This window comes from Canis lupus, chromosome 9 (assembly GCF_011100685.1).
Source record: "Canis lupus familiaris isolate Mischka breed German Shepherd chromosome 9, alternate assembly UU_Cfam_GSD_1.0, whole genome shotgun sequence".
Classification (NCBI taxonomy): domain Eukaryota; kingdom Metazoa; phylum Chordata; class Mammalia; order Carnivora; family Canidae; genus Canis; species Canis lupus.
In genome coordinates, this window is record NC_049230.1 from 329,616 (window position 1) to 576,785 (window position 247,170).

The following is a 247,170-nucleotide window of genomic DNA, read 5'->3' on the forward strand; positions in this document are numbered from 1 at the left end:
GCTGCTGCACCGGGACGGAGGCCCCCCCAACGCTCACAGCCTCCTAGGCCACATCCAGGGTGGACCTTGTCCTGCTGGGAAGGAGCTGGGGAGCGGAGAGGGGGGGAAACCAGGCACCGGGACCCCTCGGGCCTGCCTCCCTGGCCACTGCTCAAGGCACTTGACCCCCTGCTCCCACCATCGGGAGCAGGCCGACCCCGGGGTGCTGCACACAGCGAGGGGGGGTCAGTTCCAAACCCCGGGGTCTCAACGCTGCCCTGGGACCACCCCAAGTACAACCACACGCAGCAGCTGGAGACGCAGCAGCATGAATGACCTCATGGGCGAACGGGGTTCCCAGTCATGTGACGCCTAGAATTTTACCCCAGATTTTACCCTGACGGGCTGGCCGGGCCAGTTCTCACCGCTCAGGCCTGAACCGAACAGTGTAATCGATTAGTGAGGTGGATGCCTCGTGCCAACTGTGGTTCCTGAGGGCCCCAGCCCCCCCTGCCATGGGACACACCGGTCTTCTTCCCAGGGCTGTCACCAGGGCCAGACTCGCCCTCAGCCCCAGCTGGGCTCTGCCATGTGGTGCCAGGCCCTCCCTGCAGCCAGCTTTCCCTCCAGAACCCAAGTGCCTACAGCCGAGGCCAGAGGCTTTACACCACCGTCTCTGCTTGTGGACAAAGACGCCGTGCTCCTGAGGACACTGGACGTGACCTGGCAGGAGCGAGGTCACAGGGACCCTGGGTCGGCGAGCCAGGACTTGCTCCCCTTGCACACACAGGCACACCCACGTGCACATACAGGCCCCACCCTTCGGTGTCTGTCTGGGGTGGGCACGGGTGTTCACTCCCGAAGCACTGGCACAGCCCCTAGGGCCAAGGCCTGTTCTGCAGAGACCATGTCCAGGTGGAGGGTCAGCACCAGGGTCAGTGTGGGCGCCTGTGTACGTGTGTTCAAGCATGTGTGTGTGCAAGCACCAGTGCAGGGGTGAGAGCGCATGTGCAAGCACATGTACGGGGAGGGTGCATGTGGGGGGGGAGCACTGTGAATGTGTGTGCAAGCATGTGTGTGAGCGCGTGCATGTGTGGGGCGTGCATGTGTGTGAGCGTATGTGCATGCATGAGAGCATTGTGAGCATGTGCGCACATGTGTGAGCGTGCGGGTCCAAGGACACGTATTTGTGTGTGTGCATGAGCACATGCAGGTGTACGAGCGTGTGAACACATGTATGGGAACGTACATATGTGAGAGCGTGTGTGCAGGTGTGTGTATGTGGGGCCAACACATGTCCAAGCATAGCGCGTGTGTCTGTGTTCCACCGTCCGCCTCCACGGCCCCGTCTCCGTGTGAGGACCCGTGTGCCTTGAGCGCTGCCGGCCTGCCGGGGACCGAGGCCCTTCCCCACAGCGTGAGGGGACCGTCCCCGAGGATGCCCGCCCAGGGAGCCCGCCAGCACAGGGCGACCCCCGACCGGTGGGCAGACCCACAGCGCACTGGGTCCGCGAGGGACGGGACTCAGGAGAGGCCGCTGGACGGGGCCTGCAGAGGCTCTGGGGGGGGTACGTGAGCTCCGGGCTCACACCCCACACACGGCCCTTTATCCATGAAGGGGATGTCCAGGCCACGGGACGGTGGCCCCAACTAGGGGTCCAGGACACGTCCGCCTCGTCCTCAAGCACTGAGGGCCATGGGGGCAGGGGGTGGGCTACCCTCAGCCCACCGGGGCCCTGGGTCCTGAGCCCAGCAGCCAGGAGGGCCGGGGGGCCGCCTCTCCCTCCCAGGGGTGGGATGAAGGCCCTGCCCGGTAAGTCACGCCAGCCCTTGGTGCGGGTCGGGGAGCGGGATGGTCCTTCTGAGCTGAGCTTTTGGGGAGCCCCAGTGTCCTGGTCTCGCAGTGGGGGGAGCACCGCAGGGGCCGCGCCAGCTCGGACCACAGCAGGGGCCCCCGTTTGTGGGAGGGTCCCTCATGGGCAGCGAGGACCTGGGGAGCCCAGGCCTGGCTCCTCACCACCTCACATCGGGGGCTGCTCCGGCCAGGCCCCCTCCGCCGGACACCTTCTGCACATGTGGGAGCAGAGCCTGGCAGCCAGGCGTGGCCCAACGCTGACCACCCCTGGCGACGAGGACCTGGGGCGTGCCCTGCAGATCAGTGAGAGGAGCGGGGGTGCCCGGAGCCACGGCGGGGTGCCCAGGGGTCGGGGGGTGTCACCGAGGCTGGGGACCCGAAGTGCCCGAGCACGCCGCCTTGTATCTGGTGGAGGACGTGACCTCAGACAGGGGCACCCAGGGCCACAGGATGATGGACCGAGACCGACAGACCTAGAGGGAAAGACGGGGAGACGGGCGCGGGGGTGAGGAAGGTGCACAGTCCCGGAGGCCCGCCAGGGAAGAGGTCTCGAGACAGGTCCCGAGCGTATTTCGAGCACCGGGTAGGAAGGTCCCGGCCACCCTTTCCCACTTTTAAGGGTTAGGGTCACCCCTGGTGACCTCGGGGCCCACAGACGACCCAGAACAACCTCCATTGCTGTCTCATCAGCAATGTTACCTCCAGGACCGAGTCCTCGTCGCCCACAGGGAGCACAGGGCAGGGCACAGCACGAGGATGAGGACGTCTTTGGGGCCACAGTTCTGCCAACCACCTGGCGCAAAGGACGCCGTCAGATGGCAGACAAGACGCGCAAACTGCGACCCAGGACCCTGTTCCTCAGTGTCCCCAGCCAAGCAGCAGGAAGCAGGAAGCAAGAGGGACTTGCTGAAAACCTGGTAAGCGTCGTCTGGTGCCCCGGCCCTTCCGCTGGCCCCCTGGCCTCCTCCCCGGGCCTCTGCGCACCCCGGCCTTCCCGAGGCCCTGACGCCACCAGAGTGGAGCACGCACTTCAGCCCCCCCAGCTCCCCGCCAGGGGCCAGGGTCTTGGGCTGGAGCGGATAGGGTGGCTGGCCAGGATTTTCTATGGGGGGGCCCTTGCCCGCAGGTCCGGCTCCCCACCAGGGGTCGGGCCAGCAGACACACACAGGGCGGTGCTGAAGTTCCCCGGGCAGCGGAGGGCCGCAGCTGGTCCCCGACGGAGCACGAGGCCCCACAGCCAGTCTGTTGCATCCCAGCCCTCAGGACAGGCCCCAAAACTAGGCCCAGGGTGTGACCAGAGCCCCCCAGCTGGAGGCCACAGGGTCAGCCTGATGGGGGGGGGCCTGTGCATTGGGGTGCCAGGGCCTGAGCCCTGGGGAGCCCGAGCCAGCAGGGGCAGCGGCCTGAGGCCCCGTGTGTCCCATCTGGGACGGCAGGGCAGTCTGTGAACGGAAGAGCGCACCGACCACGGCCCAGAAAGCGACTGTTCTCCCGACCCGTGTCATCAGGCCCAGACCCAGATCCTGCTAGCGGCGCTTGAGAAACGTGCCAAGAAGGGCTGTCCAGGGCCGCCGAGGTCAAGAGATGAAGGTGTCCCTGGGGCCCGCTGGGGGACGAGGCACCTCCAGGGCCATGCGGGGTCCTGGCTGACCCCTGCGAGGGGTCCGGGTGTTGTCGTACTGGGACGGCCTCTCCGCTTCCTTAGAACCAGACCGTGCAACGGCCGGGAGACTCGGGGATTAGAGGAGGCAGGAGGAGGCCAGCCGGGTCACGCGTCCCCTTCAACCCCTAGACGGAGCCGGTAGCCGGCAGCAGGGCGCCCACGGCTCCGTCCACGCACTGAGCAGGACTGACGGCAGCTGAGACAGGGACACTAGGCCGGGCCGGCGGGCAGAGCCACCAGCCACAGGAGGACCGTCCAGAGACCCTCCAAGCGCCTGGCCTGGCCGCGCAGGGCTCCACGGTGCGGGGACTTTCCCAAGGACGGACCTGGGAGGTGCAACCCTGGTGACGCGGAGCAGGCTGGGGTCTGCAGTGGCCTCGGAGGCCGCGGGACGGCATGGCTCTCGGCAACGGGGCCCCGGGGTGTGCCGGCACCAGGCACCCACCTGCAGCAGTGCCAGCCTTGGAACAGAGGGGCCCTGGGGAGGGCGCTTCCGCACCTGCTGGCCCTGCTCCCCCTCCACCTGGCCCCTAGGCCAGCTCCCCCGCGCCCACGGCACTTTGTAAAAAGCTTGAGCCTCACTCGGAATGGAAGCTTCTGCCCACGACACAGCACAGGGGTCAGGTCCCCGGCTCCTCCCAGGTCCCTGTACTGACCTAGGGCAGAATGCCGGCCCTGAAACCGAAACCCAAACCCGACATTCTGGTTCTGCAGGACCTGCGTGCCCCGCAGCGCCTCCAGAGTCAGATCAACACCCAGCAAACCTAAGCACCAACCCAGCAGCCGAGTCGCTGTGCCCGTCCTCCTGGCACATCCCCCGGCCGCGGTAGGACCTGTTCCCATCACCAGCCTGCTGCTTCAGGACATCACCCTGCTTCTTGCCGTGCAGGTATGAAGCACCTGCTTCTTGCTGTGACCTGCAGGAGCCCACAGACCTGAGCCAGCACGCGCCTGAGCCAGGGCACACCTGAGCCAGCCCACACCCACCTGAAGCACTGTACACCTGATGCAAGGTAGACCTGAGCCAGGGCACACCTACCTGAGCCAGAGCACACCTACCTGAGCCAGGGCCACCTACCTGAGCCAAACACCTACCTGAGCCAGCCCACACCTGAGCCAGGGCACACGTGAGCCAGCACACACCTACCTGAGCCAGGGCACACCTACCTGAGCCAGCCCACACCCACCTGAAGCACTGTACACCTGATGCAAGGTAGACCTGAGCCAGCGCACACCTACCTGAGCCACGGCACAGCACCCACCTGCAGCCACACAGTGTACCAGAGTTTAGGGCTCACTGACCAGTGTCCTCTCCCAGAGCCCCCTTGTGCCTCAGCAGGTTCTTGGGGGAAACCACCTGACTCACAGGTATGGATGCAGGCTTAGGTCTGATGACTGGACACCCCACTGACCCCGTAGTGGGGTGAATAGCGTCCTCCCCAATTCCCATGTACCCAGAACCTACGACTGTGAACCTATTTGGAGACAGGGTATTTGCAGATGTAACGAACTTAGAGGAGGCTGCACTGGACTGGGGTGAGCACTAATCCCGTAACTGGTGTCCTTGTAAGAGGAGGGGTTGGAACCCAAACACGCGGAGGGGAGAAGGAGGCAGAGCCTAGAATGACGCCTCTGGGGGCCAAGGCACCCCGAGGACGCTCGGCAGCCCCCAGAGGCTGCAGGAGACGGACCGCGTCCTGCCCTACAGCCTCCAGGGGAGCCCGGCCTGCCCACACCTCGATTTTGCACGCAGGATCCGGAAAGGCGGGAAGGTGTGCTGCTCATGCCCTGCCTGTGCCCAGCTCGTCCTGGGTGCAGCAGTGGGCTCCGGGCACGCAGACCTGCTGTGGCCGAGGCACTTGGGGGACGGGACGCTGGAGTCAGGGCAGGGCCTGGGCCGACGGGAAGTGGACAGGGTGGAAGGAGGAGGCGCCACCTGGCGCGGCCCAGGGGCTCTCTGAAGCTCGAGCGCAACAGCCTTGCCGAGAGCTGGGCCCTGGTGGAAGGCCCAGAGCGCCGCGGCCGTGGGGCCCCTGCAGGGGTGCGGAGCGCGGGAGAGGCCGGGATGCGGCCCGCGAGGTGCCCCACGCCCCCCACGGGGCTGCGGACGGCCGCCCACTCTTCCTGCAGCTGCTGGTCTTTATTCTCTGGAACGGAAACAGTGTAGCCCCTGAGAGATCATGGGTCGCAAAGCCCATTCTTTGAAACACAAAACAGAAACTAAGTATTTGGCTCCGTGAATTTCTGTCGTAGGGAACAGCTCGGAATGGCCCTGGCTCCAGGCGTCCTGTGCAGCCACGGCCTGGGTGGCCCCCGACGCTGCGCCCAACGTGATGACCTCAGGGGCTTGTGGGAAATAGCACTAAACGGCTCACGAGGCATTTTAAGACACCAGAGTTTGTTTCCTATGGACGTTTCTTTTTAAAAAAACAAAAAATATAATAACTTAGTTTGCATTTTACAACATTTCCCACCAGCCGGGGAGTCCTTGGCCGGGCCCGGGCCCCACCCGCCGGGGCGGCCCCTCAGTCCTTGCCCATCTCGCAGGGGTTCAGGCCCCTCTCCTCGGCGTCCTGGTACATCCTCTGGAAGTCCTTGAAGCGTGGGGCGCAGCCAAGGCGGGCCTCCCCAAAGTGCATGTGGCCGGTGAAGAGGAACTCGCCGCGCCCGGGCCTCACGCCGCACTCCAGCAGCGTGGCCACCCGCCCCCGCCAGCCGCCGCCCTCCGGGGCCGGCCGGAACACCCTGCTCTTCTGCCGGTAGAGGCGGCTCACGCGCAGGTGGATGGCCGACTCCTGCTGCTCCGGCACGTGCGTGACGTTCTGGATGGAGCCTCGGACGACTGCGGGGCAAGGAGACGGGGTCAGTGGGTCGCCAGGGGCAAGTGCGCCAGGGCTGGCCCTGACCCCGCACTCCAGGACCCTGGTACGGGGAATAGCCCACGCGCGTGAGGCCGCCTGGGGACTGTCCCTGGCTCGGTCCGGGTTACAGCCCTGGGACGGGGGCAACGAGGGAAGGGACCATGCCCTGCGCCGGTTCCAGTCAGGACGGGACAAGTAACCGCGGCAAATGCACGACACCTGGGGCAGCTCCACGTCCAGTGGGGCCGGAGCAGAGGGGGCAGGAGCTGCTGAGCAGGCCCGGGACACACGCAGGCCCACAGCCAGGACCCGGCTGGTGCCCGGAACGGCCCTCGGGGCTGGGGGCGCTCAGCGCCGGTCCAGCCCCAGCGTCGTGAGCCCCTGCCCCCCCAGGCCAGGGCCCCCGCTGTACTGCCCACGGGGACCCGATGAGGACGGGCTCGGGTGCGGCGAGCGTCAGTGCCTGGAGGGCAGTGCTCCGCGGCTGCCCCAGCAGGATGCCCACCCTCTCCGAGCTTCCATTCGCGTCCCCCCCACCCCGGTAGACAAACGTCACTCGGCTGCGGTTTCCTGTAACTATGACAACGGGGAGCAGAGCGCCCCCAAGGGTCCTCGGCAGGCTCCTCCCCCAGCTCCCCGCCCCCCGGAAGGTCTCCCAGGCCACGTGAGGACTCACCGAAGTCGCTGGTGCAGACGGCCAGCAGCACCTCCGCGTCACTGCAAGGGCGGCAGGGGGCTGCCGGGAGAGAGGAGGGGGAGGGGGTGTGAGCAGAGACCCCATCCACGATCGCCGGTCCCGCGGGAGCCATGACCTGGGGAGTGGCACGGGCAGGGTGGCCCCGAGGAAGAGCGGCTCGCGGGCGCAGCGGGCGGGGGACCCTCGCGTAAACCACTCCTGCGCTGTCACCAGCGGGAAAGCAGCCCCGCGGGTCCCGACCCCAGCCCGGCAGATGCCGCCTTTGCTCCTTCTACACGCGACACCCCAAGTGCGGAGCCCGCCCAGGCCACAGCTGCCGTGTGGGGGAGCAGGGCCGCTGAAGCCGCGGGCGCCCAGGGAGGGCACACCTGCCCGCAGAGGCTGTGGGCTCCTGCAGACCTGCCTGCAAATAGCGTCCCGGGCAAGGCCGCCGCCCAGTGAGGCCGGCTTCCTCCTCTCCCGCCTGTGACCTGCTGCCCCGGCCTGGCCCTCACCCCACCCTTCACCCCCACTTCCTCCAGAGGCTGCGGGGAGGCGGAGCCCAGGCCCCGGCCACTCTGCCCCCAGACCAGGCGCCTCTGACCCAGCCAGCCTGCGCTTGGGACACCACTGTATGTGGCCTTCAAGGCCTCTGACTCCGGACGCGGCGGCCACAGGGCCTGGCACCGGGGCAGGTGAGCTGAAGCCTCGCGGGAGCGCGGCCGTTCGCTCTCGATGCCCGTGGCTTCGGCGCTCGCCGGGCCCAGCTGACCCTGTCCACACGCTGACCGGTTGCCCGCATGAGCCCTGACCGGGCGAGCCGTCCAGGGGCCCAGAGAGGCCTCCCGACGCCCGGGTCCCGGGGGGTGGACGGGACTTTCTGAGCGCTTGTTGTCCTGCCCCCGGCGGGGTGGATGTGGCTCGGGAGGGCCCGGCTCGCCGGCCGCCCACCACAGCTGCTCCCACCGGGTGGTCGGGAACTGGGGGACGCTGCAGCACGAGCATGACCCGTGGGACGCGTCCAGCCCGCCCACAGGCCCGGGCACCTGCCCGCCCAGCCCCAAATCCCGAGGACTGCTGCCCACCTGGGCACTATGGCTCTGTGCTCCCAGCCTCAGGCCTCTTCAAAAAGAGGGTGACCCACGGGGCATCCCCTAGGCCACACGGTGGGGAGTGAGGAGGCCGCGCACGCAGCCCCGCAGGGGGCAGAGGTGCCCAGCTCCGCTCAGAGGCAGCAGGGCCAGGGACACGCAGCAGACGTGAGACCTCCCAGCGTCACCGGTGCTCCTGGCGTCCCACGAGCCCTCGCCCGGGATGAGGAGCCATGGCAGGCCCTGGGGCCGGGCCACGCAGCGCCCCAAGGGGTGTCAGCACACCACTGCACCCTCTCCGTGGACACAGGCCCCGGGACCTCGGCCGACCGCCAAGGGCAAAGTAGCCGGTCGCGGGCGCCGCAGGGTGGCGGCCGGGGTTCTGTGGCCCCCAGAACCTCTGCCAGGAGCTCCACGAGCCACCACGGCCGAGCTAACAAGGTGCCGCCCTGGGGTCTCCCCTCGTCGTTGTGGGTTTTACAAAGCGCAGGTCGCCTCCTTGGAAAATCCAAGAGAAGCAATCTGGAAACGATTATCAATCAGAGCTGGGCTCGTAAAGGCTGTGGAATGTGCTGGTTTCGGGCGCTTCGAATCTCATTCCCTGGCGGGGGAAGACGCGGAGGGGGTGGCCAATGGGCCGGCTGGGACCCCGCTTCCTCCGGAGGAGGGGGCTGAGGTGTGGACGTCTCAGGAGGGTCCCCCTGGAATGCGCACGGAATGAGCTTAAGAAAATAGGTCATGGCGGTGACCAGGGGTTGCTGTGGGGACCAGGGAGGCCGGCAGTGCCAGGGAAGGGGGCGTGCAGCACCCCTCGCGTCCGGCCCTGGCAGGGGAGAGGCTGGGCTGGCGGCGGGGCTGCCCGGGTCCGGATGCCCGGTGGACACAGTTTCCAAGGGGAACGTGCATGGGGACGCCTGCCAGGGCAGCCGGTGACAGGTGGCGGGCGCAGCGCTGCTGGGGGACGCGGGGAACACCCCCAGACCGGGCCGGGGCGAGCTGAGGCACCCGCTGGTGTGGCCCCAGGATGGCCCCATGGCCCGGCCGCTGCCCCAGGGAGGACGCAGGGGGAGGCCACTCCCTTCCACCCCAAAACGCCCCTAGCTGCGCCAGATGACAAATAATCACCCAGTAATTACGGGGCCAGAGAACCCAGGGCAGGACACGAAGTGATCCGTAGAAAAAAAAAATTTCAGTTCTCCCTCCTTTTCTGTCTCCGGGACATAATGGGGCTTCTTTCACTGGTGAACGTGGCTGCTCACCCCCCGCCCTCCAGACCCACCCCCAAACCTAGCCGGGGGCCCCCACCTGCCCACCCCGTGGGCATCCCTGCCCCTGCTCATCCAACGCAGCTGTAAGGGAGGGGCCCGTCCTCCACCTCACGGGCTCCAGGAACCTGCGTAGACCCCAGACCCCAAACCGTGGATGTGGCTGCCCCAGGCGACCCAGGGAGCAGGAGGCCGGTCTGCGCCCCTACAACCAGGCAGGGCCCCCCGGCCATCCGCCCCTGGCCCCTGGACAGCGCAGGCTCCTGGTGGTGCGGGGACCCAGGGGGTCCTGGGGTGCGGGTCCCACCGCCCGCGGTGTGATGGCTACACCCCGAGCCCTGGCCCCCCGCCCCTGGCCTGCGCCCGGGGAGCGGCTGCCTCTCCCAGGCAAGTGCACGAAGGTGACAGCCCTCACGACAGTCCCGGCGGCAGCGCCCGGGCTCACACGCGTCCCCCCCGGGGAGCGTCTCCGTCCTCAGCACAAACTAGATGCTATGAGTCAGCGGGAGGCAGGCGGCCCCTCCACCCGGGGCCCGACGCCCGACGTCCCAGCCCCGGCCCATCCCGGGCGCTCCCCCCGCGGGCACCACAGCCGCCAGATGGCTGGTGCGGACATTCCACATTACGTGCCCATTCCTCGGGCATTAAGGGCTTAGGGGCCGCCCCCGATGAAAGCAGGCAGCCCGGGGCACCGGTGGCCGCAGGCCCTGCCCCCCTCGGAGGAACGTCCCTCCCGTCCCCCCTCGGCCGGCTGCCCCTACTCAGAGACACCGAATGTGGTGACTCAGTTTCTCAGGTTTTGTTGTTATTGTGACTTTATCTCTAGGAGCCCCCCCCCCGGCTCTCCCACCCACCCCGTAGCTGGGGACCAACAGAAAGACTCTCCAGGTGAGAATTTCATTCAGATCCTGACAAATACAGCAGCTTTCATGCCACCGTCCTGAGCAGGGGTCCTGGCCGGGCCCCTGGCCTGGGGGAGCGGGGGGGCAGCTGACACATGGGGGGGTCAGGGTCCCACCTGGACAGTCAGGCAGGTGGGGGATCAGGGTCCCACCTGGACAGTCAGGCACGTGGGGGGGGGTCAAGGTCCCACCTGGACAGTCAGGTGTGGGGGGGTCACGGTTCAGCCTAGACAACCCCGCAGCCAAGTTCTCTAACAGACCAGTTTACTCAGAGACTAAAAGTCGTGAAGACAGATCGGAGCCATGAGCAATAAAACGTGGACTCACTTTCAGGGGGAGAGTCTGCATTTCAAATCCTAGCAGATTGTTTTGCTCCAATCAGATCTCTAATTTACTGAAAGGTGGAGATGAGAGCGCACTTGGGGACCCCGGGGGTCTCTGCGGTGGCGCCCTCACCCGCGAGGCCGGCTCAGCTTCGTACTGGGGCCACCCCAGGCTCTGTGGGGTGTCGGCAAGGCCCCGCCTGCCCATCCCCCCTGGGTCACCTGGGCAGTGGCCTTCCTGGAGCCAAGCTCACCCCGCCCCCCTGCTTCCAGCCAGCTTCGGAGTTGACACGGATGGTGTCCCCGCACACCCGGGCCTGTGAGGTCGTTTGTGCCTGGGAGCGAGAGCAGGATGCCTGGCCTGGCGTCTGACGACAAGGACTTCTGCCTGCGCAGGTCTGCGGCACGGGGGGCAGGACCGATGCCACGTGAGGGCTGAGGCCACCCCTCCTCCTCCATCCCTGCCTCTGGTGCTGCTCAGTGAGCAACACCACGCTCCGCACAGGGCCCTGCAAAGCCTGCCTCCAAACAAAACCTGACGGACCATCTACAGCCGACCCACAGCCCCAGGCGCACACGGCCCCTCCAGCACGGGACCCCCGGGGGGCCCTGCAGAGGAGGAGGCTCCCCAAGGGCCACTCACGGGGCCCACAGCCCCGCTCCCGGCAGCTTGCTGGTGTCTCTGCTCCACGTGGGGTCGCCCTGATGACACGCACCCACAAAACGCCTCCGGAACCCAGGACCCGCGCTCCCAGCACAGGAGCACCAGGAGCCGGGACGGTAGCCAGTCCAGGGTGTGCTTGTCCCTGCCGACCACTGGGCGCATCCGAACCCCACGGTGCCCACAGCCGCCCCCACCCCGGGGTGCGCCACCCACCTGACAGGGTGTGCAGGTCCGACTCCGCGTGCCGGCTGGTCAGCTCGTACTGGAAGCCCGTGGTCCTCCTGCTGATGTCCTGCTGGGGCGCGGCCTCCACGAAGAGGCCGCCCTGCTCGAAGCCGAAGCAGCGCACCTGGCCCGGCCCGCGGTCCCCGTCCCGCACCAGCAGCTTCAGTTCTCCAGTTTTTTCCAAATAAATATTGGCCCCCGAGGAGTCCTTGAGGGGCTTGATGCACAGAGTCAGGTGCCGAGAAGGCGGGAAGGTGTTGGGCCGCACGTTGACGATGAGAGCCCCCGTCGGGTACATCCACTCCACGGAGCCCGCGGAGCAGCGCAGGTACACCTGCTCCACCTCCTTCCTGTGGGCCTCGTGCGTCAGCCCGCTGCAGAGGGGACACGCGTCAGCCAGGGCCACCGCCCCACCTGAGGTCAGCCCCCGCCCCCCCGGTGGCCTAGGTCCCCGCACCACCCCTCACCCGCCTGCAGGCTGCGGCCCCCTCTGCCAGCCCCCTGCCCGGTCCCCGCACCCGGACCCCGCACCTGGACCCTGCGCCCAGCCCCCTGCGCCCGGATGCCATGGCCAGACCCCACCGGCGGGCCCATCCCAGGAGGTCATGGGGAGATGGCTGTGAGCGCGTCGGCAAGTGGGCCTCAGCCCCTCTCAACACCTGCTGGCCTGCAGCTCGGGGGGCGCCCGGGTGCCTGAGCGCCCTGCATCACGGAGCCAAGGACCCCGGAAGGGGGATCTTCTAGAATGGGAACGAGGGCACCGATCCCGGTTCCAGGAGCGAGGGCAGATGCCCTTGGCCCAGAGAGTAGCTTTTAAACCAATTATGGGGCAGCCCGGGTGGCTCAGCGGTTTAGCACCGCCTTCGGCCCAGGGTGTGACCCTGGGGTCCCGGAATCGAGTCCAGCGTCGGGCTCCCTGCGTGGAGCCTGCTTCTCCCTCTGCCTGTCTCTGCCTCTCTCTGTGTGTCTCTCATGAATAAATAAATAAAATCTCAAAAAAATAAATAAACAAACCAATTATGAACGAAAGCAATTTGAGGGGCGGTGCATTGCTGGCGAGTGTTGCCCTCAGCACCTCACAGACTAGCGTGTTTGTGTTTTCCCTGAAATGATGACCGGATGGCTTTTTCATTCATTTGCAAACCTTGAGGCACCGGGGAGGCTCAGCCGGTGAAGCATCCGCCTCCTGCTCTCTCCCACTCTCTCGCTCTCAAGTAAATAAAGTCTTAGAGAAAAAATAAATTTAATTAATTAATTTATTTGAGAGAGACAGAGCACAGCAGGGGGAGGAGCAGAGAGAGAGGGAGAAGCAGACGCCCCGGGGAGCAGGGGGCCAGATGCGGGGCTCTGTCCCAGGCCCCTGCGATCATGACCTGAGCCGAAGGCAGACCCTCCACCGACTGAGCCCCCCAGGTGCTCTCAGATAAATAAAAAATTTTAAATCCCCGAAGACCCTGCCATTGCCCGTTATTTTAAAAAATAAACTTGAATATCATCAAAATACAAGAGCAGGGCCGAGGCCCCGCACGGGAGAGACACACAGAGGACGCAGGGAGAAGCCACAGGAGAGACAAGCAGTGGACAGACAGCCCCGCTTCCCAAGGCGAGGCTTCGGAGGCCCAAGTCCATCTCCCTCCCAATAAAGGCCAAATAGGAAAAAGTGAGGCGTGCTACGCTCTGGGTGAAACAGGTCTGCAGTCAAGTCATTACGTGGTGTTTTCAAGACGTTGAAACCATCAAAAGCGTGAAAGATTCCCCAGCCCCCAGTCTGAACGTGAGTGTCCACCCGGGCAAACGGTGGCGTCATGCCCACCGGGTCGCCTGGCACCGCACCGGTGACTTCCACCCAGAGTTCTATTACATGAAATTTGGTTCTGATCAGATCTCGGACAGGTTCACCCACATTCTTGGGATTTTTATGTGCAATAAACAATGCTATACTCAGCGCCCTGGCCTGAGCGAGTTACCAGAAACCCTTTCTACGGAGGAGAAAACACGTAACATATGGTTTGCATTTACTGTTGGTGACTCATGCTCTGGGCTCTTAAAAACCTCACTTTTCATACGAGGGCCAGCTGCAGGCTGGGGCTGCACAGTCATCCTGCAGACCACATCAGAGGGAGGTGTCAAGGAGGTGACTCCCCTCCTAACCCCACTCCCCGCCCCCGCCCCCACGAGGCCCTGGGTCACTAGCAGCCAGCCCAGCCTCAGACGCCCACCAGGGCCGCACACGCAGGACACTTACAAATTACAGTCAAATAAAACTCACATAAGCTCATCTGACACATATGTGTGGATGAGCATAATTACAGTGTTGTGTGAAAAAATTAGACTAAATGGTGAGTGGTTGGCACAGATGACTATAATCAGCTCTGCTCTTAGGCAGCCAAAACAAACTTTATCATAGTGTCCCTCCTCTCCTGTCTCCAGCCTCCAGGGGCAGCTGGACACTTGCCCCGTGCCCAGACACCAACCCTCAATGCTGTCTCCCATAAAAACCATCCTGTCCGAGGCTCCACTTCCCTCTCTGGGGGAGGTGGGGGGAGGCCCCGGGGGCTCCAGGGGAAGGAAAGCTCATTCAGGAGGCTTTGGGTCCCTCTCACCAAGTCACCCTAATCCAAGCAGTGCGGGGGGGGGCTGGGGAGGTCGTGGGCAAGGGCAGAGGGAATGCTGGCGGGGACAGGTGGCCAAGCCATGGCTGCCCAGGGGGAAGCAGACCTGCGTCTGCGGGCTGGGCTGCTGCCCCCACCCGCACGTACCGCCCCGCACATCTTGCGGGGTACGCCTGGCTCCATTTATTCATAAGTCCTCGACTAAAAGAGGACCAGGAACAACATGGAGGTGGACGTACAAGAAATAAGGTGCCCGTTACGTCGCCCTTTCCCCAGTGTCCTCGCTGGCCCCCGGAGGAAGGTGTACGCCCGTCCCAGGGGCCACGGCCAGCCTGCGCTCCGCTCAGTCTCCCCTTGTGTTCCCCCGAAGCACTGAGACCAAGAGACCAGCGAGGCACTCGACACAGAGTGTTGGCGTGAAGGCCAGCAGCGTGTGCTGTGCAAGAGTGGGGTCAGCCTGGGGTCCCACCCACGGGGTCTTTATCGAAGTCGAGGACTCAGTCTGTCTAGTTCTTACCAGAAAATCTGGTCAAATCTCTCGCTTCGGTGTTCCAGCGCCACAGCAAACCCGAAAAAACTTCTGTTTGTGCAAAACTGCTGGCGGTGCAAAAATGTGCACATCTGTGACATCACTGAGGGTGGCATTTATGATTTTCACACAGCATGCAAGCAAGGGACACGCTTATCGGACAAAAATAAAAGAACTGCTTTCTGATGTGATGAAGCTGAAGAGAACAGAAAAATCTGCGGTTCTAGGCAGCCTCAGGGAGCTGAGAACACGGATTGCTCTCAGGTTATTTAAACTGGGTTCTGCGTTATTCAAAAAAAAAAAAAAGAGTTTGCAAGTGTCACTGCCCAGGTGGCCACACTGGGGGGGCCTTCACGGAAAGGACAGCAAATTCCAAATTGACACAGGACTCTCTGCAGGCTCACCTGCAGCAGCAGGAGGAAAGGATGAGCGCTTGTGCTCTAAAGTCAGGATTCCTGGGGAGTCTCCTGGGGGATCAAGAGAGACCCCGGAGGCTGCGGTAACTGGGTCAGTGTTCATTTCCCCGCCGAGCAGGAGGGCTGGCCCGGGTGTGATGGAGCCATGAGCCCTGCCCACGGCGGTGGGAAAGTTCATGGTCCATCTTTACAACCGCAGCCTCGTAAAGATCAGGGCGCTGTCCTGCCCCGGCACACAGGACACGGATTGCAAAACCTCCTGCTTCACTGCTTGGAAACACCCAGAAACGCATTTCGGCCTGTCGAGTGTGAGTAGACGGTGTCATAAAGAGCGACTCCCTTCCTATCGGGGGAGCAGAACCCGCCCAGCGTATCAGGACGCGCACCACCCTGTGCTGTCTTTAGAACAGCTCATAAAGAGTCATAAATGTTCTGGGGGTCAGCCGGCAAATCTGTGCACCCAGGCTCCTGCAGCAAGGACCTGTCGGCGGAGCTGCGAGGCGCATTGACAGCTGCCACAGCGGCAGCGAGTACGACGAAAGGGGGGCCCTGTCTTCCCTACGGATCCCATAGATCCCACAGCGGCAGCCTCTGCGGCCACTGTCTGCCCGCCTCTGGCTGTGGGCTGAGTGGGGACAGCCGGAGCAAGTCCAGGATCAGGGGTGTGCTGGCAACGGTGGAGAGAGAAGGGAGGCAGTCAGGCAAGCAGCTCCGCTTCTCCAGGTAGAAAAATGGATGCAGACACCCGCTTGCTCCAGGAGCTGGTGCCCTGCTCGAGCCCCGGGAGACGCATCCCGTCCGGGTGTATAGGCCTCCGAGGGCCTGGAAGGATGTCAGCTCCTGCTCTGGAAACTCGGGCTCCCTGTGTGGGGCTGGGCTTGTTTCCGACCCACTGAAGCAGGATGCCCTAGACCTCAGTTTGGGGGTGCACTGATTCATCCAGCAGAAGCTGCAAAGCACGGAGTTTAATTACTAGCGCGGGCGGGGGCGGGGGCGGGGGGGGGGGGGGGGGGGGGCAGCCCTGAAAGAGTGTGTCAGAGTCAGAGGCTCCCAGCCAGCGCTGTGCTGGCGCCAGGCTTCTCCGGGCCAGCCCTCCCCCAGAGCTCCGGCTCATGGCCCCAAGCTCCCTCCACCGCCGGGCTCCGCTGCCTGCAGGGAGGAGGAAGGCCACCGCGGCCGCCCGGGGCGCAGCACCCACGAGGAGGGGTGGAGGGTGCGGAGCGGTGAGCAGGGGAGCCGCGGGGCGGCCCCCACCTTCTCGGAAAGGCTGTCCTGGCTCCAAAGCGCCCCGTGATGGCCCAGCACGAGGAGCTGGGGGCCGGGCGGGCAGATGGGCAGCTCCCGCTGCAAACTCCCGGGCGCGAGCTGCCCGCGCGGGGCAGGGGGGAGGGGAGGGGGCGGCTCCCACCCGAGCTGAGCCTGCGCGCCCCGCGCCGCCCCCTGGTGACCTGCACCCCCTTCAGCTCGTGGCGCCTGAGCGGGTGCCCGCTGCGCGCGGGAGGGGGCGTGGGGGGGTCGCGGGCGGCGCGCGCTGCCAAGGGCGCCCTGACCTTCAGGCGGCCCGCGCGCAGCGGCCCCGCGCAGGTGTCCCCGGCCCCGCGCAGGTGTCCCCGGCCGCACGGCGGGGTGGGCGCACCTCCCCCGGGGTTCCTCGACGGGGCGCCCGGACGCCGCGGGCCCTTTTGTTCTAGGCCCGGGGGCGGGGCGGGGGCGGCCGGAGCCCCGGGACCGGGCGGGGGGGGGCGCGGACTCACCTCCCCTTCCAGCTGCACAGGTCGCTCGAGTACTGCGCGCCCGCGCCGCCCAGCAGCACCGCCAGCAGCGCGGCCAGCAGCAGCGGGGCCGCCGGGGCCGCCGGGGGCGCCGGGGGCGGCGGGGGGCCGGGGCCCGGGGCGGGGGGCCGCGCCCGCAGCTGCCCCGCGAGCCCCCGGGCCGCCCGCGCCGCGCCCCGCATGTCCGGCTCCGGCCTGGCCGCCGACCCCGCGTCCGCGCGCCGAGCAGACCCTGCGGGCGGGGCTCCCAGCCCGAGTCACGTCGTGCGCCCCCCGCGCGCCCCGCGCGGCCGCCCGCCCATCCCGCCCATCCCGGCCGCGCCGCTGCAGCCGCCGGACCCGCGCCCGGAGCTCCGCACGCGCCGCCGCCGCCCGAGCGTCTGAACCGGGCGAGCCCCGGGGCCGGGTCCCGGCTCAGCTGGGGGGCGGGGCCGCCTCTGGCCCCGCCCCGCCCCCGCCCCCGCCGGAGCCCCGCCCCCAGCGCGCGCTCCGAGCCCCGCGCCCTGCGCCCCTAAGGGGGCGGGGCCGGGGCGGGGCCGGGGCGGGGCCGGGGCGGGGGCGGGAGGGGAAGAGGCCCGCGGCCGCAGCAAGGCCGTGACCCCAGCGCGCAGACGGACCGGGAACGGCCACGGGGCCGCTGAGGGACCAGCCGGATTCCATCAGGGGTGCCCTGGGCATCGGGCCTCGCAGCGTCTGAGTGCGCCCTGCAGAGGCTCCGACTCCTGCGCGTCTGCGGGCCGCGTGGGCGGGGAGGCCCAGCTGCAGGTGCGGGCGCGGCTGCCTCACTGGTGAGCGCACCGTGGGCTCTGAGCACCCGCCCCTCGCTCCTGAGCCTCCCGAGCTCGCTGCCCCAGGTCATGAGTGTCGCTGGGCCACAGGTCCTGAGCATCCCAAGGGTCGCTGGGCCCAGATCCCAAGCACCACTGGGACCCCAGGTCCTGAGCCTCCCGAGTGTCACTGGCCCCAGGTCATGAGCATCCCAAGGGTCGCTGCCCCAGGTCATGAGTGTCACTGGGCCCCAGGTCCTGAGCATCCCAAGGGTCGCTGCCCCAGGTCATGAGTGTCGCTGGGCCCCAGGTCATGAGTGTCGCTGGGCCACAGGTCCTGAGCATCCCAAGGGTCGCTGGGCCCAGATCCCAAGCATCACTGGGACCCCAGGTCCTGAGCCTCCCGAGTGTCACTGGCCCCAGGTCGTGAGCATCCCAAGGGTCGCTGCCCCAGGTCATGAGTGTCACTGGGCCACAGGTCCTGAGCATCCCAAGGGTCGCTGCCCCAGGTCATGAGTGTCGCTGGGTCCCAGGTCATGAGCATTCCAAGGGTCGCTGCCCCAGGTCATGAGTGTCGCTGGGCCACAGGTCCTGAGCATCCCAACGGTCGCTGGGCCCAGATCCCAAGCATCACTGGGACCCCAGGTCCTGAGCCTCCCGAGCGTCACTGGCCCCAGGTCGTGAGCATTGCTGCCCCAGGTCGTGAGCATCGCTGCCGACCTCTGCTTGCTCGTCCCTGCAGTTTGGTCTCCTACCTGCTTCACTAACTTCTTGCTTGATTCTTCCTGGGGACCCTCTCGCACACTGTAGGATTTTAGCAGCATCCTGGCCCCTAGACTCTAGATGTCACTACCCCAGCCCCACCACCTCACAGGTTTGGCAACCCATACCATCTCCAGATATTGCCAAATGCCCCCTGCGTGCAAAACCTCCCACGGAGACCCTTGTTCTAGAAGGACCTCGCATGGTAAGTTGGTGAGCATAGTGTGCTGAGCATGCCTTCCTTCACCAGCGAGTCACTGGGGCCACCATGGGCCTAACATCCAGCAGGGGAGACAGGAGGAGCACAGGCGGCCCCAGCCCCTGGGGGAAGGTGTCCTCCTGGGGCTTGGGGCCGACACCGGGGCCGGGGCTGGGCCTGGCTGGAGGGTGGATGGCAGTCTCTCAGGTGTGCCATCCCACCTGCTCCTCATCCTGGAAGGGCCAAGGGGCTCTACCGGCAGAATGAGGGGCCATAGCGCTCTGTGTAGCCACCTCTGTGCTCACAAAAGCAGGCTTTCCTGCTGCCTAAAGCTCTCTGGTGTGGAGCTGAGCTCCGGAGCCCCGAACAGCATCAGGTGGTGGAGAACACTGACCTATCGTCGCATTTCTTCTCCAGCCGGGACACGTTTCAGGAGGAATGTCAAGTGACTGTGGGGAGGGGAGTGACCTCTTCCGCCTGTTGCTTTGCACATTGCACTCTTTGGTCAGAGAGTTAGAAATGTCACTGGTTGTAGGGATGGAATTGTCACCTCTGGTGAGGTCTCATCTGCAGGCGCCCACACAGCTGGAACTGAGAGCGGCCTGGTGAACCCGCAGGGCGGGCGGGGGCCCCGACCCCTTGAACGTGCTGACAGCCGAGGGATCCATTTGGAGAAGCCCTGGACTGGGTAGGTTCCGCCCCCCCGGGGTCCAGCCCAGTCGTGGAAGGGATGTCGCCCTGTGGCCCAGGGGCAGCTTGGAGGCTGAGGACTCCTGTACCCCTCCCCACAGCCGCTTTGCAGTGCCTGCCCCTTCCCTGCAGGTCCCCGGGTGCAGAAGTGCTATGAGAAGTGGGTGAAGTGAAACCACCACCCAGGGCCCCGGGGAGAGGAACCTGCAACCACCTCCTACCCACAGCCGTGTCCACGCGGCTCTGCAGCAACTCACACCCGAGTGCTGCCTGTGGTAAAGAGGCTGCCCCTTAAGGTCGTCGGGATCTGGGGAAGAGCAGGGGCTGCTCTAGGACCCCGTCATGTCACAAATGCCAAGACTGAGTGCTACCGGCCGGAGCGATGATTCACAAGGTTTCAGAAGCCCCTGGTGACCACGGGGCCAACGGGCAGAGGCCATCTCTGGTTCCGTCCTAGGTTCAAGCCCCCGCGACCTGGAGGACTGCCAAGCACCTGTGCCCAGGTCCGCTTCCCTAAAACTGGGCCACTGCAGCGGTGCATGCAGGACGCGCAGCTGTCAAGAGCCACAGAACTCATACAGGACTGGACAGTCACAGCCTCCCGTTGGAAGACTGCTGCATGAGCTCACCGATTGAGCAGCCGCGCAGCCAACGCGGTCTACTTGGTTTTTCTCATGAGCCTAAAACAGTAAGTCCACTCATTAAAAACAAGGGCTGAGGGACCCATTCTCACCTGGTGGTGTTCTTGGACGAGTCCAGCAGGATCCTGGGCAGGGCCTGGCCTTGCTGCTGTCAGACCTAAGGCGCTGTGACAGGCCCTCCCTCCTGGGGACACAGGTACCTCTGGATTCCTGAAGGTCTCTGAAGCAGGAATTTCCAGATTTCCCTCCTCCTGATGAGCCACCAGCCAGCCATGGGGTGAGGCCACAGCAGCAGAACAGGTTCCTAGGCCTTTGCCCAGCTCCTGGGGAGGTCTGTGCTTCAGCGAAGCTCAAGGCCTGCTGGGCACCTGTGTGCCTGGCACAGTGGGGCTGCTGACCCTCCTGACCCGGCAGTGAAATGTCCCCATAAATGGGTCCTCGGTGCCTGTGGTGTCAGGCTCTGAGGGGGCTTGTTAGGTTTGGGCCTGGGGTGGGCATGGCTGTCTGAGGCTGCCCAGTGACCAGCTGCCACACGCCACCTGCTAGGGCCTGGTCAAGGGCAAAGCAACCCCCATGGGATCGATTTTGAACCAGAAGGGTCCTTGCCAGCAGGCATGTGGGGTCTTCCTGGCAGTAAGGGCATCTTGGAATGTGCCCATCCTCAGATGGCTGGGGTCACGTCCCAGTGAGCATTTCTCCAGTTAAAACCAGCAGGAGGCCACAGCGGTACTGCCCCCCACGCACAGCTGGAAGGAGCTGGGCATCCTGGCATCCGGAGCAACACTTGGGGACTTCCCACACGCACTGTCCTCCAACAGCAGAGGGGGTGCGGAAGGTGCAGGACCCGGACCTGCTGGAGTCACAAAGACGAGGAGGGACTTTGCGGAGGGACACTGCCTGCCCCCCGCCACCCCCAGGTGACAGCAGCCAAGGGGCCAGGTGCCTTCCACGGGCTCTGTCATGGGAGCAGCGGTGCCAGCAGCCCCAGCACAACTCAGCAGGGTGGACACTGTGGGGAGGGCAGGATGCTCGCCCAGGGGGCCACCCGCCCCACCCCATGGTCCACGCCGGAGAGTGTGGGGAGGGACAAGGCTGTGGCCCAAGGTCAGGCCAGCATCAAGCTTCACTGGTCACGTGTCTTCATCAAAAAACGTCTACCAGGTGCCACCTGGCCTCGTTTGTACGATGCGTTCCCGGGCTGCAGCCCCTGCGCAGGGCGGGCCTCGGGAGGCAGACCCACGGCACCGGGCAGCGGCCGTCAGGGCACCCGCATGTCCTGGGACGGGCGCAGGACACGGCCCCGCCCGCTCGGGGTCACACGGGCCGTGGGGCCAGGTCTGTTTCGGTTGAGTCTGGGTGACTAGGAAAGTGGCTGGTGCCTCGATTCTCAGGGCAACCTCAGCTTCGAGCCTCATCCCTGGTGGGTGACCGAAGCCTGGCCCCGCAGGCCCGACTCAGGCCGCGTGGGGCCTGTCTCCCCAGCGTGCTCCCCGAGGACGAGCCCGCGTAGGCGCTTTTATTCCCTGCCCAGGCCTAAGGTTATCGGGCATGCATTGGCGGTCGCTCCTGTCATCTGAACCTGCTCACCCAAGAGTCAGCCGCCCCCGGAACCAGACACTCCCGGAAAATGTCAGGACCCGGCCCATCCCCCTCCGCGCCTTGCCCCCTGTCACCCGGTAAGAAGTGCAGGCGCCCCTGCCCGGGGAGGCTCCCGCGTGGGCCCATGCCTTCCCGCTCGGCGCCCTGGCCTCGGAGTCACTGCTGTCACACTGCTTCCCCTCCGAGGTCATTTTTGCTGACCTTCTCATAGGGACGTAATTACCGTAATTGTGGTCAAATGCTTGTGATTTATGTTTAGCAACTGCGGCAGCCACATGTAATTAGACGTGAACCGAGCGAGCCAGCTCCACCCGGTAACCGGCACCTGAACGCCTCCCTACCCTAACTTCCCGTGGGGGGGGGGGGGCGTGGGCGGCCGTTAGGAACCGAGGGGCTCCCCACCCTGGCCCCCGGGGCCACGCTCGAGTCCAGGCTGACCCGGGCTGTGTGGCGGCGGGGGTGCGCGCCCTGGGCCGGCCCCATGTGATCATCCCCGCACCCCCACCGCTGGGGGTGACAGCAGCCACTCTGGGCCGTCAGACCTTGGCAGCACCTCAGTCTGCTGGCCCTGAGCAGACCATGGGCCCCTGCGGGCGTCCCACAGCCGTCGCGCGAGTAGGAAGGCCCCGCGGGCACATTCCCTCAGGGCGGCACCACACGGGGAAGGAGGGCCCCCTGACCGCCACAGGGTGGCCTCAGGAGGGACCATGTATGAGACACGATGTCACGAGGACCTGACATCCCCGGGGACGCTCCCACCTAAGTGGCTGGCGGATGTGTGCCTCGGCTAGACCCGGGAGTGACGGGGTAGAGCCAGGCCGGGCCGGGTGGCCCCCAGGCGGCCCTGGAGCCGGGGGCCAGGAGGAGGGGTGGGGGCCAGCCGTGCACAGGGGGCACGGAGGAGGGGGAGGTGTCCAGCCAGCAGGGACCTGGGCACAGTCACCGGCCTCTGCTCCCGGCTCTGCCCGACGGAGGGGGTGGAGGGGTGGGAGGGGGTGGGAGGGACCCCGTGCACCTGCTGTGTGCCAGCCCCGCCACGCCCTCCCAGCCCTGCGTGGGCAGCCCCACCCTCCTCGGAGCCAGATCCCGGGGAGGAGGAGGGGCAGCCCTGGGCTCCGGGCTGGGCTCCGACCGTGGGGCACGCCGGTCAGCACGCACACAGCTGTCTCAGCCGAGGCCTCGCACCCCCAGCGCGGGCAGGGCTGCGGTTGGCCGTCTGTGCACTTGCAGGCTCCACGGTGTCACCAGCCAGAGCGCAGGGCCCTGCCGCCCGGGGCGGGGGGGGGGCGCCTCACCCCAGACCCAGCTTAGAGGCAGCAAGGCCCCATTCAGCCTCCGCATCCTCACCCTGCACCTGCTTGTAGGACATGGTCCCGTGTGCTCCGAGTGGATACTCCCAGATGCTCCCTCTAGGTGCTCCCTGGGCCCCCAGGTGGTGCTCCCCGGGCCCCCAGGACGTGCTCTCCGTGCCCCCAGCAGGTGCTCCCCGTGCCCCAGTACATCCTCCCTGTGGCCCCAGCAGGTGCTCCCCGTGCCCCCAGGACGTGCTCCGCATCCCCTCAAGCACATCCTCCCTGTGCCCCCAGCAGATGCTCCTCGTGCCCCCAGCAGGTGCTCCCCATGCCCCAGTACATGCTTCCCGTGCCCCAATACATGCTCCCTGTGCCCCCAGCAGGTGCTCCTCGTGGGCTGCTCCCAGCTCAGGCACCTGCTTGGACCAACCACCGGGTTCAGGGCAGGGAGGTGTCCGACGCACACACTGTCCTGTGTCCCAGCGTGCGAGTGGAAAGTATTGACTGCGTGCCTCCCGCCGTCCACCCGGCTCTGCAGACCCCCCGACTCAGCAGCTGGTGGTGTGGTGCGCCTTCCCGCGTTCCGCGTGCCCATATCTGTACATTGTCTTTTGTTAAATAATTTTTCGAAAGATTGTTTTGGAGAGAGAGCACACACAAGTCAGGGAGGGTGGGCAGAGGGAGAGAATCAGACCCCACGCGGGGCTCAGTGCCGCGACCCTGAGACTGTGACCTGAGCGGAAATCAAGATTTGGCCACGTAACCAAGGGAGCCACCCAGCGCCCACATGCGGACCTCTCCTACCCGACCGTGGGAAGTTGCCAAGGTCGTGAGCCTTTGGCCCTACACACCCGAGGGGCCACCAGCTGCCAGGACCGCGCTCACCGTGAGACACCGTCGTGGGGCCTCACAGGGACATGGCGTCCCTCAGCTCGCTGGCCGGAGTCTGCTTTCCTCCGCTGCCCCCAAACCATGCAGAGTGGGGAACAGGGCCCACGGGGGCCGCCCTGGTGGTGCCCAGACCACCCCCCAGGCAGGTGGGCCTGGAGGGCACTGAGCTGGCCGCCCACTTGCATTTCCAGCAGCGTCCCCGCCACGCGGCCGTGGGAGGATGCTGTCCGGCCCGTCTGCGCCCACACACCGCGGCCTGCAAGCGCATGAGGTGTGAAAGCCTTTCCCTGCCCCGACAGGAGAGAAGGGTCCTGCTGTGGCCCTGGGGACTGTGCGGCCAGGCCCTCCCACGCTGTCCCCTCGCAGGCCCCTCGGCCCCGGAGAGCTGCGCATGCCAGGGACAGGGCAGGAGATGGGCGGACGGGGCACAGTGTGGGCGCTGCCCCGGAACTGCCCGGCTGGGAGCCCCAGGGACAGGTCCTCCTGGGTCAGTGCTGAGCCACGCCTCGGTGACTCAGCCCAGGTGTGCAGGCGGGGACACCTGCAGGAAACCCCGTTCGGGGCCAGGCAGGTGTGGCCTGCTTCACTCCAGTACAGTCGGCCTGCCTCCCACACACGGCTCTGGAGGCAGGCCACAGTGGGCCAGGCGGCTCCGGGCTGCCGCCTGCTGGTGGGCTGAGACAGGCCCAGGCCACTGTCCCTCGCGGTGGGGGCTCCATACGGATGGGCAGTGCCACCCAGAAGCAGGTAAAGCCGGCTCTGGACGGCAGGTGTCCTCCTGTCGCCTCATGGGGTCTGCAGGCCATCCGGACATGACGGCCGTCCTCACCTTCCCTGGGCCTGAGGTTCACGGGCTGGACAGGGAAGGACGCCCAGAGCCCCACACAGGATGGATGAAGAGTGGGGGCCCTGGGGGGCTGGGGAGGGTGCAGCGGGTGATCACGTGGGCTTGGGAAACCACAGAGACAGTGGTGAGGGTCCCCCAGGGCGGGGCAGGTGCTGGGACCTGTGCCGGCGAACGTGGGGGAGGGTCAGGGCATAGGGGTAGCTTCCAGACCTTCGCACCCAAGGTCGCAAACGCCATCGGCAAGGTCAACCAGGTGGCTTGGTTTCTTCAGACTCATTCTTCTGGGTTGAGATGTCATCGTGTGATTTGTGCACGATGACCTAGGAGGCCTTTATTCAAGAGCCCCTAGCGGTGGGCTCTGGGAGCAGGGCCAGCGTGATGAGGGTGACGCTGGGGAGGAGTCCTGACCCTCACACAGCTCCCACCCCGCAGAGCACCCCATCCCTGCACCGCCTGGGGGCCACATGGCACCTCAGCGGCAGCCAGCCTACAGGACGACGTTCAGGACCCTAACCCTACTGCCCCTCTGCTTCTAGACCTGTGACCAGAAGCCTCGGGCCTGAAGGTGGGTGCCGAGTGTGACCCATGAGGAAGTGGGCTCTGTTCCTCAAGAGCTACTCGAGTTTTCTACTTTATACGCAGAAATGTGTGGGGATGGATGTGGAGGCTGTGGGAGAAGAGCGGCAGGAAGCTAACGCTGGACCAGGCAGACCCAAGACAGCCGACGTGGGCTCATCAAGCAGCCATCCATGTTCAGGTCGCAACCTGGGGTGAGGGTCAGCGTCAGGGTCAGGGTCGGGGTCAGGGTTAGGGTCAGCGTCGGGGTCAGGGTCTGGGTTAGGGTCAGGGTCAGGATCAGGGTTGGGGTCAGCGTTGGGGTTGGGGTTGGGGTTGGGGTCAGGGTTAGGGTCAGCGTCGGGGTCAGGGTCTGAGAGGGTCAGGGTCTGCGTCGGCATCGGCATCAGCATTGGCGTTGGCGTCAGGGTCAGGGTCAGGATCGGGGTCAGGGTCGGGGTCAGGGTTAGGGTCAGGGTCAGGATCGGGTCGGGGTCGGAGTCAGGGTCGGGGTCGGATTCAGGGTCAGGGTCAGCGTCGGGGTCAGGGTCGGGGTCAGCGTCGGGGTCAGGGTTAAGGTCAGCATCGGGGTCAGGGTCGGGGTCAGCTCTGAGAGCCTGGGTGGCTGAAACATGGACTGGAAGGTGGCCCACAGTGAGCGGGTTAGAAATGTCCAATGTAGAAAAGGGATTCAAAGGGTTGGGGATATGGAGGTGACTCTGCCATTTAAGGCCGTTCACCTACATGGAGAGGATCCAACAGAGGCCCCTCCCACTGAGACAGTGGGGATCCCGGCACCCCTGAAGAGCCCTGAGGCCCCTCCCTAGAAGGGACCATGTAACTCAACTGGAAAACTGAAACTCAGTGGAGTGCTGAGGTCCCAGGGTGGCAGAGGCCCAGTGGGGGCACCCACCTGCAGAAAGGAGGGGGTGTGGTCGCACGGGTGGATGCGGGCGGAGCCACGTCAGAATCCTCTGACTCACAGGCCTGGGGGGCCCCGGGGTGGGTCGCTTGGCGGCGCCCTGCTGCTCGGGAACCCCAGGAAGCACGGGGACTCTCACTTGACCTGCACCCGCAGGGATGTTCGAGGTCAAGGGAGGAAAAGTCTGGCCCGAATCATAGAAACGGGCTCACGGCCCCTCCACCGGCTCCCAGACCTGAGCGCGTCATGGACCCAGAACACCTTGAAGCAGGGGGGTGGGGGGGTGGGCAGTGTCCCCCGGGGAGGCCGCGACAACTGCTGAGAACACACCGGTCCATCTCTGTCCCCGGCTTCCCCAGAGGCTCCTGTGGGCTTTCCCGGGGTAACCGTGCCCCCGGGAGAAGGTGTGATCGCAGCCTCCGGGGAGCACCCGTTACTGGTTTTGCACAGACGCTGAGTCCAAGGGACGCAAACCTTGGTGGTGGCCCGTCAGGGCAAGGACCCGTGGGGGCCCTTGCCTTCGTCTCCACAGGTCCCGCGTGGCCCGGACCCATCCTGTCTCCCTCCCGAGTTCCAGAACGCTTGGTGAGGGTGGACACAGGCTCAGCTGGCAGACCCCACGGCGCCAGGGCTGCGGGGGAGGGGGGCTCCCTGGGCAGCGAGGCCCAGCGCGGAGGCCCGAACCGCCCGCCTGGGAAAGCGGCAGGCGCGAGGCGGCGGGATCAGCTCCCCTGGATGGCGCCCGGTGGGGCTCCCGCCACCTCCCGTCGGGCTCGCCTGCTTGGCCGGGGCGGCTGGGCCGTGGAGAGTGGCTGCGGGCCACGTTGCAGTCACCAGGGGCTCCAGCGGCCCTGCGGCGACGTCCCTGCTGGAGCGGCCCCTGTTGCGCAGCCTCTGGCCCAGAGGAGGCCTGCTTCTGCGCCCGCCTGCTGGGCCCCACGGCCAGGCCATGCGGCCTCGGGGCGACGCCGACGCTCCCCCCGGCCTCAGACTTCGTCTCTCGGGGACCTTGACCTCCAGCCCTCCCACAGGATTGCACGCTTGTCCGTCACATGGACGACGGTGCTCGTGGCTCCTCGAGACCTACTGGCAAGACATCTGCGGTCAGAGGCAGGAGTCAATCCAACAGTAACTCAGAGGCTTCCGTCCTCGGCAACATTTCTGGGCCCCATGGCGTGGGGAGCGCGGAGCCAGGTCTTCGGGGGTGAGCGCTTAGCTGGACGTCCCGCAACCCAGGAAGAGGCCGCCACCTAATGGGTCTCTCCGGGTCTCTCCGACTGCTGGAGACGACCGTTCCTCCCCAGAGCGTAGTACTTCGGCCACTTTACCGAACGACCTAAAGGGCTGGGGGTTTGAGTGGGGTGAGTGGGGCCCAGGACAGGAGGAGGCGCTAGGACGGGTGCGGGCTGCGGTGTGAGCTGCGCTATCTCATGGGCCATGTGGTGCCTGGAGCGCCAGAGCCAGACGGAGATGCAGTGTCCTCCACAACCCCCAGCGTGTTCTCTGTGTGGTGTTTGAGGACGACCATCCCTACTTCGATCCTCCTGTTCCCACCTGTACATGGACTTGAGGAAGTCACGGTGAGGACCACGTGGGGCGCGGGAGGCCCTGGCCTGGCCTTGTCCCCCATAAGCGGCCGTGGCAGCCACAGGCGCTCAGAGTGGGGGAGATGCCTGTGGGCGTCACCCTCCTCCCGCCCCCTTGACCTGAGCAGCCACCTGCCTGCCAGCCTCGGAATGTCATTGAGAAAGTGACGTGGGAACGCCCAGAGAGCCTGTGAAAACATTGTCAGTCAAATTCCTTGAACAGGAGAGTGAGTACACTTGCTGGGAGAAAGTCAATTGTGCCAGAGGAACTGAGGGAAGAAAGAGTGGTTTCCCTTCACTCTACGGCTGCCGTGCAAGGATGCATCTCCCCATTCTCCCACTGGGTTGCAGGTGCATGTGTGTGTGAGCGTTTGAGTGTCTGAGTGTGTGCACGTGTGTATGTGCATGAGCATTGTGTGTGTGCACAAATGGACGTGTGTGTGCAAGTGCATATGCACGTGAGCATTGTGTTTACGTGTGAGTATGCATGTGTGCATGTGTGTATGTACATCAGCATTGTGTGTGTGCATGAATGCACGTGTGCATGCGTGTGTGCACATGCGTATGCACATGAGCATTGTGTTTATGTGTGTGCATGTCTATGCATGTGAGCATTGTGTGTGTGAATGTACACGATTGGACATGTGTGTGAGTGTGCAAAATGTGTGCATGTGCATGTATGTGTATGCATGTGTGTGTGCATGTGAGCATTGTGTGTGTGCGTGAGCGTGCATGACTGCACATGCGTGCAGGTGAGCACTGTGCGTGGTGCACGTTGAGCACGAGCGTGTGCATGGAGTTCTCCGTGGACCCAGGCCCCCAGTCAGGGCACGCACAACACAAGTCTGCAGGTGCCTGCAGGGCCCTCTAGGCCGACGCTGGTGCCTGTGAGGCAGGATCTGGATTTCAAACCCACTTTTTCAGACAACACAGGGTGGGGGTTGGGGTGGGGGTGGGGGTCGGGGTGGGGGCCGGGGGTCCACTTTGCTTCCGCGGCCCGCTTGTCGGCTAGGGTGCAGCGCCCCGAGGCGCCAGCACGGGGGGCGCGGAGGAGAAGGGGGCGAGGTCCTGCTGTCGCCAGGAAGCCCTTTTGTGGGCATCTTTGAATTCCGTCTGTTCTCACTCCTTTCAGGTCCAGCTGAGGGCGGCGAGCGGCTGCCATCTCCCTGGGTGACCAGCTCTGAATGTCCACAGTCTCCCGGCCTGGTAACCGCCCAGCCTGCCCACCCACGGTCCTTCCTGACCCTGGTGAGGGCTCAGGCCCCCAGAGTGCCGCCGCCGTGCGCAGGGCGCAGGCAGGGATGGGAGCGGCTCCGGGGCGGGCAGGACCTGCCAGGCACCCCCTCCTCCCCCTGCGGAGGCTCCCCTCCATCCCGCGCACCCCACGAGGAAGGCTGCACTGCCATCCCCAGCCGGTGGTCAGGGAGGCCCTGGCGGGCTGGGGCAGGGGCGCCAGGGAGCATGGGCCCCAGGCGTCTTGCTCGTCTTGGGCCCCGGGACGCCCTATGACACCTGCACGTGGTCGGCGTCCAGCAGGGCGTTAGCTGGGGCGGACAGCTCCGTGGGAGTCCCGGGGGGTGTGCCGTCCCCGTGGCCGCTGGGCGTGTGCCCCTCACAGCGCGTGCCGGCCACGTCCCGCAGGTCACCTGTCCGGGAGAGTCGCCTCCAGCCCCTGTGGGTTCCCAGACCGGAGGGGGAGCCACTGTCCTGGCCGCACATACCCGCAAGCCAGGGCTGGGAGGCGGGATGGGGGACGGGCCTTCGGGGCCCCGCTCGTGTCCCAGGGCCCGGGTGTGAGTCAGCACCCACGGGAGTCGTTCAGGAGGGAGACGCGGCACAGCCACCACGGGCCATTTCCAGCACCTTCCGAGGAAAAGCCTTCTCGGGTCCTCACCGCGGGCAACGAGGCCCCGCCCCCCGTCACCCAGACACACCCATGGATGAGGTCTGCAGGCACTCGGCTTTCTTTACTTAAAACCATGTGTTTCCTGTGCTTCCCAAAATGTCCAAGCAGGAAGCACAAAACCTCAAAAGGCAAAATTAACTGTCCCCCAGATGGCCCTGGGGGACCATGGGTCACCGCCTGTGTCGCCCACACTCCCAGGTCTTGGGTCTGGTCCTTGTCGTTTTAAATCTGAGCGAAGCCGACCTACCCTCACCCCGCCCGACCCCAGAAGGACCGAAGAGACGCTCTTCCAGGCGGGCTCGAGACCCGCGTCCAGGCCGCCTTCCGTGAGGAGCCAGCCGGGGCGTGAACACCTGCAGGGCCACGGGACACACACGAGCCGACGTGCGTGGAACGGGCGCCCAGGCGCCCAACGCTTACTCCTGGCTCAGGCGGATCCGATCCCAGGGAGCTGAGTTCAGGCAGCGGCGCCCTGGAGTTCCCACGCCCTGGGGCCCCCTCGCTGTCGCTCGCCCGCTCTGAGAACGGAGTCCTCCACGACCATGCGGCACCAGGGCCTGGGCGGGGGCGGGCCTGGGCTCTGAGGAGCCTGTTCCAGGAGCGGCCAGTGTGGCCGGCGCACTCACCACGTCCGCGGGGGAACACGGCCGAGGGTGCCCCTGCCAGGGCCCGTGTCGGGACCTCCAGACGCCCGCAATCCCAGCCCGGCAGATGATGCGCCTGCCACGCTCTGCTCAGCCTTTCTCCAGTGCGTCGCCCAGGGAGGGACGGCGGATGACCGCCCCGCAGCCGGGCCTCGGCCACCCCGGGGTCTGTGCCCTCACCGGTGCCTCCGGCCACGGCCCTGGTGCTTCCGTCCCTGCGTCTCCCGAGGCAGCAGGAGGGCGGCCCGGTGACAGCTGCCCTGCTCGGTCAGTGACGCCCTCACTCGAGGACAGCGCTTCTAGGTCCAGATTCACAGATAACACGGGAGGAAATCCCCCAGCCACAGGAAGGAGCAGCGTGGTGACAGCTTCTGCGTGTCCTCCCCAGGCTGTGGGGCTGCCGTGACCCTGGGGGCCCCAGTCGTGCCTGGACCAGGACGTGCCCCGAGCAGCGCAGCCGGGCCCTTCGGGACGGAGACGGCCTTCGTCCCTGCCACTGTGCTCAGGGGCCACAGGCGCCCCAGGCAGGACGTGGAGCCTCATGACCCCCATGGTCACCGCAGGTGCCCGAGCCAGCAAACAGCCAGGGGAGCCGACCAGAGGGGCCAGGGTGCCCCTGCACCCCGGGTGTCAGGTGTTCTCCTCCCCGCCTGCAGGGGGCCCGGGCCCCTCCCTCCCCGCGGGGCCATGAGACAGTCACACGTCCGCCTCCCCCAAGCCCTGGCCACCGGTCCTTGCAGGGGCTCAGTGACCAGTGGTTGCAGGTTTCAGGTCTCCGGGCCGCCAGGGCTGAGACCGGGAACATTCTGGGTGCAGCTCGGGGAATGGGGTGAGCAGGTTCCCCTGGGCTGGACAGAGGAGGCCTGGGCCTTGGCCCTGCCACTGGCCCCACGGTCAGGCCTGCAGGGTGGAGACGGGGCCTTGTTCCCCTACAACACCCACAAGGCCACAGGCACCTCAACCACCTGCGCCCCAACAAATACATAAATCTTAGAAACATAAAATACTCATTATTTTGAGTGTTCGCTGTTAAGAAAAATTAAACTCGTTCCCACTTGCTCAGGGCTGCGTCCACTTTAATAGAAATACATTCACAAGTGTGGCCAAGCTCCTCACGGGAAGACGGCGGGGGAGCTCTGCCCACAGCGGGCGTCGCAGCACAGGCAAGTGCTGGTGACAATGGTGGTGGCCACGTGTGGGCGCAGGCTCGGGGGGCCCCCTCTGGGGAGCTGGCCAAGCTGCAGCTTCAGTCCGACGGCACTCGTTGTGGAGGGGACGGCGGGGCTGGGCGGGCCGCCCGCGGGGTCCCCAGAGGGCGCGGTGTGAGCTCGGTCACTGCTGGGCCCTTAATGGGATCCCCGTGGGACGCATGTAATGATCAACTGACTGAGGGTGGTGGGCTGGGGGCCCCAGGCCGCCCTGAACCCCCAGGCTGGGCTCAGCACTGGCTCACGCGCGCACGGACTCTGCCGGCCGCAGGGAGTTGGCAGCGGACAGAGGACCGTGTCCCTGCCCCACGGACACGGCAACGTTGGGGGAGGCAGTGCTGGGGGCAGAGCAGCGGGGCTGGGTGGGGCGAACGCGGCAGGAGCCTGAGTCTCCTCAAGCTCCCGGTCCGGAGGGAGGCGTCAGTGGAGCCAGGCCAGTGGCGCTGAGCGCAGGCCCGACCCGTGGGGCGTGCGGGACGCTGTGCGGGACGCTGTGCGGGACACTGTGCGGGACTCTGGGCGGGACTCTGGGTGGGTGGGACTCTGGGTGGGACACTGCGGGACACCCAGGGGCGCGGCCGTCCAGGGGCTCCTGGGTGGAGACAAGGGAGTCGGTTTGTCGCAGCAGCAGCCGTGGGCAGCGGGTCAGCGTGGATGCAGGGCTCCCGGGCGTCCCGGGGCCGTGTGGGGAGGCGGGGGACACGTGGGTGGCAGGGGTCCGGGCCAGCTGCCACCTGCCCCACAGCAGCCACAGGCGCTCGGCTCTCCCTCCCCGCGGCGACATCCCCTCAGTCTCACCCGGGGAGCAGCGCCCAGGGCTGTCTCCGCGCAGCCCTGGGGGCCAGGTGACAGCCGTGACCCTCGGTGGCGCGGCCCGAGGGCTGGACGCGGGGGGTGCGGACAGAGAGGCTCCCTACTGGGCCGAGAGGGAAGAGCATTGTGCGGGGCCGCTGAGGTCGTGCATGTCTGTGCGGAGCCCTTGTGGGGACAGCTGGCTCCACGGGGTCAGCGTGCGACCTCACGGGGCGGGGGGCGACCTAACAACTCCCTGCGCCAAGAAAGAACGGGACCCTGTCCACAGAGCCACGCGTGGGCCCCACGCAGGGGCAGCTCACGGCAAACCCAGCCCGGGCTGCGGGCGCCTCCCCACCCCCATTCCTCATTGTCTCTGCCCCGTGGCCTGTCACCCAGAGGTCAGGTCTCACTGGTTCCCCATGAACCGACGCGGTAAAATCTGTGACGCGGGTTCATTTCTGTTTGGACGAGTCATGGTTTTACTCCCTTGAAATGTGTCTTTTCATACTTTTCTGCGGCAGAGCAGCCCTCAAGGTTAAAAGTTGAGGAGACCCTGTGTGAAGGCCCGTCCTTGCCCTTGGGCGTCCTGGGGAACGTGGGTCCTCCAGTATTTAGGGGCGTCTGCCGGCCGTGGGCACAGGATGCACCACGTCCCCTTTGCCAGGAGCCGGAGGAGGGCTCTGGACGTATTCTGTTCGGGGGCCTCAGGGCACCTGGGGGGTGACACCCAGCTCATGCAGTGCAGGAGGGGGCCCGTGGGGAGGGGCAGGAAGAGGAGCCCCCCGGAGGCTGTGCCCCACAGCCCAGAGAGCTGGACTGGAGGAGGGTGAGGGCGGGCAGCAGCGGGTGCGCGGTAGGCACACTGCCTGGTAGGAGGGGTGCTGCGGGGGGCAGGTGGAGGCCCGCAGGTGGAGGCTGGGAGGCAGGGGCCCACAGGTGGAGGCTGGCAGGCTGAGGCCGGCAGGTGGGCGCCTGCAGGTGGAGGCTGGCAGGTGGAGGCTGGGAGGTGGGGGCCCACAGGCAGAGGCCCACAGGTGGAGGCTGGCTGGTGGGGGCCCGCAGGTGGAGGCCCACAGGTAAGAGCCCTCAGGTAGAGACCCGCAGGTGGAGGCTGGCAGGTGGAGGCCCACAGGAAGAGACCCACAGGTGGGGGCCCGCAGGTAGAGGCTCGCAGGTGGGGGCCCATAGGTGGGGGCCCACAGGCGGAGGCCCACAGGGAGAGGCCCACAGGTGGAGGCTCGCAGGTGGAGCTGGGAGGCCCTGGGGGTCCCCGCAGCAGGTGCGGGGAGCCACTGGCGGTTAGCCACTCGGAGCCTGAGACCCCAGCCTGACTGGAAGAAGGCACGAGAGGCGAACGCTTGCACGGGCACAGGGGCTGAGATGCACCAGGGCCACTGGGCCAGGAGGCAGCAAAGCCAGAACCAGTCCCGGCGGGGCCTCACCCCACGTGCCCGGCTACCCTGTGACCACGTCTTCTCCCTCTGCCCACGTGGCCACAGAGAAAAGGACGTGGGGAGGACCTGATGGACCACACAGCCCCCCCGACCCCGTGAACGATGGGAGACCCCGGAGCTGAGGCAGGCGGAGGGCAAGGCCCTGCCCTGTCAGCGGGTCGGCAGCTTTCCACAGGCCTCGCGCGAAGGGCTACAGTCACCCCGAAACCTCTGGCTTCCCCGCCTCCCGGAGTTCTGCGAAAGTTCGGGAACCCTGTCTCCACAGATGGCACCTTCCTATGGAGACGCAGGAGGAAGACGCCTAACTGGCCTCTCCCGGCCGGTTGCCGGGCACCTCGGTGCTCAAGTACCCGCTGTGTACGCACCCCGGGAGCACCGGCCACCTGCTCGAGGTATCCAGAGCCTGGACGGCACACGGCTGGGATCACTCAGCCTCGGCTGTGGCAGGCGGAGGCCCTATTCGAAGCCTCCCCAACCTGGGCTGGCTTCCTCTCCCTCCTGCCCAGCCCTTACCACCCCGGTCCTGACCCTGGTTCCTGCCAGGCCCACCGCACACAGTTGTGGGCAGGCCTCCCCTGGCCCACGGTGTGCTGCGCACCTCAGGGACACCTGTGGGACCCTGCACCACTGCCCAGAGAGGCAGGTCAGTCAATGGCCCAGGGGCCAACCCCACAGGACAGGGCCAAGGGCGCGCCCCCACTGACGCTTCTCCAGAGCCCCCAGCTGCCCACAGAGCACGCCGGTCCTGGCTCCCTTTCCTCCCCTGCCTCGCCGTCCCACTCCCAGGAACGAAATCCCTCACTGCAAAGGCCCGACTCAGGCTCGGGTCTCTGGGCCGCGAGGCCAAGACAAACACTGTGTGATCCTCGGATGCTTGCGTCAAATCCACTCCAAATGTTTGCTCAGCTGCTAATTGAATGCACCCTCTAATGGGAACCTCATTACTTCCTCCAGCCCGTCCAGGGAGCAGTCCAGACTCGGGCTTCGGGTTAACCGTGTTCGCCAGGCTTTCATGACACCCTAGTCCTAAAGCGCCCGGGGCTTGGGAAACACTCAGCGAGGGGGCCTCTCCTCCCTGTGCAGGGTTAGCCCGGGCCGGAGAGCACGACGTGTGGGCTAGCACCATGGCTTCTGCCCATCAGGCGCTCGTCAGGAGACACTCGTCATGTCCTGGGTGGGCAGGGGGCTGCGTGGGTGTTGGCTCTCGGCGTGGGCCACAGAGGGCTGCCCAGCCCCTCCTCCACAGGACGTGACTTCAGGTGTCTGGCCCACGGAGTCCAGCCCAGTTCCACCGGCCATCCTCCTCTGACAGCACTTGGCAAACCCTGGACCCAGCAGGGGCGGGGTCGGCCCAGAGAGGAGCTGAGCCGGGTCCGTGTCCCCCGATGGCTGAGAGCCCCTGGGGGAGAAGACAAAGGTGGTGCTCCCAGGCCGCCCCATGGACACTGCTCCGGATTTCACACTCACCCACCGGCCCACCCCTGCCCGGGCTGTGGGGCTCAGCGACGGGCCTGGGGCTCCCTGCCCCCGTGCGCAGTGGCCGACCCGGTGGAGGGGATGAGAGAACGACTCAGAGTCGCTGCTGTGGCCACGGAAGCTCAGCGGGTCTGACTTCCAGGGACTGAGGCTGCTGCCGTGGAGTTGATGTGATCATGTCCCACCAGGTCTAGGTCCTGTAGGACCTTAAAATGTCACCTGGCCGCCCCCCCGGATGAGCTGTCAGGCCGGCCCAGTGAGGCCCCGGGTGCGAACAACGTGGAAGAGCCTGTACAGCCCTCGCCACGCTTGGGTCGGCGGCTGGCTGCTCCCGCGAACACGTCCCACGGCTGGGCCCTGGGCCGCCTGGCTGCCGCGTCCCGCAGGCTGAGCGCAGGCCTTCCATCCGGCTGGACACCTGGGGCTCCCGGCCACCCCCGCCGCCCTCGGGGCAGGCTCCCTGCGAGCTGCGGCCCAGCGCCCGGGCCTCTCCGCGTCTGTCCCCACGGCAGCGCCTCGCGGGGCTGCCGGGCTGTGTCCACATGTGAACCGGCACCAGGCCTAGGAACGCAGCCAGCACCGGCTCGTCGGCACACGCGGCGGCTGCGTGGAGGGGTCACCCGGAGAGCCAGCTTCCCTCGGCCCAGCTCCAGTGCCCCCAGTGCCCCCCGGTCCCCGGACTTGGGGCTCACGCAGCCTCTGCTCGGCCTTCCTCCAGTGCCACTTGGCGCTCGGCATGTTTGCAAAAGGCAGGCGACAGCCAACTGTTATCAGGGAAAAGGCGGTGAAAAGCAAATTTCTGGCAGCAAGACGCGAACAGGAAGCGAGGCAGGGCAGCCAAGGCCCGTTCTGACCCCGCGGGCGTGGGGGCGCAGGCACCGCGTGGGCCCCTCGCCTCTTGCTCCTGCCGCTTGCGAGGAGGTGCGGGGCCCCAAGGCTGCGGGGGCGCTGGCGGCTCAGGGTGCTCAGCTGGCGGAGAGCAAACTGCGTCCAACGGGCCGAGCTGGGGAGCACCGGGGCCGGCAGTGACCCCCCAGGCTGCCCCGATCCCACGGCCGGAGCGCGGCACCGCTCATGGGGCCCAGGAGCTTCGCCCGGCGACAGGCTTGGCAAGTGCTGACACAGGGTCCGCAGAGGTCACACTTGAAGTGATGCTTCAAAAACCCAAGGGGCGCGCGGGGGGGGGGGGGGGGGGGGTGTGTGTGTGTGCAGGGCGTGACCCGGGGTCCCGGGGTCCGGGGATCGAGTCCCGCGTCGGGCTCCCTGCGTGGGGCCTGCTTCTCCCTCGGCCTGGCTCTCTCCCTCTCTCTCTGGGTCTCTCAGGAATAAATAAATACAATCTTTAAAAAGAAAGAAAAGAAAAATCTAAAGCAGATACAATGTATCGAACGGTTTGCATTTGATCTTCGATTCGGGCAGGACTGCTGTAAAGCGGGTCACGGGCTCGCGTGTTGGGAGGACCGCGGGGGTCACGGCCGCAGGTCACGCCCCGGAGGCCCGCGGGGCAGAGCAGCGGGCGGCCGTGGGGGGCGGGGGCGGGGCGGGGGCGGGGCTCCGGGGCGCCCCCTCCCCCCTCCCCCCTCCCCGGGCTTCCGGCCGCCCAGGCCGCGCCCCTCCACCCAGCGACCGACGGCTCCGCGAGCCAATGGGACGCGCCGGCTTCGGGCCGCCCCGCGAGCCGCACGCGCAGTAGCCCGGGGGGGAGGGGCGGCCGGAGGAGCGAGCGGTCATGCGGCCCCGGGGGGACCCCGCCGCCGCGCCCCACGTGGTAGGTGCCGGGCCGAGGGCGCGGGGCCGCCCCCTCCCTCCCCCCTCCCTCCCCCCTCCCCCCCTCCATCCTCCAGCCCTCCTCCCCCCGGCTCTCTTTCTCTCCCCCCTCCTCTCCTCCCTCCAGCCCTCTTGCCCTCTTCCTCCCCCTTCAGCCCCGCCCTCTGCCCTCTAGACTTCCTCCCTCCATCCTCTTCCCTCCTCCCTCCTCCCTCTGCCCTCCTCCCTCTAGTCCAATTCCCTTCACCCTCTCGCTCCTCCCTCCAGCCCTCCTTCCTCCAACCCTCCATCCTCCTCCCTCCACCCTCCAGCCCTCCTCCCTCTAGCCCTCTTCCCTCCAGCCCTCCTCCCTGTTCTTCCTCCCTCCTTCCTCCAGCCCTCCTCCCTCCACCCTCCAGCCCTCCTTCCTTCAGCCCCCCTTCTTCCATCCTTCCTCTGCCCTCCTCCCTCCAGCCCTCCTCCCTCTCCCCTCAGGGCTGCATTCCCCAGGGTGCACTCCCCGGGGGCTCACCTGGGAGGGTCTTCGCCCCCAAGCAACCTGCAGCCCAGGAATTTAATCAGGGTCCACCCTGGACGGGAATTCACATTAGGTTTTGTGTTGTAGATCTTGAGAACAGTAAAAATGTTCTTTCCTGTTTTCTTTAAAGAATCATGTTTCCTCTAAAAATAGGTCTGTAAGTAAATTAGGTGACCACTTTTTTGGAAAGATGAATTCCAGAAGGGTTATCACTGTTCAGTCAGATCCTCAGAGTAAAGAACTTGACTGGACTGTGCTCGGTCCACGGGTTTTTCTAAGCCATCTTCGGAGCTGGTGTTTTTATCGAGCTGTTTGCTGTGTGGATGTCGAACACCCATGTGCACACGTCCGTAGGTGTGTGCCCGTGAGCTGTGCGAGCCTGGACGGCCCGAGTCTCCGTGTCCCGTTCAGGAATGGCTCCCCTTCTCAGTGGGGTATACACTCCAGGCTGGGGGACACGAGTCTCTAACTCTGGGCACCCTGTACTCGCTTCACGTGCTAACATGCAAAGTTAAGGCGGTTCCTGTCTTCTGTTCTTTGGTGGCAGTCGGTTCCTCTGGTTTTACTCCATACACTTTGGGCGTTTTTGTTTCATCTGCTGTAGGAGAGGACGTGCCAAACTGTCCTAAGCTAAGTAGAGCAGAAGGACAGAGGCCCCCATGTCCCCAGCACCCACCCATTTCTGTTAAAGCGGGTGTCCAGGGACCTCAAGACTTCTTTGTTGCAGCTTCTCTAGCATCATGGCTTCGGAAAATGCTTACTCCACTGAGAAAAGGCCAACAGGTTCTTTTCATGAGTGGGCTGGAGAAGAGATGCTTGTTTCAACCAAAATGATGTTTCCGACCAGTGATTAGAAAACACATGAATTTGCCATTGAATTGGGAAAGACTTGGGTGCCTTTCAGATTTTTGTTTCCTTTTCAAAAACATCCAAAAGACCAGCTCAGGGCAATCTAAGACAGCATAAATCTTACGGAGTAAAAGAACGCTAAGAGCCTGGCGGGAAGGAACGGGCACCTTCTGTCTGGGGAGCAGTGTTTCCCTGGAAGCCTTACTCTGGGCCGCCTGTGACCCTGGCCTCCGAGCTCGGTGCTGGTGCTCGGTGCTGGCGTGGTCCCGGTGAACGGTGCGGATGCTGGTGCGGGTGCCCATTGCACAGGGCGGGTGCTGGTGCACGGTGTTGGTGCACAGTGTTGGTGCGAGGTGCTGGTGTGCAGTGTCAGTGCTGGTGCATGGTCTGGTGCTGGTGTGCTATGCTCGGTGCTGGTGCTGGTGAGTGGTATTTGTGGGCTTGCTGGTGCGCAGTGCTCGGTGCTGGTGCGCGTGTTGGTGCGTGGTGTCGGTGCTGCTGTGCATGCTGGTACTCGTGAGAGGTACTCGTACGCTTGCTGGTGCAAGGTGCTGGTGTGCGTGCTGGTGCGCTGTGCTCGGTGCTGGTGTGCATGCTGGTACTGGTGCACAGGGTGGGTGCTGGTGCGGGGTGCTGGGTGCTCGGTGCTGATGCACGGTGCTGGTGCGTGCCGGTGACGAGTTAGAAAGTCTGGGCACCGGCACAGGCACCGTCACGAGCTCCGGCCCGTGCTGCGCCGACCGGCTCGCTCGGGGTTGCAGTCCATCATCCTCCCGGTGCACAACGCCGAGCGCTGGCTGCACGAGTGCCTGAGGTCGGTTCTGCAGCAGGACTTCGCAGGCCCCATGGAGCTGTCGGTTTTCAACGATGCCAGTAAGGTAGGTGCGGACTCCGCCCGCGGGAGCCCCATCTGTGCGCAGGGAAGGCTCCCGAGCCGCCCATGTCCTCCTGCTTTCAGGACCAGTCTTTGAGGATCCTGGAGGAGTGGAAGGCGAAGCTGGAAGGTTCTGGCATCCCCGTGGTCATTGGCGGGCACGAGTCTCCTTATCCGCGCGGAGGTCAGTGACCCTGTTTGCTTTACTATCCGGCCCTGTGGGGTGGCTTCTTAGGACTCCTGTCCTTACACACACTGAGCCCCGCCAGCCGTTCCGCCACCTGGGGAGGGGGCTCGGGGGTCAGCGGAGGACCTCCCTCCCCCAGGGACGTGCAGGCTCCGCCCCAACCACAGGCAGGGCAGCAAGCAGAGGAGCCTCTTTTTTTTTTTTTTTTTTTTAATTTTTATTTATGATAGTCACACACACAGAGAGAGAGAGAGAGAGAGAGAGAGGGGCAGAGACACAGGCCGAGGGAGAAGCAGGCTCCATGCACCGGGAGCCCGACTTGGGATTCGATCCCGGGTCTCCAGGATCGTGCCCTGGGCCAAAGGCAGGCGCCAAACTGCTGCGCCACCCAGGGATCCCAGAGGAGCCTCTTCTTATAGGAGGGGGTGGGCGGGGCTCTTGTAAACAGAAAAACCATTGGAGTAAACCGGGAGCTGGATGTATAGTGTCTTCCCATTGGCTGGGCTGTGGCTGTCTCCTATTGGCTGGGCCGTGGCTGCCTCCCATTGGCTGAGCCATGGCTGTCTCCTATTGGCTGGGCTGTTGCCGGGGCAGCAGAAAACCTTCCGTCCTGGACCTGGTTGCTAAAGTAGTTACCACCTGTGAAGAGTCTTTCTCCCTATGGGGTCTGTAAGTGGTAACGGTGCTGGGCACCCAGCGCCCCTGTTGGGCCCCTGACTGTGCTTTTCATAAGCTTTTCTTTTATTAACTTTCCTAATTATTTCATATTCGAATCCTGGTGTAAAGTATTCCGAATAATAAATTTATCATGTATTAAGAACCCAGTGCACCTAAATTTCTTATTCTTTGGTGAAGGTTTGTATGAGACCACCACACATACTTCATACTTGCTCAGCTTAACAAAAAGCTGTGGGGTGTTTTTATTTTTAGTGTGATTGATCATATTATTGGTCACCTCTACTTAAAACTCTTTTCTTGTGACATTAGATTTGTTTGTGCCCAGTGTTTTGAAAACCTTAAAGAACTAGCTTTTAATTTTGCTACTTTTCTGTATTTTCTTTCATCTGTTTTGCCTGTTTTCTGTTTCCACTCTGATCAGTATTTGCTTTTTTCTGCTTGCTTTTGGCTTAAAGTGTTCTTTTCCTAATTTTAAAAAAATTATTTATTTATTTTAGAGGGAGGGACAGCAGACTTGAGTGAGTGCCCTGGAGTGGGGGTGGGGTAGGAGCAGGGGGGAGGGGCGGAGGATAGAGAGTCAGGGGGACTCCCCACCCCAGCAGAGCCCCAAGCACCTGAGCTCAGGACCTGAGCTAAAACCAAGTGAATCTGCCCAGCCTCAGGGGACTGAGCCAGCCAGGCACCCCCCTTTTTTTCCCTAATTTTTAAAGTGGAAGTTGAAGTCATTGATTTGACACCTTCTATAGGCATTTTATGATATAAATTCTCCTCTTAATGCTTTAGCAACATCAATACGTTCTTTTCATTTTTGTTCAGTTTCAAAACACCTAATTTTCTTTTGAGTTTTTTGATTTATGGGTTATTTAGAAGTATGTTGCTTGGTTTCCAAATATTTGAGAGGTTTTCCAGTAATTTTTTGTTACTGATTTCTCATGGAACTCCTCCGTAGTAAGAGAACATGGTTTGGCGTGACCGTGTGGCTGTCCTTGCAGATGTTCTGTGTGCACTTGAGAAGGTTGTGTAGCTGAAGGTGTTGTAAATTGAATCAAGTCAAGCTGAGGTCGGTCATTTAAATCTACTGGAGTCTTGCTGAGGTGTCCTGTCAGTTACTGAGAAGGGGCATTGAAGTCTCCAACTCTGTACACTTTGCTGTCCGTCTCTGGAGTTTTGTCAATTTGGGTTAACAGTATTTTGAAACTGTTAACTTTTAGGGTTGTTATGAAGAATTGACCCTTCATCATCATGAAATACGCCTCTTGATCTTGCTAATTTTCTTTGCTCTGAAATCTACATTTAGATATTAATTTAATTGCCTTGTTTTTGACTAGTATTAACATAATATAGGTTTTCCTTCTCTGAACATTTGTTGAAGTGCACCTCCCTGTAGATTCTCATAAACAGCAAATCCAATCTGACGATTTTCACCTTTTAACGTTTATTTACATTAGTTACACTTAGTGTGATTATTGATATCTTAGGTTTGAGTCTATTTTCTTGCTATTGGTTCTATACTACTTCCATTTCTTTGTTTCCCGTTTTCTTCCTTTTCTGCCTTCCTTTGAATTAATCAAATATTTTTTATAACGGGTTTATTCATATGCCACACACAGTTCACCTAAAGTACACAGTCAGATGGTTTTTAGTGCATTCACAGAACTGCGCACCCCCAGTCAGTCTGAGGATGTTTTCATCACTTCAGACAGGCACCTGCTGTCCTGTAGCCATCACTGATCCCCATACCCTGCTCCCGCCAGCCCTGCACCACCACTAATCTACGTTTCCTGTACAGATTTGCCTGTTGTGGAGATTTCTGCATATATATCTGTAAGAGATGTTGGTGTATGGTTTTCCTTTCCTGTGATGTCTTTGGCTGTGGTATCAGAGTGATACTGGCCTCATAGAACAAGTGTTCTTTTTTTGTTTGTTTGTTTGTTTTGTTTTTTAAGAGTGGAAGCGATTGGTGTTATTCTCTATATGTTTGGTAGAATTCATCAGTGACATCATCTGGTCCCGGCCTTTTCTTTATTGGAAGGTTTTTGTTTTGTTTTGTTTTGTTTTAAAAGTTTTATTTATTTGAGGGAAGGGAGGGAGAGCATGAGTAGGAGGAGCAGCAAGGGAGAGGGTGAGGCAGGCTCCCCCCTGAGCGGGGAGCCCAACGTGGGGCTCAACCCCAGGACCCCGAGATCATGACCCGAGCTGAAGGCAGATGCTTCACCAACTGAGCCACGCAGGTGCCCCTTTTGTTGGAAGCCTTTTATTACTGATTCAGTCTATTTATTTGTTATAGGTCTGTTCATATTTTTTATTTCTTCTTGAATCAGGTTTGGTAGTTTGTATATTTATACAAATTTGTCCCTTAGGACAAAAACCTTTGTAGGTTATCTAATTGATTGGCACACAGTTTGTAGTATTTTCTTAGAACCCTCTTAAATTTTTGCTAAAGTCAGTAGTAAGGCACCCACTTTCACTTTGGATTTCAGTAATTTTGAGTTTTCTCTTTTCCAGCTGAAAGTTGCCAATTTTATTGATCTTTTCAAAGGACCAACATTTGGTTTCATTGATTTCTCTCGTTTGTTTTTTTTCGCTTTCAATTTCATTTATTTCTGCTCTGATTTTTATTAATTTCTTCCTTTGCTAGCTGTGTATTTAGCTCTTCTTTTTTAGCTTCTTAACATATAAAGTTAGGTTAGTGATTTGAGATCCCTGTTACATAGGCATTTATAGCTGTAAATTTCTCTCTGAGCGCTGCTCTTATTGCACCCCATAAATTTTGGTGTATTGTGCTTTCATTTCCACTTATCTCTAGGGATATGTCTCCAAAAATATATAAGCATCTCCTAGGAATATGTCTAAGGATATTCCACTGTCATATAGAGCATCTGTTAGGCAGACAATCCAGTATTCTTGGGTTATTAGTTGAGTGGAATATATTTTTCCATCCTTTCACTTTTAACTCCTCTGTGCCTTTGGATGATGTGCCTAAGGTGAATCTCTTATAGACAGCATTTAAATGGACCGTGTGTTTTTGAAATCCATTCTCCCAATCTTTACCTTTTAATTGGAGCATTTAATCCATTTACGTTTAAAGTAATTAGTGACAAAGAAGGCCTTTTACCACCTTGTTGTGCATCTGTACACCTTACATCGTTTTGTTCAATAGCCCTCTGTTACTGCTTTCTTGTGTGTGATTACTTCTTTCTAGTGTGCCATTGTGATTCCCTTCTCATTTCCTATCGTGTGTACTTGTAAGGTATTTTCTTAGTGCTTATTGGGGAGATTACAATTAATGTATTAAATTTATAACAGCCTAGTTTGAATTAACACTAATTTAGCTTCAGTAGCATATAGAGCACCATTCCCACTTGATGTTGTCACAGTTTACATCAATATCATGCACCCACTGACATAGATTTATAATCATTGCCCAATGTATTTGTCTTTTAAGTCAGAGAGGAAAAAATTCAAAGTAAAAATAGAACAATACTGCCTTTTATGTTTATCCATGTTTTAAACTTTATTAATGTCTTTGACTCCTTTGCATGGTTTCAGGTTCTGTCTAATATGCTTCTGTGACACCCTGAAGGATGCCTGTCGGCGTTTCTGGTGAGGGCAGGCCTACGGGTGAAGAGCCCCCTCAGCACTTGTTTATCTAGCAATGTCTTAATTTCTCCATCATATTTGAAGTGTTTTTTTTGCCAGGTGAAGAATTTCTGCATGTTATAGACCTGAGATACATAACTTACATACTGTCTTACTGTCAGTAGGTGGGTGGATGCCCGGTTTGTTGGTTCACCATTGTACCCAACTCAGTTTCTTATGTTATCTCTGATTTTGTAATTAGGCAGTCTGACCCTGCAGAAACGTTATTGCTTTGCTTCTTTTTTTCTGATTTATACTTTACTTTTCATATTTTTTAATTGGGATAAGAAGTCTAGAAGAACAATGTGGAATCATATTACTGAATCCTTGTACTGTTGCTGACTTAGGGAAGGTTCCTGGGGTTTCATTGTTAAGTTTGTTTACTGTTGCTTTCTGATGATACTTTTCTTGAGTTAACTTGGGATTCCTAACTTAGCCTTCAGAAAATGAGAGGTCAGTATAAACTTTTATTAAATATCTCGGGATCCCTGGGTGGCGCAGCGGTTTAGCGCCTGCCTTTGGCCCAGGGCGCGATCCTGGAGACCCGGGATCGAATCCCACTCGGGCTCCCGGTGCATGGAGCCTGCTTCTCCCTCTGCCTGCGTCTCTGCCTCTCTCTCTCTCTCTCTCTCTCTCTCTCTCTCTCTGTGACTATCATAAATAAATAAATTAAAAAAATAAAAAATAAAATACTGCCTTCTATGCAGTCCATAAGTTTAAAAAAAAATAAAATATAAAAAATAAATATCTCTTAGGTATCTGTTAAGGTGATTGCATATTTTTTTCTCCTAACGCTTCATTTAGCAATTATGTTAGTATTTTTTGGTAACAATGAACAATGTTAGAATTATCAGCAATGACTTGATGGTATTTTTGTACAATTATTTAGTTTCCTTTAGGATTTTTGTGTCTATGGGCATATGGAAAATTGATCTGTAGCTTTTTGGTGCTTGTTTTGGTGTCTAGCTTAGAAATAAGAGCAGATGGCCTTGGGCTTGCTGATAGAGTGTTTTTGCAAGCAGTAATTGCGTGTAGCAGCTCCGCAACCTTTGTCTCAACCTCCTGCACAAACTAGCCCTACAGCCTGTGTACATTATGGGGAAAAAAAGCACTTACCTTGTTCTCAGAAATGTCTGCTTTGGCTAATCACAAATATTTGAATACCAGCATGTGATAAAAATAAATTCACGCATACAGAAGGGTCTACAGTGACACTCAGAAGCCCCACACCTTAGAAGCACCGGCGTGTTTTGCTTCTCACTTGACTTCATTCACACAGTGTCAGTCAGTACTCACTGTGAAAGAGGACGCGGTTAGCCACTGGAGTGCCCCATGCTGCTCTTCTCATTTCCCCCCTCAAGGGTTTGGTTTGTTATGATAGAATCATGTTGTCAGGGTGCATGATCTTCAACTCTGTTCTGTAACTTGTTTTATGTGCTTTACTAATAAATTGATTCTGGCAATTGAAATCTCGTAGAAACAGCACTCGCAGCATCACCAGTGAGTGACTGCTCGCCGCCAACCACAAGGTGGTGGGTGAGGCTTGTGCTGTGCTTGGGGGCTCCCAAGTGTCTGAATCTGTGGGGCCTGTAAACACCTATGCCTTATTCTCTTTTACTGTCTACGCACCTGCTACTTTTTGGGGTTTTCCCCTTTTCTTTTTCTTTTATTTAGTCTTTATGTGTTTTCTCGTTGTGTTGCTGGACTACTCCTTAAAGCACGTTTTCTGTATCTGGTCTGTTGATGGTAAAATATTTGGGGTTTTTAAGTGTCTGAAAATGTCTTCATTTTGTACTTAGGCTCAGTTGACAGTTTGGCTGGGTATAGAATTCTAGGTTCAAAGCAGTTTCCCTTAGAATTTTGAAGGGTTGCCTCATTATCTTCTGGTGTCCTCTAGAGTCTGGCTCTTCAAAGTTTTCTTTTCTGAACGTGTTTCAGATTTTTCTCTTTGTGTTTTAAAATTTTGTAATGCTGGGTCAAGGTGTAGGTGCTTTCATGCACCCTCTGTTTTTATCCTGAATGATTACCTTTGTATTCTTAGCTTTAATTGTGATATATTGGGCTTCCTTTAGCTTTACTTTTAAGTTTTTGTGTAAGACTTGAAATTAGCACTTGTGCATATACTGCTGAGTTGGAGGAGGAGGTAGGCTAGATGATGAGGCTGGAGCTGGTGGTCGAGTCTGTCCCCTAAATTGCAGACCTCAACTTCGGTTGCACATTAGCAGTGCCTGTGAAGCTTTGGGAGCCCTGGTGCCAGAGCGTGAGTCCCCTCTAAGATAGTCTCGAGTAACTGGTTTGCATGCAGTGTCTGCACTGGGATTGTGGATGCTTTCTATGCTGGGTTGCATTTGCAGCTGAGAATCTGCTTTAAAATGACCTCAGAAAAATAAAATAAAATAAAATGACCTCAGGAGTGGTGTGGTGTCAGCCTCACGCCCTTGTGGCTTTGGACTTCAGGGAATCCTGTAGGTCTCCTCATTTCAAGGGTGGGCAGGGGGTGGGTCAAGGTATGGGGTAGGGTTGGGAGAGGTATGAGTGGGAGAGACGTTCACTTCTCAGATGCTGCTTGCCCTCAAAGCCCCTTCCCATCCTGTTTTCTCTCTGCACTTGTCTGCCAGTTTTGGTGGTCGGGTGGCTCTCCTGGTGTCACTTCCAACCCCCCCCCCCCACCTCTCTGGGCCTGTTTCCTTTGCGGGCAGCAGGTGCTCATGGCCTTTGTTGAGAAGGCTTAGCTGCTGGAGCCACTCAGGAGCTGCCCTATTCCTGTCATCCTCATCTGCACCATTATCTCATGCATCTGGAAGACTTTTTTTCCCCAAGTTATTTTTTGTTTTCATTGTTTGAAATAGAAAACTTTAAAGAAATCGGTTATTGTAGAACATCTATTTCAACTTGTTTCTGAGATATGTGCCAACAAATCATGGTTTCTGAAACTAGCTTGAAGATTGTTTTAAAATATTGTTTAATTAAGATATTTTGCCTCTTCCATAGTTGATGAAGGAAGTTGAAGGCATTTTGGTGACTGGTGTGTCTTGGCTTATCTAATCTCCATTTTATTTTTTTATTTTATTGTTTGTCTTTTTTTAATATTTTGTTTATTCAAGAGAGACACAGAGAGAGAGGCAGAGACACAGGCAGAGGGAGAAGCAGGCTCCTTGCAGGGAGCCCGATGCAGGACTCATTCCCAGAATCCCAGGATCACGTCCTGGGGTGCAGGCAGGCGCTCAATCGCTGAGGCACCCAGGCACCCCCTATTTTATTGTTTATTAGAGAGCATGTGTGTGCACATGTGCCTGAGCGGGGGAGGCAGGGGCAGAGGGAGAAGCAGATGCCCCGCTGAGCAGGAAGCCTCCAGCTTGGGGCTTGACCCCAGGACCCCAGGATCATGACCTGAGCCCACTGAGCCACCCAGGAGCCCCATAAAATACTTGCCATAGATTAGATGTAACTCATGTCACGTTCATGTGTATTTTGTCAATGACGAGAAGATTGAGTTGTCATAGCGTGAAGCAATGAAGCCATCGTGTTGTCGTTTTGAAGGCAGCAAGGTGAATTCAGGGGGGCCCCGCATCATGATTATGGAATGGGGTTGATGTGAGACATCTGAACGAGCATATCTCCCTACACTGGTATTTTCTGAAGTAGAAGTTATGTCAACTATTGGATAACAGAAATCCCCGGTGCTTCCTTTTTCAGGAGTGCTGAATTATTTAAATTGGATTAAGACTCATTTACTGTTATATTATGATACGAAATAACATAACAGAGCAAAACGTTTCTTAAAGACGCGGTGAGTTGCTAAATGAAACACCGCAATTCCGCCCTCTTCTCTCCAAGAGTGAGGACGGCGGCGTGTTTCCCGCTGTGACCATGACAACTGGCTCCATCACGAAGGGACGGCCTCCCAGACATCAGGCCCTGGTGCAAACATTTGACTTTCTCCGAGGCAGTGATATTAAAGCAAATTCCTTGTCTTTGCCAAACATACCTCGTCGCGAGGACCTTCCAGCTTCTTAGTGAGGCGCGTTTTCCCTCATCATCCAAGTTCTGCTTCCATCTTTCCTGTTCTGAAACCTGACTCCACTAAGCAGCTTTTTAAACAGAACTCCTGCCAGTTGATTTTATTTTTTATAAAGATTTTATTTATTCATGAGAGAGAGAGAGAGAGAGAGAGAGAGGCAGAGACCCAGGCAGAGGGAGAGGCAGGCCCCTGTGGGGGCCCCGATGTGGGACTCGGTCCCGGGAACCTGGGGTCACGTCCTGGGCCAAAGGCAGATGCTCTACCGCTGAGCCCCCGGGGGACCCCTAACCTCTGCTAATTTAAATGTGACTGTGGACCGTCTCTTCCCGTTGTGTTGCCCGCATGCAGCTCTTCGGGCGACGTCCTGTGAGGTCCTGAGGCTTCACCACAGCTGTGTCTGGCGGCTGCTAATCACCCCCCGGCCCCCCGAACCTTCCCTGCGTGATACACCTGTGGGTCCTGGAGATCCGGGCCACTCCGCTGAGCCGCTACCTTGAGTGAAGACAGCCTGCCTGGCTGAGGCGCTGGGTCATGGCCTGGGCGACCTGGCACTGGCGTGTCCCTCCTGCTCTGGCCTGTGGGACTGGCTAGCACCCGAGTCTGCTCGGAGCTGCTGGCTGTGGCGCTGCCTTCCCTCCCTGCCCCAGGGCTGGAAAACTGGGGTGTGGCTATGGCTGTGGCCCCCGCGGGACGTCCTTCGGGGAGTGGAGCGCGAGCCCAGGGGGCCGCGTGTGCCTTGTGGCCATGGCCGCGGATGGGTGACGGGCCGGATGGGTGACGGGCCGGTGCTGGCCGCGTCCCGGGCGGGTGTGTGCCCCGCAGGCCCCGAGCCTGGAGGCCCCTTGGCGCGCCCGGGCCGCTCACCCCCGTCCCCGCGGGCCTCCTGGCTTGTTCCAGCCCCTTCCGTCGGGCGCGTAGCCGGAGGTCGTCATCTAACGTTTTCCGACTCACTTGTACCCTCTTGGAAGGCGGAGAGTGTTCTAGACATTTGTTGCAACATGAGGCCCACACGGCAAGTGCACTCACCCACCGTCCCGGGTGTTTTCTCAAGCTGAGCACAGCATGTCCCCAGCGCCCGCGAGGGCCGTCGCCCGCCCGAGGCCCCTGCCCGCGGCCTGGCCCCTCCCGAGGCGGCCGCCTGGCTCCGGGTGAAGGCGCTGCGTGGAGCCACGTGAACAGCACCCGCGTGTGCACAGGCCAGAGTGTTCACGCGCATCCGTCCCCCCTGCGGCAGCGCCGGGCCGGTCACACCTCGGTGGGTGTGGGGGGCCTGCTGCTCGCGGGGCCGCGAGGTCATGGGCCGTGTGCAGGCGTGGCGGCCCCGGGACACGTGTGCAGGTGCCACTGGCGGCCGCATCTCGGCTTGGAGCCACGCACACTTTGCAAAGAGCGTTCCCGCCAGCGTCTGCTCGGGCGCTTCCATTCGGGGATTTTGTTATTTTTCATTTTTTCAACCCCGCCCGCGGCGTAGCGTAGCATCACAGTGGCTGCTGGGTCCCCGCAGCGGGCACCCCTCCCTCCGCGCTGCCCTCCGCGCTGCTGTCCTTTTGCTTCCCTCTCACTCGGCCACAACTGAGCTGGCTTTGTCCCTCACAGGTCCCGTGTAGCACACATACCCCAAGGTCCAGGAAAGAGGAGGCCACGGAAAAGTGAATTATAAAAGAACTTCTCTCTCTCTCTCTTTTTTTGAACAGTTGGATATTCTAAAAATCAAGCAATAGCACAGAGCTCGGGGTCTTACCTTTGCTTTTTGGATTCGGTAAGTAACTCTTGTTTTATTTAAGATGCGTGTTTGTGCAGTGGCTGAATGATCACATGACCTGACGCTTTAGCGTGATTCTTGAAAATCATCATTCTCTTATGTAACGATGAGACCTAAGGTTCATGGGCTCTCGCCATAGCACTTAATGAGTTAATTTTTAATAAATGGAATTACCTAGAAATGCTGAATTGCACAGCAAAATCACATAAACCGGGAAGGCAGCCTCGGGTAGAACGGATCCACGCACGTGCTGAGAAACGTAGAGGAGGGTCAGTGGTGGTCCCACTGGGGAGGACGGGGAGGGGCGGACCCCGAACGGCAGGTGCACTGTGACCAAGGAAACTGAAGTGACACGAGAGACGAGTTTTTATTTATTTATTTATTTATTTATGTATGTATGTATGTATGTATGTATGTATGTATGTATGTATTGGAGTTCAATTTGCCAACATATAGCATAACACCCAGTGCTCATCTCGCCAAGTGCCCCCCTCAGTGCCCGTCACACATTCACCCCCACCGCCCACCCCCCTGCCTTCTGCTACCCTTGTTTGTTTCCCAGAGTTAGGAGTCTTCATGTTCTGTCTCCCTCCCTGATATTTTCACTCATTTTCTCTCCTTTCCCCTTTATTCCCTTTCACTAATGTTTATATTCCCCGTATGAGTGAGACCATATAATGTTTGTCCTCCGATTGACTTACTTCACTCAGCATCATGCCCTCCAGTTCCATCCACATCGAAGCACATGGTGGGTATTTGTCGTGTCTAACAGCTGAGGAATATCCCACTGTACACACAGACCACAGCTTCTCTATCCATCACCTGTCGATGGACACCGAGTCTCCTCCCACGGTGTGTCTATTGTGGACATTGCTGCTAGAAACATCAGGGTGCAGGTGTCCTGCCGTTTCCCTGCATCTGTATCTTTGGGGTAAATCCCCAGCAGTGCAATTGCTGGGTCGTAGGGCGGGTCTATTTTTAACTCTTTGAGGAACCTCCACACAGTTTTCCAGAGTGGCTGCACCAGTTCACATTCCCACCAACAGTGCAGGAGGGTTCCCCTTTCTCCGCAGCCTCTCCAACATGTGTTGTTTCCTGCCTTGTTAATGTTCACCATTGAGAGACGAGTTTTTAAAATCCACGTCAGCAGGGATCCCTGGGTGGCGCAGCGGTTTAGCGCCTGCCTTTGGCCCAGGGCGCGATCCTGGAGACCCGGGATCGAATCCCACGTCGGGCTCCCAGTGCATAGAGCCTGCTTCTCCCTCTGCCTGTGTCTCTGCCTCTCTCTCTCTCTCTCTGTGACTATCATAAATAAATAAATAATTAAAAAAAAAAATCCACGTCAGCAGCGTTTCCCCAAGTGCAGATGCTGCATCTTTGGAAGGTGTGAAGTGAGGGTGTTGCCAGCGTAATCGTGCATTTTGTACCAAGAACTGAGAAAATGCTCCCGCCCTCGACTCTTAGCCGTCACTTGTAGGGACCTCGGAAACTCTGACCACGACTTATGTGCAGTGTGTTTACGGGAACTGCTGTTTATAAAGCAGAGTCACATGATGAAGCATCGTGACAGGTGACAGAGAAGCATAACTACATGGAAAGCATGTGTGGACCTTCTCACTTACTTGAAAACGTGTTTTTTTTTTTAATTTTTATTTATTTATGATAGTCTCACAGAGAGAGAGAGAGAGGCAGAGACACAGGCAGAGGGAGAAGCAGGCCCCATGCACCGGGAGCCCGACGTGGGATTCGATCCCGCATCTCCAGGATCGCGCCCTGGGCCAAAGGCAGGCGCCAAACCTCTGCGCCACCCAGGGATCCCTTTTTTTTTTTTTTTTTAAGATTCTTATTTATTTATTCATGAGAGATGGAGAGAGAGGCAGGCTCCCTGCGGGGAGCCCGATGCAGGACTCGATCCCGGGACCCCGGGGTCACACCGTGAGCCCAAGGCAGACACTCAACCGCTGAGCCACCAGGTGCCCCTAAAATACGCTTTAAGACGGCCTGTCTGTGCTCGGGCTCCGCGCGGGCCCCTCTGGGTCTGGGGGACCAGACACCACATCTTCTGGACGCTCCTTGGCGGCTGCTCTTGGCCTTCGTGAGGTCGCCGTGGCTCGCAGTTGCTGCTTGTGTTGCATGGACGCACCTACCACCCTTCGTGTCGTCTCAGGCTCAGCCTTTTTCTCGATTACCAGGAGCTTCTGTGCAAGGGCCAGGTCCGCAGGGAGGTCTGAGGACCTCATCCTGCCCCTGAGGACAAGCCCTGGGGCCTCAGCTCTGTCCTGTGGCTTCGCTGCCTCCTGCCTCCTCTTCTGCGCTTTTCGGTCCTGTCCCTCATCTCCTTGCAGACCTGGCTCCAGGGCCTGTTTTCACTCTCAATAGGTCCCTCCAACATTTCCCTAAACAAAGACGTGTTTGCAGCAGACACAGCCAAGCCCGCATGGTAACCCGGGGGAGGGAGAAGGCGATTCTCTGTTCCTGCTTTAGGGCCGCTCTCTCTGGACCGCCCGTGTGCTCCTCGCAGGTGGACCCGGGCCGCCACAGGGGTGGGGGAGAGGGGAGGGCTGCAGGTACCCGCTCCTCGCTGGCTGCCGTCCTCCGCGCCTCTCTCCGTGTTCACCGGCGGGCAGGAGACAAGACGCAGCACCAGGAGCCGGGTTGGGGGGCGAGCACCGCAGCCCAGGGAGGCCCCAGTAAGGCCGCCGCTGGCGTCAGCACAGCCTCCAGCGGGCCGCAGGGGGCGGGGGGGCATTAGGCCCTGAGGTGTCCTAACGTGGTGGTGGTGGCAGGGGGAGGAGGAGCGGGGCGGACACCTGGCGCGCTCCGTCCTGGCAGGTGGGCAGGGAGGTGGATGGGCTCAGAGCCACAGGGTCAGTGCTGCCAGGTTGGCCCCCCCGCGCCTCCACTCTGGGCCTGGGCGTCAGACACAGATGGCGTTGCCGAAGTCTGGGCAGGAGGACTTGCCCTCGCTCGAGAAACGTGGATTACTCTTGGGGTTTCGTTGAAATAAATCAGCGAGGTGAGCATGGCCGTGGGGTTTGCACGACCGCCTGGCCGTACTAACCAGGGCGGGGCGGCACCACCATCTGCCTGCCTGCGAGGGGCTGGGCGCACCGACGGGCAGGTGCGTCTGGCTCACTGAGGACACAGCCGTTCCTGGCCGTGGGTGGAGTAGGAGAAGCGAACAAGAAGTCTGGCCTCTAAACAGGGGTCCTTACTCTGTGCGTCAGGTCAGGGGCCCGAGCTCCTGGCCCCGTGAGCTGAACAGCCGCGGCGTCTGTGGGAGCGCGGCACAGACGGGCCTGGTCCGTGGGCCCTGCTCTTCTGAGAGAGTCGCTTCCTTCCGAGGGGCACCCCCACCACCGTCACTTGCCGCCCCAGCACAGAACGTCTGTCTGCCTGTTGGGACCCTGGCAGCATGGCCTCCACGTGGGGAGCCACGTTAGCCACCACGGAACAGTCTGTCCTGATGGGCCACAGCAGCTGGCAGGGGCTGCAAGGCCCAAGGGAACGGCCCGGAGGGAGACAGGGCCCACGGCCATGCGGGGACGGCCAGGGGGGCGGCCAGGAGGACACGCCGCTTCCAGGAGGTGGGTTGGCGTCCCTAGGGACGGGCAGAGACGTCGGGTGTCCGACCGCTGCCCACGGCGCCTTTTCTCTATGCACCTTCCTTTAGTTTGTTTAGTTTCTGATCTTTGTGGGTTCGGTTCACTTCTGATGCTCACTCGCCACCTTTCAGCCTTTGCTTTTGATTTATTTTATTTTATTTTATTTTATTTTTATTTATTTATTTATGATAGTCACACAGAGAGAGAGAGAGAGGCAGAGACACAGGCAGAGGAAGAAGCAGGCTCCATGCACCGGGAGCCCGACGTGGGATTCGATCCTGGGTCTCCAGGATCGCGCCCCGGGCCAAAGGCAGGCACTAAACCACTGCGCCACCCAGGGATCCCTGCTTTTGATTTATTGTGTGAGGTTTAAGACGATTCCTTCTCTTCTAGGGACCGCATGGGTGTCCCGAAGTCCTGAATACAGTGACTCAGGTATTGTCACCTTTGCCAGCTTCCAACCCAATTTCTTCATCTTCTTTTTAAACGTAGACCCCAGGATCTCCGGATCTCCAGAGCAGAGAACCGAGTCATCACGAGCCTCGGCTCAGGACACTTGCTCATGTGTCGAGTGGGGTCTGTCTGGTTTGTTCTGTGGTCACAGTTCCCCGGGCCCTGGCGGCGGCACTGGTGTGAGTGCCCGTGAACCTGCCACCCAGGACTAGAGCCAGCCCGGCCCTCTGCCCACCTCCCCGCCTCCCCGCTTGGTCTGCCACCTGCCAGGTCGTAATCCTTGCGGAACTCTGGCATTTATACAGATCTGAAAAAGTTAATTGAAAATTTCAGGGTTTTTTTTTTTTTTATCTTTATCTAAAGAGCATCAAGCTATATAATTTTTAAAACGTGTGTTGTTAAGATCTATCCATATCGTTGCTATATATCTTTATAGATCATTTTGTTTTTATTTTATTTATTTTATTTATTTTTTATAAGATTTCCTTTTTTTTTTTTTTTATTCATAGAGATGCAGAGAGAGAGAGAGAGAGAGGCAGAGACACAGGCAGAGGGAGAAGCAGGCTCCATGCAGAGAGCCTGACGTGGGACTCGATCCCGGGTCTCCAGGATCGCGCCCTAGGCTGCAGGCAGCACTAAACCACTGTGCCACTGGGGCTGCCCTAGATCATTTTGTTTTTAAAAACAGAGGTAAAGCTTACATATGGTGAAATGCAAGATTTCAGTGTGAAAATTACACACAAAGTGAACAATCTGGTGAGTTTTGACAACTGTGTACACCCGTGCACTTAATCCCCCGGTCAAGATACAGAGCGTTTCCACACTCGGGACTCCGCTGAGCTTCTAGACAGCGTTCTCGGGTCTCGAGTCGACACAGGTGAAGTCATACAGGTGCCCTCTTCTGTGCAGCTTCTCACTCAGCGGTTCTCTGTGGTATTTTGCATGTCAGTGGCTTATTCTTTTTTATTATCAATCGTGCGAACAAATACGAGCGATCTGTTTTTACACTGTATTGTCTGTTGACACGTGGGCAGTTTCCTGTCTGGGTTACTTTAGTGAAAGTGCCACGAACATTCCCCTGTAAGACCTTTTGTGGGTGTGTATTTCCATTTCTCTTGGAAAAGAGCAAAGTGTGGAGTTGACTTGTCGTCGGTAAAGGCTTGCTCACGTGGGGGAGAACCTCAGACACAGGGGCGGCTCTGTGTCCGGGTGGGGCCCGCGGCTGCTCCGCCTTCCGCCAGCAGGTCCTGTTGGTCTTAACCGTTCAGCGGATGTGAAGTGTTGTTGCAGCTCCAATTTCCATTTCTCTGGCGCCTGTGGTGCTGGGCACCTTTTCACAGGTTAATGGCCGTTCATTTCTTCTGTGAGATGTCTGTTCGGATCGTCTGCCTGTTTTTTGGGGGTTGTTGTGTTGTTACTGAGTTACGAGAGTTCTGTGTCTCGGGTGCACGTCTGTTGTCAGATACTGTGAATACTTTCTCCCACCTGTGACTTGCCTTCATACTTAATGGTGTGTTTCAATGAACAGAAGTTCTGAATTTTGTTGAACTCCAGTGTATTTTTGTCTTTTTATAGTTGACTTTTTTTCCCTGAGAAATCTCCACTTGCCCCAAACGAGAAGCTGTTCTCAGATTTTCTTCTAGTGGTTTAGGGATTTTACTCTCATATTCAGACCGTCATCCATCTTGTATGGACTCTGGCTGAGGCAGGGCTCGTGTGGCCTAGGTCTGTGTGGCTCAGTCCCCGCACCCTGTGTTGAGGACGCCGTCTTGTCTCCGTTGAGGCGCCGCGACGCCCCTGGTGAGAGTCAGTTGGCAGGTCCGTGGGGGTCCGTCCGAGGCCCCGGTCCATCCTGTTTCTCTGTGGTCTGTGCTGGTTTTGCCAGCTGTGCGGCCCCGGGCCCACAGGCATCGTGCGTGACTGAGCATCTCGCCTGGGCCCCCGCTGGCTCCAGCTTCTGCTCTGGTGCATGATGCTGCTTCACTACACCGTGTGCTACGTGGCGTCACAGGAGTGAGAGCTCCTCTTGGGTGGGATCCTGGCCCAGGGGTGCGCGGCCATCGGAGGGAGGGACGCCATGCCCCCGGTGGCTGCAGTCCCGGAGCTGGCCGTGGCCTCCAGAGCTTCCTCACCCTTGGCGCCGACGGCCTTCTCCTTTGTGCCGATGCCTCTTGGTGTGTCGACCTGCGCTTGCCGATTGTGAATTGTGAACCAGCTCACCGTTTGGCCCGTTTTTCTTCTTCAAACTTAGAGAATTGTTGCAAGGACGCGACAGGCCCCACACGCCACCCAGGAGTGGACTCTGAGGGTCTGGAGAGCGAGGCCCCAAGCAGGGTGTGGGGTCGCTGAGGCTACAGATGGTGCAGATGCTGCACGGCCGTGGCCTGTGGCCAGAGCTGGTTAAACGCACCTGTAGCTGCAGGTAAGGAAGGTTTGGGTTTTTCTCTCTGTGTCACATGCCTGCTGGTTTTGACCTGTGACCTGTGGGTGGAGCGTGGGGTCGTCTGGAATCGCTGCGACTCTAGGACACAGCCGAGCAAAGGCCCGGGTTCAGGTCTGCAGCAGGCGGGTCCGCTGGGAGCACGGCTGTGGCGGCTTCCCCGCTTGAACATCAGCTAGAAACTGGGGGCACAGGCGGGGGGTAGGGGGGCAGCTCAGGGGGCAGTCCGGGTGGGGGGCAGCCCCGGGGAGCCCACCCAGCTTCCTGTGGGCCTGCACCCCGATGAGCCACAGCCGCTGGCAGCCAGAGGGCCTCGAGCCTGCACTGGGCCCGGCTCCCGCGTCCTCAGCAGCGTGTCCTGGTAAATAAACACCCGGTCTGTTAAAATAAACAACGGACAGAAAACCCCAAGTTTTGTTTAGAGATCCTTTTGCAGACGTTCTGAACTCTGTGTCGAGGCCCCTGCGGCACCGCGCGGGGGAGCCCGCAGGGACCCGGGTCACCGCCCGCGGTGCTGTCTGGGGGCGCCCGGGGGGCGGGGGTCCACGCTGGGGGGCTGCCTTTGGGGGGGTGAGGGGGCGGGGCTGTGCTGGGGGCGGGGCGGGGTTTGGGGCGCCCCCACCTCTGCTCTGCAGACACCCTGCCCGGGCCTCTGGGCTCCGCCTCTCCCGGAGAGTAAACCATGGGGCCGCGTCGGCCAGGAGGGAGGGAGGCCCCGGGACCTCAGCGGAGGCCGCTCCCTACGAGACCGAGCAGGTCTCCCAGGTCCGGGGAGGTGGAGGTGGGCCGCCCCAAATCAGGGGCGGGGGGGCCGGGCGGAGGGGCAGGGCCTGTGTCCCCGGAGGCGCTGGGCCGCCTCAGGCGCCGCTGTCCTTGGTTTCTGGAGGGTGAAGGCCCAGGGGGCGCCCAGCCTTCGGGGGGGTGACCTGTGCGTGCGGCGGCCTCGGGCCCGGCCGGGGTGAGGGCTGGTCCCCGAGCCCGCGGCCCCCGCCGCTGCTGCAGACGCGCCCCCGGGCCCCAGGCCGGCTGCGCCCCGCCCTCCCGTGACCCGCCGGGGACCCCGCGGGCACCTGCTCCCCGCCCGCCCCCTGCTGCCCCCCGTGACCCCGCCCCGGGGACCCCGCGCCCAGGGAGCTCTCTTCTCCGCGGTGGAGGGTTTCCCTACCCGAGGAGCCGGGAGCCGGCGTGGGCCCGTCCGCGGGGCGTGTTCCGTGGGGCCCACGGTGGGCCCCGAGGCGGCTGCGCTGGGCTGTAACTGCGGCCCCGGGAACTCGGCGGCCCGGGCCCTGCCGCCACCCCGACCCGGTGGTGTTCTTAGGCGGCATCACGGGCTGAAGTCAGGTTAGACTCTGGCCGGACTCTCGGCTTTCCTGGAGGCACATTAAGAATCCACCTGCGGGACCTCAGCGTCCCGGTAACAGGGCCTCGGGCGCTGGGCCGCAGGCCGGGCCAAGAAGCAGGCGCGGGTGCCACTGGCCGGCGGCCTTGCTCCTGGTCGCCGTGCAGGGGCGGGGCCGCAGGGACGGGGCCGCAGGGGCGGGGCCCGCAGGGGTGAGGCCGCAGGGAAGGGGCCGCAGGGAAGGGGCCGCAGGAGTTGGGCCGCAGGGACGGGGCCGCAGGGGCTGGGCCGCAGGGAAGGGGCCGCAGGGGCGGGGCTGCAGGGGCGGGGCCCGCAGGGACAGGGCCGCAGGGAAGGGGCTGCAGGAGCTGGGCCGCAGGGAAGGGGCCGCAGGGACGGGGCTGCAGGGACAGAGCTGAGTGGTGGCACCGACCCGCGCCTTCGCCCCCGCAGGGGCTTGGGAGCTGCTGTCCACAAGGACGAGCCACTTTGCGGGCCTGGCGACTGAGAGCCTGGTCGTTCTGGGGTCGGATGGAGAGCTGAGCCGGCGGCCTGCCTGGGTCCTGCCCCCTGTGGGCTGGGGTCGTGTTTCCCTGGGGACTAACAACCCCAAGTGTTTCCTTGAGCCCTCGCTGCTCATGTGCGGGTCTTCCCATGTGAAATGTCTTTCAAGTCTTCCAGTTTTTTCATTTTTAAAGATTTTATTTATTCACGAGAGACACAGAGAGAGGCAGAGACACAGGCAGCAGGAGAAGCAGGCTCCCTGCAGGGATCCCAATGCAGGACTCAATCCCAGGACCCTGGGTAGCGCCCTGAGCTGGGGGCAGCCGCTCAGGCAGCCACCCAGGTGCCCCAGTTTTGTCTTATTTTGACCTTGATGTAATTCCTCACACATCCTTATCTTGCCCAACATTACGTTTTGGAGGTTGGTGCTGATTTTCGTGTAACAGCGTCTCACTAACTTTCTCTCTGTGTGAGGGTCCAGTGAACAGAGACACCCAGCTCCACCCTGCAGTGCTTACACATCGGGTGTTTGAGCATCGCTGCCAGGAGGTGCTTGAACATTTCTCTCCACACACATGCAGCCGTGGGTCTGCTTGTCACGTACGTGAGGAGGGACCGGTGTCCCCGCAGTGCTGTGCTCACCGCAGCAGGTGCTTGTCCTGCACTGTGGAGGCGAGCTAGCCGCTGTCTCCTCCTGGCCCCTCCTGTGTCTGGTCTTCGCGTGACTCATCTGGTCATTTCCGAGATGTCTGATGAGATTGCAGGGGGACGGTGAGGTATTTTCTTTCCGTACCGCCTGCTCATGTCTCTTGCCCATTTTTAGTAATGTTGCCTCTTTTTCTTCAGTAGGGAGTTAATCTGATGTGTTAGATACAAGTCCTTCGTTGAATGTATGAATTACAAAGAGCTCCTCCCACTGTGGCTTTGGTTTTTATTCTTTTTTAAAAATTTGTTTATTATTTCTTATTTATTTATCTGATAATCTCTACACCTGATGTGGGGCTCAGGCTCAGGACCCTGAGATCAGGAGTCTCATGTTCTTTTTTATTCTTTTAATAGAATTTTGGATGAGCAGAAGTTTCTAATTTACTATAGTCTAATTTATCTATCTTTTTCTTACTGTTAGTGCCCTTTCTCTCTGGTGAAATTTGTTTACCTCACTCTTAGGAAAATGTCTTTCTGTGTCATTCTCGGGAAGCTTTGTTTTTACTTTTTACATGCAGATCTATGAGTCTAGGAGTCACTTCCATCGCCCATGGGGAAGCGGTCCCGAAGGAGTCCTCATAGGGATTTCCAGGGGGCATAGCATCGTTGATTGAAAGGAAGGCCCTTGCTCGCCACTTTAGTCCAGTGTTGACGTGGACAGGGCCTGTTTCTGACCTCTGCGTCCTGTCCATACAGGCTGTTGGTCTGTCCCTCATTCGCCACGTTGTAGCTTTACAAACACAGTGTAGTTTGATTCTGTAAGTCCCCTTCTTCATCTGTTACAATATTTTTGGCTATTTTTTTTAAATCCTTTTTATATTGAGGCACCTGGGTGGCTCAGTCAGTTAAAGTGTCCAAACTCAGGTCGTATTTATTTATTTATTAAAATTTTATTTATTTATTCATGAGAGACACAAAGAGAAAGTGAGAGGCAGAGACACAGGCAGAGGGAGAAGCAGGCTCCATACAGGGAGCCTGATGTGGGACTCGATCCCGGGTCTCCAGGATCACACCCTGGGCTGCAGGCGGCGCTAAACCGCTGCACCACCGGGGCTGCCCTTAAGTGGATTATTTGGCTTTTGGGTGTTGAGTTGAATAGATTGTGGATCCTAACCCTTTTTCAGATTTGTCATTTGCGAACACCTTCTCCCATTCTGTAGCTGCCTTTTAATTTTGTTGATTGTTTCCTTCGCTGTGCAGCTTTTCATCTGGGTGAGGTCCTAGTAGTTCATTTTTGCTGTTGTTCCCCTTGCCCCTGGCCCCGCGTCGAGTGAGCCACTGCTGTGGCTGACATCACGGAAGTGGCTGCCTGTGTTCTCTAGGATTTGACAGATTCCTGTCTCACATTTAGATCTTTCATCCATTTTGAGTTTATCTTTGTGTTTGGTGTAAGAGAATGGCCCAGTTTCATTCTCCCGCGTGGGGCTGCCCAGTTTCCCCAGCACCATTTGTTGAAGAGACTGTCTTTTTTCCAGGGGATAGTCTTTCCTGCTTTGTCAGAGACTAGCTGCCCACACAGTTGAGGGCCCATTTCTGGGTTCTGGGTTCTGTTCCGTTGATCTGTGTGTCTGTTTCTGTGCCGGGGTCACCGTCTTGATGATCACAGCTTTGTAGTTTGGCCTGAAGTCTAGAATCAGGATGTCTCCAGCTTTGCTTTTTTTTTTTTTTTTTCCAGGATTTGGGGTCTTTTGTGGTTTCATACAAATTTTAGGGGTTTTTGTTCTAGCTCTAGCTGGTGTTATTTTGATAGGGATTGCATTCAATGTGTAGATTGCTTTGGGTAATTTGGACATTTTGACAATGTTTTCTCTTCTAATCCATAAGCATGGAATATTTTTCCATTTCTTCATGTCCTCTTCGATTTCTTTCGTAAGTATGACATAGTTTTTAGAGTAAAGATCTTTTACCTCTTTGGTTAGGTTTGTTCTTAGGTATCTTATGGCTTTTGGTGCAATTTGCAAATGGGATCAAGTCTTTGTTTGTCTCTTGCTTTGTTATTGGTGTATAGAAATGCAACGGATTTCTGTTCGTTGATTTTTATATCCTGCATGTATTAATTCTGGCAAATTTTTAGTAGATTCTTTTGGGTTTTCTACATAGAGTATCACGTCATCTATAAATAGTGAAAGTTTGACTTCTTCCTTGCTGATTTGGTTGCCTTTTATTTCTTTTTGTTGTCGGAGTGCTGAGGCTAGGACTTCTAGTACTACGTTAAATAGTAACAGTGAGAGTGGGGACATCCCTGTCGTGTTCCTGACCATAGGAGAAAAGCCCTGTTTTTCCCCATTGAGGATGATAATTAGCTGTGGGTCTTTGCTATGTAGTTTTTATGATGCCGAGCTGGGTTGCCTCTGTCCCTAATTCTTGAGGGTTTTTATCAAGAATGGAGGCCGTATTTTGTCAAATGCTTTTTTCTGTATCTGTTGAGAGGATCATATGGTTCTTATCCTTTCTTTTTTAATGCAGTGTATCACATTGATTTGCAGATGTTGTACCACCCCAGTAGCCCAGGAATAAATCCCACTTGGTCATAGTGGATAATTCTTTTAATGTACTGTTGAATTTGATTTGCTAGGATTTTATTTTATTTTTATTTTTATTTTTTTAATTTTTTTTTTAAATTATAGTCACAGAGAGAGAGAGAGAGAGGCAGAGACACAGGCAGAGGGAGAAGCAGGCTCCATGCACTGGGAGCCTGACATGGGATTCGATCCCGGGTCTCCAGGATCGCGCCCTGGGCCAAAGGCAGGCACCAAACCGCTGTGCCACCCAGGGATCCCATTTGCTAGGATTTTATTGAGAATTTCTGCATCCATGTTCATCAAGGATATTGGTGCATAAGTCTTTTTAGTAGAATCTTTGTCTGGTTTTGGTACCGGGGCAATGCTGGCCTCATAGAAAGAGTTTGGGTATTTTCTTTCCATTTCTATTTGGGACAGTTTGAGAAGAACAGGTATTAAATGTCTAGCAGAATTCCACTGGGAAGCCATCTGGCCTGGATTTTTGTTTGTTGGGAGATTTATTTTTTATTATTGTTTCAGTTTCTTTGCTGGTTATGAGTCTCTAAATTCTCCATTTCTTACTATTTCGGTTTAGGTCGTTTATATGTTTCTAGGGATGCATCCGTTTCTTCCAGCTTGCTCATTTTGTTGGGATATGCTTGCTTATAATATTCTCTTATAATTTCATTTCTGCAACGTTGATTGTGATCTCTCCTCTTTCGTTCATGATTTCATTTATTCGAGGCCTTTCTCTTTTCTTTTTAATGAGTCTGGCCTGGGGTTTATCAATTTCGTTAATTCTTTCAAAGAACCAGCCCTTAGTTTCGATGATCTGTTCTCCAGTTCTATTTTATTTCAATATCGTTTGAGCTCTGATCATTATTATTTCCCTTCTTCTGCTGGCCTTAGGCTTTATTTGCTATTTATTTTCTAGCTCCTTTAGGTATAAAGTTAGGTTGTGTGTTTGAGATTGTCCTTGCTTCTTGAAAGGGGCTTGTTTTAGCGCCTGCCTTTGGCCCAGGGCGCAATCCTGGAGACCCGGGATAGAGTCCCACGTCAGGCTCCCTGCATGGAGCCTGCTTCTCCCTCTGCCTGTGTCTCTGCCTCTCTCTCTCTCTCTCTCTCTCTCTCTGTGTGACTATCATAAATAAATAAAAATTAAAAAAAAAAAAAAAAGAAAGGGGCTTGTATTGCTGTATGTTTCCTCTTAGGGATGCCTTGCTGCATCCCAGAGGTTTTGAACCTTCAAGCTTTCATTTTTCTTTGTTTCCATGTACTTTTTAATTTCTTCTTTTATTTCTTGGTTGACCCATTCATTCTTTTGTAGGATGTTCTTTAACCTCCACGTCTTTGTGGTCTTCCCAAATTTTTTCTTGTGGTTGACTTCAAGTTTCATAGTATTGTGGTCTGAAAAATATGCCTGGTACGATCTCAGTCTTTTTGTACTTATCGAGGGCTGATGTGTGACCCAGTATGTGATCTCCTCTGGAGAATGGTCCATGTGCACTCGAGAAGGATATGTATCCTGCTGCTTTAGGATAAAATGTTATAAAATATGTGTTAAGTCCCTCTGGTCCAGTGAGTCAATCAAAGTCATTGTTTCCTTGTTGATCTTCTGCTTAGATGATCGGTCCACTGATGTGAGTTGGGTGTTAAATCTCCTACTCTTACTGTGTAGGGGCATAAATATTTACAATTGTTAGATCTTCTTGATGGATAGGCCCCTTGATGTGAGATAATGTCTTCTTTCATCTCTTGTTATAATCTGTGGTTTAAAATCTAGTTTGTCTGATAAAAGGATGGCTACCCCAGCTTTCTTTTGATGTCCATTAGCAGGATAGAAGGTTCTCCATGCCCTCACTTTGAATATGAAGGTATCTTTAGGTCTAAAATGAGTCTCTTGTGGGCAACATATAGATTAGTCTTGGTGTTTTTCAGCTCAGGCCTTGAGCTCAGGGTCATGAGTTCAGGCCCTGCATTGGGCTGCGCACTGGGCATGGAGCCTACATTTAAAAAAGGATGTCAGAGACATTTGTTAGTTTTCACAGAATCTCCCATGAAGCTTTTGACTGGAATCATGTTGAATCCACATATCAGTTACAGGAAGACTGACTTTTTTTATGGTATTCAGTTTTCCTAACAGTGAACATAGAAAGAAACATTCGTTTCTTTATCTCGGTAGCCACGCATGGTTTTCATACTAGGGGGCTTGCAATCCTTCAGTAAATTAATACCTTGGCATTTGGTTTCCAAAAGGCATCTTTTTATCAGCCTTACTAAGATATAATTCACATAAAATCCACCCATTTAAAAAAAAAATCCACCTACTTAAGGTGTACAGCTCAGTGATTTTTATTTTATTTTATTTTTTTTCAGCTCAGTGATTTTTAGTACGTTCACACTGTTGTGCAGTTACCACCACTGTCTAATTCGGGGACGTTGCCATCGCCACAAGGTGATGAGCTCTCGTTCCTGATCCTGCAGCTCCCAGCCAGGCCCACGGGCCCCCTTTCTGTCTCTGGGGCTTGTTCGTTCTGGACCCTCCTGTGAGTGGTACCGACGTGGTTTGGTCTCTGTGACTGACCGGTGTCCTTTCCTTTCCCGTCACGTTGCAGCCTGTGTCAGAGCTTAGTTTCTTCCTGTTGTGGCGACACGGTCCACTGTGTGCATGGACCACATTTTGTGTATCCATTTACCGTTTGATGAGCTCTTGGGTGGTTTCTGCCTTTGGTTGTTATGCAGAAGGTGGCCACAAACATCCCTGTGCAAGTTCCTGTGTGGACAGACGTGTTCAGTGCTCGTGGGTGTTGACCCAGGAGTGGCATTGCCGGGCCACAGGGTTACGCTGTGTTTAGCATCTGCGGGAATTGCCAGACCATTTCCCAAAGTAGCTGAACCACTTTATATTCTCACCAATGATACAGGAGAATAATCTGATGTGTTTTGATATAATGGTGACGTCACATAAACTATTTTGTAGGTTTAAAGAAATTAATTTTATTATTTTTTAAATATTTTATTTATTCATGAGAGACACAGAGAGAGAGAGGCAGAGACACAGGCAGAGGGCCCGATCCTGGGTCTCCAGGATCACGCCCTGGGCCGAAGGCAGGTGCCAAACCACTGAGCCCCGCAGGGATTCCCTGTCATTGTAGTTTTGATTTGTATTTCCCTGACCCCAGTGATGTCACGCACTTTTTCATGTGTCTGTTGGCCATCGGGATGTCTCTTTAGAAGAATGTCTTATTCATGTCTTCTGGTCCGGCGCCCGGCCCGTGTGCGGCACGGTGTCGCCCCATAGCTTCCGCTCGGCGTCCTTGTCTAGTGTGGGTACCGGCGGATGCTGGCCGCCTCCCTCTCCAGAGACTGCGAAGGCAACAGCATACCATTTCTTCTTTTTCTTTAAGATTTTATTTTTAATGATCTCTATACCCAAGGTGGGGCTCGAGCTTACCAGCCTGAGATCAAGAGTCGCATGTGCTACCAACTGAGTCTGCCAGGCTCTTTTCTTCTTTAAACGTTGGCAGCACTCACTCCTCGTGCCATCTGAACTTGGGCTTTCTTGTGGAGAGAGAGTTTTGGTTACTAATTAAATATATGTAATTTTATACTTTCATGGGTCTATTGAGATTTTGTTTCTTCTTCAATTACAGAAACCCACGTCTTTTTAGGGATTGTCTGCGTCACCCCAAGTGTCTGGTTGGCAGCATGCAGTTGATATGGGCTCCCTGGGAGCCCCCCACCTTTCCCGGGAGCCCTCCACCTTCCCTGGGAGCCCCCCCACCTTTCCTGGGAGCCCTGCACCTTCCCCGGGAGCCCCCCACCTTCTCTGCTGTCTTCCTTTTCATTCCGGCCTTTACTTGCTTGTGTCTTCTCTTCTCTGTCAAGCTCAGGAGTCAACAGATGACAGCTCACGGGCCAAACCCACAGGCAGCTTTTTTTTTTTATGGTCTCTGAGCTAAAAATGGTCGTTTTTTTTTTTTTTTTTAAGTATTGTAAAAACAAAATAAAAGAATAAAACACAAGAATATTGGCAGAAAGCACATGTGGCCACAAAGACGGAAATATTTAGCATCTGGCCCTTTGTGCAAGTTCGCTGGTCTCCAGTGTAGCTAAAGGTTGAATTTCCTGTGGTTTTCGAAGTATCGATCATTGTCTCCCCTGATTTGCTCTGGAGTTTTCCTTCTTTCTCTTTCTGCTCAAATCTTTATTATTTTCTTCTGTTTACCTTTGGTTTAGTTTGTTCTTTTTCGTTGTTTCCTGAGAAACCCATGGTTGGCGGCACAGGTGCGGCTGCGTCTGTGCAGCTCCGAGTCTGCCCTGACCGCGCCTTCTCCTCGCCACCGTCCAGCCCCGTCGCTCGTGTCTGCCTGAGGCTGGTGGATGTGCACGTCCCCCCCGTCGCACGTCCCCGCCTGAGGCTGGTGGGTGGTGCACGCGAGTGGGAGCAGGAGTGCCCGGCTCTCACCGCTGCCCCTTCCGCCCGTGCTGGTCCCCCTCCTGTTGCTGCGTCCCGGGCACTCCCGTCCCGGAGTCTCCTGTCGCCCGGGCCTGCCAACCCCCAGCCTGTGTCCGAGGCACAGCCTGCTTGTGTTACTAACGTGCGGCCTGACTTCGGGCCGGAGAATCGAGTTTATTGCCACCTGTCGCTGTACTTGGCTGCACGCCGGGCTGGGGCCTGAGTGTTTGCTCTGTGGGCGCCTCCGGGGGCTCGGCTGCTGCGGGTGCGGGTGCGGGCGCAGGTGCGGGCGCAGGTGCAGGTGCAGGTGTGCAGGTGCGGGCCAGGCGTGGGTGCCAGCGCGGGCACAGGCACGGGCTCGTGCTGTGGGCCTCCGATGCCGCGGCTGTCCTGCCTCAGGAGGTGGTGGGCGCTCGCCCTGGAATGTTCTGGGAGCTCGGGGTTCTGGGCATCTTTGCTGTTGGCCTTGATGGTCTCTCGGTTAACCCGTGCTCAGGCCGACCCAGAGCTAACTGCTGTAGGATCGTGGGGAAGCACACCCCATTCCTTCGGCTGCACGACAGGGGTGGTGGCGTTGGCTCCGTGTGTCCAGGGGCAGAAGGTCCCGATGAGCATCCAAGGACGAGTGTGTGACGTCTGTGAATGGAGTCATCGAAAACGGCCTGGAGTGGACACGTCGTCGTCCCACGCGTCTTCCGGGGGCCAAGCGCACGGGCCTGAGCCGGCCCCGCTCCTGCACGACGCGCATGGTGCCCCTTCCCACGCCGTGGGGCCAGTGCTCAGTGGGGAGGTTGGGACGGGGTCTGGCGCCCGGGGTGTAGGCCACGCGGGGTCCGGGCCGGTGCAGCCACGGGGAGACCAGCTGTCCTTGCTGGAAACACCGTGTGGCCGGGTGCTGGCAGCTTCCGCTCCCCACGTGGAGCCCGGCGCAGACGGCTGGAGGAGGTCGGCACCCGCGTGGACGTCTCCGTGAGGCCCCGGACACGGGAGCCACACTTCCCTTCCAGGGAGATTGGCCCGTGTCCCCGCCCCGCTGCCTTGCCCTTCCCGTTCTGCAGGGGGACCGGGCTGACCTTGGGTGTGACCTCCGTGCCCCCCGCTCTGCCGCAGCCCCCAGCTCCCCTGCGTCCCCCCCAGGGCCCCAGGCTAGCCGACCAGGCCCTGAGATCGGGACCCCAGAAGCCCCGCGCTTTACGTCAGCTCCCGTTCCCACACCTTCGTCCCCTCCCGTGCGTTTCCTTCCTGCCGGTGGGGGGGTGGGCTCCCCGCAGTCCGCAGCCCCGTCCGGCTGACCTTGCTCCACCTCAGGAATGTGGTTTCTGGCTCCCCCGGCGTTGGCATCGCGCGTGCTGCTGAGACGGTCCGGGCACCGCAGCTGGGTCGCACTGGTGACCGGCGCCGACCGTGAGGCGCAGGCGGCGTCCTGGCGTCCCACTCGCTGGCTCCCCCGGGGGCGTTTCCGGCGTCTCCGGACGACCCGCGCCCGACCCTTTGCCCCAGTGGGTGAAGGTGCCGTGTCTTGGGAGGCGTGTCCTCGGCTGAGCGCGCTGCTGGAGCCGATGGCAGAGCACGAGCCCTGGTGGGGACGGCCAGCGTCTCCCCGCCCACAGATGGCTCCTGTCACGTCTCTGCCCACTTCACTGTTGGGTTTTCTGTCTTTTTCTTTCTAATTTGTGGGATTTGCTCTTTATGAGTTTAAATTGTGTCTTTTGCTGCAGGACGATGTGATGATGCCCCAGAGGGTGAGGCTGCAACTGGACGCTGCTACCCGGCACCCGACAAGCGTGAGTCCTGCGCCCGTCCCCACCCCGTCCCCACACGGTCCCCGCGTTCCCCAGGCCGCCCCCAGTGTGTCCCGGGCCGGGGCGGGCTCGGCAGGTGACCCCGGCCCTCAGGAGAGCTGCTCCGGGGAGGCCAACGTGCACCGGGCACGATTTGCAGGGAGCGCATGGGACCCAGCGGAGGGCGGGCTCGGCGCCGCTCCTGGAGCCGGGTTGGGCCCGGAGCACCGACTTCCCGCTGCGTCCTCGGCGGCCGCTGCCCGCACGCACCCCCGCACGCACCCCGGGTCTGCCCTCGGGCCCCGAAGGCCCAGGGTCCTGAACCGCAGCCACTTGGGCCGCTGAACGTTACATGTTTTCAGGGAAGCGTGTCCTTGAAATAAGAATAAGTCCGATCAGGTCGGGCCCTCAGCTGTGTCTTGAGAAGCGACTACTCTGCTCCTTGGTCTGGAAGCTTCCGGAAGGGGGCCGTGTGGGAGGCTCACAAGGGCCCCTCGGCCCAGGTCGTGTCCTGGGGACCTGGTGTCGGGGCCGAGGGCAGCGGCCACTAGAGCCCCCCCGACGGCGGGCAGCCCGGCCCCAGTGTCCCCGCAAGCGCCCCCATCGGCCCGGACTCGGGGGGCCGGCTCACACAGCAGCGCCCTTCCCGCCACACCACCCGAGACGCTCCGCGTGAGCCAGGCCGAGCGACACGGGAAGGCAGCCCGTGGCCAGGAGCTACGGCCCCACGGGTGGACCCAGAGGCAGAGGGTGCGGGTCGTCCCGTGAGGAGGGTGTGCAGCCCTGGGCCCGCCCCGCCCGCCGCCCACCTGCGGGGTGTCGTCCGTGCTGTGTCCTTGTTGGGGAGAGAAAAAATGAAAGTATGTCTGGGGGGACTTGGGTTTACATCTGAAAGGAGGACGGAGAGACTGGGCTTCCAGAAGCTTCCTTCCCTGGGCCCGGCAGCTGCAACGGCAGCATCGCAGACAGCACCCCGCTGGCCCCAGGGTGGCCCCGCCAGCTGTCCTTGCTCAGGACCCGGGACCCTGAGCAGCTGTGTGCCTGCGGTGGCCGGGCCCAAGGTGCTGCACTTTGCGGCGGGCGGTGAAGCGCATGACCCCGGGTTGTCAGCGCGGAGACACAGGGCTCAGGTGTGTGCTGGACGGTCCTCTGCGCGCAGGTGCGCCGGCCGCCAAGTTGAGGGGCATAAGGAAGTTGGGAAAACGCCAACTGTCGTCGTGTCTTAATTGTAATGAAAACAACATCGGCTCACACTTTTCTGTATGAAGTCGTAGGTTAGTTTGTCTTGTGGGCCCCGTGATTACATCCCCTGGGGCTCCGTCCCCGCGCTCGGGGGGCCCTGGCTCGCGCGGTGTCCCCACCCCGTCCCCGCACACACGGCCTGGCTCCTGCGTCCGTCTCACTGGCCCAGAGCAAAGGCAGCAGGTTGCCGCGTGGGCCGGGCTCGTGTCCCCGTGAGGCCTGACCTACAGACGTCTTAGCTTGCAGCTGGCGGCTGGCTGCGTCCGCTGCTGATTGTTTGGAAAGAAGGAGATGATGCTGGATGCACGCTTGTCCGCGGCCGTTTACAGGGAGGCCACATGATCTGGAGTGAAGGCCGCGGGTGACACGGTGACGCTTCCACAAGCCCCCCCCCGTTGCCGGCCGACCGCAGAAGTCCCGGGTGTCTCGTGCCGGGGCTCTGGGACGGGCGCGGGATGGGACCCTGGGGGGCTCCTGGTGGGTGCGCAGCTGGGCGTGGGAGGGCAGGGGCTGCCCCGCAGGACCAGCGGGAGCACCATACAGTCGCATGCCTCCCATCACGGCTCCTCCACCGTGGCCCTGGCAGCACTGTGGGGGGGGCGGGGTTTGGTGGTGACCTGGCCATGCCCTGTGAACACCCTTCCTGGGGGGCACCGAGTCCCCATGGGAAGGTGGGTGCTCCTGGCAGGTGCTGCCTCTTCCAGGAGAGGGGCCGAGGGGGCCTGGGGTCTCCGTCTGCACACACAGACTGTGCTCAGTGCACCCACGTCCCACCCGGGGGTAACCGCCACTGTGGGACCCTCTGCCCACAGTAGCCCAGGGCGAGGGCTCGCGGCAGGGCCAACCCACCGGGTTCTGGGTGCGTGTGTCCCAGGTGGCCGCTGTTGGGGAAGAGCACGCGTCCCTCGGCGCCCCCGCACGTGTGAGCGTCGCACCTGCCCAGTGAGCACGGCCTGCTCACGCGTGTCCGTGTCCAGCCTGGGGCCGGCGTGTGCTCAGTGTGTCTGACTCCCCGGTTTCCCAGCGCTGGGTGTGGGCGCGGTGGGAGCTGCTGTGCGACCCTGTGGTGAGCGAGCGCCCGGGGAAGCGGGCTCCCACACACAGTGGGCAGGCCTCCCGTGACCCGTGTCCTGGGCGGTTGCCCTCAGCCTTCAGGAAGGCCGTCACCCCGTGACCCCGGGGCGCCACCTGGGCTGTGGTTCTGCCCCCAGCCGCCTGCGGCGGGAGAACACGACGGCCTAAGATCCTAGTTTCCGTGGCTTCCTGCAACTCTCAGCCCCCGGGACAGTCAGCGAATGCAGGCCGCGTCCCCGTGCATCCTCCGTGCACCCCCATGCAGTCCCCGTGCGTCCCCCATGTGCCTCCGTGCATCCCTGTGCGGCCCCGTGCGGCTGGGGGGCAGCGGGAAGGGCCGCGTCTGTCCCCCTGACGGAGCAGGTCAGGTCACGTGCGCCCTCCGATGGCCACGGTGCAGGTTGCACGGACCCCGTGGCAGTGGCCCCCGTGGCAGTGGCCCGGCCGTGTCGCCCTTGGACCAGTCAGCCGTGGTGCCGGGTGTTGGCACGCAGCTTCACAGGGTGTACGCGGCCTGATTCTCCTCCAGTGGCCCTGGGAACTCCCGGGGACCGTCCTGCCTGGGCGACTCCGGGCCACGCAGGAGAACCCGCTGTTCCGTGACGTGTGATCTGCTGGAAAGACGATGCTGGTGGAAACTGAGGGCGGGCACATTGTTACCTGGAGGTGGACCGCGTCACCCCTTACGTGGGAAGAGACGGGACCAAGGACTCGCCGCAGGTGGGACCCGCAGCACCGCCCCCCAAGGTCACTGCCCGCAAGGGCCACGTTGGCCCCGAGGCTGAGCCCGCGCAGTGCCCTCCCCGCCTCACGTCGTCGGGGACGCCCGTTCCACCGGCGGCCTCGCAGGAAGTGGTCCGGGCGCCCGGGCGGCCCACGTGGGGCTCCGTGTGGGACTCTGTGCCCACACTCATGTCCACCGGCAACACCCGGATGAGTGACCTTGCGGGCGGTGACCTTCGGGGTGTCCTCCATGACAGCTCCAGGCCCAGGGCAGTTCCAGGGTGCTGCTCGGCCTGGCACCCTCGTGTCCCCTGCGCCCAGTGGGTGTCCCGGGCTGATCCGATGCGGCGCTGGCGGGTGCGCGTGCACAGGTGTGGGAGCCGCCGCTGACCTTCGGGCTTGTGGTTCCGCAGATCATCGGTTGTCAGGTGAGGAGGGAGCCCCCCGACTCCACGGAGCGGTACACGCGGTGGATTAACCAGCTGGCGCCGGAGCAGCTCCTCACCCAGGTACCCTGCTGGGGGGTCGGGGGCCCTGACGCCTGGGCCTGGGGGGAGGCGGTGTCGGCGGGGGCTGGGGGCCATCCCGGGGCCTGCAGGAGGGAGCCCCCCGGGAGGCACTGCCCCCACCCACGCGGAGGCCCCCACGCAGCAGGTGCGTCTGCATTGGGGTTAACTCGTCACAGTTGGGGACGATGAAGGGAGATCCCATGAACGGCCTTTTATAGGGTCCGGTGGCCGAGGAGCAGAGAAGCTGATTTGCCTTCCTGCTGCTGTAACACTGGTCGGAAGGGGCCGGCGTGTGGCCCGCGCGCCCCTCACGTGGACATCCGCAGGCTTGGGCCGTGGGGCGGGGGGCCATGCCGCTCCCTCCTGCCCCTGGCGGCTTCCCCTCAGTAGAGGACGTCCTTCCGTGTGGGGCAGGGGCGCCTCCTGAGCCCGGCCCCGCGCCGCCTCCTCCCCTGCAGCAGGTGAAGCTGCCCAAGGGCGCAGGCGGCCTCGAGGCGTCACACCTCGTGATCCGGGGCCGCGGACGGGCTGCTGCACACTCGCCTGTGGATGCGTGAGTGTGGCCACAGCCGCAGCAGCCCGCGAGGCCTACGGTCCCTGCTGCCACGCCCTGGTCCTTCCCTGTCGGGGCCCAGCCCGTGGGTTCCACGCGTCAGGGACGTGCTGCCCTTTCACGGACACTGTGTCAGGATACACACGTGTGCGCCTGTCAGGTTTCTCTTAAGATCCCAGCACACTCGGCGGAGAGTTGGAAAGTGCGCTCACGTTCCCAACTGGGGACTTAAAGTCCCTCTTCGGCATGGAAGTTCCCAGCCTCCCGTCGGCCTGCGGGTCCCCCGACCTGGGCCCCGAGGCTCCTGCGACGCGGCTAGGCGCCACCCAGTGCCGCGAGGCCTTGGAAACTGCTCAGCGCCAAGCATCAGAGCGTGGGCTGCGGGGCGGCCCGGCCTGCGTGTCTGGTGCGCGGGGGCCGCGTAAGCCGACGCCGAGGGCGCGGTGGAGATGCAGGGGGCACGTTTTCAGCCCGAGATTCGAGTCCTGATTGCTAACGAGACCTAACAAGTAAGCGTCATCGAAATAATTAAGGCAGGGCCCTCTTACATAGGTTGTCCTTTGTCACGTGCTTGGTCAGCCGAAGGAAGCCGTGTTGCTGGAGCCACTTGTCCGCCGCCGCCGGTGTGGACAGAGCACCGCCCGGGCTTGGGGCTGCCAAGGACTGCGGGGCCGGTGCCGCCGGGGTGACTGGAGACCGTGGAGCCCCCTCCCCGATTCTGACCCGCCCTCGACGCTCACAGACGTACGCGGCTGGAACACACTGGGCTGCACTATTTTTCCACGTTTTCTCATTGAAAGGGAGCGTCGTGCCGCACGTCCATGGGCCGCAGCCGCCCGTGGGGAAGTGGTTCTGAGCAGGTTCCTAAGACGCACCCGGGACAGGAAACCTCCTAACGGCTGCTTCTCCGTCAAACCCAGAAGCCGCGGAGTTTGGATTGAACATCAAAGCTGCTTCTTGTTGCCACGTGGGTGTTAAAATGTCAGGATCCTGGAACGTCTGTTATCTGCCTAGAGAGAGTCTTCCAGCAAATTAGAAATAAGGATAATAAACCACAGGAATCTGGAAGTGAGTCACACAGACTCCACTCTTCTGCATGGAGAAGCGTCCCCGGCGCTTCCTGGTGAGAGGCCGAGGCCTGCGAGCGTCGTTGGATCCTTCCTCCTTTAGCTCCGAGGCTTCTCCCCTGAATAAAACTGAGCTCGTTGTGCCAAGGCTCATCCTGGCTTCGTCGAGGGGCCGCAGCGTCTGCCGGGATCCACTGACGCCTGTGCACCTCCTGCGCCTTCCGGAGGGCGGGCTGGGTGCGCGACCCCGAGCCTCCCGGGAGCCACCTCCTCCCGATGAGGTCTAAGGAACTCGATTATCTGATTTGTAGGGGACACAGCAGAACCAGGAGGACACAAAGTCAAAAGGGAATCGGGGTGAGACCAGGAACTCCTGGGACTTGTCACCGCAGACACCTGCCAGGTGTGCCGCTCTCCCTCAGGTGCACCCAGCCCTGCCTCTGCCCCGGGCACACCTGCGTGCGCGGCCACGCAGGAATGTGGAACCGGGAGAGCTCGGAGGCCCCTGAACCCTGCCCGCCCGTCGCTGGGGAGCCACTGGCCGGTCCAGGCCTGAGTCACGGAGACGCGACCTTGTTTCGGCCGAAGCCTCCCTGGCGAGACCGGGATGGGCACACCGGCTCCCGGCCAGTCCCGTCAGCGGCGTCCTCTGCGGGTGAAGTTTCGTTGTCCGCCGCCACCGGAGTGTTCACGGTCGCCGCCGTTTTGCACATGGTGGCCGCACCGAGCAGCTGTGGCCCGAGAGACCTGAAACCTTAGTATGTGGCTCTTTGGAGAAAAGCCTGCGTCCCGGGCGCCCCTGCAGCGGCCACCGGCAGGTGGGGGGCTGAGCACCTGGAGCCCCTGAGGGCCGCGCGGGAGCAGGTGGGAGTTTTCCCTCGGGAGGCCCTGCCCCTGGACGGCTCGGGAGGGCGCTACCCGCTCCCCCGCCCGCCCTTTCAGGAAGAGCACGTTGATCCTCAGTTCCCAGCTCCACGTACCTTGCGTGGCGACGTGGCGGCCAGGACCTGCCCCAGCTGTGGGTGGTGCCAGGGCGGGGCACCCAGGTGGTCACAGAGCTCCCGGGGCAGCAAGAGGCTGGAGCAGGTGTCCCCGAGTCGCCCGCAGCCGGAGGGAGACGGGTCCACGAGGGCACGGCCTTCGCTCCACGAGGACGTGCACCTGCAGACACCCTGCCTGGCCCCCGCTGCGGTCCTCATCTGGGGATTCGGGGACCCGCGGGTGTCGCCATCCCCGGGCTCCAGGGCGAACGTGAACCATTTGCCGGGGACTCAGGTGTGGAGTCCGGAGAGGATGGCATGTGGGCCCTCGGGAGAATCAGGGAGATGTCCTCGTCACTCACGTGCAGTCACGCGGTCAGGGCGCTGGCACCTGGAGGGCAGCCGGCATCCTCCGTGCTCAGGTGTGTGACACCTTCAGAGTCTAGAAGCCAAGAAACGGTGCGTCTCAGGTGAGGGGATCCCGGGCCTTGGATGAGGAAGGAATAGACATCGGGGGCAAGACCAAGGGCCATGGGCCGTGTGGCCTGGATTTGGGGACAACTGGCTGCTTCTGACGGGACCGAAGGAGACGCGCCTTCCTCACTCGCTTCACTCCGTCGTCACGTCGGGGAACTGTGGCCCCTGGACCCGGGGCCCCTCCCAGGCCCCGGCCCCCTGCTCGCTGCGCCCGGGGTGTGGACCAGGCGGGGTCGTCGTGAGCGTCCCAGCCCTGCTGTGCAAAACCCCAAATATTTCTTTTTCCCAGAACTAGCTTAAGGAGGGTCATTGTTCGTATTTCCTTAAAAGAAAAGCACCTCCTGATTTAGGGAAAACGGAGGGGACCTCGTTAAAGCGGCGTCTTCCCCACGCACCCGTGTTAGCTGAAAGCCCTTCCTACGAGGCTTTTAGGGCGTTAGGAGGGGGCTAGGCGGTGCCAAGGCCAAGCCCGTCCCCCAAGGGCACAACCCAGCCACGCGGGGAGCACCCGAGACGTCCCCACACGCACTCCACACCCAACTCGGACTGAGCAGGTTCGGCAGGACACCAGCTCCCGGGGCGGGACGGAGGGGTGCGGCCCCAGACCCAGGAGCCCCCGGCCACCTGCGCCCCGCAGCTGTAGGGCACACAGGCTGGGGTGAAGGGCGTCTCGGGCCCTCGGACCAACGTAAGCATGGCCAGACACCCCCGAGGCCTCTGCCTGGTGCCCGCGGGGTCGGGTGGGGGGCCGAGAAGGCAGACCAGCCTGACGCTGTAAGGAGTCCCTGGAAGGGGCACCTGCCCTCGGCCCAGGTCATGACCCCGGGTCCTGGACGGAGCCTGCCTCTCGCTCGGCCGCTCACAAAGAAGCAGAATCTTAAAAAAGAAGAAATCAAGAGAAACCTGCTGGAGTTGTGCGGAGTCTCGTGTCCCAGGAGTCCGCGGACTCGGCTGTCACCTCCAGGCCTCCCTCTGGCCTCCTACCCGCAGGGTCGTGCCCTGGGCACCGTGAACCCGTTGTCCCTGTTCGCCCCGACCTGGAACAAGGTGCCCTTTGGCCCCAGCTCCGGGTCTGCCTAGCGCGGCGTCGGTTGGGGCGCAGAGGGCGCAGCGGGAAGGCGTTGCCTCCACCCGGTGGGGCCCTCGGGGCCTCGGTGGGCTCGTGCGCTCACGGAGAGCTGTGGGCTTTTGTCGGCCGTGTGGGGCCCGTCCTTGTCCTGTGAATGCGGCCTCCGGCGACCGGTGCCGTGTCCCTCACGACCCTGTGGTCCCTGGTCGCGGCGTGGGCCCCAGGATGACGGGCTCCGTTCACAGGGTTTCTGCACTACTTTCACAAGGGCCCTTGGTGTGTGGTTTTGTGACGGGACAGGCTGTGGGGTCGGGGTGTGTTGCCCGCGGGATGACTCTGAGGGTCTGACATCCCGGGGCTTTGCCGGCGTGCGCTCCACCCGGGCGCTCCTTCCTGGCGGGCCGTGGGTTTGAGTTTTTCTGTCTAAACCATCATTTTGGCCTCGGAGAGATCCGTCGCGTCGGTTTCTTCGGTCACTTCACAGCTCGCGTCCTTCGAGGGCCCCGTCCCTCGCATCTGCGCTTTTCACGTCGGGTCCGTTTCTCTGGTCTTGATGCGAAGCTGCGTGTGTGTCTGTTCCCACGTGGACGTGACCGGCACGTGGGCAGGGCCCCCGCGGGCAGTGGGCTGCAGGCCGACCTTGCCCGTCTCTCTTGCTCCTAGGTGTTCACTTCCCACGGCCCCACTGTCGTCATGCCCACCTGGTTCTGCTCTCGCGCTTGGTTCTCCCATGTGGGCCCATTTGACGAGGGCGGGCAGGTAAGCGTGGGCCCTCGTGGTCCTGTCCTCCGGGGTTGGGGCTCCGGGGGGGGGGAGGGCCGTCTGAGGAGCCTCCCGGCGCCTGTCCTGCTGGCGGGACGGGGCGCCCACCCGCGGCCTGCGACCCCGGCACAGCCCGGGATTTCCGCGTGGGACTGCCAGTGCCCGGGGCATCCCCGCCTGACTCACACGGGCCCTCTGTCCACACGGGGCCGGCTCGTCATCCGGGCCCCGTCCTGCCCGTGGCCCCACCTGGGGGGTCTGCCCCAACGTGGGGACCTGGCCTCACCCCTCTCCCTGCCCCTGCAGCCGGACTGTGAAAGCGCCTACAGTCAAGTAATAAAAGGGAATCTTCGGGTTGGCTTGTTTTCCCTTAAACTTCCCTCAAGTTTGGCTTTGGGGACGTGGGGTCTGGTCCCTGTGACGGGAGCCGGTGCCATCAGACTTCCCTGTTGACCGTGGATGCGCCCCCCGCTGCCAGCCCGAGGGCAGGGCGAGCGGACACGGCTGCCAGGGGGTCTGGGCCGCAGGCTCTTGGGGGCCCGGGGACCCCACTGCCGCCCTGGGGGCTCATCTGCGCGGGACCAGCCCCGGCCCAGCCCCCCACGCTGGCCCATGTCCCCCGCGGCCACCCACGCAGCCTCTGGGCCCAGGGCCATTCTCACATGGGCGCCCAAGGGCCCAGCCGGCGGCGTCTGCACCGGGACACAAATGGGGGCTGCTCCACAGGGTCCCCGCAGCCCTGCTGCCCGCCCTTGTGTCCCCAGGGTTGGCCCGGGCCGGGAGCATGTGTGGCACCGTGTGTGGCTGCAGCTCGTGGACGGGCGCTCGCCCCTGCTCGTGGGAGCCCGGGCACCCTGTCACGGAGGGGCGCTGCCGCCTGATTCTAGGGGTTGGGCAGCCGCTCTGCTCCTGTTCCTGCCCCTCATTCCTAAGTGGAGAGAACTTGACCTCGTGGGCCCGACCTCAGCTCCCTGGGGGCAGTAGCACAGAGGCAGGAGCGACGGGGGCGGGCCCAGGCGCCCCAGCACATCCCTCCACAGCTGCCGCACACGTGCTCTGTTGCTGCTGCTGCTGAGCCCAGCACCTTCCCCAGAACGAGCCCAGAAATGGTCGTGAGGTCCCGAGGTCCTGAGGTCCTGGGACAGAAAGGCCTGACCCGACCTAGGTCACAGCTGAGCCTCAGCGCCCGAACATCAGGCCTCGTAGCTCAGAGTGATTCTTCCTGGAGAGGCGGCACCTGCCGCAGGGAACCTCGTCCGTCCCCTCGTGGGTCAGGGACCCCCTGGGACCCCAGGACCACCCCAGGGATGGGAAGTGCTCCCTGGTCCTTGGTGCCATCCCCAGGAAATGGGGAGCTGACGACACTCGGGGGCTGTGCTCTGAGGGGACGCTGACACCCGACGGCTGGGCACGGGCTGGGGGCCTGGTCCCCGGGGATTGTCCGTGGGCCCCCGTGAGAAGGAAAGTGCCCCCAGGGTCGGGAGTGGAGGGTAGGTGACCCGAGGTGGGGGGGCAGAGGAGGTGGGGAGGTCTAGGAGGTGGGGGGGGCAGGGGAGGTCGGGGCGGGGTGCAGGGGAGCACCAGTGCCCCAGGAGCTGGGGGGTGCGGACCACACAGATGCTCCCACGGGCGGTTCCCTCTCCCACCGGGGAGGCCACCCCCCAGCAGCCAAGCTCCCCGTGTCTGTGGTCTGCCGTGGCCGAGAGTTTGCATGCTTTGTGCTGATGGGCTGGTGTCTCGAGGGCCCGGGTGCTTTGTCCCCATCCAGGGCTGGGTGAGTGGAGCTCAGGGTGTCGCCGCTCCGTCAGGGGCCGCGCAGGCGCCTCGTCCCCTCCCCTTGCCGGGTCCCCTCTCCTGAGGACGGGCAGGGCCTGCGGCCTCCGACCCGGTCCATCCGCGTTGCCCGCCGCACTGCGAGCCGCACCCACCCCCGGGATGGAAGGTTCTGGATTTCTCCCCTTAAACACCCTCCCCCCCCCGTGGCTCTTCGGACTCCTGCTCCCAGGGCCGCGTGCAGCGGCACCCTCCCTCGCTTCCCCCATGTGCCCTCCTGGTTTCCACTGCCGTGGGGAGGACACGCGCCCAGGTCCCTGGCCCTGGGCTCCTGGTCTCGGCCTGAGCATCCCGAACACCCTCCTACCTCGGGGCCGGGTGCGCGGTCCCTCGGCCGGCGGCTCCGGGGACTTGTCTCTGTTGGGAGAACCGAACCGGCCCACGGGGTCGCTCGCCGCTGGGCAGCTCAGGGCGTGGGGTCCACCTGCGTGACTCTGGGACACGGACGCGGTGGCTGGTGCGCCCCGACCTGGGCTCAGCGTTCTCTCCGGCTTTTACGGTTCTCAGTATAGGATTTCCGTTTTTTGCTCATTTTATTGCATTTTTTTTCCATGTCTTTTATCAAGTTTTTATTCAAACGCATGCTCCCTTGAGGACCTGGTAATAGGATCCTCGCTTCTCGCGTGATTTATCTCGTCCTCCTGGGTCTTCCCTTCTACGGACTGGACTGGCTCGGGAGCAGGTCCCGAGGTCCTGGGGCGGGGAGCCGGCCCGCCCGGCAGCCGGACGTGCAGGCAGCGGGGCCGCGAGCACCGCCCTGACACCTCCGCTCACTGGCGCTAGGAGCGTCGAGGCAGCAGACCCCGTGTCTGGCTGCCACCCCGACTGGTGGCGGGGGCGGGCCCCACCCAGGGACCCAGGGACCCAGGAGAAGGCGGGCACCCCGCGGGCAGGGAGCACCGTGTCTCGGGTTGGAGGGCGATGCTGGGGGCTGTCGCCCGCCACCCGCCTGTGCGTCACCCTGGGACACCCACACGTGCGCTGGAAGCTTGCGCGAGGCCGGCCATGGCGCCCACGTCCAGGCCTGGGTCAGCGCACGCGGGGAGCGGGACTCGGCAACTTGGGCCGTGAGCGAAGTCGCCGGCGCGGCTGACGCTGCTGCTGTCCCTGCCGCTGTCCCTGCAGGGTGTGCCCGAGGACCTGCTGCTCTTCTACAACCACCTGCGAAAGGGCGGCGGGGTCGTGCGTGTGGACCAGAGCCTCGTCCTCTACCGCTACCACCCGGACGCTGCCACGCACTCCGTCCTCGAGTACGTAGCCCCAGGGCTCCAGACACGTGCGGGGGCGGCGAGGCGCAGGGCCCGGGACCCGGGGTTGGTGGGGCAGGTCCCACCTCGGGGCAGGACGTCTGGGAGCGTCACGGGGCCGGTGGCCTTCGTGGGAGGAGGCGTCTCGGGGCCTGTGGACAGGGGTCTCCGGGGTGACCTCGCCTCCCGCGCCCCTCTGGGTTCGTGGCCTGCCCGCTGCCTCTGCTCCTCTCCACCTGCGCGCCCCGTGTCCCCGCAGCCCACCTGCCCCGGGCGCCGCTGGCTGACGTGGGAGCCGCAGGAAGGGCTGGTTGACGGTCACCGGTGCAGCCGCGCGTCCCGTGCTGCGCTGAGCGCGGAGGGCCCTGAAGCCACAGCCCCACGCAGGGGCTCCCGCGTCGGAGGCGGCGCTCGCTGGGCCTCCCTGGAGGGTGGGCTCCTGGGGGCGGCCCGTGCGCCGGGGGCAGGGATCTGTGCCGCGCGTGGGGCCCGACTGACAGGAGGCCCGTGGACGTCTGCGTGGGTCTTGTCGAGTGTTGAAGTTCAACTTCGTTCCCAGCTTCCAGCGCAGGAACTTGGTTTTGGGTTTTTCCGCTGAATCTGAACTTTTCCATGACAGCTTGAGTGCAGCATCGTGGTTTGGGGCTGGACTCGGGGTGGTTTGCGCCGTGGGGTCAGGGTCATGTCCAGGAGGCGGCCACGGCCGCGTGCGTGTATCTCACGGGTGTCTGGGCACGACCAGAACTGCACGGACGGGGACAGACGGACACCACATGGGAGGGTCCCAGGGGGAGGCCTGGAGCCGCCTGCCACCCGGGACCGCGCGTGTAGTCCACTCGCCTGTGGGATGCGTCCTGGTGCGAGACGAACCAACTCCAGGTACGTTTCCAAGGACTGGAATCCTCCACGGTGTGTTTTCTAACCACGTGGGATTAAAACAGAAATCATTAACACGTCGCAAAAATGCAAAATATTTGGAAAATAAGCAATCCGGGGAAAAAAATCACAAAGGAAATCAGGAAAAAAATGTATTTTAATGAAATTGTCAAAATTAGTGGAATTCACTGAAGCTCCCAGTCGACACACTTGAACAACTGGGAAACACAGAACCACGTATGATGGCATCAAAAATAAAACACGGGGGTGTGTGTGTCCTCTGCAAAGTACAAGAAATTCAAGGAAACCCGTCACGGGGATGGAGGGACGCCACCGTCCTGGGCCGAGGCCTCGGCGACCTGAGATCGCTCTCCCCAAAGCGCTGGGCGTTGGTCCCGGTACACGACCCACCGGCATTTTTGCGGAAACTACCGGATTCTAAGATTCACATGGAAAATTAGAGGAGCCAGGATGGACCCAAGAACCTTGACAGGAGCAAAAGGCCAGGTGTGGCCACGAGCCCGGCGACCGGGAGGCCAGGGACACGCGGGACGTGGTGCGGGAGGCAGATTTTTAACAAAGTTGGTGAAGGCCGCCGATGGAAGGAGGAGCCTGGGGGCGGCTGGGGGCGACGCTCCTACGGGGACCCCGTGACCTCACAGCCCCACTCGAGCGCGGGACACCCCTGACCGTTGGTGAACGGAGGCGGCGGCTTCACCAGGACCCGAAGCCTCGACTCAGAAACGCCGGGAGGCCCGGGAGGCACACGCGGACAAGGGGGGTGCTGGCGGCCGCGTGAACGGGAACCGTGGGCCGCACACGCCGGGCAGGCGCCCAGGACCCAGGATGGCGTCCCCACGGCAGGGAAGGGCGTCAACAGCAACCTCACACGACGACGTGGGCCCGAAGTACTGCAGCCGCCCGTAAGTAAGCTGGCCCGTGACCCCCTCGGTGACCCGGCAGCTCACGAGTGGCGGCGGTGACGGAGCGCCTGGGCCCCAAGGGGGTCCCTGCTGCCCACGGGCTGCGGCCTGCGGGGCTCCTGTGCCCCCGGCCGGCACTGGGTGAGGGGCTGTGACCCGCAGGGACCAGCCCGCGGGCTCCCGTCACACGGCTTCCGCAGCAGGGGTGACTGCGCCACAAGGATGGGCCTACCCGTGCGCCCAGACTCCTGCTCCGACCCCACGGCCCTCAGCACGGTGGCGCCCGCAATGGGCCACCCCAGCCACGCGGACGGAGGCCCCCTCCTTGCCCTGACCTGGTTCTTGGTGCCTCCACCGCGGGCGGCACCTGCCTGAGGCCTGGCATCCCGACACCTCCTCCCTGGACGCCGCGCCTCTGCTGCGCCTCTCGGTGGCCCTGCCTGTGCGACCTCAGGTGGTGCGTCTCTGGAGCGTCGCCACAGCCACCCCCGTCCTGGCCCGGGAGCCCCCATGGAGGCCGCTGCTGCCCCAGCGCATGAGATGTGGGGGGACGCCTCCCGCTGGAGGAGCGCAGGGGGCGCGGCAGGACGCAGGCAGGACGCAGGCAGGACGGCGGGAGCACCCTGGGGCCGCTTCTAAACTGCAGGGGTGTCCAGAGCAGAGGCCATGTCAGCGACTCGGGCGCAGCCTGCGTGGGCCCGGCGGCACCCTGGGCTCCTGGGGTTGGGCCGTCCATGCAGCAGGCGGTGGCCACGCCCTCGGGTCTGTGTCTCACCGCGAGGAGCCCTGGCTGCTGGAGGAGGGGGGACGCGCTGGCGGAGCTGCAGGGGGACAGGAGGCCACGGCGGGAGCACCTGTGCCCCGCCAGCCATGGCCCCACGCACACTCAAGGCCCTTGCGCCCTTCGCGTGCCCTCCAGTGCCCCGTGCCCTCCTGCGCACCCTCCCGCATCCCCTGCCTTGTCCCCTGTCGTGGACGTTGCCTGGCTGCATGGGCCTGGCCGCGAGGACTGGGAGCACAGGCCCCCCACTGGGCAGCGCTCCTCGGCAGCCCCGACGTGCTCAGACCGCCTGCGCCCCGCGTCCACGGAGCTCGGGTGCCCTGCCAGGCCCGAGCCCCGGAGGCTCCCCGACACCCCAAGAAAGGCCCGCCTGGCAGCGGCTGGGAGCGGGGACGATGGTGCCACCCTGACAGGTTCCACGCAGCCACGTGGGGCCTGACTCCCACCCTGTGTGCGCGGGAGCGGGGCCCCGAGGCAGCTCAGCGAGCCCCCGACACCAGCAGCTGCGTCTCCCCAGGTCCCTTGGTCTGCGTCAGGCGTGGGAACATCCCCGGGGCGGGTGAGGCCGTATGACCCGGCCGGGTCGTGCCCCGCGGTGCCCGGGGCTGGGGGGGCCCCCGTGTGCAGCCGACAGAGGCCCCCACCCCCGCTGCTCCCCCAGGACGACCATCTGGACGCACCGAGTCCGGTTCCTGGAGGAGCGTGTCCTGCCGCGCTGGGCCGCCTTCACCATCTGGAACGCGGGCCGCCAGGGGCGCCGGCTGTACCGCAACCTCTCGGCGGGGGCGCGGCGCAAGGTGGGTCCCCCCGTCCCCCCACCCTCTGCCCTGGCCCCCCACCCTGTCCCCCTGCCCCCTCCCCCCCAGCTCCCGCCCTCCGCTCCTCCCCCAGGTGGTGGCCTTCTGTGACGTGGACGAGAACAAGATCAGGAAGGGCTTCTACTGCTACGAGGACTCCGAGGTGTGCGCCCGCCCGGTGGCCTCGGCCCCACAGGGTCGCCCGGAGCCCCCCCTCCCTCCGGGATGGACCCTGCCTGGCAGGGGTGACCCCGGGCCCCTGGGAGCTGGGGGCCGTCGGCGCAGGCCCGCACCCAGCGCCCCTCTCCCCTCAGGAGGCGCCTAAGCCACGGGTCCCGATCCTGCACTTCCGAGCCGCCCGGCCGCCCTTCGTCATCTGCGTGAAGCTGGTACGTGCCCGCGCGCCCGGGGTCAACGTCGCTGCCCAGGCCCCGCCCGGGGTGCGGCCTCCTGAGTGCTGGGCTGGAGGGGAGGGGCCGTGGCCTCACGGGGCGCCTGGGATGTTGGGGCGTGCGGTGCCTGCAGACAGAGGCTGCGTTTCCATAAAAACGCTTTTCGGGAACTTACGACGTGCAGCCCGGCAGAGGCTGCAGCCGAGCCAAGGGGCTGCTGTGAGGAGCCCCCGACCGAGCCCCGGGCTGCCCCCCCCCCCCCCCCCCCCCCCCCGGCTTCCCCCTTCCCTTGGGGTCACGGGGCCCAGGCGCTGGGCTGCACGCAGCTCCGTCGGGCTCACACGAGCTCGGGAAACCCGGGGCCTGCCTGCACCCAGCTGACGTCCTTGGTGGCGACCACTGGCCGTGGCCCCGGTGACAGGGAGCCGCGTGCGGGTCCACATGCACGTTTGCCCAGCACGGGAGGTGGTGCCGGGGTAACCGGCCCATTCCCACGACGGCTGCAGCGTCTCGTGCTCCTCCCCGTTGTCACGGCCACCCCGTGCACCACGGGCCCTCGCGGCCAGGCTCTGCGTGTGCCCGACCTCTGGTGGCGCGGGGTCTCCGTGTGCAGACGTGGCCACGCGTGTCCGTTCTGCGCGAGTCCTGGACGCGGCCCCGTCGGGTGGGTGTGCACGCGTGTCCACCCGCGGCTTCCCTCTGCTGCGCTTGGACGCACACAAGTGCCATGATCACCCGTGCGCCCGGCTCAGCTGGGTTCTGGTGCCGCCGCTGGGCCCCGAGGGTGGGGGGAGGAGGCTGCGCCCCCAGCTGCCTCCCCCTCCGTGGTGGCTGCCCCATGACCCCACAGATGCCCCCCCGCCCTGGACCCCCCTGAGGTTCGGTTCTGCGGGGGCTGACCCCGTGTCAGCACGGCCTCGTGATACGCGCCGCACACCCCCGCGCACGCCGTTGTTTTAGATTTTTAAATCTCCTTGGAGGGAAATGGCGGCCGCAGGCCCCTCCCCCCAGCAGGGAGCCCGACCCCCCGACCCCACGACCCCGGGGCACCACCGCCTGAGCCACCGCGCACCCTCAGTGTCTGGCTCGGGCGCTGCCCGAATCGCTGCCGGCCGCGTGTCCTCACACATGCAGGGTCCCGCTGGCTACCCCCGGGCCTCCCCGCGTGCGCCGGCAGCCTCCGGGGTTTCTGGAAGGAGCAGCCTGAAGCCGCGGTGAGCAGGGCTCGGCCGGGGAAGGCGCCGCTGCTCTAGGAGGAGCCTCACCCCTGCACCAGCGACCCACAGCGGTTGGGGCGACGCGCTCTGCGGGGGGAGCCCCTACCCCAGGCCCCCACGCAGCACAGGCCTGCGTCCCCACCCCCGTGTCCCCGCAGAGGCACCCCGCACCGGTTTCTGGCATATTATGCTGCAGTGAACCCAGGCGTGCGCGGGTTTGGGGCCAACGACAGCGTGTCACACGTACCCTCCCCGTGTCCTGCGGCTTTTACACAACATGCCTCACGGCGTATTCCACATACGCCCTGGGCCACGGGACCCCGCCGTCGTCTTTTAATTGAGCAAGAAGCCGAGCAGCGGCATGCCCCCGGCCTGTGTCCCCCTATGTCCTGTGTCCCCGTGCGGCCACCCTGGGTCCATGTCCCCGTCCCCGTATCCCGTCCCCATGTGGTGTCCCCACCTGTGTCCGTGTTCCCATCTCCATGCCCCATGTCCCTCTCATTTCTGTCCTTATCTGTCCCCGTGTCATGTCCATGACACGTCCCCTTCCCCGTGTGGCAGGTCCCCATTTGTCTCCATGCTCCATGTCCACGTGTCCCCATCTCCATTTGTGCTCCTGTGTCCTTGTCCCCATCTGTCGCCGTTCTCACACAGCATGTTCTCATCCCTATGTCTGTGTCCCCATGCGGTGTGTCCCCATCCCTGTGGGGCATGTCCCTGGAGCACAAATGGGCCAAGGAAGAGGAGGGCGGGGTCCGTGGACATCTCTGAGTCGGGGTCAGGCCCCTGCAGAGGGGACAGGGTGTCATGGGGACCCTAGGATGAGGCACGGGCAGGAAGCCAGTGTGCCCTGGACAAAGGGGTGACGCAGAGCTGCCAGTGGGGACGCTTCCTCCCCTTAGCTCCTGAGGGAGGGGAGGGTCAGCTGCCTTCTGCAGGGAGGGATCTGGTGGGGGTGGGGGGTAGTGTCTGTCTCAGAGGCCCCCCTCACCGTGGAGGCCTCCGGCCACTCCCCTGCCTGTCTCAGCCCCTCCCCTCAGCAGGGAGGTCCTGCCACACCCAGCTGACGTGCTGTTCCCCCCACAGGACCTCACCGGGGGCGAGTTCGAGGCCAACCTGCGGTCGCTACACCTGCAGGAGGGCCGGGACTTCCTTCACTTCAGCTGACGGCTGCGGGCAGCAGCTCCCAGGTGCATGGGTCGCCCGGGTGGGGGTCCTGTGGCCTGAGGGCACGTGCAGCCCCGCCTCCTCGTGGGGCTGGCCCTTCCCCCGGGGGTGGGTCCATGTCTCACTGGGAAGTGGTCCCCGTGCGCCAGTGTGACCGCACAGTGGCGACCACCCCGGCGTCCCCGGCAGGTTGTGCCTGTCACACCAGGAGCCGTCTGCCCGCGCTGCTGAGGGACACGTGTGCCGCGAGGCTGCGGCCCCCCTGGGGGTGTTGGACCCTGTGGGTCTCGGCCGCCCGCGGTTCCTGGGTGCGCTCGCTGCATGAGCGCTTGGTTTCCTGCAGCCAAGGCCCAGGTGCTGCCCCGCGGGCGCCATCTCCCCACCATCTCCCGCCTGCCGTCCCGTGGGACCCCGCCACCCGAGGCTCTCTGGCTGGCCTCCATCTAAAACGAGAGCTCCCTACTCCTTTTTGGGAGGGAAGCAAGTTTGAATGCTTGAACGGAATGAAAGTCGTTAATCCACGGCGCCCTCAGTCCGAGGAGCCGGGCAGCAGGCGACCCCACGGGGGGTCAGTGCTCCCACCAGGGCGGCCAGGCCCCAGCAGCCCCCCCCGCCCCCGCGGTCACACACACCAGTGTCAGACACGGAGACACAGAACTGCTCGGGACATGGTTTTATGGACGGGGTTCCCACGGACGTGAAGACAAAGCACCAACACCCCAGACACGGGAAGAAGAGCTGCTGCTCAGGTGGGGCCACCTCCGGGCCCGGGGCCACCTCCAGTGGTCAGGTGTGCTGACCAGCGTCGGTCTCCTCCGCCCCCTGGGCAGCAGGGGCTCAGCCGGTGCCAGGCTGTGGGTGACACAGCACAGGGTCAGGCCACGGGTGCCCAGGACCCCGTGGCTGCCACAGTCCCGTCCTCAGCTCCCCACCTTCATCCCCCCGTGCGGGACTGACAACAGGTTAGCAGCATGCTCACCTGGAGCCATCACTGCCCTTGGCCCACCAACCCCCGTGTCACCCGTGGGCCCGAGAGAAAGGTGGACGTGGCTGCCACCCCGGAGCAGAAGCAGGGAAACCACCGCGGCCTCAGCTGCAGTTGCAGTGCACGCAGCAATGCCATGGAAGGGTGATCTCACCGGGCACCTGGGACCCTGGGGCGACCGTCCAGGGAGACGGTGACGGTGGAAACCAGGTCAGGTGGGAGGAGCGAGCTCGGCCGCCGCCAGCTCCACTGAGGGCCGGCAGCGCGGGATGGCCACCCCCCCAGGCAGAGGGCCTGTCCTGGCTGTTGTGCCCACGGGACATCGGGTGCTGCCTGCTGCACGAGGGATGTGGGAGCCCAAGCAGCCCGCGAGGGGCCCGCGAGGACCACAGCGCCCCAGACGCCAGCTCAGGATGAGCGCCCGTGGGAGCCGCGCAAGGGGGGCCCCGGAGTCCTGGCGTGGCCGAGGCCTGTGGTTACCTTAGGGACCAGCTGCGGTCGGGGCACGCCGAGGAGGTCACATAGGTGGTTCCGCTGGGCTCTCACGACTGGGAGCTCCGCGTCCCTGGGGGGGGGGGGGGGGGGGGGGGGGAGGAGCAGCTTCAGCCGCGGGGCGCTCGGTGTGTGTGTCCAGCCTCCTGCAAGCCCCGCGCTCAGGCTGCCGGGGTGCAGACCCCAGGAGCCCAGCTTAGGAGTCCAGGGGGAGAGCACGGGGCGAGCCCCCGCGGTGGGTGCTGCAGGCCCTGCTCCTCCTCAGGAAACTGGAGGCGGGCGACCCATGGAGGTGGGCCGGGCAGGTTTTAAAGTTTTACTGTACTTGGAAAGCTGTTTATCATTTTCACTAAAAATAAAGATTAAATTTCATTTTAGAATAAAAAAAAAAATACCAGCATCTTAAAATCATCCGGAACTTTTTTCAACAGAAGAACAAGGTGGGGAGGAGCAGGGCCGCAGCGCCGGGTGCCCGTGTGTCTGTGACACTGAGCTCGGGGCCGCGCTGTCCAGGCCCTGGGGACGTGGCCAGTCCCAGCCTTGAGGGACCCCCAAGACGGGAGGGAGCCGGGTCTCCGGGTCGGGGACACCTCGTCCACTTTGACGCGTGGATGCGGCCACGCGGGCCTTTCCACCACAGCCGAGCCGAGGCCCACGGGCCGCCTCCCAGAGCCCAGTGCCTGGCACCTGCAGGGGGTCCAGTGCTACACACCCTCTGCTCTTGGAGGCCAGGGCGCCAGGTGCACCCCCGCAGAGGCTCAACCACCTCCCAGGCCGCGACCCCACGACCCCACAGCTCCCAGAGCCCCCGGCGCGGAGTCCACCGAAGTGAACCAGTAGTGGCCAGGACACCGCCCCTGCGCGTCTCCCCAGCCAGACGGGTACAAGCGGGCACCTGTGGGCGGACGCTGCAGGTCCTCAGGCGGGGGCGGGCTCAGGCAGGGGTGGGGCTCGGGCGGGGGCGGGGTTCTGCAATCCTGGGGAAGGCGGGAAGGGCCCTCGCACTCACCAGGCCGTGGCGCCCAGCACAGCCATGACCTCCTCCAGGACGCCGTCAGCCAGGAAGTCCCCGTAGGTGAGCAGCATCTCGTACACCTGGCTCGCCGTGCTCTTCCGGATCTGGGCAGGGCAGGGCAGGGCGGGTCAGTGGCGGGGCCTGGCTGGGGCAGGGCCAGGAGGGGCACCTGACGCTGCTCACACCCACCGCGCAAGCTGCTCGGGGAGCGGGCCTGGGGTCCGACCCCACCTGGCCGGGCGCCACACGGCCGCCTCACGGGGAGAAGCCAAGCCACCCCACGCTGCCCGCACAGCTGCCCGCCGAGCTCCGGGCCCCAGCGCAGAGTGCGGTCAGCAGGCAGGGCAGCCTGAGCCAGAGGACGCCCTCAGCCAGCAGAACCCGGCCTCTGGGCGGCTCAGGCACCTGCCCGGCCTGGCGTGCCCACCCCACCCCCCACCTGGGGCGGCCACACACTCACCACAGGGAACGGGTGGCACAGCAGGAGGCACAACTGCAGGAGGACCTTCCTCCTCACGTCCCCCGGGAACTGTACCATCCCACAGAACCTGCGGGTGACAGGCGGGGAGCGGCTGGCCGTCAGCACCCACCCTGGCTGCCCGACGCTGCGGCCCAGGTCCCCCCAACAGGCCCGGCTGCCGACCAGTGAGCCCCAGTGTGTCCCGCCTGAACTTACACAGCAATGCCCGACCGCAGCTTCTGCACATCCTTGGATTTCCTGGTCTCCTCCTTACAGAGCGCCAGTAGCTTCACGCCGAACGGGTGGCTGCAAGGGAAGCACATGGTGCCGGCGGCGAGCCTGCTGCGAGCTCGAGCGCCCACGGACCTGCACACCTTCCCCAACCAGCGGGAGGGCCCTGAGGACCAGAGCCGGGCGCACCCCGACCCCCGCCCGCGGCGGGCACAGCGAGGGCAGGCTCCACCCAGATCCAAGGAAGGACTCGGCTTGGAATCAGGCGCAGCCCCTGGACACACGTGGACGCACGTCCCCCTCCATGCCGCACCGCCAGGGACAGCAGGGGGCCAACCAGCAAGGGTCCCCACGACACAGGCTCCTGCATGCCACTGTTGCCCCGAGGGCCCCGCCGCCCATGACCTCTTCCTTGTTCTCAGGGAGAGTGGCACCCCCACCCACCCCGTCCAGGTCCCTGTCACCCACAGGGGTCCAGCCCCCTCCCCCCGCAGGCTTCTCCCCACAGCTCCCTGCCTGTTCGGGACCAAGTGACCACCGTGTCCTCCACCCACATGACCCCTTGGCTCACACCACCCAGGCCCTGTGTCCCCTCTGCTCCCTGTCCTAAAGGAGGGACCCCCCACAGCTCCACCAGGGGCCCCTTCTTGTCCACAGCCACTCCCATGCTGGCCTCCAGGGTTCACACACCACCCTCTGGGGCTTCCCTGGGGTTCCAGCCTCTAGGTCCATCTCCTCTGGGATCTAATGAGCATCTCAGGCCAAGCGTTTATGCTCCAGGCTGAACCCCTGTGCCCCCGACTCCACACAAAGCCCACTGAATACCCCACGTGAAGGTATTACCAAGTGGGACCTCAGAAGCACGTAGGCCATGAGACTGAGACTGAGTCCCCACGATGCCCTGAGTGCCTTCAGGGCAACAGACGCATGAGGTGGCCGCCCTCTGCTGTGCGAACAGTGGAAGGTCCCTCAGCAAACCAGGCCTGGGTCGCTGGCACCCTGACCTCCTGCCTCCAGGACCTGCTGCGCAAGCCGCTCTGTGCCATTCCTCGCGGAGCCTGAGCTGCCCGCGTCCGCCCCTCCCTCCCGGCCGCCCTCCCGGCCTGGGGACAACCCCACCCTCCCGCCGCCATCTGGAACACAGTGGCTGACAGCTACTTGCACTGGGAGCCACGCGCCCCATTTCTCCGCTGCCACCTCTCCGGCGGCAGCACCTCCCCACCTGGACCCCAAGGCCCTTCTGCATGCGGCAGGTGGGATGCCCACTGCCTCCACTCCCAGGGGGGAGTCCAGCACCAGGCGTGCACCGCCTCAGCACCAGGGCGGACCGACCACCAGAGGACCTGAGCATGCTGTCCCCAGAATCCAGCCGCCACAAGACCCGAAGCTTGGTCCCGATGAGGGCTTGCGCCTGACAAGCCCGGAAGGCTCCCCCAGGTGGAGGGTGCACCTGCTGCGGGCAGGCCAGAGCCCCCGGGGCGGATGTGGGTCAGGGTGGCTCCGGATCGCTACCACCCGCCCGCAGAGCCCTGCAGCCAAGCTCATCTACTGCCGCAGTCACTTGTACACACGACGTCTCAAATGCGGCGTCCAGACAACGAATAAGCAAACGAGAAGGCCCACCTGTGGGCTTAGAAACCAGACACCCCACGAGGAGACCAGAAGTGTGCGGGAAGATCGCAGCACCGTACCCAGAAGGGCAAGGAGCTGGCAGCTGCACGACACACCAAATAGAAAGCTGCATCTGAAAAAAATACGAAAACCGAAAATACGAACCCCAGCTGTGATTTTGGCAGAAACACGCTAGGAGGAAGTCGGCAAGTGGAGGACAAGTCAGAACCACTGAGGCACGGAGAAACGTGGGACGCGGCCGGCCTTCGGGGAGGGCAGCCAAGAATTTTTCAGAACAAATGAAAACAAAGCTATATCTTCAAGTTTAACAAATTCCTGGTAGGACAGAGACGAGTATGTGACCCACTGGACCTACAACGGGTAGAAATGTTGAGACTCCTTGGAGACGATCCTCAAAGGAGGCAGTGAAAACCCGACTGCCTCGGACTCCAGATTCACAGGCCACGTCTCAACAGGAACAGAAGTCGGAGGATCTTTAGGTCCCGAAGTAAAACGTCTGCCTAGAACCCCATATCCTCGAAAGTAACTTGCAAATAAAACCAGAAAACGTTCACTGCCAGCGGGCATCACGAGAGGAGCTGCAGACGGGGGTTCTTGAGGCAGAAACACAGGACGCAGGCTGGGGCAGGCCCAGCGAGGCAGGTAGGAGGCAGAGGCAAACGTGGACAAGCTCAGCATTAACTGCACAAAACAGCAGCAAGTGAACACGTGCGTGTAACACCACGCAGCGAGCTCACGTCACCCGAGAAAAGACACGGAACACGTAAACACCCCTGGTTTTCCAGGAAGAGGAAAAGTGCAGGAAATTGGCCTCTGGGCGGCCAGTGAAAGAGCAAGAGAGTGGGACGTCCCGCTGGAATAACAGACGTCCCTGAATTCATCAGAGAGAACAGGATGGAGGGGACACGGCAGCCGGACCAATGGACAGAGAGACGCAGGCAGGGGGCCGAGCGGGTTGCTTGCAAATGAGATGAACGAGCCCATGAGCGGTCGGAGGCTGTCGGGGGCCGCAGCCCCGTGAGTGACACACCAGGCCAGCAGCACGTACAGCCCCGGGGCAGAGTCTGGGTCACACCAAGGGGCTGCAGCCTGACCCACAGGGAGCAAACGGTAATAAAGCGCGTCGTGCAGTAAACAGACTCTGCCCCGAACGTGCGTGCGCCAAAGCAGAAGACCTCATGGTTCGTCAACAGAAACTGGCAAAATTAAAGAGAAATAAAAAGAGCCGTTTACAGCAGGACACTCTGTCCCACCGTTTTATTTTGAAATTTTCAAAGGAGGAAAATACGTTTAGGCCTCCAAACAGTAGGTCGGCGAGCCGGGCGACACAATCTGCGTTAAGGATGCCACCCCCCAGCGGGTGGCCGTGACCGGGGAGTGCGGACGGCGCCCTGACGCCGGAAGGTCAGCGACGCAGCAGAGACGGGGGAACAAGCTCTGGACTCCCCTCCACCCGACACCAAACAAAACCCACAGGACAGGAGGCCACGGAGGGGACTCGGGTGGGCGGGGGTGAGCACCCCCAGAAATGGCAGAAAGACCCCCGCCCACAAAGAGGACTCCAGGTGTGAGCACACACCTCGGGGGGGCCCACCCGGTGCAGCTCCTTCACAGGCCCCGAGATGTGCCCACGCGAGAGACACAAGGCGCCAGAGGCAGACCCCTCAAGCCTGGGACGCGGGGAAGGTCGTGAGGCTCTTAACAAGGCAGCCTGGAGCTCAGTGCGGGAGCTGCCCCCGCTCTTGGGTGTTGGGGCCCACGCCCAGCCCCACATGCAAGCACCAGCCCCGCCACCGTGACAGTCAAGACGCTCCACGCTGCCCACGACCGCCCTGACTGCCAGGCCCCGGCCCAGGTGGGGTCGGGGGCTCGGGGGGCGGGGGGGCACCTCAGCTGCTTGGGTCTTTTCCCACCTGGGCAGCAGGTGCCACAGAAGGAGCCTGGCCAGAGGCACAGCCCAACCTCACTGGGGCAGCCGAAGCGTCCTGATGGCACGGGCTGCCCTGAATGTGCCAGAAATCGCCTCCTGGAGTCGCGGCTCGGCCTCCCCTGGCTCGGTCGGTCGGCATGAGGGGGCAGCAAGCGGGGCACTTACTCCTGCTCCGCAGTGAAGAGGTCGAAGCACCCATTGGCCAGCATCTGGTCCAGCATCTTCAGCAGCGGCACAGACACCCTGAGGGGAGAGGGCGAGTGCTGAGGCCCCAGGCGCCCACCCCGGACCTGCTAACGTGGGGCGCTCCCTGGGGCCACACCATCCCAATCCGGATCCGGGCAACACCTTCTGCAGAAAACGACAATCTTACTGTAAAATTCACATGGAAACGTTAGGATCAAGAAAGGCCCTAACGACCAGGGGAGTGCGGCCAGAAGGCCGGCAGCACGCGTCTCAGCCGTGAAGCTCGAGGGAGACGACAGCACAGACTGAGGAGAGGAAAGTCCAGAAATGGGCTTCTGTGTCCCCGATGGATACAGCGGAAAAGCAACCCCGTGGAAGGGTCAGTCCCTCAACCCCTGGCCACACGCGGCAGAAACACGGTCTGCCACTCGCGTCACACACAGGCCATAACCCAGAACAGACCTTGGGTCTCAACATAAAACCTAAAGCCACACATCTGCTAGGAAACGTTAAGAGAAAACCTTCGTGACCTTGAGTCAGGCCAAGAACGCACAAGCCTGTAAGAACCAAGGGGGCAGCCGAGCGTGCGGGGCGGCGGCACCTGCTCAGGGTCCCGGGCTGTGAAGGCCAAGGGCCGCCTGGACGGGGGTACCCGCGGGCCGCTGTGTGACCAGGGCTTGCACAGCTCACCGGACCCCCGAAGCTCAGCAGGAAGGGAGGAAACCACAACCACCAAGTAAGACGCAGGCAGGAGGCCGGACACCCCTCCCTGGGGGGATCACAGGGCAGGACCGGCGCCCGGACGGAGACGCCCCACGGGGTGTAACATGGTGTGACCGCTTTGGAAAACGTGGCAGTTTTTTAAAAGTTGAGCATCCACCTGCCCCGTGACCCAGCAAGCCTGCTCTCAGCATGGACCCAGGGGCAAGGTGGGCAGCAGTCCACACAGACGTGCGCAAACGTTCCTGCCGCCAGAACTCCAGCCACAAGCAACCCTGGTGACCGTCAACAGGAACCGAACGCGGTGTGACCACACAATGGAAGCCGGACACGCCGCAGATTCCAGGGAAATACACTCGTAGAAAATGCCACTGGAGCCTCCGTGACAGACCAACAGTTGCCTCAGGCTGGGGGCGGGGGGAGGGGGTCGCGGGAAGCTTCCGGGCTGACAGGTGTGGCCCGTGTCCTGAACGTGGGGACAGTGTCGGGGATGCCAGAGTCAACATCTACCAGACGGCAGCCGTCGTGCTCACGTCCGGAGACCTCACTCATGCTCGGTGCTATTCAGGCGGAGCAGACCACAGGCTGAGCTCCGCTGCCTCCCACGGACACGGTGCGCCCACGGGGCCTGCGTCTGTGCTGCGTGACCAGGGCCCGCCTGCCCAGGACAGTGGAGAGCGGAGTCCAGGATCAACTCTCAGAGGACTTTGGGGAACACCCCGAATCCCGAGGTCAAGACCCATGGGATCCACAGGCCGCCTTCGTGGAAACGCAGTTGGGCAAAGACGATGCAGCCAAGATGCCTCAGAGAACAAGCGCTGCTCCTCACCGCGACGTTCTGGTCCTGCCTGCAGAGACCGTGACCACACCGTGGGTGTGTCCGGGCGCAGACTGGGGACACACTGCCTCAGAGAAGAGCCACACGGACCCTCCAGGGCTCACAGCCTCGGCCCCGTGGATGCCCGACGGGTACCAGAGTCGTGCCCCGGCTGGCCCACGCCGCAGGCTGCAGGGCCCTGCAGTGGCACCCCCTGCAGCCACGTCCCCTCCGGGCCCTCCTCACTGCCCGCTTGAGACCAAATCCTGGTGAGAACACGGGAGACCCCAGAGGTCTGAGAACTGTGACAAAAGCGCCACCTCTTACCTGTCATTCAGAAGGTTGTCCTCAAAGAGTTGCAGAAGGGTCCCCCCAAAGCCCTCTAGGGCCTGCGGGTCGTTCTGAATCCCCTTCATGTACTCGAAGAGGCTCTGCGTCGAGTACCTGACCTGCAACACAGAGATGCGCTCTGCTAACAGGGACGGCCCCCGCCGGGGCCACCTGGGTGGTCACACGTGCCCAATGGAGCAGAGATGGCGACACAGTCCCACCAGATGGGGCACAAGCAGGGACGAGGAAGGAGGAAGGAGCCGGGACAAGGAATCGCTTCTCTGGGCAGCAGCACAGACTGAGCGCCGGATCCACCACAATGACCCTTGAGGAACCTCAGCAGAGGCTGCAGCGTCTCCAGGGAAGCAGGTCTGGGGAGCCAGTGCCCTGGCACTTCCGTTCCAAGCTCAGCCGTAGCCCCCGAGGCGCTGGCGGCTCAGAGACCCCCCCTCACGGACCCCAGAGGAGGAGCGCAAGGAAAGGCCGTGGGGCCACCCTGTGTGGTGACCCCGAAGACGTGGGCACAGCTGGGACCCGGGGGCCCTGGAGCTGGCGCCAAAGAAGCCCTGCAGTCACCTGCCCCTGCGCCACAGTCCACGCGAGGAAGTAAGGGGACGTAGATCCCTGGGGGCACAGGAGAGCCGCAGGTTAATCCTCAGGGAAAATGTGCAATTACAAAACGAGCCTGCGGGGCACTAGGGTGGCTGGGGGGTAGAGCATCCGACTCCTGGGACTCCTGGGTTCGGCTGGGGTCGTGATCTCAGGGCTGCGCTCTGCCCTCGGGGGGAGTCTGCCTGGGATCCCCCCTCCCCACACACACACTCTTTAAAAAACAGCAAAAACAGAATAAAACAAAACAAAAAAACTACCAAAATGAGCATGTGATGAAAAAGTAGAAGAAAGATTTCAAAACAAAGTGAGTGTTTGCTAATAAATAGAATCACAGAAACCAGAAATCCGGGAGGAGGAGGGATAAACAGCAGATTGTACAAAAGCACAAAAGCAAGCAGTATCTGGGAAAGGGAGTCTGAAAACCGGGGAGGACAGAGCACGGGGGTGCCTGTAGGGAGCATACGGGGTGTTCGGGAGGAGGAGATGCCCAACGACAATGAGGAGGGCAGAGAAGCTTCCAGGGACACGGACCACGGATGCACGGATCACAGGCTGCAGCGTCACGGGGAAGCTGCAGAGGCCAAGCTGGGGACCTGGGGCCTCCCCGCGGCCGAAGCAGGAGCGCGGCACCACCAGACGGGTTCCTGGCACCCAGAGCACGGGCAGGGGAGGGAAATGCAGGCACCGTCCCCAGGAGAACCCACAGGCGCCCGCGTGGGCAACAGGACCTGCAGCTTCGGGGCCCAGGGAAGAGCACATGGGAGGAACGCGTGCCCGCCACCCGCAGGAAGGACACGAGAGAACGGAACACACACAACAAACTAATCCAGAAAACACAACACAAGGGACGGAAGTCCAGAATGCGGGTCAAGCAGCAGCTAGCGGTGACGCCCAAAGGGCACTGCGCCCCACGAACACGAGTGCCGGGCTGCTCCATGCTGCGTGCGATGGGACACCACGCTCACAGCCCACCGTGACCAGGACTTTCCTACACAGAGTCCCACCACCAGGCTGCGCACCGGGAGCGCCACCCCGACTCATGAGAAGTACCGCTGCCCGTAGGGGTCCTGCCCCAGGACCCAAGCCAGGGTGGGGGCCGGACCCTGACCCCACTTTGACGCCCCAGAGCACAACAGGGAGACGGCTGCCCTCAGGCATATGCCCACGCCAACCTCCCACGACCATGGCCCGGGAGGCGCCTCCTCACCGTGGACTCTGTCAAGCCACCCACGGACACAGCCAGGCCCAGCAGAACGTGGTAGCGGTAGGCGGGCAGCCCCAGAAGCCGGGTGATGCGAGGGAAGGCCTGGGACGGCGCATTCCAGTTCACAGAGGCCACGTCAGACCTGCGGAGAGGAAGCCAGCAAGCTGGGGGGGGCCCGTGCCCACGGCAGCTGGGATGAGGACCCTGGGCTCTGTCCCTGGGGAGCAGCTCCTCCAGCTGGGGGACCCGGGGAGCACCTGGGAGGAGCTCCTCCAGCTGGGGGACCCGGGAGTACCTGGGGAAGAGCTCCTCCAGCTGTCCTCGGTGGGGCACGTGAGGGAGGGGGGCGCCTTCGCAGTGCAGCAGCATCATGAACACCCGCGCAGCGTGGGCACGGACCCGGTCGATCTTCTCACTCGCCTGCTGGGCCACACAACACATAACCTGCTGACAGCTGGGAACCAAGAGCCAGGGTTAGGCCGGCGTACCCGGGGCCGCGGGCACAGGGCCCCCGGGGCACAGCAGCCCCCCAGCCCGGGGCCAGGACTCTGCCCAGGGCCTCCCACCGCAGAGCCTGAGCACGGGGTCCCGGGTGGCAGCAAGCGGGTGAGCCGCAGGGGGAGGCCAAGTCACAAGGATGCAGGAAGGGGGCGGCAACGACAGCAGCCTGGCACCGACACAGCAGCCTGGCACCGACGCCCGCGGAGGCACTCACATGCTGGCCTCCAGCAGCTCAGGCTGCTCCCTCCCCAGCAGGAGCGTCAGGTCCCTCAGGCTGGTCATGGCGGCCTCGCGGACCCTGCGGGGACAAGGGGGTGCCGTGGGGCCCCAGGCCACAGGACTCGACACCCACAGGGGGCTGAGATGCCCCCAATCAGGGGAGTTCCAGAGATGAGCGTCACTCCAGTAGGAAACGTTCAGCCAGCGCGGGACACGCAGCCGGCGAGGGGCCCTCTCCTGTGCCCGTCAGCAAGGACACGCACCCCACGGCAGGTGCAGGTCCATGGCACCCACCAGGACCAGAGACGTGCCCAGCGGAACCTTCAGATGCAGCGCAGCCCGGGCAGCTCATGCTCCCACTGCCACCACCCTCTAGACCAGGACGCTGCTCCATGGTCGCCACCCCGGAGGCAATGAAGCTTCCTCAGCGTGAAAACCCGAGGCCGCCCCGTTACTGGCCAACCTGGGGTGGGGGCAGCAGGGCCACAGACCCACCCACCCCACCCAGGCCAGCAGGTCCCACAGGCTGGGCATCAGCCCTCCACCGGCAGACAGAGGGCAGCCCCAGCCCCGAAGGAGCCCGGTGGGCGGAGCACAGGTGTGGGCGAGCTCAACGCACGAGACCAACACAGCTGCATTCAGGGGAGCAGGACAGGCCGCCCCCGGGGCCCGATGCAGCTGCCTGCCCGTTCACAGGCACCAGGGTGGGGAGAGCACCGGAGCCGGGAGGGGCCCGGGGAGTGCGGGCTCGGCACTCACAGGACGACCCCAGACGTGCAAGTGCCCCCGAGGCCTCATCGGCTCCAGACGGCAAACACAGGCCAGGGTCCCACACGCAGGAAGGGCTGTGGGTGCAGGGGTGCATGGCCCGACCCCGCACTGAAGGCAGCAGGTGGCCGCACCCACAGGCCTAAAGCTTCGTGCTCCCCACAGGCACACGCACACCCGGAGCCTTGCAATTCTGAACGTAGCATCTCACTAGCACTGCGAGGAACGGTTACGCTGGGGGTGGGGGGCCCGGGGGCCTGGGATCAAGTCCCGTGTCGGGCTCCCTGCTCGGGGGAAGCTTGCTTCTCCCTCCCTGCCCACCCCCCCGCCCACGCTCTCACTCATCACCTCTCCCTCTCAAATAAGATCTCATTAAAAAAAAAAAAACAAAAAAAACAAGTATTAAAGTATTGGGGTGGGGGGTCAGCAGCAGACACGGGGTGGCCACAGATCCCAGAATGAACAGGCCAAGTCTTTAAACAACCGTGAGAAACGTGCCGACAGAAAACAGGTAGAAAAAGAAATAACCGGAGACCTTGTGCAGCGTGAGAACCTCTGAGAAAGGACCGCATGTCGCTGGGCTCCACACCCGCAGCGGCAGGCCCTCGGGATGGACCCCAGCAGCACCACCCCCCCCCCCCCCCCCGGCCTCTTCCTCACGGGCCTCAGCGTCCGCTGCCGAGGGACTGCAGAGAAACCAAAGGCCTTCTGGGCCCTGAGCCCCGCCGGCTGCCGTGAGCCAGGCCTGCGGGTGTGCTGCTGCCCGAGGGCACGGAGACACGGAGACGTGGAGACGCGGAGATGCGAGACCACCGCCGCCTTACCAGGCACCCACGTCCCCTCGGCTATCGGTGGTGTAGTCGCGCAGACAGCCCAGCAGCGTGCGGTAAATCTGGGAGACGTTCTCCTCACACACAACCTCGTCTGGGGCTCCTCCTGCTCTCACGCCGACCGTCTGGCAAACCCTGAAATTATGAAAAGTGTGTGAAATGTGGCGAGTGACCGTGGACTCCATCCACCCTGTCCTCCCAGCCTGACGGGATACATTCGCGATCCAGAATACACAGCTCTTCCCCACATCTCCTGGTGTCGGCGGCAGCAGAGGTGTCAAGGGGGCCACCTGTGCCAGCCCTTCCCGTCGCCACACAGCAGAGGGGCGCAGGTGGGGGACGGGATGGGAAAGTGAGTCCTGGCGTGTGCGCCGGGGGGGTGAGCACACACACCAGCGGCCGCCCCACACGGCACCTGCACACGAGCTGAGGCTCATGCCCCCGCGTCCAAGGTCGGCTGCTGTTCCTAAAGCAAGGAAACCTCATACCCGCTGCAGCGACCGTGACCAGAGTCAATGAGCCTCTGGGTGGGAAATACTCTGACGACCGTCCAAAAAGAGAAGAAATGAGAAATCAGGAAGTTACAGCGTCACTTCAGGGTAGAGCTGCTGCGTGGGACTGGGCTCCGGCCACACGGCAGGGACCACCCTCTGCATGCGGCCACCCTGGGACAGCAAGGACGGGGAACGGCCCGGGGACCCACCTCGAGATCGCCTTCAAGGCATCCCGCCTGGACTCGGCAAAGCTCACGTCCTTGGGACAGATGGTGGTCACGGCTCCCAAGCCAGCCAGCACCTGAAAGGCAGTAATGTGTGGTCCACAGGCCGAGCACCTGCCAGGCCACCTGCTGTACTGGGAGGACAAGTGGCCGGGTCGCCCACTGCCCCAGGTCATCTCTGCTGGCATCTCTCCCAATGCCAGCTGCCCCCTTTCTGTCCTGCGGCCCAGAGCCGGAAACCATGACCAGTGACGGGCCGGCCCTCGATGGCGCAGCGCTGTCCACGTGTTCCCGAGGAGTAAGCCCGGGGCCCCGGAGTGGTCTTCGGCAGTCTGTCCAGTGCCTCTGACCCCAGCTGTCCAGGCAGGAGAAGGGGCCACAGCACGACCACCCGACGGCACAGCCACGTCCCTCGGCCACACCTGGACACAGCCCCTGCAAACCCTCCCATCCCAAGAGCGTGCGCTGGGCGCCCCGGAGAGCACCCGGTTCCCCTCCCCACGGCCACACACCCAGTGGCCCGGGGCCCTCACCTGCTGCAGCCTGCCCTGGAGGAGGACGCGAGGCAGGGTGCCCAGGGCCAGCGAGAAGCCGCAGCGAGCCATCTCCTCGGGGCTCTGCAGGTCGGCCAGGTACTGCTGCAGCAGCTCCTCTGAAAGGAAGCGAAGAGGCCACTGGCTTCCCCCCACACGGCACACACCCGGACACCTCGGGAGCGCGAGCCGGCGGCAAGACAGAGGCTGCACGCCGCTCCGAGGCAGGCGTATCTCGGGAGCGGCTCAGCGCAACATACACAAGGGTTTCAATGGGGCCGTCCTGAGGTGGTCCCAGGCCATCTCGGCAGGATTTCACCCTCCAGGAGGGGCTGAGCACGCACGACGCAGCCGCTTCACCCCAACGCCGGCTTGCGGTGGCTGCAGTGCCCTCCCCGGGCCGAGAGCACACCAGCCGTCGTCAGGGATGGAAGGGGTCCGGGCAGCGGGCGGTCCCCAGGCAGCGCAGCTCGGGAGGGGCCGGGAGGCGACACACGGCGACCCGACTGCCGCGACCCCTCGTCGTCTCTGCTTAGGTCTCAACAGAGCACGACCGTGGCGTCACATGCACGGAAACCTCAGGGCAGCAAAGGGACACGGCGAGGCCTGCGCGCCCTGGTGCGCTGCCTCCGTAGCACTGACCGGGGTCTCTGCGCCTGAAGGCCGTCACTGCAGAGCGGCGCCCACTCTGCCCGCGAGCACGGACGCCACGGTCTTCTCAAGGGAAGGGTGACCGTGTCATCCCAAGGTGTAAGGACTGACCAAATACACAGTAACGTCACTACCTCCCTGGGTGACGCCGCCCGAGGTGGACGGAAACGTCATGACCTTGGAAAGTCCGTCAGAAGACGTTACAGAATATTTTCTTATTTTTGAAAAAAAAATCATAAAAAGTAGATTAAAGCCATTGCACGTGTGATTTTTTATATTTACAATAATTTAAGTCTGCGTCATACACGCCTGAAGGCGACGGGCACCTCAGGGCTCAACACGAAGCTTCTCCACGCAGACCCGTCCTGGGCCAGACGCACCTCCCCGAGCAGCTTCTGGAAAACCCAACTGGGGCAAGGCTGTGCAGGGGGAGGGCGTGGGCCTGCGTGGTGAGCACGAGACGCTTGCTCCCGCCGCCGGGACGCACGGTCCGCAGCCCAAGGGGGACCAACTGGTGGCGGCTGCGCACACCTGGGGGATGACCCAGAGCAGCAGGCCCCACGGCCCGGCCCGTGCCCCACCCCCACCCCCACTGTCCCCCCGCCCCCACGCAAGCCCAGCTCTGCTCCCCGTTCGCCGCTCCTCCTCCCCCCTGCCCCCCTGCCCCCCCACCCAGGCCCAGCTCCCGGCCCTCCCCCGCACCCACTCACCCTGCTTGACGGGATCGGCCTGCCCGCCATCCAGGACGTAGTACTCGCAGCAGAGCGCAGCCAGGGCCGAGACCGCCGCCTCCTGAAACAGAGTGGCCGTGAGTGCGCAGCCGGGCCAGGCGCCCCACGCTGGGCGCTCCCACTGTCAGGTCAGGGTCCCACGGGCGACCAGCAGAACCCGAATCGCACACTCCTTTCCAGCAGGTGCGCTGACCACCGTCACACGGTTATCACTTCGATATTCTCTGCAAATAATAACCTGAGTGGATAATGTGGTTCCTACCGTTCTGTGGAAACACCTTCTAATACGGTTAATAATAAAAGGAGGCATTTTTTCTTTCCCAGCAGAACAAGCGAAGGACCAAGTGTGTGACACGGTGGCGTTCAGAGAGGGGCTGGGACCCGGGTGCAGGGGCGGTGGGCAGGAGCGCAGGGGACAACAGGATACCCCAGGCACCGAGAGGAGGAGCCCGAGCTCCAGGGAAGCCCCTCAGGGTCAGACAGACGGCAGAGGGCAAATGCTGGGTTCCGATGTTCTTCCCACTGCGTCCCCCAGGCACCCCACCGAGCAGCCCTGGAGAGGGGGGCCGCCCAGGGCCGCGTCGCACCCCTGACAGACCGCCACAGTCCCTGCTGAATCGACTACGGGAATGCTGCTCAAAGGACACCTTGAGGCCCTGACAATGAAACATGCAGGTTCATCTAGTAAAACTACATGGATGCAACAGAATAATAACGTGAATTTTTTTTCTTTAAGATTTATTTATTTGTCATAGAGAGAGAGAGAGAGAGAGGCAGAGACACAGGAGGAGGAAGAAGCAGGTTCCATGCCGGGAGCCTGACCATGGGACTCGGTCCCGGGACTCTAGGATCGTGCCCTGGGCCAAAGGCAGGCGCTAAACCGCTGAGCCACCCAGGGATCCCCCAATAACGTGACTTTTAAAAAGAAAAAAAAAAAAAAAGAAAAGCAAACACAGGAGGATGGAGAATTAACATACGGGAAACCAACACAGACTTCATCTGTCCACCGTCGATACCAGTGCCTGAGACCCGCAACAGGACTTCCGTCCCGGCTCCACGAGGCCCAAGGGCCCTCCCAGGACAAGTCAGCAGCACATGAGCCACCAGACTCGCACACTGTCCTCACCCAACGCAGCCAGCCTGCAGGCAAGGACCCTGGACCGTGGCTCCCGCCTACACGGGAGCGCCACAGCGGTCTCCAAGCCCGCCTTCTGTGGCTCAGCACGGCCCAGAGCCCAACTGAATAATCACTGTGGACACACAGGAGAGGCGCCCACAAACCGTACCTACTTACACCAGAAACTGTCAGAGAAACAGATACTCTGGTCGTCGTTGGCTGCTTTAGTTTTCCTGGTTATAAGTTATACGGAGAACATCAACTAGAATTCCAAATAGAATTATGGCATTTGGGGCTCCTGGGTGGCTCAGCGGTTGAGCATCTACCTTCGGCCCAGGGCGCGACCCTGGGGTCCTGGGATCGAGTCCCGCATTGGGCTACCTGCACGGAGCCTGCTTCTCCCTCTGCCTGGGTCTCTGCCTCTCTCTCTGTGTGTCTCATGAATAAATAAATAAAATACAAAAAAATTATGACAGCATTTATCAATGATTATATTAATATATAAAAGAGACTCAATGCACACAGTCCTTTAAAACAAACACCAAAAAAAAGGATTATGGTCTTTTTTTTAGATCATTTCTTATTTCAGAGAGAGCACGTGCAAGCACATGCATGAGAGGGGAAGGGGCAGAATCTCGAGCAGACTCCGTGCTGAGCACAGAGCCCGACGTGAGGACTGATCCCAGGGCCCTGACACCACGACTGAGCCCAAATCAGGAGTCAGATGCTGAGCCGACGGCGCTGCCCAGGCGCTCCCAAACGTCACTCTCTGCACAAGGCAACAGCCAGGAAGGCCTGCCGACCATACCTTGACCTGTTGTCTAGAGTGACTTGAAATAAGATGGAGATTCCTCAACGTGTCATCTATCAGCCACTGCCAACCATCTGTCAAAGGAACAAAAGACATTCACTACCCAGCTAAGAATACGCAGGTGAACTTAAAAGCAACAGATCCTCTACGTCGAAGGGGCAACCTTCGAGATAACCTGGAGGAAATCTGAACATCACGCAGGTTGCACAGAAGTCCCAGGGCCCCTCCACTCTTTCAGCCGCTGAGATGTTGAAACTTGCTCTTCTAACACGGAAGGCTTCAGGGGGCCCGCTCCCTCCAACAATGCCCCCAGGGCCCCACCAATAAAACCCTAAGCATTCAACTCCATTAGATCCCAACTGAGCAAGGAACGCTAAATTTATTCAATTTCCTTTATTTCCCTCCTGGTCACAGAACTCCTGAGGCTGCGCATGGAAAGCATAACGTCAGCTGGGGGAGGACGGTGACTCCGAGGCCAAGCGCCACAGACCGTGCCGGGCTCCGGGCCCGCACCGTGCGCCCATCTGGGCGGGGACAGCCCGGACTGCCTGGCACTGGGGGAAGGCGCCCTGGGCGACGTCGCAGCCAGGAGCCCGCGGGGAGGAGGCTGACCTCTCAGCAGGCGATGGACGGGCTCTCGGTCCTCTGAGGGCAGCGGGGCGCTGCTCGTTATTTACAACAGGTTCTTAGAGCAACTTCAAAACCAGGTGCCCTGATTCACGGACTCTACCGTCCGTCCTAGCCGGTTCACCTTTATTTTTTAATCTGAAATAACTCTGGGAGGAAATGCTACAGCGAGTCTACAATGAAGAAGAAAAGCACTTACCAATGACGACGTCACCTCTAAAAGGCATTTTGGAAAGGGACAAGTTTTCTATTAAAACGCACACTGGGAAGAAAAAGGATAATTGCAGGTCATTTCTCCAGAAGGGCCCCGTCCGCATGCTCAGCTGCCGCGCCAAGCCCGCCCACCACGCTGGGCACCTCAGTGCTGGGTGAGGCCCACCGGGGCAGCTCTCAGCGGGGCAGCCCCGGGGCCACACGCACTCCAGAACCCGCCCCCAGCTCGGGTGACCCCACACAGTCCCCGGGGATGGCTCTCGAGTCCGAGGGCGCCTACGAGTGTCCAGGAGCTGGGACAGCTGCCTGCCGGAGGACCAGGAGGAGGAGGGGGTCTCCGAAGATGGGAAACACTCCTGTCACAGGTGAGCGCCCAGAGCCCCGAGGGGGGAGGCGGCCGGGGGTCCCTGAGGGGCCCCAGGAGGTCACCAACAGCTCTGGGCTGCAGCTACTGACAGGACGGCTCCTGGAGAAGCCGTGGGGTTGAGATCCTGGGTAAATTCCTGACCCTGAATAATCAGCGTCAGTTTTTTAAATAAAGGTACGACTACCACCCCGTGGGCAGATCTGGTCCAATCTGGTGAACGGGGTCAGAGACGCCCACCACGGGGACGCCACGGGATGGGGCCCCGAGCTGTGCGCGCCCAGCGGGCCCTTCTCCATGCACTGCCTGCCCGCCTGGGACGGGCCCACCCCCGGCTCGCCACCTGCGCCAGCATGGCCCCGTGGGGACCTCTCCCTGTCGCCCCCATGGCGGGGTACCCCCACCACTTTTGCACAGGCCTAGTGGGTTTTTTCTTGATGGTGTAAATAACCTGTATTTGCTGAAAACACTAACACTAGAGAAAAACCAACAGAAAAAGCTGCCGCTGGCATTTTGGAGGCTGCCCCTGGGCGCCCGGCACGATGGTGCAGCTTCATCACGGACACACCCTTGTTAGGGCAACTCCCCTCCCCCCATCCCTGCCCTGATCCCAGAAATCAGGCCTAGCTGGAGTGTGACAGCGGTCACCCTGCTGCACACAGGACAGCGGTCCCTCGCCTGGAGGTCGTGGCTGTGGGCGCTGGCGGCCATCACGCAGGGACCCCAGGCCCGACGGCTGTGCCGAGCGACAGCACCACCGTGCCACCCGCACGCTTGGGAGGGCGGTCCCCCCTCGCAGCTCCCGACTCCCAACTCCCATTAGCTGTGGCCAGAAACAAGGTCCTGCTGACGCTGGCAGCGGCTCCAGCCACCACCCTGCCCTTCTAACAGCGGAAGTGACGGCAGGAGACCTCATGCCACACACTGCGGCCAGAAAAAGACCCGTTCTTTTGTCCTGATGGGCTGGATGTTCCTTCCAGCTGTCACCGCAGCGATGGCGGCCACACGCGTCTGCCTGCCCTCGCACCCGGCAGCACTCAGGACAGCACCCAGCAGCACCCAGGACGGCACCCAGGACAGTGGGCGCACTGGAAGGCCCGTGACAGCTCCGCCCTGGAGCCGGCACCGGGGCCACTGAGCTGACCGCAGCCCACCTGGGCGAGTGCTGCGCGTTCCCTCTGGTCTCTGGGGAGGCTGCGCCCTCCCATAGGGCACCTGGGATCTGCTCTGGCCACGGTCAGGCACTGCCACCTCCACGTGGCCTGCTGACGTCACACGTGGCTGTTCTCACATCCAACGTTCTCAGTACTCAGACACTCGCTGCTTTCTCCTGCAACAGCAGGAGGAGTCGGGTTGGCAGCTTCCACTAGTCCTGCTGGGTGGTTACGTGCCAGAAACAAAACCCAAACTGTCCAGAACCGTGGTCCTCCCAGGAGGAAAGACGCCTCCAGGGCCTGGACCCGCCCCACGACCCAGGCACACACACCTGTGGGAGCGGCAGCACCGCCAACATGGGCTCCACGGGCTATTTCTCCGCGTTCTCGTGTACATTTGAAGTTTTCTAAATGAACACTTTTTAAGGGATCGATGCTATCTTACGTCTCCTGAAATTTCTTTGAAGCTTTTTAAATTATAGTTTTCGTAGCTGAGTTTTTAATTAATCACAAATTTAGTTCTGGAAATGTAGGAGGCGGGGCCCCTGGTGACACCACCTCTCCACCAAGGATGGAAGTACTTTCCGTGTCACGTGGCGCATCTCATATGCGTCATCACATCGGCGATTTTCTTGGCGATCTGCCCTGCACGTCATCTTTAAATGCATTCCATCAAGTAAAACTAGAAGGGAGGGTGCGCCTGGCTGGCTCAGTGGGAGGGACATGTGACTCGATCTCAGGGTTGTGAGTTCAAGCCCCATGTTGGGCGTAGAGATTATCTAAGAATAAAATCTTTAAAAAACAAAAAAGACCGAGGTTTTATAATTCCCAGTGAGTCTACAATTATTTCAAAATAAGAAGTCTGGGCAGCCCGAGTGGCTCAGTGGTTTAGCGCCTGCCTTCAGCCCAGGATGTGACCCCAGGGTCCTGGGATCGAGTCCCGCGTTGGGCTCCCTGCACGGAGCCTGCTTCTCCCTCTGCCTGGGTCTCTGCCTCTCTCTGTGCCTCTCATGAATAAATAAATAAAAATCTTTAAAAAATAAAAAGTCAAAAAAAGTTACAGACGAGGTCATTCAGATCCACCCACCGGCTAAGATAACATTTTTTAAAAGCTGGAGGAAAGTCAACCGTGTTTAAGTCCCTGGGAGCGGCTGCAGCCCTGAGCCAGGCCACTCCTGCCAAGCAGCGGCTCCAGGGGCGGCGCACACGCCAGAACCCGCAGGAGGGCTGGAGTGGCCGCGGGCCTCTCGGAGCCTCTCGGAGCCACTGGGACAGAACGTGGATCCCACGGTGCCTGAGGGGAACCAGGACACCCACGTGGGCCTCGCACCCAAGGGAGCCCGTGCTAGACATGTGCACGTCCGAGAGCCCTGACAGGGACGCGGCGCCCCCGGCTCCAGCCAGAGGCCGACACATGCCCAGGGGGAAGCAAGCCGTAGCCTCCAGGTCCTTCTCTGACCCTTCACGCCTGGGTCCAGGCCGACACAAGCACAACCACACAGGCGCTGGACAATGGCATCAGACACACATTTTTAATATGTTTTTTTGTTCAAAAAGGTAAATGAAATCATTAAAAACTATGACAGTAATATAGAAACTATTAAAAAATAGATTCTGAAACACAAAACCCCAAGAATCGAGGGGTGCCCTAGGGGTTCAGTCAGTTGAGCGTCCAACTCTGGATCTCAGGCTCTGCTCGATCTAGGATCAGAGGCCAGCCCTGCGTCGGGCACGGAGCTCACTCAGAAATAGGTAAACAAACAATCCCAAGAATTAGGAGCTCCGCGGATGGGCTCAACGACAAGACACAGCTGAGGAGAGAGCCCAGGACAGGGACCCCCCCACACACACCCGAAACGGGGGAGGACGAGGGGGCAGGGGTGCGAGGGTGCAGACAAGGCCCACGCTGTGCAGCCTGGGCCCCAGACGCGGTGGCAGAAAGACGCACAGAAGACGGGGATCTGGAGAGACGGTGGCTGAGCGGCTCCCCCAGGGACCCAACCACCTGCCGACCCACGACCTTGGGGCCCGTCACCCCCTCCCACCCCGGGCGCCGTGTGAGTCAGGAGACCAGACACCAGGGGCCAAGCCAACGACGACTGAGTAACTGCGGAGCCTGCGGCCACCCACGCAAGCCAGGCCTCGAAGCCCAGGAGTGGGCCAGGTGGTGTGCAGGGCAGCGACCGAGGCCTCATCCGGGGCTGCCACTCTGGACGAGCAGTCCTGAGGACGTCGCCCGGGGCCTCGCCCGCCTGCCAGGTGGGCTGCTGGTGACGGAGCTCCTGGAGCGCGGAGTGGCTCGCGGGCAGGGCTGCCGAGGCCTGTGTGGTGGACGCAGGGACGGCCTGAGTCCCTTCTGGGTTTCTGTCCGTGCTTCCTGCACAGCCTGCAGGGGCCCCTCCGCCTCAGCTCCCACATTCCCGGAGGCAACTGGTGTCCCCAGAGAAGGGACTCCAGACACAGGTCTCCCCAACATGCGGCCACGGTTTACTCTGCTCCCCTCGGCCACTGCCACTCCCTCGCGGTGACGCGGCCCCTGCCCGCCATGCTGGCTGGCGTGGGTGGGTGGGTGCCGCCCCCAGGATGCACGGGGTGACACTGGGTCCCTTCAGACAGACCCCTGGGCCTGCGACCCCCCCTCACAGGCCAGGCAAGTGCAGGCGCGTCTGGTCTGCCTCGGAGGAGAGGGGTGATCCCGGGAGCCGAGCGAGTCAAGGCCTTTGGTGAGACCAGCTGTGGCCCCGCCGTCCTGCCTGCGCGCCCTCACCGTGCCATCCGCTCCTCGGGACCCCCGGGCCCAACCCCACACACTCCCTGCTCACTGCCCAGAGGGGCTGCTTCGTCCTGCTGACCCGAGCCCCCGGTGCCCCTCCTCGCCACACTGCTGCTCCTGCAACACAGGGAGACACACCTGTCCTGCCTCATGTCCCTGCTGCCACCGGGGGCTGCCCCGGAGGTCAGAGCAGCACAGATGCCACGCACAGCGCAGCGGGTCGGAGTACGGGGCGTGTGGGAAGCTTCGAGACCCTCTGTGCAGCTGCTCAGGGATGTGCTCATGACCACTGCTGCCTCATACACCAGATCCCACACGGGGACCCAAGTAGGAAGCCGGCAATTCTCTGTGAAGCGGAGGCCTTGGGGCAAACGAGAGCAAAAGGCACGTGCCACCCCCGTGCTGCGCTGGGACGGACAGGGACGGTCCGGGGTGTCAAGCAGGCAGACGGGGAGCATGGGAGGAGCCGTGAGAACCAGTGCAGCGGCTGTCCCAGAACCAAGAGGACAGACTGCCAGGAAGGGAAGGAACCACCACGCACACCGAGGGGCGGAACCTGGTCGTCCCTGACCTGCCCCCACCTCGCGCTCGCCCCGTGGGGTCCTGCCTCAGGGCCTGCGGGCCCTCCCCGACCTCTCCAACCTCGCGGCCCTGCACACAACCAGGCGCCTGACAAACGAGCTGCGGGACAAGAGGAGGAGGGCTGGGGCTCCCAGCAGGTTCAGCTGGGCGGGCTCCGGGAACGCTGGGTATCCGCTTGCTGGCATCATCTGACTTCCTGGGAACATGTACACACACTCTGAAAAGCTGCCCCTCGCTGTACGGCTACGCGCCACATGCCGGAGAAGGACAGACGGTGACGCTCACTGCGAACGACAACCACAGCTGCGTCCACTGCCCAAGCCCGTGAGACGCCAGGGAGCTGAAAGCCTGCAGTGAACGCACGGAGCCGCCGGGGCAGGCGACCAGCGGCCCCAGGAGCCACGGTGAGCAGCCGCACGGAGCCCGAGGGCCCCGGTCACCACGAGGACCACAGAGTAAGGGAGAGGGGAGCAGGCCCCCCTGACGCTCACAGGCAAGACACCCCCGACGCCCCTGTGGCCCGGACCTACCTGCTTGTCTCATGAGTTCTCCTCCTAGACCCCTGAAAGTGAATGGAAACATTCAGAGTTAAAATCTTTTATTTGTAACGACCTAAACCATCCCAAGTGACACACGGAGCTTTGGGTTCCAAACAGGGAGACACTGCTTAGGTTCAGCCCGACTGCCGAGACCCTCCTCCAGAGGAGGCCGCCCTGGTCCCCGGGTTTTACGGGCACGACGACCCGTCGGGCATAAACCCCGGCGCAGCCACACAGCACAGATTCCAAGTACTGCTCAGTTCCTGCCGCGGAGGAACGGACACCGGAAGTGACCACCGTCCAGCCCGAGGACGCAGCCCAGCAGCGTGTGTCAGGGAAGAGGCGCTACCGCTCTGGACACCTGACCCCTGACGCTGAGCAGCGTACGGCATGCAAGTGCACTGCACGGAACACCGAGGTGCGTCTACAAGGCCACGGCGTCCGGCCCAGACAGTAACGTGTCGCTCCCCCTCCTGCCTGAACCAGTTTGGAAACTGGGACCCCCGGGGGGCTCAGCGGTTTAGCACCGCCTTCAGGGCGTGACCCCAGGGTCCTGGGATCGAGTCCTGCGTCAGGCTCCCTGCATGGAGCCTGCTCCTCCCTCTGCCTCTGTGTCTCTGCCTCGCTCTGTGTCCCTCAGGAATAAGTAAATAAATAAAATCTTAAAAAAAAAAAAAACAGTTTGGAAACTGGATGAAATCTTGGAAACGGGTCTGGGCAGGGGGGTCTGGCAGGGGAGGACCCGGCGAGTCAAGGGCCCTTCCAGGTTCAGTGTGGGCAGCCAAGCCCAGGAGAGATTTAGAACAAATTTAAAAACAGCAGAGAAAAAAAAAACTAATAAAATAAACAAAACAAAACAAAATAAATAAAATAAATAAGTAAAATAATAATAATAAAATAATAAAATAAAAATAAAATAAGATAAAATGAAAAATAAATAAAAAAATAAAATAAAATAAAATAAAATAAAAAAATAAAAAAATAGAAACAGCAGAGACGTACATGCAGACTCTGTAAACGCCAGCGCACAGCAGCCGAAGCCGTGGGGCAGCAGACAAAGCCGCGCAACGTGGGTGCCCTGTGGCTCCCTCCACAGCTCCCTCTGGGCCACGGAACCAGTCTGGGGGCTGAGGCGTCTCGCCAGAAAGCAACAAGCACATTCCCTACTCGATGGGGAGTCGCTCCTCTGCCGTTGGAGCAGCTGCAGCAGCAGCAGAGCCGTGGGGAGGCCCAGGGGAGCTGCCCGGGTGCTGAGCCTCCGTCAGCGGCCATCAGGGTCAATGTGTGAGGCCGGAGCGCCGACGTCCGTGCCAGAAGGCACAGCCTCGCTACCCTCCTGCCGGGGTCCAGACGCGCTGCCCATAACCCACAGCGGGGAGGAGAGCATGCCGTGAGAGCCCCCGGGGGTGTGCATCGTCTACGGGGCACACGGGGTGGGGGGGTGGGGAGGGGGGACAGCACTAGGGGGGCATCCTGAGACCGCAGACACACCCCTGCAGTGACCACGCGGCCCCGACACAGACCCGCTGTGCCCCACGGGGCTCACGGGCTGGGGGGAGCCCCCCTCACACTCACACTCTGGCTCCAGCACAGGCCTGGGGGGGGGGCAGTGTCTGTTAAGGGGAACAGAGGTGTGCCTGCCTTCGAGCCAGAGGTGTCCAGAAAAGGGATTCTGAAATAAGGCAGGATGCACGGGATCAATGTAAATCTGTGTGGAACAGCTGCCGCGTTGGCACTGGGCAGTGCCAGCCAGCCAGGCCTGGCCAGGAGCACGGCCGCTCAGCCCCTCTCCCGGGCCTCCCTGTGCTGAGCCTCCACAACCACTCAGGGGAGCGGAGGACGTCTGAGCCCCGGCCGCTCCGTGACAAGACGGCCACAAAGTCTTATGAATAAGCCAAAGATCTGAAAAGTCACTTCACCGACGGCAGAAGACGGCCAGTCACATGCAGAAGACGCCAAGGGCACCAGTCCCCGGGCCGTGCCGGGTGGCTCCCCGCGGAGACGTCCCGCCGTGTGCGGAGCCCGGGGAGTGCTCCCAGCCACCACGGGGGGACGCCAAGCGGCACAGCCCTTTGGACGAGCTGCTGGGGCCTTAAACACCCCCAGGTGTTCACCCAAGCAAAGTGCAAGCACACGTCCACACCAGGACTTGACCACCAACTGCACAGCAACACAAAGGCGACTCTGAGGTCCGCACATGACGTGCACGACCTCTGCGGCTTCACCTGCACGGAAGTTGGAAAAGTCAGGTCTCCTGAGGAGCACAGCCGGGCCAGTGGGCTGGGGGGCAGAAGCACGGGGCCGGGTGCCAGCAGACGCCCGGCCTCACGCCCGCCAGGCCACAGCCCTACACAAGCCGACTCTGCCGCAGGACACGGAGACCTCGGTGAAGCTTAGGACACCCGTGATGCTCGTGGACCTTCACACCCTCTGACCGGGACACACACCCCTTCAAACGAGTAGCCGGGCCGGGGTGCCCGTGCGCGTGGCGTCCGTGCGGGTGACCCCCGAACACAGGGTCGTGGGGCTGGGACGCTTACCTGTATAACTGGCGGTCGTAGAGCTGAAACGAAAAAGTGAAAGTTATTTAGTTATAATTAGTTTTAAATGACACAGCGGGTATGTGACATCAGTGAGTCACAAGGACACGACAAACGTTTCTCAGGCTGGGTGTCCGCATGATGGAGCCCACTCGACTCCCAGGAAGCCCCTGTGCCCTCACGTGGAAGGGAAACCAAGGCACAGAGAATGGAGCCAGGACCGACCTGCGTCCTAGTTCCAGGGTTGCCAGGCAGCCTCTCGGGCGGCCGGGACCACACCCCTGACCCCAACTGGGCAGTGAGCAGGGCAAGGCCTTCCCCGTGCCCCACAGACACCCAAGGGGCGGCCCTGCAGCTTCCTTCCCCCCACAGGCCAAGGATGCCCCCCAGCCACCCTGCGCCACCGCGCGGTGCCCCCCAACATGCCCCGACCCCACCGCCGCGCGGCACCACAGCACCCACTGGACGGCACAGGCCAGATGATCTGGTATCAAAATGGTGCATCGTACGTGAGAGATGAATCTCACAGGATACAACTAACCCCAACCCACCCACGTCCCCACGAGAGACTCTGACGTCACCTGGTAACGCGAGTGGTTCACCCGGCACCTCTCCTGAGCCACAGAGCTCGGGGAAATCTCCGGAACCCACAGAAATGGACACACTTTCTCCCCCCAAGATGTGTGAACCCAGATCCTGGGGGTCAGTTCAGACCCTGGTCCCGCCGTGGAGGCACAGGCGGGAATCCAAGCCTCCGCAAGAACAGGCCCATGTCTGGACAGCGGTGGGAACGCAGCCGGGTCGCTGGGCGCCTGGGCAGCAGGGAGGTGCAAGCAGCATGCAGGAAACGCCCAGTTGGTGGGAGGGGCAGGCGTGCTCGGGGCCACCCTCAGGACGCAGAGCCCCAGGTGCCAGCCACCCGCGGGGCAGAGGACCTCCCCGTGAGCGGTGGGCCCAGACGAAGCTCAGCGGAACCTGTGGGGCCATCAGACTCTGCGGCCCGGACCAGGGCTGAGGGAGAACGTGCAAGGGCAGGGGCCATGGTGGCCGCACACCAACCTGCTGGTGGATCTGCTTCAGGCCGCGCACCGCCGCATCATCCAGGTAGTCTGCGACGGGCCTGCGTGGGGCAAACACAGCAGCTTACACCCTGAGGACGAGCAGAGGGGAGCGCTCAGGGGCCTCCAGCTCCCCCGGCACCCGAGGGCCCTGCGACCAGACGCTGCGGCTCCTGGATCCCGGGAGGCTTCCTGCCTGCCCCCGCCGCCGAGGGGGCTCCCTGTGCCCACCTCTCGGTACCGACCAGGTTCCCGACACTGAAACCTTTCCTTCTGGTAGCCTGGGATACGTGTCCACACCAGGCAGGGGCCGCTCACACCCCAGCGCCCGGGCTGGTGGCCACCTCACCAGGCTGTCGCGCCCAGGCCTGCCCTGGGCAGCTGCACTGGGCACACTGCAGCTGATGCCAAGCCCTCAGCCCGCCCCAGGTGCCACATCACCCCGTGCAGACGTCCTCAAAGCTGCCTGACGGTGTGCGTCCAGCCCGGGGGAGGCAAGGGGCTGAACGGGTCCAAAGCCCCAGGCTGTGGCCAGCGCCCTGCCTCACGTGGCCCCAGGGTCCTTCAGAGGGACGGGTGGCGATTAAGACCGTGGTCCTCAGACTCAGTGCAGGGCCCAGGTTACAGACACTGCAGGGTGTTGTGAGCTTTTCCTTTCGTGGAAAAGTTGGTGGGAAAGAAAAGTAGAAATCTAAGCAGTCCCACAAACTCACAGACGGCCCGCGAGGAGCTGCTCCACGACCCATACCACACTCCCGCGTCGTTAGGACTCTGCCCGCTAGAGGGTCCTTACTGGAAATGTAACCACTTATGGCCTCTGATGCTTTAAATTACGAAGAGTAACAGTCCGCCCAGCACGCGGAGCACAGGGCCCGCTCAGCACCCTCTCTGAAAACACATCCTGCTTTTCTGAGCTAACTCAATCCCCAGAAAGACAAGAGGTCAGGAAACAGCTACTCGGCGCCTCGGGCCCTCAGGGCCCCGGTGGCCAGCAGCCCGTGGACACGGCCACCAGGGAGGGAGAACCCCAATGGATGCGGGGACCCCGGCTCGCGGCCACAGGAGTCACACAGACCGTGGGCACGTCTCCCACCTGTCCTCTTGCACGGCGAGTCGGTACAAGCCGCGGGCGAGCTCCGCACAGGCGAGCACAGCCCCGTGCCGCGTGTGCAGGTCCAGGCTCTGCGTCTTCGACAGCAGGCAGGGGAGAACTGCGAACGACAGGGGCCACGGGACACGTGAGCGAGCGCAGGGACCGTGCGTCAGACTCAGGAGCAACAGGAGGCTTACGGGGAGAGCTCCCTCCGCGAGGGCCGCTAGTGCAACGCCCAGAGTTAACGCACGTCAACACACCAGACCCTCCTCGGCGCCCAGAGGCGTGAGCAGGACGGCAGGTGGGGGCGCAGAGCTCGTCGATCCCGGGTCCCCCGGACACGGGGCAGGGATCCGGAGTGGAGGCGGAGACCCGGGGCTCTGCTGTAGCTACGTGGGCGGAGGGGCCGCAGCCTGCCTCCCCGGCTCGGAGCAAAGGAAGCTGCAGGACTCTGGTGCCCTGGGGACACCCCAGGAGCGGGCGGAGGGCAGACGAGAACCTCGCCACACTCCTCTGCCCACTGACCTGGGAACCACAGCCCTCGGAGCCTCCGCATCCCCGAGCACACACACGCACTGCTGCGGTGGCTGTCAGGGCGCACGGCGTCCACGCAAAAGCACCCGCACAGGCGTTTGCCCATGCAGGCAGCCGGCAGCGGTCCATGCTCAGGGACCAGGGAGGCTCCTTATCTATTCACGCTCTTCGACGGGAGGAAAAGACAGGGCTGAGCCCCCGTCCTCCAGGCCGTGAAGATGTCCTGGAGTCATTGCTCTGGGGCTGCGGCAACGAGCAGGCCCCAAGGCCTCCCCTGGAGGGCCCGGGCTATGAGAGGCTCACAGGAGTAACATCGCGGACTCCAGATGAAGAGCCGCGACGCGACCACCAGCTAATTATCAAAGCATGATTTACACAGGTTTGACGAGGGCTCCCCACCTGAAACCAGATGCTTACTTATCCTGGAATACGGGTCCTTCCTGTCATAAGGTGTCAACACTCTGGGCCTGGCCGCTCTCCTCTCCCACCGAGGTGGGCAAATGGGACAGCAGGCCATTCCCCCAGCCCGGGGTGGCCAGGAAGACGCTTGTGTTTTAATTTATTACATTGTGAATCACTTCACTTAAAAAGATAATAATGTAGCTACTTCTGAAACACGCAAGATGCAGAACACGGTCCCTCAGGTCCGTGCACCCAAGGCTTGCTGGCCCCAGGTCAGGGCGTCTGTCCGCGGAGAGGCCACGGCTGAGTTCCGTCCCCCGACCAGGCGCAGACCAGCTCTTCATCCACACACGTCCCGGGGAGGAGGAAACATGGCAGGGCTCCCAGCCCTCAGGCCTGGACGCCAGCACGGTGCCCGCCCGGCACACACAGGTGCACACGTGGGTGCGCGGCACAGCACGGCCGGGCACACCTACCGTGAGTGGCGCTGTACTCCGGCGCTCGCTGGGCCAGGTTGTGCAGAGCCTTCGCGGACAGCTCCCTGATGACCCTGGCGGAAGGACGCAGAGAAAGTTAGCTCCTTCCTCCTCACGACTCCAGCTGCTCCATCTCGCAGACAGAGGACAGACGGGAGGGTCGACCGGCCACTTACTCAGAGCCACCAATGAAAACAAACATGAAGGAACAAACAAGTAAGAACTTGTGATAACAAATGGGGACAAATTCACCAAGCGACGGGCAGGAGCCAAGCCTGCGGTGGTCACAGCCGCCTTCTCCGGGCGCCAGGGGCAACGTGTCTCCCAGCCTCCCACACCCGAGGAATTCGGAGTAGGAGCAGCGGGCAGAGGCATGTGACCTCTCGCTGTGAGGACCAGAGGCTCACGGGGCGGATGTCGTCCGGCTCAAGCTGCGACGTGGGAGGCGGGTATCACGTCAGTACAGATATTTCCAAACACATCGACGTGCTCTCAATGCGTCGAGCGACAGAGGAAGCCCCCAGAGGTGGTGACCGAGGCCTCCTGCGTCCACGGGGCCCAGACGGCGTCAGACCAAACTCTGAGAAGCTCCCCCACCAGCTTCCCCGCCCCCTCCCACCCCCAGGCACCGGACGCCAGGACGGAACAGTGTCACCGCAGAAGCAACAGGACAACACAGAAACACGATAAAAACATTAAGGTGGAAACACATGCATACGAGGGCAAACGAGGACAAATGAGGGCTCCCTGTATGTGGACAACTGAATATCTGACACACGTCAGCTCAGAATGAGCACCTGAAAGAGGGATGAGCCCCATACCCCGGCAGGACCATGTCCCACCCCTCCTGGCCCCCAGGTCCTGCTTAGGGGTCCACTTCCAACAGCAAACATGAGTGCTTCGAGGCAGGAGTGTCTCGGGCACCAAGCAGCTCAGCACCACGCACCCACGACCACCACACCCAATGCCAACCATTCGGTGACACGCCAGCCACAACCAACGCTGCACCCCGCAGCCTCCGTGAATGGTCAGGGCTCAGGAAGCCAGTTCTGAAGAGTGAGTGATAAATGGGTCTGAGAGCAGAGAACCATTTATTTCAGCAGCAAAAGGTCCCGAGGAGGCAAAGGGGGCAGCCACTCCGACACCAGTTACACGCATCTTTCCCAATTGGTGCCAGGTTGAGCATAAGCGTTCTCTACTTAAAACAGTTATATTTACCATGTAAACGTAAGACCTAAAACTACAAAACTCCTAGAAGAAAAGAGGAAAAAAGCTTCATGATGTTAGACCTGGTGAGGACTTCAAAAGCACAGACAAGAAAGTAAAGATGGGTAAAGTCTGCATTACGAAAATTTTTAAAGATTTTATTTATCTATTCCTGAGAGAGAGAGAGAGAGAGGCAGAGACACAGGAGGAGGGAGAAGCAGGCCCCCTGCGGGGAGCCCAACGTGGGACTCGATCCCGGGTCTCCTGGATCACACCCCGGGCCAAAGGCAGGTGCTCAACTGCTGAGCCACCAGGGTGTCCCTGTTTTAAAATTTATAACTTCTGTCAATCGAAGGAAATAGTCAAGAGAGTGATAAGGCAAGCTACAAGATGGGAGAAAATAGCTGATTAATATAGAATATATGAAAAACCTCTACAACTCTACAACTCAACAAAAAACAAGTAGCTGGATTTAAAAACAGGCAAAGGACTTGAGACGCTTCTCCGCAGACAATACACACAGAGCCAACTAACCCGAGAGAAGATGCTCAATATCAATGATCCTGGGAAATGCAAGTCAAAATCACAAGATGCTACCTCACACGGGCTAGGATCGCCGTCAGGAAAATGCAAGGCAAGGAATGATGAGGACACAGAGAAGCTGGAATCCCTGTGCAGGGCGGGTGGGAACGTAAGGAAGTGCAGCCATTAGGGAAACCAGTATGGTTCTAGGGGCTCCCTAAAACATTAAAAATAGAATTACGCCATATGATCCTAATTCCACTTCTGGGTATTTCACGCAAAGGAGCTGAATCCGGGGTCCAGAAGAGAGATTTGCACACCTACATTCACGGCAGCATTTTTCACAACAGCCAGGAGATGGGAGCAACCCCACGGCCACTGACAAACGAGTGGGCGAAGAAAATGTGCTCTACACACACAATGGAGTGTTGGCCTTACAACAGAAGGAAATCCTATCGCTGCTACGACATGGGTGCACATGAAGGAGAGCAAGCTCGGTGAACTCAACCGGTCCCAAAGTACTGTATGATTCCACTTACATCAGGACCCTGGAGGAATCAAATTTTTAGGGACAAAAAGCAGGATGGTGGGTGCCAGGGGCCACGGGAGAGGTGAGGACAATGAGTCCCTGTCAACGGCGACAGGGTTTCACTTTGGAAGATAAAAAGTTCTAGAGGTGGATGGGGAACATACGCAATGCTATTGCATTGTACACGAAAAGTGGTTAAGGTAATATTACGTTATGTACATCCTACCACAATCCAAAAAATTAAGTCATATTTATCTTTCTAAAATATTTTATTTGGGCAGCCCGAGTGGCTCAGCGGTTTAGCGCCGCCTTCAGCCCAGGGCCTGATCCTGGAGATCCGGGATCGAGTCCCGCGTCGGGCTCCCTGCATGGAGCCTGCTTCTCCCTCTGCCTGTGTCTCTGCCTCTCTCTCTCTCTCTCTCTCTCTCTGTATCTCTCATGAATGAATAAATAAAATATTTTTAAAAATAATAATAAAATATTTTATTTATGTGACAAAGAGAGAGAACGCGTGCACGTGCACGAGTGCAGGGAGGGGCGGGGGGCGGGGGGAGAAGCACCCTCGATGCCGGTTCCGGTCCAGGACTCCAGGATCACACGCTGAGCTGAAGGCAGATGCTTAACCAGGCGTCAGAAAACTTTCCAAAAGAAACCCAAGACAGGGGAGCAGCACCTCATAAAAGTGGTACTACTTAAGGTAAAACAGAACAGATGCACCAGTCAAGGGTGCCATGCGTCAGCATCTGTGAAGAATTCTGCAAGGGGCGCCACATGTTCCAGGGCAAGCTGTGAGCCGACCGGAGAACCGGCAAGTCTGTTAGCGAACTTCTAGCTGCCGTCTCCTCACTGGCATAACCCAGCCGAAGACAGATGCAGAAAGGGCTCCACCTCTGAAGAATCATAGAGTAACAAGGCGACATGATGCCTTATAAAGCCCAATGTTCGGGGGATCCCCAGGGGGCTCAGCGGTTGAGCGCCTGCCTTCGGCCCAGGGCGTTATCCCGGGGTCCCGGGATCGAGTCCCGCGTCGGGCTCCCTGCATGGAGCCTGCTTCTCCCTCTGCCTGGGTCTCTGCCTCTCTCTGTGTGTCTCTCATGAATAAATAAATAAAATCTTTAAAAAATGTTTTTTTTTTAAAAAGCCCAATGTTCTGGAAAGTGTTAGCCGATGTGGTTCTGAGCATCTTCAAACCTGAAAGAACTAGGACCAGACAACATTCCCTCCACGGCCCGGCTCACACACCCTGAACACTTCCAGGTTTTCAGAGCTTATTCTAAAAGTATCTTCTTAACGAAATTGATAACAAGACCGAAGCCATGAGAAAAAAATAGAAAATAGCCACAGACGGGCAGAAAGTGAACCCTGGTGACGATGTCCTGAGCTCTGTGCAGACCAAAGGCCTCACACAAAGGGCAGACTCCGTGAGAAGGGACAGAAAAGCAAGACCCTACAAGACTCACCCCGGCTGAGGGCAAAGGGCATAGGCCGCAGCGGCTACGAGGGCTCCAGCCGGGCTTCTCTGCAGGGCCCTAAGCCAAGGACAGTTTCTACATCGTAAAAGGTCAGATAAAGAAAAAACTACAAATACACGGAACAGTGACCTGAAGTATTTACTGCCTGGCCCTTCAAAGAAAGCACGCGAGCCCCCACACCACGACCCCTCAGATCATACTCCAAGACCAGGAATTTACCATAAAACAGAGGGAAACGTCATAATGATAAAGAGTCAATCCAATGGGAAGACATACAAATTATAACTGTAAACGCACCTAACAAACAGGCCGACCCAAAATGCACGGAACATGGAGATGGAGAAGGGAACGCTCTGACATCAGCTGGAGATTTTAACGGCTTCAGAGCTTAGCCCAACACCACGGGTGACACACGCACCGTTCTGGTCTTAAGTGTCCTACTGACTCACTAGTTCCTCGCAGGGTTGGTGCATGGGATCTTTGTCCCAATTATGAGAGATTGTGCAGTGACGCCTCAAGTGTCAGAAACCAGCACAAGTCTCAGAAGATCCCCGGCAAGGAAACCGAGGAAGAGGTCTGCTGGTGGGTGGGCTGCACCCACGTAGGTGGCACAGGGGTGCCCCACTCCCAGGAGAGCCCTGCCCTCCTGCACACACGGCAGCCCCACCAACGCCCCACCGTGCAGGGTGCTGGTCCTGGCAGGTCAGAAGGAACGCCCCGCAGGTGACGCCCTACAGCCAGGCCCTCGACGTAGGGCTGTGAGCAGCCCCTACCTTCAGGCAGTCCTCTCCTCCAGCCCTGCTGCCTGCACCAGCAGCCACGCCAAGCCCTCCTAGACGAGGTGGTCTCGCCTTCCCAGGGGCAGTCACGGCGGCCGGCAGCGCAGACACCCCTCTGGGTTCTGGATCACAGGGGCCCCCAGCTAACTCGCGCAACACTCAGGGCCCTGGGGCTGCTACAGAAGGAGGAAAAGCTGCCGGCTTCCAGGAGACAACGGAGAAGACCGCCGGCCAGGGCGGCCACACAGGACAGCACGGGGGAAGGGGCCCCTGAGGGAGCGCCCAGGGGGCTGCTCCTGCGCTCCGGCACACCCCAACACGACCGCATCCACGCGGCAACACCGCACACCTGGCACACCTAAGGTCTCCAGAGGTAACACTAGAGTCAGACCCTTAACCAGCACATCAGGCACGAAGACTGGAACGCCTATCACTTCGCAAAAGTCATCTTAACAGACAAAATCTATAAGAAGACACACTCAAGGCTTCGCTCTATTTAACCGCTCCTCTGGAAAAAAAATAAGAATTGTTATTTGACAGCTACATTTTTTTTTTAAAGATTTCATTTATTTACTCCTGAGAGACACAGAGAGAGGGAGAGAGAGAGAGAGAGAGAGGAGAGAGAGATGCAGGCAGAGGGAGAAGCAGGCTCCATGCAGGGAGCCCGACGCGGGACTCGATCCCAGGACTCCGGGGTCACGCCCTGGGCCGAAGGCAGGTGCTAAACCGCTGAGCCCCTCGGGCTGCCCTTTGACAGATATTCTGATAAAACACATTAGTAATGAGACAAACACAAAACTTACCCATCCCAGTGGTTGATCTTCATGGCCACCAGGTGGTCTATCATCGGCTGTGTGTACTCAGGAAAGCCGGCGATAAACATGCTGAAAAAGACCGTATTGAGAGGCGGTGAGGACGTGAAGGAGCAGGAACTCCCGCCAATGCTTGTGGCGCGTACAGCCACGTTCGGTTTGGCAGTTCCTTATAAAGTTAAGGACACAGAAATCCCCCTGGAAGTATTTACCCAGAAACAACCAAAGCTAAGCACCCACATGGAGACGTACGGCTCCGAGCAGGGTACTCCTCCGAGCCACACCCTCCAAACAGCCTGACCGTCTGGGACGGGTGAGCTCAGAGGGACGCTGTGGCACGCCACCAGCCACCAGCAACAGACAGGAGCGAGCTCCGGGCGCACACGCTGCAGGTGTAACGCTCGGAACAACGTTCTGAGCTGAGAAGCCAGATGCAGAAGTACATCCTTCCTGATTCCGCCATGAGATGTTCTACAAAAGGCACCAGCGGTCCACAGCGATGGGCTGAGGCTGCTCGCCGCCGCGTGTCATGCAGGTGCCGGTCACCCAGGGGAGACCTTGCTGACACCAGGTGACACCAGGTGTCCACTCTTGCTCAACCGTGCGCTTCACTCAAGGACAGCTGATGGAATGTAAATCCTGCCTCAGAGATAAAAGGTACAGGGCACCTGGGGGGCTCAATCGCTGAAGTGTCGGCTCAGGTCGTGACCCCGGGGTCCTGGCACTGAGCTCCGCATCAGGCTCCCTGCTCAGCGGGGCGTCTGCTTCCCCCTCTCCCTCTGCCCCTCCCCCTGCTGTGTGGTCGCTCGCTCTCTCTGTCAAATAATTAAATCTTTAAAAATAAATAAAAATAAAAGTTACATCTAGTAAAAATACTGTAGGAGAATTAAGAAAAAAATCTCTAAGTAGGACAGGTGCACTCTACCTACGACTCAAAACCCAGAGGCCGTACGGCCATACCACCCTGAGTGCACCCGATCTTGCCAAAACTCAGAGGCCATCAAGGAAGATCGGTCGGTACATTCAAACACGTGACCAAAAAAGAAAAACGTCTGCCAGGAAAAACACATCATGAAGTCAAAAGATAAAAACAAACTCAGAAAAAAATACCAGCAACTGTTACCACAAATAAGACACCTCTTTAAAATAAAATTGTTCCAAATCCATAAGAAAATACTATCACCTCAGAGGAAAAGCCTCAGTTTACAGAGAAGAACAGGACAGGACACAGCTGGCGCCCAGCCTCCTCCTCGGAGGAGACAGACAGGAAGCCTCCATCTACCCACCAGACAGCCAAACCTGGGGGTGCGGGTGCAGCCATCGTGGGCAGGACCTAGAGGCATCTAGAAACACTGCTGGGAGCACCTCTGTGGAGCAGCCTCTGTGGACGGTGAATGGCATCGCCCAAGGAATGTAAAACGTAAAGATCCAGCCATCCCACTGCAGTCAATTCATTCAGATAAAACCCCACAGGTGGGAAATCCTGCGTGCAAACACGTTCACATCACATCACATCACATCAAGCAGCCGAGACTAGGCCGGAGGGGAGGGACGCAGGGTGCGCAGTACGTCCACCCGGAGGACAGGAGGAGGGAGGCGCCGCGTGCACGTTCGGCTGGTTCTGCTGCGCGGGCACCACACCCAAGCCACCTGCCGACCTGCCGTCCCCCGCGGATGAGCACGCAAGCCGTGCCCACCTGTGCACCTGCTGCCAGCGCTCGGCGAGCACGGGAGGAAGTCAGCACCGCGGCCTGTGTGACACGAACCTGGCCTCTCCAGAAGACGAGCCAAGGACCCCCGGGAGGGAACTGGCCACCAGAGCATCAGCTGCACCTTGGGAACCGTACACCACACCCTTATGTCACCTCCTCCAAAAACACACACTCGTATGCGTCATTGCTCAAGAACACCCAACTGCTCCCACATATTGCCCAAGCCTGTGCGCCATCCACACCCCCCGTCACGGGCTCAGCCATCGGCCACGTGTGCTACCTGGAGGCTGAGAGACACATTGGACGGCACGGAGGGCCGAGAAGGGGGAAACACTTGGAATTACCCGAATCCTGGGTGGGCACGTGTGTGCATGTGCACGGGGTGAACACAGTGCTGTGTGAACATGTGTGTGCTACAAGGTGCTGGACTGGGGGGACGGGCACAAAAGTGTGTGTTCTGGATGTGAAAGAAAGCAGAGACTTCTCCAGAGATGAGGGAGACGGAGAGACCCTCCAACGGTGACAAAAGAGGTAAAGTCAGAAGGAAAAACAGAAGAACCAGGACAGTGGATAAGTGGTCAGAGAGGAACCCAGATGTGACCCCTGGGAGGACCCCATCACCGAAGGGCCCCTGGGACTGCCAGCATCCACGACCAATGGCCGCACAGGAAGAGACGGACAGACGCCAGCCACCTGAGCTCTCGTCGAGCTTGGGACCCAGCGACAGCTGACCAAGGGGGAGACACACGTCCGGAACCAGCGCCCGGTGCACAGCGTTCCCCGAGCAGCAGAGTCTGCACAGAGGCCACGTGCAGAGCCCCCCCCGGGGGGGGGGCGGTCAGCAGACGGCGGCAGGCCAGTGGGAGCCGGGCCACGCGGCAGCTGAGGGGATCGGCAGCAGGAGGAGCCCTTGAGGGCTATTAGGGACACAAGTGACAGAACTAGGTCACCAAGCAGACGCAGACAAGGAGGCAGTAGGAGAAGCAAAACGGAGCTGACTGTGTGGGTGGCAGCCGTTCACGGAGCTAGGAGGCAGCGAGGAGGCAGTTTGCTCTGAGGGCTCCTAAGTTAGAAGAGGTCATATGGCAGGAACGTGCAAATTACTGGAAAGCAAAATACGACAAATGGGGTTTCGAGAAGGGTGCACAGGACCGCAGATGTCAGAAACCCACCAAGGAAACTTCCAGCAGCAAGACAGGCCAACAGAGCCAGCGACCACGGGTCGTGTCCCAACAGAAGCAGCCCCGTGTTCACACACTGACGTCAAAGGGGCTTCAGCAACCAGCCACCGGCGGACAAGGGACAGGCCAGGTGACAGCAGAACTCAGGAACGCGGGACGCCAGGACGCAAAGCAAAGGCTCCACGTGACTCTGTCCACACCGGTTCCAGAAAAGGCAGACTCCGGGCCCGGGAGGCGAGTCCAGGTGCCAGGGCCAGGGCACGCGGGGCTGTCGGGGCCAGGGGGCGCGTCCTGCGTGACCATACGGTGCTGCCCACTCATGGCCAAAACTCACATTTTAAGTTGGGGATGGACTCTTCCTATATAGAAATTACGTGTAAAATAGTCGTATAAAATAACAATTGGACAAAAATAAACGTGACTTTTTTTAAAGGTTTACTCTCAGGAATACACAGGTGACTGTAAGCAAAAGACAAGAGACAAAAAGAAAACATTTGCAGACCGTTTATCTGAAAAGGGGCTCATATCCAGAATAGGTAGAGAATTCTGAAATTCTCAATAGGAAGAAAACTAACCCAATAAACAGGCAAAAAATTTATCAAAGGAACCCCTGAAAGACGCTCCAAGTCCTCAGTCGTGAGGAAAACAGCAGCGAGCCTCCTGCCCGCCCGCCAGAACGGCTGTGACAGGAGCACGGGGAACGGGAGCACGGGTCGCCGGGAGCACGGGTAACAGGAGCACAGGGAACGGGAGCACGGGCCGCCGGGAGCATGGGGAACGGGAGCACCGTCCTGGAAATCTGCCTGCGGGCTCTTAACAGCTGGGCTCCGGCTATTCCAGGCCCAGGCGCCCGGCAAGCGGAGCACTTGTCCTCAGACAGGCGTGTACGTGGCGTCAGTGTCACGCCCTGTGGAGCGGCCCAACCCGGAGGCACCCAGCGGCCCCTGCCCGGGCGGACGGGCCGATGCGCCGTATCCGCAGCAGAGCCCTGGGCCGCAGAACAAATCCTCAACACGCAGCAAGTGACAGGAGCAGCACAGAGCGCGTTCTGTGGGGCCCACGCACCACCTAGGAAGGCAAAGCACCCCAGCGGCCGGCAGGCCGGGGCCACTGGGGGAGGCCGGGACCTGGGTGCCCCGCCCCGGCGTGCTGACACATCAGAACGTGACACGGGCAGGGTCCCCGCGCCCAGGACAGTAACGAAGCTGCCCAAGTGAACACGAAGGCGGCGGGCCTGCGGGCACGGCCCACCAACAGCCTCCGCGGGCCGCTGGTCCAGCCTGTGCAGAGCTGTCATCTCCAGAGGAACCCCGGCTGACCCCCGCCCCCGGGGAACCCGACCCCCGCTTCCAGCTGCCGAAGTGCAGGCCCATCCAACCACGTCCCACGACGCAGGACGATGCAAACCCTCACGTTGGCTCTGAGGCTCCGCACGACGCCCAAGCTGGGCCCTGCTGGCCCTGGACCGTCTCCCGGGCTGCCCCCCTCAGCACAGTCCCCTCCCTCTGCATCCCTCCCCCAGTCCAGGCGGACAGCAGGACCCTGGGTGTGCGCCCTGCCCTGGCCCCAGGAGCCCCACCCCACGACCACTGGACTGTGTCCTCACCGACCGCCCCTTGTCCACACTAAGACGCCAAAGGTGCCGTCAGAACACACCCGGCGCAAGATTATGTTTTGCCAAACATCTCTATGCCACGCAGACAACTGTGACATCGAAGTCTTAGATCAGCTTAGAAACCCTAGCGACAGGGAAAACACAGCAAGGCTAAAAACTGGGCATTAATGTTACCCAAGAAGCTCCAGGAAAAGGGGTAAATTCTCCACATTAAAATATATGTTCAACTACTAACAAAGAAAACAGGATGACGGCAGGAAAGAACTGGTTAAGGCCCAGGAGGCCACTAGACGTCCAGACGAGACAGAAAGGACGCTAAAAACAGGGTGTTTAGTCAAAGCGTCTTTGAGAAAGAGGGCAAACGCTACATTTTTTAAAAACTCTGTGCGTGCTGGTCATGGAGAAACATAATTTCTGCACGGTCTGCCCGGGTGCGCAGAGAATCTCTCCCGAGGACGGAGAGTGGTTCACACGTGTCCGAGGCGACAAAGCAGAGCAGCACGCCATTCCCGCGTGGGCACCGCCGCGAGGACTCAGGCAGTGAGGCCACGAAGCCCACAGGACCAGTGGGACGCGGGGCCCACGGCGCTGGGGGCGACACTACGTATTAACCCAGGACCTGGTTTCTCTAACTCTTCTTACTCGCGTCTCAGAAACAACCCAGAGACCTTCAACTTGGGAAACATGATTTTACTGAAAAGAAAAAAACAGGACAGACACACGGTCCCTTCTAAGCCGCGTCGGCCTGGCTGGCGGCTGCAGGAAGCAGGGAGCGCTGAGGCAGCGCCCACACAGCAGGATGGGCTGGGAGGAGGGGAGGAGCAGACACAGCTCATCCCAGAGCTGCGGCCTTGACACGCACCCTCCCCCACCAGAAGGCCGCCGAGACCTGCCCACGCCCCTTGTCCCTTTGGATTAGTTTGCGTTTTCTAGGGTTTTACATAAAAAGAATCCCGCACTAGGCACCCGGCCTCATCAGCAGGAAACACAAATTTCGGTCACATAAATTATATTTACTCTTAGTGGACTTTCCAAGGGGAAGAGAGAAAATTATGGAGGCTTTTCTGACATCGGCATCACAGGGAAATATTACATTTTTTGACAAACATTAGAAACTTACCTTATAACCAGGAAACAGTTAGCTCTGTTGCCAACAGCAAAGTAGTCCGCTGCGGTCAAAATGTCAATTCCATGGGGGAAAGTGCCCTAATCACAGAGTCAAGAGGAAGAAGAGCACAGAAATGACACAAGTAAGGGGAGGCCTTTCTAGGGGAACCACCGCCACACCCACACCCACACCCGCCCACGCCCACACCAGGCACGCTGGGGACCAACAGCACACAGCTCCCTGGCGGCCCATCTCATGCTGGACACTGCACTACTATAACGTGAACCACTCAAAAATATTTAATTTTTTTTTTCAAGCAACTCAAACGTTTTCAACTTTAAAATGTTTTAATAGACTCTCTTTACACCCACACCGTAAAAAATAAAAATAAAAAATCAGGTTTCAACAGTGAGGCCCATCTCGTTCGATGGGCATCCCAGACACTGCGTCTCTTTCAAGCAGGTTTGCAGGACCCTACGCGCAGGTGCGTCGGCGCCGCGTGTGCACTTCAAGTCTGCGTGTGACATTCTGGGAATTCTCACCAACACGCCAACACCACCCATCCCGTCGGGGAGCTTGCGTGCCCTCCCGAGTGTCCCTCTTTGCTTCGGTGGGTTCCCATCCTTCCTCTGCAACGTTCCCCCCGAGCCGCAGGACACTGCCACGGGCAGGGCTGGCACCCTGGCCCCCACCAGGCTCCACCTCCTTCAAAGTCCATGTCTCTTAGCCAGCTGCCCGGCTCCCCCACGCCCGTGCTGCATGCACGCTGCTCACAGGAAACATCGTGCAGGGGGGTGGGGAGGCTGAAGGGACACCCCCTGGAACACTGGCTCCTGGCTGGTCCTCCAAACCTAGACCGTGGTTAGAGGCCTTTCCTCTCCCTGATGGTCCATCCAACCTGAGTGTCCCCCCACCAAATGGGACACGGGAATGGCCCAGAGCCCCGAGCACTCTGCGCCTGGGACAGGCCTGGCTCTCCCCCAGCAGGCTGGAAGCCAGGGGTGGGGAGACGCCTCCTTCCCCTGGGCTCTGGGCTCTGACGCTGGGGTGTCCGGAGCCCCTCGGCTCAGCTTCCAGCGGGTTCCCTGGCTACGACGCCTGCCCACCTACCCCCTATGCTTCCAAGTTCCTTCCCGTCCAGCGCCCTCCTTGGCCCGAGCTGCACTCCTTCGGGAGCTCTCCACACTGGCGGCCCCAACACCCCAAAGCTTGTTCTCTTCGGAGGTGAGCCGTCTCTTCCTAGGGAGCCTCTATCATCTATGTGTCCAGGGGCCCCCCAGGTGGCACCAAGGACACTGGTCTCAGCCACCTTCGAGCCAGGGAAGAAAGGGAGAGACCCTGAGGAGACAGGTGCTGGAGGACAACGAAACAATCGCCACCCTGCAGGGAGCTGGGGAAGCCAGCCTGGACGGCCGCCCGGGGCCCATTCTGGGAGCACCTCCCACCAAGAACCACATGTCGTCTCCCCTGCAGAAGCAGGTCAGCCCTCACCCTGGCCCCTGGGAGCACGACAATGGAACCAGGAGACCGTGGACCCGCGTGCAGAAGGACCCTCACGGTGGGCACAGGGGGAACCTGCAGGCAGGCATTCTCCTCCCAAACACCCCAACGTCAAGTCTTCCTTCGCGGAGGCCTGCCCTTCCTCAAGGGGCTCCCCTTGGGGCCTGTAGCCTGACTTCTGACCCCCAAGTCCCAGACGCCTGTCACCATCTCCCCTTGTCCCCCACCCAGCCCCGTCTGCTGATGGCCTTGCCCACAGTGCACATCCCTCCACCCCAGTGCTTCTTCCTGGGGCTTTGACCAGAGCTCAGCTCAGTGTTCCCCCAACATGACCTGCTCCTGTCTACTCTTCCCCAGGCCAGCCACACGTCCCAGCGTGGCCACCGGCATACACGGTGTGAATGACCCAGTGACAAGGGCCACACCACCCAGCCAAGGCTGACCAGCCGGGAGAGGCTGGGGCCTGGGGGCACGACGGTGCTGGGGGGCAGAGAGAGGCCACAGGATCAGCGGCTTCCGGAAGCTGGCTCCGACACAACACAGCATGGGCAGGATCATGCCTCCGTCCCTCAGAAGCCGGGCTCCTCCTCCCACATCCCTCCTGCCCCACAGGCAACTGCTAAAATCGGGTGGCAACGCATAAGGCGCTGACCTGACATGGGTGTGCGTGAAATCACTTACACGTTTGGGTTTCCCATAAAACACAGCACTGTTTAAAACCTGTGTCAACTCTCCCCTGGATAACATCCCGAGTGGGTCTGTGACCAGACGGCACCGAGTCAACACAAGCTCATCCTAGGTAAATTCCATACCCACATCCGACAGTGCGAGGAGATACCAAGTCTGTAGCTTTCAGTATTTCTACTGCTAAAGTGACGGGAAGTTTTAGGAATGAAGATTTCAAGAAGTAGCCATACCTGTCTTCCCACATTCTCCTGGAAAGCGGCCTAAGGAGAAGAAGAACAAACAGAGCAGGTGAGTTAGGTTTGCACTTTGCTAAACATCAGGAGAGAAATTCAAAACAAATGCCATGCAGCACAAATGACCCATGGCTTTATTTTTTTAGATAAAAGTCTGCATTGATAGCCGATCAGAGCACCAAGGGTAGCTGTCATTCTGTCTCTAGGTCCTGGTGCTTTTTCAAACCACTAATCAAGTTTATAAAATCAGACACATCCTGAAAAGTGCCCTTTGGAAGTGGACGCTGAGCTGCTCGCAGAAGCCGAATCCAAGGCTCCAGACAGAGGCGTGAGAACAGAGTCCAACATGGAACCCTTGTCCTGGGAACTTGGAGCAGCAGCTCGCAACCCCACCCCACCCCCGGGGCCTGCCCCAGGGCCGTCACGGACAAGCCCCGCCGACACAGGCCCAGAGCTTGAAATATTCACTTAAACCCAATAAAGTGTCTTTAGGCGCTTACTGGACAAAACCCGTTGACTTCCCCAGTAGTTCCCGTCCCATGTCTCTGCCTGCCCTGGGACGTGTGACAGCCAGGCCAGGCCGTCTGAGTGGTGACAACAGGCAGCACCTCCTTCCCGTCCACCACCCAGCCGGTGCCCAGAGCCGGGCTCAGAAACCGGGGCGGCCCCGGGGGAGCAACCTGCCGGTGGACGCGGCCCCTTCCCCGGAGCCGAGCCTCTGGGGCCGGTTCCCGCTGCACGCACAGGGTGCCGCCAGGGAGCACACGCAGGGATGCGGAACGGACTGGAGAACCAGAGATCGCGGGCAGGTCCCACGGAGGATCAGAACCAGGGTCGTCCCCAGGCACCAGCAGAACGGGCTCCTCACCCACGGCCCTCCCGCGGCTTTCAAACCAGGAGAGAGACCCGATTTTCACTTGGTAGCATATTGGGCCTTTTGCAACAAATTTATTAAAGAAATTAAGAAACCAACCAAAAGGCAACGGAAATAAGATATAACGTCGATTTACGTAACAAGCAATATTTAGGAACACATTTACCAGTTTGATGACATCAAAAAGGCAAAAAATAAAAAATATTTTTTAAATTTAAAAAGCAAAAAATAATACAAGATTTATGTGGAAACACAGAGCCCTGGAACAGATGCAGCAGCCCTGAAGAAGAGGGGAAGGACCGCGGGCCCCAGCACGGGTGAGGTCAGCACGTGGGCGCAGAAGACAGGCACCACAGGGTGCAGCACGACAGAAAAGCAGAGAACCTCACCTCTAGGACGGAGGCCAGGCCCTGAATTCTGAGAGGGGGCACCAAACCACGACCCGTTTAAGAAAGAACTGACAAACGGGTCACACCAAACGTTAAGACTCCTGCTCTGGGGATCCCTGGGTGGCTCAGCGGTTTAGCCTCTGCCTTTGGCCCAGGGCGTGATCCTGGAGACCCGGGATCGAGTCCCACGTCGGGCTCCCTGCATGGAGCCTGCTTCTCCCTCTGCCTGTGTCTCTGCCTGTCTCTCTGTGTGGGACTATCATGAATAAATAAAATCTAAAAAAAAAAAAAAAAAAAAAAAGACTCCTGCTCTGTGCAGCACCGTGTCCTGGGGACAGAAGCCACAGCCCGGGAGCAGGGCCCGCGGGCCACGCGCCAGCAAGGGCAGCACCTCGCTTCGGGAGCAGAACCACCCACAGTCAGCCCTGCACAGGCCAGCCAGTGAGGAAACAGGCCGAAGGCTCCAAGAGACGGTGCGCGGAAGTGAGGCACAGAACCATGGAGAGGTGCTCGCCACCAGAGGAAGGCAACAGGACGGCGCAGGAGGCGTCGCCGCACCCTGATAGGACCACGCAGCGACCCCACAGAGGCTGGCAGGGCCGCGGGGGACGGGATCCCCGACAGGCGGTGGGAAGGTGCAGCGGCGAGCCTCCACACGGGGCTACACGGGCACCCACCGTCCACCTGCCACGCCACTCCCGGCGTTAGGCCAAGAGAAAGAAATTATGTCCACGCAAAAGCCTGGACACGACTGTTCACGGCAACTTAAATTTTTTTTTTTTTAAGATTTTATTTATTTACTCACGAGAGACCCAGAGAGAGGCAGAGACACAGGCAGAGGGAGAAGCAGGCTCCACCCTGGGAGCCCGATGAGGGACTCGATCCTGGGACCTCGGGGTCACGCCCTGAGCTGCCACCCCAGCTAGAGCCCAGGTGGACCCACGGGGAACCGCCAGCCCGAAGGGTCACTTGTGGCAGGACTTCCTCCTTGCAACATGGAGCGGAAAGGCAGCCAGTAGGACCACAGGGCCTGAGGGGCCGCACACCGTTCAGCTAACTGGGCTTCAAGGAGATTCCGTGTAACTGCGATGAACCAGGCCCCCGGCCCCCCCCCCGGCCGCCGGCCCCCCAGCCCACCAGCCCCCCAGCCACTGGCTCCGCTCCAACAGAGCAGCAAGTACTGAACAGCTCCGTAAGGGTGAGCGGTTGCAGATTCGCTAATGTGCTGGTTACCCCGTAGGCCCCCTCCCGGCCTGCATGAGGACAGCAGCTCGAGGCCTGGTGGGGGCAGGGGGCCCCGGGTGGCTGGCAGTGCACAGGCCCAGGCCCTCCTGACCTCGGCCAGGAGCGCCCCTCACACCCCGGCACTGAGGGCATGAAACCTGAGCACAAATAAGCGCCGGAGGGGGCACAGCAAGCCTTGGTCTGAGCTCCACAGTAAGAGAACTCCACGTTGTCACCTCCTCGGTCCCAGGTGTCCAAGCGCGCTTCCAACACGTGCCTCTCTGACCCACAGCTTTCATTCAGAACCTGCTGGGTCGCCCGGCGTACCAGGATGACGCCCAACACAGAGAATCCCCTGCAAATTTTGAAGGATTATAGTCCTAACTTGAAAAACAAGAGGACTTCTGGGTTTTCTCACCTCTTTCTCGGGGTTTATAAAGGCAGCACTGCTTTAATTTTACCACTGCTTCCCATTAAAATGCTGGCTTTACAGTAAACAAAAAAAGAAAATGTAAAAGCTACTTTCTAACTCCAGATTTCACAAAAAATCATCATCGTGTTTGAAAGCATGAATATGTTCCTGGGTGACCATCAGGGCAGAGACGTGAAGGCCCCTCACGGAGTCACGGGACTCCTACTGACGCTCCAGAAACAGAACTGCATCAACACAGAGGAAACTAGCTCCGCTGGCAAACTTCCTCTGGAGAGAAAATTCTGAAGGGCCAGAGCCCAGGACCTCCTGTGTTACACTGTCTCAGGGTGCAGAGGGCAGGCAGGCACGTCCAGGGGCAGCGGACGCTCCGCCCGAGCTCCCGCACACGAGGCAGGGCCCGCGGCCAGGCACCTGTGCTGCCGGGGACACAGGACAGCGCACGGGGGAGCACCCGCGGCTGCACCTGACAACTCCCGACAGATAAGTCCCTTCACTAGAAAACACGCAGGCTAAGGGAAGTGAGTTAGGAACGTGCTTGCAAAGAAACAAAACAGGCCCAGATGGGTTCACCAGTGATTCCCAGCAAACATTTGAAGTAGAAACAAAGTAAGAGCCAGCTTTATTTTTAGAGACTTTATTCATTTAAGAGAGCAAGTAGGGCAGCCCAGGGGGCGCTCAGCGGTTCAGCGCTGCCTTCAGCCCGGGGCGTGATCCTGGGGTCCTGGGATAGAGTCCCACGTCAGGCTCCCTGCATGGAGCCTGCTTCTCCCTCTGCCTGTGTGTCTCTGCCCCTCTCTCTCTCTCTGTCTCTCATGAATAAATAAAATCTTAAAAAAAAAAAAAAGAGAGAGAGAGAGAGAGAGAGAGAGCAAGCAAGAGCAAAAGCAAGAGCCCAGGAGCAGAGGGAGAGGGAGAAGCCCGACGACACGGGCTCCATCCCGGGACCCCAGGGTCATGATCTGAGCCACCCAGAACAATCTTTTAAGACTTCTTCTACAAAATACAAGAGGTAGAAACACTCGCAATTACCTCCGTGGGGCCAGATTACCCTGATTCCAAAGCCACACAGAAAGGTCCCTTACAAACAGACTGAAAACTCCGGCAAACTATGTGCAGCAGCACGTGAAAGAGGACAGAACAAGTGGGATTTCTCCTGGGAATGCAAGGTTGGCTCAATACCTGCAAAACTGATGAGCAGGACACAACATATTGACAGAAAAAAAGCACAAAATCACACAAGCATCTCACAATCAAACATCCACTCAGGATGTAATCAAACAACACAAAACCCTTCACAACAAGCCAGCAGAACCTCTCGACCTGCTAGAGCCTATTTACAAAGGCTTTCCAGTTGATAGTGAAAGCCGGCACATCCCCGGACGGACGCCAAGGCGGCCCCCACGGCCCCCACGTCGGCTCAGCACGGTGCCTGCCCCCCTGCACCAGCACACTTAGGCAAGAAAAATAAATAAAAGGCATCGAGACTGGAAAGGAAACAGTAAACTCTTCTTCAACTTTTCTTTTCCTCACAGATGACAAGATCCTGCACGTGGAGCCGTAAGGAGCCCACACGCACCAGGAGTGAGGTGAGGGCCCTGCCGTGCCCCACTGACCACCCCGCCTCGGAGCCGCCAGCCCCACAGGAACCGCAAGGAAACACCCAGGAACTGGGTCCCCCAGGCCCGCAGGTGGTGCCAGGGGCCCTGGGAAGCATGGCCTTGAAAACAGAACCCCAGGCGTGGGAACGGAAGACACAGCCGCGGCCGAGTTCCCCTCTCAGGGACTGGGCATGTGGGTCCCTCGCCTGGGTGGCCCCACCCCTGCCCCCACCTGCGCCAGGTACTTCCCTGGCTCCCAGCCACTCCAGCCTGCACCGTCCCAGCTTGAGTGTGACACGAACAATCCCCAAAGGTCTCCCCAGAGCAAGCGGGAGCAAGCCCAGCACGACACGGATCCTCCAAATCCCACATTCCCAGCAGACCCTCACCTGCCGAAGGCCGTCTGAGCGCACCTAAGTGTCCCGGCATCGAGTGGTAGCTGTCACCTCTGACCCAGCCTGACCCAAGGGGAGCTGCTGGCCTGCGCCCTCTCTCACCAGTCAGTCTCCTCCGCTGCCACACAGGGTGCTTGCTCTCAGTCCTTCTAGCAGACACCCCCTGCTCCTCCTCTGTCTCACCAACTCCCACGGGCTCCAGCTGGACCAGGCCGAGGGGCACAGATGCCTCGTCCGCCCTCCCTCCAGCACCTGAAGTGTGGCTGCTGCCCGTGGGGGACCTAGAATCAGCTTCAGCCCCCAAGTGTGTGGGCAGAGCCGTCTGGAGCAAGGCCCTCCTAGGCTCACCATCCTGTCCCACCTCTGGGCCGGGAAGACCTGGCTCCCCGTGGTACGGCGGGGGCCCCCAGGGCAAGGCAGGCAGCTCTCCCCACACCCCAGCTCAGGGCCGCCAATCCACCCAGAGGACACACTCAGGTCCCCTACGACACAGGGCTCACAGAATCCCTCCCAGGCCCCCGCGCCTCTCGGGCCAGACCCTCCTCCTGCAAAGACCAGAGCTCAGCCAGGACCAGGGCCCTCCTGGCTTCATCCCCTGGTCTCCCCCATCGTCCTCAGAGCACAGCCTTTCTGCCCATGTCCATCCCGCGCTTCCTGACACAGAGGCCCCTCCGCCACCAGGCTCGGCAGCTGAAGGCACGCCTGGTCCCTCAGCACCCACAGCAGCCCACGTGTGAGTCTGACCTACGCAACTGACCAAGAGCAACACAGCCCTGTGTGCGGCCGGGACACGGCCTGGCAGCCGTCGTGTCTGCCAGCATCTGCAGGAACCCCCGAAGCAGAGCTCGGGGCCACATCCCAGCTCCAGGGAGGAGCAGCGGGATGTCGTGTAGACTCCCGGTCAGTGCCCCTCGAAGCAACGGTGCAGCCTCCTGAAAGCTCTTCGCACACAGAATCTGCCCCGAGCATGACCAGGCCCAGGGGAGACACTGGCGTTTGAACGCAGAAAGGCCCGCTGGGGCCGCCAGGCACGTCGGTGAGGCCCCAGGCCCAGCACGCCCGCGTGGGGCTGAGCGGACCTCTGCTTGGCAACACGCCTCCTGAAGCTCTGAGGCACCTGCCCCACTGTCACGTTCGGGTCACACAGCTGGAACCCACGGTCTTCTCCTTGAGCCTGGTCGTCAGGCACTGTCTCGTCACCCACGAAGCTCAGATGGCGGCACTTCTCAGCCGGCGGTGCCGCATGTAATCCCGACCCGCCTCACAGGTTAAAGGGCAGCCCCTTCTCCCGGAAACTGGGAGGAGGCGTGCACTGGCGCTGCGCCCGTGGCTGCCCGGGCACCGCACCCGGCAGCGAGCAGGAGTGCGCGGCCTGCTGAGCAGAGAAGGGCACGGTCCGGACCCGCCCACACCGTCAAGCAAAGGAACAAAACAGGAAAACTCACAGAGGCTGCTCTCCTGCAGTTTATGTTTCGGTCAAACACCGTGGCAATCACCAGGGCGCTGTGAAAAAGAGAGGAAAATAGTTAAAAGGAAGTCTGTAAAAGGACACAGACCCTGCCACATGACTGGGGAGCCAGTGTCTGCTCAGCGTCCCTGCACGGCGAGCTCCCAGCACTCCGGGGCCTGCCCCCCAGTCACCTGAGTGCCAGCAAGGTCACAGGGAGGACACCCGCCATACACAGGGGCCTCAGAGAGAACGTGCTCAGCCTGGGGGGGGTGGGCAACAGGCAGGGCTGGCATGGACATGGACACAGACCTCGGCACCCAGACCCCAAGATGCACGGTGACACGGGGCGTGCGCGGGCAGCCGGGGACACCTAGGCCCTCCCCCTTCTCGGAAACCCAACCAAGTGCAAAACACAGCTATCGGGGGGACGCCAAGTCCTCCAGATGCCATGCCCACCCCACCAACCACAACCACCTCGGCGAAAAGGAAGCCTCTCCAAGCTCATAACATTCATCAGACTTCGCTTAAACCCCTCTTCGTGAGATCATCGCGCTTAATTATCACTGATGAAGCAGAAAGCACTCATTTGACTCTGTGTGGCTTTATTAACAGAAAACAAAGGATTTGGGCAGAGGAGAGACGGCGCTGTTTCTAAGGATGACTCGAGAACCTGCAGCTCCCATCGGCCCAGAGAAAATGCCCTTAGAAAGGGGTATTTCGGACACACGGAGGCCACCTCCCAGCGACACGGCCCGTCAGCTGGGGCCTGACGCGACCCACTCCTATTTCTACATCTCCTCTTCCTCCTCCAAATATGTGGGTCGTCCCATCGGCACATCCACAGTTCCCGCTCGCCAGGCTGGACAGCAACCCGTGGGCCCGACAATCCCTCCAGCTGCCCCACGTCCGTCGGTGTCCCCCGCGCAGCTGTCGGGGTGCTGGGCCCTGCACCGTGCACCTGCCCCCCCGGCCAGCAGCAAGCAGTGCAGGAGGCAGGTGCCGCCGGGGGGGGCTGCCCCTCGTCACAGGGGCCCGAGGGACAGCCGCAGGCCCGGGCAGCCTCCAGAAGCCGGCGGGGGCCACGTTCTCCCGGAGCCTCCGGGGGACCCGCCCGGCCCACTCCCCGGTCCTAGCCCACCGAGGCCCGCATCCGACGAGCGCCCCTCCACCCTGTACCGAGAAACGCCCCCGCTAGGACGGCCCAGTGGGCAGCACCAATCACGGGGACCGGGTGAAGCTACCCACAGTCTGCCACACGGAAGGAGCGCGTCGGGTGTGTCTCAGAATCGGCAACACCAGGGCCCGGAACCAGTCTGGTGGTGGCCAGGGGTCGGGGCGGCTGACGACCAAGGGTAGGATGGGGGACTCGGGAAGACGCAGCCACGGTTTGGGACTCTACCTGTCTCAGCCAACTCGGAGTCTGCCAAACCCCGAACGGTACATGGCGGGAGGGAACCTGAGTGCCGCCACGGAAACGAGCCACTAGAAGGGGGGACCCCGACGGCCACGGGAACACGCCTGCCTTACACAGCAGCACGCAGAGGGCCAGCCCGGGGCCCTGGACGGGGCAGTGCTCCTCCCAGGCTGGGGTCTAGCAGCTCGCGGCCCCGCACACGGCGGAGGACTCGCGCGAGGAGCCCAAGAGCCGGGGGGCAGCCAGGTGGGCGGGGGGGGGGGGGGGGGGGGCAGCCGGCATCGCAGCGTCCACACGGACACGGGCACTTCGGCCAGAGGCGCCTGGGCTGGTGCCTCTGTACTGGATGGACTGAGAGCAGGGTCCAGGGCTCTGATCTCAGCACAAACCCCAGAAGCAGCTGACCTCAGGGCTGGGGCAAAGGAACAAAATACCAGTCTGGAGAATCTCGTCACCCTAGAAAACGGAAAAATATTCAAAGAAATAAAATTCTGAGTCCCGCTGAAAGGACACAGCAGCCAACATGAAACCACTGCCACGGCCAAAGGCAGAGCCATCTGAGCGGCACAACCAGCAAGCGTCAGACGACAGGCCCGAGGATAAATGATCCTGCCTGCGTCCAGACATCAGCAGACGATGCACGGGTAGAAAGGGGACAGGGAACCCCCTTTCCTTACAGGAGGAGAGCTGAGAGAGCCACTGCTGGCCACCGCGCGCCTCCGCAGGCAAGACCCACAGACGGGCAGACAGGTGCCCTCGGCGGCGGCCAGAGCGGGGACAGACGGGGACACACAGCAGCACAGAGGGAGGCCAGGGACCGAAGGCAGCCTCCCCGACGCGGGGTCTGGGGTCTGGGGTGGGCCCTGTGACCCTTTCCCGCGGCGGGCGGCTGGGGAAGGGCCCACGGGAGCCTCTCCTACTCTTCTAAAAACTCTAAGTCTCAAGTTGCTTCAGAATTAAAATTGTGAAAAGTAACTACACCTCCGAAGATTTCAGTGTCTGGGGTCCTTTCACGGGTGAAGCTAAAAATAAATTCGCCAAAACTCTTACCAGAGCTTATTCCCTTTCTCCTCTATACTCCTGACCACAAACTACACCCGAAATGAGATTTAAATAATACTGAGCTTAAAAGTGAAGAAAAGTCACCTCCTCCTTCACCTACTGGCTTCTGTTAATATTAGAAATATAAAAGTGATGGCCATGTGTTCATGTCATGTCTCAGTAACTAAAAATTACACAACTAACATTCTTTGGTTTAAGATTTTTTTTTTAAATCTTTATTTTTTTTTAATTTTTATTTATTTATGATAGTCACACAGAGAGAGAGAGAGAGGCAGAGACACAGGCAGAGGGAGAAGCAGGCTCCATGCACCGGGAGCCCGACGTGGGATTTGATCCCGGGTCTCCAGGATCGCGCCCTGGGCCAAAGGCAGGCGCCAAACCGCTGCGCCACCCAGGGATCCCTGGTTTAAGATTTTATTTATTCATGAGAGACACAGAGGGAGAGAGAGAGGCAGAGACACAGGCAGAGCGAGAATTAGGCTCCGTGCAGGGAGCCCGACGCGGGACTCGATCTCGGGACCCCGGATCACACCCTGGGCCAAAGGCGGCGCCCAGCCGCTGAGCCCCCCGGGCCACCCTACATGACCGCCACACGTGCGGTATGCATCCTCAACATATTCTCAGAATTAACAGAAATTTCGCCACCACGTGTATGTTCAACAAGAGCTGCTTGTCGTAATCCGTAAGATTGTAAGCATTCTAGGAAAAGATATTGACCAAGAATTTCCGCTTTAAAAAATCTGACCCAATAAAAATGCAGACTTCCAACTGCACCAGCTCTGGGTCCAGCCGACACTACCAAAAGTCTGTATTTTATATTGAGTTCTTGAAATTTCCTGTCAATCTATTTGTCCTAAATCGTAACTTTTAAGTTCTGGAAGACTGAGCAGAGAAACGGACAAATGTAGAGAAATTGCAGGAAACCGCCCGGGAGCTGCCCAGGACACCCTGGGAGGGGCTACACGTCATGGGTCCATCTCACCCACTCGGGCTGCCACCAGGTGCGGGCGTGCTGGCCGTGGCGGGCTGAGTCCACTTCCAGCCAGGCACCCTGGTGTGGCCGAGGCCACTAAGACACCTCGCGGGTTTCTCTTCGTGGCCGCCCAGTGTGGCCGCCAAGTGGTGAGCGTCCTCCCGAGGCCAGCCCGGTGGAGAACCTGCTCTACGGGGCCGGCGGGGAAGGGCCCACGCGAGGACGGCTTAGCTTCGAGTCTTTGAGCTCCTGCTGCGACCAAGCCCAAGTACTCACAGTGAGCGAAGGTGCTTCTAGTTTTGCCACATGTGTCAGCTGCTTCCTTTCCTCCCAGCCACCCCCTAAAAGCACAGCGGGCAGCCACTCGGGGGGTGGGGGTCCCACACAGTTACCGAGGGCCCCTTGCCTCACAGGAGCCCAGAAGGTTCTATCTCTAAGTAACCCCAGGCAGAACTGTGTGTGGCACATGGTGCCCAGCTTGAGGCATGAGGTCCCCCGTGTCCAGGAGGGAGGAAGGAAGGATGGATGAAAGGAAGGGAGAGAGGGGGGAGGGAGGGAGGGGGGGAGAGAGGGGGCCTCCCCCAAGCCGGCCTCCGCGGGGCTGTGTTGGCTGCAGCCCGGGACCCTGACCGCAGGGCCTTGCGCACGGCCTCGGCCCCAGGCCTTCTGCACTCACAGGTAAATGGCTGAAAATACTGTTTCATCAATATTTTACCAAACTTAACAAAGTAGGACACGCACAGCTTGCCACGTGTGTCAGCTGCTTCCTTTCCTCTTGAAAACACAGCGTTTAGCCAAGCACAGACTCCGGGGTGAGTTCAAGAAGTCAACTGTGCGGGTACCTGTGTACGTAACCAGTTCCTAAATCTGTTCAGATTGAATTTCTAAACTGCTCTAATTTCACATTTTCAGAATGAAACTGGCTTATCTGAAATATTAGTGTGTTTCAAGCAAACACAGGTCTGATAACAGCGGCCCAACATAGTGATGGAAGCTCCCGCAGGCCCGAGGCCCCTTCTCCCGAGCGGGACGCGGCCGAGCGCCTGAGTCACCAGACCTCCATCCACGCGGAGAGGGGAGAAGGTGGCCCCAGGCCAGCCGCACACGCTGCCCGCGGGCCCCGGTCAGGCTGGAACGCGTCTCTGGTGTCTTCACCTGTTTGCTTTCGCTGCAGGAGCTTATGCGATACTTCACCAGGATTTCCCAACACGGAGAAATGGTCCGTGTCAAACAGAAAGGGACTTTCTTTCTCGTCCGCACCAGGGGGAAGCTGCACGCCTCTACCTGCCCTGAGCCCCAGGCACCTGGTTTCCAGCAGGCACAGCAAGGAGCAGATCTCATCCCAAACTCAATTCTGTTCGCCTGTAGAAGGTTTAGCTCACCCACTCACCCACTCACCCACACACACACACACACACACACACACACACACAAATGGGCAAAATACACTGGTTTTACCCTAAGTAGCATTCACCCCACCGTGAAGTAAAGGAACTTCTTAGAGAAGCAGCAGGCGATCGTCTGCTATCCATCCACGCAGTTTTAAAGGGCAAACCACATCGCCGTTTTTGAGTGAAACACAGGACCTGCCCGTGACTCAGTCTTTGTCCCCCGCGTCCTAAGAAGCGAAGCTCCCCCCATTTAACACGGTGGCAAAACACCCGAGACTCCTCAGGCGCCTTCATGTCCCAGCAGAGCCGGAGCGGAGGCCGAGTGAGGTTACCAGACGGGGACAGGGGAGCGACAGGGGTGCGCTCTGGTCACCAACCACCATTTAACTACTTCTTGAAGAACAAAAGGGTTATCTTCCCTCTGGAAGTCTGCCATTAAGAAACGCTGAGTGAGAACAAGACGTAGCTTTGAGCAATGCTTGCCATTTCCTGATTTTTCAGGACAATCTTGCCCTCGAGGAAGAGATCTGGGACTCTCCATCCCCAGGCCCAGCCCACGCTGCAAGCTGCCGGCTGGGCTGGCTCCACAGGCTGAGTGGGCGCTGCCCAGCGCGGGAGGGCCCTGCGGCGCTGATGTCAACAGGGGCTTGGCTTACAAAAGAGTTTCAGGTGAGGAAATCACCGCAAGGTGACAACAACACGCAGGCTGGCAACAGCCGGCTCCTTTTTCTTTTTCTTCTTGCAAATTAGCTTTTGATTACTGGTGAGAAGGTATCCCATGGCCGGCGCACGACCATCCGGGGCCACTTTAACCTTGTGTTTCAGTGTTCTTAAATTACAAGCGGCTTTCCAGGTAGGCCTGTTTACTTTTCCACAAAATAATTATTTGGCCTCTTAATCAGTGTGTAATGCTTAATAGGAGTTTTTAAAGCTAACCAATTTCAAAGCACGATTGAATCTAGCTAGACCCCTGGTTTCTGGCATTTGTGAGACAGGGAGGGTGAGTGCACGCCCACCAGGAGGCTCAGCTCCTCCGCCCTCCCCAGGGTCCCTCTCCCGAGCACCTGCCAGGCCCCCCTCCTGTGACCACCACCCTGTTCCCCTCACCGGGCGTCTCTACTTCACGCCACAATGACATTCTCCTCTCATCCACTTCTGCAGGATCCACTGGAGAGTTTGTGAAAGTACAATTAAAGATAGCACGGTTTTATCGTGAGCCAGGATTAATGGGTTTAAAAGCCGACAATTAAAATGTGGTCACTTATTACACACCGAGGGAGGCAGGTCTCGAAGCACACACCCCAACCGATACTCCTGGGGCAGGGAGGCGCGCACCCGCAGCGTCCGCCAGGCTCCCCGGCATCATGACTCACCTCCCAGCCCGCCCACCCGCCCCCGGATGCCCGCAGCCCAGATGGACGGGAAGAGCTGGAGCACAGGTTCCCTCAGAACCTGCCAAACTGGCCCGAAACCTGCTGGGCACGGCTCCCAAGGGCACTGGGTGATCCCACCCTGGGACAGGCGCTGGACAGGGGACAAGAGGGGCCTTTCCACACAGACTCCCAGGTAACTCAGGAGAAATCCGGAGTCTCCAGACCCCCCTGCTAGTTACTGGCCCCCGCGTGTGCGATCCCAGGGACGAGAACCCACCCTCCCCGAGATGGAAGGGAGCCAGGGAGCCAGGGAGCTGGGGAGTTTCTGCGGACACTGGACTCTGTCCGTCACTGCCGTCTGGTCCCTCGTGCTCGGTCACTTGCTCACAACCAGTCCCAGCTCAGGAAGGCCAGGGTTCCAATACCCCCTTGATGCCCTCCCAACACGTCCCAGACACACGGTGGGGCCTGCAAGACCCCCCAGGACCCCCACAGAACGGGCTCGGCTGTACCTCCTCTGCAACAACCGCTGCAAAGACAAGTTCGGTCCACCGCCGGCAGTCGGGTCCAGGCAGACTGCGCGGTGCGCCCGCTGGTCCCTTCCAAGCCCTCCCACCAAGTGCCACCGACCAGGAGGGGAGTCGAGAGACTGGGACCCTCTCAGGTGCAGAGCCAGCTCACCGGGCCCCAAGCCGCTCTTTCCTTTCCTGAGTAACAGATGGTGACCCTGGCGTCAGATGTGCCAGTGCCCCTCAGCCCCCAAAGCTCGGCTCCCCTTCGTGTGGGACGCACACGCTGCAGAGAAGAGCTCACGACGGCTGCGTAGGCCGCCAGCAGGCCGGTCCAAGTGTCCAGGGGCCTGCGACCTGCCCAGGCCTGGGACCCACAGACTCAGCTGACCCCCGACCTCCACACCCACGCCACGCGGAGGCCAGGCTTAACGTTCATCAACATCTTTCTGTTCACTGATACTTCGCTTTATAAAACCAGGGACCAGTGAGCAACAATAAGCTCTGAAGTCGCAGAAAGCAGACCTGCCTGTGGCTAAACGAGCCCCCCTTCCCAGAGCCAGAGGCCTGGGCCCGCACACATCAGCGGGAGCGTCAGGGTTAGGGCCCCGTGGTGCTGGAAGCAGCTTTCCCCAGGAACAGAACAGTGTGCGTGACGGTCCCTGCCCTTCTGTGTGGCTCTGGACACGCAGGCTCCTGCCCTCCAGGGGAGCACACCCCCACTCCGGTCCCTCTTCCTTGGCGACCATTCAACCCTGGGCCCTGCTTCTCCCATCTGGAGAAAGGAGAGACACGGATTCCTATGAAGCTTACAGCTCTCAGATGCATTAAACTGCAAAACGAATGTGTCAGGACCGTCGCTCCGAGGCGGGAGCGACCCTGTAAGGAGCCGGAGCCCAGAAGCGGTCGGTGCGCGTGGGCTGCAGGCAGCCGGGACCTCCCAGCAGAGGCAGGCCATGCCGGCTGCCGAGCAGGGCCTGGGTGTCTGCCTGCGGCACGGGCCTGACCCGGCGCCCACCTGCCGCACACTTGGGCAAGCGTCCTGAGCACCGTCCCTTGCTCGTCCTCAAGGGAACGGGGAGAGCCACAGCCCCTACGGACAGCTCACGGCGCGAGACACACCAACCCAACGAGTCTGACTGTCCTGGGACTGATGTCAACAGTAAGTACGTCTTCTGCTTTTATTCTCTAGTTACAGAAGCAACTTCCAAAAAGTTGAGGGGCAGGACAGAAAAGCAGCCGGCAGTGCCCCCCCTCAAGCCGGCTGACGGTGCAGCGGGGACAAGACACGGCAGGACCAGGGACCTGGGGGAGGGCGCTCAGGAGCCTTGGCTCCGGGCAAGGGAGGCTGCAGCCCTCCTCCGCCCCCTGGGCCTGCGTGGCTGAGGGCCACCCTGCACAGCACTGTGCCTCGGCAGACCACGGCCCTCCTGCTCCGCCCTCACCTCCTCAGGTGGGGCGGCTGGGAGGAGCCAGGCCTCTTTACGACTTCCTCCGAAGCACTCTATCTCCTTCCACGGGGATCAGAATCCTCAGACTCCTCTGGAGGCTTTGCTTTGATGTGGGAGTCAAGATGGAGCGATACAGGCCCTGGCCACACGTCACAGGCCGTAACCAGGCCCGAGGCCCCTCTCCCGGCCCTCAAATCCTGGGGATGTGGAGCACCTGGGACAACAGAGCGATGCTCCAGGCCCCAAGCCCTGCGCCCACAGGGAGGGGCACAGCAGCCAACACCCTGGCTGTGCTGGGCCAGGAACTCCTGCAGGTGTCAGGGAACACCGGAGGCAGAGGGCCCGGCTTCCAGGCGTGACACAGGCAGGGTCTCAGGCAGACCACAGGGCGGCATGTCCTCAGAGCTGTGGGAGGCAGCTGCCACGGCCTGAACACCATTCTGAAATCCGCTCCCTAGTAAAAGTTGTCAGGTAAGTATGACTAACCAGACAGCGTGCTCAGGGCCCCGCCCCTGGTGACTTAAACCACAAGAAGTAGAGACCCGACATTCTTCAAATCAAGGAAACTTACTTTAGTCCAAAGACAGAGCAACAAATCACAGGACTAAAATTAACTTAAAAATCCAGTCTAGGGGATCCCTGGGTGGCGCAGCGGTTTGGCGCCTGCCTTTGGCCCAGGGCGCGATCCTGGAGTCCCGGGATCGAGTCCCGCATCGGGCTCCTGGTGCATGGAGCCTGCTTCTCCCTCTGCCTCTCTCTCTCTCTCTCTGTGTCTATCATAAATAAATAAAAAAATAAATCTTTAAAAAAAAAAAAATCCAGTCTACTGGTAACATGTTTCTCTTGCACTTTTCTCAAGCAAAAAACTATCAGACCCTAAAAGTGGGGCATGACGTCACAGGAGTGCAGGCACCTTCGGGAGGTTCAGCTGGATACACACAGCAGACGCCCAAGGGCCAGGGGCCTGGACGTGCGGTAGGAGCCCGGCGGGCTGCAGTCCACACAGGGTCCTGGTGGGGTCGCGAGCCTGCCAGTTTCAGTTCTTGGACCAGAAAACCAGAGATATTCTATTGTTCCTGCCTCACAAACCTGTTCCCCAGAGTGTGGACTTTGGTTTCAAGGGCTCTGATGATGAAGCACGGTAAGAAACGTGGCCTTGAGTAAATTCCGGGGGCAAGCCCATAACAATTAGAACATTAAGGCTGGACAAAACGCAGCCCCCTCAAGAAAAGCAGCTTCGTTCTCCTGCACCCCCGAGCCGTCCCCAGGAGCTCCTTCCACGGTGGAGGCCGTGACTGTGAAGCCCCAGGTTCTCTCTCAGCACAATACACACGCACACTCAGAAGCACACCTCACCTGAGTCACAAGCTCCCCGCCTGTGCACCCTCCACACCACCCCAAATGCCGACCTTCACCTGCGGATCTGCAAGCCACAGGCCAGCCAGAGCCTCCAGAACATTCCTCCTAGACACTCTGGCTTGAGTGCTCGCTTCGGCAGCACATATACTAAAATTGGAACGATACAGAGAAGACACTCTGGCTTGAACTGCTTACCCACAAAAGAAGAACTCCATTCTTGAGCTGCTTCATTTCTAGAGCTCACCCTTAAAATTATATTATTAGCACATTAATACCTCCTACTTATGGGAAAGGCACCACACCAACTGCTGCCCATGCACACTGTCGTCAGGAGGACGTGACCTCAGGGACAACCGCAGGGACACACCCGATCCCGCCAAGACTCTGGTGGACTTTACCTGGAAATGGCGGCCACGAAGGGCTGCAGCTCCCGGGGCTCGTAGGCACGTGCAAAGGCCCAGCACACATAGCAGGCGGCGTCTCTAACATTGGTGCCCACGCTGCAGGAGCCCCGCTTCTCCTCATAGGTCAGCGCCTTCAGGATCACGGGAACAACTGGGCACAAGAGACAAAGACTGTGAGTTCGGGGCAGCAGCATGCCTGCTGCCTCCCTGGCGCCAGAGGCAGGTGCAGTCCACCCCAAAGCCACCCGGTCAGAAAGCAAGCACCTGGAAGGAAAAGAGGAGTCGGCCGGCTTGAATCAGGTAGAGACTTTTTTAAGAAGCTGCCCCCAAATCACACAAACAAGTGAAAATGGGTTCAGAATGGCCTGGAGATGCCTGGGTTCTGCTGGCCACGGGGACCGCAGAAGGGAGCCCACTTCTCCTTCTGGCCAGAAGCCAGCCGCCGGTGAGCAACCTTGAGGAGGACCCCGAGGTGCAGGGGCCTTCCAGCGCTCAGTTTCAGAATCAAGGACCCGGATGATGAAGCAAATCAAGCCCAAGGCTACTTCTATGTTAACTTTAGGAATAACCAAGATAATTACCTAAAATATCTGTAATATATGAATTTAGGTCCATTAACAGATTATCCTCCTGGTTCCATTTGCAAATGTAATTTAATACTGGACATGTGATTTCTGATGTAAAGATATTACAGAATTTTAAGATCCATGGTAAGGATACTGGAACGTTTCAAGGAGCTAAAATGTTAGCGTATTTATTTGCCGTTTGTTAGATTCATGTATTTCAAGTACTTGGGAAGAGTTTGCTTATTAAGACATGTACACTACTTCAAAGATACATAAAATATGTTACATTTATGCGTAGCACTTAAAAATATGAGAATTTAATGTTATAAGGTTTAAGATAATAGGCTTTATTTTATTTTTTTAATTTTATTTATTTATTCATGAGAGACACAGAGGCAGAGCCACAGGCAGAGGGAGAAGCAGGCTCCCTGCAGGGAGGTTGATGCTGGACTTGATCCCAGGACCCTGGGTCACGCCCTGGGCTGGAGGCAGAGGCTCTACCGCTGAGCCCTAAATAGGATTTTCTGAAAGACCCTGCTGTAAATCCCAATTTACTGATCCAAAATCAACAAGGATGCTGCCGTAAAGCCCACTGACAGCTCACCCCGTGTTTAAAAAGCATTACGAGTAGAAACCAGAGAGTATCTGCTCTCCGAGGTGAGTGAGCTCGCATCCCTGCTCCGAGGCCCCGGTGGCGCTTGTCATAACTACGTCCAGTGCAGGTCTGACCCCAGCCCATGCCCTGAGGGGTCATCAGCTGCGGGAGGCCCTGACGACCACATCACTGTCTGCACACGGCCAGAGCCTCCTGTTCCGGCGGCCTCACACCTCAGGCCACACGCCGTTGACACAGAAGCCTCCGGTGCCGGGGCAGGTGCTCGCTGCAGACGACCATCACACATCGTCCCCGTCAACCAGCGTGGGACACGATCACTGACAGCACAGGATGGAAGCTAAAAGGCAGCGCCCTGTGTGATCCAAAAGGCAGGACAGAAGGGACCAGCCTCAGCCCCTCGCACACGTGTGTGCCCGGGCCTGCCCAGGACCCCGGCGCTGTCAAGAGCACCTCGTGGTGCACCTCACGCCGTCCTGTTTGACAAGACCAGAGAGGTTACGTGTACACAATGCTCCAGGTAGGAGTTTAAGAAAAATGAAGCAGAAAAAAAAAAAAAAAAAAAAAAAAGAAGCAGAAAAAAAAAAAAGAAAAAGAAAAAAGAAAAAGAAAAATGAAGCAGCAATTATCTGAACATGCAACTATCATCCCAGAAATTATCTTCCAGAAAAATGTACCTAGAAATAGCCTTGGGCAAAAAAAATCAAAAGAAACAACAGTAGGACTAGGACTATCAGACATATTTCATCTCTGTTTTTCTGTATCTAAGGATGTTTGAATCTTTTTTTTTTTTTTTTTTTTTAAGATTTTTATTTAGGGCAGCCCTGGTGGCTCAGCGGTTTAGCGCCGCCTTCAGTCCAGTCCGGGATCGAGTCCCATGTCGGGCTCCCTGCAGGGAGCTGCTTCCCCATCTGCCTGTGTCTGTCTTTCTCTTTCTCTCTGTGTTTCTCAAAAAAATAAAAATAAAAAATAAAGATTTTATTTATTCATGAGAGACACAGAGAGAAAGAGAAGGAGAGACACAGGCAGAGGGAGAAGCAGGCTCCATGCAGGGAGCCCGACGTGGGACTCGATCCCAGGACCCAGGATCACGCCCTGGGCTGAAGACGGCGCTAAACCGCTGAGCCACTGGGGCTGCCCGGGATGTCTGATTCTATATAAATAACAAGAAATAGATTTGATTCTGTGCACTTTGTATATAGACTGGTGATCATTTTTAATTCAATTATAAAATATTAACATAAGTTTACTTAAAATTATGTAAGTATACTCCAAAATAAATTATTAATAAGTAAAAAGCTCAAAGACACGGTGTTGGGATCCCTGGGTGGTGCAGCGGTTTAGCGCCGCCTTCAGCCCAGGGCGTGATCCTGGAGACCTGGGATCGAGTCCCACGTCGGGCTCCCTGCATGGAGCCTGCTCCTCCCTCTGCCTGTGTCTCTGCCTCTCTCTCTCTCTCTCTCTCTCTCTGTCTCTCATGAATAAATAAATAAAATCTTAAAAAAAAAAAAAAAAAAAAAGACACGGCATTACCACTTATGTCTATCTCAGCCAGGAGAGAGGATGGGACCAGCCCGGGGCACCTGCACCCACCGCCCCAGGAGCACAGGCCACCAGGGACCCCAAACCTGAGGCCCACTTTCTTGCCAAGTTCTCATTTCCTCAGCTGAGCGACAGCAGGACAGCCCATATGAGATGTGCCCCTCAAATTCCTCAACCACCGAAACTGGGCCTGTCCCCCCGTGTCCCACTACAGCCAGAGCCCCACACGCGTTTTCTGGAGCCCGGGTGAGGGCCCGGCGGCCATCCCAAGGAGCCCTCCTCGCCTCCCTGTGGAGCTGAGGCCAGCCGCCCAGCAGCCCCGCCGAGCTGCGTTCTTACCCAGCCCCTCCCTTAAGGCTGCACCACCACCCCTCTCAGGCGACGCACTTGGCAGAGCTGCCTGCCCACGTGGCTCCTGGGCTCCCTCCAGAGAGGCCCCAGCACCCCAAGCCTGTGTCTCTAGGCCGCCGCGAGCGCTGCCTCTCCTTCCTGCAAAGGCCCTGGAGCCTTCTCCATGCCAGGCAGTCTGCAGAACAGACTCTGCTTCCACCAGTCAGGACATCAGGAACTAAGCTCAGTTTTCTGAAGGAACCGCCGTCGGTCCTCGGGAAGCCTGACGAGGGTCACCATTACGACCCACGGAGCATGCACAAGTGCCAAAGCCAACGCGAGGCACCACCGAGGCTGCTGCAAAGCAGCTACAGCCAATTAGTGAGTTTTAAATCACGATCTCAACTTGAACTAGACCAACTCTTAAGGCTTAAAACTGGTGTTCAGCAGTTCTACCTGGAGGAAGGCCGGGTCACTTGAGCTGCTGCTAGTGCCCTGCATCGCTCACAGGCACTGTCCACGCTAACAGGACAGCCCAGTCGGCCCGACGGACGTCAAAACTAATAGGCTGTGGCACCTTTAGGAGGAAAGCAGCATATAAACGCGGTTCCGCTGCCACGCCAGGTCCCTGAGACCGTCACTGCAACTCAGCCACCCGGACAGCTCTGGGTAAGACCGTTCAGCGATTCTATAGCCCGAGGGGCATCTGGATGCTAAGCGCTGAGTCCCAATTTACCGGTCCACTGGACAAAATCAATTTCAGGGCAGATGAGTAAGAGTGACAGTGGCCAGTGCTGTGTATGTGGATACACGGAGGCGCCACAGCCTCTGCCACGCTCAAGACTGCTTGGTGCCACCTGCCAGCAGCCTGCCTCCACACAGACACGGCCCCCCCCACCCCAGTCCCGCTCGGCCTGGAGGCCGGTCCCGCCACACCCTGGGGCCTCACGCCACGTCAGGGAGCCCAGCGGTCTGTCTCCCAAAGCATCACTTTGCGGGCCCGTGAGGTCAGCCGGTCGTGCTGGTCTGCGCTCCACTCGCCATCTCCACCAGAACCTGCACACAGACCTCATCACGCTCTGACCAACGGCGTTGGGCAGATCACCAGCCTGGGCAGCAGGTCCAACGTTGGCCCACCCGGCCCACTCTGCCTCCAGGAGCGGCAAGACTCAGCCCCACACGGCAGGGGTGACAGCAGTGGGCCACGGGCTGCGGTGGCCTCCCCCACACAGGGCTCCCTGGCTATCCCCAGCGCCCGCACGTGCCCGCGTGCCGGGTCTGACGACGTCCTCCCCAGAAACGGGTCAGAGGAGCAGAGGCCCATGCTGCCCGGGCTCCGAGGGGCCTCCCGCCAGCCATGCCACCCACATGGCCACACGGCCCCACTCCGCCCAAGTCCCACAGCACAGATGCCCCTGAAGTCCTGCTCTGTCCTACTCAGGAGCCTGAAGGCCCCACCCGGACGCTGACCACAGGCATCCGCGGTGCAGGTGAAGGGGCAGCCGGCAACTGGCAAGGGCCTCACTGGACAGGGTCCATGCAGAGGGCAGCGGGGACGCGCCCCCCACGGTCGCCAGAAGGGAACCTGATCTGCAGAAAGTGAAACAGCTCTGAGGAGAAAAGTGAGATGGTGAATTTCTAGAACAAGAAAATGGAACCTTGAGCTTGTTGGCTCTGATTTATCCCGAGGTGGCAGCAGGAGCCACGGCCCAGGGTGCCCGGCTGTCGGCGGGGTCGTGCGCGGCCTCCAGACCCCACGCGCCCTCCCGCCTCTTCCATGCAGGAGGAGCCCTGGAGGCCCAGAGACTCCAGCCCCAGGGGCCACGCAGGCCACGCACGCAAGCTCCCAGAGCCCGGGGACAGTCGCTGCCCCAGACGTTGGGAAGAAGTCACTACCAGAGAAAAAGTTCAAAACCTAACCACTCTTTCCAGATTCAACAGGTTTAAAATAAGGAAACTCTGCAATAGCTTTGAACAAAACCCTTTCTCATGGTTCCAATTACACACTGCAGATGCGTGTCAAATATATGAGACTCCCCAGAGGGCTTCCTTTTGGCAACCTGGGGCCCCGCAGTGTAATTTAAACACCCTTCTCTCTAGACAGCGTGTTGTCTAACGCCAACCGCCTAAGGACAAAGCAGCCTCCAGGTGAGAGAACCGCCTTAACCCCTGGAGCGCCGCAGCCCCGCGGGACGGCCCCCGCGGGAGGGACCCCAGGCTCCCTGCAGGGGCAGAGACCCTTCCGCTGGAAAAGACGTCCCCAAGAGCCAGCACGGGAGGCCGGGCCTCGGGGAAGTCACGAGCTACACCCTGCAGTGGGGCATTCGCGGCTGGAGCCGGGCCCCAGGAGGCCCTGGGACGCCCCCCCAGGGTGTCGCACACTGGGGCTGCAGACCCATGAGAGCTCCAGCCTCCCGGACGGTGCACACCCGCAGACACCCTCAGCCACCGCCTCAGAAATGCAGCCTGACTTGCTCGGGAACAAAGCCTGAGCCGAACGTGCTACGGGGCAACAGGAAACGGCGGACAGAGCAGCTGGTTCCAGAGCCACTCAGCTTCAGTTCCCACAGACGTTTCTGGAGCGCGGCCCCAGACGGGCCTGCAGGCAGCAGCGGCCACTCCTCCAGGCCGCTGGGGGGCCTGGCCCTGGAGCCGACGCGGGGGACCACGCAGCCCTCCCACGCAGCGTCCCCGTGGGCGAGGCCCCAGCTGCCATTGGGGCCCGGTGGGAGGCCAACGTGCATCTGTCACGAGACCTCGAACAGATGCTCCTCGGGGGGCAGCAGGGGCAGCACGGGTCCGGCCGGGCGGATGCCACAGTCTGTACAACACACATGAGCCCTGGAGAAACGCCACGGGGAGGCTGGTGCTGTCAGGGCAGGAGCCACACGCTCTCCTGGGGCAAGGACCTCTGAAGCCACGGCCACGGGTGAAGCACAAGCAGCGCCGCCTCCAGGGAACAGCACCCGCCACCCGCCACCCCACCTGGTCAAACACACCCGAGCCCGTGCCCGACGGTGGTGACGGCAAGTGAGCGAAGACCACTCAGTACGTCCCACAGCTAGGGGCTCGGACTAAACCCACGTCCCAGGCTGTGAGGAATGCGGGCCCCCGGGGCTGCCAGCCCAGGTCCACGCGGCCCCCACACCGTCCAAACAGCCCACAGAACCGGTGCCCAGGAGGAAGGAGCAAGGCTTCCAGATTCAATCTTTAAAGACGACTTGTCTGAAAACATTAAAACAAAATACTGTCTCAACTCCCTGAACACCTGTTCATCAGTCCCGTCGCTCCGAGGCCACCGTAAGGTGACCCTGTATGTCAACTCTATTTCCACAATCGCAAAAATAAATAAATGGCAAAAAACAGACTTCTCGCCCGGCCCAGCAAGCCTGCTCTTCAGCACTTATCCCAGAGAAATGCAGGCTCGCCTGCACACGAATGCTCACAGCAGCCCTAGTCACAATCCCCGGACACAAACCACGCACGCGCCCTGCGGTGGGTGGATGTTGGAACGCACAGCACGTCCTGCTGGGGAGGACCGTCCACCAGCGGAAAGGGAGCAAACGAGACACACCCGACCACACGACAGCCTTGAGAAGCCTTGCTGAGAAGGTCGACGTCAGACGAGGCGTCTGCAAGCTCCCCGCAGGTGACCTAGCTGCAGAAGGAGCCGCCCGGCAGCGCTGGGCCAGCAGCGGGCACGGCCAGGATGGCACAGCCGGGATGACACACCAGCTGGGAGTCAGAGGCCTCCGCCGCCACTGCTGCCGCCACCTGAAATCAAGGACACAAGGCAAAGCAGGGCCGGGCGTGTGTCTCAAGTAAGGTCAAGCTGCAGCTCAAACCACGCGGTGCGAGGATGGGGGGTGGATGGGAGCCGCAAGCCCCCGCCGGCCCCTGCACGCCCCCGTGCCAACTGCACAGCGAACGCAGGTCGGCCGGCGTTACCCAGACGCACGGGACATGCGGGACTTGCTCGTAAGCACAAGTCACTGACGGAGCCCAAATGACCAGAGAGCTCACAATGTTTCTAAAACGACATCCTAAAATAGCAAGAAGAAAAAGGCAGACAAACGTCGTCGTTGTCAGGATGAGGAACGCATCTCTCACGGTGGGAGACGTCCCTTCCCACGGAAGCAGCTGAGCGATGCTCCCGTGAGGAGTGCTGTGGCCTCGGCAGGCAACACACCAAAGTGAGTACGTGCACGCGCCATGGAGGCAGCGGCCTGTAAAAGCCCGCGCACCCCAAAACTCTGAGCACCCGGCTCAGGAAGACCAGACGAAGCTGCCAGGAAGGCCGAGCGCCCGGGCCGGCCAGCAGCGATCCCGGCCAGGACGCCATGGAGCGGGCGAGGGACCGCGGGCGGAGCCCCACCAGCCGCTCGGCCACTGGGCCCGTGACCCCCGGCACGTGGCAGGGGGCACCAGTCCGCACACAGACTCTCACTCAGGGTCAGGAGCGTGACCAAGCAGCGGGCGCCAGCGCATCACGCGGCCTCAGTGGCCCCAGATCCCACCTGGCGCCGCGCTTCCCGGGCGGCGGCCTTGGCCTGTACCGGCGGCAACGCGCCCCTGCTGCCGAGAACGGAGGAGTCAACTGAACCGGAGCCCTCAACCCAGGTCACGTGCCACCCGAGACAGCGCCGCATGACAGCAGAGCACGCGTCACCTCAAGAAATGCATCCTGTGACCCACGTACTGAGTCCTGAGGACGGTCAGCACCCGCAGCGCCAGGCCCTGCGTCCACCGCAGGACGCGGGGACAGGGCTCCCCCGAGGGACAGCAGCTGGCGCCAGCCCTGTGAGCCAGGACGGCGGCAGTGCGGACTTCCAGGCGATGAGAGCTGCGGCTCCGCACAGATGCCCCCGGGACACCTGCCCAGAGCCCCCACAGCAGCCCCTAGAGAGCTGCCCGGCCACCCGGGAAACACGGGCACAGGGCGCTGCGGCGACGACACGCAGCACAGCACGGAGCCCAGACGCTGACCTCGTTCAAGGCCAAGGGCTCCTGGCCAGCGGTGCTACGGGGCAGCCTTCGGGTAAGCCCCGGCACCCCCTTTCCCCCCCAGTGCCCTGGCTGCCAGATGTAAGGAAGGGCCAAAGGTCGAAGCAGGGCCGCCCTGATCGCTGCGGGCTCTCGGCAGGGCAGCAGGGCACCCTTCCACAGGCAGCTGCCCGGCCTGTGTGGCTCCAAGTGACCCCGCGCGGAGCCTCGGCACGCCCCACCACTCTACGTCCACGACGCTGAAAACACGAGCCTCGGACGCTCAGACACCAGAAGGGCACTTTGTTAAAAGAGAATGTTTAAATGTCACTTTTTGTGGACTCCACTATGGAACAACCAGAGGATCTTTATCCTATTTTAAGAGACGATCCGAGGGCGCCTGGGTGGCTCCGTCGTGCAGCACCTGCCCGCAGCTCAGCTCATGATCCCGGTCCTGGGGCTGAGCCCCACGTCGGGCTCCTGCTCGGTGGGGGGTCTGCTTCTCCCTCTGCCCCTGCCCCTCCCCCAGCTCATGCTCAGTCTCTCTAATTAATTAAAATAAAATCAACCGAAATACACCCACGCGCAGAGACAGGACATGAGCAAAAGCCCCTCCTTGCTTCTCCTCACTAACCCCTCCGAGTGCACGACCGTCTCTCCCTGCCAGTCTGGCCCTGCCGGCAGCACTGCCCGGCCATTTCACCCTGCGATGAGCCGGACACACCCAGAGCCTGGCTGCCCAGGGCCCAGAACACAGAGAGGATCCTAGCACCCCTCTTGTGCCAGGCTGTGCCCCTGCACACGTCTGCCCACTTTCCTCCACGGCCACCTCCCACCTGCCCTCTGAGGTCAGCACTGGAAGGACGTGTTGTAGGCTGCATGAGTCTCTGCCACCCAAGCCCTATAGGGTCCGGAGTTCCCAGGGGGGCCTAGCCTTCTCCCCACATTGTGCACAACTGCAGAGCAGGGCGCTGCTCGGTCCATACACTCGGGCTGAAAAAACATCACCGTTAGGAGCACAGCTGCTTCTTTTTTTTTTTTTTTGAGATTTATTTATTTGACAGAGAGAGAGAAAGAGCACAGCAGGAGGGGCCGAGGGAGAAGGAATCTCAAGCAGACTCCACGCTGAGTGTGGAGCCTGAGGCGGGGCTCAATCTCACGATCCCAAGGCCACAACCTGAGCTGGAACCACAGAGGATACCTACCCGAGCACCCACCCAGGTGCCCCAGGAGCACAGCTTACGAAGACCGCGGTGTCTGCGCTCCTCTCTCCCTGCAAACACCTCCTGTTGTTCTTTCAAATCAACACTGCCGGGAGGTTCCCAGATGGTGGCGTCAGCCCTGGCTGCCGTGACGACGACCTCTGGAGCTCCCGATCACCTCCCCAGAGAGGCAGCTACAGGACAAGCCGCGGTTACAGCACGAAGTCTGGGTCGCAGGCAGACCCCCACCTCCCAGCATCAGGCTCGGATCCTCCACTGGCAGAAACTGCCCCAGAGGCTTAACACCCACAACTTGAGAAGCTAAACCCTGTAACGTAAAATACACAGATGAAATCTACGCTCAGATTATTAACAACAAAATAGGTAAAAACCAGGAATGAGCATTACTCTTTATAGTGAAAAGATCTTTCCAAAATACGTGAAATGCCTGAGCGGCTCAGTCAGTTAAGCAAACGACCACATTTGATCTCAGCTCAGGTCTTGATCAGCAGTTCAAGCCCCTCACGGGGCTCCACATTAAAAAAATATATATGTACATTTTTAAATAAATTAATTCAATTAAACACGTGCAAGTCCAATCTGACAGTGGAGGAGGTGCTAAGGCCAGTCGCTGCTGTATGCGCACCCACACCCACCCACACACGTGAGTACGCGTCACCGTGTTCGAGTCACTGGGTCACTCTGCATCCGGTGTGTGCGCCCCACAAGCACACTGCCGTCCCACGGGGCTGCGGCTGGGACCCCCTGCGTGGTGGCCGAGCGCCAGCCTCCAGGCACCCTGGGCCTCCTAGCCCACCGAGGGGCTCTTCCCACCTCGTCACTTGGGGCCCATGTGTAGCTGCCCTATAAGGCTTCACGTCTCTGGTCAGCACTTAGACGAGCTGCACCTGCCCGGGAGCCCGATTCTCAAGTGCCTCAAGGATGACAGGCGACCCCCCACCTCCCCCTGCAGACCTGGGCCTCGTGCTCTGGGTCTGGGCCCTCCACGCACACTGCCGTCAGCACTCTGTCCGTCCTTCCTGACAGGTGCCTCCCTCCGTCCAGGGTCTGGGCCACTTTCAGGGCCCTGCAAGCACGCCCACGTCCCACACCAAGCCTCACCCCCTTGAAGGTGGACTGTCAGGTTTAATCTGATCGGTAGTGAAGTGGAACAGAGGCCAGGCAGAAGTTGGTCGAAACAGGCTTTTAATGGGCCGCGCTCTCGGGCCAGGTTCTGCGGCCCGCGGGGGAGGGAGAGCGTGGGAGTCGGCCCAGGGGCGGGCAGGCGGGCTTTTTAAGGGGGGAGGGGCAAGGGGCTGGGTGTCTGTACAGGGTGACAGCTATTAGCCACATTGCTGGTGAAGTCGGCCTGGGGCGATAACTGCCCAAGGCCTTATATGGGGTCCGGGTAAGTACGGTTCAGGGTCCCTGCAGAGGTCCGGGCACCCCCGATGCCGTGTCCTTGGGTGGTCTGCTGGTGGGAAAGTTCTGAGGCGGGGGCCACAAGGCGGGGGGTCCCTGCCATTTCGTTGGTGCCTCCGGATCCCCCTGGATCCCACTGGCCCAACGCTGACCACGGCCACCGCCAAGGGGACAGCAGGACAGACTTGCACACCATGAAGACCAGAGTTACCCACTGGCTGGCCTCTTGGCAAAGTGGTGAGGTCAGTTCAGGATAAAAAAATTACTCCCAGAGTCCTAGTTACTTGGCAGTAGGGAAAACGAGGAGAAATGCAATCTCTGAGCACTCTGCGGACCCCTGAACACAAGGTCGGCAACTGAGCCTCAGGAGCTGACGGACGGCCTCCAGGGAACAGGGCAGTGCTTTTCCCGCAGAGCCCACTCCACCTGCCCCAACCCCTACCCATCATCGTGTTTCGGGGACACAATGACGTGAACCCTGCATCACCACCCACTGAGAACAAGCAAGCAATGTCCCAGTGGCAACCTGCTGGGACCATTAGGTTCTGGAGCTGGGAGACGACCATGGGGCCTGCAACCCTGCTTAAGGCGACGTCGGTCAGGCCAGAAGAGGAACCAATAATGGGACCCCAAGGGGAGAGTCAACAGGGTCCCCTTGCACATCGTGCACACAACGGGGAGGCCCGCACAGAACCAGGGGACGCCTGGATGGCTCAGTGGTTGGGCTCTGCCTTCGGCTCAGGGCCTGATCCTGGAGTCCCGGGATCGAGTCCCGCGTCAGGCTCCCTGCAGGGAACCTGCTTCTCCCTCTGCCTGTGTCTCTGCCTCTCTCTGTGTCCTTCAGGAATAAGTAAATAAAAAAAATAAAATCTTTAAAAAAAAAAAAAATGTCCACAAGGCACACGTCCTGACAGTGTTACAGTGAATTCATGTGCAAGTTGTCACTGAGCCCACATCAGGCGGTGCACTTTCTGTGGCATTTAGAAGGCTCGGGGACTGCACCTCTGCAGGTGCCGTGGCATGGAAGGCAGACGGGATGACCTGCTGTGTCCTCCTCCACCACCCACTGCGGGCATCAGCCCTGCTCTAAAGACAGGACCTGAGGTCGGCTCGTTTGCTGGCCCTGTGTTGCCTCACAGAATGCGAGTCCAGTAGAGCCCCCGACGGCGACCTGACCACGTGACGTGGGGGTGACGGGCAGGGGCCCCCTGCTCCAGCTGACAGCCGCACCCCACCGTGCAGCACGGTACCTGCACACAGTAGGTACAATACTGTTTTGAGCACTTCTCTCCCGTTCTTTCTCCACAAATGCACGTCCTTTGCAGTTTTCTAACACTGGTTAAGCCATTCCTCTTGGAAACATTTCCCTAATGTGTTTCACTGAAGAGTGACTTTCTTACACGTTTCTGTGTAACTGAGGATAACAGAGACACCTCTCTACCTCCCTTTAAAATACACTTAACCTCCGCAAAGCTTCTCCACATTAACGTACGCAGACAACAGAGTTCACAGCTCTGGAGGACGGAGCCTGGGCTGCTCGGTGGGCGAGCATCTGCCCTCCGTTCCCAGGATTGAGCCCCGTGTCCAGCTTGGCAGGAAGCCTGCTTCTCCCTCTCCACCCCCCAACCCCGGCTCATGCTCTCTCTCAAAAAGGTCACCTTTAAAAAATTAAAATTTAAAAAATAAAGCTTTGGAGGAAAACCTTCTCCCTGCCTTGCCTGTCTATTCAGCGTAAGGTAAATGTGACCAAACATCCGGTCTCGACCCAGGCGGTACCCTGAACAGGGGGTGAACACCACAAGAAGGAAAGTGACAAGCGTGACCCCAGCCTGGCTCTCTCACCACTAGATCCCGGGCTACGAGAAGCTCACATAAGGAAACTAAGTGTAACCCTCAAATCTTCAAGTCACCACGTCGTCAGGGCTCCCGAGGAGGGACGGGGGGCGTTTTCCATGCAGGTGACCTCCCCTTCGGCCCCCAGCCACAGAGGAGCAGAAGGAGTGTCACCAGACACCCCAGCCCCCCAACTGAAGAGGGGACGGACTCCTCTGCCACAGCATGAAGGAACTGCCTCTAAATGGCACACGCGCAAAGTCAGTCCAACCCTCGGCTCGCCCAACTGCAATAACAGTAAAAGTAAATTGTTGGCTTAGAAATAATCCCCCGATAGGGGCAGCCCAGGTGGCCCAGCGGTTTGGCGCTGCCTTCGGCCAGGGCCTGATCCTGGAGTCCCGGGATCGAGTCCCGCGTCGGGCTCCCTGCGTGGGGCCTGCTTCTCCCTATGCCTGGGTCTGTGCCTCTCTCTGTGCCTCTCATGAATAAGTGAATAAAATCTTTTAAAAAAATAAATAAATAATCCTCCGATAGAAGACACAACCTCTCGCCCTATACTCCTAATTTTTTCCGTAACGAGATCCCATAGTTCCAGACATTCCCTCCAGGATCCAACACCCCACTCTTCGTGAGCGTCCTCTCGGGCCTCATGCAGGCGGCAATGGGGAGTGACAGCTGAACCTGCCACCAGCCTTCCAGAAGGACAGCACAGGAGCCCTGACGATGGGGGACCAGGCCGGTGCACTGAGCTCCCGCAGCCCCGCGGCACACGTTCCTGCTGAGTCAGGGCTGTGCGTGAGCATCTGTCACCCCGTCAACAACGGGTGACGGCAGTGCCACACTGCCTGGAGCGACGCCGCCGACCAGCCGGGCTCTCCCTACCCAGCCCTGGTTTATTAAGTCCCCACAACGAACGCCAAGGGTACCCAGGGGAAGCTGCCACATATGAAGTCACAGGCATGAAGCCCCTGCATGGGAGCTGCCCCCGCCCACGGCCCCGACACCCCGTGCTGGTCCCCGCGTCACAGACACGCCTGCGTCCCGCGTGGGAGCCTGCCACACGGACCCCCAGCGCGTGGACACGCCACAAAACAAAGTCCCGGAGGTGGAAATGAGACTCCCGTGGGAGGCAAACTAAACCCTGAGGAAGGAGGCCGGCCCACGGCGCTGCTCCAGGCCCTCGGCTGCCGCTTCCCCACGACGCTGGCCCAGCCTGAATCCACACTCTGTGGTAAAACTACTTTTGGGGACCCCTGGGCGGCTCCGTGGTTGGGCGTCTGCCTTGGGCTCAGGCCGTGACCCCGGGTCCCAGGATCGAGTCCCGTTCGGGCTCCCCGCAGGGAGCCTGCTCCTCCCTCTGCCTGGGTCTCTGCCTCTCTCTCTCTCTCTCATGAATAAATTAATAAATAAATAAATTTAAAAAAAAAAAACTTTCTTTCCAAGCAATCTAAGTGATTGTTCTCTGCAAATCAGACGCTGTTGTGACCTATGAGCGATCCTCCTCCCCACCAAGAGCCGGCAATCCTCCTCCCTCTGCCGCCCGGAGATCAGCACAGGGTCAACCGCCTGTCCATCTGTCCCTCTGCCAAAGGCCCCCCAGGGCACGGGGGAGGGGAGTGAGCGCCACACCGGCAGATGAAACGCCCACAGCTGATGACAGAGTGGCCCAAGTACATCAACTTGAAAGCAGCAAAAACAAGCGTTCAGGAGAATTAAAGGCTTAACCCGGAAGTCGGAGACCAGTTCTGCCGCTGAGTCACGGACCTACATTCCCAGCCCCAGAGCCTGGTCCTCCACTGGCCCCACCAAGTCTGGGGCAGGACACTGCAGACCCGGTGGGCCTGGAGGAGCGTCCGGGGGGCGACCCTGCCCCACAGGCCGAGGGGCCTTGGCCCTGCCATACGGGACACACGAAGCCGAGGGGACACACTGCCCAGGGTCAGAAGGCTACCAGGGGAGAAAAGGATCGGTGTGAAGGCCTTTAGAGTTTCGGTTCACAGCAAGCCGGCCACCGTCCTGAAGCAAGTTACCCGAAGAGTTCTCATTTCCCATCTCACCACCCACCATGGGCACTGGCCAGACGGGCATGCGCAGCACTCCTCCAATCACACCACCCGGAGGTCAAGCCTCAGCCACTGTCTGGCCTCCCCTCCCCACTGACCTGTCCCACTGACCTCTGGCCCCCATGGCCTCCCCCCACTGACCGCTCCTCCCCGTGACCTCCCCCCACGTAATACGGAGACAGCAACTGTGGTGAGGAGGGCTGCAAACTCATTTCATCCCCACAAAGCCCATTCACAAGATCAGCCCCAAAGCACCTCCCCGCTGCCACCGAATCCCTACAAGACCCTCGTTTCTATGGACTCTCATCAGATCCCCGCTATGTGCACCCATTTCAGGGCCCACGCTGACTCCACACTCAGACCACAGGACAGCTCTGTTAACTCGGACCCTGCAGCCTTGCCCGTGAGGAAGAAAAACCAAGGCCTTTGCATTTTCCTACACTGCCGATCACTGGGGCCACTTCTCAGGACACTGCCCCAAGATGCAGTTCCCTGGAGAGCCAGCGAGCCAGCGCTGGGGGCCTACAGGAAAAACACTCTCCACAACCTATAGCACCTACTGGTCAGCCGTTGCCAAAAGCAAAAGGCCGCACGGCCACCACCAGCTTCAAGGCCCCAAGTGACCCCTGGCCACCCACGGCTTCCTCAGGATGTAAGGAGGACACCTACAAGACCCCTGGGAGGCCCAGGCACGGGGTGGCCACAGGCAGCCACATACCAAGCCACCCACCCAGCCCTAAACAGGCTCCTAACAGAGCAGGAGCCTCGCATGCTGGACAGTCATGGTACAGAGGGATCAGGAAGTGTGACAGCACGTACAGAGAAAGCTCGGCACCCTCCACCCAGGCACAGTAAACCCAACCAAAATCATGTCCCGCATCCACACAGTGCACTGAACGAAGCAGGCAGTCCTCAGGGCAGGGTCACAGGAGCAGGGCTGATGCACTTCTTCCACAAGGAAATCTGAAGTCGAGTGAACTGGGACCGTCCAGATGCCTTACTGCGCAGCCCTCAATAAAGCCAGCCAGCCTGCGCTGTGTTTTCAACAGCACACGGGTCACAGCCAGACAACAAATCCGGAAGATGCACAATCTACTAAGTGAAGGGTTTTTTTTCCCCAGATAGCAAGACTTTCCATTAGAGGATTCGTGAAAATATTTTGCAGTAAAATAGCAAACGCTGACAAAACGTCTAAAGTACAGTCTTACTTCCTGAGCACACCGTATGTAAGCAACACACACACAACCACACCATTTCATGTTCACTAACATCACAATCTTTAGTTTTGACCTAAACTATAATTTCAATTCTTAAAAGTAACAGGTACAACCACATGACAGAAATTTTATGATTTATGTGACTCCAGCACATACGTCAAGTATAAATTCTAATACGTATGAATTTGATGCACTCTCAACTTCCCTTCACTAAACCATAAACTCTCTCATAAAGAATCTTACTTGTAATGAAAGAAATACCAAATATTTAAAAACAAAAACATTAAAGATACCTTTTTTTTTATTTATTTGGGGGAAGGGGCAAAAGGAGAGAGACAGAGAGAATCCCAAGCAGACTCCCCACTGAGCACAGAGCCCACCACGGAGGCTCCTGAGACCAGAACCTGAGCCAAAATTACGAGTCGGACACTTAACCCCCTAAAGATACCCTTTAAAGGCATGTAAATGCACATGTCTGTGTGTACACACACACACACACACACACCCAAAAGCTAGACATATACAAGAAAAAAGAACTGAAAAAATGAAGACAACGGTGAAATTTTTACAGTAAAAACACAAGATACAAAGACACCATCAAGAGAGTAAAAAGACAACGCACAGAACGGGAAAAATGTTTGGAAAAATTGTTTATCTTAAAAGGATCTACAATCCAAAATATACACAGAACTCTTACAACTCAACAAAAAGACAATTTGATTTTAAAATGGGCAACAAGGGGGATCCCTGGGTGGCTCAGCAGTTTACCGCCTGCCTTCGGCCCAGGGCCTGATCCTGGAGTCCTGAGATGGGAGTCCTGCATGGGGCTCCCCACAGGGAGCCTGCTTCTAGCTCTGCCTGTGTCTCTGCCTCTCTCTGTCTCTCTGTGTGTCTCTCACGAATAAATAAATATTAGATAGATAGATAGATAGATAGATAGATAGATAGATAGATAGATAGATAGAAAGAAAGGGCAAAGAACTTACAGAGGCACTTTTCCAACAGAGATACACAGAAGGCCGACAAGTACATGAGAAGATGCTCAACGTTATCAGCCATTAGGGACACAGAAATCAAAGCTATGAAGAGACCCCCAGTGGATGGGCTATAATCAAAGAAAACAGGAAAGGTCAGGTGCTGGTGAGGGAGTACTGCTGGTGGGAACAGAAAATGCAGCGGCCGCGGGGGAGACAGTGTGCAGGAGGCTGTGTATGGAACTGCCTTATGAGCCAGCAGTTCCACTCCAAGATACACACCCAAACACATGAAAACAAACATTCATATGCAATTGTTCACAACAGCTGTAACCACGCTGGCCAGGAGGTAGGAACAACATGCCTATAGACTCGTGAATGAAAAGCTTAAAAAAAAAAAAGAAAGAAAGAAAAGCTGAGTGGCCGTTCCACACGATGGAGTACTATTCAGTCATAAAAAGGAAGGTTGTGACCCACACTCCAACGCAGGTGGACCTCAAAGACCTGCTCCGTGACAGAACCAGGCACAAAAAGGCCACGTGCCCAAAAATAAATAAATAAGTAAATACAAACTTAAAGATTAAGAGAAAAAAGGTCACATGTCATTAGGATCCCACTGATGTGAGATTTCCAGAATAAGTACGTCTGCAAACGTGGACCGCAGATGAGCACTTGCTAGGGGCTGTGGAGGCACAATGACAGTGACAGGAAATGGGCACCAGATTCTTCTTAGGGTGAGGAAAGGTCCTAGAACCACGGGCGCCTGGGCGGCTCAGTCAGGTAAGCGTCCTACCTGTGATTTTGGCTTGGATCATGACCTCACTGGTTGCGGGATCCCGCCTCCCGTCAGACTCTGAGCTCGATGGGGAGTCTACCTGAGAGTCTCCCCCTCCCTCCCCTCACTCGCTCTAAAATAAATAAACAAATCTTAAAAAAAAAAAAAAAAGGAAAGGTCTTGGAACTAGACAGAATAACAGCTGTTCAACAGAGTACATTACCAAACGTTACCACGCCGTTGACTCCAAAATGGAGTTAATTTTATGATGTGAGTTTTACCTCAATTAAAACAACAACACAATACGAATGTTTTTTTAAAGAATAAATACCTTTGCCAAAAAAAAAAAAAAAAAATACCTTTGCCTTCCTCCCCTGAAAATTCAGTCCTGGAGCCAACAGGCGGGGAAGGGCAGCAGTGTTTATACCCCAAGGTACATAACAGACACGTGCTCACTAGAATCAAAGACAGACGTCTGCTCTGACAGAGATGGGAGGGTCTGATCAAGTGAAAACCTCAAGAGAGAAAAGACAGAAAGTATGAAAACAGAATGAGGTTGACAAGGGTCTAATCAGAGTCTGGAAGGAAAAACTAGGAAAAGAGAATTGCGAAGAATGAGAATTTTCCAGAATCAACAGAAAAGAGATCTAGAAAACAAGGCTACATAAAACAAGATCAACAGAAACAAGTCCACACCTAACACACCATGATGAAACTACAAAGCGTGAAAAACAGAGGAAGCTCCAAAAAGTAGCCACAGAGAAGAGGGGGCTCCCCTGAAGGGCCCACCACTCGACTGGTCCCAGGCGACCGAGGGCACCGGTGCCAGAGGAGGCGGCTGCAGGAAGCCCGCCTTCGGTCCGGGCTGGCACATAACACAACTGTCATCGAGAATGAGAGTTCAGAAGACATTTCAGACAAAGAATACCTGAGATGTAATTGCTACTAAGACACCTGTGCGGAGGAACTTCTAAAAAACCTAAAAGAAGTACCATTATCCATGAGCGGAGAGTTCTGAGGTGCAAGGAGTCAGAAGCAGGAACATCTAAACAAGGACCGCCTGTAAGATAATAACGTGTAATGTTCAACAAAAGGACAGAATCCAAAACCTGACGATCACAACACGTCAGCTGAGATGTGGCCATCTCTGGTGTATTCTTTTGACTTTAAATATTCATGATACAAATCTGAAGACTATCATTAAAGAAGAGAAACGGGGGGGTGCCTGGGTGGCTCGGTCGGTTAAGCGTCAGCTCAGGTCATGATGCTGGCCGGGGTCCTGGGACTGAGTCCAACATCGGGCTCCCTGCTCATCGAGGAGTCTGCTTCTCCCTCTGCCTCCACCACTCCCCCTGCTCATGCTCTAACAAATTTTTCTTTTTTAAAAAAAAGAAAGAAGAGCAAGAGAATATATAACTTCTAACTCCATAGGCAGGGAAGATGTGGAACAGGACGGGGGGGGTATCTAAGAGAAACCATATTCTGAAAAGGACACACAAAAAAATGAATTTTAAGTATACAAAAAGTGATACAAAAGACAAAAATAAATAAATAAATAAGACAATAGACCCAAATCCAAACATCTCGGTACTTAGATTAAATGTTAACCGAGTAAACTCACCAACTAAAAATCAACGAGTGGAGGTTTGGGTCTGACATGTACCTAAAATCTAGGAATGTAAAATGATTAAAGAATAAAAGAAGATATACTGGGGAAAAATAAAAAAAGGGCAACCCGGGTGGCTCAGGGCTTAGCACCTGCCTTCAGCCCAGGGCATGATCCCAGAGTCCCAGGATCGAGTCCCCCATCGGGCTCCCTGCACGAAGCCTGCTTCTCCCTCTGCCTGTGTCTCTGTGTGTCTCATGAATAAATGGATAAAATCTTAAAAAAAAAAAAAAAAAAAAAAGATATACTGAGAACACACTCACCAGAAGCAAGCAGGGATGACATTAAGATGGGGCAGAAACAGACTGGACCCTAAGAGTCCTTTCACCATTGTTGTCACGAACAACAAAATAGAATCCATCAGGCAGCCCGGTTGGCTCAGTGGCTCAGTGCCACCTTCAGCCCAGGGTCTGACCCTGGAGACCCGGGACAAATCCCGCATTGGGCTCCTCACATGGAGCCTGATTCTCGATTCTCCCTCTGCCTGGGTCTGTGTCTCTGTGTCTCTCATGAATAAATAAAATCTTAAAAAAAAAAAAAAAAAAAAAAAGGAGTTAATTACGGTGAAACGAGCCCTATGGGTGGAACGTAATCCACCGTGACTGGTGTCCTTAGGAAGAGATCAGGGCACAGACGGAGGGGCGACCCCGCGAGGACCTGGGGAGGTGGCGGCCGCCGCAAGCCAGTGAGAGGCCTCAGCAGCAACCAGCCCCACCAGCACCGAGCCCAGATTTCCAGCCCCCAGAACCTTGAGAGAGTAAGTTTCTGTTAAGCCCCCAGTCTGGGTATTTTGTCATGGCAGCCCAAGCAAACTAGCACTCCACACGACGGAATGTTCTTCAGCGCTAGAGGAAACAACACTGGCACGTGCCACAGACGGGGAACCTGGAGAGCGGGCCCATGCGTACGACCCTGTGTAGGAGAAACACCCAGAAGAGGCAGATCCCAAGGGACAGGAAATAGGTCGGTGCTGTGTAGGGCGCGGGGAGATGGGGGGTCAGGGGGACTATGAAGAAGTGTGGGACTCCGTTCTGGGGTGAAGAAAGTTCTAGAGCTAATGGCGGTGATGGCTGCACAGATCACACTAAATGTCACTGATCTGTACACGGTAAATGGGTGACCCGTAGAGAACGTACGTTATATCTCAACAGAACCATTTCTAAAGGACCCCGAGAAGCTGGGCCTCTACTATCCCGATTGTATGTATATTTATACTCATAAATAAGGATACTAAGGCACAGACAAGTCACCTTTCTACTTCTACTTGTTCAGTTTTGGTAAATTGTATTTCTGTAGGGACGTCTACTCTGTCTAAGCTGCCAAACTCACCTGCAAAGATGTTCCCACCGCGTCACTTCTAGTCGGCACGGTGCACACGTCACTGCCCGACGACGGTCTGGTCACTCTGCCTCTTGTCCCCTAAGCAAGCCGGAAGGTCACCGTCTCCCGGTGCTGCCCTCTCTCTGCGTGCCCAGCAGTGCCTGGCTGGCTGCTCCCGCCCCATCCCATCTCATCCCCTCTGCTTCAGCTGGGGCCCTTTCTGGTTTGCTGCTACAACTTTATTTTTTTTTAAGATTTTATTTATTTATTCACGAGAAACAGAGAGAGAGAGAGAGAGAGAGAGAGAGAGGCATAGACACAGGCAGAGGGAGAAGCAGGCTCCACGCAGGGAGCCCGACGCGGGACTCGATCCCAGGACTCTGGGGTCACACCCGGGCTGAAGGCAGCGCTAAGCTGCCCTGGTTACAACTTTCAAGGCAGGGTCAGCCAGAGCATGAGTGTTTGAGCTCCGCAGGCCACAGGCAGTTTTGTTTTGTTTTTAAGTATAAAAAAGGAAAAGCGGGATCCCTGGGTGGCGCAGCGGTTTGGCGCCTGCCTTTGGCCCAGGGCGCGATCCTGGAGACCCGGGATCGAATCCCACATCGGGCTCTCGGTGCATGGAGCCTGCTTCTCCCTCTGCCTGTGTCTCTGCCTCTCTCTCTCTCTCTCTCTCTGTGACTATCATAAATAAATAAAAATTAAAAAAATAAAAATAAAAAAAAAATAAAAAAAAAAAAAAAAAGGAAAAGCCACCGTTGGCTCCAAGGCCATACAAAAGCAGGCCAAGGCGGACCAGGCCCGCGGGCCACGGTTCCATAGCTCCTGCTCAAGGTTTTACGCTCCCCTTCAAACACGCAGCAGCCACATCCCTAAAGTTGTCATAGGTAATAATTTTGTTACTGGTCATTTCTTTCTTTAAATTTGTATTGCAAAGTTACTACTGGGGGGCACCTGAGCGGCTCAGTCAGTTGGGTGTCCAACCCTTGATCTCAGGACCATGAGTTCAAGCCACATGTTGGGCTCCAGGCTGGGTGTGGAGCCAATCAAGGCCAATCAAGGAAGAAAACAAAAGTTACTGGGGATTTCTTATTTGATTCATGTGTTACTTAGAAATCTGTGTTTTCAAACTAAAAATTCATGTCTTACCTTTATCTTCTATATCTGAATTTTAATTTCACTGTTTTATGGTCAAAGCATGCAGTCTGAGCAGCAGAGTCTGAAATGTCCTGAGACGTGTCTTATGGCCCAGGAAGCGTGCGACGCGGGGGCCTCCTCAGGTCTCAGAACCGCGCACCCCTGGGGGGCCGGCTGCAGAGCTCTGCACAAAGCCGGGAACCGAGTCTATCATGTCTGTCGTCTAAACACGTGCTTCCCACCACTGTTCCCTCCCTGACCTTCGACAGGTAGGAGATGATCTGTTCATCCACCCCCGAAGTCCAAGCCTAAAGGCCTGGCAGTCCAGGCAGCTCACGGCCTAAAGTACTATTTACCCGTGTCAGCCAAGGCTCACGCAGGCAACACACCAACCCACCCAGGCTCAGCGCTAACGCCGCCCAAGCGACCAGTGAGCGTCTGCCCGTCCCCTCCGCCTCTGCTGCAGGGCCTGGTGTCAGCAAGGGAGGGGCCCCCTGAGCCCAGAGAGGCAGAGCCTGGCGGGGGAGGGGGGGGGGGGGGCAAGGTGCCACCAGGCAGCCAGGGTGCAGAGAGAAGGGCCGCCTCCCCAGGACCAGCATCCCGGGCACACGGGCGGCGCGTCCCTCTAGCAGACCCAGCGGGCAGGGGACTCCGGCGAGGCCCCCCTCGCTCAGCCAGCGCGATGCGAAGCCACAGCAGCAAGCGCGGCATCCCACAAGGGAAGCTCTGCACGGGCTCGGGGAGGAAGCAGCAGAGGCGGGCTCCCGCGTTCACCTCTGAACGCCGCGGCCCGGGGTGACTGAGGACTCGGAACTCCTCTAGTTGCTCAGAACACATCAGGGGTTCAGTAAGGGCTCATGTGAACCGCCGTCACACTGCCAGCAAGCATGCCCTCCGGCGTGCCCGGGAACAGCACCGACCCTACTGGCAGACTCAGGACAGATGACCTCGGGCCCCGAGACCCTGACAACCCCGGGGTCTCGCAGGCAGGACCCCCAGGGCTGCTGACAGGGCATTTGTTCCCAGGGGGAAGGGGGTCCTAGAAAAAGCAGAGAGGCTCCCATGACAAGACAAAGCCCCCGAGGTGGGCTGTCCACGCACACGGTCTGCGGTGGGGGGGGGCCCAGGCCGAGGGGCAGGCCTCAGGCCCCCTGCAGGCCGCTCACCAGGGCCCTGAAGAAGCAGCGCACACGCACGCCATGTACGCCCCACAGGGTGGGAGCAGCTCACGCCCGCTGAAAACAAGCACCAAGGACTCACCCTCCATCACACCGGAGAGCTGTGAGGGAAGGGACAGTCTGCAGATGCGACAAAGGACCAGAAGCCCAGGAGCTCGAGGCCCCAGCACCTAGAGGTGTGTCGGGCAGAGACAAGCAGCAGGGACGGAAGCCGGGGAAGCCATGGGCGGTCACAGAAACCAACGTCTGGAAATACCAGAGTACGCCTGCCTGCCACGCCTGAGACCTGCCGACTCGGGACCCGGCAGAGAGCAGTGGGCGACGGGGGCCCGGGGGGCGCGGGTGCAGAGGAGGAGCCCTCACCCGCCAGCGTGGTCCACGCGGGCCCGCAGCAGGAGAAAACACGAGAAGAGGGAACCTGTGATGGCTTCTCGCTCCTCCTCCCGGATCGGCCGCCCGCAGGGTCACAGCCCAGGGCAGAGGAAGGGGCCTCCCCTCTCCTGGAGAAGCGCAAGGGGCACGCGAGACACCTCCACACCCCACTGCAGGGTGGGGAGAGGGCGGGAAGGGGGGGGGGAAACTGCGGGAGTCTCACGCTCGCCGCTTGGCCAGCTCAGCCCCCGCTCACACCCTGGAATCTCAACCCAAGACAAACAGGCCAGAGCTCAAAGTTTCAGGTTTCACTTCAGACTCGGAGGCTGGAGGGGGCTGGGGGGGGGGGGGGGGGGGGGCAGCATCTAAACAAACCGACACAGAGTTTCCGCCGCCGGCTCGGGGCCACCGTACAGTCCGCTGCCACTGCCCGCGCCCCAAAAGGGAGGAGCCCGGGACCCCGCGGCCTGCGGCAGCCCCTGTCCCAGGTGGAGGGCACTGCTCCCATCCGCCAGGCAGCCTGGCCGGAAAACGGGCCGTGTGCTCGCCTCCAAAACCAAAGTCGCCCCAGTTCCACAAAAATCCACGCGGTGGTATACTGGAATAAGCATCAAATTAAAATTCGGGCAGCACCTTACACATCTCAGACTTACTCATCAAAGGAAAATGAATGTCTCACAATAGAACTTTCCCGATGCTCCACCTGCCCCGGCCTATCTCACGAGACGGCCAAACTAACCTGACTCTGCCGAAGTGCAACTCCCCCGGCGTTCCCGGTTCCGTCACCATGAGAAACCAAACCCCAGCAGACCCCGCCGGGGACGCCGTGCTCCCGAGCTCAGCCTCACGGGGCCGAGCGCTCACACTGGGGCAGGAGAGGACCCCAAAGGCTGCTGCACTCCCCCGAGGCCCCCGGAGCCCACCACCGGCCTGCCTCCTAGGGGCACAGCCTGGCACCCGCGGGCCCAGGTCAGGGTGCCGGCAACTCCTTGCTGGGTTCTTGATCCCAGAAGACAGGGCCCAGACTCCTATCCCAGGCTGACGGGCCGTCAAGCCCCCCAGAGAACCTAGGAGGTCGCTGCACCTGCGGAGACACAGCCTGTCCCCTGGGTCTGCAGAACGAGGGCTGCACAGACCCCAGGCCGGAGGCGGGTGCTGGCAGCACAGCTCAGCCACGCAGGGACAGCCCTCTCAGCACCAAGACTGAAGCGAGGAGCAAATGTCCGTGCCTGGCAGCAGCCCCAGGGCCAAGGCTTCGGGAGCCCGAGGAGGTCACACTAGGCCCCTTGGACGGGATTCTCACTAGGGGGCTCCCGCTGGAAACTACACTCAAGAAACCCCGAGAAACATGCCCGCGTGCTGGCGTGGACGACACGACGCGGCCCTGCCCTCGGGAGCTGGGAGCCGGCCAGGAAGGGCCCCCGGTCTCAGCACCCGTGCCCCGCGGGCCTGAGCCCCGTCACGTCCCGCTCAGCCCTGGGATGCAGCCTGGGCACTGAGGCTCTCGCGGGGCATCTGCTGCCTGGAGACCTAACGAGGGTCATCGTGGCCACGGCCAGGGCGCCCGGAATCCCGCCTGCAGAGCGCCTGCGGCCCCGAGGAGTGCCAGGCGGACACAGCCACCACGTACTTACAAGGTCCAAAACCGAAGCGCTGCATTTCCCTCCCCAGAGGCCGCACAGGGACACGGGCACGTCACGGGCCCTCGGGCGGCCCTCGGCAGGGGAACGCAGGCCGCGCCAAGTAACTGCTAGGCCGGGAGGGAGCAAACGGAAGAGCCGCTGGGCAAGGCCCGCGCTGCTGGACAAGGGGTGGGATGGGGACAGGGTGACCCGGCTGCCCAGGGCGCAGAGGGCAGGCGAGCACACTCCCCGCTAGAGCAGGGGCCAAGTTCTGACGCCGCAGGTGAACTGAGGCCTGTCACGAACCCTCCCAGCAGCCGCAGCCCTGGCACCGCCCTGCCCCCGCTCAGAACCCGGAGGTCCAGGGCCCGCCCGCCACCCCACTGAAGTCCTGGGCCACTGGGTCCCGATCTGACCCCATGCACCTCACGGGGAGGCGCCTCCTCGGCCTGCACAGCCTGGCCCGGCCCGCTCTGTCCTGCTCCGCGCCCTCCAGGCCGGGCCACGTCAGCCACGCGGCTCTTCCTCTCCGCGCCAACCCTGCAAACCGGCCTCATGGCCGCGCGCACGGCTGCCACGGTGATAAACCGCAGACACGCAGGTAGGGGGCCCAGCAGGGGGCCGCACAGGTGGGGGCGGGGCACCTGCCGGGCCAGCTGCTGGGCCCGTGCTCTTTCCCCAAGATTCAACCTTGGTCAGAAACCTAGTCACGGGATTCCTGGGCAGCGGGGAGACCGAACACGCACGATAACGGCCGGGGGAATCCCGCCAGCGACGGCAGAGAGTGCCTTCCCTTATCAGGCGGAAACAACAGGGTCAAGGAGGACGGGGAAGGCCGGGGTGGGGGGGGGGGGGATGAACGGGACACCCAGGAGGCTGGAGGCCCCACCTCAGAACAAGAGAGCCAACCCGGATACCCCCCTCTCCCCCGGCCACACACAGGGTCCCTGCGAGGCTCGTGGTTAACGTCGCGGGGGGGGGGGGGGGGGGGGGACAAGGAGCACGAGGGGGCCGCCGAATAGCAGACCCCTGGAACCCCCCGCCAGCAGGGGCAATAGCTGCGTCCCGGGAGGTGCGAGACATGAAGGAGACGCTGTATGCAGGGGCATAGATGCCCCACCTGCCCCAACCGTTGTTAAAACCCTCAGAGAAACAAGCCACTGCGACGACGTCTAAGAGTAAGACACTCCGGAGGCAGCGCTAGAACACTTAGAAACCGAAAAGTGTGGCAGCAGAGAAGCAGCACCTACAGGACAGTTGGCAGAGAACACTCCGGAAACAGAAAAAGAGGATCAGGAGGAGGGTCGGGAGTCACCGCCTGCATAAAATTCTACAAGAGGACACACTTGGCTCTGAGGGAAGAAACCCCGCCACACCAGCGGTGCTCCGGACACGACAGCGGGCGTGCCACTGACCATCTGCGTATAGTTCTTCTCCGAAAGGGAGGAACTGCACTCGGCAGAGGGGACACGCCAAGATGTGGAGCCCTGGAACCAGCCACCCCGGACCGAGGCCCCCCTGGGAGGCCTCCGTGATGAAGCAGATACAGCAACAATTCATCACAGAATCCACGTGTCAGGTTCGCATCACTCACCTGTGCGTCTGACACCACTCGTGCCAGGGCGCACCGGTGCCTCAGCCAGCTCAACGTCTGACTCTTGGTTCTGGCTCAGGTCACGATGTCAGGGTCGTGGGATCGAGCCCCCCGCTCTCCTGCTCCCTTGCCCCAACACCGCCCGCTCACGTGCACTCTCCCTCTAAAAATCATTCATATCAAAATGTTGGAGGGAAAGAACCAGGACCTCAGAGTGGGGCAGGCACTCGTGAGCCGCAACACGGACAGCTACGCGCGGAGCAAAGCACCTTGAAAACCGAGGGTGAAGGCTCTGACCCAGGATTCTATACCCAGCCAGACACAACAGAGACGCCATCACCCCTTCTACCCCCCGCGTCTCTGCAAATCTGCCTCTCCTGCACGCTTTCCCAGGAGCCGACACACGGGTGTGCTCCGTGTCAACGTAAAGGGTCACTGCAAGAGGGAAGATGAGACCCAGGAAGCAGGCTTTCGATACAGGAGAGAGGAAAGGCGACCCCAGGATGATGGGGAGGCAAGCCCGGGGTCAGAGGACACAGAGGGCACAGGAGAAGTCAGCAGACAGCACCCAAACTGGCCGGGGGAAGTGGGTGGAGGGGACGAGGTAGCAACAGGAATGTTATTTGGAATCAAGGACGTAAACACCAAAATACTCAGCTAAGAACAAGTCCCAGTGCTGCAGAGACGGCGGGGGGGGGGGGGGGGGGGGGGGGGGGGCAGTGGTCCGAGTGTCCCACGGAGACCTGGGGCCTGTGCCATCCCCTCCAGTCTGGGCAGGTCAAGCAGGACACAAGAGGTGCCTCATCAACCGCACTGTGGGGGGTCCGGGATGTGACACCACATGGAGGAGGACTCAGCATCCCCTCCAGGGCACAAGGCGGATGGCACTACGGAGGACGCTCCAGGCCAGCTCCATACCAAAGGGCCCCACCGACGCAGCACATGCCCACGGAGGCGGCCCACACTCCGGACCCACACGGAGTCCCGAGAGGAACTAAAACAGCGGTCCTTTAAGCCACCACAGTCTGGGGTGCTCGTTACCCAGCCACAGGTAAGAGGAACAGCAATGAACTAGAGTGTTTTGTGATGAGACTTAGAGAACTATTTTTTCACCCTTTAAGTTATACAAACACCTAATTTGAACAAAACTGTTTTTTTAAGAATTCAATATAAACATAAAACAAAGTAAAATCTTAAGCCTTGAATTAAAATTAGAAACCCACAGCATCTGGCCTGGCAAGCCTGACCCTGCACCACCGTGCCAGATGTGCCACGCGTGACGGGGCCGCTGAACCCAGCTGCCACCGCCTCTTTTCCCTGTCCCCAAACCCACATCTCATTCCAGCCTCACTAGCAGCCACGGGTTGAACAGCAAGCAGTTTAAGCGCGGAGGGAGATAAACCTGCTCAAAAATTCAGCGTCTTGGTTATTCGTAAGACCAGGGCAGTGAGAGGCACACGGCCACCTCCCAGCAGCAGCACAGCCGCCCTGCGGCGAGCTGGGTGCTCCGTGCCGGCCCCGACGTGCGCCGGCAGGCCCCTGCAGCGGGGTGGCTGAGGTCCCCCCACCCCCCACCCCCACCCCCGCGAGGGGGACGCAGGCAGATTCCCAGGCACAGGGTGACGAGGGAAAGGCAACAAGATAAAAGGCTCGCGCAGACCCTCCGGGGCGAGGCCACCGTGGAGCGTGGCCTCCGAGGAGCCACTCTCGGGTGTGCCTGCCGCCACACACACTGGAGCTTCTAAAGATCTCACGCGCCGTGTGTGTGTGTGACAACAACCAGCACTGTGGCATCCCATCCACGCCTGTCCCTCTCTCCCCTACCCGCAGGACGGCTGGGGCAGCCCCCCCAGTCACTCGCTGACCCGCGCAGGGTGCTTCCCCGTGAGGCACACAAGCGGTGCCTGGGGGCACCTGGCTCACAGCCCGCGGGTGGCTGGCGACACTGCTGCTAAGCAGCTCGGTGGGTGCAAACACATGAATCGTAGCTGCGGGCGGGAGGAATATCAGGTGCATCTCTACGCCCCGAGGGCTCAACTCCTACACTTAAACCCCTCCCACTGGAACAGCCGGCTCCAGTTTCAGCCGGCGAGCGAGCGTGAGAACAGGTCCTGCTCTCGGGCACCGCCAGCCCCGGCTCCCGACCAGCCGCTCCCAGCACTGCCCGGCATTGCCCGTCTCCGGTGAGTACTCCTTCTCGGATTCAAGTTTTCTTTAAAAACTGCTCTCAGATGTATCTCGAATTAACTATGTGGCTCAGGGAACCACCTGCCCGGGATCTGCTCTGCCTTGCTCTGTCCTCTGAAGATTACTCAGGACCCAGCAGGTGCACTGCTGGAAAGGGAAACCATTAGCACAGAACTTGAATAAGGCTGACGCTTTATTCTAAGAGTACGAACAAGTTTATTCGGAAATTAAGTCCTCATTTCTACAGAAAATCTAAACTAAAACTCAAATGTATCTAAGTGCTTCTCTGCTCCTTAAAGCTCTAGAAAATTTCAACATAAAGTCACATATATGTACAGACACATGTTAACACCTATGTAGGTGTGTTTAGACAATCGCTGAATTTACGGTTAAACTTCTTGGAGTTTAAAATAAGTACTGTCTTGACACGTGCTTACCAAAACAAAAAGAACAAAACCAAAGAGGATTCTGAAATATACAAAAAGGGTTTTTTTCTCCCTTACAAAAGTCTTCGTAAATCTGTTGTGACAATTATTGGCCCACCAGCCAAGTCTGACCAAAGTCAGACTTCATTTAAGCAAACTCTGTCTACGTTTATTATCTTTATTTTGCATTAACTGAGTCCTCCCAAAGCCTCGAACTGGTATTATTCGGGATGAAGGAGGCAGGCAGGGCGCCGCTGGGCACTGGCCCTGCTGGGTGACAGGCTGTGTACACTTACTAGGAAGAGCGTGTGTCTGTAACTTAGGATCTCTGGCTGAAACTAGAAAGAGCCCTGGTTTTATTCCCACATCCATTCTTCCAAACTACATTCTAGAAAACTGTCTTTCTCCGGAGGTCATGGTTGTCCTGAAGTTTATCCTTTGCTATGAAGAACCAAGAGTCAGGGAGGGAGTGGCGGTTAATCACTGGAAAAGCTCAATTGGAGTAAAACTCACAAATCTCGTTCTTGCGACACCCCAGTGGGTAGGCGACAATGGCGTGTCCTTGGGTTATGCAATAACGCCACATCACAATATTGTAATTATAGCATGCCCTTCAAAACGCTCTACCTGACGAGGCTCCCTGCCAGACAGCCGGACAGCACCGAAGGGACCATTACGGCATTAGTTCAGCTCTCAGGGCAACACGCATGACAAGCGTACTCAGCCAGCCCGTCACAGCAGTGTCCCATAAACCTAAGTTGTAATTACCTCTATTGTGTCCTATCAAAGTTCAAAAAAAAAAAAATATTTTTCTCTTGGCTGTTTTTTGGATTTCAAACTCCTTAGAAACTTTTTAAACATGCCAGCCACTCGCTTTATCCTAACAACTGGCAAGTCCATTAACTGTCCACACTTAGGAACCTATCGAAAGCGCATTGGCAATTTAGAACTTCAGGGATCCCTGGGTGGCGCAGCGGTTTGGCGCCTGCCTTTGGCCCGGGGCGTGATCCTGGAGACCCGGGATCGAATCCCACGTCGGGCTCCCGGTGCATGGAGCCTGCTTCTCCCTCTGCCTGTGTCTCTGCCTCTCTCTCTCTCTCTCTCTCTCTCTCTCTCTCTGACTATCATAAATAAAAAAAAAAAAAAAAAATTTAGAACTTCAAAAACAAGCAAACAAAACCCTGTGGCCAACCGAAACCACAGGCTGCTCAAAGTGCTGTGTGGGCAGTTATGCCCAGACACCGCGGGCCTATGAGCAGGAGCCCCGCAGCAGAGATGCGGCGGCCGCAGCTGGCTCACGGCGCTTTCCAAGGCAAAAAAGCACATCAGTTCAACCCCAGCAGATGTTTAAAATGCCTGATGTCACAAATGGCCATCTTTGGGTAAAACAGGACAACTTCTGGAAGCTCGCACGGGCCCGTGTGTGTAGCTTTAGGTCACCACCCCCGCGGTCTCTCCCCCTCAGACGGCCACTCAGTCTGACAAGACTCCACGAGGGACGCCACAGGGGCAGGCAGAGCGCAGAGCTGACCCTGCATTTCAGTGACAGCCACCCTGACCCCACCCTGAGGGAGGGAGGGAAGGTGCCTGAAGGGCAGCTCCCAGCACGTCCCGCAGATCAAGAGTAAACACATGGCCCTCCGTTTAGGGCCACACTAACACCTGGACTTTAAGACGTGCTAACCCTGCAGTTCTCTAACAGAATCCAAATTAAAGGGGTCCTGCGTCATGAGCAGCTCTCCAGATGCAGATCAACGAGAAAGACCCGCACCCCAGGAACAGGCCATGTGAACCCCCTCCAGCCACCCTTAGAAAAGCCTCACCTCCCAATGCAAATCCAAACTTACTACCATTAGTTCTCCACTGTGTTGTTTTGGCAACAATACCCTTTTTTCAGAATATTTAACACCGGCAGCTGCCAGCGAGCATCAAGTCCAGCAGATACAAGCTGGCCTGGCAGAGACGGTCGCACACCGCGTCCCTGCAGAGGGCGAGCCTGACGAGGTCCTGGGCAGTCAGGCTGAGTTCCCTCATCCTCGTAAACGTCCCTGGGGCAGGAGAACTCACTGACATCACGCTATGGGCTGTCCCCTTCAAGCGCTTACAATAGCCTCAGTTTTGTCCCACCTATTTCTCTGATATTATTGCATTTTTACGACCAAGTGAATACGCCCGTCTCCATCGGCATCTGAAGCAGCTGTGCTCCCTTGTTTTAATTAGTGAATTGTGCAACCTGAGAGGTCAGTTTACCCAAAGTTACTAACACTACTGCACCTGTGAGTCCATCGCAGGCTTCCCTTCCCACAGGTCAGCGCCCTGGACGCTCTCACCCCCTAGGGCACTGGCATGATCCCCAGAGAAGTGATTTACTGTCCCTGTATGCTAACCAAACAAAGAACAAAAATTCAGACAAGAACTTTACACATGACATCATTTAACTGAAAAAAGTATATATTAACATAAAACCAATTAGTGCCCAAGTTTTTCATCCAGGTAACGCTAAGGTAACTTAAGTACATAAACTACCTCCTAGAGATGTTTGATCAATATAATATAGGTTTTTCTCCATGTTTGCCTAAAAGTATCAGTGGTGCTAAATAATACTGCTCCTGAAACTAACGCATCGTCGTAGAACGCATCTGAATCATTCTCTTAAATCCTGAGGGAACTTTTCATTCATCCACCGCCTGGGGTTTGGGATGCTGGCGGCGCTGCATCTGTGTCCACTCTCAGTGCTATACTCTGGGCTCACACTTGATAAAGTTTTGCAACTGTCATCATTTTGATCATGATGCTTCTAGCTAGTGATGAAATCACTTTTCGGATCTTTGCCATAACATATCCTATACAATCATGGGAACCTGACTTGCAGAGGTTCTCACGCCTTCAGAACCAGGGAGCATGGTGAGACATGCCGGTACACGCCCGCTGACTTATCTAGCTGGCCCAGGTTGGCTGGAATCGCTTCCTGACGGGCGGCAAGGAAATTGTGCTTTTATAGCCCAGAGCATACCTACCCCCCCCCCCCGAGGTATGGGCTGAACTCATAAAGAGTTATTTCACGTTTTTCCCTCTAATAAGAGGGGAAGTTTAGAAAGACGCAGAGCTCTGCTTACCGGTGTAACAAGCTGGGCTCTGACACTGCCTTTGCAGCTCCTGCAGCTGTGTAGCGGGAGGGCAGGAACAGGCAAGGTGAGTCAATGTGCACCCCCCCCCCAGGCTCTGAGGACAACCCCCCCACCCCCTGCCAGTCACAGGGCAGCCAAAAGTCTCGTTTCTCACCCAAAATACATGCCTCACCACTACTGCTCTGCAGAAACTCAACAGAAGGGCCACAGACATGGGCAGAAAGTACTTCCCAGTACTTCTCGATAAGCAGGCATCTCTAGAAGCAAGGGACGATGATGAAGCCGGTTAACAGAGGCAGTCCATCTGGGGGTAGGGGGAGCGCTTCTTTATGTTTTTAAGGAATATGAATAAATGAGTAGAGAAACCAGTTTGCTAAGAATAAAATCAGAAAGCTCTCTCAGAAATCTAAGGCATCCCAGTGAACACCCACACCCCACCTGCTTCCCCTGCCCCCCCCCACACCACCGATGACCTCATCGCAGTGTGTGGGATCGCAAGGAAGGCATTTCAGAGAAACGTTTTATTTTGTAAAAACAAGTCTCTTCAATTTCCCATACGTTTTTCACCATTTTTAAAAGGCTGCTTTCCAGCTGAGAGTTTTAGCACCCCCGATGTCTAGAAGGTGACGCTTTATCCACAAAGGCTCAGGAGACACAGGACTGACCTCATTTGCCTATTCCTTAAAGCAAAACTACAACTGAAAACAGTCTTGTTAAATCATTTCCTCTTAACTTTATTCTTAAGCTGTCTGAAAGTGCTCCCCGTGAAGGCGCGGGCCCGACTCCGCCCGCTGCCCTCCAGCCTCCCCACCCACACGCTTGCTCCTCGACACAGTCACTCCATGGGCTGGTCCGGGGCACCCAGCCACGCCGCCAGGGCCTTGAGAGATCCTCCCAGACCTCACGTCTTTGTTCTCGGTTTCGGGTTATGAGGCAGAGAGTGCCCCAGGGGTGTGTGGAGCAGCCTTGAAGGAAACCAGGCTGAGATCTCCGGTTAAGCCTGGGAGGGGGCAGGTATCCGGGATAGGAGGGCCCTGCGGGAAGGGATCAAAGGCCAGAGACACCTGCAGCCTCTGCGGGGTCCCAGGGCCCTGGGGGAGGTGACGGGCCCCACTGGCCCCCACATCCCTGCCCGCCACTTGGCCAAGGACGACCCGGGGCCCACTTCCTAAGGGGTAAAGGCTGGGATGGTGGCCTAGCACGGTCCAACCATCCGTCCAAAAGGCACCACCACTTGGAGGGAAGGCCAGGAAGGGCAGGCAGGGGCCCTGGGCCGGACTAGCTCTCAGCTGTCCACACCCACCTGTGTGTGCCGGCCAGGCGGGCATGGGCTGAGCGCGAGAACCACGAGGTGGGCGGCAGAAACACGGCCGTGAAGGAGAAGGTTCGGTCGCTCACAGGGCTAAGAAACTCACCTTGATAGCATCTCAAAACCACCTGAGTCAACATAAACACAGCACTTAAACGTTTGTATCTGAGACAGCATAAATGCTACTCACGGATAAAGCTGACTTTTTCTTTTGACTTTGGAAGCGGTAGGGTGGGACTGCGTATTTAAACGTTCTCTTCTAAGCGCCCACGTGTAGAACACAGCATGACTAAATAGGACAGGATGGTCAAGGAGCCCTGGCGACATGTCACACGCAGACCTTCCCGGCTCTAAGGGAGCCATGTGAGCGTCCCACACAGGCCAGGCCCCGGTAGTCACGGTCAGCGCAGTCAGGTCGGAACCACAGACTCCAGGGACACAAGCGGGGGTCGGGGCGTCTCAACAGTCACCTGGCCTCAGGCCACAACCTCCTGGCACCCAAGGCCTCAGGTCACAGGATAAAGGTTCCCCAAACTCAAAGGACTACAGGTGTCCTCAGAGCTGACACTGACACACCACATGCTTCTTGGCCCCAAGGCGAGACTCTTCCAGGTCAGACTTGAGAAAACAGGAACGTTGTGGGGGCTGGCGGCCAGGTTGTAAGTCGGGGGCAGTCGGTGCTCACCACCTCCGGGCACCGACAAGGGCGGTGACCCCTATACTCCAGGTGACCTGTTGTGAAGCCGGGCTAGTTCCTCCTTGACTGTTAAGCTAGTGTCAAGGCTCTAAGGCTCTGCTCCTCTGTTGCAGCACCCAGCCCCAATGAGCAGGACGCCCCCCATCAGACCCATGGCACGTGGAGCTGGCGGCAAATAGAAGCTCTTGGAAGGCAAACAAAGGAGAAGCCACAAAACCGCGAGACCTTCATTCGCCAGAAGCCGGCAGTGCTCGGACCAGGGGGACACCAGCGCCTACAGCACAGGAGAGAACATGAGTCTCCTCAAAGAGCGAAAACCAAAAAAGCCACATTACATCCCAAGGCCTCCAGGAAAGCCCTTCAAGTATAAGTGTTTCCAGTGTCCCTTCACTTGCAATGAAAAGTCACACCTTTTCAACCACATGAAGTATGGTCTCTGCAAAAACTCCATCACCTTAGTGTCAGAGCAGGACCGAGTCCCGAAGTGCCCCAAATCCAACTCTCTGGACCCTAAGCAGACCAATCAGGCAGACTCGACAGCAAAGCCCACCTCCGCCAAACCCGTCGCCAACGGGCTCCCACACTTTGATGCCAAGCTCCAGCAAAGCCTCACCAAGGATGACGTGAAGGAAAACCTAGAACTGCACGCACGTGGGCCCCACAGGGGCCCAGGACAGAAGCCTGCCCTCCACGAGGAAGCTGCACCCCCGAGTCCAGCTCCAGAAGCCCCGCGGGGCACCCAGCCTGTCCTGGAAGGCATTGTGCGGCCCTCAGCATTCGTCCCAGTAGGAGAGCACAGGCTGAAGGGGCCAGAACACGCTGAGGCCCCCGAACTGCTGGCGCTGCCCAACCCCACGGCAAAAGCCACGGCCTTCCACACCAAGTCTGCATTCCACACTCCCAGCTACCCATGGAAGGCTGGCTCGCCTTTCCTCCCGCCCGAGTTCCCACACAAAATCCCTTCTACAAAGGGGTTTAGTGCCATTTCCCCTTACGTGCACCCCGCGATCCCAGAGTACCCGCCGCACTTCTACACTGAGCACGGACTGGCCACCATCTACTCGCCCTACCTACTCGCCGGGAACTCACCCGAGTGCGATGCCCCCCTGCTGCCTGTCTACGGGGCCCAAGACCAGAGGCACCTGCTGCCTCCGCCGGGGCCGGTCCCGAAGCACCTGAACCCCCCCTCGGCCTACGACCATTACAGGTTCTTCCAGCAGTACCATCCCAACCTGCCCATTCCATACGGGTTTTACAGACCAGAGTCTGCGTTCTCCTCCTACGGTCTCAGACTCCCGGCCGTCGCAGGTGTTTCCAGAGATCAAAGCTCACACCTCCTGGAAGAAGCTGCCCTGCTCTACCCGGCCCTGAGTCCGTCCAAGTCAAGTCCTTCCAGCACCCACAAAAAGCACACCGAGTGTGAGAAGGAGAGCCCAACTCCCGAGGCTAAAGATCACTCCAAAGATGAGCAGAGGGACGCAGAGGGGACCAAAATGAGCCCTCGAGCCGGAAGCGCGGCCACGGGCTCCCCGGGAAGGCCGAGTCCCACCAACTTCACGCAGACAAGTCAGCCGTGTGCCGGGCCGTGCGGCCTCTCGGACAAGCCAGCCCCCGGCGTCCCGGGACGGCTCCACCCGCCCGAACACGGCCTCACGGCCTTCAGGCCTGTCAAGAAGAGCACAGAGTGCCCACAATCGCAGGTTCTGGAGAACACAGACGAGTCTCCAAAGAGGTAAGAAAAGTTTCATTTTCAAAATCTCCGGAGCGTGTCCCGGGTCGTGCTCAAGTAGCCAAGCGCGTGCGGGCTCGCGGCGCCTTAGAGCGGTGCTTTCCCGGGCAAGGTTCCCATTAAGCCTCTCTCTGCCTCTCTCCTCCAGCCTGGACGCCACGAGCGGAGACGCTGCGGGTGCAGGTGCGACAGGAAGTGCCTCCCCCGGCCCGGAGGCCACACCGTCCGGCCCGGAGGACAGCTCCCGGACAGCCCCGCTGAACCTCTCCAGGAAACCAGAGGCTCCGCCAGCCACGCACAGCCCCGCGTACAAGGACTTCGCAGAGCTGCAGGACGTGCCTCTGAACCTGTCGGTGAAGGACCCCTGCAACGCCCTGCCCCCGAGACCCCCATTCCACCGCCCGTTGCGAGGCGCAGACCCGGCCGCCGCGGCCGCCCCGAACCCCGATGCGCCCAGAGGCGAAGATGGGCCCGAGCAGGCGCAGACAGACCCCAACAGCCCCGACGCTACCGCGCGGCCCCCAACAACACCCCCCGCAAGGGCCCAGGAGCCCGCAGCAGTGGACAGCAGCGACGAGCAGAAGCAGACGGCGGCCGTGGCCCTCTGCCAGCTGGCAGCCTACAGCCCGGGGACAGTCCGGGTGGGCGACGGGGAGCCCACGGCCCCAGAGTCCACCTGCCAGCAGGATGCACCCACAGTCCGCGCCACGGAGAACCAGGAGGCTCAGTGTGACCCCAGACCCAGAGCGCAAAAGAGGACAAGTCCGAGGGATGCAGGGAAGTCCCAGCAAGGGACCAAGAAGATGAAGCCGAGCGACACAGCCAGAGTGTTCACTCTCCGGAAAAGAACACGGGTGTCCTAGTGCCCGGGCCCCGTGGGATGCAGACACGCCTCCCAAAGCAGGTGGCAACAGCAGCAAATCTCCACTGGCGCCTTCACTGTATCTGGTCAATTTTTTACGATGCAGTTTCTTTTTTCTTCTCAAAAAAACACACACAAAAAAAAAAAACAAAAAAATAAAAAACGAACAAAAGAAAGAAAAAACTGCAACTTCAGTTTCTGTAAATATTAAGCATGAATATTCAAAGGTGCTTCTACTTTCTGGTTGTAAAAATATTTAAATGACTCATACACTTAAGACTGATGAGTTAAACTGCCTTTCATTTTTGTAAAATGTCACATGGAATACACAGACTAAAAGACAGCTTTTAGGTGTACACCATCTTATAGGAAAGCTTTAAAAATACTTTTCTTATAAATACCTTAGTACTAATACAAACTGCTTTAACTGTTCTGCTAACAATTCTGCTGCATGTTTTCAAGTAAGTAACAGTTACTGGGGGGAAAAAATGCCAGGAGAAAACATTCCCAGTCCTGTCATTAAAGTGCCCGAGGTAAAAACTACGTGATTTGTTACGAGGACACACGAACATCAAGAGGCTATTTATACACATAATTTATTTCCACCAGGGAAAAACGTATCGCGGGAGTGGCTATACGTTTCTACTTCTTCATGATGCTACAGTGAATTTCCCAACTCATTCTGCCTCGTTTTCCACTTTCTAAAATGATGTATATATTGCCAATTTTCCAATAAACTCATAGGTGACTTTAAAAGCACATGAACTCTGTGTGATGTTTTAGTCTGGCACAACGAACTCGGTGAGGGAAGGAACAAGCTGAGGCAACAAACTGAGAAAAAGAGCCCCTGCCCCTGCGTGTGTGCGTGTGTGTGCGTGTGGGCACGCGTGCATGTGTGGTGCCACAAACAGGAGGCACCAAGTCCGGCCCTGCACACCTGCCCGGGGCTTCCCCAGGCCTCAGGTCCTACAACTGCCACCTGAGAAAAGGCCATCCGCACCGGCACGCCCCACCCCACGGGCCTTCGGGAGACCCCTTCCTCCCACTTTTCAGGAGGGCCCCTGCCCTCTGACGCACCAGCTGGGCTATGCACCAAAGGCCACGGCGCACAGCAGTGGGTGCCGAGGTGTGCCTTCAGACAACCACATGCGGTTAACCCAAAACGCAGAGTTAACCACATGAACGTGAGGGGCACGTGCATTCCCTTCACTATGACGCCAGGGCTCTCTCGTTCTTATACCTAAATGCTTTGACAAAGAACAAAAGTAGGATAACCCTGCTTTCCACCAATCAATACCCTGCAGGAAGCAACACCATACATCAGGGGCTGTGTTCCAGGCTCAGGACCCAAAGCCTGGCACCCAGAGACAAGCCCTCCCCTCCGGCTTTACGCACAAGAACACAAACCTTCCGTGTCAAAGGCCCAAAGATTTGGAGACCACGATGTTTTAAAGTTCACCCAAAGTGTAAGGCATCATCTGAAGTGATAAAAAGAGGAAGCAGGACCGTTAACGACCGTGCAGCCCCCCTGCCACAGCGCAGCATCGGAGGAGATGCACACCTCCGAGCTCTCAGGAGGCAGAGGTCGCCACTACCTGCGGATTCTCGCTGTGGAGCATGTGTGCCTGCAGCAGGACGACGGACCCCTCTCATACAATTCCCCCAGAGGTCACACGTCACAGCCACGGAGACCCCGGCAGGCCCTTCAGATCTGTCTTGAAAGCACAACGGAGGGCACCTAGGTGGCTCAGTTGGTTAGTGTCAGATTCTTGATTTTGGCTCAGGTCACAATCTCCTGGTAGTAAGACTGACTAAGCCCCGTGTTGGGCTCCACATTCAGTGGGGAGTCCGTTTGAGATTCTCTCTCCCCCTCTGCCCCTCCTCCCCCCACACTCTCTCTCTCCCTGTCTCTCTCACTAAATAAAAATGATTTCAAAGTACAGTGCACTCCTAGATCTCTGTAACAAAAAGTCCTGCTGGTTTTTTAACTATACTACCTTTCTGTATTTACTTGTGACCCAACTTGAGAGTTCTAAGTTTTTAACCTTTACAGGTAAAAAATAATAAACCCTCAAAGTTAAATGTAGAATGATTTCCCTATGACCCTGCAATTCCACTCCTAGGTCCACACCCCGAAGAAGTAAAAACAAGGACTCAAACAGATACGTGTACACCAAAGTTCACAGTAACATTATTCATAAGAGTCACAAGATGAAAGCAACACAAGCCGATCAATGAACAGATAAAACGGGATATCCATTCGGCAGATCACTCAACCGTCCAGAGGAACGACGTTCTGACAAACGCTACAGCAGGAATTAACCTTGAAGACCTCCTGCTTGGGGAATTAAGCCTGACACAAATGGACAAACCTTGTACAACTCTACCTGTGGGAGCACCTGCAGCAGGCAAATTCATAGAGGTAGACAGAGGGGTGGCTACCAGGAGCCGCAGGGGAAGGGAGAGGGAAGCTTACCGAGGACGGTTTCTGTTCAGGATGATGAACAGTTTTCAGAAATGGTGATAATGGTTGTACAAACTGTAAATGTGGCTGATACTACTGAATTATACACGTAAAAATAGTCAGCAAGGCAAATGTTTCTATTATGTATTTTTTTTAATACACCCAAAACCTTGAATCATGTACCTTAAATAGGTAAACTGCCCGGCAGGTGAACTGTCTCTCAATACAGCTAACAAGGACCTTGAATGCGTACTGAAGAGGGAAACAAAATGCTGACAAGAAGCCTTCTGAAGAGGCCTCCCAGCAGCCCGTGGCAATCTGCCCCACCACCAGCTCAACCTTCGCCACGATGCCACACTCCGTGGGGAAAGAGGGCACGGGGGTGTGAAATAAAGCACACACACGTTCATCAAGGAGAAAAGCACTTTAATTCAGAAGGGCCGAACGACTACTTCACATACTAAGTCAAAGAGGTCTCATTATGGTATTCACGTCTTTCTAGGTTTTTTTTAAGTTTTTGTTTATTTTTAAGCAATCTCTACACCCTGTGAGGCTCGAACTCTGAGATCAAGAGTCACGTGGCTCTTCCAACTGAGCCAGCCGGGTGCCCCTGATTCACTTTCCTTACAGATGGGAATGTCCAACAGTAGAAAACACACAAAGGTTAAAAACCGGAGAGGCACATGGTCCTCAGAACAGGAAGGTGCCAGGACTGTGAGGAGCACTGGAGAGTGCAACCCCTCTCAGGCCCGGCTGCTCCCTTGGGAACTGATGTACACAGGCCTGTGGGTAGCGACGAGGTCAGGAGAGGTCCGTGTTCTGCAACCACAGAGCTGCGGTCACAGCCGAGCCCCACCTCCCAAAGCAGGCTGACTCCAGGCCCCATGGCACCTGGGCCAAGGAGACAGTATGGCAGTGCCACCAACACGGCCCCTTCCGGGGACACAGGACTGCCTCCGTGGCAGACTTTGGTTTGCGGATGCCAGCCCCACCCCCACCCCACCCCACCGGGGCCAGACAGTGGCACTGCTAGCCTTCCAGTCTTCTCTCACAGGCACTTCTCTAATAAAATCTCTGCACATCTAAGCCCGTCTCAGCATCTGTCTCTGCTCAGGGGACCCAGACTAATGCCGGAACGCTAGTCAAATGCTAGTTTTGGATAATGTCACAGAATATGGCAAAGGAGGGAACTCCACAAGTCTGTCCCTCCACCACAACAACCATTAAGCCAGCAAAAACAGACTCAACTTGTTCAGAACTCTGAAATCTCATCAAAAACTTACAGCAACTGGGAGAGTGCTGAGTGAAGAAAAAAAATCTACAAAATTTCAGCACTTTAAGAAATCTGTTAGGTCACTCACTGGCAGTCTACCAACATAATGGAACGGAGACTTCAGTGACCAGACACAACAAGGAATACAGTAGTTACAAACAGAAAAGTCACTAAATGGACAATGATCACCTTCAACAAGCAACAACAGCAAACCCCTGGGAACAGGGAGAACCTGATTTCCACAGTTACCACACTATAGTATTTAAAATGTCCAGTTTTGGGGCACCTCGGTGGCTCAGTGGTTGAGCATCCGCTCTTGGCTCAAGTCATGATGCCAGGGTCCTGGGATCAAGTCCTGCATCAGGCTCCCCACAAAGAGCCTGCTTCTCCCTCTGCCTATGTATCTGCTTCTCTCTGTTTCTCATGAATAAATACAATCTTAAAAAAGAAAAAAAGAAAAGCAGAGAAATTGTCCCAGAGGAAACCCAGACATTGTACTAAAATGAGACAAAAACTTTAAATCAATTTTCAGATATGCTCAAAGAGCTAAGGGATACCAAGAGAACAATGTCCAAACAAACACAGAATGTAAGTAAAAAGACAGAACATACAGAAAGAGACCGTATAGAAATTCTGAAACTGAAAAACACAGTAAAAGACCTGAAAACTTCAGGTGAGCTGTACAATGGCAGATCTGAGCAAGTAGAAGAAAGAATCAGTGAACCTGAAGAGAGCGTAACCGGTGTTATCCAGTCTGAGGAGCAAGAAAAGAAGAAAAAGGAACAAATGTTAGCCCGTGTCAGCTTCGGAGCCTATGCCAAGACAACAATCACTGTTCCCAAGGCCTGGTGCCATCCTTCCTGGGCCGGAGACGGCACAGCTCCCTGCGACCCCACCAGGCACAGCAAGGGCCTGCAGGAGGATTCAGCACACATGGAAGATGCCACCAGCCCGCCAGCCAATCAAGCGAAAACACACATTTTATCTTCTAGATTTTAGCCAACAGCTTGACACTTGTCATTCATGACACCAACGCCCATGTTCTCTCACTCCAGCAGCTAGATCCGGTGGGCACTGCAACATCATAAGATACGATGGGCACATGCACACCAGCCAGTCTCAGGCATGGAAAGCAGAGCAAGGCTCTATGTCCTTCAGTTAAACAGGAGTCAGAACCATCCACTTAGCGATTTCACCTTGTCTGTCACACACTCACACAGAAGACTGGTCTTAAATCAAAATGCAGGACTTTGGTGCAAATGACACCAACCAGAAAGTGAAAAAACCACCATGGAATGGGGAAAAAAATTCCAGATCCTTTATCTAGTGAAAGACTTACCAGGATATATGAAAAACTCACAGCAACAACAAAAAGAGCCTTATTTATCTTTTCTTAAAGATTTTTTTAGGGGGATCCCTGGGTGGCGCAGTGGTTTAGCGCCTGCCTTTGGCCCAGGGCGCGATCCTGGAGACCCGGGATCGAATCCCACGTCAGGCTCCCGGTGCATGGAGCCTGCTTCTCCCTCTGCCTGTGTCTCTGCCTCTCTCTCTCTCTCTCTCTGTGACTATCATAAATAAATAAAAATTTTAAAAAAAAAAAAAAAAAAAGATTTTTTTAGGGATCCCTGGGTGGCGCAGTGGTTTGGCGCCTGCCTTTGGCCCAGGGCGCGATCCTGGGGACCCGGGATCGAATCCCATGTTGGGCTCCCGGTGCATGGAGCCTGCTTCTCCCTCTGCCTCTCTCTCTCTCTCTCTCTCTGTGTGTGACTATCATAAATAATAAATAAAATTTTTTAAAAAAGGATTTTTTATTTTTATTTATTTGCTTATGAGAGAGAGAGAGAGACAGAGGCAGAAACATAGGCAGAGGGAGAAGCAGGCTCCCCACAAGGAGCTCGATGCGAGACTCGATTCTGGACCCCAGGATCACTCCCTGAGCTGAAGGCAGACGCTAAACAGTTGAGCCACCCAGGCATCCCGACAGCCCCGTTTTTTAAATGAGCAAAGAATACGAACAGACAATTTTCCAACAAAAATATCCAAATGGCCAAAAAGCACATGAAAAGATGCTCAACATCATTGGCCAATCATGGAAATGCAAATTAGAGCCAAAGTGAGATGCCACATCACACCCATTAAGAGAAAAACAAGTGTTGGGGAGGATGTGGAGAAAGTGGAAGCCTCATATGCTGTTGGAGGAAATTTAAATGGAACTACCATTTTGGAAGACAATTTGGCAGCTCCTCAAAAAGTTAAAGACAGAGTTACCACATGACCCAGCAACTCCACTCCTAGATAGATACCCAAGAGAACCAGAATCGTACGTCCACACAAAAACCTGCACACGAATGTTCATAGCAGCATTATTCATAATCCAAAAGGGACAAATCCAAATGTCCATCAACTGATAAACAGATAAACGGCCTGGTGTATCCAGACAGTGAGTAGAATATTAAGGCATAAAGAGGAACAAGTACTACTGTCGTGTGCTACAATGTGGATGAACCTCGAAAACATCACACTAAGTCAAAGAAGTCAGGCACAAGACACTATCATAGATTCCACTTATAGTGACCCGCAAAGGCAAATTTAGAGACAGAAAGCAGATCAGTGGTTGTCTGCAGTGGGTGTCAAGGAGAAAGGGGGAGTGACTGCCCCTGAGCACAGGGTTTCTTTGTGGAACAACAAAAATGTTCTGAAATTAGATTATGATGATGGTTGCACAACCCTGTAAACATAAACCATTGAACTGTACACTCTAAATGGGTGGACTTCACGGTATATAAACTTTATCTCGGTAAAGCTGCCACAAAAGTAAGCAGGAATAGGAAACAGAATCTTGACAGTCTAAGAGGCTCCTCATGCTTCACGATGCCAAGGGCAAAGCCGTTATTCCTGATACCCCACAGCTCAGACGCTAAGAGCACAATGCAGGGCCCCACCCGCCTCTGCACAGACATCTTCATCCTGGACAGACGCCAACTCCCAGGGCGTAGAGCATCTGTGGCGACACAGCCCAGGATAGGGCCTTCTCCGTCCTTTGCGGGTATCCTTCACTTCTGTCCACACCCAGAGTGGATCCCCATCAGCCAGACCGGGCTTCATAGGGCCACAGCCCCACCCTCCCTCCACGTGCAGCGGCCCAACAGCTGGCACACACAGCTTGGAGCTCGGTGGCCCCTCTGCGTCTGCCACACTGTGCCCCCGTACCCCTGCTCAGGCCCGCTACCAAGCTTCCTTGGGCCCTCCGTCCCCTCCTCTTGTTCCCAGGGGACCATGATGTCACTCCACGTGACGAACACAGCAGCAGTACACAACTTAATAGGCAACAGCACCCCCACAGGGGTGAAAACCCGTCCTGAGGGACAAGAAAATCTCAGACGTTACAATGGTTCATGGCTCCCCGAATGCAAACACACACCGTACCAGTGGTATTAAAATTTCACAGCAGGGAGAAGAGACAGCTGGAAAGTCAGAAAGGTTGATATAAGCAAGTTGAAAGACACAGGTCTAGTTTGCTTTCTCCTGCACAGAAATGCACCAGGCAGTGAGGGCAGAGGCCGGGTGTGTGCTCACGGCAGCCCACGCTGCAGACACTGGGTGAAGTAAAGCACCCGACGTGCTACAAACCATCCTGATGATGCAAAGCAAATGTCTGCAATACTCACCATCCTCGAGTCGAGAAGGGAGCAACAGGCCTCTTCTGCCCAGTTCCGCCAACGCCAGACAGCCACCGTGCCAGGCATTGTCCGTCTCCTGAAAACTGAGACACACAGAAAGCCTGAGATCGCACCGCTCCTGCCGGCTTCTCGCGCCGTGCACACACACTGCAGGTCCACGTCCTATACCCGGGAGCCTCACTGAAAGCTGCTCGTGAGTTTTCAGAGTCAGACGGCTGAAGAAATAAATAAGCACTGTGTCGAGGACTTCTCTTCAGGTCTCCCAATGACAAGCACAGGCGCTAGGTGGGCCCCACGTGCTGCCAACCGAGGAAGCAGGCCACAGGTGTGCGTCCGCGAGACACCCAGGCTCCACACAGGTTTCCTGACACAGCAGCATGTGCCAGCGGACTACACACCCAACAACTCACTCTAGCCACAGGCACTAAAGCCCGGGGACTCGCAGCACAGGGATTCTATCAAAATAAGGCTAGACTACATCAGCAGAGAGGGCAGGAGACCTCCTTCCCTGGCTTAAAGCAGAGATTAAAATGTCAGAATGAAATGCTGGTGAGAGAACTGGTTTTGCACTATTTGAGATACAGACTTTTAATAAATGATTCTGCCAATTAATCAAGTCGTAGTAAAACTGTATATCTAATAAAATTTTTCCTGAAGTGGTCTGGAAGCTCACATTTACAGGTCCACCCGTGGGATCATGAATAGCAAGAAGTTGTTCTGAGAGTGCTAAGGGCTGTCCTGAAAGTTCTACACTCAGCTGCCAATATAAACATGGAAATACGCTTCGCCAAAAAGCAGGAGGCATTATAGGGCCCTTTCCTGTTCTAAATCCATCATTCTGGGCTGCCTGGGCAGCTCAGCGGTAGGGCATTTGCCTCTGGCTCAGGGCGTGACCCCAGGGTCCTGGGATCGAGTCCTGCATCGGGCTCCCCGCAGGGAGCCTGCCTCTCCCCCTACCTGTATCTCTCATAAATAAATGAAGAAAAATCTTTAAGTAATTAATCCATCATTCTGATGGCAAAGAAATGTTTAAGAAAACTAACTGAACTGCATCCCTCCTAGCAACAAGCAAAAGAACGTGCAGAAAGGAGAAAGCGTAGTCTTATCTGCTCACTCCTGCGTGCCAGGGCCTACAGACATGGATTCCCTGAGACAGACGGAGGTGCTGCCCCGTGGGCGTCACCACCAACTAATGCCAATTTTTATTTCCACCTATAAATGTTTAAGTTCCAAGTGTTTTTTAAATGTCTGTCCCAAAGGCCATCTGACCATTTCAAAATCTAATACTGCATCTTGTGTTCTTTAGGATTTTAAATGGAAAAAAATGCTTCATGCTTTTCATAAGATTTGATATATTTTTTAAGATTTATTTATTTGAGGGATCCCTGGGTGGCGCAGCGGTTTAGCGCCTGCCTTTGGCCCAGGGCGCGATCCTGGAGACCCGGGATCGAGTCCCACGTCAGGCTCCCAACATGGAGCCTGCTTCTCCCTCTGCCTGTGTCTCTGCCTCTCTCTCTCTCTCTCTCTCTCTCTCTCTGTGCCTATCATAAATTAAAAAAAAAAAAAAAAAAGATTTATTTATTTGAGAGCGAGCAAGAGAGCGAGTACAAGCAGAGAGAGAGGCAGAGGGAGAAGCAGACTCCCTGAGCCACTCAGGCGCCCTGAGATTTGATGTCTTAAAGGCACTTGCAAAAGATCAGCATTATGAAGACTCATTTATGACCACAACAATCACCAGTTACACCAATGCCCGTTTCCGAACTAAACGTGTGCACTGCTGCTGGTCAACAGCTATGGAAAGGGGCACAACATTCCATCAGGCCTGTGGCCCGAGGGGAAACCAGGAAGACCAACGCCCTGCTGGCCCCTACTCTGCCCTCCAGGGGGGCTCAGGAACAGCGCCTCCCCCGCACGGCCTCCAGCTTGCGGCCAGGCGTCAGCCCACTCACTCTCTCCAAGGCCCAAACCGCACAAGCAGACGTGAACACAAACATGCAAGGTGACAACACTGTATCACTGCATCGGCTGAGCCAGGGCACGCTAAGTGGCAGAGGGCAAGTTCTGTCGCAGATCCAAGCACAGGGCAATCCTGGGAGGGTACAGGGTCATGGGAGAATGGAGACCAGCAAGAGGCAGAGCTGTGAGTGGGTAGGTTCAGGAGAGAAAGGCCCAGAAGGGGGGCCCAGGGACCCCAGCCCCAAACCACCAGGGGCAGTAAACAGCACAGAGGAGGAGGACCTCAGAGGTGACCGAGTGGAGCTTGTGGAGGACAAGCAACAGTCAGTGTAGAAGGGATGGCCAAGACATTCTCGTTGATGTACTCACCTGTGCACCCAATATCCCTGGAGGACACAGGAAAAGTGGTGCCCCTGGGGTACCAGGAGGAGGGAACGATGTGTGCAGGGGCAGGTCAGAGAGAGGCACTTCAGCATCTTTCCTTCCATTTTGAATTTTTAACTAAAATATTACCCAACCAAAAGCAAAGATAAAACTAAGAGAAGAATAGAAAGCAGGGGCAGCCCCAGTGGCTCAGTGGTTTAGCGTTGCCTGCAGCCCAGGGCCTGACCCTGGAAACCCCGGATCGAGTCCCATGTCAGGCTCCCTGCATGGAGCCCGCTTCTCCCTCTGCCTGTGTCTCTGCCTCTCTTTCTTTCTGAATGAATAAATAAATAAATATTAAAAAAAAAAAAAATAGAAAAGAGCCATGTGGTGCATCGGGGAAAGGGAGGTGCTCCCTGGGGCCGCAGCAGGGCCACCAAAGGTTTCTCAAAGTCACAGAGACTCCAAGAAGCTGCACCACATTAAATGTAATGGGATCTAAAACTGATAACAGAAACGTAACAGAAATAACTAAAGTCCTCAAATTTAACTTCAAAAGGAAAACAAAAAGCTCTGGAGGCTCTGACGACAAGCTCAGCTGAAAGACGATATAAAAGGGTCTTAGAAGGAAAGAAGAGCCACCGCTTTTAGCCGGAAGCATGTCTCCGTCTGATAGTCTCACGTACCTGAAACAATCCAGCACGGACCCAACCACGTCATCCGCCAGCTCTCTGGGAAGCCTCGCAGCCATCCTGCCAATCCTGCAAGTGAGACGCAGCACTCCGTCAGCATCGCCCCCGCCGTGAGGGGCACAATCAAGGAGGAACCGTCCCCACAAACTTCCCCCCTCCAGGGAATGGCAACGAGAGGCAGGCCCAGAGCAAGCCTCGCACACGCTCTGCTCAGTGCGAGGCCAGCTGCCTGCAGGAGCCCCATCCTAGCGACAAAAACACACGGACACAGGCACGTCCCGAGGGAGGGAGACATGGGGCAGGTGCGCCCATACGGCAGCAGCGTGCCGGCGTCGAGGCTGCCCCCCACATCCACACTGGACACCCCAACTGGGTCAGCATCCCTCCTGGCCCAGCCCACTCCGCCCACATGGGACTCTGGGCTCAGAGGCTGCCTGCTGCCGAGTGAACGCCTTCTCCGCCAAGGCCCCTCTCTGGTTCCCAGAGGACCAACAGCACTGCCCGCCCGCGGCTCCGGATTCAGGGGGCGTGCCAGTGTCTGCTCGCTGCGTGGGGGCCGTGCCTGCCTGCGCAGGGCGGGAGGGGCTGCTGACGGGACACGGAAGAGCAAGAAAAGGAACCCTTGCAAGGCAAAAAGGTGAACGTGGCATGCCCACAGTCCTGCCCACCGCGGCCAGAAAGGCCAGATGATGAAGGAGCCTCATTCCCCAGTAGCTTATGTTCTTTAAAATCAGAACATAAAGTAATAAACATCTATTAGGAAAAAACCATTCCACCTTCGAAAAACCTCTAAGGCATTCGCAGCTCTCAACTGCACATGAAGTGCTGAATGACGGAGGCGCTCACAGACCACAGGCCCCGAGTAGAAGCTGTCGGCCCCAGGCCCAGCTACCGCAGGGGGACGGCGGGCACCTACCCTTTGGCCGCAGACCACCGCACGATTGTGTCCTGGTCCTTCAGCCCAACCAGCAGCTGCTCTGCAAGAACACAGGAAGGCCGAGACCATGAGCCGCACGCACTCCCCGCCATCCTAGGCAGGTCCTGCATTGCCCCGGTCACTCAAGAGCACCATGAGGGAAACTACATTAAGAATCTTAATTCTGGGGCAGCCCGGGTGGCTCAGCGATTTAGCACCTGCCTTCTGCCCAGGGCGTGATCCTGGAGTCCCGGGATAGAGTCCCACGTCGGGCTCCCTGCAGGGAGCCTGCTTCTCCCGCTACCTCTGTCTCTGTCTCTCATGAATAACTAATGAACTCTTTTAAAAAATAAAATAAATAAATAAAAGCAACTCTTGCCATTATTGCTACAAAGTAGACCCCCTTCCATAAGCACAGAACCGGGCAGAAAGCACCGCTGAGGAAGACTTCCCAGAGATCAGTGTCTGCCAGAGGGTGTAGAAAAGAGGGTCTCCTGGGGTCTCGGGCACAGGCCAGACTCCAGGAAGAGCCACAAAGAGACCCGAAGGAAGTGGGAGATGTCAGAGGCCTCTCGGTAAGGGCATGGCAAGCCCCAGTCAATGGAGACCTTGACCGAGGTCACCAAACACGTAGGAAGGACAGGGGTCAAGTTCACTGTGACCGGGGCAGCGTAGGACCCCAGGGGTGGGGGGAGCAGGAGGTGTAGACAAGTCTGAGAAGCAGCTCACTGTGAAGGGGAAGAGAACGGACGTGAGAAACAGTGAGAGGGACCAGGGGGAGGAGCAAGCTGTCCCTCGTGGACAGGGAGGCTGGGGTACAGCTCAACGACGGTGGGAAACCCCACAGTGGGGGTGGGGGGAACCCGACAAGGACGAGTGGGAGGAGTCTGGCAGGGTGTCGGGGCCCCTGCAATGAGGCTCTGCCCTCTGTGTGAGCACGGGGACGGTCCTTGGGTCCCTGGGCCCAGGGCTCGAGTTTGCCGCGGGAGGGACACAGCAGGGAAGCCACCACTCCCTCCCCGGAGGAGGCGGCCTGGGGGTGGTGGCTGCACCCAGGAAGGCATGGTGGAGGGCGGGGTACCTGGTCCCGAGCTAGAAGGGAGGGGCGGGCTCACCCCGGGGAAGCGCTCGGTGAACAGAGTGACAGGGACACCGGACTGCAGGCCAACGGCCACAAGCTCCTTGAAAGGTGCGGAAGGTCCCAGAAGGCCACGTGACGCTGGCACAAGAGGGGAGAGGGCACGCAGCCGCGGAGGAGCATCCCCCAGGCCCGTGGGGGTCCCACCCACCTATCACGCTCTCCACGTCCTCGGGCACGTCATAGTCGCCGTCGCTGTCGCAGTCGGCAGTCTCCGCGGGCATCTGCGACCCCTCCGGACCCTGCAAGCGCGGCTGCAGGTTGGCGGCCAGGGAGCGGCAGCCGCGCTGGTACCTGCGAAGACATGCTGCCTGAGCCGCAGCCGCCAGGAGCGAGCCTCCAGGGAGCCATGGGCCTGGGGCCGTGACTCCCTGTGTGCGACAGGCGGCCACGCAGCCCTGGGAGGCACCCACAGGGCTGCCCACAGGGACCCCCAGCGCGGAGCACAGCGCCCGCCCGAGCCCCTGCAGTGGCGCCGGAGGCCGGGGTGAGCGCACCCAGCGGACGTGATCACAAGGGCTCCTGCCCGAGCCCCAGCAGCCCTGCCCTCCGGCCGCTGAGCCACAGGCGTGTCCGTGGCTGGCCTGGCCCCAGCTGTCCACGCCACTGCCTCGGGGGCGGACCCCCAGCCACGCACAAGCACAGCTTCAGGGACACGGAACCTGACGCCACCCGCAGCCCAGCAGTCACCAGCCACCCACAGCGGCCCACTGTGACGTCGTGCCATCCTCTGCCGTTGGTACGGCCAGACCCACAGCTCCGGGCCAGGAGGCTGCGGCCGTGAGGGGCTGTCCCTCCCAGGGAGCCTCAGGGAGATGGGGCTTCCGCCTCACCACCCCTCTTCGCCAACACAGGCCGGTCGCCACGCTGCACCGCACGCTGTGCCCCATGCGCCGGGACCTATGGGAGGCCTCCAGCAGACAGCCGCGGGAATGTGGCCCCCCAGGACATGCGCGCCCGCGGGTGGGGCCCCACCCCCCAACTGGACACCCTGGTGAAGCCTGAGACACACCCTGACCACGGCCCCAGCTACGGTGCACCCAGATTCCAATCCACGGAAATGAGGGCATCAAACACGCACCATTTTAAGCTGCTCAATCTGGGGGTACCGCTACACGACTGGGATTCTGTCCTTCATAAGAAATCCATGAGGGGTCTTTGTCCTTCTGGATGGAGGGTCTTTTGTGACAATGAAGGGACCTGGAAGCTCCCAGGCCCCTAAGGATGCAGACTGGTCACCGTGGGAACCAACCAGAGACTGAGGGCTGGAACCTGACTCTCACCTCCTGAGCCCGAGAGGACAGGGGCTGAGGTTCAATGAACCGCCAATGGCCGATGGTTTAACCAATCGTGCCTCCGTAATGAAGCCACCGTAGAACTCCCGCAGGACGGGGTTTGGAGAGCTCCTGGGTGGTGAGCGTGTGTAGACCCAGGGAGAGGGCGGTGTGTGGACAGGGCACACCGCCCCCACGCCCCACCTGCGCTTCTCTCCCACCTGACTGTTCCTGACCTGTACCCCTTTAGAGTAAACTGGTCCTCTAGTTAACAAAATGTTTCTCTGAGTTCTATGAGCCGCTCTAGCACGTTAAATGTGCCCGAGGAGGGAAGTGTGGGGATCCCAATTTATAGTCAAGGCACAGGTGACAACCTGGACCTGCTCCAGGCATCTGAGTGATGCAGGTGGGGGCGAACGGGACAGTCTCGTGGGACGGAGCCCTTAACCTGAGGAATCAGACACTACCTCTGGGTAGACAGGGCGAGAACAGGGAGACACCCAGCTGGCGTCCAGGGAATCTGCTGGTGTGGGGAGAAAAACCACACTTGAGAGCAGGTGTCAGAACGGGAGTAGCAGCACATCACTAACACAGGTAGAGCATCCCCCGCCACCACAGGAGCGTCCTCAGAATCATAACCTGCCTGCATGGGACCCATCGAGGCCGTTCCCTTGCTCCTGTTCTCAAATCAGTACGCACACTGAGTATCTCACAGGAACATACTCACCCAAACACTCAGCAACCACAACTACAAAGATGACAGACCTTAGGCGGCCACGGGCTTACCGTTCTGCCATCAACAACTACAAAACCCGGATGGAAGTTGAGACCAGCCAGTGGCACACACGAGATGACAATCAAGGCTAGGCTACCATTTCTCACAGCAGGAGGTGCCAAGAGTACCCCACCTTCACCTACTTTCTCCCCAAAGGTCCTCTCTAAACCACAACACAGGAAAGAGAGCCCAAGCACATAGCAGCAGTCTTGCCTGGTGATGAAAAGAATTCACAACCACAGAGATGGTGACTGTCTGGGGAGAGACGCCGGAGAAAAACTGAGAAGGAAATCCACAATTGTGCACAGAAGTCCCCTTGGACGACCCCTAAGACGTGTGAGGGCAGGACGAGAACCAGAAGCACCGTGAAAGAGCAGGCAGGAAGCTGAGAGCTAAGCAGAGTCCAGAGGTCACGTAAGGCTGGAGAGTCCCCGCACGTGGGCCCAGCAAGGGAGACCAGGCAGCGGCACGCTAGAAGACGGGGCATGACGAAGGAGCAAGGGCTGTGCTCCGGGGAAGAGGAGCGGAAGACAGACCATCCTAACGTGGCCCCAGGAGGAGGGAGCAGCCCCAGCAAGTTAGCAGCCTGCCAGACGGGCTTGCTCCTGGTCAAGAAGGCAGCCGACAGAAGAATGACACTGAAGATAAAACACAAATATAACAGAGAAGATAAAATGGAAGAAAAAGGAAGAGACAGAAAAAAATAGCAAGATGATAGATTTCCATTAAATGTACACAGAAATGCAAACCAAATAATTAGGCTGCTGAGTTCTTTTCCTTCCCACATAAAGGTTTACAGTCCCTGTGATCATTCATTCCACGTGTCAACTGAGCTGGAGTACTCAGATGTTCAGCCAAATGTTATTCTGTGCGTGCCTGAGTGCTTTTGGGCGAGATGAACATTTAAACTGGTAGACTGAATAAACCAGATGGTCCTCCCCAGTGTGGGTGGGCCTTGTCCAATCAGTGGAAGACCTGAACAGAGCAAAGAGGACAACCGTCCGCCGGGGGAAGGAGTTCTTCCTGCCTTTAGATTCAAATGCCACCATGAGCCCTCCTGGGTCTCCAGCTTTCTGACTCACCCTGCAGATCTCGGGACTTGCCAGCCTCCACAACCACATGAGCCAATTCTTCACAAGTGTCGTGCAAGCGCACGCACATGCCCACTTACCCTACTGGCTCTGTGTCCCTGGAGAATCCTAGTAACAGTACTGAACATTAATTTTCCAAGGCATTTTGGAAACTAACCACTAACACTTAGTCTCATAAACAACTTCTTACAGAATGAGTTATGTGACCCCCAAGGCTAATTAAGTAAAACATCATTAGAACATTAACACACTTCTCTGGAATTTGCTGGAATTTGAGCCAAAGGCTGAGTCGAACTTTACCGAACAATTCCTCCCAAGCCACCCATATCAATTCTTGAAATAAAACGGAAGACTCTCAGCTCTGTCCCTGCCACCAACGAGTCACACGGAGGCAGAGGTTCGGATGTACTCAACAGTGAGGAAGGCACTGCTGCTAGGGGACAATCAATGAACATTAATACTGATTCACAAGAGGCTGAAGACCACCCTCATCCACAATGGCCTAGCACGGGAATTTGCAAAGCTGCCAAAGCCTTAGACACGTGCCCGACCCACCTCTGTGCGCTTGCATCAACTGTGAGGAGCCGGTGTGTGTCGAGCTGGTGCAGGCGCTTTGTGCTGAGCGTCAAGTCAACCTAATTAAGGTTGATGACAATGAGAAAAGAGGGGAATGGATGGGCTTCTGTCAAACAGAGAAAAGGAAGATAAAGTGGTTGGCTGCAGTTGTGTGATGGTTAAGGACTACAGCAAGGAGTCTCGGGCCAGGGATGTCATCGAGGAATGCTTCAAACACAAGAAATGAACCAATACAGAACTTGGTTCCTGTTCCTCATGAAAATACAAAAACAAAAAAACAAAACAAAAAACCCAAAGAGTGGACAGGCCGGGTGGCTCAGTAGTTTAGCGCCGCCCTCAGCCCAGGGTGTGACCCCAGGGTCCTGGGATCGAGTCCCAAGTCGGGCTCCCTGCATCGAGCCTGCTTCTCCCTCTGCCTGTGTCTCTGCCTCTCTCTCTCTCTCCCTATCTCTCATGGATAAATAAAATCTTAAAAAAAAAAAAAAATTCAAAGACCGTTAAAAACACAGTACTCCAAGCGTAGCAGAGAAGTCTGTGTCTGTGGGAGCCACTAATGCCCCAGCAATCTGTTAAATAACGCAGGCTACCCTCAGACCATTAGTTAAAACACTTTCCGTCCGCAGGCAGAGACAGCCTGGCTTTCCGAATCAACCTCACGGAGCAACAGCTTGCTCCTCTTTGAAAGAAGCTTGTACTCAGCGTGATCCCTAGTGGAGCTTTCCCTTTCGTGAGCCCCAACTGGTAGTCATATTGCACCTGAATAACGTCACATAAAATGCAAAAGCAAACTTTCCTTACCACCACTCCAGCTTCAATTATCCTAAGATGTAGGGACAGGAAAAAAACTAAAAGGAAAACCTTTCCTTCAGAATTAGAAACACTACTGAGACACAGAAAATGAAACGGAAGCAGAGGATAACCAGCATCCTCTGCCATGGCCACCTGCACCCAGGCAATCCCACACCAGCTCCCCGACAGACACTCAGGCCTGGCCCACTGACCTCCACTTTGCCACCCTGGGCTTCAGGAAGGTCAGTCCCAGCCGCTGCACGAGCTTCACTCCAAGTTTCCGGAGCAGGGTCTGGTTGCTGTCGGGGAGGTTGCAGCCCTCCAGGCACTTGAGGACGGTGGCAGCTGCAAATAACAGCACGTTCAGCTCAGACTGGGGGGGGAAGGATCTTTTTTTTTTTTTAAGATTTTATTTATTCATGAGAGACACAAAGAGAGAGAGAGAGACAGAGACAGAGACACAGGCAAAGGGAGAAGCAGGCTCCCTGCAGGGAGCCCAACGTGGGACTTGATCCCGGGACCCCAGGATCATGACCTGGGCTGAAGGCAGACGCTCAACCACTGAGCCACCCAGGCACCTGGGGGGAAGGATCTTATATGATCTCCCAAATTGCACAATCTGTGTCTGGCACCCACATTAAAACCACAGTTGAGGGACACCTGGGAGGCTCAGCAGTTGAATGTCCAGGATAAAATGTGAAAGAGAGGGCAGCCCCGGTGGTCCAGCGGTTTAGCGCCACCTTTGGCCCGGGGTGTGATCTTGGAGACCCTGGATCGAGTCCCACGTTGGGCTCCCTGCATGGAGCCTGCTTCTCCCTCTGCCTGTGTCTCTGCCCCCCCACCCCGTCATGAATAAATAAAATTAAAAAAAAAAATGTGAAAGAGACAGTTGATCATACACAGGCCGACTCACATTGCCAACACATCCTGATACAAACAGACCTTACCGTAGGGTAAACAGTCCTCACGCTTTCCATGCTTAAATATTTGCGCCTAAGAGAAAAAAAAATTCTTTTAAGTGTTAAAAAACATATTTAATATAAACATATATATAAATTTACATATTTACAAATCCAGAACATAAATTATCAAAACAGTTCACTGCATCTTTCCTGATTTTTACTCTAAATAGCACAGAATAACAGAAGACTAGTTCCCATACACGATAAAGGGATCACAAGAGGCAGGAGAGGCCACGTCCCCAAAGGACACTGTGATCTGGGGCTGCAACCGTAAGGCCCAGTCTGCCTAGGGAGGGCAAGGTGTCACCACTGACACATGCCATTAAGGGCATCAGCCGAAGGAGGAGAGTGGAGGACCTCAGGGGGTTTTCCTTGACGACCCGTGCATAAGTGAAGGTGCCAAAGGGCACAAGCTACAGGCCCAGCAGCTCTCAGGCTCAGAAGTAAGTGCACCACACGCTCCTGCAGCGCCAGGCGTGCTGGTCAGCAAGTGAGCAAGGGCTCCCCGTGCTTCGGACACACGTTTGCTCGTCCCGTGGGCCCCGGGGAGCTGTCTCCCACGCCCGCTCCCTCAGCCAGGCACCACCCCCAGACTCACAGCCCTCACAAGCTCCAGAAGCTCAACCTGAATTCCACCCTCCACTCCCGGGTCTGGAAGAAAAGGGGGCTGATTCACACCAGCATGCAAGCCTCGAGCACGGAGCACTTCTAAGACTTTCTTAGAGAATTTCCTCTCCTCCCAAAACGGTATTTAAGCTGCAAAGTGAGAACTACTTGTTTCGGATGGGAAGGTGCGTGAGCCGTGTGCGCTAGCCTCCCCGGCCCCCCAACACCAGATCCGGACAGCGAGCTCAGCCCTTCGAGCTGCCCCACCGGCATCAAGGGGCAGACGGGCTACCCCGTGCCACCCTATCAGGACCCACAGAATCGTCACAATGGCTGTGGTGACAAGCCACAGGCTCCGGGGTGGGCTGTCAGCCAACAGAGAACAAACCCCCAACTTAGGAAATCCACCCTGTAGGCCAGAGCGCTACCGTCGCAGCCTGGACGGCAGACACTGCCCGGCAGCAGGATGGGGACACGGGGCAGGGTCACAGAGACGGTCCACGCCGGTGCAAAGGTCTGCAGGGAAGGAGGGGAGGACGGTGAGCAGCCAGGAACACAGCCAGCAGCACTGGACAGGTAAAGCATTCCCTGGGGGGGCCCTCGCTCGGGTCATGAGCCCGAGACCATGGGGGTCCTGGGATCAAGTCCCGCATCGGGCTCCCTGCACATCAGGGCGTCTGCTTCTCCCTGTCTGCTCCCCTGCTCCTGCTCTCTCCCCCCTCACTCTCGCTTGCTCACTCAAATTTTTTTTTTTTAAGTGTTTCTTGGGTTCATTCACCAACTATTAAGAATTTAAAATATCATGACATGCCAGGAGTGATCACTCATGTGAACGTTCTTTATTTGCCAAACTCCTCACAAAGTGTAAGAGAACAGAACAAAAGTGGCGAACACTGGCTGACACGGGCCCAGCGCTGGGCACGGGCACACGGCAACGGCCCCAGCCTGTCCCCACCCCACGAGGCGGCCCGCAGCGAGGCCCAGCCACTGTCTGGACTGACCTCAGGGTACCGGGACTGTGTCCCTCTGCTCCTCCCAACCTTGAATCCCACAGGGTCACCCAAGCACTCTGTGCACCTGGGGAGGAGGGTTACCAGGAACCAACCTGTGAACAGATTCCGGAGGGCAAAGGGATGAAAAGGAAGGAATACCACGCACGCGCGTGCACACACACACACCCCAATGAAGAAAAGCGCTTTTTTTTGGTTAGTTTTTTAAGACTGCATTTATTTATTCGAGAGAGAAAGAGTGAGCATGAGTAGAGGCAGAGGGAGAAGCAGACTCTCCGCTGAGCAGGGAGCCCAACGCAGGACGCGATCCCGAGACCTGAGCTGAAGGCAGGTGCTTTACCAACTGGGCCCCCCAGTCGCCCGGGTCTGTGTTCACACGTAAAAATGGGGCACGTGCACTGCCGTGGGCTCTTGCAAGCATGTGGCTCTGCAGACACACGCGGGGCAGTGAGCTGGGCGAGGGGAGGCTGAACCACTCTCATCTCCTGACCGTCTTAAGGATTCACCAGCCGGGCCGGCAAGTGGGAGGTGCGCTCCTCTCTCCAAGGAAGCACACAACATGAAGCAGCCACACACGCTGCACAAGCAATTACGCCTCTTTGAGATCTGAAAGAAATGACGGTCGGGTCTGTTTCTGTTGTTCTAGAAACCAGCACAGTGCAAGGTGCAAACAAAAGGAGTTTCTTAGTAATCACTCTCCGCTGCCACACCTTTCCATCGCTACCCACCCAAGCCTGCTTTTCTGCAACGTGCACACCAGCTTCCCCCCTCCCCGGGGCATGTTCTGTGCGCGGTGAATCATAGGCCGTCGGCGGCTCGGGAGCCAGTCCGCCCGGCTGCCGAGCAGGAGACGCTGGTCTCAGGCTCCCTGAAGCACCACCAAGTCAAGGCCAAGGAAAGCAGCTCCACCCACGACCTGGGCAAAAGGCCCCCCATGCCACGCCAGCTCCGGGGGCCCTTGGCGGCTCCCGTGAGCTCTGGGAGCTGGTGAGCACGCTCTGAACCAGCCTGCAGGGCCCCTCAACGTGTGGTCCTGTCCTGTGCGCCCCAGGAAAGCGTGCTACCACGAACACCGGCAAGCAGCCGGACAGGGCTCGGCCAGGTGCTCCCCCCTCTGCACCCCTGACCCGGAGCAGCACCGGGCCCCTCACGGCAGTCAGGCCACACGCGACACAGGTAACTGTGAACACCACCGGCAGCGACCCCACCAGCTCCCGGGCGGACAGCATTGAGAGGTGGGCCACGTCCTCCGCCGCCCCACAGCAAGCCCACCCAAGGCCACAGCTCTCGTGGACGGCCGCAACGGCGCTTCGCAGAGGAATCCTAATACACACACTTCACAGTTCAGAGCAAATGACCCTCCTCCCACCTCCGGCTGGAACCTACTGCCTCTGCAGGCTGTGAAGGAGCCTGCTATGTCTCCCCCCCCCCCCCCCCCCACCCCGGGACAGCAGGAAGCTGGGGCTGCCGGGAGGAGCACTGAGAACACAGAAGCAGGGGGGTCCTGAGGACAGCGCCCACCCGGGCTGCACCCCCTCCAGGGGGAGCCCCGCCAGCAAAGGGGGCGAGCCGGGGGGACCAGAGGCACCTGCAGCCCCAAAGATGCAAGCCCTCTCCTCTCCTCTTGAGGACGACCACGCTGGGTGCGGCCCTCGGACCCCCACCGCCCAGCTCAGGGCGCCAGTCACACGCCACACACTGACCCGCCACACAAAGACCCTCAAGGACCTTTAACAGCAGGTTCCAAACACTGCAAAGCTGAGAGAAGTGGAAGCTCCCCGTTATGAGGGTTAGAATCAACCCGTGAGCAACAGAGCTGGGCCTGCTGCGGCCTCCACAGCGGAGGGGGGAGGGCCAGCAGGACACGCGGGACAGACCCAGGATGAGCAGGACCTCAGGCCCCCGGGAGGCCTCTGTTATTCCCACTGGCTTCAACAGCTGACAATTTTAGATAAAAATAACTTTCTCAATCGAGAAGTACCAGAAATCCTAATCGCACGTCCCCCACTTGCCTGCCCCAGGACGGACGCGAGGTGCAAGGACACGCCTACCACAGAGAACCCAACACCACGCGTGCACCAGGGCAGGGAGGGGCTCTGAGCCCACCCGAGGCCCCAGCCCCCCCGCGTGGACGAGGAGACGCAGGGCAGGAGGAAGAAGGGGCGGCCCCGCAGAGAGAGCCTCCCCGCTGCCTGGTCTCCTAACCCCGGGCATGGTGACAGGCGCCAGCGCAGGGCCCGAAACCCTGGTGAGCCCACACGGCCCGCCTGCCGCCCCCCACCCCCGGGCCCCAGAGCGACAGCACCAAGGGTTGTACAGACAGAACCCAGCTGCGGTGGGGGTGGGGGCCGGGGACCCGGCTTGGGCCTGGCCAGCTCCCCTCCGGAGAGGCCCCGGGCACAGAGCCCCGCGTACCAGGACAGGACAGCCTGGCCGGGACACACCCTGAAGCCTCGTCCACACGGCCCGAGCCTGCACCGGGGCCCCACGTGAACGCTGCGGAGGGGGACTCACGGGGCGTGAAGCACAACGGGTGCACCGAGCTAGGGCCCTGGGACGGAGGAGGGGGAGCAGGAGCCAGAGGTCAAGGGGGGATCGGGAGAAACCTCAGCTGCCCCCAAACGGCCAGGAAAAGCCTGAGGAACACCTGCTTCCAGGGAGGCGTGAGACGGGAGGCCAGGCCCCGTTCTCCTGAGAGCCCGACCCCCGAGGGCAGGAGCGACGAGGGCCCCGGCCATCCAAGAGGTGGGCAGAGCCGTGACCGTGAGCGACAAGGCCGGCTCCCTGCAAGCGTGCACCTGTCCAGCAGGACACATCGTCTTCTCATACGGCAGGCGTACAAAGCAGGCCCGTCACTGCGGTGGAAGGCGGGCCACACACCGTGCGTGTTTCAACAAGACTCCAGCCACCACGCTGCCCGCCCCGCGTAAATTGCTGAGTCACGTGAAATTAAAACAGTTTCAGAGTTGGCGGCTCCGTGGACTTAAACCCACGGGAACGGAAGGTACCTATCTCACGTGAATTCCACAGGAGCACACGAACACTACGCGCATGCACACACGTACTGGAAGACACGCACGTTCATATGGTTCTTGCCGTGCCTCCCCCCACCCAAACCCTGCCCCAGCTGGGGCCAGGGCCGCACAGCCCTGTGGAGACCGTCTGTCCTCCGGCCACGCTGCACCCCAAATGAAACCACAGGGTGCCATTCTCCAGAGAACCGGGAGAGAAATCAAAGCCTACGTGAGAAGTGTTTTGGATAATCAAGTGGCTTCTCTTCATCTTCAAAGAGCATGACACGCACTAATTAGCCTCCACACCACCCTGTGAGGTAAGAGGCTTGTTATTTCCCTTCCACAGGCGGGGAGCACGGAGCAGGGCCTTCACCTCCGCCTGGGGTCACGGGTGTCGCTACAGGCTGTCCTGAGGCTCGGGACTGGCCCACAGCAGATCGGCCTCCCTTAGGGCAGCAAAGCACCCAAGGGCAGAGCCAACACACCCTGCAGCCCAGGACGTGCGTTTCTGGTACATCCTGCCCTTGCAGAGGCGACAGCCGCTCTACCTGGACACTCCCTTTATTGACTTAGACTTCAGGCAAAACCAGAGAGGCTTCGGCGTCTCGCCTCACACACGCACTCAGCGCCAGGGACAGGATCACTTGGTTTTTAAGGTTTCCAGCAAAACGTCTTCTCCTTTAATGAGAACTGTGCTTTCATCAAGGATAAGTGACCTTCGCGGTGAAGAGGGCACACGGTCGTAACCGGCAAAGAGGAGAGTGTTTTACTGCCACTCAGCACACCTGCCTGGTGTTCCCCCCGCCTCGCAGCCATACAGGGCAGGCACGGAGGGAAACCCCACAGCACCAGTCAGTCCTCCGTCCTTCGATCTCGGCAGTGGAAGCCAGGACGGCCCAGCTATCAATAAGGAAGCACACATAGCGTATTTTCAACTTTTCATACTTGGTTTTCCTTCTCTGAACTTTATCAATTTGCAATAATCCAATTGCTTAAAGTACGACTAAACCCGAGGACCTTCAAGTGATAGGAAACTGCCAGACTCCAGTCCCCCCCATCCCCCTACAAGAGTTAAAATTCATCGCTGCAAGAGAAACATGCTTCCAGGAAAATAAAGTCAAACCCTAGTTTCGATGGTGCTCGTTACGAGTTCACCTGTTTTGCCTAACACACTAATGAACAGGTGGATAGAAATGAAGCCAAGTGCATCAAAGGAGACAGATGAAATCCGAAAGCACAATACACCTGCAAGTTTCATCATGCAAAGCGGACGCCCAGCCTCTGCTGTGCAGGTCTGACGAGCTCATGGCGAAACCTGCTCCCTGCTCGGGAGAGCCCAGCACCCACACCACTTCCTCCTGCCCAGGCGGCATCAGCAGTAATTACACCAAACCACCCCTTTGTAAAGGAAAAAGAGAAAAGGAAACAAGACGTGTGATTCCAGAAAGACCTAGGGGCTGCAGAAGGCTCCGGGAGGCTGGACCCTGCGGGCGGCCGCTTCCCAGCAATCCCATTCACTCTCCTCCCTGGGGTCTGGGCTGCCCTGTCAGGCCGTCGCCCACCTTGCTGAGGGCACGCCTCTCCGGGCAGTGAGGAGCAGCTGCCAACACTGCTTCACTGCCCTGCTGGGCGGATGGGGTGGGAGCTCTTGGGAAAATCTCCCTATTCCTCAGGAAGGAGAACAAGAGACCTTCTCCTAAGTGTGGAGCCTGCAGACGTCCCGGGCACTACCCCACTCCTGGCTGGCTCTCCCCCACTGAGGAGAATGCTGACCCAGGCCCACAGCTGGCGGGACAACACACGGGGCCTGCCTTTCCCACACCAGCCCTGGGTTTTACCACCAAAGGCATGCGTCTCCCACCTAGGAACAAGAAACAGAAAACCTGGGAACAATCTAGAGACAAACAACACAATCATCAAAATTTTTTTTAAAAAATAAAAGGACCCAGGGCGGAGCAATTGCAGAACCAGACAAATAGGGGTCCCCATGTCCTTCTCAAGCCTTCAGTAAGAGCACCAGCGCCCCAAGGACCTGACCCGGGGACAAGTGAGCCATCGGGAGCTCTCGCAGGTGGCTTGAGCGCACAGGCCAACCACCGTGTCTTCTGGGAAAGCTGCCTCCTTGCCGCCAGCCCAGGCAGGAGCCACACAGGCCTCACCTGCCTGCAGGTCCCTGGGGCGGTCACACAGGCTCCGGCCCTACAGGCTAGGCGCCCTGCTGGCCCAGCTGCCCCTGTGCACACAAACGCAGCTGTGGCTCCTGGAGGGGTGGCTTTTGGGCAAGGGCTACAGGAGACCCTGGGAGCCCGTCCCAAATGCAAATTCCCGACTGAGCAAAGGTCTAAAATAGGACCATACCCGCAAGAGGAAGTTAGGTCGCCTGTGCCTACTCCTGCGCCCACACTCAGGTGGGTCTAGCATTCCGCCCTGCAGGCCACAGCCGACTGACAGGCCCCAGCTACATTTTGTCAGACCTTCCAATTGTTTCTCCATGACCTAAGACTTCTCAATGTGACTCACAGCAAAAAATGAATAATCCACTTACACCCAAACCTTCACATAAAACAGCTCTGCTGTTCGCCCATCCTTTACCAGAATTAGCTAAAACATAAAGGCACTCCCCCAGGATTCAGGCAACGAGAGCCTGTGTCTCACATGTCCCCCCCACCCCCCATCCACATCCACGTTCAGCGCCCTCTCAGGCCAGCCTCGCCCCGCACTGACTCCCATTACAGCAATTACACTGACAATCCCAATAAAACCCTCTGTAAGCACCACCTCCACACACAGCTAGAAGGAAAGCCACCTGAGGGCACAGGCCACGCGTCTACACAAGCTGATACGCCATGTCTCATCGATGTAACAGGTGTGCGGCCATGAGAAAAATTAAGACCTCAAAAACAGAAAATACTTAAACTGTTAAAAAGCTATTGTTTCATACCCAAAGGGAACTAGAATATACGCTCCAACAAAAAGCTGCACGCAGAAGTTTAAGTTAGCCCCACTCCCAACAGCTAGGAACACCCAGACAGTGGACTACCAGTGGGCGTGAAAAGGAATGAATTACTGACCTAAGCTACAACATGTGGCTGAACTCCGGAAACATGATGCTAAGTGACGAAGGTCAATTGTTGTACAATTCCATTTATGCAAAATGTTCAAAATGAGCAAATCCACAGAGATGGAAAACTAGATTAAGGTTTGCAGAGGGGAATGGGGAGTGACTGTTAATGGGTGTGCGGTTTCCTTTAGCGGTGATGAGAATATTCTGGAATTAGATAGTGGTGATGGGTGTGCAACCTTGTCCATAAACAAAATCATCACTGAATTATACACTTTAAAAAAGTGGATTACTTATGGTATGTGAATTATCTTGGTTTCTTTTTTTTTAAGATTTGAGAGAGAGCACGCATGAGCATGTACATGCACGCACACATGCATGTCCAAGAGAGGAGAAAAGCAAAGGGAGAGCGAGGAGGAGAGATGCAGACTCCCCGTGAGCGCGGGTTCCCAACACGGGTTCAACTCCACGACCCAGGAGATCACAATCTGAGCCAAAATCAAGAGTTGGACGCCCAACTGACTGAGGCACCCTGGCGCACATCTCTCAATATTTTTGAAAACCTAGTGCACAACCTATCACGTTCATACATAGAATGGAACAAAGCGTGAAAAAAGCAGCACCTCAACAGACCACAAGAATTCAGCATATGTTCTACTTTTCCAGGTTTCTTTATAAAATGTCCTAAAATACTCCCATCAACTGAAAGGCTGGCCTTCCCAAAGACAACAGCGGCAGGGGTGGAAAGAAACAGAAGCCGAGAACATTCCTGAGAGAGGCCAGGCAGTCTGTGCCCTAAGCACCCGGGACAGGGACAGGCTTTCCCCAGGCCCCGTGGCCGACCCGGCGCTCACCTCCCCTCCCACAGCTGGGCCCACTGCCCCGGGTGATAACTTTCCACTGGCCCTCACAGCTTCCTACACCTCGTCCCACCCGGCAACAGCCGACACACAGGACAACACCCAAGAAAATGTCACGCTGAGTCATGGGTCCAAACGCCTCCATTTAAAGGCAGTCCAAAATGCCTTGCCCTCCAGAAAGTAGGCCATGGGCCTCTACAGCTTCAGAAACAAGGCCAAGAACCAAGTTTCACCTGCTGCACTTAAAGAGCAAAGAGGAGGCACCGTGCTCACGACACCCCAGACCACGAGGGCCTGGGCAGCTGCCCCTCTTCTGGGAACGTACTCCTCATCAGCACTAAAAAGACGACACAACAGACAGAAGGAGCAGGAAGTGGGCACCAAGCAGTGCGCTCTGGGCGGGTGTTGTTGTGTATTTAACACACTTTTACTAACATCCTAACCCGAGCAGCTGAACAAAAGCAAATTTCAAATCACCTGCCTTACTTCATCAGAGCTGGTTCCAAAAATTACACTCTAACAGGATTACACAGCAGGAACCCGGCGGAGGGTGTGCCCCGCCCGCCCGGCCCAGCTCTATGGACACTGCCGCCCCCTGGTGGCGACGCGCCAGGTGACGGACTGCGCTGCTGGGGTTAATGGTCTCCCTATGCTCGGCCTATTTCAGAATGGACTCCAAGGTGAGCACAACTTGCCCCCCCCCCCCCCCCCCGCCCGGGCAGTGTTTACCAGGGCCTGCAGCGTGCCATCCATGGCAATGACCCCCTCGATGGTCTGGAAGGAGGAGCGGGCCAAGGTGTGCAGGCTCCAGTCCAGGAAGCCAGCCATCTTCTTCTGCTTGACATCAGGCCGTGTGACAAACCTGCCAGAAGGATGCAAACAGGCAGGGTGAGCGCTCAACCACGGCCCCAAATGAGGAGAGCTCCCCCTCTGCGGCCCACCGTGTCCTCCCACCGAGAGGAGTCTTCACACCAGGACATCTGTTCTCCACACGGTGGATTACATCCTCCTGTCAGGACACACTCTCCAGGGCGCTCTCTGATGTAAAATACCAGACACCACCCAGACCACGGCCCTCTCTGAGGTCATGTGCCGGTCCCCCACCCCCGTCTCCTCCCTACTGGGCTCCCATTCCTCCTGAGGCCCCCTACGCCGCAGGACCACGTTTACCTGGCCCCAACACTACCAGGAACCCCAAACCCCACCAACACCTACGACTCAGCCCTTCCCTTTCCTTCGCCTCAGGACACTGGACCGCCTCGTACAGCAAAGCCTGGCCCCAGGCCCCAGGCCCCTCTCCCTGCACCTGCCCTGGGTCTCCCTTCCCCATTCCCTCCACCCAAGGCTGCACAGCCCCTTGCAGAGCCCACACCCGCTCAGCTCAGCACTCTCTGGATATTCAGATAGCACGTGCTAGATCCTGCGCGCTCTCTCACACTCCTGGTCTAGGCCAGCAGCCACCCTCCATCCGCCACACCAAACTGGCCTCAGCTATCTGACTCGGGGGCTCAGGTTGAGCCCATGCTCTCCTTGGGAAGCTTCCACTCTCGAGACAGAAACACGGGAAACAGGCAAAGAACATGAAGAGACAGACGGGGGAGACGTGCAGCCTCCCAGAGGGCCCAGGGACACATGGGACCGGAGAGCATCAGGAGAGAGGACCTCACTCCCTTCACCTGCCCCCCACAGAACACGCTTGGTGGGACCCTCCACTTAATGCTGTGCAAACCCGTTTTACGACACGCTGGTCTGCTTCTCCCCCGTGTTGGCACCACGTACATCATGGCCCGCTCCAGAGCGGTGCCCAGTGTGGTTCTGGCACCTGCCTCAGCATCCTTGCGGGAAGCTCTCATCCAACCACAAGCCCTCCACCTCAGGGCCCTCTCTTCCCTCAGAACAGCCACGGCCCAGTGTATCAGACGATGCTCAGCCAGGGCAGTTACACGCAGCCCATTCTGGAACTCTCGGAGAAGCTGCCTGCCCAGCACCTGGCAAACCGGCAGGAGCATTTTTAATGCATTTAAAACCAGCCTCAACCACGCGAACTGTGTACTCGTCCCGACCACTAGGTGGTGCCGGAGAGTCCTGCCGAGTGGTTGCATGTGTCCCCAGGTCACCTTTCCTGGAGGACATCAGGGCAGGACCACAGGGCAGGGCCTCAGCTCCCCAGGCCCCAGATGCCATGGTCCACAGAGTCAAACTTAGCATCGCTGTACCAAACCCTCAGGACTGCTGGTAATAATAAATAATAAAAACATCGTTTTTTCCATTTAACAAATTTGGCAAATGTGTTAGAATCACACATAGTACTAATAAAAGTATGGGGAAGAGATAACCTTGCCAGTTAATTGCACTTAAAACCCCTAAAATGGGAATCCCTGGGTGGCTCAGCGGTTTAGCGCCGCCTTCAGCCCAGGGCGTGATCCTGGAGTCCCCAGATCGAGTCCTGCGTTGGGCTCCCTGCATGGAGCCTGCTTCTCCCTCTGCCTAGATCTCTGCCTCTCTCTCTGTCTCTCTGTCTCTCATAAATAAATAAATAAATAAATAAATAAATAAATAAATAAATAAATAAATAAATAAATAAATAAATAAATAAATAAATAAATCTTAAAAAAAAAAAAAAAAAAAACTAAAATGTCCGTTCCCCTTCCAGGAATTCACCCCTAAGAATCAATCAGAATGGTCCAAAATTTTACGTAAAACGTTCACAATGACATTGACTTTGCTAACAAGCTGCAGAGCAGCAGTCGCACGTCCCATAGGGGACTGGAGAAACAATAACAGATTCACACCATGATCGTGTTTTGGAAAAAGACTGAATGAAGCTCCAGGCCCATCTGTTGGCACCTGGTACAACAATAATGTTCCCCAACATGCCCACGGACAGAAGGACAAAAGACAGACAGTTACGTCTCTGGGAGATGACGGTACACGTGGAGTTTGTACTTTATATTTTATTTTCCAAAACAAGTGATTACCCTTACAATTAAAAAGAAACTCATTTTTTTAATCACAAGAAACCTCTATCCAGTGAGTACCTCCCTCCCCTCAGGTGAAGCAATGCATGTGGGGCTCACGTGTTCCCCCCCCCATCCCAAAATCAGTTCTACACAAGCTCTGCCCTGTGGCGCAGGAAGTGCTTGCACAAACACCTCAGCCAGGTTTCTCTACAAAGGGTTTCTCTCTTTTTTTTTTTTTTAAGATTTTATTAAAAAAAAATTTTTTTAATTTACTTATTTATTTAAAAAGGGTTTCTCTCTTTTTTTTTTTTAAGATTTTATTAAAAAAAAATTTTTTTAATTTACTTATTTATTTATGAGAGAGACAGAGAGAGAGGCAGAGACACAGGCAGAGGGAGAAGCAGGCTCCATGCAGGGAGCCCAAGGGGGGACTCCATCCCGGGATCCCAGGATCACGCCTTGGGCCAAAGGCGGGCACTAAACCGCGGAGCCACCCGAGCTGCCCCCAAGGGTTTCTCTTACCACTTTGTGTAAGGTCACAGCTACACCTAGGTACAAGGGAACCCTGAATGAGATGTTACCCACTTTCCCAATCAAAATATCCAAAAGTTTTCACAGTCCATTTCAACTTTCACAAATATAGAGTGGGGAAAAGCCAAATTTTCTAATTTATTTACTCTATACACTTATTTTAAGTCACCCATCGTACCAAAGATTAATTTGGGAAAACTGCTTTCTGGGATGCCTGGTGGCTCAATGAGTGAAGCGTCCACCTTCAGCTCAGGTCATGATCCCAGGGTCCTGGGATGGAGCCTGGGCTCCCTGCTCAGTGAGGAGTCTGCTTCTCCCTCTGCCCCCTTGCCCTGCTTGTGTGTTCTCTCTCTCTCTGTTTCTCAAATATTAAAAAAAAAAAAAAAACAGCTTCCTTCCATTCTCACATTTTCTGGAACAATTCTACACAGCTCTCACATGTATACAGCTTTGATGTTCTGCAGAGACGCTGAGGACACTGGGTCAGCTTACCCAGTTCATCAGACAAAGCCATGTTCACCTGTTTGAGGCAGTCTGTTTTTTAGTCAACAGAGAATATGTGCGGGTTTCTATCCCAAGCCACAGTGATCCAATCAAGCTCATGATCTCCATAAACCACAGCGTTAACTGCTTTCTAAGTGACCTTTAGAGACTCATCTAAGCGCCACCACCCCAAAGCTGAGGTCCTGCCCACGTATAACCGCTACACCCGTTCTGAATGTGCACTGTTGATGGGACTGTCGGCTGACCTCCAAAGCCCCAGACCACACTGTCGGGTTCGGAGGTCTCTGCAGCTTCCTCAAAGAGAGAGACGAGCAACGGGCAGTAGCAAAGACTTCCCCAGGCCACAGGCCCGTCAGCCAGTGTCCTCCTCCAAGGTAACACAGAAACAGGAACACGGAAGAGGACGGAAGACAAACCCTCTCAGAGCACACTAGTCACATATCAAGCAACACAGCTGGCAGCGGCCGAGAGGTACTCACTTGGACACAAGGACAGCGGCTGCATCTCGGGCCTTGTCACTGACAACCAGGTAGGCCTACAAGGATAAAGGACAGACCCCATTACACACATCATGTAAATCTCGGGGACCTGCTCACCAGCCAGTCCCACACGCGGCAGCCCCCAGAGAACCCAGAATGAAGCTTCTAGGCAGAGGCCACATTCCAAAGCTGCACAAACCACCCCTAAACTGGAACCACAGTCGCCAGCAGCTGCCGAGTGCTGTGCTCACCACAGGGCAGGTGCCCAGCTGCACACGGCATGTGGCCAGACCCCTTGAAACACGTGTCACGCGGCTATCACAGGGAATCACAGGGGCACCTGGGTGGCTCGGGCAGTCGAGTGCCCGACTCAGCAGGGAGACCGCTTGAGGTTCTCTTCCCTCTCCCTCTGCTCCTCCTCCTGCTCATATTCTGTGTGTGTGTGTGTGTGTCTCTCAAATAAATTTTTTAAAAAAAAATCATAGCATCCACGAAGCACACATGGGACCTGCCAATATGTGAGTATGCAGTTGGGAGGCCCCACTCAAACAGAGGACCACCCAGGGTCAAAACAAAATAACTATTTTTTTATTCAGAAGCCTGCCTTAAGTCTCCAATTCTCACCTCCACTTTTTTCCAAATGATCCACAAAATATCTTTTTTCTGAGGGACAATCACATACCCAGTGCCAAACCCTTAGGAACATACAGCCACTCACCTGACCGTCCCATTTACACGACAAATACACAAAGGGTGTATGTAAAGGTGCTTCATCACCATACTACTTCTCACAGAATTAGAAACAAACTAAATGTCCATCTACAAGAGAATTTTGTTTAAAGATTTATCAATGGGGCAGCCGGGGTGGCTCAGCGGTTTAGCGCCGCCTTCAGCCCAGAGCCTAATCCTGGGGACCCGGGATCGAGTCCCATGTCAGGTTCCCTGCAGGGAGCCTGCTTCTCCCTCTGCCTGTGTCTCTGCCTGTGTGTGTGTGTGTGTGTGTGTGTGTGTGTGTCTCATGAAAAAATAAATAAAACCTAAGAAAAAAATAAAAGAAAATAAAGACTTATCGATGGACTGATCTGAGCAAGAGCATGCACATCCACGCGTCGGGTGGCAGCGGAGAGGGAGAATCTGCAGTGGACCCCACACTGAGCACAGCACCTGACGCAGGGCTCCATCTAATGACCCTGAGATCATGGCCTGAGCCAAAACCAATAGTCTGACACTCAACCGACTGTGCCTCCCAGTCGCCCCAAGAAAATATCTTTAAAATTAGGGTTCAGTGGAGCACCGTTTCCCTTCAAGATTATGAGAAGACATCTACTCACTGACAAAACACCAGGGAAAAAGCAGCTCGCAGAGCAGCAGGACACCAAGGGCGTGTGCACAGAGTGAGCAGCTCAGGATCAAGAAGCAAACTTCCTGGCTTCAAATCTGATCTACCACTGACCATAAAGTGAACCAGCTAAGTTACTTTTTTTTTTTTTTTTTTTTTTTTTACTATCGCCCCCTCAGTAAAATGAAGATAAAAAGAGTTAGCCATTGGGACACCTGGGGGCTCAGTGGCTGAGCAACTGCCGTTGGCCCAGGTCATGATCTCAGGGTCCTGAGACAGAGCCCACATCAGGGTCCCTGCTTGGCGGGGAGTTGGGTTCTCCCCGACCCCTCCTCTCCCCTCATGCTCTCTCTCGCTGTCTCAAATAAGTAAATAAAATCTTTTAAAAAGTATTGTTTTAAAAAAAAAGCAAACTCCAATCAGTAGAATTATGTGAGTCATCACACAAAAGATGATTAGAACAGTGTCTAGCACATAGCAGACACTCAACAGACACCCGACCGCTAGTGTTCACACCTTGTGGAACCCATCCTGCGTGGGCTGGACACAGTGACATGCTTCTAACCAAGAATGTGGCAAGGGGTAGGACGCCACTTCTGTGACTTGATAACACATCATGGTGACTTCTGTCTTGCCAGCAGACCCTGCCCTCTGCCAGCTTCGAGGGAATATGCTGCCATGTTAAGGGGGCCACATGGCAAGGAACAGTCAGCAAAGAACCCTTGGTCCAACACACTCAAGGATCTGGCTTATGGCAATCACCCCGACAACAGGAAAGCAAGCCTTACTCTGGACGAGTTTTGACTTCAGCTGGGGAGACCTGGATGCAGACTGCCCAAATTCCTGACCCACAGAAACTATGAGATAATAAGTGTGTGTTGTGTTAAACCACTGAAGTTTGGGGTAATGCAAATACTATGCACATAGACAAATTACTACCTCACAAAAAGTATGAAAAAATATACAAGGGTTATTATTCCTCGGCACTAGAATTTGAGGGACCTTTTTTTTTTTTTTTAAGATTTTATTTATGAGAGACACAGAGAGAGTGGTAGAGACACAGGCAGAGGGAGAAGCAGGCTCCATGCAGGGAGCCCAACGTGGGACTCAATCCCAGGTCTCCAGGATCAGGCCCTGGGCTGAAGGAGGCACTAAACCGCTGAGCCACCCAGGCTGCCCCAGGGACTTTGATTTAGCATCTTTCTTGCTTTGCTTTATTTTCTCATTTTTCTACACAGATCATGTATTATTTATACAACATTAAAAATTAAAAACCAAAAAAATAATAAAATTAAAAACCAAATTTAAAATGGACCTTTAGGGGATCCCTGGTGGCTCAGCGGTTTGGCACCTGCCTTTGGCCCAGGGCGTGATCCTGGAGTCCTGGGTTCGAGTCCCACATCAGGCTCCCTGCATGGAGCCTGCTTCTCCCTCTGCCTGTATCTCTGCCTCTCTCTCTCTCTGTGTCTCTCATGAATAAATAAATAATCTTTTTTAAAAAATAAAAATAAAATGGACCTTTATTTTCTCTTACAACTGCCCCGAGATCTCTCATATGTCATTACTACGATTAGCAGACAATTTGCACTACCTACAAAGAATTGAGATTTGCTAAGTAATTCATCCTCTCTCCTATATGAATTATCACACTTTCAAAATAGGTTAGGAAATGGAATTTTACCTCACTGAAAAAACAGTAACAGCAGTCAAAGAAACATAAGTGTTCAAAGTGTGGCTAATTAAACTCTAATATCAAGATAGCATGAAAATGAAAAAGAACACTAACTAGCAGCTAATGACGTGCATGATCACAGTTACCTCTGCTATTTGGAGAATGCGATCCATTATGGACATTCGCGTCTGTCCAGGTTGCGTAAGGAGGTTCCCGTCGAGGCGTGAAAAATCAAAAGGGATCAAGCAGGTCACAGAGAGCCACAGTAACAGCATGTAGCGCGTCTCCCAAGTCTAGGAAGTTAAATCAAAGTAAAACGGCTGCTGTACGAAGGACAGAGGTAGCCCGTAGGCCCCGCTCACAGTCCTCCCGCTCTCCCCGCCCCTCGATGCCACCACAGGCCCGTCAGGTGCGGTCCACTCAGAACCTGGAGCACAGACCCTCACGAGCTGCCCCCGGTCTCCCCTGTACCCCCCGCACACACCCGCCGTCAGACAGACAGCCCGTTACCTCCGCAGACGAAACAAACAGCAAAATGAACAAAGCAAAAGCACAACATGTCAGTCTAATGGCTCCTCCTGGCTGGCACCCTTCAGCGCACAATCAGCAGATTAAGAGAGTGAAAAACAAAAGATGGAGAACAAAAGACTTCAGAATAAAAACTATCCTCAACTTCCAAAGAGGAGTGCCCTTATTTTAAGAGGTCAGCAAAACAAGACTCCATTTCGGCCCTGGGATCACGCATCCAGGCACAAGAAGCAGGGGAGAGCTGGGGAAATGCTCACCCGCGCCTTCAACAGAGATCGGGCGCGTTCACAGACAACTCACTGGTGTGCAACTGTGAAATGTGTGCTCCTCAGAACGCACGCTGTGCGAAAGAATGCTCCCAAAGCAACCTGGAAAAGCGCGCTAACAAGGCTGGCCACCAGTGGGCCTCTGGAAACCTGGATCTCAGGAGGCTTCCCACCATTCCCTGAGGAGGAGGATGCCCTGTGCCTGGGCCACTTGTAAAACCCCGTGGCTTATGTCAAAACCTGCCGTCCTTCTGGGAGTCTGGCGTTTCAGTCCATGCTCGGCAGAGTACCCACGTGACCAGGCCCCAAGAAAAATCCTGCACACCAGCCTCTATGACCTTCCCTGGTGGAAGACACTTCATAGGTGCCATCACAACTCGGTGCCAGGAGAACTTACAAGTGACCTAACTGGGAGAAAACCCTAGAAGCTTCCTTCTGGGTTTCGCCAAACTTCCCCCCATATACCTTTCCCTGTGCTGATTTTGCTACTAATCAGTCACAACCATTAAGAACAACTCCACGCAGGGGCAGCCCTGGGTGGCTCAGCGGTTTAGTGCCATCTTCAGCCCAGGGTGTGATCCCAGAGACCTGGGATTGAGTCCCACGTCGAGCTCCTTGCATGGAGCCTAATTCTCCCTCTGCCTGTGTCTCTGCCTCTCTCTCTCTCTCTCTCTCCGTGTGTCTCTCATGAATGAGTAAGTAAAATATTTAAAAAAAAAAAAAAAAGAACTCCACGCAGAATCCTACAGTGGTCCCAGGGAATCATCAAACCGGGGGTAGTCCTGGAAACCAAGTAGTTTTATTTCAGTTTTTAAAAATGTGAAAGGTTAAAAAAAAAAAAAAAAAAAAAAAAGGTTGATATAGTTATCACCACTACACTGTATATAGGCATATTGTTCTTCATAAAGAGTATATTTTTTTTTTTAATTTTTATTTATGATAGTCACAGAGAGAGAGAGAGGCAGAGACATAGGCAGAGGGAGAAGCAGGCTCCATGCACTGGGAGCCCGATGTGGGATTCGATCCCGGGTCTCCAGGATCGCACCCTGGGCCAAGGGCAGGCGCCAAACCGCTGCGCCACCCAGGGAACCCAAAGAGTATATTTTAAAAGGAATTAATTTAAAGTAACAAAAACAAAAAGGCAAAAGAATAAAAGAAAAGAGAGAGTGATACAAAGCAGCAGAAGTTAAAATTGAAGGAAACAGGAAGATGAACCCGCCAGTCAGGAGTGGAGCAAACAAGGGAAGAAGGAAGGACGGACGCGGCTGGGAATGAAAAGGAGAAAAAAGACACTCACCTCATGGTCTCTGGGATTCTGATTTGTAAACATATCTAAAACAGGCTGTACGTTGGCTACTTCATGAGGAAATAAACGAAGAAATGTTTTATATCCTCGAACCTACCAGGTTAAAAAAAAATTATTACATAATTAGAAAACACAGAAAGCAGCAAAATTATATTTTTCTTTATCATCAAAGATCACCACCTATTCCACACAGTGATCAAAAAGAATTATATCACATTACAGCTATATAACTTGTTAAGAATAAACAGGAAAGCCATTTTACTTCTTATATCATTTCATAAATGTTTGTTCTGACTTAACACGTATTATATGTGCTTCATCAAAAATAGAGATATATGGGACACCTGGGTGGCTCAGCCGTTGAGCATCTGCCTTTGGCCCAGGGCGTGACCCCAGGGTCCCAGGATCGAGTCCTGCACTGGTCTCCCCGCAGGGAGCCTGCTTCTCCCTCTGCCTGTGTCTCTGCCTCTCTCTGTGTCTCTCAAGAATAAATAAGTAAAATCTTTAAAAATATATACAAAACCACAATGAGATACCACCTCACAACAGTGAGAATGGGGAAAATTAACAAGGCAGGAAACAACACATGTTGGAGAGGATGTGGAGAAAGGGGAACCCTCTTGCACTGATGGTGGGAATGGGAACTGGTGCAGCCACTCTGGAAAACTGTGTGGAGGTTCCTCAAAGAGTTAAAAATAGACCTGCCCTACGACCCAGCAATTGCACTGCTGGGGATTTACCCCAAAGATACAGATGCAGTGAAACGCCGGGACACCTGCACCCCGATGTTTCTAGCAGCAATGTCCACAATAGACACATTTTGGGAGGAGACTCGGTGTCCATCAACAGATGAATGGATAAAGAAGATGTGGTCTATGTATACAATGGAATATTCCTCAGCCATTAGAAATGACAAATACCCACCATTTGCTTCGATGTGGATGGACCTGGAGGGTATTATGCTGAGTGAAGTAAGTCAATCGGAGAAGGACAAACATTATATGGTCTCATTAATTTGGGTAAAATAAAAAATAGTGAAAGGGAATAAAGGGGAAAGGAGAAAAAATGAGTGGGAAATATCAGAAAGGGAGACAGAACATGAAAGACTCCTAACTCTGAGAAACGAACCAGAGGTGGTGGAAGGGGAGGTGGGCAGGGTGACTGGGTGGCGGGCACTGAGGGGGGCACTTGACAGGATGAGCACTGGGTATTATTCTGTATGTTGGCAAATTGAACACCAATAAAAAATAAATTTATAAAAAAAAGACTTAAAATTTCAAAAAAATATATATATATACATATAGATATGTTACAAACTAAAAAGTTTTCCTTTGACCTTGTTTACACAAAAGTGTCCTCTGACACTCAGGAGACTAAGTCCTCAAAAACTCAAAGGTCCCCAAATTCACTATGGCTTCCATAAACGCAGTGCTACACCACCAGAAGGGACCCTGCACTCAAACCACCTGAGCCACAGAGGAGTAAGCCCACGGCAGCCCACCACGAAGCCCTCTCACTGGCCAAGGACCTCTCCTCACCACACAGCAGGCACTACTATACCGCGCAGCCCATCAAAACCCACCCGAGACAGGGATCCCTGGGTGGCGCAGTGGTTTGGCACCTGCCTTTGGCCCAGGGCGTGATCCTGGAGACCCAGGATCGAATCCCGCGTCGGGCTCCCTGCATGGGGCCTGCTTCTCCCTCTGCCTGTGTCTCTGCCTCTCTCTCTCTCTCTCTCTGTGACTATCATGAATAAATAAATAAAATCTTTAAAAAAAAAAAAAAAAAAAAAAAAAAAAAACACCCACCCGAGACAGTTCTGAGTCACTCCCATGGTTAAAACTGCAATTGGCTGGCACGCCTGGGTGGCTCAGCGGTTGGGCGTCTGCCTTTGGCTCAGGGCATGACCCCAGGGTCCCGGATTGAGTCCCACATCGGGCTCCCTGCATGGGCCCTGCTTCTCCCACTGCCTGTCTCTGCCTTTCTATCTGTGTCTCTCATGAATAAAATCTTAAAAAAAAAAAAAAATTGCAATTGGTGATGTCTGCAGGTCAGCACTGGCCTATCACCTGGGAGTCTCTTAAGAATGCAGATTACCACGCTCCACTCCAGACCTGCTTACTCAGAATCTGCCTTGCTAACAAGATCCCCAGGAAATTCACCTGCACATTAAAGTTTGATAAGCACTTCCATTTTCACCAAACTTGTCCACTTTTTCCTTGTAAGAAACTCCTAATTAGTCATCCCTCTCTCCCCCTCTCCCTCCCCCATTGCCTTTCTAGCTAGGTGCTACTTGATGTATTTCAACGAAAGATGCTAAATATCTCAGACGTGGTTTCAGCCAAAGGACCCCCAATCACTATCACTAATATCTGATCCCTAAAATGTGGTAAAAAAAAAAAAAAAAAAAAAAAGACTGAAACCCACAACTTATGTGTGAGAACCATCTTTCCTGAAAAATAATATTTGGAAGTTAAGTTCTAGACCAAGTATATAAAAAAGTGTCCTTTTGGGGTGCCTGGGTGGCTCAGTCGGTTAAGCATCTGCCTTCAGCTCAGGTCATGATCCCGGGGTCCTGGAATGGAGTGTCAGGCTCCCTCCTCAGAGGGGAGTCTACTTGTCCCTCTGCCCCTCCCCCTGATTATGTTCTATGTCAAATAAATAAATAAAAACCTTTTTTTTTAAGATTTGATTTACTTATTCATGAGAGACATAGAGGGAAAGAGGCAGAGGCAGAGACACAGGCAGGGAGAGAAGCAGGCTCCATGCCGGGAGCCCGATGTGGAACTCGATCCCGGGACCCCAGGGTCCCGGCCTGAGCCAAAGGCAGACGCTCAACCACTGAGCCACCCAGGCGTCCCAGTAAATAAAAATCTTAAAAAAAAAAAAAAAAAAAAAAGGCAGTGTTCTGTCAACTATAAAGTGCTATGTGTAAAGGTTACCTTGGTGATGATGTAAAGAAATTTAAAAGCCAGGTGTATGAGGTCAGCTGGAGAGGTCTTATCTTGCACTATATCCAACAACAAGTTCATCATCCATTCTAGGGAAAAACATACACAAAACATGTACTACAAAATTAAACATAAAGAAAATTAAACATAACTATGACATTAAAACAAAATGCCAAAAAAAGGCTTTATAAATATGAGTGGTTAAGTATTAGTAAACCTATTCAATCCAAGTATCAACAGAGAAAAAGAAGAAAAACATTTTCATCTTAACAGATTCTAGAACATAGAATACACCATTCATTCTTGCTCTTAAAATGCAGGAGAGGGGCTCCTGGGTGGCTGAGTCGGTAAAGCATGCAACTCCTGATGGCAGCCCAGATCATGGTTGTGCGATCCAGCCCCAAGCGGCCTCAGCCCTGGGCAGGGAGTCTGCTTAAGATTCTCTCTCTCGGGTATCCCTGGGTGGCTCAGCAGTTTAGCACCGCCTTCGGCCCAGGATGTGATCCTGGAGTCCCGGGATCGAGTCCTGCATCGTGCTCCCTACATGGAGCCTGCTTCTCCCTCTGCCTGTGTCTCTGCCTTTCTCTTTGTCTCTCTCATGAATATATAGGTGAAATCTTTAAAAATAGATTCTCTCTGTGCTCACTTCAGCAGCACATATACTAACACTATACTCTCCCTCTCCCTCTCCCCCCCCACTACTTACACATGTGCATTCTCTTTCTCTCTCCAAAAAAGATAATAAAATAAAATAAAATAAAATAAAATAAAATAAAATAAAATAAAATAAAATGCAGGAGAAATATTTTTAAAAATTACACGATCTCAAATATCTAATACCATGCCTTATAAAAGATACTTCCTACAACTACTAAGATTTAGTGATAAGCACATTCTAACCAATGTAAATAAGGCAGAAAAAAAGGATTTCCACTCCTAGTTATAAAGGAATAGATTATATAGAACTGTTCCACCACCAAAAATTAGAAAACTAGACAAGTATGTGATGAATTTTCAGACACTGGAACAACAGACAGTGCAAGGTAACAAACCAACAGGGATGTACAGCTGCCCAGGGTGTCTGCCAGGAGGTGATTTTTAGAATTCAGTACATGGAGGGGAGGACTCAAACAGAGCAGAGACTATGGTTCAAGGAGGCTAAGTCAGCTGAAATCTGTAGGACAGAGCAATGAAGAGGAAGGTATGCATGTTCACAAGCATAGGAGGAGCCCACAAGTCCAGGTTAAGAAAAACCATCAAAAAGCAGTAAGGTGGGCAGCCCGGGTAGCTCAGCGGTTTAGCACCGTCTTTGGCCCGGGGCGTGATCCTGGGGACCCGGGATCGAGTCCTGTATCGGGCTCACCTGCGTGGAGCCTATTTGTCCCTCTGCCTGTGTCTCTGTGTATCTGCCCCTCTCTCTCTCTCTGTGTCTCTCATGAATAAATAAAATCTTTAAAAAAAGAAAAAAAAAAGCAGTAAGGTGAAGAGTTCCCAGCTGACATGGGGCCAACATTCAAATTCCATCAAGTCAGAGTAAAGTCTTTGAGCACCCAGAGCAACCAGGAGACGCTCCAGAGAAGTCTTTTCTTAGTAGTGAGGCTAAATTAGAGAAAAACTAGAGAAAAAGTGAGAACTGCCCTAACGAAGCTATAAATGGTTTACAATTAACTAAACTGCCTGGCAAATTTGAGCACTCTCTAAAGACAAAAAATGTAAAACCACCATCATCATAATACAATACCCTTAATCCACTCAAAAATTGTAAGACATGTGGCTGTCTAAAAAGTTACTGTGACTCCTAATGGGGGCAATCAGTCAACAGAAATTCCCCAAAGATATAAACTTTTTTTTTTTTTTTAAGATTTTATTTATTCACTCGTGAGACACAGAGAAAGAGGCAGAGACACAGGCAGAAGGAGAAGCAGGCTCCATGTGGGGAGCCTGACATGGGACTGATCCCGGGAACTGGGGGTCACGCCCTGGGCTGAAGGCAGACAGATGCTCAACCGCTGAACCACCCAGGTGCCCCGAAAATATAAACTTTAAAGCAAGTATCATAAATACTATCAATACTAAGACATGCTCAAGGATGTAATGGAAAATCTGAACACCATGAGGCAAGAAATGAATATATTAACACAGTAACTTCAAGAGCTGGAAAAAACAAGATCTGAAGAGAGGATTAGATCCTGCAGAAGATGAGAGAACTTAGAGGCACAGTAAGTAAACTTCTACACTACAGGGGGAAGGAAGGGAAAACACAGAGCAGCCTCAGCACCACGTGCAAGTGTCAAGTGCATCAACACACAGTTAACCTGAGTTCTAAGGGCAGAGGAAATATCCAAAGAAATAACTGCCAAAATTATTCCAAAGTTGATGACCACTGTACACCTATTAATCTAAAAGCTTCAACAGGGGATCCCTGGGTGGCGCAGCGGTTTAGTGCCTGCCTTTGGCCCAGGGCGCGATCCTGGAGATCCGGGATCGAATCCCACGTCAGGCTCCCGGTGCATGGAGCCTGCTTCTCCCTCTGCCTGTGTCTCTGCCTCTCTCTCTCTCACTGTGTGCCTATCATAAATAAATAAAAATTTTTAAAAAATTAAAAAAAAAAAATAAAAGCTTCAACAAACTCCGAGCAGGATAAATGGGAAGAAAATTACACCATGGCATGTCATGTTTCAAAATGCTAAAGATCACCAATAAAAAGAAAATCCTACCAACTGCCAGAGAAAAAAGCCCAAGTTACATGGAGGAACAAAGAGAAGTATAAAGACAGATCTCTTGTCTGAACCAACACAAGCCAAGACAGTAGGACCATCTCTTTTAAAATGCTGAAAGGAAGGCAGCCTGGGGGGGCTCAGTGGTTTAGTGCCACTTCAGCCCGGGACGTGATCTTGGGGTCCCGGGATCAAGTCCCACATCGGGCTCCCTGTGTGGAGCCTGTGTCTCCCTCTACCTGTGTCTCTGCCTCTGTGTCTCATGAATAAATAAATAAAATCTAAAAAAAAAAAAAAAAAAGGAAACCCAAAAGAAGCGGAAAAGCTAGCAAAGTATCTCATTACACAATGAACTTTAAACGTTACACCCAGTTAAAGAAGCCAGCCAGTCACAAAAGTCCATGTGTTGCCTGACTCTATTAGCGAAAATGTTCCTGCCACACACATGCAGACACAGAAAGCAGATTAGTGGTTGCCAGGGACTGGAGGGGGCGTGGGGGGAACTGCCGACGGGTAGGAGCTTCTTCTGGGGATGATGAAACGTTCAGGAATTAGTGGTGAGGGCTGCCCAAGTCTGTGACACACTAAACACCAGGGAAGTATACGCTTGAAATGGTGAAACCCGTGGCGTGTAAGTCCCCCCTCACCTCAGCACAAGCAGCTTCGTCCCAGAGCAAAACTCTCAACGGGCCACTTAGGACAAGAGAAGCTTCCCCAGAGGAGAGAAGCTTCCCCAGAGAAGTGAACACCCCACATAAAGGACAGGCTTCCTTCTGGCATCCGGGACAGCCTCAGTGTGATGGAAAACTCAACCAACTCGCCTGCTCCAGGGAAAACCTGCCATCCGCCCGGCACACTGGCCAGATGCAGCTGCCCAACAGAACACAGGCAGGAGAGGCCTGGCAGGAAACACTCCAACTTATAAAACAGAAGCAGAGGAGCCCTCATCTCCATCCCTTTGGTGTTAAACGCAGACAGAACCAGTAACACGGAAAGACCAAATTACATGGAAAAGCTGATGCCAGAGGAGAGAGTAGAACCTGGGGAAGAGCAGAGCACAGCCAGACCTGGACCGAGGGACTCAGAAACAGAGCAGAGACCGTCACAACAACAGAGACCAGAAAAGCAGATTATTCCACATGCTCATCTCAGCAATCCTCACCACCCGCCTCCAGCTGCAGTAAAAAGGGAAAGAGAGTGATACAAATCCACAAAGAAGAAGAGAGGAAAAAACAACAGCCAAGAGATGTCATCTGTGCCTTGGAAACTGGACAGCAGCAGGGAAAGCCGGGGGACCTGGAGCAGCCCAGCAAGCAGTCCGGGCTCAGGCACCGGGAGGGCCCCAGGCAGGGCAGAGAGGGAGACAACGGGAGTGCTCTGGGGTCCCGCAGCCACCGCCCCTGCTGGGCAGAGAGCCAGAGGCTTACGTCTCTAAAGTGAGCACCGCAGCCATTAGCCACATTTGGAGGCTTTCTTAATTTAAGTCCAATAAAATTTGAAATGCAGTTCTTCGGTCATCCTAGCCTAGCCAAGCTTCTGGTGCTCTGCAATCCCACGTGGCTAGTGGTGACCTTGCCAGACGGTGCCCATCTAGAACATCCCGTCATCACACAAAGCTCTCCGGGACCGAGGTGCTCTGGATAGAGCGGGTCCAAGAGGAAGCCAGGAAGGGGCGGACGACAGCCACGCGGTCAGCGCCGCAGTCCTAGGCCGGAGCAGGCATTCGGGGCTAGGAGGCCCACAGCGGGACCGCCCCGACCCGGCTGCAGCACCCAGCACCCAGCACCCAGCTGCAGCCGCTGTTCCCCAGACCGCAACACCCAGCCCTACGGCGACTGTGAAGCGTACCGAGCCACAGACAAGCACACTTAGATAGCAAAGACAACGGATGAAATAAATTAAAGAGGGATCCCAGGTGGCTCAGCGGTTAGCGCCGCCTGCAGCCCGGGGCGTGACCCCGAGGTCCCGAGACCGAGTCCCACGTCGGGCTCCTGCGCGGAGCCTGCTTCTCCCTCTGCCTGGGTTTCTGCCTCTCTCTCTCTCTCTGTCTCTATCTCATAAATAAATAAATGAGATCTTAGAAAAGAAGAAGAGGAAGAGCTCGACTCGGGCTGGAGCTGGGGCAGGTTGGGACCCCGCGGCGCCTGCCTCCGTCCTCACCGAGGTGCGGGTCCAGCAGATGGGGCTGCTCCTGGTATTTGTCCATTATCACTAAAAAGAAAGCGCGAGAATTGGCGTCCGGGAGGGCGGTGCCCCCTCCGCGCCGCAGGCCCCCGCCCCCGCCCCCGCCCCCGCCCCGCGCCTTTGTCCGCGGCTCGCCCCCCGCGGGCCCCCGCCCCCCCGCGGGCCCCCCGCCCCCCCCGCGGGCACCTCGGAACCGCTCCAGGGCGCCCTCCCGGGCCGCACGGTCGCCGAGCACCTCCCGCAGGCGGCCGAGCAGCGCCCGGGTCTCCGCGCTCTCGCCGAACGCCTCGAGGGCGCTGCCGCGCGCCAGCACCTCGTCCTCCGCCCCGTCCTCCGGCGCGCCCGCCGCCCGCTCCTCGCCCAGGGCCATGCTCGGCGTCCGCGGCCGCGCCCGAGCTCCGGGAAGGCGAACGCGGGCTGACGCGGGCCGAGGGCGACGGCGGAGGCACTGGCGGTCGCCACCGACGCCGGCCCCGCCCCGCGACCTCCGACCTCGCGCCTCGGGCCGCTACGGAGCGCGCCGGCCGCCAAAAGAGGTGCACGGAGGCGGCGCGGAGCCCCGAGGGGCGGGGCCCGGGGAGGGGAGCCTGCGGCGCGGGAGGGGCGGGGCCGGGGGCGCGGGGGGCGGAGCCTGCGGCGGGCGGGCCGGGGGCGCGGGGGGCGGAGCCTGCAGTGCGGGATGGGGCAGGGCCAGGGGCGGGGCCCGGGGAGAGGAGGCTGCGGCGGGCGGGCCTGGAATACGGGGGCGGAGCCTGCTGCGCGGGGTGGGGCGGGGCCCGGGGGAGGGCGCGGCCCGGGGGGGAGGGGAGCCTGCGGGGGGCGGGGCCTGCTGCGCGGGGTGGGGCGGGGGCGGGGCCGGGGAGGGGAGCCTGCGGGGCGGAGCCTGGTGCACGGGATGGGGCGGGGGCGGGGCCTGATCTGGCGGGTGCAGCCCGGAGGGTGCGGCACGGAGCCGAGCCTGCGGCGGGAGGACCGGAGCAGGGGCGGGGGGCGGAGAGGAGCAGGGGAGGCCCGCGCCGGCAGAGTCGCGGGAGGAGACCCAGGCCGAGCCCCTTCGCCCCGCCGCCCTGCACACTGGGGACGCGGCTCGCACCGTCGTCCCGCAAGCGCGGGTCCTGCGCGACGCAGGTTCTGGGTTGAAATGTCACAGGTCCGGAAGGAGGCGTCCGGGTGGGTCCGGCGGTAACAGGCTCGCCCGCCGCGGGGGACCAGCCTCCTGACCGCGAGGCCAGACTCCGGAAAGAGAAAGGCGGGCGCGCCTGCGCCCCGAGGTTGGTAATTTTGCAAAGAGGAGCAAAGGCCTGGCCTTCAGGGAGGACACGCGACCTGACCCCGGCCGCCTGACCACAGTGGACGCCCCAGATACCCCCGTGGGCAGGGCCCGACCCCCACCCTCTTGTCATCCCCTGAAAAATGCAGTGCGGGGCAGGCTGGCGGTGGCTGCGGCCCCAAGACCTTTCCTTCCGTGTGTCCCACCTGGGCAGGGGTGGACTCCGAGCCCCACTCCCTGGAGATGCCGCGGGACAGGGGAGACCCACCTCCCCGTCCCCACCTCTGCCTGAGTCCAGGGAACAGGTGTGATTCCCACCTCCATCCACGCAAATCCCAGATCTGTGTGATCTCAATGCCAATTATCCTGAAAACATCCAGATCCCCCCTAGACCACAATACATAATGAGCCTGCTGGAACCTGTCGGGTGCCCCGGGCCCAACTGCACGGAGCGTGGAGACACAGGCAGCTGACGGCCATTGGGTCCAGGAGCCCCCCGACTTTATTAATCTCTGGCGCTGCTCGCCCGGCGTGTTCGTGAAGCAGGGAGGCGGCGGATGCAGGGCAGCTGCTACTTGAGAAGCTTCCTCATGGTGCCCAGGGAGGGGCTCCTGTACCCCTGCCCGAAGTGGTTCCAGTGGTTCAGGTAGTTAAAGAGCTGGTACAGCAGCAGCCGCTTGTCGAACCCCGGAGCCTTGGGGATCTTGCGGTGGTAGGCAGTGAAGAAGGATCTGGGGAACCCCCCAAACATCAACGCAATGGCCAGTTCAAACTCAGAATGTCCGTAGAAGGAAGCTGGGTCGTAAATAACGGGTCCCACGTCGTCCTCGGCGACGTTCCCAGACCAGAGATCCCCATGAAGCAGGGCAGGGACGATCTCTAGGCCACAAAACAGATCCGGAATCTTCACCTAAAAGAAAAAATAATTATTGCACACGGAGTTACCATGGGGACTCTGACCCACCGCCGCCCCATCCGATACTTGGAAATAAGGCATCGATGACCTCGCATTTGTTCAGGGTCCAACTACAGCCTGGTCTGTGAAGCCCAGAGAGGAGGATCCTGGGGTCCAGGAGGAGGCAACACTGTCTTACTATCACCAATTTAGGTCTGCACGCCCCGCGGCACTAATGACCTCCACACAGTAGAGACCTCAGTGGAGGTGGTCCCGTAGAATAGGAACCAAATAACATGAGTGGAAGGGCTTTTTTTTTTTTTAAGTAACTTGGCAAATCTCCACTATTCTGTTATTTTTCAGCACATACATCCCTGCGCCTCTTCCATATACTCCTGGCTACTTCATCAGTGAGTTAAATAAAGTTTCTTCTGCAGGATCACCCTGGATGGACACACAAGTTCTGTTTTTAACATTTTGAGAGTTCTAGTTCCAAACTTGTCACTCTGGGGCATCTGCTGCCCACATCAGACGTTCATGCCTTGGAAAAGAAAAAGGAACAGGGCAAGAGAGGGTGAGGAAGCAATAGTAAATGCCACCATTGATGAGCCAAGAACGCACGTGTCACGAGAGCCGTGCTTGAGGTCGAGTACTTGGTGACCTAGCCGGTGAGATGGCACCGGGGCCAAGTACGTCCCCAGACACCATCCCCTTCCCAGGTTCCCCGTCGGCTAATAGCCAGGCACTTCTGTGTCCACACTTGACCAGCTCTGCTCGGGGGGCTCCGTGTACCGGAGGCCCCCGCCCAGGTGTGGTGGGCTCCTAAAAGGACAGCCCCCGTCCCAGGGAGTGACCTCTGCACCCACCTGTAGCTGTGACCAGAGTTCTCGGGCCTCTCGATCAGCATAGTCCTTTTCAATGAGGTCCAGCTGCGCTTGGAGACGGTGCCGAGCAAAGAAGGTGGGCCAGTCATCCTGCCACTCGTTCACCTGGACAATGGAGGGACGAGGCTGAAGCCGTTAAAGACAGCCCAGAAGAGGGCCGACGGGCAGGACAAAGGGAGACAACAGGACAGAAAACAAACAGCAGGATGACAGATTCGGCCCCAGTCACGTCCATAAGCACGTTACGTGCAAAGGGGCCAAGGACCCCAGTGAAAAGCCTCGAGTCCAAGCTGCGCGCATCGGAAGGCAGAAGCAGGCCACGGGGACGGAGAAGCCGCGCCTGCCAACACCTGCCAGAAGGAAGCTGCAGTGGCTGCGCTGGCAGCAGATTTCAGGGGCCAGAGTATCACAGACACAGTCGTCTCAGAGGAAGGTGGGCCAGCTGATGAATAGGATGGAATGATCCTAAATATCTGCGCCACTGATCCTCAGCACACGGGCCCATCACTGGCCAGCAGCGGAAACGGGGCCCCGCTGGGATACCGACCACCGCTCACCCACCCGGACGCAGGAACTCTAAGCTACCCGCGCCCTCCTCCACTGCTGCGGGGGATGCCAGACGGACGAAAGCCTGGGGAAACATTTCTGCGGTTTCTTAGAAGTTAGGGGTGCCTGGGTGGCTCAGTCGGTGGAGCATCCGACCCTTGGTTTCGGCTCAGGTCATATCTCAGGGTCACGGGATTGAGTCCCACGTTGGGTTCCGCGCTCAGCGGGGAGTCAGCTTGAGATTCTGTGCCCCTGCCCCCATCCGCTCTCTCTCACTCTAATAGAGACACCCGAGGGGCTCAGCAGTTGAGTGTCTGCCTTCGGCTCGGGGTGTGACCCTGGGGCCCTGGGATCGAGTCCCCCATCGGGCTCCCCACAGGGAGCTTGCTTCTCCCTCTGCCTGCGTCTCTGCCTCTCTCTGTGTGTCTCTCACAAATAAATAAATAAAATTCTTAAAAATAAATAAATAAATAAACAAATAAATAAATACATCTCTTTTTTTTTTTTTTAAGTTAAATACAAACCTACTATGTGACCTGGCCGTTTCCCTCCTAGGTATTTACTCAAGACAAGTGAAAGCACTTGTGTACACGTCCTTGTACACAAAGATTCAGAGCAGCTTTATTTGTGAAAGCAAAACCTGGAAATAGTCAGGTGCCCGTCAGCAGGTGAATGACAGACTGTGGCTCATCCTACAAAGGAACAGACTTTGCGCACATGCAACAACATACACGAGTATCATGAAGTGATGAAGCTGGGTGGAAAAACCCAGAGAAAGGCACATATCGTGTGATGCCATTTACGTTAAATGCTATGAAATACAAATTATCTGTACTGACGGTGGTTGCCAGGGGCAATGAAGGGCAGGAGGACCCTTGGGGGCGATGGATATACTCGTCCCAACCACGGTGACTGGTTCACGAGTACCTACACGTGTCAAAACTTACCAAATTGTACACTTTCGATGTGCAGTTTTTTTTATGTCAATTAAACCTTAATAGAGGTTTTTTAAAAAAAAAAAAAGATGCAAAGTTTACGTCATACAAAGGGTTACTTTGGGAAGCCCCCCAGGGGAGGGACTCTCCAGAGAGCCTGCATCGTCGTGCTGACCTGCAGACACATGTCCCCAGCCGGTGCTCTCAGCGTGGACGCGCCTGTGCCAGGTGCTGTGGCCGCTCAGCCCGGGGTCACCCTCTTGGTGCTGGCGGGAGGCCCTGTCCCCAAACAGCCTGAGGCACGCGGGTGGCCGCCCTCCTTCCCCATCTGCCCTCACAGGCTCCCAGGGCCCAAGGCTCTGTCTCCTTCTGGGCAACCACGTCGTGAAAGGCACAGATGGAGTATGGAGAGCTGTACGCTAGCACTGGCTGGCCCAGTCCCCCCTCCTGGACAAAGGGACGGTGATCCCCCCCCATGAAGAGACAGGGCTTTACCCTGAGCTGCCAGAGGCCGGCCACCTGAGCGCACCACTGGCGGGACTCCGCCTTCGCCGTGACAGAGGCCCAAGGCCTTGGGGCTTCGGGCCCACGCTCTGAAGCAGGCGTGGGTCCCCTCTTGGCCCTCGGCTCACGGGCCCAGGGCCTCAGGGCACCGCTGGGCTCTCGGCACACCCGTCCCTCATCTGTAAGAGGACTCACATGACATCACCAGCCTCCTCAGGTCGCTAAGGCGGCAGCCGGGTGTGGGATCAAGCACTTAGGCACGTGCCCGGGGAGTGGCTGCGTACAAAACGCACCAGCCGGGCAACCGAGCCAGTGGTCCCAGGGGGCTTGGTGCACGAGGCGTCCGAGAAGCCTGCTGCCACCACTCAGGTCACCCCACTCATCCCACCCGGGGAGCAGACCCTCCCGCAGCTCTGGGCTGGTGCAGGGCACCCCACCCGGGACCATCTGTCCCAGCTCGGGGTAGACTGAGCATCCTGCCTGCCGGGCCCCTCTCCCCTTCCCGGCCAGTTGCCGCTGAGTTGAATGGGTTCCCTGATCGTGGAGTCTAAAGGGGCAGAGGGGCTGCCTGTGTCCCTAATGGTCCAGCCCCACTCTCACCGACGTCACACAGTGGGGCTCCGTGTACGATTTCACTTCCCTGTTCTTGGGGAGTCCCGTTCCGAGGCCCACCGAGTCCTTGGAAAGCCCGCAGCGCTTAAACCCAACCTCTCGGGGCCGCATTCAGCCGAGCCCCGGCTCCGGGCGGCGCAGCCTGGGGGGCAGCTTCCGCAGGCATTGCCAGTCCTAATGGGCCAGGAGCCCACTGTGCAGGTAGCATCGAGGGACCCCGGACGGGAGGGCTGCCCCGTGGCTGGGCCCTAAGCCTGGCTGGGGCTTCATCAGGCCCTCACCGGTGCTGTCCACGGGGGACACTCGCCCTCTGCCCGCGGTGAGTGGTTAGGCGCCCGCGGGCCAGGGAATGAGGGCCGCCAGCGAACTGATAGGGGATTTCTCTTGGAGGTGATGACAATGGCCCGCGACGAGGCAGTGCTGACGGCTGCACAGCACAGACGTGCAGAGAACCACGAGGCAGACACTGGGGGTTTGTAAGGAGGCTCCATGCCCAGCGGGGAGCCCGATTCTGTGCTTGGATGCATGACCCTGCGATCGAGACCTCACTCACGACCAGGAGGCAGGTGTTTAAGCCACTGAGCCAGCCAGGCGCCCCTGTACACTCCGAAGTAATGGGGTTTGTGCCACAGGATTACAAAGCCCCGGGGCGGGTGACCAGGACTTGCCCCTGCCCCCTCCACCCGCCTGGAGCCCCGGCAGTCATCACCGGGCGCTGCACCTGCTGTTCCCTCTGCCTGGTTGCCCTTCCACACGCCCCGCAGCCCGGGCTCAGCTCAGCGACCCCCTGCGCCTGCCCCCGTCCCCGTGTCACAGCTGCAAGCGCCTTCCTGGGGCGCAGGGGTCCTCCAAGGGGCGAGGTGACCCGCTCTGGGGCCCCGGGGAGGACATGGGCGCCTGGCACTCACCTGAGGGATGAAGCCACAGCAGGTCACCGTGTGGAAGCCAAACCTGCTCACGTACGTGGCCCCCTCAGCCCTGCGGCCTGTGGACGGAGAGGGCTGCTGTCTTGCTGTAAACATGGTGCCTGGCCGAGCACCTGAGCACCCGAGCACCCAGGCACCCGGGCACCCGGGGACCTGAGCACCTGAGCACCCAGGCACCTGGGGACCTGAGCACCTGAGTACCCAAGCACCCGAGCACTCGGGCGTGCTCCTGTGGACTCGGGCACGGACAGGGCTGAGCATAAGCAGGGCGTGAGCCGGCCCTCCCCACCCGACGAGGAGGACAGCCGGCATGGACGCCGCCTCCGGAAGGGCAGCCCACGGGCGGCAGGAACCCCAGGTATCGGGCTGCCCAGCGCTGGGGGCCGGGGCACGTACCCAGCGTGCTCTCCTCCTCCCGGCACCTGTCCTTCAGCCTCTGGTTGTGGAGGTGCAGCTCTGCCATCTGCTCTCCGAGCCTGGACGCCTGACTGGGGAAGAGGACGGCCCTTCATGCGGGAAACCACAGCGCCCCGCACCAACGCTCCGCCGCAGCAGGTGCTCTGAATCCCTTAAAAACTACTCTCCGTTCCTTGAAAAAGTGAAAAGTGAACTGCAGACCACGACCCTTTCTGAAAAACAGAATCACCAAGCGGCGACAGGCTGGTGGTCTCAGCGGAAGCCTCGGGAGGCGCCGGGAATGGAGGGGCACAGGCTTAAAACGTCACGGGAAGAAAAAGCAGCCCCCCCTCCCCCGGGGAGCTCAAGGCGTGACCCTGGGGTCCCGGATCGAGTCCTGCATGGGGCTCCCCGCAGGGAGCCTGCTTCTTCCTAGGCCTGGGTCTCTGCCTCTCTCTGTGTCTCTCAGGAATAAAGAAATAAAAATCTTAAAAAAAAAAAAAAAAAGGAAGAAAGAAAGAAAAGAGAGAAAGAAAGAAAGAAAGAAAGAAAGAAAGAAAGAAAGAAAGAAAGAAAGAAAGAGAGAACCAGCCCCAAAGTTCTGTAACCGCAAATGTAAATCACATATTAAAAAAAACTGTGATGATCTTCAGGCACCAAGAGGTCAGCGTGGCCTTTGGTGAGGGAACCACAGGTGGCCGCTGCACGTCAATCCGCGGTTTCCACCTTTTAAGGCCTTGAATATATATACATATATATATATATATCTTTAACAGTTAGAAAAAATCCTAAAGACTGCAGCTACCCCCTAGGGGGACCTCACTGGGCCAGTTCGCCCTTGCATGGGCCAGTTCGCTCCCGCAAAGCATGAGGCCGAGGCCGCAGGGCCTAACATGCTTCCTCCATGCCGCGGAGTCCTGGGAGCCAAACTAACCCAGAACCGCGGGGAAGCAGGGTCCCAGGCAACCAGAGACAGCCTTCTCCCTCCTCTCTGGGCCTCCCCCCTCCCTCCCCTCCCTCCTCCTCCCTCCCCTCCCTCCTCCTCCCTCCTCACACCCTCCCTCTCTCTCCCCCTTTCTCCCCCCTCCCCCCTCATTCCCTCCCTCCCCCCCTCCCCTCCTCCTCTCTGCCCCCTCCTCTCCCCCTCCCTCCCTTATTCCCTCCCTCCCCCATCCCCTCCTCCTCTCTGCCCCCTCCTCTCCCCCTCCCTCCCTCATTCCCTCCCTCCCCCCCTCCTCCTTTCTGCCCCCTCCTCTCCCCCTCCCCCCCATTCCCTCCCCCCCATACACACTGGGGCACACTCACCTGCTCAAGCTCCTCATCTTCAGATGCTCCATCACAAAGGCGGCCCCCCCTCCGGGCAGGTCAATCACCTTGACTGGCTGAGGCACCCGCACCAGGCCGGTGGCCCGGAGAGCCTCCAGGCTGGCCAGCTCTCCCTCAAACATCTGCCGGGCCTGCATCCAGAGTAAGCCGTGAGCTCCAGGACAGGAGCCACCACCCGGGATTGCCCAGGAGCACCCAGGACCTTCAGGTCCCAAGAACTAGCTGGAGAGTAGGCCACTGGCTCCTCAGAGGCTGGGTGCAAAGTGCAAAGTGGCTGCTTTCAGACAGGAAGGGGCGGCCAGGATGGGGCTGTGCCTGGGACTTGGGGTGCTTGCTCTGAGAGGTGAGGAAGCGCCGGTGTAGGGGAGCTTCTGGGGGTGCTGGGGGTATGTTGGGGCGCTAGAAGTGCCATAATTCCGGGAGGGTGCTGGGGGTACAATGGAGGTACTGCAGGGTGCCAGGGGGTGCTGTGGAGATCCCAGGGGTGCCCATGGGGTGCCATAGAGGTTGTGAAGTTCCTCGGGGGGCTGTGGGGGTCCTGGAGGTATCTTAGGGTGCTGCAGGAGTTCTGGGTGGTGCTCTGGGGCTGTGGGAGTGCCAGGGGTGCCAGGAAGTACTGTGCAGTGCTCAGAATGTGGGTTAGTGGAGGGTCTGCGCTGGACCCCTGCGTCTGGTTACCTGCCCACCTCACCGCCTCAAGCAATGATAGTGAAAGAGCCGCAGCACAGGGAGGCAGGGAGTGGTAGGGGGAGGCAGGGGGCAACAGGAGGGTAGCAGGGGGGGCTGGGGGCAGCAGGAGGGGGCAGCAGGTGGTGGGGGCCTGAGGGGCAGCAGGGGGGCTGGGGGGGCTGGGGGCAGCTGGAGGCCAGCAGGGGGGCTGGGGGGGGCTGGAGGGTGGCAGGGGGAGCTGGGGTGGCAGGGGCGACAAGGGGGCATGCCAAAGTGACCAGGACACACATCTGGGCCAAGGGAAAGCAGGGGGAGGTCAGCAGGGCCTGGCTGGGGTCCAGGGCCTGTCCACAGAGATCAGCAGTCAGCAGGGCCCGGGGGGGGGGGGGGGCGGCACACACCCCACCCAGAAAGAAGACCACAGCCCCCACCGGGACCCAGGAGCCGTCCTATTTCTAAAACACTTCCCGCAGATACCCCGATTTGACCCAGGTGGCCCCCCCGGCCCAGGTACAGGTCAGTGGGTTCCGAGCGAGCCTGCACGTAGCCTTGCGAGCTCCTCCAGCCGTGGAACTACCCTCACGAGGCAGAAGCATCTGCTTCCCCGCGGGCAAGGAACCCCGTGCTTTAACCCAAAGCACCAAGGAGAAAACGAGGCAAGGGGTCCTCTGGACTGCCAACCCACCGTGCAGTTGTGAGGCCGGGGTGGTTAGCGTCAGTGGGGGCCAGCCCTAAACCCCACAACCTCCCCATGCTCCGGGGCAGGCGGGTGCCTGACACGCGGGCTGCAGACGGCCTGAGCCAGCGCCAGGGGACTCGAGGGCAGGTGGGGGCCCAGGGGGGGCTCAGGGGAGGGTTCCAGGGCCTGCACGAGCCGACCCACTGCCTGCCAGGGGTGCGGCTCACGTTGAGGGGTTCTGGCTCTGACCTGAGGTTCTGGACAATTCCCTGCGCCGGGCGGCAGGTGCTGGGGGAAGGAGGCGACTCCCTGGGGCCCCCAGGCCGTGTCCTGGGATCACCGCATCCGTGGAGCCTCCGTGTCCTCCACGCACAGCTCAGTTGCGGGCCCCACGGGGCAGAGAGACCAGGTCGCAGCCCAGGCCTGGCCGAGTCCCGCAGCAGCGCGGCGGCCACGGAGTCCCGGCCCCTCCCACCTCTTCCCGCGGACACGGACCCTGGCGCGGGGAACAGGAGGCCCCTCGCAGCGGAACGCTCAGGCCCGTCCCCGCCCGCCCCGCGCTGTCACCGCCCCTGCAGCCTCGGGCCTGCGGCTCCCGTGGAGGGGCCTGGGGGCGGGGGCCGCACCTGCGTCCTGCGGTTGACCTTGACGAACACCGGGCCCGCGTCCGTGTCGTAGGCGCGCCCCTCGCTGATGCAGCCCGCCCCGGGGCTCCCGAAGGGCCGCAGGGTCGCGGTGCGCAGCTCGGCGCGCAGCAGGTGCTCCATGGGGGCTCGCCGGGCCGCGGGGTCGGGGGTGGCGCTGTCCAGGCCGGGGGGTGCACGGGGGCGCTGTCCGGGCCGAGGTCCAGGCCTGGTCCGCAGGGAGGCGCGGCCCGCAGGCTGTCCCCCCACTGATGGGTCCTGATGCCGCGGTCCGCCTCCCGCGCCGCCGCCACCACCGCCCGCACCAGCTGGAGGGCGGGGACAGGGGCGGGGACAGGGACGGCGACAGGGGCGGGGCGGGCCGAGGCTTTCCATTGGGGGACAGAGTCGGGCGGCGCCTCCGCGGATGCCCGCAGGGTCAGGGCGCCCACAGCCTTGCTGGACCCCGGCCCAGGGCCCAGTGGGACTCCGCGCACAGTCCGGGGTGGAGCCCGCCGGCCTCGGTCGCGGCCTAGCTGGGTCCCACAGGGTCGCACAAGGCTGGAAGCCCTGGCTCGGCCCGGGGCCCCCCGCGGCTGCTGTTGGGCTTGTTCCTCAGGCCACTCGGTGGCCTCCAGAGATAACGGGCTGCCGGGCGCTTCTGAGAGCACGTGGCCAACCGCGCCCAGAATGGGCCCCCCAGATAAGAGACCTGCTGCCCCCAAAGGGAACTTCAAGCCACACCTGCCAGGGCGCCCCTGGGCTCAGTCGGTGAGCGCCTGCCTTGGCTCAGGGCATGATCCCCGGGCCTGGGACCAAGCCCCCATCGGGCTCCCTGCTCAGAAGGGAGCCTGCTTCTCCCTCTGCCCCTCCCCTCTCTCTCTCTCTCTCTCTGTGTCAGATAAATAGAATCTTAGAGCACACAAGCCCATGTGCATACAGGCGTGCAGACACGCACACACCTGTGCACACGCTCATACAAGCTCACGGCAGCAGGGCAGGTGGGACAGGAGAGACTGGCATCTGTGGAGAGGCCGTCCGCCCCTCCGTGCCTTCCTCCTCCTAGACCCCCCCCCCAGCCTGGTGAAGCCCGGAGGAGGGACCCCTGAAGGTAGGCTCTGGCTCTTGCAGGCCGGTGGAGGTCGCTGCTCTGTTGACGCTGGGGGGGGGGGGGTCAGCCTCCCGGGGTGGAAATGAGGTCCTGTTCTCTCACAAACGAGAAGGTCCTGCTCCGTGACTTCCCAGGTCATTTGGCATTGAGACGTTTGAAGCTGCGCTGACTCTTCCTCTTTTCTTTTTTTTTTTTTTTTTTTTTTTTTTTTTTGACTCTTCCTCTTTGTGTGGAAACTGTCCTCTCTCGGGAGGCTTGTAGGGTCTCCTGTGCCATGGGTGCCCGACAATTCCCTGGGCAGGGGGCTGCGGCGACTTTCCTGCCACCCCGGCAGGTGGGGGAGCTGGTTCAGGAGGGAACTTGGTCCTTCTACCGGGGAACTTGTCTTCAGCTCTCTAGGAATTCCTTCCTGCTTTCTCTGTTCCCTCCTTCAGAATTACAAATATGTGCTCCAAGGTGGGTCCGGAGCGGCCAGATTAGGCACCCTGAGCCCCCGGGCGGCCTGCGGGAGACCCTGCCCTTGTTGAGCCTCGTTCTGGGCCCCGGGCACGGGCTGGCCCAGCGGGGTCTGAACGTGGCAGGTGGCACACCGTCTTACTGGTCCCGAAACCCAGGCCCTTGGGGTCCCCTTCTAGGCCTCCCAGCTCCCCAGTCCTCGGCGTGAAGGTGCGAGCCGCCGAAGAGACCACTGTGACTTTGCATCTGAGTCTGGGTGTGGTCTCAAGCTCAACTGGGAGATGTGACTCGGGTACCTCCAAGCGGCCCCTGGGCTGAGTCCCCCTCTCCCTGGGCGGGCTCCTGGGCGTGCCGGCCTGCAGGTCACACAATGCTGACAACTCTTTATATAAGAATACGTACACGCATAAATTTTGTACACGTACAAAATTGGGTACATACGTAGATACGTAGATACTTTAGAATGAGCGACGGGGACAAACTGCCAAGTTTCAAAAGCTGACAAGTCCCGCAGCAGCCCCACAGCCAGGAGACGCAGCATCTGCGCGATGGGGCGTCCTGTGTGTGCGCCCTGCACACACACCCTGCCTCCCAGGACGGCTCTCCTGGCCACGCTCACAGGCCTCAGGCTGCCCCATCCTGACCCGGGGTCTGTGCTCTTCTCTTACTGAACACTCAAGAAAAAAAAACTGCTCTTAAGAAACAGTCGTGGGAAAAAAAAAAAAAAGAAAGAAAGAAAAAGAAACAGTCGTGGGGCCTGGGGGACCCGGCAGTGGAGTGTCTGCCTTCGGCCCAGGGTGTGACCCCGGGGTCCAGGGATTGAATCCTGCATCGGGCTACCTGCATGGAGCCTGCTTCTCCCTCTGCCTGTGTCTCTGCCTCTCTGTGTGCCTCTCATGAATAAATAAAATTTTTTTAAAAAAAGAAAAAAGAAACGAGACCGTATATGTTTATGGTCACAAAGGTTTTGCAAACAGGAAAGATAAAGGTTGAATTACGACGCAAACGAAGGAAATACACAGTCTTGTGCATCACTCAAATCACTCAAAGTTTATTCAAATTTTTATGCAAAAGACTTTCTCAGCATCATTGCCATTGAGGAACACCGCCCATCGCTGCCAGGACGAGGACAAAGGGAGGGCCACTGGTTCAGCATTTTTTATGCAAGGGAGTAAGTAACTCGCAAGCTTTACAACAGCATCGGGACGGGTGCTAACGGGGGATTCAGCGGCTCCTAAATTTACCCAAGACTAGCAGTTTGGTCACTCCCAGAATCAACGTCCAGACCCGTTGGCCTGCGGCACAGAAGGAAAGGGAATGTGCTCGGTTGAAATTGGTCGTTCTGAGCCACTCTCGGTTCTGGATTCATGTCTACACCACGTCTAACCCCGGACATCGGAGTCGCTCCTGGAGATGAGACGGGAGGAGCTGAGGCGCGAGTGCCCAGCAGCACCTGGCTAGCGGGCCTCGTCCCCCTCAGCCTCGGGCAGCTGCTTCGATGGGACCCACACGCCCTGGTCCCTCCAGGCACTGCACTTCCAGTGAGGCTCGATCCAGCTATGAGTCTAACGAAACGTGCGGCCTCGGGAGGACGGAGCCTCTCCTCCTGGTACTTACAGGGCTGGGAAGTCAGTGTGAAGAATCGGGGGAGACTGGGGGAGCCAGGGGGAGCCGGGGGCGGGAGGCGCGGACCTGGTGCACCTGCACCTCCGGGCCCGGGAGCTCATCTGACAAGGTTCCTCATGATGTTCAGGGACGACCCTCTGTACCCCGATCCAAAGTGATTCCAGTGGTTCAAGTAGTGGAAGAGCTGATAGAGCTGCAGGCGAGCCTCGAAGCCCGGGGCCTTGGGGATGGCGCCGTGGTAGGCAGAGTAGAAGGAGCGGCCGAAGCCTCCGAACATGCCGGCTATCGCCAGCTCGTACTCCGCGTGGCCGTAGAAGGAAGCCGGGTCGAAGATGACAGGCCCGGAGGAGTCCTCCGCGACGTTTCCGGCCCAGAGGTCCCCGTGGAGCAGGGCCGGGACGATGTCCAGGTCACGAAACAGGTCAGGGATCTTCAGCTGCAGGGAGGACAGGCACCCTCAACAAAGTGAGCGACACGTGTGGGAGGGACAAGGATGCTTTCCTGCAGGGCGCACGAGCCCCCACGGCTGGCCCAGGCCTCCTCCTGTGCAGACCCGCCCCCAGGCCCTGCCTCAGGCCTCCCCTCACCTGCAGAGCAGACCAGAGTTCCCGGGCCTCCCTGTCCCCAGACCCCTTCTCCACCATGTCCATCTGGGGCTGAATGCGCTGCCGGGCATAGAAGGTCACCCAGTCGTCCTGCCAGTCATTCACCTGCGTGGACAGAGGGCAATGCCAGGGCCGAAGGAGCATGCTCAGAGCAGAGGGGCACCGCTGCAGGGCTGGGCCGCGGGGGTGTGCGGCCAGCAGGCGGGATGTCTTGGGCCAGGCTGGGACCCAGACCCCATCCCAGGAGTGGGACTCTCCCGGGGCAGAGCACAGAGGCCAGTCGGAGGAGCTCCAGGTGCTCCGGGCAGCCCACGCTCAGGTGGAGCACGGCCCCAGCCTCCCGCAGCCCCCCAGGACTGCCCTCCTAAGTGCCAGCATGAGGAGTCGTGGGAGGAGACGCTCCGAGGAGACGCTGGAGACACTGACCGGCAGGAGGGCCCACCTGCCAGCCAGGTGTCTGCAGGCATGCGGGGCGAGCTGCAGGCAGGGGGGGAGGGAGCAGGACCGGCCGAGGGCCCCCGGGGAGCCCAGCCCTCACCGCGCACCTTCTCACTGCCAACCTGCTGGCGTCCCCCCGCGGACCCCAGGAGGCTCCCAGCTCACCCAGGGAGCCCCTCGTGAAGCCACCTAGCCCCCCGCTCAGCATGTGCTGGGTACTGGGAAGAGCGGGGGGACGCTCGCGGGCAGCCAGCCACAAAATCCTACCACTGGAATGTGCAAGCCCCTCGCACCCCCCCACCTGGAGAACCTGCATCCTGATCTGGTCCCGCGTCTCTGAGCTCACCCACGGGTGACGTGGGCAGGCCTCGCGTCAGACTCTCAGAAATTAGGATAGACGAAGGGGGCAAAGACCTGAGCTAAGTTCTGTAGAAGCCGGGCTTGTCCGGGCCCCAGCGGCCCACCTGGCAGGCGGCAGGAGGGAGGCAGGCGCTGGTGCCGCTCACCTGGGGGAGGTATCCACAGCATGTCACCACGTCAAACCCGAACTTGTCCACAAAGGCCCGGTCCACCTGCCCGCCTCCTTTCCCTTGGGGGCAAAAGCAACAAAGAGAGACAACTGGCGCCCACGCTGCCCAGGCGGCCCCGGACTCAGAGGGCTCCAGGCCTGTGCCTGCTGCGCCCTTCACCCACGTCCGTGCCCAGAGGTACGGAGCCTCCTCTGCATCCCCTGTGGCTCCCCCGCACCCGAGCACGTGCTGAGGCCTGCACGACGTGAGGCCAGACGGGGCAGCGGATCCGCAGCCATCTGTCCCTGGCGGGTCAGCTGTCCTGCCCGCACACTGGCCCTGGGGCCGCACACGGGTTAGCAAACGTCCAAGAGGAAGAGCCCGGAAGGTTCTGTGGACACCAACGGCAGGCTAAGGCCCGAGGCTGAGGCCCAGTCCCGCATGGGCCATTCTCAGGGAGAAGGAGCCGTGGGGGCAGCCAGGCAACTCCGGGGAAGGAGGGGTACAGGGGCCACAACAGCATGGGGGTCGGGGGTCGAGTCTCGGAAACACTCGCCTTCCTAACGCTGCGTCACTGCATGGGGTGTCCCCCACCGTGTGGAGCCCCAGCCCGGGGTCCCCAGCGCAGACCCAGCCTCACGCCCACACGGCCACGTACCCACGGTGCTGGCCTCCTTCCGGAGCGTCTCCCCAAGCCTCTTGTTCTCCAGATGTAGGTCTGCGAGCTGGGTTCCCAGCCTGGCGGCATGGCTGTGAAGCAAACAGCGTCGCTAGGCGCGTGGACGTGACCGTGCTCACACCTTCCGCTTGCTCTCGGGCTCGTGCGGCAGGTCCAGGAACACAGAGTGGGCATCAGCGGGCGGGGGGGACACGGGCCCCGGGGCTCTGATGCTCCGTCCCGGCCTCTGCCGGCAGACCTCGGGGACCGCGTCTGCCCTGGGCTGCTGAGCACGTGTCCCTCGGCCCGCAGCACCCACGACACGTGGGGCCACAAGCTCCTTGAAACAACACCCCCAGTGCAGGCGTTCAGGGTGAAGGGACCACCCAGAGGAAGAGCAAAGCCAACCCAGGGGGGCACAGACCTGTCCAGAGCCCGCATGTCCACGTGCTCCATCACCAGCGCGCTGCCGCCGCCCGGGGCATCAAGGACCTTGATGGGCTTGGGCACCCGGACCGTGTCCGTCCTCAGGATGGCGGTCAGACTTGCCATCTCACCTTCAAACATTCTTCTGGCCTTTCCGAAAAACAACGGAGGGGAAAGCCAGGGGAGCAAGGTCACTCCCAGAAACGGTCTGCGGCGTCTTCTCAAGCGCGGCGACATCAAACCAAGGCCGCCCTGCCGGCGCAGGCCGCTGTGCCCGCTTCCCAGCAGGGTGGGAGCCAGAGGGTGGCACTCTCTCTGTCCGGGACCCTGCCCTGCGCTCTCGGGGGCAGCCCAAGGCCTCGAACGTGCCACCCAACGTCTGGTGCCCGCCACCGCCACTCCTCCCTCGCAGGGGAGAGCAGCCCAGCGGCCCACCCCGTCCTCTCCCCAGTCCTGGCTCCCCCAGGCTGCAGAGCCAAGCCTTCCCCTTGTCTCCGTGCCCACCCCGCAGGACCCTTCCCCAGGGCAAGTACCAGCCTGGAACACACCCCGAGCTTGCAACCTGTGCGACGGCCCCCACCGGGTCACTGCAACAGCTGCCTTGGTGTGCCCCGGTGTGCACACGCCTGCGGGCACAGAGGCCCCTTGCCTGCAGCCCCGCCCTTGCTCGTGGGGGGGCACCCCTGCCTGCAGCCCCGACCCCACCCTTGCCAAGTCAGGTCCTTCCTCCTTGTGCTTGAAATTTCAACGAAATTCATTCCAACTTCTCAAGTCTCCCCCCCCTCCCCAAGCACCTGCTCCCTCTAAAGGAGGTTTTTTGCTTTTTGTTTTTCACTCAAAACACTACAGGGACGTGAGCAGAATCGGCACAGGCTGCGGGCTGCACCCGGGTCCCCGCGGACCTCGGCCGAGCGCAGGGGCCGCAGCCCAGCTTCCTGGACCCGCTGCCCCCTCCCCTGCAACATCCAGCTGCCCCGCCGGCCGCCGGCCCACTATCAGGACGGACTCCAGGGCCCGCGGCAAGTCACTCAGGCCCCGCGCCGGCACAAGGGGTGGCAGCACCGACCTCATGGGCTGCCTCACGAGCAACTGAGCCGCAGTTGACACCGCGGGCCTGCTGAGATAAGGGCTGCGCCCTGAGGACACTTCGGTCAGGGGACAGGGGGAAGACAGCTGCGCGGCCACACCTCGTCCCAGAGTAGGGTAGGGGAAGGAGAGTCAGGGGTAGCTCCCGGGACGGCGGGGGGGGGGGGGGGGGGGGGGGGGACACTTGGGAGCCCAGCACAGGTGAAGCCTCCCTCAGAAACCACTGCTCCGTGGGGGCAGGAGATGCAAGCAGCTTGGGGAGGGGAGGGCAGGGGAGGGCAGGGCCAGAGGGCCACACTGGGTGGTCGAGGCCCCCACGTGGGCAACATTTTCTGCCAGGGACAGGCTCTGAGGGGCGCCAAGGGTGGGGGTGGGGGATGGGCGCTGGCCTTGGGGTCCTGTGCTCCAGCGCCCGCGTGGGGAGTGACTCAAAGATCAAATCCCAGTAAAACAGAAAAAGACCATGGATTCTGCTGACAAAAGGAAATGAATGCAAGAGGCTGAGCAGCAGCAGCGCCAGCCCTGCGGCGGTTGCCCAAGGCCGGTCTCCCCAAGGCCCCCGACCCCGTGGGGGTGGGAGTCAGACCAGGGCGCTGCCATGTGACCGGGAACAAGGGGGGTGCTGAGCAGGTTGGGGGACCGTCGGGGGGGACGACAGGCGGGACAAGGGCGAGGACGCTGCCGAGGGAGGGCGGCCTGGGGCACGGCCCCCCGCAGCCCACTGACCCCGCAGGCCTCCTGGGCAGGACTGCGCACGGGGTCCCGGCCACGAGGATGGCGGCGGCTTCACCCCCACCCCAGCCACACCACCGCCGCGACCCCGGGCCCCTGACCCCTGGACCCCGGGCCCCGGGCCCTGACCTTGACCCCAGATCCCGACCCCGGATCCCCGACCCCGGACACCCCCCGCCCCGCCTACGGCCGCCCTGACCTCCGCCTTGGAGTTCACTTTCACAAACACGCGTCCCCTGTCCGTGTCGTAACTCTGGCCCTGGCTGATGCACCCGCCCCCCGAGTGACCCGTCGCCCTGACGAAGTCGCAGCCCAGCTCCCGCCTCAGCAGAGCCTCCATGGTGCGCGGGGCGCGGCCGCCGACCGCCGGGCCCGGGAGACGCCGCCCGCGGGGGCGCACAGTGATTGGGTGAGGCGCTGAGAGGCGGGACCGAGCCAGGACGCCCTGGGATTGGCTGAGACGCTGAGAGGCGGGACCGACCCGCCAGAGCACCCTGGGATTGGGCGAGGTGCCGAGGATTAAGAGGCCCGGGTCTCCAGGTCGCCTTGGGATTGGGTAAAGCGCTGAGAGGCGAGACCGACCCGCCAAAACACCCTGAGACTGGGTGAGACGTTGACGGGCGGGGCTGGGCCGCCAGGACGCCCTAGAATTGGCTGAGATGCTGAGGGGCCGCCAGGACGCCCCGGGATTGGGTGGAGCGCCGAGAGGCGGGACCGAGCTGTCAGAATGCCCCGGGATTGGGTGAGGAGCTGAGGGGCGGGCCCGAGCCGCCAGAGCGCCCCGGGATTGGGTGAGGCGCTGAGAGGCAGGACCGAGCTGTCAGGATGCCCCGGGATTGGGTGAGGCGCTGGGGGGCGGGCCCGAGCCGCCAGGACGCCCCGGGATTGGGTGAGGCGCTGAGGGGCGGGCCCGAGCCGCCAGGACGCCCCGGGACTGGGTGAGGCGCTGAGGGGCGGGCCCGAGCCGCCAGGACGCCCCGGGATTGGGTGAGGCGCCGCAGGTGCCGGGCTGGGTCCTGGCTGTCGCACCCTGGGCCCGGGTGACAGAGCGCCCCCTTCTGGCCTCTGCCGCATCTTAAGGGAGGTTTGCTTTGGTTTTTATGCACGTGATTCTCAACTGGCTTCCGTCTCGCGACTAAACCGGTGACTTGAGCCCTTTGCTCCCGGCATGGGGTCGTCCCACGGAGGGGATGGCAGGGCAGGGACCGGGAAGATGGGATATTCTGGGAGAGCGGAGGACCAGCCCAGGGCCCGAGGCAGGACCGGAGCACGGGGAGGGCGGCCGGTCCACGCCCGGAGGCGCCCGGAGAGCCCGACGATCCACATCGCGGAGAGCCTCGTGCAGGCCGCGCGGACAGCAGGACCCGCGGGTTCGCCAGGGTCACGGGGCTGTCAGCTGCGCACCCCCTTCCGCTGCAGACGGGCACGCTAAGCATTTCAGGGGGAGGGTTGTGCGTTGATCAGCTCAATTCAATTGATGTGGATCAATTCAGTTGATGTACACGAACAATAGTATATGTAACTTGTGCATTCAGAGTTCGCGCCCGTCTTAAAACAATTCTCGGAGAGTGGGGACCGGCTGTCTCCCATTGGCTGGGCTGCGACCATCTCCCATTGGCTGGGCTGTGGCCGCCTCCTATTGGCTGAGCCACGGCTGTCTCCTATTGGCTGGGCTGTTGCCAGGGCAGCAGGCTAACCTTGCGTCCTGCACCTGGTTGCTAAAGTAGTACCACCTGCGAGGAGTCTTTCTCCCCGTGGGTCTGTAAGTGGTAACGGTGCTGGGTACCCAGAGGCCCCTGCTGGTCGCCTGACTCCATTTTGGTGAGAGTTGCCTTGATTATTTTTCACAGCTCACTATGAAAGATTAACTAAGGGATCCCTGGGTGGCGCAGCGGTTTGGCGCCTGCCTTTGGCCCAGGGTGTGATCCTGGAGACCCGGGATCGAATCCCACGTTGGGCTCCCGGTGCATGGAGCCTGCTTCTCCCTCTGCGTGTGTCTCTGCCTCCCTCTCTCCCTCTCTCTCTCTGACTATCATAAATAAATTTAAAAAAAAAGAAAGGTTAACTAAGCAGATTCTATAAAGAACCAAAAGAGGTTTTACAAATAAAAAACACTAATTAATTAAGTAATTACATCACCTACATTAAAATTAAAATGTAGAGCCTACTGGGCGGATTTAACAGCTTGGATGAGAGGATTAGCAAATCGGAAGATGTCGGAAGTCACGAAGAGGGGCGCCTGGCTGGCTGAATTGGTGAAGCGTCTGCCTTCAGCTCAGGTCATTATCCCAGGGTCCTGGGGTCGAGCCCTCGTGGGGCTCCCAGCTCAGCGCGGGGTCTGCTTCTCCCTCTCCCTCTGCCCCTTGTTCGTGCCCTCTATCTCAAATGAATAAATAAAATCTTTTTTTTTTAAGAAGTAATTAAGAATGTGGCACAAGGAGACAAAGAGGGAAATTGCAGGCAAGCTAGGAAACATGGAAAACAGTAGATATCTAGCTGCAGTTCCAGAAAAGGGGAAAGGAAGAGGCTATACTTTAACAGAAAATGACAGAATGTTCTAGAACTGACAAAATACACCAACTCTCAGATGCAAGTTCCCCCCAAATCTTAAGCTACATAGACTAAAATTTTATATGTAGGCAATAACAGTGAAATTGCAAGCCACCAAAGGCACAGGAAATCCCTAATGTACCAGCAAGGAAAGTCAGATTGCTTGAAAAGATCTAACGTAAGTTTCCTGACGTTAATACTGGAGGCCAAAGGTAGTGGAATGATTGTCACCGAAGGAATATGACTGCCCCAGAGAAATACCTTTTCAAGAGTGAAAATGAAATAAAGACATTCTTCAGGAAGATGGTGCAGTAGGACACCCAGATCAGTGTAAACAACCTAGAAAATGACCTCAAGACTGGCAGAACAGACTCTCCACAGCTACACGGAGGGAAGAGGCCACAGAGCCGAGGGTAGGAAGGGCAGAGATGCGGTAGGGAGCCAAGCAGATGGAGGGACCGTCCTGGGCAGGGAGGGATGCAGGTGCTGGGAAGGGAGAGGGCCAGAACCTCACGCCAGCCACCCAGGGCACGGGAAGCCTGCATGGAAACCAGAGGAGCATAATTGCACAAGTTCATACAGTCTGTAGGGCTTAACACTTGAAACTTTAAGACATTACTCAGACTGAAGGCCATTTGCTTTTATTTCTAGTGGTGCAATTTTCTACCAGCAGACGCTGCCAAAGGAAAGTTAAAAAAAAAAAAAAAAAAGATGCTTTTCAGCCAAAAGAAAAGTAATCAGGGAACCCTGGGTGGCGCAGCGGTTTAGCGCCTGCCTTTGGCCCAGGGCACGATCCTGGAGACCCGGGATCGATTCCCACGTTGGGCTCCCGGTGCATGGAGCCTGCTTCTCCCTCTGCCTATGTCTCTGCCTCTCTCTCTCTCTCTCTCTCTCTGTGACTATCATACATAAAAAATTAAATAAAAAAGAAAAGTAATCACAGGTTGTAAAGCTGTAGCGCAAGAAGGAGCAAAGAACAAAGAGAGTGGTACATAAATGAGAAACTCTAATTAAATAGATCATACAAAATAGCAGTGAGCCATGTACGATAAAAAGAGAATTTGAAAAGCAATTGACTTAATTTTTTAAAGATTTTATTTATTTATTTGAGACAGAGAGAGAGAGAGAGCACAAGCAGTGAGGAAGGGACAAGCTGAGCAGGGAGCCCAATGTGGGTCTTGATCTCAGGACCCTGAGGTCATGACCTGAACTGAAGGCAGACACTTAACTGACTGAGACACCCAGGTGCCCCAAGAGGGTAGATTTAAGCCAAATATATTGATAATTACATTAAGTATAAGTGAACAAAATAACCCAGTTGAGAAACTAAAAATATGACACTTGAAAAAAGCAAAACACAACTGGTTATATGTTCTGTGAAAGAGTGAAAAGTAAATGGGCAGCCCAGGTGGCTCAGCGGTTTAGCGTTGCCTTCAGCCCAGGGCATGATCCTGGAGACCCAGGATTGAGTCCCACATTGGGCTCCCTGCATGGAGCCTGCTTCTCTCTCTGCCTTTCTCTCTGTGTGTCTCTCATGAATAAATAAATAAAATCTTTTTTAAAAATTTAAGAAGAGTCAAAAGTAAAGCATAAAAATAAGAAAAGATTGGGCACCTGGCTGGTTCAGTTGGAGGAGCATCTGACTCTTGATCTCAGGATCATAAGTTCAAGCCCCCCATTGGTTGTAG

General features: G+C 58.7%; 6 protein-coding genes, 3 long non-coding RNA genes and 1 pseudogene across 29 annotated transcripts; 6 read left to right on the forward strand and 4 right to left on the reverse strand.

Moving 5' to 3' along the window:
• Positions 1-5,894: 5,894 nt before the first annotated feature.
• METRNL (meteorin like, glial cell differentiation regulator) lies at positions 5,895-17,015 on the reverse strand. Of its 2 annotated transcripts, none has more exons than XM_038546180.1 (4): positions 16,816-17,015; positions 11,493-11,878; positions 7,035-7,094; positions 5,895-6,339 (listed from the first exon to the last, which is right to left on the reverse strand). In XM_038546180.1, the coding sequence occupies exons 1-4, from the start codon at positions 17,013-17,015 to the stop codon at positions 6,023-6,025; spliced, it is 963 nt and encodes a 320-aa protein (XP_038402108.1). In that variant the 3' UTR covers positions 5,895-6,022. The 2 variants fall into 2 exon arrangements, with proteins under 2 accessions (XP_038402108.1, XP_038402109.1); XM_038546181.1 differs by lacking the exon at positions 16,816-17,015 and adding an exon at positions 14,634-15,986.
• Positions 17,016-17,957: 942 nt separating this feature from the next.
• Positions 17,958-21,912, forward strand: LOC119873200. Its single transcript, XR_005364093.1, has 4 exons — positions 17,958-19,249; positions 19,709-19,939; positions 20,089-21,568; positions 21,751-21,912. It is a non-coding gene; the product is annotated as an uncharacterized LOC119873200 (long non-coding RNA).
• Positions 21,913-24,039: 2,127 nt separating this feature from the next.
• Positions 24,040-28,022, forward strand: LOC119873201. Its single transcript, XR_005364094.1, has 3 exons — positions 24,040-25,086; positions 25,164-25,291; positions 27,030-28,022. It is a non-coding gene; the product is annotated as an uncharacterized LOC119873201 (long non-coding RNA).
• A 548-nt stretch (positions 28,023-28,570) lies between these two features.
• LOC119873399 lies at positions 28,571-31,196 on the forward strand. The gene is made up of 2 exons (XR_005363962.1): positions 28,571-29,529; positions 29,689-31,196. It is a non-coding gene; the product is annotated as an uncharacterized LOC119873399 (long non-coding RNA).
• Positions 31,197-36,738: 5,542 nt separating this feature from the next.
• Positions 36,739-86,722, forward strand: B3GNTL1 (UDP-GlcNAc:betaGal beta-1,3-N-acetylglucosaminyltransferase like 1). 17 transcript variants are annotated; one of them, XM_038546187.1, is made up of 14 exons: positions 36,739-36,835; positions 38,962-39,078; positions 39,159-39,258; positions 49,294-49,358; positions 53,360-53,401; positions 67,086-67,151; positions 70,601-70,696; positions 75,506-75,601; positions 78,563-78,687; positions 81,926-82,061; positions 82,156-82,224; positions 82,376-82,450; positions 84,757-84,860; positions 85,027-86,722. In XM_038546187.1, the coding sequence occupies exons 1-13, from the start codon at positions 36,797-36,799 to the stop codon at positions 84,835-84,837; spliced, it is 1,107 nt and encodes a 368-aa protein (XP_038402115.1). In that variant the 5' UTR covers positions 36,739-36,796; the 3' UTR covers positions 84,838-84,860; positions 85,027-86,722. The 17 variants fall into 17 exon arrangements, with proteins under 17 accessions (XP_038402115.1, XP_038402116.1, XP_038402114.1 ...); XM_038546188.1 differs by having other exon boundaries at positions 85,181-86,722; XM_038546186.1 differs by having other exon boundaries at positions 84,757-86,722.
• TBCD (tubulin folding cofactor D) lies at positions 85,496-225,390 on the reverse strand. Its single transcript, XM_038546182.1, has 39 exons — positions 225,207-225,390; positions 224,997-225,047; positions 220,111-220,208; positions 217,160-217,261; positions 215,215-215,361; positions 212,058-212,113; positions 208,313-208,445; positions 199,018-199,063; positions 198,283-198,415; positions 193,717-193,859; positions 192,428-192,488; positions 191,506-191,580; positions 188,489-188,583; positions 144,335-144,491; positions 134,400-134,457; positions 128,039-128,068; positions 125,634-125,719; positions 119,997-120,077; positions 114,686-114,759; positions 113,274-113,391; positions 112,182-112,242; positions 111,123-111,145; positions 108,574-108,605; positions 103,157-103,219; positions 102,328-102,404; positions 100,382-100,463; positions 99,021-99,139; positions 98,473-98,564; positions 97,764-97,904; positions 96,167-96,250; positions 95,747-95,905; positions 95,455-95,593; positions 93,633-93,754; positions 91,748-91,825; positions 88,006-88,095; positions 87,790-87,877; positions 87,324-87,433; positions 86,303-86,387; positions 85,496-85,689 (listed from the first exon to the last, which is right to left on the reverse strand). Exons 1-39 carry the CDS (start codon positions 225,388-225,390, stop codon positions 85,675-85,677), a joined length of 3,588 nt encoding a protein of 1,195 aa, XP_038402110.1. The 3' UTR covers positions 85,496-85,674.
• Positions 169,618-181,842, forward strand: ZNF750 (zinc finger protein 750). 3 transcript variants are annotated; one of them, XM_038546183.1, is made up of 4 exons: positions 171,488-171,797; positions 172,816-172,929; positions 178,606-180,224; positions 180,370-181,842. In XM_038546183.1, the coding sequence occupies exons 3-4, from the start codon at positions 178,786-178,788 to the stop codon at positions 181,082-181,084; spliced, it is 2,154 nt and encodes a 717-aa protein (XP_038402111.1). In that variant the 5' UTR covers positions 171,488-171,797; positions 172,816-172,929; positions 178,606-178,785; the 3' UTR covers positions 181,085-181,842. The 3 variants fall into 3 exon arrangements, with proteins under 3 accessions (XP_038402113.1, XP_038402111.1, XP_038402112.1); XM_038546185.1 differs by lacking the exons at positions 171,488-171,797; positions 172,816-172,929 and adding an exon at positions 169,618-169,753; XM_038546184.1 differs by lacking the exon at positions 172,816-172,929.
• LOC102154805 lies at positions 196,100-197,507 on the forward strand (annotated as a pseudogene).
• Positions 225,391-226,760: 1,370 nt separating the features above from the next.
• FN3K (fructosamine 3 kinase) lies at positions 226,761-235,604 on the reverse strand. Of its 2 annotated transcripts, none has more exons than XM_038546203.1 (6): positions 235,289-235,604; positions 233,294-233,445; positions 231,989-232,080; positions 231,575-231,651; positions 228,052-228,174; positions 226,761-227,200 (listed from the first exon to the last, which is right to left on the reverse strand). In XM_038546203.1, exons 1-6 carry the CDS (start codon positions 235,427-235,429, stop codon positions 226,862-226,864), a joined length of 924 nt encoding a protein of 307 aa, XP_038402131.1. In that variant the 5' UTR covers positions 235,430-235,604; the 3' UTR covers positions 226,761-226,861. The 2 variants fall into 2 exon arrangements, with proteins under 2 accessions (XP_038402131.1, XP_038402132.1); XM_038546204.1 differs by lacking the exon at positions 235,289-235,604 and adding an exon at positions 234,912-235,098.
• A 2,971-nt stretch (positions 235,605-238,575) lies between these two features.
• Positions 238,576-243,272, reverse strand: FN3KRP (fructosamine 3 kinase related protein). Its single transcript, NM_001114639.1, has 6 exons — positions 243,132-243,272; positions 241,113-241,264; positions 240,689-240,780; positions 240,028-240,110; positions 239,066-239,188; positions 238,576-238,914 (listed from the first exon to the last, which is right to left on the reverse strand). Exons 1-6 carry the CDS (start codon positions 243,270-243,272, stop codon positions 238,576-238,578), a joined length of 930 nt encoding a protein of 309 aa, NP_001108111.1.
• Between the last annotated feature and the right edge of the window lie 3,898 nt (positions 243,273-247,170).

Coding starts and splice junctions, on each gene's coding strand:
- FN3KRP (NM_001114639.1), bottom strand. CDS start 243,272: ATGGAGGCTCTGCTGAGGCGGGAGCTGGGCTGCGACTTCGTCAGGGCG. Junction 241,265..243,131: donor AAGTGAACTCCAAGGCGGAG/GTCAGGGCGGCC, acceptor TTTTTCGGAAAG/GCCAGAAGAATGTTTGAAGG. Junction 240,781..241,112: donor GACATGCGGGCTCTGGACAG/GTCTGTGCCCCC, acceptor TTTGCTTCACAG/CCATGCCGCCAGGCTGGGAA.
- B3GNTL1 (XM_038546186.1), top strand. CDS start 36,797: ATGCGGCCCCGGGGGGACCCCGCCGCCGCGCCCCACGTG. Junction 70,697..75,505: donor CGGAGCAGCTCCTCACCCAG/GTACCCTGCTGG, acceptor TCTTGCTCCTAG/GTGTTCACTTCCCACGGCCC. Junction 82,062..82,155: donor CGGCGGGGGCGCGGCGCAAG/GTGGGTCCCCCC, acceptor CTCCTCCCCCAG/GTGGTGGCCTTCTGTGACGT.
- METRNL (XM_038546180.1), bottom strand. CDS start 17,015: ATGCGGGGCGCGGCGCGGGCGGCCCGGGGGCTCGCGGGGCAGCTGCGG. Junction 7,095..11,492: donor GGACCTGCACACCCTGTCAG/GTGGGTGGCGCA, acceptor CTCTCCCGGCAG/CCCCCTGCCGCCCTTGCAGT. Junction 6,340..7,034: donor CGTCTGCACCAGCGACTTCG/GTGAGTCCTCAC, acceptor CTTGCCCCGCAG/TCGTCCGAGGCTCCATCCAG.
- ZNF750 (XM_038546185.1), top strand. CDS start 178,786: ATGAGTCTCCTCAAAGAGCGAAAACCAAAAAAGCCACATTACATCCCA. Junction 180,225..180,369: donor ACAGACGAGTCTCCAAAGAG/GTAAGAAAAGTT, acceptor TCTCTCCTCCAG/CCTGGACGCCACGAGCGGAG.
- FN3K (XM_038546203.1), bottom strand. CDS start 235,429: ATGGAGCACCTGCTGCGCGCCGAGCTGCGCACCGCGACCCTGCGGCCC. Junction 232,081..233,293: donor AAGATGAGGAGCTTGAGCAG/GTGAGTGTGCCC, acceptor CCTCTTCCCCAG/TCAGGCGTCCAGGCTCGGAG. Junction 231,652..231,988: donor GGAGGAGGAGAGCACGCTGG/GTACGTGCCCCG, acceptor CTCCGTCCACAG/GCCGCAGGGCTGAGGGGGCC.
- TBCD (XM_038546182.1), bottom strand. CDS start 225,390: ATGGCCCTGGGCGAGGAGCGGGCGGCGGGCGCGCCGGAGGACGGGGCG. Junction 125,720..128,038: donor AGGAGAATGTGGGAAGACAG/GTATGGCTACTT, acceptor CTCTGTGATTAG/GGCACTTTCCCCCATGGAAT. Junction 99,140..100,381: donor GGCCGATCCCGTCAAGCAGG/GTGAGTGGGTGC, acceptor GCTTCCTTTCAG/AGGAGCTGCTGCAGCAGTAC.